General features: G+C 43.9%; 6 protein-coding genes and 1 long non-coding RNA gene across 20 annotated transcripts; 5 read left to right on the forward strand and 2 right to left on the reverse strand.

Moving 5' to 3' along the window:
- The first annotated feature begins 3149 nt into the window (after nt 1–3149).
- Nucleotides 3150–31130, forward strand: LONRF3 (LON peptidase N-terminal domain and ring finger 3). 3 transcript variants are annotated; one of them, XR_012647279.1, is made up of 13 exons: nt 3150–3895; nt 5829–5947; nt 6921–7043; nt 9398–9553; nt 11080–11323; nt 12098–12188; nt 16408–16522; nt 19270–19391; nt 20672–20830; nt 23248–23410; nt 23987–24136; nt 25126–26043; nt 26150–31130. XR_012647279.1 is itself a non-coding variant. In XM_075007725.1 (12 exons), the coding sequence occupies exons 1-12, from the start codon at nt 3265–3267 to the stop codon at nt 25282–25284; spliced, it is 2232 nt and encodes a 743-aa protein (XP_074863826.1). In that variant the 5' UTR covers nt 3150–3264; the 3' UTR covers nt 25285–31130. The 3 variants fall into 3 exon arrangements, 2 of the variants coding, with proteins under 2 accessions (XP_074863826.1, XP_074863827.1); XM_075007725.1 differs by having other exon boundaries at nt 25126–31130; XM_075007726.1 differs by lacking the exon at nt 23987–24136 and having other exon boundaries at nt 25126–31130.
- A 25468-nt stretch (nt 31131–56598) lies between these two features.
- On the reverse strand, nt 56599–141146 carry KIAA1210 (KIAA1210 ortholog). 8 transcript variants are annotated; one of them, XM_075007968.1, is made up of 14 exons: nt 141017–141146; nt 140363–140552; nt 137927–137962; nt 97317–97393; nt 85625–85793; nt 81015–81144; nt 76322–76480; nt 72817–72882; nt 68312–68515; nt 66246–66342; nt 63168–64760; nt 62290–62441; nt 61263–61365; nt 56599–58923 (listed from the first exon to the last, which is right to left on the reverse strand). In XM_075007968.1, the coding sequence occupies exons 2-14, from the start codon at nt 140365–140367 to the stop codon at nt 58751–58753; spliced, it is 2964 nt and encodes a 987-aa protein (XP_074864069.1). In that variant the 5' UTR covers nt 140368–140552; nt 141017–141146; the 3' UTR covers nt 56599–58750. The 8 variants fall into 8 exon arrangements, with proteins under 8 accessions (XP_074864069.1, XP_074864068.1, XP_074864072.1 ...); XM_075007967.1 differs by having other exon boundaries at nt 56599–58926; XM_075007975.1 differs by having other exon boundaries at nt 58852–59016.
- Nucleotides 140697–147735, forward strand: LOC142020266 (uncharacterized). Of its 2 annotated transcripts, XR_012647336.1 has the most exons (4): nt 140697–140947; nt 144734–144788; nt 145930–146006; nt 146745–147735. It is a non-coding gene; the product is annotated as an uncharacterized LOC142020266 (long non-coding RNA). The 2 variants fall into 2 exon arrangements; XR_012647335.1 differs by lacking the exon at nt 144734–144788.
- Nucleotides 147736–151023: 3288 nt separating this feature from the next.
- On the forward strand, nt 151024–160638 carry PGRMC1 (progesterone receptor membrane component 1). The gene is made up of 3 exons (XM_075007912.1): nt 151024–151511; nt 154247–154402; nt 157371–160638. Exons 1-3 carry the CDS (start codon nt 151208–151210, stop codon nt 157481–157483), a joined length of 573 nt encoding a protein of 190 aa, XP_074864013.1. The 5' UTR covers nt 151024–151207; the 3' UTR covers nt 157484–160638.
- A 4976-nt stretch (nt 160639–165614) lies between these two features.
- LOC142020237 (A-kinase anchor protein 17B-like) lies at nt 165615–185697 on the reverse strand. Of its 3 annotated transcripts, none has more exons than XM_075007920.1 (5): nt 185678–185697; nt 176686–177466; nt 174842–174972; nt 172234–172471; nt 165615–170658 (listed from the first exon to the last, which is right to left on the reverse strand). In XM_075007920.1, exons 2-5 carry the CDS (start codon nt 177451–177453, stop codon nt 169108–169110), a joined length of 2688 nt encoding a protein of 895 aa, XP_074864021.1. In that variant the 5' UTR covers nt 177454–177466; nt 185678–185697; the 3' UTR covers nt 165615–169107. The 3 variants fall into 3 exon arrangements, with proteins under 3 accessions (XP_074864021.1, XP_074864020.1, XP_074864022.1); XM_075007919.1 differs by lacking the exon at nt 185678–185697 and adding an exon at nt 184885–185113; XM_075007921.1 differs by lacking the exon at nt 185678–185697 and adding an exon at nt 179343–180338 and having other exon boundaries at nt 176686–177344.
- Nucleotides 185698–192589: 6892 nt separating this feature from the next.
- Nucleotides 192590–221236, forward strand: SLC25A43 (solute carrier family 25 member 43). Of its 2 annotated transcripts, XR_012647244.1 has the most exons (6): nt 192590–192982; nt 197753–197994; nt 200450–200622; nt 216665–216799; nt 217552–218634; nt 218770–221236. XR_012647244.1 is itself a non-coding variant. In XM_075007381.1 (5 exons), exons 1-5 carry the CDS (start codon nt 192711–192713, stop codon nt 217753–217755), a joined length of 1026 nt encoding a protein of 341 aa, XP_074863482.1. In that variant the 5' UTR covers nt 192590–192710; the 3' UTR covers nt 217756–221236. The 2 variants fall into 2 exon arrangements, 1 of the variants encoding a protein (XP_074863482.1); XM_075007381.1 differs by having other exon boundaries at nt 217552–221236.
- A 2105-nt stretch (nt 221237–223341) lies between these two features.
- SLC25A5 (solute carrier family 25 member 5) lies at nt 223342–227365 on the forward strand. The gene is made up of 4 exons (XM_075007382.1): nt 223342–223523; nt 225096–225582; nt 225734–225874; nt 226970–227365. Exons 1-4 carry the CDS (start codon nt 223413–223415, stop codon nt 227125–227127), a joined length of 897 nt encoding a protein of 298 aa, XP_074863483.1. The 5' UTR covers nt 223342–223412; the 3' UTR covers nt 227128–227365.
- The last annotated feature ends 13208 nt before the right edge of the window (nt 227366–240573 follow it).

The following is a 240573-nucleotide window of genomic DNA, read 5'->3' on the forward strand; positions in this document are numbered from 1 at the left end:
CCAGTGTAGACAAAGCCTTTGAAAAGAGACCCCATCTTCAAAAGAACCCTTCCTATTTTGTTTCAGGAAGAAGGGTTCTTTGGAAGATGGAATTTATTTTCAAAAGAACTCTGTCTCGCTGCTTGCTTGCTTTTGAAACAATCTGTTTCAAACAGATTATGCAAATGAAGCACCTATGTAAATCAGTGCCTCATAAGAATTTTCTATTTCCTTCATTTGCATTCCTCTTTGGAAAGAGGAACGCAAGTGTAGACATAGCCAAGATGTGTATTTTTCACCAGCCACCTTGTTTTACAGGTTCTGGGGGCCAGACTAAGTATAAAACATGATCACAAGCAACAGAGGATGAGGTTATCTGTAGCAGTACAAGGCTTTATCCTTGCAATAGCAGTCCCCAAAGAGGTAACGTGTCTTTCACTGAATGACAATATTGTGACTGTGATTTGGATTTTTACACCCAGTTTTGACATACGTAGATCAGCTTCTAAAAATGAACCATCTACCGCTCTAACTCTACAAACAAACAAAAACCCCACCCTACAATTGAATACTCATTTTGAAGCAAATGCATGCAAACATTACTTATGTGGTAATACACTTGATTTTTTAAATGTCTTTCAGCATCCTTTGAGGTAGACTTAGCCTAAAGATCCTGCAGGAAAATCAGTGGGTATTACTGAAAATTCACTCTGATTACTTGCCAGACACCCACCACATCTGCAAGAGATGCAGCAAGGACTGTCACTCTCGTGTGGGTCTTCATAGTCACAGTAGACACTGTAAATGAAGTCCTCAGTTGAAACTATAAGGGGCGCGATCCATAGTGTACGCAGACTGAAGGATGCCTACATACTGAAAATTACAGTAGAGAGATCAACGGAGCTAACCTTACATAAAGTAAGCTTTTTGTCATAGCTACCCACACCTAAATTATATTAATCTAAAAACTAGTGTGTATACAAGCGTATCTCCAAGATGAGATATTAGATGACAGAACAAGACAAAGTAGACATTTTGCTATTTATCATTTAATGTCCCGCTTAGTCTAAGTATGATAGCGTGATGAAATGTAAATACATTTGATACTTCCTTAAAAGTGGGGTGGATTCTGGTCTTTGGAATTGTATCTTTAACAGATTTTTTTCAGTACTGTAGTAATAAAGCCTCTACTGCTATAGACTACCTTTCAGCACTATGCATTTTGAATACATTAATGAATTAGGCTTCTTGCCACCATGGGGAGTGGGTGAGGAGTTATGCAAGCGTGCTTTTAAGTGCGAAGGTCAGTGGACCATCTTGTGCAAAAATGGTATTGGGACGCACCTTTGTTTTTATTTTCCCCTTTCTGTTATACTCCTAAAAAGCCCTTGCCAGGTAAAATTAATTTAGTAACTGAGACAATACATCCTCTTTCCAATGGCCTGCCTGTTCCAGCAGTGGAGGGAGAGACTGTTCACTGAAGAATGTCCAGGTTCTCCAATAAAAATAAGCAGATCTTTGGGACCTTAAAAAAAAGAGAAAAAAAAAAACCACACACACACACACTTATTAGGCCATAAGCTTTAATGGGTAAAACACACTACATCAGATGAGTTAGAGTAGAAATTACAGAACCCCAGGTGTATATATAGCAGCAAGATACAAAATAAGTTATTTGTAGGAGCAGTTAATAAGCAAATTTAGCTGGATGTGTCTCATTCATAGCATATGATGTAGGAAAGCAAATATCAAAGGTGGAGAAATTGCCATTGTAATGCATTAACCACTTACTCATCCGATGAAGTGGGTTTTACCAATGCACACTCATGACCTAATGAACAATATTTAAGATGCCACAGGACAGTTTGTTGTTTTTAAAGTTACGGACTAACATCACTACCCCTCTGAGACAGGTTTTCCACTGTACACTGACACCCTAGGGCAGGGTAGGGGACACCATCAGCAGCTACTTTGTAAGTTGATTGCTGCCCCCGTAGGAAAGTTCTCCATGGACCAGGTCCTTGGTGGTGGTGGTGGTGGGGGGGTGCGAAGTGATAGGGAAGCGGGCCTAGAAGCAGTCTCTGAGGCAGTGAAAGTTCTTAGGGTACGGCTGGGGGCACAAGGGTCTTTTCCTAGGGTGACCACATTGGCCTATAGCAAATATAGGACACCAGCCTCTTCGGGTGGGAGGCTGCAGTGCCATGTCAGGGATTCTCCATGATGGGGGCTGCTGCCCCTCAGTGAGGCACTGGAGATAGGAGCCCCATAGCCTCCCCATGAGGGGAGCAGAGGGTGGGGTCTCTGCAACTTTCTGGCAGGGGGTGCCTAGAATAGGAGCTCTGCAGTCCCCCAGAAAGGGGAAGCAGGCAATGCAACAGCTGCCCCACAGCCTGGGGCCCTGGCAGCAGGGGCTGGCATGCCAGGGAATCGGGCAGCTGACCCACAAAGGAGCTCTCCTGCAGCAGAAGCTGTTGCTCTGAAGCGCAGGGCACGAGGGAACAGGGCAGCTGCCCCACGTGGTTGCTCCCTGGCAAAGGGAACTGCCACCCCACGGCACAGGGGAACTAGTTGCCCACTAGTGGGGCTCCCCGGTGACCACCAGCAGAGACCACCCCCGGAGACACCAGATGCCCGGGAACAGGAACCCTGCAAAATACGGGACAATCTGCGGTGAGCCAGTGCAAATAAGGGGCTGTCCCAGGAAAACCGGGGTCCCCCTCTGTTTCACCCATCTCGCTCAGCCTGTGGGGGCGCTGGAGCGTCACAGCCTCCCGCCACGGAAGAGGACACGGCCCCCGGCGCAGACAGCAAAGGCAACCTGACCCCGCAGGCGCTCGGCCGGCTGCTCTGCCCGCCCCCTCGGCTCCAACTGCTCCACCCAGCCCAGCCCGTGGGGGCCCGCGCCCCAGGCAAGTCCTGCGCCCGAGCAGCCGGGCAGAGCACAGCTGTCCTGGACTTTATGCAAGAGCCAGGCTACCCCCGGGCCCAGCGCCGCCTCTGCTCACCCCACTAGGCGCCGCCAGCGAAGCCCCAGCGCCACGCGGTTATAAAACCAGCCCGTTTTGTAACCATCCCGCAACGGCTGGCCAATGAGCGGCGGCGCGCGGTGTCACGTGCCCGGCACTTTATATAAGCGGGGCCCGCGAGCCAGCCCACTTGCTTGGCTTGGCGGCGCGCGTAGTATGGAGCACGGGGGGCGCGGCCGCGGCCGGGCGCTGGCTGTTCTACCCGCAGGAGGAGCGGCTCCCCTGCAGCCCGGGGTCCTGTAGAGCGCCCACCCCAGCCATGGGCTCCCACCCGCCCAGCCAACTGCTGCTGCACTTCGCTGCCGAGGCGTTCCCGCTGCAGGGCTCGGAGCGGGCGCAGGCGGATGCCCCCGGCCGGCCGCCCGAGTGGCAGGTGCTGCTGAAACGGGCCGACGCGCTGGCCTACGGGGGCCGGCTCCCTGAAGCCTTCCAGCTGTACCAGCTGGTCGCCCACCACCAGCCGCTGCGGGCGGAGCAGCTGGAGAAGCTGGTGGAGTGCCTGGCGCAGGGCATCCGGCTGCGGGAGCGGCTGCCCGCCCCCTGTCGCGCCGGAGGAGGCCTCTTGCAGCCCCGGGACAGGGAGGTTTTCAGCTGTGGCAAGTGCCAGGGCTTCCTCTTCGAGCCCGTCTCTCTGCCTTGCGGACACACGTTTTGCAAAAAGTGCCTGGAGCGGGTGCGGGCCGGCGAATCCCCCTGCGCCCTGTGCAAGGACGAGGGTAGCGGGGCGGCCGGGCAGCCGCTTCGCGTCAATGTCATCCTCAGCAACTTGCTGGCCAAGTGGTTCCCCGGGCAAGTGAAGGCGTCGCAGCTCAGGCACGAAGGGAACCTCTTATACAAGGAGAAGAGGCTGCAAGCTGCCCTGCAGAAGTACAATGAAGCAGTCAGCTTAGGTAATGACCCCCCACCGACCCAGCCGTGGGGGGGCAGAGTTAAGGGGGTTAATGCTGCAGGGCTTAACGCCTTCGCACTCGGCTCGTTTGCTGTTTGCAACTTTTCCGGCTCCTCGCTCAGAGCCGACGCGGGGAGGGGGGGACCAAGTTTTTAGTGAACAGTTCCTAGAGTGCTACTGCCCATTATCCTCTTGCTCTTCACTCGGCCTCCGCGGTCCGAGTTGCAGACTCCGTTCGCGGTGCAGCCGTGGGGTGATCGTCAGCTCGTAGCTGCATGAGAGTGTCCCCTTAGAGTGGGCGTGGCAGTTCGGCGGCTGTGCGGCGAGGTTCTTACAAAGCCGAATCCTTTGCGGAGCCGCAGCATGATTGATTTCTGCAGGGTGGGGTGTAGTAGCGCCCGTTTGGGGTCTGAATCGGTTCACTATAAACACTTTTCCCCGTTGGGCATAGGACTGGCTTTCAGCAGGGACAGGCAGCAGAGCCTGGATGGCGTAACGGTGCTCTTCTCGCTTGGGTTGTTTGGAGCTTGGCAGAGTGAAACAGCCTCACCTTTCTCTTCTCTATCAGTCCCTTTTGGCGGGAGGGATCACTTGCCAATCTTGCTGTTTGTTTGTTTGTTTTTTTTTTCAAGTCCAAAGTGAAACTAGGTCAGGAGAACAGTGTGTTGCATAAGCTTGTAGCCTGCCACTCTGGTCTGGATTCCCTGCCCCCTTCTTATGGAACGGTTGTATAACCAGTGAAGTAACAACAAATTGGGTCATGTTTCTGAAAGCATCCCAGAGGTTTGATCAGATTGATCAAAATTGCAACTGAGTCATTGTCACAGCTTTCCATGACATCGTGCTTGTTGGAATAGGCTTTATTTCAGAAGCTGGTTGCTCCCTTTTGCCCAAAAAAGGTTTCCACTCCCTCTTGACAAATCTAATTTACGCAGCATGTGGTGACATTGTGGTAATAAGTGAAAAGATTTAAAATACCCTGGCCTAATTTGTTAGTCTGATTTGCTTGTCAGACTCTTTTGCAGGCAGTTTTGTCCTGGCTCTTCAAATATGTGCAGGTCTCTCTTAAAATTTGTGAATGTTTGTGTTCTAGCAAAGCACAAAAAAAGACTCCCATTCCCTACCCAAAGGGTCATTGTAGTCATTCAGAACAGCCAAACAGTGTTCAGTATCAAGGCATAGTAGACATTACAAATGGCTTGGTTTGGGCTTGATGAAAACTGATTAATTACTTAACTGTAAGCTGGCTTCAAAACAAGTAGAAACTAAATGTAAACAAAAAGTTAAATTACAGTAAGGGTTCTTAGTCTGGGTTATCCTTAAAAATAGACTTCCTGCCCCCCCCCCCCCCAACCACATGGTGGCTAGCTATTTTAGCACATAGTCTATGAAACAATGAGGTCATTTGGTCTATGCTGTTGTAATAATTATCTGATGGTTGCTGTTTACAGACATTGTGGGTGAGGTAATACCTTTTTATGGGACCATCTTCCGCTAGTGAAAGAGAAGCTGGTGAGCTAGGCAGTTCAAGTTGTCATATGATTTCTTTGATTATATGTTCAAAAGTGATTTATGGGCCATTCACAAGTTTTTATGCCAGATCTTTTGAAAAGGGAGAGGTGAACCTTAAAAGCCCATCAATATTACATAGCATTAATTGGGCCATGATGATAAAGTTGTGATACACCTTAAATCTCTCATCAGTTTCTATAGTCTGAGGCTCTGTTTGAACTGGTGACTTATTTTCTGAGCTGTTGTTTTTATGTAGCCAGTGAGAGCTGTATCTGATTTTCTACTTAGCTATTTTAAATAATGTGTATCTGCTTTCTTGGGACAACTGAGAAATGGTTTTTGTGTAGGAGTCCTAAAAAAAATAGGGTCCATGTCAGTAGTACTTTGTAATACTTATGAGTCAACGTTTCCATTGCTTGCAGCTCCAAATGACCATTTATTATACAGCAACCGGTCCCAGATTAACTCTACTTTGAAATCTTATGAAGGTGCATTACATGATGCAGAAACAGCATGCAGGCTGCAACCATACTGGTCAAAGGTACGTTCTAACGTTTAACGTTTTTCAGGGTAAAAACCAATTTGGCCATCCTAGTGGTTGAGCAAATGCTGTGACAGAAGAACTGAATTTCTAAGATCCCTGAACTCTCAGCATCTTAGATCAATAGAACTCTCACATTCCTTGGTAATACAACAGTTCTGTGGATTGGGGAGAAGGATGGTGATACTGGCTGGTGGTCTAAGCCAAGGGTGTGCAAAGGCGGGGGGGTATGAAATCTTCTAAGGGGGCACAGCATGATTGGCGGCTGGATCTCAGGCTCATCCATTTAATTAAAAATGTTGAAATATGTTTTTGTTTGTATCTTCACCTTTATATACCAATTTAATAAAGGTTTTATGTTCTGTGTACTTATTTTCTTGTGTGCTGGGAGTTTTTTGCATATGAATGTATCCAAAATTTCCATCAGTTTGGATTGCATTAGACAGGTTGGCGGGGGGCAGGGTGCTAATTGCAGGGCAAAGTAGGGCCCACTGTAAAAAGTTTGCTCACTCTTGCTCTAAGTACAATTGTCACCCACCTTTAAGGTGGTCGAGTTCACGTGCCCTGTCCAAACTTGAGTGCAATATTTGTGTTTTGATAGAAGGAAGCATTAAAGAGAGTTACATAATCCAGTGTGTAGGAGAATGATTGAAGAGAGGGGATTCCTTGGGGATCGAGGACACCAAATGCTGAGGGGGCAGGCTTGCTTGGGTTTACGTGTAGGGAGGCAGATTTAGAATTCCTAGCCAAGTCTCAAATGTGAAAAATCTTCAGACTGGGTATAGTTAAAAGCTCAAAGACATCTTGTATTTCTGTCATGTGATTGAAGTAATGCAGATTGTTACAATTGCTTTTTTGTGTCTATCTTGTTGCTTTTGGAATATTTTTTTTTCTCATAGTAATTCTCTTTAATAGCGCTTCAAAATGTGGTAGAAGGAAACCAAATAGAACTATAAATCTGTTTTGTTTTCAGGGCCACTTAAGGAAAGGCCAAGCATTAGCCAATGTGGGGAAAATAGAAGAATCTTTAAGGGAGTTTCTGTTTTGCCTTGCCCTGGATTTTGGGAACAGGACAGCCAAATCAGAGGCTCAGAAGGTGAGTTCTTTAGCCCTTGTGCAACAACACTGTTCACTGAAAATACTGAGAGGTTGTCATTTTTTCTTTTAAGAAAGATTGTTGCATGGTGATGCTCTGAGAGGGTACAGGGTATAATTCCTTGTGGCTCTAATTATGTTCATAGTCCATGGTTATACTTTGGAAATACAGTTCATGGTGTATGGAATGGCTGTTTTGTGCCTTTGATACTAGGAAGAGAGTTGGTTGCCTGTTCAGTTTAGGAATAAAAAGCAGAGTAGTTAAAAAATTAATGAGAGGTTAGTATTACACTCCTAGATGCCCCGCAGTCAAACTTCCAGTCTGCTTTCCAGCCTGTTACCAGGTAGACTGCTATCAGTTGGAACTGGAGTGCGAATTTCTAGTTCATGTTGTCAGTTCAATGACTCAGACTGAAAACACTACGCAGCACAGCCAGGAGTCTGCTTGGGAGCAGCATCACTTTCTTTTCACAGCCACTAACGCAGCTGTTAACATCAGCAAGCAGAGGAGGCATGAAAGGGAATACAGTAAACAAAGGAAAAGCCTTCCTTTAAAAAAACATTTCAAAAGGTTGCCAAGAATAAAGATAAATGAGTCCTGTGACAAATCTATAACAACCCTCTTCCAACCTAGCAAGCTTAAGCTACCAAATGCAGGGTCTGCTATCTTTTCTTTAACAAGTTACAGCCAAGATTGCTAATCCTCCTTTACATTCTTTTGATAGTTATGCCAGTTAACACCATAAGGTTTGCATGCATATGTTTAAGACTTTGTTGCTGAAAATCCTTGCTGGGACAGTCAACATCATATACCTAAGGATGTTTAGTACACACTGAACCTCCCTAATCCGGAACACTCTCTCGTCTGGCAGCAACTGCATTCTGACATTAGCTGGATGACCACTTACCATGGGCATGGCAGAGATTCCCATAGTCCCAGGAAGCTTGTTTGCAGCCACCAGTCCTGGTTGTCATTGTTGTCTGCTGCTGTTTAGCTGTAACTTACCTCTAAATGTCTTGCAAGAGCCCAGTAAGCCCTGGAAGTATTTATAATGCTGCTAGATGATAATGGCCTCCAGTGCTCCAGCAAATTCTCTTGTTTAGCACTGGTCAGATCCCAAGGTGCTGGATCAGAGAGGTTCAGCCTATAGTGGCTCCTTCAGTGAAAATAAACCAGTCTATGATCACTTTGGTATGTGTGCACCAGTCTACAGTATAGTCATTTGAGAGGTTTTTAGTGACTGTAAATACTTGCAGTGTCTCTTCCTGTTTCCCAAATTTCCAGTAAGTACCTTTCCCAAAATGCAGTCTCATGCGTTGTCACTGATCCTTGCACTGTTTTTTGTAGTGATGCTTTCCTGTTCATTGGAGCAAGATATGGTGAACTGATATTTTTAAATTCAGGCTCAAAGTAGACTTCTTAAGAATGCTGCTATTTCTAAACAATAGTCTTGAGGATAAACTAGTCCATCAGATATGGAGTGCAATGAATGAGACAATATTCTGTTGACTCTTTTCCAAGACTTTGCATAACAGTGAGAGCAGCTTTTCTCCCTTCATGAGAAAATTTGGCATTCTGCTAATTCTAATTAGCTATCTTCATTGGAATTAGTTTTCACGTTGAAAGCTCAATTCTGCTGTCTTGCTCACAAACTGAATCCCTTTTTGTCTTTAAGGGGACTGTATAGATTGTCATGTATATTATGTGTTCTGGTTGACTCATGTGAGCACTGTTGCAATTTGGCCTGAAATCTGGTGAAACTATTAGTCTTTAAAAACAGTAAATTCCTGTTTCTTTTTAACTCATTCAAGTAAATTTCACTGTGCTAACAGCTAACACTTTGCCACTAAATTTACAGATTAATTTTTCTGTTGGCTATAAGCCATTGTCCATGTTTTCATGCCTGCAAGTTTCACTATCTGTTTTTTTGTTCTCAACATAGGGGATTTAATTGGGCCTGAACCTAGGGGATGCTAAGTGGTCTTGGCTCCTAATGATTTTAGTGGGTGCTTAGGGTGGACAATTCTCTGCAGCACAGACAGCTGCAAACCCGTTGATATAGAATTCTGCAGTTTGCAGAACATAATTCATGTGAAAGCTGTGTGATCCTCAAGAACAAAGCCAGCTGAGAACATATCCGCATATTTAATTCTGAAATTGACATTTTGCTTATTCCCAGCCTGCATCACAGCAGCTTTGGTTTGTTCCTTTTGGGTTAGTCATCCAGAGCTATCTGTGTAGTTTTGCAAATCCAAGATGTTTCTCTCAGCTGTTCCCTTCTTCACAATCCCCATTTTCCCTTCAGTGATTGTAAGAGAAGAACTAAGTGAAATATTGGTTTTTTTATATCACAGCTTCTACTTAGCTTATTTTCACCTATCCCGGGAAATGCTCAGGAACACTTACCCGATATCCTGCAGCTGTTGTCTCCTCATTCTAGACTAAAGGGGAATCTTCTAAATTCAGTGGGATCTGAAGACACCAGCCACAACCTACAAAGGTTGCTCAAGGTAAAGAGAAACTCTGAGTGGTTCTTAATTTTGTTGTGTTGTATGGGACATTGAATAATACGTTTTTTTTTTCTTGAGAATAAGAATACTGAATTTAGGCAAGCTAAAGTCTGCTGTGGGCATTGAAAAAAACAACAAATTAACTTACTGGTTTCGACTTTGATGCGTAAAAAGAAGGCTGTCAGCCTTCAGAAGATGCTTTATTCTCTAAGGAATGGATCCTTTGTTGCTCGGAATTAATCTCTTTATTTCCTGTACCTGTAGTTTGTGCTAACAAACTGTAGCTCTTCCACAGATTACAGCAGAGATGGGTTGTAAATTTCATATCCCCATGTCCCTAAAGTTTGGGAGGTAATCTGCTCAAGGGTTTTGATTTGGCTGTTGATAGTCCTCCAAAAATTCATCATGGATTCAGATCCACAGTTCATAGTATTCAGACTGTGAATATTGTGGCTGGCCCATATCACCCTCAAGGTTGGCTTCACATCCAGAATTCACTACTGTTTTGTGGGAGTTTGGATTCAGGGGTTCATCTGAGGATTAGGGTCAGTTCATCCAAACCTTAAACTCTGAGGATGTAATTTCTGTCATCGTGCAAAGCTTTCCTGCAAACTAGAATGGTGTCTTTTTCCCTAGCTCAGTTCAAGTGCACCCTGAAATCAATGCCATAGTCTCCTGAAAGGCTTCTTGTGCTTTCTGAAGAGGCACCCTCTAATTCTCATTCCTAAATGGAGAGAACTTGAGAGGACGGACAAACTCCCCTGTGCCATACCTGACTCTGTGGTGATCTTCAGTGGCTCTAAACAATGACCTACAATATCTGTTGATAATCCCCAGGGGACATGGGGAATTTGTGCCTCATTTGATTTGGCATTGTTTCATGAAATGGCTGTTTGCTATACAGTAACTATAGGATTAAAGATGATGCAGCAAAACTTGCATAAATTATTACCTGTTTGGGCGGGGGGGGTTTGTGACTCCTGCAAACACAAGAGCCAGAAGCCCATATTAGTTACAGAATAAGAGATCAGCCTCACAGAGGAGACTGCTTCAATGTACGTCTCCTATTGTCGGTTGCTCTCTGTAGAGTCATACTCCTCTCTCGGAATAAAGATGTGTTCCATTTTTCTAAACCAGAGTATGATGCATAACACTTTCCAGTTCAAACAGTCAGATATCTCTGTTGTTCAGGAGACGACTTACAGGGTCAGACTTGGGGATACTTGATTCAGGCAATAATTTGCCAAGGTATACCTGTAAATGAAAGCTGATGTCACGTTAACATGGGGGGGGGGGGTGTATACTCTTTTTTGCATTTGGGAAGGTGGCATTTTGACTGAGAAGGCCCGGACACAGTGGTACTTAAACTATGGTCTGTGGGCTTGCAAAGCCTTTTCTAATGGTTCATGACATAACTCTTGAGAGTTGGACAGGATGGTTGGTATACAAGGCCTTCTCTTACAAAGTGGTTTGCAGAATGAACATGTAACAGAATTGCAGTCTTGATGTACCAACTTTTTACGCAGGTAAATGTGGAACAGAAAAAGGGTTTCCTTGCTCAGGAAGAGCAAACTGTGACAGATGTTTGCAGTCTGAGAAAATCCATCCAAATGACTGAAAGTAAAAAAGGCTGCACAGAAGATGAGAACAAACGCACCCCTACCCCAGAGCCTGTGCTGCTTGTTTCTGAGAAGTGCAATCTTCTGAAGAGAAAGCACTGCTTTGAGGAGATGAGGAATGCACAGGTGCCCTGCAAAGTCACAAGGAAAGGTAGGTCTGCTCAATAAACTGAGAACTGGGCCTGAGCTATGAAGTCAGTGGGTATTTTGTCTGACTAAGGAATGCTATGTAGGAGCCTTAATGCCAGCTTGTTTTCTCTAGAAGATAGAGTGCAGGACTGGGCTCCAAACTAAGGCATTGGTGTCTTTCCTATTCACTCTGGATTCTAGTCAGGGCTTAAACTGATGTGGTCCTCCAGAGTGTGGCTTCCTCTGGTTAATAAAAAAAAAAAAAAACCTGAATAGGGTTTGAACCAAGCCTTTATCTATCAGTTGAGCCCTGAGTCTTAATGTTGGTGCTATGTACACTTGTGATCCTTTGTTAAATGTTAATAGTAATTCAATTTAAAACATTTTGATTTGATTCATACATGCTTACAAGGCATGCGTGTTCTGTGATCTGAGGAGCAATGAAGTGTTTAGGCCTGATTTCATTCTCCATTTGAAAGAGATCCAGGAGTATGACTGGAGAATCCAGCCCTTGTCTGTTTCTAGGACTGACATCGTGGCTGGTTGATACAATGTTAATACAAAACCAAATATGAGCCAGTTGTGAGTTATGGCTGCTTATGCCAAAAACTGAATTTAGGGTCTTCCCACAAATTAGTCCTATGAGCCTAGTGTTTCAAGAAGCCATAAATGTGATCACAGTACACATGGAAAAATCATGTGCTGTTCATGAACATACAAAGCCATCTCTAAAATATTAAACCGTTTGGACAGCTCTGTCTTGTCATCAAATGTAATGATCTCTTTACAATTATAGAGGCAATTGATGCCAAGGAATCTAGCGGTGGGAACCATGTTCTGTTTGAATTTGTGGACCCCTCTGACCTGGAGTGCTCCTTGTGTATGAGGTACCTGTTATTTTTCTAAGTAGTTATTTCTGTTCCTGGGTTTTGTGTGCGCCCCCCACCCCCCGGCGTGACCTATGGCATTCCCTAGCTTATTTGGTTCTTTTAGTTTTTCTCTCATTTGCAAACTGTTTTCAGGGAGAGGTTCCCCTCACCAGTGTTCCCTCTAATTTTTTGATCCATGGGTGGAATAAATTTTGTGCACCTAAGGCATGTGCTCCACCATTAGAAACACATGCTGTTGGCTGTGGGTGCTTTAGTAACTGGACAGGTGGCACCTGAAACTGTTTGGCCACACAAGTGCTCAGGTTACAGAGAACACTGCCCCTCACTTTCAGTTATTTGGTTCTGGAAAGTGGCTATAATGGGACTGTGTGACTGAAAGTTTTGGGGTCTTTTGCCAAAACAGTGAGTTTTCCAGGGCATGTCATGTCAGTTAAATAGATCGGTAAACCTATGTGAAAGATTTTCCTCTTACTAGCCAATACGTGGAAGAAAATAAATGCTTGAAATATTTGAAAGTGTTTTCTTAGAAATTACTATAGTGATGCTATTTACAATTAATGTAGTGTGGCGTTTGAAGACCTTAAGCAAATAGAATTCCTTTATATTTTCTCTAATATTTATCCCACATAAGTCAGCACAGAGAAGCTAATACAGGATCAGTATAGTCACTACTGGGAACTTCATACAGGCTTTGTTCTGTTCATACAGTTAAATGACTGATCTCAGAGGTGAGTTTAATATCTACCTGAAAATGGGAGCTGCCTAATGCATCAGTTTTATTATACATGTTGCATGCTTCACTAAACCTGAGCAGATGTATTTGCCACTGTCAAAATAACACTTACAAATATGCAACAGTAAACTAGTCTTCCAAATAAATCTCCATCTTCAAGCCAAAACGTGGTAATCAAAGCATTAGTGTGCTGTCTGTTGGTCAACAGGAGACCCAAATATAGACCGCAGACGAGTTGAAGTACAAGATGCTAATATAGACCTTGTAGCTGGATCTGAACAGTTTAGCTTCAGATGATTATGGAAATTTAAAGCAAGACTTAGTATAACTATAAAATTAAAATTTGTGTGCAGGAAATAAAGCCGTAAGCATCCCTTATGGGTCTGTCAGTTTGTGTAACTTTAATAGTTAATCATATTAATTGAGAAAAATTATCATCATGTGTGACCATAAGTTAATTTCTCAGGACTATGATAATGAGACAATTGCACTCCAGGAAAAAAAATTCTATGTAACTAATTAGTTTATGGATTAAGGATTAATCTCCGATTACATTTTTAGCTTTAAATGAGTTGGGGGAGGTTTTGTTTTTTCTAGACACGCATGGCTACAGAAGCTTGTATTTGCTTCACTCTTCTGACTGAAGAGCCTACAAATATTTTTAAATAAAAACAAATAGAGGGGTAGCCCATGTTAGTCTGGGTCTGCAAAAACAGGAAGTCCTGTGGCACCTTACAGACATATTGGCACATAAGCTTTCATGGGCAAAGTCCCGCTTTGTTTGGTGCCACAGGACTTCTCGTTTTATTAAAAACAAAATATTTTGGAGAAAAGAGGGAATCTGCTTTAGTTAGTTGACTTCAGTAAGTTGTTAAAAATGAGAATCCTAAACCTGAACCAAGTTCTCCAAAAGTTTACACAGCTAGTAAGAGGCTCAGTATGACCAAGGACAATGCTATTCCTTCAGCGTCACCCTCCATCCCCACCATACAGGCGCACAATCTTAATTTTGCTGGTCAAACTGACAGAGCCTTTTAATAATTTACAAAGCCATTTTCACATCCATCTTTTAAAATTACTTCGCTCTGACCCATTACCTGTTAAGCCAGAATCACTTAATACTTCTAAAGTGATTGGTCAAGATAACTAGTTCTGTGACCGAGCTGTTGGCCCTGATCCTGAAACAGAGGACAGCAAGTCTCACTTAAGTTCTTGAAACCATGTGGCTGTCAAGGTCTGTATAAGGAGATCCTGTTAGGCTGTTCTCTTGCAACAGATATGAATGCCTAGTGGTCTTCATAGTCATATAATTCAGAAATGTCTTATCAGTGATTTGCAGGCCAAAATACCATGGACTGCTTAGACTGGGCTGATTTAGCCGAGGTTGGCCCTGCTTCAAGCAGAGGGTTGTACTAGATGGCGTTCAAAGAGCTGTTTTAACCCTAATCTCTGATTCTGTGACCTTTCACCAGCTGACAGCAGAAGCTATGACTGACCTATTTTCTCTAAGTGGCTGAGGTGTTACTGACCTATATCCATTTCAGCAGCGTGCAGTCAACCCTGGCAGAACATGTTTTGAGGTGGTGAATCACCCATTCCAGCTATGTTGGGGGCCATGTTCCTGATGTAAAGGGGAACATAGGAAGAAGAGTAAGAAGGCAATATGGCTCCCTGAGGAGCTCTTCTGTTGGATTCCTTTTTGATTTGATTAAGTCACCAGTGAAAATAAGATTAAAATAAGGATGGGGGTATGAGTTACTTCCTCAGCCCAGAGGTTGGAGTAGATGAAGGGTCAGAATCTCTTCCAGACCTATATTTCTCTGATTTTGCTTGCTGGGAAGTGAGCCAATATTTAACAGGGATGGTTATTGTTGCTGTTGTCATACCACACTAGATGTGCGTGTTGACCTTTTTTAATAATATATCTAACTCCAATTTGTGAGGCTGAAATCAGCTCCTATTAAATTCAACAGCAACACTCCCATTAGCTCAGTAAGAGCTGGATGAGAGCCTCATTGTCTAATGGACATTTCCTGTACTGAATGCTTACATATAAAGTTTTTGGCCTAGTAAATCCATTTTAAGTTGCCTAAATATGCACGTATGTATTTTGAGTGTGGTATTCAAGCATTTTAAACCCTAGCAGGTTACATTATGAAATAGTCTGTTCATTGAACAATTTACCGGGGGTTTTAGCAGATGTGCAATAACTGGCATTCTAGATGTGCCTTCATATCTCCCACACTAAATGCCTGCACTTGCAGCAATTAATGCACCTGCAAACAGCAATCAACAGTTGATGTCAGTATGTTCTTAAGTATACATTGCATACTGAAAAAACAAATGAGTGTTTTGTGCACAAACAGTTGCACCTATATTTATCTTCTTGTCTAAACTTATATTTTTTATAAAACTTAATATGTTTTAAACCTGAAGTATTTAGTCTGAGATAAATATTTGAGGCCTTAAAACAATTTAGATTTGTAGCTTTTTTGGCTGCTATCAAAGTAACTGATTTTAACAATCGTATGTCTAGTCTCTGATTATAGAGATTATAGTAACATCCCCGTTTAATGCTCATTGGCTGGGGAAGATGCCTTGGGAATTACATACAGTCTTCCAGTGAATTTAAAAAAGACCACTGACTTGAAAAGCAGAACTGCAAATGCATGTGTTGATGAAGTAGGAATCGAATGGCATTTATATAGATGGAGAGAAGGCTCTGTTGGAAATTAGACTCTACAATGTTTTTGAACAAAATTCAATTATCTGGTATTAGATATGTAGCAATAGTGTACACCCATTTTATTAATCCTATAGATCAGTGGTTCCCAACCTGTCGTCTGTGGTGGGGTCAATGAAGGTATTGCTGGGGGTCCGTTGAGAATAACAGATAAAAATGATTGTAGAAAATAAGTTAGATTATAAAATTTTGCAGTCTATAAGTTTCAAATGTTGTGGTTTCCTTTTGTCATTGAATGAGACATACATAGCAGCTTGAAGTAGCTTTGATGGGAGGTCTGCAAATGGTTTGGGGAAGTGATTGGTGGGCTGCACTAGTGAAAAGGTTGGGAACCACTGCATAGATCCCAAAACTGCAAACAGTTTTGCTTGTGCTAAACTTTACCCTGTGAGTAAAGTTTTTTTTTTAAGGTCAGGCTTTATTTCTAAACAGCTTAAGCTGAAAAACATAAGGCCCATGGTATTTTGTACCACTGGTCATGGCAGTACTATGAATGCATTCTGTTCATACAGAAGTCAGTGGAAAAACTTAGGTTGATTTCAGTGGAACCAGGATTTCAGAGTGCTGCTGATGTCACTAGCAATAGCAGGGTCCCTCTTTTGAATAAAAACCAAACTCAATTCTCTGTGCTTTAGTCAGAAATTTAACTAGTGAATAGACATTAAAAGAAGCTGCTGTGAAGTTTCCTCTTATCTTATTCTTGCTACACGATATTGTCGCTTTTGTTTGATCCATTCCAGGCTTTTTTATGAACCTGTCACCACACCTTGTGGGCACACCTTCTGCCTGAAGTGTCTTGAAAGATGCCTAGATCACAACCCAAAATGTCCCCTGTGCAAAGAAGGTCTTTCAGAGGTAAGGACACATGAATTCTGTATGCATGAACTGGAGAGGAGAGGGGTGGGAATTAGGGACTTGGAAAAAACGTGGATTTTTGAAAGATACTTGAAATCCCTTATGTTTTAGGGAAGACGCCATTGTAAATGTCTGAGGTTCAGAGTTCATGTAACTATAAACCCTCTTAGTTCTAACGCCTTGACTCAGCACAGAGCTCAGCATATGTGATCAGCTGCGCTCTGCCTGATCAACACACATGGAGTGCACTTGTCCCCAGCTGTTCACTAGAACCTCTTCAATTATATTCCTAATATGCCTTAAAAGGATACTGTCTAGTTATTTAGATGCTAATTTTTACCTGTCTTGAAACTTTGTTCAATTTGTGTGGCTTTTACTATTAAGATTTTATAGACTTTGGCTTGCTGTTCAGCTCTTGCTCTCTTTCTGACAGAATGCCTCCTGATAGTTTTTTAGAAAACTTTATATACGAAAAAAAAAGTGGGGATCTGAGGGTAATAAACTGATTAAATGTGGTAAGAAATGAGACCATGTGCCCAGCCCACCCCCAGTTTCAAGGATGGGATTTTAAAAAATGCTTGGTGCTGGTGAACTCCCAGAGACAAACCACTATTAATTGTGGTACAGAGGGTAGAGTCTGCACAACAATCTTGTTCACTGTTCTGGCTCTGATTGATTATGTAAATGGCACTAGTGTTGATTTGCTACTGTGCCAGCCAAAAGTAAACAACATGAGTAAAGTTGACTCTTTTCAGCTTCATGGGAAACACACCAGTGACAGATGGATTCAAAACTGAGATGTGCACAGATTAAATAAGTAGAGAAAGAAATGTTTTCTTCAGAGTGAACAGATTTAAAGAATCAGGAAACATAAATCATGGGTGTCCAACCTTTTGGCTTGCCTGGGCCACATTGAGTGAAGTTAGTCTTGGGCCGTGTACAAAATATATAATATAGTTAATGTATATAAACCACATAATGTTAAAAGTTTATGATCTTGTGGGGCCGCATTACTAGCTGTCCAGGGCCACGTGTGGCCCGCGGGCCGCAGGTTGGACATGCCTGATATAAATGATTACTTTGACACTAGCTTTTTGATGAGACGTTCAGACTGACTCTTCAAGCATCCAGCTGTTCTGTTAGCTCTTTGGGAAATGCAAGAGAACTAAGAAATGACCATAGTAGCTTTTTCTTTTTTGGCAGGGGGAAGCAGCCTAGTTATTGTGTAGGTTACCCACATCAATGATAAAAGTAATAAACTGAGCCTAGTCCTTCAAGCTCTGGGCACTGAATTCCCTATGACATTGGCTCAGTGTATGACTCCATGTGGGACCTTGGCTTGTAATGCTGTTCCCTGTATTGCAGCACTAACCCCCTTACTGAACAGTTTCCTCAAATCAGTGGTCTATTTAATGGTGTGGTGCTGTCAGGTTTGTCCTCACCTGTCCTGTAACCCTGCATGATCCTGTTCTGTGCAGCTTTGGCTCAGTCCTGAAACCAACCACCTGCTCACAACACCATGACTTCACCCTAAATTCGACCAGACTTAGCCATGTGCTAAGTAGCTTTAATGGCCCTGGAGTCTCAGATCTCCTCAAAACAGCCTCTCCTGGAGTGTTCAGTTCTCCCTGGAACTGTACATCTGATTACAAAGTTTGCTGCTTTCAAAGACAGAGCCCCCACCATTGTACTAGTTTGGCTAGGAAATTTGCACTTCAGTTTCAAGTACAGCACTGAGAGTTTCTGCAATAAAACAAGATTCTATTTTATTGACCAAGATATCTAAATGATGCATAAAAATAGATAGCTACAAGTTTAAAAAAAAAAAAAAAAAAAAAAAAAAAAAGTCTTCCAGTGACTTTAAAACTTAATTTCAGCATGTTTACCATCATTATCTAGGTAGGTTTCTCACCTACAGTCAGTTTTCCAAGCTTCTCTAGATTCACAGGTCAATAGAATTCACTTTTCATGAGCTCGAAAGGTGTTGCTTCTGCTCTCTTCCAGAATGACTCCCTCCCCACTTGTAGTTGGGGGAAGATCTCTGGCCTGTTTGTTCATTGGGGAGCAGGTGCCATGACCCTCTTTCATTCTGTTGGCTTGATTGCTTCGCTTATCTTAAAGACGAGCGTATCGTCATTGTCTCTTGGGTACAAAGTTTGACTGAGGCAGACTGGACAAACAGGCTGATGGACCCAAGTCATCCGCAGGAGGGAATGAACCCTTGGTTCCAGGGGCTAAAGTCGTGTAATCTATTGCATGAACTAAAAGTCAGCTGGCTTTGAGCCATTGCTGTAGAGCAGAGGCTTCACTCACCCTTGTTAGTGGTCTCAGTGCTTTTGGGGTTACTGTTAAATTGCTTAATCTATATATAGTTTGGTAACCCTTTTCTGGTACACTGACATAATGCTTTACACACTAAGTGCATGCACTTCACACAAGAACACGAATCACCAGTTGCTCCCAGGCTTTAGTAGAAAGCCCGTATGTGATGCTTTTCTTCACAGTAATTATGTATTGACTTGGTTGATTTGATTGCTTGTTCTTTGGCATCCAGGTCTTGAAACATCTGGACCTTGATTGTCACAGGCAGGTCAGAAAGCCAGGAGGGAAATGAGTTAGTCACCATTTCAGTTTATAATGGAAGTGAGAAAATATAATTAAGAAAAAGCTGCATTGGAGATTTCAGCAAAATATATGCATTGTTGTATATTGTTTGGTAGCAGCTGAGTTATGTCATGTTGTTGCAGTGTTTGGCTGTAAGGAAATACTGTAAAACAGTACTGATGGAGGAGCTAATAGCGAAATACCTTCCCGAGGAACTCACTGAGAGAAGAGAGGTTTATGAAGAGGAAATTGCAGAGCTTTCCAAGTATGTCAGCTATCTTTCTGGGCTTCTGTGGGGTTTTTAACCAGTCTTTAAAGTAGCTGAGTTAGCAACTGAATAGCTCTCCTTACTATAGAACACGGATGTGCAAAGTGCAGGGGATGAACGAAATTTCACAAGGGGAAGGTGCAGCACGATTGGCTGCTGGATCTCAGGCTCAGCCATCTCATTAAAAATGTTGAAATGTTACTGTCAGGTCTGTATTCAAATTTATATACATATTGTAAAATGTAAAAACTTTTTAGACTTATTTTCTTACACATGCCAGACTGAGGCTTTCATATGAAACAGGTCTGACAAGCTAGAAGGCTTTTCACTTTTAAGTTAATACATCCACTCCTGGGCAAGACTCCCAAGACTGCAACAGCCTGCTGTGGGAGACTGCAGAACAGCCAGAATAGGGACTGGAAAAGGGGAGGGGCTGAGCAGTACGACCCAGAGAAGGCTTTGCCTTCCAGTGCCTCCTTTACCTGTGGCCCATGTGCACTGAAATGACATTGCCCTCTGACTTTGGTGCATGTCACCATGGGTGGAAGTGGAATTCCACATGATCAAGCTCACCAGTACATACAAGTTGGAAATGGAATGGGAAAGGGGGAATTTGTGAAACATCTACACTCTAAAGCAAAGAGGGGCTAATGCTTCAAGAGCCAGAAAACTTCCATTAATTTAATGGAATATCAATTACCATTATTTGGAAAGAGGAAAGCAAATATTTCACCTCTGCATAATAAAATCTTGATTGTTTTGTTTTTTTTGATTGTGAAGCAGTTTGAGATGTTAGCAAGGTATAAAGCGTTCTCTAAAATGGTGATGGGGCAACCAAGAATAAGGAGTGGGCTGCTGCAGTGGCCTGTGGATCTCTGCTGCCTCCCTGCCAGTGCCTCATGCACTACAGCCCCCTTCCTACTCCTCCCCTTTTCTGAGTGCCAGGAATCTCCTGATTCATGCTCCATCCCCACTCCTCCCCTTCCTTCCCAGAGCTTGAACAGCTGAATTGCATCATGCCAGCTTGGGGAGGGAGGGAGCCCAAATCAGCAAATTCCTGGTACTCTGAAAATACTGGCATATGAGGGAGGAGTAGGCAGTGCAAAGCTCTAGTGCCCCAGTGTGTGTGGGAACTGGACAGACAAGGGATCATGGGTTGCAGGTTGCTCACCACTGCTGTCAACACTACATTGCATAAAGTGTCTGGTTTGCACCTCTAATGCTTTCTGGAAGATGGTGCAGGTTTTCCTAAAGGTAACGGATTTTTTTCCTTGCAGCTTAAATAAGAACGTTCCCATCTTTGTCTGCACAATGGCCTATCCCACAGTCCCTTGCCCTCTGCACATCTTTGAGCCGTGTTATCGATTGATGATTCGCAGATGCATGGAGACTGGCACCAAACAATTTGGGATGTGTATTGGTGATCCTGTCAAGGGGTGAGTGAGCAGTCAGTCCCAGGGCTGGTAGCTGCTTTTCTAGATCGGACTGATCTGTTTAGTCCAGCAGTCGGTACTGGTTGCCTCAGAGGAAGGTGTTTAAGCTAGTAGTAGACAATTGTGGAACAGGCTGTTGGTGATGGAAGGAGGGGCACTGCAGGGGACATTTCTTCCTAATCATGGTTTAGTGGCAGGCTGATATACTGAAGTGTGAACACTTATATTCCTTATTACGGGGGTTCACAACTATTTCCTTTGAGTCCCTCGCCCACCCAAACATGCTAGAAAGACTCTATGGCCTACTTGTGCCCCCAACTGCTTTTCCAAATAAAAAAGCCAGGACCAGCAGTTGAGGACAGTAAGGAGGATAAGTACTGAAGCCCCATAGAGTTAGATTCCTGAGGCATCCCACCCCGGGAGGGGATGGTTTAAGAACACCAAGCTTCAATCCTATGTGTTGGTGCTGTGGTCTTCTGTTCTGAGCCCCAGCAAGTCTAATGCCGGTGCTGCCTATCGCCCTCCTGAAACCTGTTCTCCAATGGCTCTTGGACTCCGGGTTGAGTATCACTGTCTTACTGTACACTTTTTGCCTTATCTAGGGTAACTTCATGTATTCATTTAAATGTTTAGTTGGAATGGAATCTCACTAAGCTATTGGCCTTTCTGCAGTCGACTCCAAGGTCTAGTGTAAACCAACCCTGACTTTGCATCCAGCTGATTGCAGTGGGTGAGAGGTGCTGGAGAAAGGAGGGAAGCTGGCTGCCTGGTGGTAGGTGCTAAGCACCCACTGACTCTTTCCATGGGTGGTCCGGAGCACCCACAGAGTTGGCATCTCCAGCTTCTGGCCACAGACCTGAGATGAACACAGGGAATAAGGCTCAGATTAGTTCTACCCATATGAATCACCACAGTGCCCAGAAGGACACAGCTTAAGTCACCTGGTTAGATGCTGCAGAGTGGGCAGAACGTGGTGTTTGCACTGTTGGCTCCTAACATCTGTGCTCTGTTTCCAAAGAAACATCACATTAATCTGCTCCAGAAATTACTTGATCCAGCCCCTCCCAAAAGGAATGGTGAAAGACTTTCTCAGGCAAAACTTGAACTGGTTGTTTTAATCATCCATCTGGACGAATCCCCTATAAATCTCTTCCCCTTGCTGCTGCCCCAGATTCCTTTCACTTCTTATTTCTCACTTCCTCAGTCTCCTCCTAGGAAGTAGTCATGTGCTTGTTTTTTTTCCTTCTGACAGACTGGTTGCCTTTCCCCACAGGATAAAATTTGCTACCCGTGACTCTCAAATTTCATCTATCTCTGGCCGCTCCATCCAAAACCTTTTTTTGTGGCAAGGGAATTGTGCCTAAATTAACCACAGTTAGGTTAGTTGAAAGGTGAATTTACCACTACTGGTCTCAGCAAGGTCTGATTCATCCAGTGGTTAGCACATCTCACTTTGAGGGAACAAGGCAATGAGAAGAAACTGGTTTTGGTGTTATGAGGTCTGTAACTTGCTTTCTCTGGGTCCAGTGACCCCACATTTAAATCATTAATGCAACCCTGTGCCTAAGGTAACCATCCATCTTGTAATGGGCAGGACAGTCCTGTATTTGGGATGCCAAAAAGGCATCCCAACTTACTTTTGAAAAGGGACTCATTGTCCCGTATTCGGGCTGTGCAGCTAGCAGAAGTCACTTCTCTGAGCCTGAGAGAAGTAGGAAGAGCCATGCCTGCCTCCCCTGTCCCAAATCTCCGTCCCTGACACTACATTTCAGAGCAATCTGAGTTGTCATTTGGCTCTTAAAGCACTTACAGGAGGCAAGCTTTAAACCATATTAAAGGGCAGACATGGAAAACATCTGGCTGCTTTTCTGTATTCGCACATGTGCTCTGTGAAAAGGTGTTTTCTTAGATACTAATCTCCATTTGGATCACCCTAAGATTTAACAGGTGCTATACACTATCTTGAATAAAACAGATTTCAGACCATTGTGATCTGCCTCTTGGTGGTAATTTAACTTGAATCTCTAGCTCTGAGTACAAGAAACTTTGACAAATGGCTGTTGGGAGGGAAGGGTGACAGGGAGAAGGGCTTTCATCTTAGAACCTGCAGCCCAAAGGATTCCAATTTTGGTTCACTACTGTCTACCTCATGGCATGCCAAATTTCAAATGAATCCAAGTGAGCACCTCTGTTTTTAAAGCACTGTAAAAAGTTGGCTTCAGTAGAATCAGATTGCATGAAGGTACAGTTTTGAAAAGAAGCATTGCGTAACCTCAGGAACAATAAAAATTAACATGCAATGCTCGATTGATGCTGAGAAATATCTTTGTATTATACAGAGCATCTCTTCAGCAGAGCTACAGAACTCAGCCTGGCAAGCATACAGCCGGTTGACTTGCTTCTGTCTTGATATTAAATAGGTTTGCTGATTATGGCTGCATTCTGGAGATAAGAAATGTTGAGTTCTTTGCAGATGGTCGCTCAGTTGTAGACAGCATTGGCAAGCGGAGGTTTAAGGTGATACAGCACAGCCAGCTTGATGGATACAACACAGCGGATATAGAGTACATTGAGGATCAGAAGGTGAGCTTACCTAAGACTATTTTCCAAGAGTTTTGGTTTTTATAAAGGCAATGTGTGTTGGGGGAGGTCTTGCCAGGCCACCTGATAAGGTATTTGGGGTCTGCTTTATAACTGTAATCAAGCTAGCTCTGGCTCAAATCCTATTGAAATCAGTGACCAAACTCTTATTAGTGGAAATGGGATCAGGCTCACTGTCCACTGTTTTAAAAAAAGAAACATAATACCCCAAATGTGCTAGGTGTTGTGCAAATCCCCATATTGTACTAGGGGAAGACGAGGCTTGCCCCAAGGAGTTGTGCTATAAAAAGACCTCCCCATGTCATTTAGGGCCCATGTCTTCAATAATTAGGCTAATTCCAACCACCACTTAACATTTTTTTTTTTTCTGAAAATGAATTATTGTTTTTGAGCATAGGGGTGAAGAAGGCTGAGAAATCTTGATTGGAATTTTCAGAAAAATAAGCCAAAGAACAAACTTTTGAGATCTGCCCTAGGGTTGTTAGAATTAGTGTGTTGTGCCTTCAGAGTGTGAAGGGAATTAACTTAGCTTTCTTCCCCTTTGTGTGTAAACGCCAGGTGCAAGGGGAAGACTATGCGGCATTATTGGTTCTGCATGATTCTGTATATGATCAGGCTTATATGTGGTTTAACTCGCTCAAACAAGCACTCAAGAGTCGAATTCTCAGTCATTTTGGTCCAATGCCAACTAAGGATCCTGATCCACAGGTACATGATTGTTTGTTTTTGTTTTTTACATTTTTCTAGGCACAGAGGTTGTCTTTTTATTATGGGAAGCTTAGCAATCAAACACTGACTAAACCAGAGAATTTTCTTTCATTGAAGAAAATGTTAATGAGCGGTTTAAAGGATCAGCAAAGTATTTTGTTTGTAAGTTCTGGCTACAGTAACTCTGAGGAAGGCAATAGTCATATTTTGTTTAACATCCTGAGAAATAGTGACCAAATAATTCCTATTGATCGCTGTGAACATGCACCATTTTTTCCACCGTAACTGAATTTATGCCAAAGTTGGGTAGGAAACAGATTGCACAAAGCAATGAGAACCGCAGGCCAAACTTGATGCTAGTGTTAGAGGGTTTAGTACTTCAAGGTGCTAGAGTACTTAAACCCCAAATACTAAGTATAACAGATGTTAGTAAGCGTAGGGTACTAAATTACTAATAGATAGGGCCCTATCAAAATCATTGCCATGAAAAACTTTATTGCAGACCATGGAATCTGTCCTTGTGCACTCTTACCTCAATACTACACTTATTTTCAGAGGGGGAGATTAGTGTTCCTCACATCGGAGGCCCTGCCACAAAAGGGAGCTCCAATGCCTCAAATTTATTTTAGGGGTGACTGTATTGCTACCCTATCACTGTAAAATTGACCCAAAAGGACCACGAATTTGGTAGGGCCCTACTCTTGGCTTTGGGCCCACTATAAGGTAGTAATAAGATAATGCAGAAGACACAAACTATAGATAACTAAATGCGAAAATGGGTCTGATCCAAACACTGTAAGTTATAGAAAAGTTCAGATTTAGGTATAAACTTCAGGCTAGTATCTGCCTAGAAGTTATTAAAAAGGCATTGGAAGGGACCATATAGAGAGTATCTGTTACTAAGACTGCCAGTAAAAATGCAGTGCTTGCTATTAAGGTGCTTCTTCTGTCATTGACAGAGCCTTAGCTTCTGATCTTCTTTATTGCAGGCTAATCCCAATGGCCCTGCATGGTGCTGGTGGGTCCTTGCTGTCCTTCCACTTGAGAGCAGAGCTCAGCTCCCATTTCTTGCCATGAAATCCCTGAAAGACCGCTTGAATGGCATCAGACGTGTCCTCATGTTTATGTCCCGTACAAGGTCACGATGATGCCCAGAACGAGCTGTGAAGCCTCTCGCAATACTTGACTGGAGTTTCTCTTGTAACTGCAATAATGTCTTACCGGTTTGCGTGTCAAAACGGGAAAGGTTTGAAGTTAACTTTCAAAGGAAATACAAAGAGCCAAGGATATTTGCAGCTGATTTGGTAGTATCCATTTGGAATGCTCAATATTCTTGGACTACTTAACTCTGCACTGTTGGACTATTATTGGTGTTATATAACAGAACAAATCAATAAGCGTTCTTGTTTGCCACAAACCATTTGAGAGTTTGAGGTGGTTTTTTGTAGGATTAGATAAATGAAATCTGTGCAGTTTAATGTGAAACAAGAATACAGATAGTGTTAAAGCATTATTTTAATGAATTGGGAAGTCCTTTTTTTATTCCAAATGGTTCAGGTTTATATAGCATTGTGTATGATAATGACCACAACTTCTGTTTGATCATGTATTTTTGCACTATAATGTCTAATTTGGTTTCCAAATGTATATTATTTGTGTACATGCTCTACACAAAGTAAGCTGCTCTATTTATTTATGGTGTCTTACCATGTATGATTGGAGGAAAGATACTAGGAATACAAGATACTACTTTGATCATTTTTTCTATACAGTGGTGTTTGAGTATTTGAATGTTTTTTTTCTACCTAACTCCAGTGTTCTTTCGATATATTCCGAGGAGGAGAGCCCCAGTGCAGCCTGCCATGAATATATATGCTGGCTTTGTCTGAAATCATCATTTTTGTCAGGTAACGCTAGATCCTACAATCTTAACTTGCTGACCTCCGCCCCCAAATCAAGGAAAGCGCTTAAGCATACACTTAAATATTTTGTTGACTTGTCTTGGGTTAACAGCCTTTCAGTGGGTTTGCCCAGAGGTGACTGAAGGAGCCAACCGTGAATTTTACACAGATATAAAGAATAGCACTGTGCATCAGCTTGCAGTGAAATGTTTGAGCTGTTATGAGAGGATCACCATTACCAACAAACACACAGCAGGAGCTGATACATATGAGAATCAACATCTGAGAAGAGGAGGGGGTGTATTTCTCTTCAGGTTGTCTTTATAGCAACCTTTTTAAATATTAAGATCTTGTTTGTTTGACTTTTTTTTGCTGTGTAGGGCTCCAGGAGGGCATGCACAAACATATTTTTAATAAACCTCTTATTTATTCCACTTCAACCTCTAGACTTTTCCATTAGCCACAAGTCTCTACCAGATCTCTGCAGCTCTCCTGTCAGATTGAGAGCTTCTTGATAGCTAATGACTAAAACCACAGTGACAAAAGAAAACGTGGTTTCATTTTCTTTGCCTGTTTTGTTACTCTGTGTAACACATTGGGCCTGATCTGACTATCCTGGATGCAAGCTGAAGTTCTACCAAAGACTTGAGTGGGAGCAAGTTTGGGTCTTCATCCAGCCTACCAAGGCTTTTAATCTAGCCCTCAACTGACCCCTAGGGCTGTGGGAGGGGAGGCAGGGGCCAGGGGAAGCTGAGAGATTGTGCTGGGGATGGGGGCAGTGCAGCACAATTTCTCAACTCCCATTGGCCAGTTTCCAGCTGAGATTTTTGCTGTGGATGGGGGCAGTGCCCAAAGCTGCTCCCTTCTCTTCCCACCCACCTGTCCCAGCACAGAGCCACAGGGGCTAGGGCTGCTAGCAGGCAGGGTGGGCTGCCTCAGAGTTCTGCTTAGGTTAGCACCTCCTGACCAGAGCCCAGGTCTGGTTCCAGACCCTGCACCTACTCCTACATCCCTTGCCCAGGTTAGAATCCTCTCCTCCTGTGCCTGTATTCCTTCCTGGGTCCAGCACCCCAATCACTGCCCAAGGTAACAACCCCCTCCTTCAGCCAAACTCCTTCTCAGGCCCTGCACCAAAGTCACCTACTTTAAGGTGCCCAACCTCTGTCCCAGATCCTGCACCTGCTCCACAGATACGTGTGGTCTGTCATCACTTTCCAAGACCTTGAGTGCCCTCCTCTCAGCAAAAATTATTGCCCACTGCTGATCAAAGCTAGGAGTTTCCCTCTTCAGAGAGCAAGTTGGGCAGGTGAAATTCATGATTACTGTTGCCCAGAGCAGTACTGATCATTTCATACCCTTTTGGCACAGTCACGTAAAACTTCACAGAACATTGTCACTTCCATAGGCCTTTAAAATCATTTGTGTTTGAGATTTACTTTTATGTAACATTTTTAAAGTAACTTTTATAAGCCCTGAGTTCCTGTACAATGCTGTTTTTGTTTCATCCCCATTAAACTCTACGGCATTGTTTCTATGGCACTTAGAGAAAGGGTCATATTTCATTTTTCCTTCTAGTGATGCGGATTTAAGTTATATTTTGTGGTTTTGCTTCAGCTGTTTTGTAAACACAGGAAGCTCATTTGCCTGCTGTTAAATTGGCACACTTTTCTGTGGATGGTACTGTGCCTGTTTGTAAGAATAATGTACGTATAGGGTTTCTGTTTGGAGGGGTTATTTTTATTTTTGGCGTTTTTATCAAGGTTTGAGTTCTGTGTAGATCTCCAAAATGGAGCTTTCCAGTGTTTGTGCGTATGCACCTCTCACTGCTTCAAAGAGCATTAAAGGACACTAGGGAACCTTTAGTGTGAAACAGCCAGGTCTCTGCAGGCCAATTGTGCAAAATGCTAGTGAACTTTGGAAATCACAAGTCAGTAACTAGGGACATCCACTCTAAACTGGTCTGTGAAAGGGGTGAAGTCAACATGACTTGAGTAACCATTTCCATTTGTTCTTTCTGGTGCTTACAGGATAAAGGCTAGTTCCTTTTTTTTACTGGGTTCTTATCTGTGTTTAGTACGCCTGACTTAAACAGTAAAATGCACATAGGCTGATGTCCTCTGGAATTTGTCTTCATCGGGATGAAAACAGATAAGTCACTTACCAAAGAGTGAATTCTCCATTTAATGGCAGGTGAAGTTGTATTTATGTACAACTCTGATCTAAGCCATTTCAGCATTCTTACTGTACAACTTAAGAGTCCAGACCTAGTCTCATGGCATTTTTGGTCATTGTCCTCTGGAACAGGATTCAATCAAGTATATTTTTAGATAGTTTTCTCACTTTTTTTAATTGTGGTCTTTTCTGCATGCCAGAACTTCTGTTCATGTTACGGGTCCAGAGAGAACTATGGAATCCTTTTAACTATACTTTGCTTTTCAAATTCATCAGCCTCAAGTGAGCTGAGACCACCCAGTTTCAGCTCTCCTAGACTTAATTATAACATCTACCAGTCAGTAATTATACCACTGTAGCGTTTTTCAAATGCAGTAAATTTGGCATTTCATCTGAAATATGAGACAATAGCTTTAACAATATCTTCAGTTGAATTTCAGATACCACATTGATCTGATACTTGTCATAATTGAAGTCGTCATACCTTGTTATGGGGGCAGTCTGTTAACTCGTGCATCCCAAAAATTGGTCAATGGACATTTTGGCTGCACACTGTTGTGCAGGCTTGGGTTCATTATTTAACAACATAGGGTAAAACTTGCCTTTGAAGCAGAATTCTTTAAATCCCATGTAACTATTTTGGAAAAGTTTTTATGCTGGTCCTCCTCACAAGTTAAATTTTCATTGGTGTTCAATTCAACAGCCTTGCACTCTCCTACAAAAGTTTGATCTCAGAAGGCATTTGATTTCCCTCCCCCCCACAATAATGACCACTGGATGAGAAGACACAGTTTAAACCATAGTTAGATGGCTTTAATTCCCCATATCAATATTGTAGGACAGGCTGTAAAACAACCCTAGCATGGCTTTTCTGACCACTTGCATTCCTGCTTTTGGGAAATGATTCTTGTTCATTTGCAACCATCATTTATGGGAAGTGATAAGTGCAAATGCATGAAAATAACAATGTTGGTCATGCATTATTGCACATTTCTGTGTGAATGAAGCAGATGTGCTCTCACACACCTGATTAATGTCCTGTTTCTTGAGTAAATTTGTCTCCATGGCACTTAAGATCTGGCCTATACTAGGGATCAAAGTCAATTCCAGATAAGCAATTCTAGCTAGGATCAAATTTCTTCCCTGGTGTAGATGGGGCCTCTTGAGGCTTGTGCTGATGTCCCTTACTCTGTCAGAGAGCTTTTTTTTTGCCACATCTTCACATGCTGGAAAATCAATTAGTGTGCCAGCCCCCCCAGTAAGTATAGACATACTCTAACACCTACTTGTACATTATTTTGATTAACAAAAAAATGCAGGGGTGGGGTGGAATATAAGAATGAAGGCTGGGGGCGGGATGTGGAAAACTAGCCTGATTCTGATATTAAGATGGTTGTAAATAAGGAGTAACTCCACTGAAGGCGGCAATGGAATTACACCAGTGTGAAGCTGATGTGAGAACAGACTCAATCAAAAGGTTCAGCAGGTCCTTCCAGAAACCAGACCTGGCTGACGACATGGTTTTGCTGGATCTCCCTTAAGCACACTTAATTCATGTTAAGCGGACAACTGGAATTTCTCACTGGGAAGGGGCGGGTCCACGTTTGGTCTACTTACCATCCTGAATCAGTATTTACTAGACTTTGAGCACATGTGAGCCACTAACTTGTTAATGCAAAAATTATTTTAATCTTGGTGAAAATAGTTTGATTCTGACCCAGTAAATACAAATATGTCAATCTGTTATAGAGTGAGGTACAGAGGTTGAAGAGCATTATAAACTGAGGGTTTTATATTTTAGACACGGTCACTTTATTTTTTTTATATTGGAATTTTACCAGTGTTTAATGAAGGTAAAGGATACATTTTTAATGCCTGTGTTTGACCCATCATCATTGTGAAAACATCATCTTTTGCAAATACATAAGATTCCACAGTTCCTCCTATGTGCAAAACTTGGTTGGAATTGTATGCATTTAGGGTCTGGTACAATATTATATCAGTAGGCTTAGTGATTTCATTAAGATTTGGATCAAGCCTGTAAAGACTGCAGGATCAGGAAAAATGCAGAAAAGTACCTTCTTTGTGAATGAGATCCTGCTCAGATTTGCAGAACAAATATTGACAATGTACAAGAAACTAGGTTGTTTAATACAGGATTAAATTCTTAAATAGCTGAAAATACACAATCTAAACTATTATACTGAGGTCTTGGCTATGTGGCAGTGCAGCTGTGTGAACTACAGGGTATGCTGACTTGTGGTCTATTTTATGTAGACCCTGCTGCTGTGAACTAGAAGGTACCTAGTTGTTACTGTTCTAGTTCTGTTTGCAACAGGGCTGGTACTCTTTAATTCACACCAGCAGGCTTTATTGTGATTACAGCACAAGTTAGCATCTTTTTACTGTTAACATCCCTAATCAACACTGCCCTGCCATGTAGGCACACCCAGAGTTATAAATTCAAGTATCGCATAAAGAAATATTTACTAATATCTGAGTGGTTTTCATAAGGTTTCTAAATTAACCATCAAAAGAAGTGCCTATATTGTCTGCCATTTTTAATCTTCTCAATCACAGCCTGCCCAGCTCCCTGCACCACTTCAATACTTTGCGTTTCTCAAACCTGATGTGCAGAGCAGTACTGTAGCAGAAACAAATGTGATCCTTCCACATGTATCAACCAGCAAGAAAAAAATCCACAAAGCAGGTGGAAAAAGGCCATACAAGATGCTTTAATGTGATACTATAGACTTGTCTGTTGAATACCAAGTATGGGGTTACTAGAGTGTCCGAAATAAAAAAAAATTACATTTCAAACAGTGAGAGACTTCTTTGGGGCTTATGTATTCCAGATGTGTGTAAACTTTTTTCTTGCACTGTAATAAACTTGAAGTGAAACAATTAAACTCATCAGTGAACAGCAATACTATTCTACCTCTGTTTGTATCTTTATTCTGACTGGTGTTCTCACGTTCAAGATCATGTTAGCCTGTAATGTGCACCCAGTAGTACTAATTGTGTTTGTGTGGATAAAGTCTGCATGCATGTTTGCTAGTTAACTTTGTGTTCTTTACTGTCTTGCTCGCTATATAAACAAGAAATTAGGAAGATGGAAGGAGCTTCCTGTGTTGATGGTACATGTCACTTATGGTCTGCTCCCCACTGCAGTCAAGGGAAAGATTCTCCGGCTGCAGTGCCCACTCAAGCAAAACAGCCTCACTTCAGGAAAGCAGACTTCAGAGGTGCTGAAATCCATCCTAATTCAGGGCAACAGTAAACACAGCTTTAACAAAGTAGGCACTTAAGTTCCAGTGACTCCAAGGATTGAATAAGGATTCTGTTCAGACTTGGCGGCTTACAATAAGTGTCTCTTAGAGGACAGTCTTACATCCATTTATGCTGATTTTTATTTTTAAGTCCCTGCTTTATTTGCGTAACTGCTAGTTACACTTTCTCCCTCCTCCACACCAAAGGACTAGTACCTAACTAGGCTGAATTCTGGAATAGTTAGAGAGGTAGCCATGTTAGTCTGTCTCTTCGCTAAACAAAAGCAGTCATGTAGCACTTCAAAGGCTAACAATTTAAGTCTGCCCCGCCAAAGCTGGTCACCTAATAAAATTTTGTTAGTCTTTAAATCACATGAATGCTTTTTTTTTTGTTTTGTTTTGTTTTGTGGCATAAGTGAAGGCAAGTGCTGCTGTTTTTAGTGAGACCTGTATACTTGAGGGTAGAGAGGTTAGCTTATGCAGGTGCATCCACACACACTTCCCCCAAAAACAAGATTTTCATACGTGAGCATAGTAACAGAGAAGGAGTCTTTAAAGTGCTACTTGACAGCTTTTTTGCTGTGATAGTACATAGACTAACAATTTATTAGGTGAGCTTTCATGGGACAGACCCACTTCAGACCATAGCCATACCAGAACATATTGAGTCTGTTCTGGTATGGCTATGGTCTGAAGAAGGGGGTCTGTCCCACGAAAGCTCACCTAATAAATTTATTTGTGTTTTTTTTTAAAGTGCTACTCAACTGCTTTCTTGTTTTGATACATGAACATAGTTTTTCTCATACTCTAAGAGTTTGAGTGAACAGCAAGTTTGTTTAAGAATCCTCAAACATTTAAAGTATGCAGTTCAGCTGCTGTCTTAACGGTGAGTATATTATTTTTATCAGTTAAAACTGTATAAATTTGAATTGTTTGCAAGGAGGGTGTCTTGTATTTATCATTCCTAGTTTGCAAATAAGAAAAAAGCAAAGCTGAGGAGCACAGTGACTTGTCCAAGCTCCCAGATGCCCACAGATGGGAGCAAGTTGGAGGAACATTCAAAGGAAGATGAGTTGGCCTAAAAATAGCCTGTTATAGTGGGTCATGAGCACTGGTGCTATTTGGTCCCTCATGTTCTGTTGTGTCAATACTTTGTAATTGTAACAGAATATAGCTGTTAGTCTATCTCTGTATCGAAACAAACAAGCAGTTCAGTAGCACTTCAGAGACTAATACATTAATTATTTTGTTAGGTGGTGAGCTTTCATGTGGGGTAGACCGTAGCCATACCAGAACAGACTCAATATTTAAGGCACAGAGAACCAAACATAGTTACAAGGTTGACAAATCAGAAGCAAAGAGGGGTGATAGGAGGAAGGGGAAGTCAAGAGTCAAAGTATGCAAAAGAGTCATAATGGGCAAAGTAAGTGCTGTCCCAGCTCAAACCATGTGTTAATGTCAAAACAAAAAGCAGTCAAGTAGCACTTTAAAGACTAGCAAAATAGTTCATTAGGTGAGCTTTTGTGGGACAGACCCACTTCTTCAGACCATAGCCAGGCCAGAACAGACTCAATATTTTGCTAGTCTTTAAAGTGCTACTTGACTGCTTTTTGTTTTGATAGTGTACAGACTAGCACAGCTTCCTCTCTGTTACTATTCAACATGTGTTAATGTGTTGAATTTGAATGTAAAAGAGTTCCATGATGGTGTCGCAGGGGTAGCTGTGTGGATAGAACTGGCAATGGGGTTTGTTGTGGGTGAGTCCCTGGGTTAGCTTCTCTCTGGTGTAGTTGGTGAGTATCTGTTTCAGCTTGTCTGTAAGCAAGGACTGACCTGCCTCCTACAGTCTGTTAAAGTGTGGGATCATCACCTAGGAGGGGTTGAAGAGACTTGATGGGATATGTTTTAGCTGTAGGTGTTGGCTAGTGGCATTCTGTTGCTTTTCTTTGCTGGGTCTGTCCTGCAGCAGATGACTACTAGGTGCCCACCTGGCTTTATCAATCTGTTTCTTCACTTCCCCAGCAGAGTTCTGCAGTTAAACTGGGCCTACCATCCCTTCTGCACTGAAGTTTCCACTTCATGCACCTGCTGAAGCGTGTCCCAGTATAACCAAATAAATGTTAGCATTTAAAGTGCCACAGGACTCCTCAGGGTGCTGATTCTTTCTAAAGGGCTCCAGGAAATGCTGAAGGGATAAAGGCCTTGATTTTTTTCAAGTCAGATGAACAGAACACTTCCACTCTTACAACAGAGGCTAGTGCTTAGCTTGGACAGAGGCCCCTCCTCCATTCTCAACTCAATGAGCTGTTCGGTCACGACAAGCTCTACAAGCATTGCTAAGCATTTGAGAAAGTCAGATCCCTCAGCACTCTGTCCTGTCACCCAACCCTGGGATAAGGCTCTGTGCTGGTTGATCCAAAAAGCCTAACTACAGAGCCATCAGTATTTCCTGCAGCCCCACCAAAGCTTTGCTCAGAGGGTTCCTAACCACAGCTGGTCTGCACCTATCCCTATTCTGTTTCTTACATTTGTGAAGGTTACAAGGGGATTACTGCAGGTGTTGAGCCAAACATCATTTCACAGCTACAGTTTTCCTTTCTGTGATGGGGAGGAGAGGTGCTAGAATGAGTTGGGGGGCACCAGTAGCCCCTGGCTTGGGGTGGTTTTTCCAAACATACAGGGTTTATGGTTGTGTTTAACAGCTTTCAGCATCTCCTCTCTCCCAACCCCAAAGTTCCAGCAGCACTGGCGATACTGGTGGTAGCTGTGATTTCTCTCATTTTACACCAGCAGCTCCATCATCTTGATTTTGCTCTTTCTGGATTTATGTCAACATAAGTAGCCCACAGTCAGACCTAATACTTAATAGTTTTTCAGCTCTCAATGAACATATGTGCAAGCCCACAGAAGTGAAATTACTTAACGCAAACTACAGCATCTCCTCTTACTGTGCCTGATCACCAACATCCAAGTGATTTCAGTGCCATTTGGATGAGGACCATCTGGTGTGCTGCTCACTGATCTAACTACTATATCATAGGACTGCTTCTGGCTGTTAGCTGCCACTGCTTTGAGAGCCTCTGGCTTTCAGCTGTGGTACATTTAACTCCTGTAAGTGCTCTGCCACAAACTGCTGATTCAAAATGCTGCAGCATTTGTATTGCTGAGTTACAGGAATTTGGAATAACTGGCCTACAGGTTGCACTTCTCTGCTATAGGTTATTTGAATTCTTTAATCATGGACTGATTGTCACATGATGCTAATCACAGTTAGTGTGGGTATATAGGGTGCCAGTACAATAACTCAAGGTCCATGGAGCCATTCTTGATTTACATAATTGTAAATGAAAGAAGAGCCTCAGGTCCCCTGTGCATAAGTATTTTAAAGGTGACCTAAAAAAAGGAAAATTGAGCTTGGGCTTTTTCTTGTGGTAATGAGGGTGGTTTTGTTTGGTATGGCACAAAGAAGGCTGGAAAAAGCTTTTTAAAAGTAAAATCAGGAAAAAATTAGCATTGCTATGTGGTTTCAATTTAAGAAATTGAGTTCTTATCTACCTGGAAAAAATGCTTATGGTGAGTAGAGAATGCATGAAATTGACATAATTATGAAGTGATTTTTGCAGGTCTGCAGAACATTTGCAAAAAAACATATTAGGAATGTTCACAAATTACACTGTTGGTTAGCGGAGCAAGTCACATGCTATTTTTTCCCTCCAGTGAGAGCGCAACTTGTACAACTAACTTACACAGTATTAACTGGGCCTATTGCTACTGATTATTTGAAAATTAGTATGAATTTGACATGTTGCAGCACTAACACCACCTCAGTGCATTTTTCATGACTATTTGCATCATTAAGGAGCTCAAGCTCTAGAATGGTTGCAGAAGGAGAATTCAAAAGGGATTCTGTATGTAGCTGAATTGAAAGTTCCTTTTAATGTCCACAGAGCATTCACTGAAATTTCCTCTTAATTCCTGTATGCAGTCTCTCACATTCTACAACGAAATTTGACTGTAGAAAAAAATCAGGGTCAGTAGAGTAAATATTTCTGTAGCAACTCAGCAGACACACCTTTTGTAACTCATAAAATCACTTAACAGAATGGCACAACTGGGTCAGAGAAGTGCATGGTGGGAAGCCGCTGTCCAGTTATGTAACCAGGGTAACTAAAGGTTAGAGAGCCCCATTGAATAATGAGGTGGTTTTTTTTTTTGCCAGGAACAGTAGTCCAAACAAACACACAGTATTTCCAAAGGCCATCTGCTGCTGTACAGCAGCAAGAGCTTATATGGCTGGTTAGGAGCTACTACACTGAAAAGGAACCTGGGGAGTGGGGCAAAGCTTTGAAGAATGGGAGCGCAACACCCTGAAAAAACCAAACCTCCACTGATTTCACAAACTAGGGATTATGCAGGAAAGGCTTCACTCAAAGCAAGATTCCCATGGCTCACTTCCTAGGCCCTTACTGTGACTTTTGTTACTCACCCCTCTAACTCCCTCCACTGGCTGTCCCATCACCAACCCCTCAAGCACAGTTTCTTGTCCATATATTTAAGGCTCTTGATAATATGGCTCCGCCTTACCTACCCACCTCACTCCAAACCCCTCCCCTGCACCATTAGTGCCAGCTTTGCCAGCCCCTTTTTCCTGCTGCTTCCACCACATACTTTCTTTCATGCTTCCAATCACTCTGTAACCCTTTGTAGCGCAGCATGTCTGCAAATTTCCCTTGTGCTTCTAGAATGTGCATAGTAGCTTGGCCACTTACAATGGCTTAGCAGGTAGCGTGCACGGGCTAATGCCATCACTAATTTTTTTTTTTTAAGTTACAGCTTAACTAAAAACAAACCTTTCAACCCCAACAATCGTGCACACAGCCCCGTGTATACTGCCGTGAATAGCTACCACTCTTAGCAGCCCTCCACTTGTATGTTCGGCATTACTGTAGCCTCTGAGCTTAATGTAGGTCTTAAACTTCTCAGGACTATCTTTTACTGTACGTTTAAGTAGCCCTTTCCACAATGGGGCCCTGCTGCAATCGAGGTCATTGGTCCCTGCTGTAATACTAGAAAATAGGCAGCTACAGAATATGGCTCTTGCTGGACTTCAGAAAGAAGGACGCTGATTTTTTGAGAGCAAAGGGCTTCCCAATATTTAGAGAGCTACAGCATGCAAAGTAAAGCTGCATGTTTTGGAAATGAGCTAGGAAGCTGAGGGCTCTGCTGAAAAGAGCCTAAAATGGTGCACTTTTATCACAAGTACATCTCCTGCTAGAGCCCCGTACTGGATAAATACATTAATCAAAATGACCTCATTCTAGGCATGAGTAGCAGAGTGTTATATAACCCTGTTATGTATGCTATTTTATTTCCTGCCTGCTGAGAGGAAATCGTGTTTGTCTTAAAAGTCTTCCAAATTAGTCTGGTTATAAAGACTGGGAGAAAGTGGTGGGGGGAACTAATGAGCAAAATGACTCATTCCCCAGCTGCTGAGGTGAGTTTAGTAGAGCAGCCTGGCTATGAGTGACACCACTGCGCAGTAGCTGTAGCACCGCAGGGCGGTAATGTTATCACCACAGAGCCAAGCATTCCCATGCTCCCAATGGACAAGAGGAGAAATCAAGGGGTTACTTCCCTTCACCTCTTACAATCAGAAGGAAGCAGTGTCCTTAGTGGTCTGGGGATAGTGTGGGACTCAGGAGTCTTGAGTTCTAGCCCCAACTCAGCTACTGATCTGCTGTGTGACCTTGGGTATTTCACATTGCTGCTCTTTGCCTCAGTTTCCCCATCTGTAAAATGGGGGTAATGATACTGACCTGCATTGTGCTCTGCTGATGAAACAGTACATGGCATTTGATAGGAATGAGCCAACAGGTTCTGCAGAAATGACTTACAAAGACAACGGAGTTTGACAGAAGCCCTAACAATCAGATTACATGGCTTCATTGTTTTCAAGGCTCTACCCAATTCTGTCTCTGGGGTCAATAGAGGGAGCCAGCTCTAGTTCATTGTTTCCTGCTTCTCCAGGGCGGCGTGGCAAGGGCAGGGCATGAACTTCTTTTCGGAGCTATGAACCGCGCTGCAGGCTAGGCTGAAAAGCACTTTTAAGGGCAGCCTACCCCTCTCGCAGAGCAAGGTCAAGGGACTGAAAGATGAACATTTTTGCAGTAGAAGATTACTCAGGCACAGAACATTTGTAAGTGCTGAAAATTAGAACAGCAAATGGCTGGTTCTGCATTTCCCATTTACTCAGTGCACTGACATAAAAGAAACTGTGTAGGCTCCACGGCAGCATACCAGTATGTCCAAAACTCAAAGGTTAGTTACATAAATGATCAGGCGTGGGCTCAAGTGCTGCATTCAGCTGGTTAATTGCCTGCTTCACGGCCTCTGCCAACATTCTGAAACAGGTTCACCCAATGATGTGACGCTGCCTCTCCCTGTCCACCTATGACGTTAAGCTAAAGTGCTGGTGAACAATTTGTTGCAATATATGGGCATAGTCTAGTTTCTTCAGCATAAATAATAGTCTCTTTTAAATGTCCTTACTATTTTGGAAATTATAAGACTGATGTCTTTACCAAGTCTCTTGAAAAACAAGGTGAGGGAGAAGGGACCCTGGCAACCACCAACAGATCGGCTCAATGACATCTGTAGTGTGAAAAACCCTTCCTGTGCCTTCATTTGCTAATCAACTGAGCCAAATGGAGGAAAGTGTTTACCAAAGGCCATCAACACGCAACGACCTGTGATATGTGGCAAATGCCTCCAAACAAAATACTTGAGAAATACCTGAGGAGAAACTTCAGCCTATGTTATGCTATTAAATTGGTACAGCCGCACGGCTCAGGGGTGCGAAACCACTGTCCCCTGGAGTGATGCAGTTTAGCTGACCTACCCCATGTTGATGGCTCTGGGAATGGGTCTGAGAATTCTCCCAGCCATCTCACTGCTGCCTCTCAGGGAGGTGGATTACTTACTCTCCTCCAGCTGGCAGAGGTATCAGCTGCACTGATTACTACAGAGGCACAGCTGTGCTGCTGCAGCCATGCAAGAGTAGCCAAGCCCTTACTCTCTGTACTAGTCGCTGCCTTTTCTTCCTAGGCAACAATAGTTCCACTTTCGATTCAGTTTGCTCTGACAGCTGCTTGACTGAATGAGGCTACGCTAGACTACAACAGAAAGTTAACTTAAGCTATGACACCCCTGCTACATTATTCACGTACAGCAGAGCTCACAGCCCCATGGTAAGGTCGGGGGTGGGGCTGTCTCTGCGCCCCCAGAAGGGGTACGGCCAAGGCTGGATGGGGCAGGGCCTTGGGCCAAGGAAGGAAGGGGAAGGCCCCTTTGAAGTGCCTAAGCAGTGTTGCCAGGATGCTCCAAAAGGTCTCCCCTGCCATTTCACAGGTGCATGAAGAGCAGCACTGCCACAGCACTCAAAGGGGACCTGAGCTCTAGCAGCCACAGTGGCCAAAGTCGCAGCAGCTGGACCTCTGTGCCCCTTTGAAAGACAGGTCCCCAGGACAACTGCCTCCCTTTACTGCCCGCCCCCTCTGACAGCAGGCCTGTTCACTTAGCTGGAGCTGACACACCTTACGTCGAGTTACCACGGGGGTCTACACTGTGGAAGGACAGGCTGATAATAAAAATGACCATGACCCCCTTGACTTTCCTTACTCATCTCATCTGGGGTGAAGTAACACAGTTGTAGGGAGAGTAATCTGCAGTGGATCTGGCAGGATTTTGCTAGACCTGCTAAATCAACTGCTGGCGAATCCATCTCAGACTGAGAGCAGAGCTATAGTGTAGAAGTAGCCTGACAGAGGGTTAACATCCTGAATAAGTATCAGAGAGGTAGCCGTGTTAGTCTGTTTCTTCAGAAACAACAAGTCCTGTGGCATCTTATAGACTAACAGATATTTTGGAGCATAAGCTTTCGTGGGCAAAGACCCGCTTCCATCAGATGTGTGCACTCATGCATCTGACAAAGCAGGTCTTTGCCCACAAAAGCTCACGCTCCAAAATATCTGTTAGTTTATAAGGTTCCACAGGACTTCTTGTGGATCCTGGATAAGAAACACTCAATTTAACCACATACCATAAAGCAGAAAAGTTACCTAGTCCCTTCAACTGGGATTACATGAAGACATACATTGGAGAATCAGAGAACAGTCTTGTTTTCACTCAAAACAAAGATGTATTTTTATATACATTAGCTCGTGTGTTAATTCAGGGGTCAGTAACCTTTCCAAGATGGTGTGCCAAAATTTGACCTTTGACCTCTATGTACAGTCCGAGTACCAGTGATAATTTTTAAAATCACTAATAGGCCTATTTACAACAGCTTCATTAATAAATAAAAGAAGATGCAGAGCTTTACCATTTAGGTGGTGGTTGATAGCATTAGCTGGTCTTTTGTTTATCCACAAGCTTTGAGCAAGCTCCCAGCTGCATAGGGGAGGTGGGACAGGGCTGAGCTCCCGCCTTGCTTGCTGATGAAAATTGGCTCACATGCCACTCTTGGCACTTGTTTCAGGGGTTCCTGACTGCACTATGGATTAAATCATGCAAGAATTATATATAAGAACACTGTGTATGGAAACTCATTGTTGTGTCTTAAGTGGGTGGTTTGTTTGTAGGTGGAACTTGGGAGAGCTTCAGTTCTTCCTCCCCTCCTCCTTCCCCCCCCCCCGCCCCCCATTTGAGTTCTGTTTCCATAAAGCCCTTTCGAGTCTCTTATTGTTTCCAGGAAACATAGGGTAGGTGTGAGATGCCGTAATGAAGCATTATTGTAAACCATTAGCATTATTTCCCCCTAGTTAGCCAATTTCCTGCATTTAGTTCTTTTTTCTCCCTGAAAATCAGGTCCTCCAGACCCTTCATTGTTTTGTCTCTGTCTTGTGAATTCTCTCCAGTGTGTTGATCTCATCTCAACATTGAGCATTCTGGAACCGTGTGACGCATCCAGTATTATCTCAACAGTACTCCTCATTCATAAGTAATTCTCCATTTCCATCTCCTTTTTTTGCCATTATAGTGCACTGCAGGGTTATGTGTAACTTGCTGTCCACTCTCAATCTATGGGCTTTTAAGCATTATTTCTTCACAAGTATTCCCCTATGACTCTGTTCCCCAGCTGAATTAGGCTGCATTTTTTTTCCAGGTCAAATCTCATTCTGCTATTTCCTGCCCATGGACCATATCATGTTATCAATATTTAAGCAGAGCTACTCCCTGCTGAAATCAGTGTGGCTTCCCGCTTAAAAACTGAGGGCACCATGTGGCCCTGCCCCTATGCTCTTATTCCTTGTCTGTCATAAATTGATGTGTGTGATTTCTCTGTCTGCAACGTATTAAAATACTGGAACATTCTGAACCACACTTGACCTATTAATTAAAACAAATGGAATTTCATAACCTTGCACATGTGTGAATTCTGTTAACAAGTGAGATTTAACCACATTATATAGCTGATTTCACTATACAGATTTCTTTAATCTTCAGGCTGAATATCATTTCTTCAAACTGAAGATGAAAACTGAAATTGGATACAGCCACAGATCAGCATACAGAGGACAAAAAAATATAGGTTTCATAACTCATGAGTTATGCAACCTGTAGTTTTTTTCACAAACTAAAATGTACATTTACAGGGAAATAAAAGAACAAAAATTAAAGCCCACATAACACTAGACTCAGATCCTTAAAGCAACTTTTTATTCAAAAAAATTCCCTTGAAATTTCAATAATTTTTTTTTCCAGAAAGGCTCAGCACAATTCAGTAATTTCAGTCTGCAGTAGATCTGATCACTCTGAGACTATTTAAAATTAAGGAAACTATATACCTAGGGACACAAACAATTTAAATTACTGACAGAGGTGCTGATGTGTCTTTGTTGTTTCTCATCACTCAGCTTAGAATCTCTATCCTTTGTTTGAAGCCCTGCATGGGATGAGTCCTACTTACCTACGACAGATTTTATCTCCCTCCACTTCTCACAACTACATTGCATTGGAACTACCAGGCTCATAAACACAGGAGAATGAATATTCATGCTAGCTGGATCCAGATTACAGAACTCAGTCTCACAGCAGATAAAAACAACTAGAGAATTAACCACTTCCAGAATGTAGCTCTGCTCCAGTAAATTCTGCACATACACACAAGTAAATGAACAAAGCCAATCAAACCAGTTCTCCTGTACTATAGGATGGGATGGATGACAGAAGGAGAGAAAGACTGTTATATTAATTCTATTTTTAATAATTCAGGAGCTGCTCCAATACTTTGGAGGAGGGTGTAAACACATACAGAGGGAAACAGAAAGTGAACGAGCACCCTGGGGAATGAGATCATATTCCCATAGTATCAGTACCAGAGTTAATTGATTGAAATGTGTTTTAAAATTTATTCAGCATTTGCAGAGGTGCAACTGGAAGCAGATTCCGAAGACAACAGGGTTGTCCAGGCACCATTCAGAGCAGCTGTTTGCCCTGTAAAATCCATATTCCTGGTGATGATGCAGGAGCTGGAAAAGACCCAGCTTGTTTTCCAAACCCCAGTAGCAGTTTGCCAGACTGGCTGGCACTGGTTTTATTTTTAACCTGATCAGGTTTGATCTGGGTAGACAGTCAGCACTGAGTCCCACAATGCCACTAGGCAGACACTTTGCAGAGCAGAACCGGAAGAATTCACTGACATTATCCAAAGCCTGGTCTTGGGTAAATACTTAGGCTATGGCTACACTACAGTGATCCTTCAAAAGAAGTTCTGCCTGAAGATCTCTTCCAAAAAACTTCTTTGGAAAGAGCAAGTCCACATACAAAAAAGTGGATCAAAAATACTGGTCTGCTCTTTCGATAGAGAGCATCCACACAGCCGCTGTTCTTTTGAAAGAACAGGCCAGGAGTTGAAAAATCTGGTGCCATGAGGACTGCTCTTTCGAAGAAAGGGCCCCTGGGGTGTCTACATGAGTTTTTCCTGAAAGAGTTGCTCAGAAAAAATGCTCTTCCTCACCTGGTAGAGGAAGAGGGCCCCTGGAAAAAATGCTGCGTTCTTCCAATTTAATATCCGAAGAACGCATTTTGCGTGTAGACGCTCTGAGGGATTTTTCAAAAGAGTCACGGCTTTTTCAAAAAAACTTGCCAGCGTAGACGTAGCCCAAGCTATTAACCTCTATGAAGGGGCTGGGACAACAAGGAGCTGATCATAGGAGATACAGAGTACTTTGAAAACTTGTTATACTGCTCCTGTTATAAAATCTTTATTCCTGTGTGTCTGTTCCTATTAACTCCCACAGTCATCCCAAGGCAGTCCTTGGGAGCAGATGCTCCCCATCCCCTCAGAAAATCCACTGATCATCCCCTGAAGAATGTGACAGGACTTGGTTAAATTTTGTCAGTTTAAGCCAGGAGTAGAAGCTGACTGGAAACAAAGAGGGAGAAGAGCAGAGGGATGGTTATTTCAAATACCCTGCAATAGTCAAGACAGTCCTGCTTCTGTGTCTGACACAAAACACCCTCCTTACTGCCCCTCAATGAAGTACGAAGCCCTTGGCACAATTACTAAATAAGAAGTGGCATCTCAGTGGGCTGCCTCAGTGGATTAAATTTAAATGCGTAATTCAATACAGTATAGACCACATAAGCCTTTAGGAACAGAAATAGAGGTTTTATAATGTAGTTATATAAGCGAGTTTTTAGACCTCATAATGAGGCTTGGCAGAACTCATTCATTTATTTATTTTTAATAATTTTGATGGATAATATCGATATTTATATTTAAGCTTTTTATGTGAATCCATTTACATTTTCACAGATGTGTGAAATTATGGAGTTTAAGCTTTTTTTCAATTTTTATCTATTTACATGTTAGCAGTTGTGGGAAATTACAGGGGCTTCAGACACTAGTTCCTTCATTACAGTAGACATTGAGATTCGTACACTCAAAGCTGCATAACCATTGTAACACGGGTGTCAACATCATGTCAAAATATACAAAGGAAATATCCTTAAATCAAACTCTAATAAGGTCTCAAGCATAATTTTTCTTACATAGTTTGAACTGTAAATTTCTATCATCATTAGTGAAACTATTTTTCTGTTTGAATGCAAAGTAAAAGTGAGGTTAACCAACATTTACGAATGCAAATCTAATCCTTGCTAGCCTACGTATAACACAAACTTCCAAGCCCATTTCTGAGTATAAAATAGAGGTACAGTAACAGATCTATTATCCGGTACCCGTGGGGAACTGCGGGTGACAGATAATCAAATGTGCTGGAGACCGGAGCTGGCTGCTAGACTCACTCCACTGACCCCTCTGGTCCTCTCTGGTCAGCCGGCCCCAAGGCAGCTGGCCACACAGACAGGCTGTGGCATGCCAGTTAACTCAATGTGCCAGTTATCAGGGTGCCAGATAACCGAGCATTTACTGAACCCATTTTCCAATATTTTAATCATCCCTTTGGTTAGTGTCTTTCAAAATTTATTTCAATGTATCAGATCAAAGCACTCTTTTTATCCAAGTGCACGGCATTAAACATCTCATTGCCAATGCTAGGATCCAGCTTCTTCCCTCCTTTCTTAAAGGCAAACATGCCAATGGCTTCTGTCAGTGACATTTAAGAATGCTGTTGAATTTGAACTCTTGCTACTGCTGCAGAACTACATTCCCGGACCAAGTCTGGAAATAACCCGTGTGGTCTCATGAGGCCTAAAGTCAGCAGAAAAGATTCTTGGGGTTAACCCTGGAGAGATCCAACACTGGGGAAGCATCTCAGGGAAGTCACTTTAGCAGCTTACACCAAAAGAAGGGGGAAAAGGTAAGCCAGAGGGCCATCTAAGAACTGGGCAAAAGCTTTATGTCTGCCGCACACCTACCATGGAGCCACAAGGCTCAAAGCATGGCTCTGTGAAGAAGAATAATTCGGGTCTCTCACTCTCACCCAATTCCAGCTGGTCATGGGCAAAATGAGAATGCCAGGATTATACCTCCAAATACATATAAAATGGCTAGTAGCAGCTTTATAGCATTTCATAACCAGTGTTAGATAAGTGGTGACAGGCGTTATTAAGTGATTCAGCTCTTACTTGCAATTTGATCCTGCAGCTGTTGCCTGACCAGTGCAACAGACCCCAAACCGCAGAAGCTTTGTGGGAGTAAAGGCAGTCCTGCCTCAAAACTGTTTTTCATATGCCAAATGCCCTGTTTCCCATGACACAAAGGTTCCAAGTCAGTATTTATCCTGTAAATAACTGTCATGTTTCACTACATAAATAGGACAAAGACCAAATTAGAAAGAAGATCTCAAACAGGCAGCATGTAACTCTTCTTTTGGACAAAATATGAATAGTTGCCTTGGGGATTTGTACACAGATAGAGAGATATGGATTTATATGAAGTCTGCAGCTTTAATTAGCAGCCTCACCAATTAAAAATATTGCACACACTTTAAAAGTTTTTCTACTGAAGGCCTTGTCCAGTTCATTATTAAACAACTAGAGATTAATTACTTTGAAGGTAGTATGATGGCCTTCTCAGGCAACTAGCAGAAATATTTGTAAAGGTAGGTTGGTGCCTCAGCTAACGGGAGCATTTCCCTTTTAAGCTGTGCACTAATATATTTGGCATCAAAATAAATGACACTGTGAAACTTAATGATTGCATGAATGAGAATCCCAGCTACAAACATTCCCAAATGTTGGGACAGTGTGCATCCTGATCTGATCCCTCAAGTCCACAACAGGCAGAATCACAGGCCTTTCTCCAAATCCTTTCTGAACTTTGGAAAACCTTATATTGAGCGCCCATATCCAAACTTCATGGCTCAAGTCCATCATCCTATAGTGTGAACAACTGTGTTCTGAAAGTTCTTCATAAGAGAGACCACCTTAATGATTTACAGCAACCCAAAAGAACAGGCAGAATTGCCTTTTAAGCATGAGAAAAACATCAATTACGGGTCAAGTTCTGGCAGTGCTACACAGAAAACCCAGCCTTTCATCTAGTCATTTGTTCGTGGTGGAACAAATTCTGTTCAAATTCCACTACTTCAGTGGAATTTCTCCAGTTCCATATAACTAGAAGTAAAATATGGTCCTAAATTCTTGTCTCAGATTTACTGGGGAATCACCATGAAACAAAGGCCTCATTCTAATCTCATTTACATCAACATAATTCCATTGGCTCCAGTGGATTTATTCCTGATTGATAGAACTGTTAATAAAATCAGACAGAAAACCCAAACTTCCCCCAGACTGGCATTTAGTACTGAAACACTCCCTGTTCTTCTACATTTTGCTTGGAAAATTTCATGAAAGCTCTTATTGCAGTAATTCCCCAGAAGGGAAGCTCTTCATTGGAGGAACATGCTCATCAACCCATATCACTAATTAAAATGGACGCAAAACGCTAACAAAATATTAGCTACGTGTTTGGAAAATTGTTGATCTTATCTGGTTAATCTACAACTTGGATTTCTCAAGGTTCCTTCCTCAGCCAGCAGCAGGAAAAGACTGATAAACTGCCTGCCTGGTGCACAGAAATCCAACATTCCTGTGGTTGCATTTTCAGGTACTTAGAAATGTCAACTGGTCCTACTTACTTCACGTGTTACAGGTCAGGAGAAATTGGTTTTGAGGACAAGATTATTATGAAATGGACTTGGTTGTTTCAGCACAGAGTGGGCTTTTTTAGAGAACAGAAGATGACTGGGTTGTCCTTTCTGCCCTGGGATGTTTGTTTTCACAACACAATCTCCCACACAGCTAAAATCCAGAACCTAGAGTAGCAAGATCAGGGAATTCCCGGGATCAGCCAAAAGCAGTCAATAGCCTTGTCAGAGACCATGGGGGATGGATTCTACCTAACCCCGTCAACTTCAAATCTTCCAAAACCATGACTTGGACCAAGGAGCATCAGGCAACTAAAAATCAGGGCTTCTGGGGAAGGCAAGAGAGAAGCAAGGGCGGAGGGCTGCCTCACTCCTGTTCCCACCTGCCCTTCCAGCTAAGGGGCTAAAATGTAGGGAGGAGAAATCTATTCACCATCCTCCCCACTGAATGTTGGGTTGTGGGGCAGAGTTCCCTCATGAAATGATGTTTATGACCAAAACATTTTGTACTCTGCTACAAGCTAACTACACCATGGAAGAGAAGTAACCCTTTCCAACCTTCTACTCTTTTTCCTTGTTCTTCATCACTGTTTTATATTACTGTACAGGAAATCTGCAATGCAATGAAAAAAAGTATTGTCCAGTCCCTGGATTCAATGTAAACAGGATTAAACCTCTGCTAATTAGCTCTCCAAATTTCTTTATCTTATAGACAACTGTAATATGAACAAATGACAGAGGAAGAAACCATCTTGTCATCCTGACAAGAGTTCATCAAAAGAAGAAGATCAGTGCTGGAGTCAGACACACAGAGACTTCCACCCCCTAAACCTAATCAGAAACATACAGAACATAGGTAAACAAACTATGGGAATCTCTTGCTCCTTTGTGTTTCTGGCTGACATGCTCATCTTCCTGACCTGATATATGTTACTGGGACAGTTGGTTTGTTGGAATTACCATTGTAATAGCTGCACAACAGATATCACTGGAGATTTCGAAACACCAATCAATGATTTTTAAAATACTGCTTTGTATTATGTATTAATTATGGTTACTATGACAGACTTACTTAAGAACACAGTCAGGGATCAGGGCCCTTTTGCCCTAGGCAATATATGGACAAAGAAGAAGATGGTCTGTGTCCCAAAGAAATCAGTTTAGGTGTCAGAGCAGACTTTCCTTTTTTAATTCTCACATTTTGATGAAGTGAATTTTCCTATGGTGATCTAAGACTAATGCAGAGATATGGAAAAATTCCTTCAATTTCCCCTACAGGAAGTAAATTAATATGGTCAGCATAACACCGATTTCTTGTTAAGCTTCCTACCCGAGATGATACCAGAGTGTGCATACTGAAAATTAATAACACGTTTACATATCTAAGAGATGAAATAAACAAGGCTGGCCCCAAAAACATTACACGTGCCAAAGAAACTGGAGAAGTCTTAGCCAAAATAACAAGAGGTACTGCCTTTATGTTGGGCTACTCACTGAAGCAGTACCCATTGGGGCACTGTCTCAGGGAAAAAGGAGGACAGAATAGCTTTTTCTTCATATGGGCTACATCTACACTACTGCAATCTGTCATCAGAAGTTATTGTTGGAAGAGATCTTCCAACAGAACTTCTCTTGATCTGCTCCATCAACTGCCTGGCCACTCTCTCAACAGAACAGCTAACCACAAGCACAGCAGACAGGGCTTCCCGGTGACCTTGAAGCCCTGTCTGTCAACAGAGGGCCCCCCTCCCCAGAGTGTCCAGCCAGCTTTCTTGGGGACAGATTCTGTCAAGAAACGTGTTCTGCCTCAAGTGCCGAGTTCTCTCAAGAGTGTGTCGACAGAATGCATTGTTAGTGCGGACGCTCTGTGAGTTTTGTCGACAAATCCCGTGTAGATGTAGCTCATGACTGTATGTAATCTAGATGCAGGGTGCTGGCTGGAATTACAAGACCCCGTCACAGGGTGACAGGCCCCTTTAAGGAGCGAAGGGATGAAGAGGGAAGCATTTCCAATGAATCTGAGACTCTTCAACTGGAGCTATGTAAAAAGGGAAGCAGGCAAGTAAGAGCAGTCTGAGGACGAAAGTAGGTGTTTTTACTACCATACGGGACTAGAGAAATGTTGGGATGAGCAAAGGGTGGAGAAGATTGTTGGTGAGGACTGATTAGAGTTGAGGAACCTGGCTAAATCACAGGAGAGTTTGTGTACAAGCTCCTAAGAACAAGAAAAAATGCCAGCTGGGTTAAGGGAAGCCAAACCTGAGGGTAAAAGATATTGGAGGGTGGCTCCAAGAAGCAGTGGTAGAATTTCCAGGGAAAGAGGCAGAGGTGGGTGGAATAGTCCAGTGGCCCCCTAGAGAAGGGCTGTGGGAAAGAAACCCTTTGGCATTCTCAGGTGGGTGGTCTGGAGACTGGAGCCAAAGAATAAGCCCCCCCCAGAGAAGACTTGAAACAGGGTACAGGTGGCCTCTAAGGAGTGTTAGCTGGAAATGATCCCCTGAGGGGGCATGAGAAAGAGCTGTGATTCTGTTCTCCTTCAGGAAAAATGGTTTTCGGGTCAGGGTTCTGCAAATTATGTTGTGTCGATGAATAAATTTACATCCAAAGCTGGGACTTAGAAAGGGCCCAGAAAGACTCCTTTTCCTTCTCATGGGTGAGTGAAGGGGAAGCTGATGCAGATGCACCAGTTGTGCTGAAGACTTCTGTGGAGGGGAGGGAGGCCCAGTCCTGTAGCAGACCCTGTTACCTAAAACAATGAGAAGCTTTTCTGACTGGCTGGGGGTGGCTTTACAGTGGTTTCAACAAGCCTTTGTGTGGATAAACCTTCTCCTGAGGACTACATCAACGGGCTGGAGGTTCCTTTTAGTTTGCACCAGCCAGTTCTACAAGGGGAGGATAAGGTGCATGTGTTAGCCCACTCTACAATTTGTTCCATGACCATCTGGTCTGTGGCGTCATATGGCCAAGCCATTGTTCTGGGAAACCGAACCAGCCTGCAGAGTGTCATCTGTGTTACCTACCCTAAACAGGTAGGACATGAGGGTTACTGGCAGAATCAGCCTACGATTGACCCTCTAGAAGCAGTAGCCCACTTGGAGGTGGGAGGATGGAAAGTTCCAAAGTAAGAAAAGCAGGAAGAGGGCCAGACAACCAGAACTAGTGTCAGTGGGAGGCGTAGAAGGAGGAATGACTCGTCTCTCTTGAAGGACACACATTAAAATGTAAAAGATGTTTCTGAGTGGGTGGAAAGCACCCATAGCTGAAGTCGCATAATTTAGGTCAACACAGTTGTGTTGACAAAGTCTTACACTGGCACAGCTTATCCCTCTTCCTCTCAGGGACAAGCAATACCAGTATAAAGCACTTTTATACCTACATAACTGGAGCCGTACTAAGGGGACTGCATTGCTTTAGCCATACTGGTATCATTAAAAAAGTGCGATACTAATTTCTAGTGTAGACAAAGCCGCTATGTCCTCCACCACTGCAACTCTGTGTCCCTCCCTTGGAGTGAGTCCTTTTCCCTCCCTTTCTCCCCCAGTCTTGTAGGATTTGTCCTACAGAGCAACAGCCTCGCAGCAGGATGCTCTGCTGCCAGCACCCTCGGCCGTTTCAAACGCTTCGTTTGGCATTCTGTGGGCAGGTCTTGCAATGTGTGTGAGTCAGCTAGGAAAACCCAGCCAGACGTCTGCTACAGCCACTCCTCATTCACTTACTTGGAACCCTGCCCTGATAAACACACATTTCATGACTTTAACTTCTGTATACACACTGGCCAGCTCACCTGTCTGCTCGTTTAGACTGATTTCATGAGCTGCATGCGAGTTTAACAATGGACAATATCCCTCTTTACACCACTTGCCTGTACATTCTGCAGGATGGTTTACAGACCCAGCAACCTGCCTCTGGTTCCAATGACTTCTATCAGCAGGAGCCGCAGGAGTTGCAGAGCGTCTTTTTAGCAGCTGCAGCTTTCACCACACTTATTATGTAGATTCCTAAACAGAAAGTTAAACAGAAAAGCTTCTTCCCATTCTTGAACCAAACATTTTGTGCATTTACAATAGGGAGGGCTTTGTTATAAACACAATCAGAGCTCAGAAATGAATCTCCTGCTCATTGTCACTTGAGGGTTTCCTTGCTGTTTGAGGAAGGTTTGAGCACCATCTGCTGCCATGAAGCAGTAAAACAGACACCCTAAAGCTGGATTATATTATGCCATATACATGGAGTTTCAGTGACAGGTTTCCACAAAACACAAGCTGTCCTGAACGGGTTGAACCTCCCTCACCGACACCCTAACAGTCCCAAACAAGGGAATTTGCTGGACAAAGGGAGGTTTCCCTTCCCCCGCAACCCTCAGCTTGCTGCCCTCCCTGCTGGTGGCTTTGTGCCCCACTGGCCCGCCTGCCTCTGCCCTCTCCTCCACCTCAAGCCCCTGCCAACAGCTCACCTCCAGCCCGGCCTGCGCTGGCTCCAATCCCAGACACGGCTGGGCTGCTGGCCCCACCCCCAGTTGCTAGCCCTGCGCAGGCTGGTTCCAGTCCCAGCCAGGCTGCCGGCACAGCTCCAACCCTGAGGTACCAGCTTCAGCCCTGGCTGGGCTGCTGGCATACCCTGGCCCTGTGGGTGCTAGCCCCAGCAAAAGAGCTCCACTGGGCTCCCCTCCTAACATCCTCATGGTCCAGGGCTCTGTGGTCCTGCAACATCCAGAGAATGCCAGTTCTGGGAGGTGGGACCTACAGTACCTTAAAGACTAACAAATTTATTCATTAGATAAGGAGATTTAATGGGTAAGACCCAGGCGCATCACTAAAAACCTAAGCCCTAATTACCCATAAAGTTGCATAATTGCTGCACTTCTACACTTTTCAAAAATTGTAATTTTAAATAAACAGCCATCTTCATTGTCTAATCATCAACCAACCTTACTGTGTTGCCTATTATTTGTAGTGTGGTGGGACCCAAACACCCAATTAGGGCTATCTTGGGCACAGAATATGGAAAATCAAAGATAGTAGGATGGCTGCATGAAGGCTCTCAGGAACATTGCTAGCTCTCATGGCTTTACCACAAATCTTCTGAAATGTGGCTTTTGTCTTAAAGCCCTAGCTCCTGGAGGCAAGAGGTTCCCCTGAGACTCAACTTTATTTTTTTAAGTAAGTTTCTAGTTTTGTGGTTGTGGGGAAAAAAGAGCTTGGAAACGTGCACTTCAAAATCCAGATGATATGTTAAAATCGACCCCAGATGTATTTTCTTAATCACATTTTTTTTAAACGTGTGGGATTAGCAATATCAAAACCTATATATGGAGATACACATCTCATAGAACTGGAAGGGACCTTGGGAGGTCATCAAGTCCAGCTCCCTGCCCTCTTGGCAGGACCAAGTGCCATCCCTCCCCCCCGCCCTTTAATCCAATAGCCCCACTCCCTGAATGGCCTTTACAAGGATTGAATTTACAACTCTCTGTTTAGCAGGCCAATACATGAACCACTGAGCTATCCCTCCTTTTTTCATTTTTGGTTTTTTTTTTGAAGACTTCCTGGGACCCAAAGCCCTTTGGCATTGGCCCTCGTGGGAGGCTCATGACAAGTGAAGTGAATACAGCTGGAGCACAGTCCTGTCTTTCAGTCCAAGCTTTGGTGAATGCAGTTTTTGCAGGAGCTGCTTAGTTTTCGCCTGGGCAGTAATCACAGCCTGGATTAGTGAATATTGGCTCACAAACTGTACCTGAGGCTGGTCACATGATGTTAGTTCCTCCTCCTTGTTTCCACCAGCGCACATGCATTAAAACACTCTTGAAATATACCAATCTCTTGGTATTATTTTTCCAGCTAAGTGACTGCTTTAGTATCAGAGGGATGTTACTTCATTGCTGATGGGAAGGTGGCCTATCTGATCACAAACAAATGAGGATGTGGTCCCTGACACAAAGTCTCTGCAATAATAAAAGCCGAGGGAAAGTGAGGAAACCTCTGATTCATTACATAAAGCCTTTCACAGTCGAGATGGGGTAGGCAATAACTGGTGGGGGAGCACTCCCAGATTATGGTAAGAGATCAAAGGCCTCACTTTTCTATGTCCCTTCCAGCTCTAGAATTCTGTGATTCTATTTTTTTTTCCCCATGGGATATCATCTGGTCTCCCCACTCCTCTCTTTGACTGGGAACTGATCCCTGGGAGCAGGAAATGATTTTGCTTGGTGGCTGTTGTATATGTCCTTGGGGCAGATTTCACAGGCTGTGGGCTGGGTTTAGTTTGATCTTTTGTTTAGAACCTTTTTTAAGCTTCTCTTTCTAATGTTTTGTTTTTTCTAAACCAGGCTCAGATGCTTCAGTATATCCATGCACTGATTTGTAGCCTAAACAATTTATTAATTTATTGTATGATTTAATTGTTTGATTATTTTAAGCATTAGCCTGTCATCTCCAGCATTCTAGGCAGGAGAGATCTGAAGGAATATCCTCAATGGATTTCATCAGTCTGAGTAGAACAGCAATAACTGCACGGTAAGAAATTAATAAGGGGGTTTCCTAATGGAGAAAATTGTGATGAAGAGTAGGGAAGTCTTGCAAAGGTTCATATAACCTCAAAGAATAACCACAGAATTCCTTCTAGCCATCCTGGCATAGATTTGTCTTTAAAAGGAACAATAATATCCTGCCTTGAACATATCCAGGTTAGTGTTTTTGTTTCCATCCAGTAAAGTTGCCTGTGGAAATATTTTGTTTCTTCCCCTTCACTTCATGTTTCTCCTTAGCGCCAAATTCCCATTCATGGGTGGAATGCATGAGTTGCCCTCTCCTGAATCCAAGGCTGCCCAAAGAAAGCCCATGAACAGTTCAAGGAAGCTTCTCAAGAGACTGCCTTACTGGAGATTTCTAGTGCTCCCTAGATAACTTATAGAAAAATGTTACATGATTTCTCTCAAGTTACATGTGAATTAAATGCTTCTGTGCTTTATGTCAATCAGATGTGCATGCCAACCCCAGGCAGTGTGCAACTTTCAGTTCCAAACAGTGTGCAATGCCCTTCCAGGCATTTGAATGACCACCTCGAACACGCACAGCATGTGAATTGGCAAGGCCAACAAGTCTCTCTTGCCCTGAGAAGCAATGAGGTATGCCTGTCCCTCGGAACTCAAACATCAAAACGAAGTCATTGAACTGCTGTTGTGGATATCTTGCTGTCCTAAGAACCTGGCTGTAGTAGAGCTTTAAAATGGATTAGCAACCATATTATCCGTTTCTAACGCTGTCAGAATTTGGAGACACAGCAATATGCCTGTAGGCCTTCTTTCTGCTTTTATGGCCTGCTTCAGGGGTCAAAGTCGATCCCAGATACGCAGTTCTAGCTACACTATTAGCATAGCTAGAATCGATGTATCAGGATCGACTTTGTTCCCTGGTGTATCTCTGGGATCTTCAGGCTTGTGCTGATATCCCTTACTCCACATGTCAGCATGAAGTACCAGGGTCGACAGCTGAGCCCAGAGAAATCAATTTTGCCAGGTCTTCACATCACACAGCAAAATCAATCCCTGGAAGATTGTTTGTGGTGCACCAACCCCCACATAAGTATAGCCATACCCTGCCACTGTTAGGGGATCTGAGAGTTTTCATAAATGGTGAATAGGTCTAGGGCCAGTATAACTAACTAAAGCAGACACTAAATATAACTTTCTCTGTTTTCTTTCAATTACATTTTTATTTTTCTTTCCCATAATTGCTCATGTTCACATTTATTCTTTGCTACTTTTTACAGATTCACTCTGATATATTTTAAGGAGAACTGGACAGAAGTTTACACTTTCTTGCTTACGTTTAATTGCAAGACAAACTTTTTTTTTTAACTTCTAACTTTAAACATTTCTAAAATTATTTCCCTCCCCAGATTTGTCAAACTATCCAAATTTTTTTCAAAAAAAGTTATTTTTCCCAATGTTTTGCAAAACATTTGTAACTATGTTTCAAAATTGTCAGTGAAAGGAAAAATATTACTAGAATATCTCATATCAACTTTACAGTAAAGTAGTGAAGAAAAAACGGATCCATTTCAAACCTTTGGAAAAAAAACTCTAAAATGTTGTAATGCTTCAAAAAAACCAACTTCAGTTTTCACAAACTCTAATTTTGTGTGTTTTGAATTTTGGAGAGTGAGGAAAGGACTGTATCCATCAGCAAAGGAACTCAGGGCAGGTCTACACTAGACCTTACAGTCAACTGCACATATGCAAATCTAGCTACGGCAATTGCATAGCTAGAATCAACGTATCTAAAATCAACTGTAAGGTCTGTGCTCACTGAGGGAGGTCAATAGGCGTATTTCTCCTGTCAACCTCCCTTACTTCTTTGCAAGAGAAGGAGTACAGGGGGTCAACTGCCAACTCCAGAGAGACCGATTTTGAGCATCTTTACCAGAACTCCAGCAGATCAACCCAGAATGGGTCGATCTTCCAGGCTAGTGTAGACAAGTCCCTAGAGGGTCTGAAACGAAACTGCATTTGCTCTGCTGTTCCCACGACCGTGAAGGTTCATAAGGGGCCAACACATCTCACCATGACTAAATCTACTGTGGAGATAAAAGACCTTAAGTTAACACAGAGTGCCCAAAGCACATTTATCCCACTCAGACTGCCTTGTTCAGCTGATACTTCATTATAAGCTGTGTGCAGAGCTTAATGCATAAGCACCTTCACATACATGAGAAGGGACACATTTAAGCTAAATATGGTCTAGTTCAACCAAGACCCTAGGAACCCCTGTGCCTAGCAATACAGGCACCAAGGCCAAGTTCACAAAATAGTGGTGGAGCTGGGAGTAGAGCATAGCCAATCTACCCCAGACCAGATCCTACAAACACTTCCACCTGTTCTCAACGTGACAGGTGAAAGTAAGCCCAGCAGAGCCAATGCACTGGGGTCCTAATCTTCTGGGCTACACTAAACTAAGAGAAAGAACTTTCACGCATGTTGCTTCCAAACCAGCTCCCCTCCAAAAGCAGCAGCAAACAGTGCCATAAAGTGGGGATTGGTTTCTATAGATAAATACAATGTTTGGCCAAGCCTATTGTTTTCTATGTATGTACAGAGGAAGCAAATCCATCAGTGAAGGTAGAAGCCAAGGAGGGTGAGACAGTCTGTTCAGTGTTCCCATCTGTACATAGTGATACATGTAAAAGAGGTGCCAGAGATGTTGCAAAGTTAGATAAACATTCTAGCTTAGGAGTCTGCAACCAAAATAGTGAGAAGAGCCATTTTTTCAAATTCAGTTACCAAATCAATATTTCAAGAGCCACAATTCATTTGAACACAAGACAGTCCTTAGTAAATAACACAGAACCATACTTTCTGTCACCCCTGTTTTAACAACAACACAGGCACACACAAAATGATTTGTACCAGTTATAAAGTTAAGTTACCCCATCTCCAGGCTCTACCTGCCTCAGCCCCCAAATCTACCCCCATCCCCAAGCTTTACCCCCCCCCCCATTCCAAGGTTTAACCCCTCTCACCCCAACTGCCCTCCATCCCCAGAATTAACCTGCCTCAGACCACACTGCTCCTCCACGGCTCCCATCACCTCCCCCCTGCCGCCTCCTTCTCAACGTGGCTGTGGGGCTCCGGCAGCGGCAGGCTTGGCCACCCCCCCTTCCCACAGCTCTCCTGCAGGCTTAGCGCTTCCCCCATGTACAGTGCGGGCAGCTCCCTGCCCTGCTGGCTTTCTCTTCTGGGGCTCCCTGCCACAACTGAGCGCTCAGCGGCTCTGGAGGGTGCCGCTGTTTAAACAAAAAACTAAATTCGGTTGGTTTTATGGTGGGTAACTGAACTGAGATTTTGTGTTTAAGCAATGGCAGCCTCTGAAGCCAAAAGAAGAGTCAGCAGCGGCATCACCTGGAGCCACAAACAGCTCCTTAAAGAGCCACATGCAGCTCTGGAGCTGCAGGTTGCTGACCTCCATTCTAGAGCATTTGGATTCCCTGACTTGACTACCAAAGAGACCTGCTCCCTGTCTGCTCCCCAAAGCGCAGTCTGCGGCATGACCAGCTGGCTAGTGCCAGGGTAGTCACGTGTTAAAAATGGGCTGTTATTAAGAGGTCAGTTGAGGCAGTTAGTTCTAACATATGGCCCATATACTTGACTTTGTTGGCAAGCTATGCTCAGTTTCCATGAACAAATAGAAGTTTGCATTATCCTGCTCATGGAGGGTCAGGAAAATATTGATACTAAGTATCTATAGAGTGGTTTCCTGCCCAGGTCTGCTGCAAGGAGTGGGAAATCTCTCCTCTGGTTGCCCAACTCTTCTGATCAACCTATTCTTAATACCCCTCAATAATTACTGATGTTTCAGTTCACCATGTGCTTAAGCTCCAATCCTGTCCCCAGTGATACTATGCCAGCTGGTTAGTCCTGCTGAACTCAACATCCACATAAGTGAGGCACAACACTGAGGTTTCCCCCTCCCCAAAGAGACACTGCACCAATTGCCCCAGGAGTTCAATACAGTCTTTCACCTGTGTGATGTTCAGTCCAGAGTTCTCCCAGTGCAGAATCTATGCAGCATTTCAACCCACCCACCACAAACACTTCCTCTAAAAAGGTCTCCTTCCCTAATGAGACTCACCTGTCAGTCTCCAGGAATCACAATGCATCCAAACCTTGAAAAATTCCATCATGACAATAGCATTTAATAATAAACCAAAGTTTGGGAACAGAATACAAAAGGGGGTCCCTCCAAAGGTGAGGATTACAAAAACATATATACATACCATACAAGAAAATGAGAGACAGCATCAAGAACAAAAGCAACAAGATAGATAGCTGCTGTTATCATTTACAGTAGTTTAGATATGGGATTGCAATCCAGACTGGTACAGAACAGGACAGAAGTAATAGCAGTATACAGGAAAGTGCATATTTTAAACAACTACAGTAAGCCCATGTGTGTGACGTCAGCTTTAGAAAACCACAGTACGAAATAATGTTTAATTTGTTCTCTTACATAATATTCTGACACTTTAAAGAATTACAAGTGCTTCAATATGATGCAGGGGGATATACACTTCTTAGAGCAGATACAAACAAGAACTGAACGAACTGTGGAATCTTTTCTCTTTACGAGTACCATTAACTCACAAGAGCAAACCCACTAATTTAAATGGAACTAATTTTGCAAGTCAGTGTTTGGCCACATGAATAAAAATTAGCATTGATACATATTTCAGGCCAGAATCAACAGGAAGAAGTCCAGAAAATGAGTTATTCCAAGGTCAAACAAGTTGTTTCACATTTGGACCTACTGCCACGCGTTATTTTTCTTAAAGATGCTATTGAACTTCTTCAATAGAGACAATCTGTCAGACAAGTCAGATTCTTCTTCAATGTCTTCCCTGGCTGTAAACAGAAAAAGTTTTGCAAATGTGCAATGTACAGGCAGGTGGAGTTTGGCTGTCACGACACTGATGTCACCGTGTCATTTTACAAAGTTTATTTTTAAAGGATCCCATAAGTGTTGGTGTCAGGACTCTACAGATCTTAGTGAGAGCAGACCTGGACTCTAACAAAGCAGCCGTTTACCAGCTGTGTGTCTTTAGACAGCTGTTCATCTTCAGCTTTCAGTTACATATTGAAGGGTAAGAGTGAATGATGAGTGAATTTCTTTTTCTGAATTACAAAGGAAACAGTCTAAAAATCAAAGTGCCATGAATGTAGACAGCGGGATGCTGTTTGTGCCAAACACGCATCCTTCAATGCAGAACAAAAGATTAATTCAAACCCTCCCCACACCTGCCTTTTGTAGGGACATATCATTAAAGAGGCTTGGCAAGAGAAATTGCTATAGGCTAGAAATGAAAGATAAGTGATTTTTAGCTTACGTACATAGACCAAACTCAGCATCTCCAAACTACAGTAAGGTCAGTGGAGTTATTCCAGATTTACAGAAGCAACTGAGCAGAATGTAGTCCTTAGAAGGTATTGAGTCTTTAAAATGCTTTAGCAACAGAAGAGCAAAGCAGTGCAGTTCTGGGCCTTTCCAGCAGGTAGCATAATACAGGTGTGAGGCCCAAGGAAGGGTGACTAACCTCCTAAGACATGACAGTCCCCTACATCTGCATGGCTGCTTGCATCTTATTTAAATTATGAAACAGATAGGTTAAAAATCAGAAGCACAGTCGGATCTGCCCTAACCCGAGCATTAGAGACAGAAATGCGACTACATCAGTGACAGCCAGTCTGGATGCTCCAGTGCAGAGCTCAAAAAACATGTTGTGATACCAAATAAATTCAGCACTCAAAGTGAAATTATGCAGAATACTGTACTGTGAGCAAGTACTTTAAATTCCCCCTTTGGGAAGAGAAATGCTCCAAAGGCTCTGAGAGCATCACTGTCTTTTAGTTAAACGTGTAGCCAGGATGAAAGAGTCAAGTGGACTTTCAGAGTACTGCGCTGTGAGAAATGCTCACTCAACTAATGCTGGCGGTTACTGCAGGTTAACCCATTAATGGCATTTCTTCTTCACATGTTCATAGCTATAGTCTCTGCTGGAGGTTCCAGGGCTTTTATCTCATCCCCCACAGAAATGGTCCCAGTGAAGGAGTTACTATATAGGGTTAACACAGTTATTGGCAATATGGAGAAGGAGACTCTTCATTTGCTATTGAACAATCTGAGGCATTTCACTCCAAGCTTTGGCTTTTTTCTTGGCCAGGGACAGCCAGGATGGTTCAACCGAGTTGCAAGGCGTCATTGGCAGATTGCAGGATTGTCTTGTTTCCTTTTCAGTGGTGGGAACCACAGATGCTTCCTGAGCCATGGGTCCAAGTATAACTGCTGAGAACAATGCCAGTCAGTCACCAGAACACAGGAGAGTTAGACAGAACGTAAGCTAACTTATTTTCCTGCTCTTTAAAGTGACATCACCTAGAGGTGAAACAAAACCAAAAGTGACACAATTTCACAAAGCAACAGAGATAAAAGAATTGCCAGACTAGATGTGATTGGGGAGTCCAGAGACCAGTAGCCTGTCTGTGACAATGGCCAGTACCAGCTGCTTCAGAGGACAGTGTCAGGAACTCCGTGGTAGGCACTTATGGAGACAGGAGAACGCTTTCACTGGACATAGGATAACTCCCAATATTTAAAACACCAGTAAAATTTTACCACAATTCTTGGGTGTTGGGTTTGTTTGGTTTTTATTTTGCTGTTCATATGAACATCCAATGGCTTTCTGAATTCTGCTAAACACTCCTGGCCACAAGTATAGCTTGCGGCAAGGAATACCACCGGCAGTTTTTGCATGGTATCAAGCACTAGTGGCTCTAGGAATCAGATGTGAAAGTGGGAAAAATCACTCCCAGTTCACCTCGGACCAAAAGAATATCTGTGTCTTCAACACTGAGTGGTCTGGAGATTTACTTCCTGGTCTTCATTACCCACAAAAATACTTGTGTCTAGGTTACTTTTGAAAATGGAACGTGCACACTTATGAAGATTACATCCATAGTTCTCTGTACTGAGCGAAAGTCAGTCTCAAGTCCATCAAAGAGTTTCTAGCGCATGGGAGACAGAGAACGGGCCCATCTGAGGAGACATGGTCTTAAGGATGAGCCTCATCATGCTAACAGGAAGCCTACTTAAACAAGGCCTGACATTTACTACGAGATGGGTGTAAAGCAGCAGCTCTCAATGCAGGATCGTGTTTCTCGGAACTCTGTCCTCATCATCCCATTCTATTCTGTTCTACTCCGGCATCAAGCCGCCCCTGCTGGCCTGTGTCAGATATCACACACAAGCCACAATCACTTACAAAAGACAGAAGAAAACTTTTCTGACACACTAACATTTACAAGCCAGAAAGTGCGTCCAAGGTTACCGCTTGCTCTGGAAATCACATGCAGCCCTTTCTCCCAGATAAAACAAATTATTGGCTCCTTTAATATAAGTGAAATCAGGGGAGTCTAAGCTTTGAAAGCCTTCTCAGCTTGTTGGTCATGTGGGGACAACACTGGCTGCAGAGCCTGGTGTTTTTCTGAACACTTGTGTAACGGTGATTTTCTTGGGAACAGCAACATTAGTCAGAGATATGGGGGGCGGGTTCCCAAGAGATGAAAGAACAGTAACCTTAGCTGCGACCACTGTGAGGGAAAGATACTGTGCACCAGGCCACCAAGACATTCCATAGAGCACAGCAATGCAAAGAAATGTTTGATGCTGCTGCAGCAGCTCCCATGGGTGCCATGACTTTCAGCCCAGAAGCAAGGATACAAACTGAAAGGGGCCTCAGGTTCATACCTTGTGTTTGGATTGCCATTAGGCATTACAAAGCCTTCATATATCAGGTGGCCCCAGCACAGGCAAGGGAGTAATTTTCAGCCCAGCCCTGACAGTACTCTAAAAGGAGACCTCGCAAACTTCCTTCCTCCCAGCTTTGTACTGAGTTTACCAAGTTTGGGAATGAAGCTGGCACAAAATGGGATCTTTAGGGAAAAAATGGATCACAGCTGAATCACTGTTGAACTGGCAGCTAACATAGCTCATTGTGTTTCCTCAGACTGTTACCCAGGGCTACGCTGGCCACCCAGGACAGAGGGCGGAAGGCAGGAAAGTCTGTTCACTTACTTGCAAAAAAGCCTTGAATCTAGTAGATTTCACTCAGCAAAATAGGTGTTTAGATGCAAACTGCATTTGTGTTATCTGCCCACAGTTACAGCTCCACTCTAGCTCCTATAGGCATGGGCCTGAAGAAGGACTGGGCAAAAGTTGCATCAGCACAGCAGCTGTCTCTTTGAGCCATAGTTCTTCCCTGGTGGTTGTAATTTACTACTGGCCTCTATTCACAGTGAATCACTACACCAACAACTACCCTTTCCATGCCCTAGTTCAGGAACTCTGGTGAGCAGGCTGAGGATGGAGATTAGATTTCCCCTCATTCTCCACCCAGTTGCTCAGGGGATGGAGTAAGCAGAAGAGCATTACCTACATGCCTGGACCCAGCCTACTGCTGGAAAACGCTGAGCATCCACCCGCTGAAGACTGTGCTCATTTAAAGATTTGTTCAGTCTGGGAAGCCAAAAATGGATACACCAAAAAGTCACTAGTGAAAATCTCAGCAATTGCTATGAAAGAGTGAGCAAGACAGACAGACACACAGACTTAAAAAAAAATACCTGCTCCAGCAGATATAGTGATCTTTGTTTGTGATTTCTTCTCCTGTGCACACAAGCTGGGAGCTTCATTCTTTCTCAAATTCTCACTAGTACAGGTCACTCCCTTTCAGAAAACAAAACAAAACAAAACAAAAAACCAAAGAATGCAAATAAGGAAACCTGCAAGTGTAAATAATTACACACACAGGACACAGCTTCCCTTTCAAGTTTGATCAGTTGAACATCACTAATGTTGCCAGCCAAGGATCTTTGGCATGGACCGGAAATTCATCTGAAGATAAACAGACACATGGCTCAGGAGCTTTTGGGAATACACAATGACAGGCCATGTGCTTTTTCTCTTTATGCTGATTTTGAGTGGCATGTTTAACAATCACTACTTGTGCTATCATATCCACTTACCATTGAGTCTGTAATACACTCACGAGCACAATGATCACTGAAATAACACTACTGCTTTGTCCTTCTTTGGCACTATCTATCCAACAATCACAAATCCTTTACAAATGTTACTGAATTAAACCTCAAAGAGGACACTTATCTCCATTTTACAGATTAAGAAACTGAGACATAGGTCAAATGACTCACCCAAGGTCACACAGGAAATCTGTGGATGAACCACAAACCTTTTATCTCCAAGTCCTTTGCCAGAACCACTGTTTAATGGCAGAGGAGAGGCTGTGGAAAACTACTGTAACTTAGAGCAGCTTTGTGGCTGCTTTATGCTGGGCATCGGCAGATCCTTTGCTGGGTTTTGAATCAAGCGGCACTAAGATAACTATTGCACAAAAGGTGTTTTGTGGAGTCTGACCCCAAAATTCCAAGTTATTGAGCAGCAGATACGACTAAATACACATGTCCTCATTTACAACAGCAATTGTCTGTGGGCAACGCTAGAAATTGGTTTTGAAAATTTGGTCATAAACATTACTAAAAACTGCACAAGAACATAAAATTCAGCATTTTATACAGCTATCCAGTCAGACTGTTACAGTGGTTCTAGTCTACCAGCCACTAGATATCATACCTCTTCTTGATCCATTTTGGTCAAAGCTTTGTCCTCCTTTTTACGTCCTTTGGCAAGAGGATGATCCTGGAAACCTTTCTGCTTCAGTTTTGCCATGGACACCCAAGTTGGTTCAGAGGAAGCAATTTCCAAATGTGGACTAGGGACTTTTTCTACAAAAGAAGCATTTTAGAAGTAGAGAAGGGACTTTGGCCAAGTCTGTAAAAACCTGAACAGTTTTATGTTTTAAAACCTTTAGTGAACATACTTTGAAAAGAGTGAAGACAATTTCCCTGCTGATTTGATCTAGTTCCTTGACAAGAATGTTTGTCCTTTTTATCTACTTGAGGTTACAAAATCAGTAGGGACTTAGAACAACATACTTATGGTAAAGGCTAAATGTAGAATGCTAACAATTGTTCTGAAATGTAATCCAGTTAGAGAAAGGATGCTTTTTCATTTCCCAACTATTTTAGGAAAAAAATATTACAACTAATGGTAACTAATCGCAAACAATCGCAACCTCGTTAAGTTCTAAATTCCATTGGCCTGACAATTAGTTACAAAACAAATTCTATGAATTCCACAAACTTTGGGCAAAAGCACTCACATGTGAAAGAAATGGCTTATTTTATATTTCAGATGCCCAGTGACTACTCTAGCTTGGATATGTGGTAGGGGGGAACCTAATAATTTTCTTCATCACTCTAAACCCAAGACACAAGTCCAAACTGCCATCAGCTGAGTTACTGCTGGGCTGAATGGGGTCCTGTATTTCAGCATCAAGGCTATTAAAGAACAGTTTTACCCTTTTCATATCCCTAGTCTGCCATTCCTTGTGATGGTTTTCCACAGCCATTATTCTAAACAGACTTTGGATGCAAGTAGCACATAAATACCTGAGAGTTTGTTATAGTGTTGCTTCTTTGAGACTTCTTCAGGTTTGGGGGCCTTACTCTCTTCCGTGACAGCTGAGTTTTTAGCTGAAGCTTTTGTACTGCCTGGAAGGCATTGAGGAGGCTTCCCAACACTGACTGATTTTTGATCCTCCTTGACAGAACCAGAGGAAGTGGTGTGAACAGCTATTGGAATCTGCTTTGGAGGTTCATTGTGGTACTTTAGCAAAGAGGAGGTTCTTCTCAGCCTAACCCCAAATGGGTTTTCCACATTCTGTAGTTCATACTCGGCCCCCTCCATGGAAGAAATCAAACCGGCCTTGTTGCTCTCCTTCTCTCTCTCAAACCCTTCAGAGTTGTATTTTGCAAACTCTTGCCTGGTGGTATCTAAGTAACCTGTTCCTTCAAACAACTCTGGTCTTACAGGAGAGGATGGGGAGCTTCTAGAAGAGAAATCTTCCTTGGAGTTTGAACCCCCTGAAAGAGATCGTTGCCAAGCAGGCGCAATGGTAAATCTAACTGGTTTCGTAGCAGTGGACTTCAGTGGAGTTTTTATATTTTCCTCTGAGGATTTGGTTTCTTTCCTTGTTTTCACCTGAGAAGTTACACCACCTAACTGGTTCTCCTTCCTGTCACCACTGTGAGGGATATAACTATTGACACCAGCCAAACTTGAGGAGGCAAGGCATCTGATGGAATGTGTTTCCAAGTTGTTGGATACATCTGTCTCCTGATTGCTTTGGCTTGCCTTTGAAACGGAACAATGCATTTCTGGTTTGAAATGTAGCTCCTTGTTCACTTTACTGTGAAGCAGCATGGCACCTGTATCTGACATAGACACAACTGGGTCTTTTTGTAGGGATGGTTTTGTATCTACGTGGTCTTTGGCTGACTGGACTCCCATAACTTTGCATATTTCTTTATCATTTTTTGCCACTGGGGTATTTTCAGGAGCCAAAACAGCCATCCATTTTCCTTCAGAGGAAGTTTCCAAAGAAGTTAAATGAACCTGTGAAACACACAGTGCAGGATCTGAACTAGGCCAGATGAAGTTGTTCTCACTCATGCCAAAGTGATCTTCCACTTTCCCTATGAGAGCCAAATCACTGTCCCCAGGCTCTTTGTCACTTTGTTGTACAGGTTGTTTTAAAGATACCTTTGTGGCATTTCCCAACTTATTTATGTCTTCCTTTTCCATGGAAGTGCCATACAAGTCAGATGCTAATGTATCCTGAAATAAAACAGCTTCTGGTTCAGTCTGTAGAGATTCAGAAAGTTCAATTACCTCATCAGTACTTTGCAGAAGTTGTTTGAATTCACCAGTAGATTCATCAGAGCACGAAGGTACCAGTACTTCCTCTGCCTTGTTCTTCTCCTCAAACTCTTCTAAAGACTGCATGTTTGGAAAAGACACAGTTACTTTATATGAATGATCAGTTCCTCTAGAGCACGCATCCTCGTCTAGCAAAGTACAAATTACGTCTGCCGCTGAAACAGAATTCTGAGGATCACTTGTGGAACTGTCAGTCTTTGTTATGGCCTGCGTCTCCTTAGCATCACTTTCTGTTCCATTATTCTCCTCCGAGTTTAAGGAACCTGTGTTGAACAGAAGAAAACAAATGTATGCTTGAAGACTCCTGCACATCTCAACTCCCCCGCAACTTTAATTCATACAAGATAGCGTGGCCGTGTGTTTGGTCCTGCACCCTCAGCACCTGACCCATCCCAAACAAGGGAGTTTGCCAGAATAGGGGAAATCAGGCCACCAGGCTCTATTGAAGGGCTGTGAGCCAGGCTCCCCTCCTGGACGCTGCCCACAGACCTCTGCTTCTGGCACACTGGCTGAGCTCCCTGTGGGGCTCTGCTCCCATCTGCCCAGCCTCCTGGGCTGCGCTAGACTGGCTCCACTCTTGGCCACCAGCAACCTGTCACTGGGAATCTGTGGTCCCGGACTCTCTGGTCTAGAAGGACCATGGATGTTGCTGGACCAAGAGGTTTAATCTCACTTCCCAATATCTTAGTGCCATTTACTAAATGCTCAAGACTCTTCAAACACACTTAAACAGGTGGGATGACTGAACAGCCTGGCTCAGGAGACTGGTAATGAAATATGCTGGCTTCCACTAGGCATTATAGCCAAGGTTAGTCATGGCTGAAAGCTGCTGTTGCAAGTGCCTGCTCAGCAGCTGGCATGTCAAATGCACTGCTGCTTTCAGTTCAGATCTGGGTGTTCCAGGATGCATATCAGTAAAATCACCATGACTATTAGCCCCATTACTGGTCGTTTCAGGAATGCAGTACCTGAAATGGCGGTGTGGGGATGCTCACCCAGCTGAAATCTGCATTGTTCTTGTTTGTTGGCTTTGGAACCTCAGCCTCTGTCTGTTTTCACAAATGCTGAATTCACGGACTATGTCACCACCAGAATAGTGGCAAAGAGATGCCCAATAACATACCACACAGAGGTGTGAGACGTTAAGGGCCCTCAATCCCCATTCACTTCAGTGTGGCTCGTAGGTACTCAGCACTTCATGAGTAAGACTTAACTTCCTGCAGGATCAGGCTTTGCGTTTGGCTGGACAAAACACTGACATTCTTATTATGCTGTAATGTTACAATAAATCAATGTATTTATAACACATTGACCAAAATCAAGGATTAGAAACATGGACTGTTTGAGAGAAATGTCAGCTGATTTTACTATTGCAGTGAAAATCAACTATCCAAGAAAAACAGGCCTGCTTGTACATAAGCTATTTAAAGTCACTGTATACCATCTCACAAGATGGTTTATTTCCAAAGGTACAATGCTGAAGCAGTATTTACCAACCTCGGATAAAATTTTCAGTAGTGCCTAGGTTACTTGGAAGCATCATCAATTAATTTAAGGCTCCTGTGTGTTACAGGTGCTTTAGCAAAAAGTTAAACCTAATCTGATATCTGTTTTAATGCCTTCCACAGAGTTCATCATCATTCTGTTCAGCATAGCACATCATTCCTGGCTTGCTTTCAAGCACAGTCTTCCATCTTGCAAGCTGAGGAGATGGAGACTGGGATTTAAAAATCAGAATTATGTCTCACCTGACCAATGCTCATGCTGGTCAGCATCTGGCAATTTTGTTGTACTTTTCCTTTCTGAAGTTACAGAAAGACTCTGCTCCTTTTCCAGTTGTTCCAGCTGGTGAGATTTAAAAAGACACTGGGGTTGTTTCAAAGTAAAGGCTTGTGCAAAAAACTTATACTGTATGTATCTTCATTTTGAAAAATATAAACATACACAAGGAAAAAAAAACCCTATAGTGTAACGTCAACACTGGTAGACATTAATGTTGATACACCAATGAATTACACAAGACATCAAAGCTTTAAAATTACAAAGATGGAACTTCAGTTTATTTGTGAATACCGGAAACATTCTAAGATAGACACATTTTGAGAGAAAACAAAACAGCAGTAATGTGTAGCTTTAAAGACAAACTAAATGATTTATTCAGTGATGAGCTTTCGTGGAACACACCCACTTCATCAGATCAATAGCATTTCCAGTACAGATTGACACCTATAAGTTCAGAGGTCCAAAAATAATTGCAATACAAACTGACGAATCAAAGCTCATCACTGAATAAATCATTTTGTTAATCTTTAAAGTGCTACATTACTGCTGTTTTGTTTTACTGGAATACAGACTAACACAGATACCTCTCTGTTACTATTCAACATTTTGATAGAAGCTGTTCTCAAGGCATCACAAGGTGTATAGAATACAGTATTTTCCAAGATGCCATTTTTACACCAGGTCTCCTCTACTGTTGTAGTCTTATCTGCTGCAGCACAAACAACATCAGATAAAGTTTCTGTAAGAGCGGTACTCCCATAGGGCAAGGCAGGCGTTCCAATCTCCAAAGGGGCAGAAAGCCACGCTAAGGAATTCATATTCCGCCTCACAGCAGTAAATCCAGAACAGATTTTCAAGGGGAAATGCTACTGGTATGGAAAGGAGCATCCTACATAGAGCAGCTGCTCCCTATTATTTCTGCATTCTTCCCCATCACTCTCTCCCTAGCCTATGGGCCCCATCAGCACAGTTTGTTTCCCAGGACTCTGTAGATTCCTAGGGGTGGGGGAGATATACTGCTGTTCTCCTCAGATCCCCACTTGGGTACCACCCACTTTTACTTCTGTCTGCAGGGGAAGTGAAAGACTGTACAAGGCTCTACATGTTCCATGCATCCATCTGTCTGATCAACGGGCTCCCAGATTCAGGGAGCTGCTAGGACTGACATTCAGCTCAAGGCTGCTTGAACTAGCTCTAGTTCTCACCCTTCTGGGGATGCAAAACTAACAGAGAAGGCTGTTCGAAAGTCTCTAATAGTTTTTCTACGTTACATTAGATTTTCAAATCATACAAAAATGCATTGAAAAAAGTTTCATTGGAAGTTATTCAACAACCAATTAGAAACTAAAAAAAACCCCACTTTCATTTTATTCAGATCAAATAGAACAGAGGACAAAAGAAATCTGGTTTGAGGGTTTCCTTTTCTTTTCCTTTCAATGGTAAAAGAAGGGTGGGATGACAGCAAAAAGAGACGAGAGAAACAACGAAATCTAAATTTAAATTTGAATTAAAACAACAAAAATTATTTTGAATCACTTCCTTGAAAAAAATCCAAAATTTTAGTTTCATTTTAAAATTTATTTGGGAAAAATTCCTATTTTGGACTGGTTCTGAGACAGCTACAGAGTTCTCTGCAACAACAACAAGTCCTGTGGCACCTTATAGACTAACATATTTTCGAGCATAAGCTTTCATGGGCAAAGACCCACTTCATCCAATAGAGTTCTCTATTTTACTCATTATTCACTTTTATACTACCTAATTCCACAGTTTAATTTTCACTGTATCAAAATTATCTGCCTCAGAGCCATTCAGTCAGATTTTACGGCCAGAAGAGGTCTAGGTGTCTGTTCCTGTCTCTAGTAAAAGCAATGGGAGTATTCCAACGGGAATTTTCCCATTGTCTTTGATCACAGTTATTCTCCAGTTTAACATATTCATGAACCCCAGAGGAGGGGGAAAACAGCAAAGCCTACACACATTATGCACCCATCGTCCTCTGCTTTGCAGTCAGGCTCCAGAAGAGACTTACAGAGGTTTTCTGGTTCTTATTGGTAAAAATTCTCTGTTTCCGTGGGTTTATGGCTATTCTGTGCCTCGCTGCAGAGGTATCCAGGCAACCCAGAGGACTGGCAGGGGTGCTGAAATCAACAGGAAACAAGCTGCTGGCTTCTGGAATCACTAGCACCATAGAAGACAAAGGGCTGACAGGTCTAGAGGAAGCATCAGAGGGTACCTATGAAGCAAAAACACATCACAGTTTATTTTGCTCAGCTCTTCTGTGCATCTGATCCTGGTTCATACTGCCTATCTAACCAGATTGGTTTAGAAGCACATATGCTCAAAATCAGACCTATAAAAATACCAACAACTGAATTTTTGGCATAAATCGCTCTTCCACGATGATGTGTCAATTGTTCTATCAGCTTCTAATTGCAATTTACATTCATGCTCAATTTTGTTTGATAGCCTTGTACACAGTAAAGCTTCTACCTTTCCCCTCCCAGTTCCTATTTGAATGACCAGTTAGCAATATCTCCTACCAGCAGGAGACGCTGTTGCCACTTTTATAACATGGTCTTGCTTTCCTTGGTAACAGAGAGCAGAGACCCCGCAGCAGTGTGATCACCGAAGATCACAAAGCAGGCAGACTTGCCATTCCTGGCTGACTCTAAGAAAGTTATCGATTAGGTTGTTCTTCTTCTCTTCCCTTCACCCTCAAACGCACACTAGTATTCATGTGTCCCTTTCCAGCTAGCAATCCTGTACTATTTTTGAGATAAATACACTACACACAAAGCCCAACAACATGCTATCCTTGGGACCCAGAGAGCAAGAAATGAGGCTATCATAAAGGATGTCAGGAGAAATGCACGCAGGGAAACCCAAAAGCATGCAAAGTTGATCTGGTTTTGTTACAAACTTGAAACAGAGACCAGATTTGCCAGAAGATTCACAAAGTTGCACAGACATTTTAACCAAGCATTACAGGTATGAAAAATCGGCTCTTTCCCAAGGTTTCAGCCACAATACCCAGTGACCACTGAATTAGATAGAGTTTGACATTCTGATTTTGGCTTTCTTTGAACATAAAACAAGGTCGAGAAGGCTTAATCTATGCTGATCAAATAAAAAAGTTCCCACAAACCTCTCTGAAGGGAATATGCAGAGTCTGACATATTACAAAGAATATGGGAAAGTTCTGGCGCCTTAATACACAGTTTCAATCTCAAGCTAAGTAGGTGTACATCAGACCGTGAAAATAGATGGGCAGATAGCCTTAAAGGGATGTAGACAGCTATAATCACATGAAAATTCCATTGCAAAGACCCCCTGGGCGAGTAATTCATATTTGAATATTTTACAGTCACTGGGCTCATAAAGTCATAAAGTCACAGACGTGAGGCTTCAGATGAAAAATACTGGCTACCTTGATGAAATACAGTATTTTGTATTAAAAAGGAATCAAACTCTACCACATCCCTGAACAGTACATCGTACCGTGACTTTAAGAAAATATCTGCTCTCAGTCTTGGCCTGTGCCAAAGCCTGTCAGATTTAATTCAAACCATCAGGCTACATTTGGCTGCCTAACATTTATTAAAACTCCTTAAACTCTGAGTGCAGGAAAAGACTCATTCTCAGCTTGGTTTCTAAATGCAAGATTGGAACTGGAGCTGTTCCATAAAAGCCTTTCCCCATCTGATCTGCACTGTTAGACTAGGTATATACCTTACGTGCTTGCCATTTTCAGAAAAAGAAAAGCAAATTCTTCCCCTTTAATCACTGCCAATTTTTTTTAAGTTCATGGAGTTAAAGCAGATCAACCCTGAATTTATCAGGTCAATTTAAGGTTCTCTTTTTTAAAGTTTGTAAATTCAAGAAAAGTTAGAACAAGTATCTTATTGATCTTGTAGAATTATAAGAATAGGTTCAGGAGATTGTAGGGGGGAAAAACAGTAACTGTTGCTCATTTGCCTCCGACAAGTTCTTTCCTCTGACAGTTTTAAAATTCCTGTGGCATTCTGAATTTGTGTGTGAAAGGCCCAGTCCTGCAGTCACTACCATGCTGTTCGATACAGAATACTCAGGTGCTGTGCTTGTGTGCGTACCAGTGTCTGATTTTTTTTTTAAGAAATGTGTTGCCACATCTTCAAGAGGCACAGATTCTGCAAATCTAGCTGATCTGTGGACAGTATAATTGATAGTACCTGTTTATTTTTGTCCTGGGAGACACAGTGATCCATCTTTTCACAGGCTATCAACTTTCATTAAAACCTGAGGTTGGAGGAGGTCTTCACAGGGAAGCCATAGGTATGACAATTTATACCAGCGGAAGTGCCTCTGAGGATGATATACCTGGTTTTTAATGAAAATTAAGTCTGCGAAGGGATGTTCTGCTGCCCCACTTCCCTCCCAGCTTTGATTATATGGTGATTTCCTCTTCTGAAGGGCAATGTGTAGAAGTGTAGACACGCAGCTGTCCCCTCAGGCATTGTTTTAAAATGAAACAAAAAGTTCAGGTTAGTAGATTTTTATGGAACATCATCTGTGCCATAGCAGAAGGAAAACCTTGCAACCTGAGAGGATTTTCTTGGGAAGTGTTTGAGCCAGGAAACTTTCCTTGTGTGCTCGGAGTTTGCTTTGCTCTTTAACTGATGAGAATTAAAGCAGCCCCTGGGAAAGTTAGATTGCTGTAACAACCATTTAGAAAAGGAGTTGAGCCCTTGGTGAGAGCTCTGGAAGAAAGAGAGGAGAAAAGACTTGCTGTGATGTTTTTGGAGTAACAGCCCACCCTTATCTTCTAACCCGCCAGGAAGTGTGCATTTATAAATAATTAGGCCACTAATGGGAGTCATACACATGCCCCTGGGAGCTTCCCAAAGATGAAGGCATCTGCAGAAACATTCAGATCCCAGAAGCCAGTGGGAGCCTTGATGTCATGTTACACATTCATTTTTCAGCAAACCCAGCAGACTGCTAAAAATCAAACCATTACATGGTGTGAACTCCACTTTGGGCAGAGCTGTGCTCAAGGTCTCCTGTTCGTCCCTTAGCACAAAGCACAGGGAATTCAAGAAAGCAGAACAACTAGCTGTGGATTTATAACTGCTGTACTGTTCTGCCTACTGGTTCATGCTCTGCTAATTCATAGCTTGGTATTAAAGCCCAGGTAAAAATGCCACTGCAAGATTAACTATGGCATCAGGAAGAACATTTAAATTTTATTTTAGATAAATGTAAATACAACATCAAGCTAAGCTGCTGAGGAAGTCTCTGGGAGAAGGGACAACTCCTGTACCGTAAAGAATCAGGCAAAGTCTATGCAGCCTCTCAGCAATTGGAGGAAGAAAGCAGGAGCTGACAAGCAGCAAAACTCTGTGCACCACAGCATGTTATTTCTCTTCTTCACTGTTTCCCTCCTTGCTGCACAGAAGACCAGGACATGAAGCAAGCTAAAGAGGAGGGAAGGAGCTCATGGCCAGCTGTGCTCAGTGAGAAGCAGACATTTTACATGTATGTATATGGAAAAATTAAAGGGCGTAGGAACAGCCCTCCCAATAGGAGAAGGCTCTTTCATAGGATAGGCAAGCTCTTCTGCAGCCCTATTTATAAGCGATGGCCAGACCCGTAACAGGCAAGAGGTCAGAGGTCACCTGGGGAGTGTCAGGTTGTTTCCCAGACACTTTATTAGCTGCTGGAGAGTGGTGGCTGGAAAAGCAAATCTGTACAAATAGGTCTGTCTTCAATGGCGTAAGTAGGCCACAGTCGACAGAAACGTGCCCTCTGGCTCCTGCAGTCAGCGGGGGCAGCCTGGGGGAGAGTCACCTGGCCCATTCTTCAAGTACACACACTGGAGAAGAGCCGGCTTAATCCCATCCCTCCTCAGATCAGGGATAGGCTGCGCTGGGCTAACCACAAGACCAGCTGGTTCCAGTTTTCCATTACACACTGAAGACAGTTTAGTTCAATCCCTTTCCCCTGGGACACCTGGTGTTTAGACAGGGCAAAGAGGTTCACCCATGCTGACCCTCTAGCCATTCTCCTTTGTCTGAGAGAGCAATACGCTACCCCCCACAATCCTCTGAGGACAGACCAAACTCCCTGAGCAGCAGCTGCTGTTAAGGTTTAGGCTGTTCATATAAAAGAATGAACTGATTTGCAATACAATATTCTGCCTGCTCATTTGACCACTACCTGTTAAGTTACACAACAAAGTATGTGAAGTGTCACGAGAGTTGCCCGAGATAGTCACATGAACAGGTTAGCAGTGGCACTCAGCCTCCCTTTCTCTTTGTGCGTTATCTGCAAACAGTCTTCAAATTTTTACAACTTTTTTGTTCAGATCTCTGGCACACACCCTTCTGGGCACACGTCACTTTCTGAATTGGTAATGAGCTGTCACATTCACAGTTCACTGTGGCACTTTCTACCCAAAAGAGATACACCAGCAGTATGTGGCCCATGGTTGACTTCCGACAGATCTTCTGAGAACATTCTCAGAAAAGTTTAGTAGCAGGAAGAGCGACTATTTACCTGCTCATCTTCACTGTCTGTCCCACCCAAACTCAAAGAGCTATGGCGCTGAACAGGGTTGGAGGACTGTGGGATAAAATAAGGAAAAGGGTAAGTCAAGGGAAACACTGCACACAGTTATCTGGGACTGAATACAAAAGCACGATTAGGAGAAAATACAGAAGGAAAATTTAGGAGGGGTTGTTGCAAGATCTTTAACTCATAGCATAAGCATTCATTCTCATTCCAAATCAGTGATCAGACACAAGGGACAAAAACTTATACACATTTATATCTGTATCCTGCTATCAGATTCATACTGTGTACAAAAAGCATAGTGCCTAAATACATTTCCATCATGGGGACACACACCCTACTAGAGAATTGAGCCTATAATAATTTAAAAGTTACACTGACCTTCTGCCACTGTTAGAGAGTCAGATTTACAAGTATCATTAGATTTACTCAAATATGTCCCCGCCACAAAAATATATTTGAAACATGTTTACAGTAGGAAAAAAGCTCTTGACGAAGAACCCCCAACTCTGAATCAGATTGAGTCTGATGAAAATGTGTCTCGTAGCAATCTCTGCTTCACATATGGGTTCAGCTGAATTTCCAATGTCCCTCTTTCCCATGGTGTTTCAAGTTATCATTCTTGTCTCTATTCAAGAAGCAGCTGAGCCCCTCACAATCTTGAATATATTTATTCTCACGACACCTCCATCAAATACAGAAGTTCTGTTATTCACATTTTATAGATGAAGAGGCATGAAGAGGCTAAGGGACTATGTCATGGTCACACATGAAAGCTGTGAAATCAGGAAATTGATTCCAAAGCCCAGGTTATAACCCTAACCCCTGGATCATTCTTCCTCTGCCTGTATGACCCAACATAGGAACAACTACTGCACAATTCAATGCACCTAACAAACTTTTGGAAGGCATTTGTTTTAAACTGCAAGACAGTCTTTGCTTGTGGAAACAGGAAGACTATAATAAATCAAAGTAAGAATTATGGTTATTTCTCCTAGAACAGCAGATCATTCATTCTGTCCAAAGCGTGCAAAGAGATTTGACTTAAATGGACTTGTCTGATCAGCACTTAATCATCATATCTAACATTCAGTCCAGATAAGATATTATTATTTAACTTATTGTAGAAATAGGCCAACTGCTCTAGAGACCTTATTAACAGATCAGTTTCACTCTTTAAAAGGGCTCTGAAGTATTTCAGTATTTGCAGAACCCTAGATAAATGCAGGTCCTTCTCCCAAGGAAGATGTTTACTACCAAAACTTTACTACAACTCTCACTCTTTTAGCCTGTCCTTTTCCAGTTGAACTTAATTTCATGCTAATTTATTTTCTCCATCTTTACACATGGTGAATTCCAGGTCTTACTTAAGCATCCGTTCATATTAGTCCCAGTGCTGAAACAAAATACTGGCATGTTTCCCTGCCCTCCCCATCTTCAAACCATTCTCTGTCCTACTGTATAAAAGCTTCAACATGATGCTCCCAAGTTTCACTCTTGGATACACACAAATAATAACAGCAACAGGTCTTTGTCGCCAATGATCCTTGCTACACCCACCTGTCCTCTCCTATGTGTATGGTGTTTCAATCTGTCTTGCATTTTGGCCTATCCATTGTTATCTGAGTCCCTTAAAACATGTTTTCCTCCTCTTGGCTTGCTTTATCTCTCAATGCGAAACCAACCACTCTTTCTCCCTGCTCTGTCTTTTTGCTGAAGTCACTATTCTTACATTCAGTACTGAATAACTGTATGGGAACATTCTGGATACGTCCCCACTCCCCGATGCAACAGATATATTGTAAGTGACGGCCAGAGGAATCCCAGTTTGGCATGCCAGCCCATGCTGGGATTCTACAGCTATGTTCTGACTGTCTCTAATTAGGCTTTGCCAAGATGAATACTGCCCTCGCTTTCCACTGAGAGAGACATCTGTGCTCCAGAACCTCAGAGCACCCAGAAATCTCTGTCCACATTCAAACTGGGCATAAGCATATAGTTGAAACAAATGGAGTTCTGTTATACCAGGTCTGAATTGGCCCCTGATATATTACAGCAACCAAATCGTAAATTTTCAAATGGTGCCATTGGCTGGATTAGGAGTCTTCTGTTACTAACAGCTAGGATTCTGTTTTCATCAGCTATATAAGTCCCTTTGCCTGGTCCCTCCCTTCTGCCCAAATTTAACTCAAACTTGAACTATGAATTTACTTTGTTGCTGTCTCAATGACTTTTATGTAAATCTGCCAACTGCTTTAATCTTTCCCAGCATTATTTCACCTTCCAGTGTATCTCCTGGATTTCACCAAGCACAGTTTGTTCTCACTTGATCCTTAATGTTTTTGTGCAATTCTGTAAAATCTGAGCACAGACCACTTTCTGTATGTCTACACTTCCCCCCAACTTCAAAGAGGGCATGGTAATCAGGCTGATGGGAGATTACTAATGAAGTGCTGCAATAAATATGCAGCACTTCATTAGGCTAATTCTCCCCCATGGGAACTTCAAAGTGGGGAGTAAAGGCACTTCAAAGTAGCATGGGCACTTCCAAGTGCCTGCAGCAACACGGCATGCCAGCACTTTGGGGAGAATTAGCCTAATAAAGTGCATCGCAGCCCTTCCTAAGGATTCTCCAATCAGCCTGATTACCATGCCCCTTTGAAGTACAGCACAAATGTAGACATAGCCTTTGTGTATTTCAGGGAACACTATTATTTGGTATTTTCTGAAGACTGTTTGTCCATCCCTCTGTATTTGGAGATGTAGATGGTTATATTTTGTGGAAAGAAAGGGTTTTTAAAGTCTGGCTCTTATACATTTTAAGTTGAATTGGGGGCATCTTCTCAATTATTAATTCCTTTTGTAGCAATGTACAGAGAAAGGACCAGAATTTAAGTATGATGCAGCCACATATCCACCAGTATCCCAGAATACCTGCTTATCTTTAGATATATTTAACAATGGGATTTGTTTTAATTATACACAAATATAAAATAGTCTTTAAACATTTGATTACTGTCCAAATTTCTTTCCAACCACTGGACCTTGAGTATTCTTGCCTCTAATTTAGAGAGGGGTCTCCAATGGGACTTATATAAGGGGCAATTGTTGACCCAGAAAGTTAGAACTGTCAGTTAAAAAAAATTCTGTGCATTCCATTTTGAATTTAAATTACAGTAGGTCTGGTCTATGTATATGTTTTTTATACTACCTTTTGTAAACCATTTTTAATAATCGCCTCTTCCACTGACCTGCAAATTTAAAAAGTTTTTTTCTTTGTTTCTGATTCTGATATTGAATTTGAAAGAGGGAAACCACCATGCACAATATGTCAGAGAACCCCAGATTTTGTACAATGAACTCACGTAAAAAAGGTCATAGAAATAAAAGTAACAATTTACAGTAAGCACTTTACTGACCACAGACTTAAAAATCATTATTCTATACAGGCAATTCCGTTTATTCCTCTGAGGTGATATGATGAACATACCTTGCTTGCTGAACACATTAGAACTTCATGAAGAGTGGAGATTTCTGGAGGGCTTTTAGGTAATCCATCATCTTCTGAAACAGCACCTGTATCTTCCAATTTCCTGCTACTTATAACAAGAGGAGAAGACCCAAGTTTGATATTCTGTTGTAACTGGAGCTGTGCAGCAAAGGGAAACATAATACACAATCTTAATATGGCTTTAACCCTCATGAGGAACCCTCATTATGTACAATACTATCTCTCTTATGTTGCTACCAGACAGAAGCTTTTAAAGAAAAGAAGCATACAAAAGAAAGGAGCGTCCAGAAAGGGAAGTAAATAGTGAAATTGCATTTAGTGATATTCTTCCACAAGCCTCCATGAACACTAGCTGCTGCACAAAACTGAACAAACAATCTGGTTCAGCACATTACTGCAGACTGACATCCCACCATCCCTAGAAGAACCACAGCCAGCCAGTTTATTACAACACACACTGTTTGTGCTGGACCTCCCCATACTGTTTTGAATTCCCAGTTTATACCTCAACCTCTAGTCAACTCCACCCGCTGTCCACACCCAGATCTAACTCAGTGTGTTTGCTCAAGTCACTTACTCATTCTTCAACATTAAAACTGACAGTTGCTCCTCTTAGGAGGTGGCATTAGTCATGGTTAATTAGCTAACTTTGGTAAAGAATTACTAGAGATGGCATCTACCAGGGTGCACAGGAATTTGTCCAGAGTTTGAAGGGGTGGTAACTCCTCAAACATTTCTTTTATTTGGATAGTTGTCTTTTCAAAAAACGACTGCTGTGCACCAACCCCTGACAAGCAACGAGGCTTCGCTCCTGCACCTGACAAATTGCTCTCCCTCAGACATTTTATGCAAAAAGAGTCATTTAAAATTTGCAGTCCATCCCAAAGGCTCATTGCTCTAGCTCTCCCCTAAAACTTCAGGACAAGGGGAGAGATGGTGGCTGAGGCATCGCTGAGGTTTGCCAGGGAGGGTGTGAAGCATTTTGCAAGGCTGCCCAAGAAATATTAGGACCAGTTTGACCCTAGAGGGAGAAGAAAAACACCACAAAAAAACAAACAAACAAAGTCTGCAACTTCACAAGCGGCCAGATGTTCCCTCTTAAACACACAACAAAACAACAGTCTCAGGAAACACCAGTTCTGAAGCTCTCGGAGTCAGCTGGGTCAGGGCTGGAATACAGACAAGGTCTGAAGAGAACTTTTGTCCTTCAGCTAAAAATGGCTCCTGTGAGTACTCTGGACAGAGACCAGGCCCTGTGGTCATTTGCTTATTAAACCAGGATTGGAGCACTTACAATGATTTAGGGGCTGATTCTCTGTTGCCCATTATGCTACATGGTCACTTTACTCAACCCTGCCAATGCGGGCAAGGGGCAAACAGCAAAGGGGGCAGCTGCCTGGATCCTGGTGACTTAAAAAGGCCGGAAGCTCCCAGCCACAGCCGCTACTACTGCATTGGTGGCAGTGGGAGCCCCAGGCCCTTTAAACCGCTGCCAGAGCCCCATGCAGTGCACCCGGGGTGGTGCTGAATGGCTGCACTGTGGAGATTAGCCCCAGTTCCGCCCCTTCCACCTGAGCCTCCGCCTGTTCTGGGGGAATGGAGCTGGGCCCCTCCCCATCCTGCCCAGGGGCCCACCAAGCCTGTTGGTCACCCTGCTTTGTCATCTGCAAAATTGATGTGAAATGTTACTCTCAGGTATATGGGTGGTAAACGACTGCAAAGCAACAGGGAGTCACGAGTCTGTTCTACAACCTCCTTGTTCAGCACCTGCCCAAGCGTACCACAACTTGATCCCAAACCAGAGACACAGAAGCAGGGCTCGACAGAGAACAAGCAGCTCAAAGAATGCAATGAACACAGCAAACAAATTAGACACACGATACACCTGCACAACTGCTCCCTAAGTGAAAGTAAAATCTGCTTCCCTAATTTTTTTACAAACCCCTGCCTGAATTTATTAAATGCAGAGGGCACAACATTTCAGGAGATGGCAAATGTACCATCTCTCCTCTGCTGGAAGAAGTTAAACTTCTGTTACGAAGATCTATCTGGTTTTATTGGCACACAGTTTATTGATCTAAATGGCTGTGTCTACATTAGCAAGTTCTTTCAGAAAATCAGGCCCTCTTTTGAAAGAGCATGCAGAGCGGCCACGCACAAAATGTGCTCTTTCGATCTGAAATTGACAGAATGCGGCTCTTCTTCCAGAAGCCCTATTCTGCTCCAGGATCAGAAAGCACGCCTCCTTTTGAAAGCTTCTTTCAAAAAAAGCATGTGCAGAAGTTAACCACACACAGGTATGTAAACCCACCCACCTACGTGTGGTTAACTCAGACACTCCACAAAAGAGAAGTCCTCATGGCACTGGATTTTTCAATTGCTGGCCCATTCATTTGAAAGAGCGTGGGCTGTGTGGACGCCCTCTGTTGAAAGAGCAGATTGATCTTTTGATCCCCCTTTTTGTGCATGGATGCGATCTTTCAAAAGCAGACCTTCTGGAAGATCTTATCTCGAAAGATCGCTGTAGTGTAGATGTGGCCAACAAGAATTAAGTTAAACGAAACAGATTCTCCCCTTTGGCTACAAACATATCCCTGGCAGGACTCTGTTACTATGCAGCATGGTGAAGAGCTGAGAGAAGAGGAGTCCAAAGGATGGAGAGAACAGAATCAAATTAAACGAAATGGAAAGGAGCTTCTCCCCTCAAAAAGTCCTGCAACATGAAAATACTATTCCACCCACCCTGTCTCAACAGTTTTGGAAGTAATATTCTGAACTGAAACTGGGGGTAGGTCTACACAGCTAAGTTATTTTGAATTAACAGCTGTTATTTCAAAATAACTAACCTAACATCTACATGATGCTACCGTTATTTCAAAATAAATTTGAAATAGCGGCCATCTTATTTCAAAACTGGAAAACCTCATTTCACAAGGAATAACACCTGTTGCAAAATAGGGGCTGTTAAGACAGGGCATAGAACTTATCTTAAAATAAGCCACAGTGCATCCAATGGCACTATTTTAAAATAGGCCCTATGTGTTTACATGATGTATCTCGAAATATCTGTGTTCTTTTGAAATGCATTTTTATGTGTAGCTGTGTTATTTTCAAATAAGCTATTTCAGAACAGCTATTCTAGAACAGCACATTTCAGAATAAATAGACACACCCTTGGTCTCATTTACATGTTTGTGATGGAGTCCCTCTGTGCATGTTCTGCTCTTTGACACGTGTTACAACCTTCTTTTGCAGAAGCTCTTCATGCTGACCAATGAAAGTGGCCTTGGACTGCATTATCTGCAGTTTGCTTCAATCCCTGGGAAAACCTTAAACTTTTATCTGTGTGTTTTATGTGGGGCAGCTATCCCAGTGCAATAGCCAAAGACTGATAAGGAGCCTGCCAAGGCGGGTTCAGCGTGTGCTTTAGAAGAAGGAAGTGACCTAGCAGAACAGAGTGTCCTAAGTTGACAGTCATAAGAAGAATAATGATATAAATAAAGCTGTTACTAAGAATGCCCTGACACATCTGTCATTCCACAACACCTTCTTGGACACACAGTGGTGCTGGGCAATACAGTAAATTTAAAAAGAACAGTAGCAGAGGAATGCCTTTAAAATAGTGCAGGTGAACATAAGAACGGCCATAGTGGGTCAGATCTAAGGTCCATCTCTCCCATATCCCGTCTTGCAACTGTGGCCAATGCCAGGTGCCCCAGAGGGAACGAAGACAACAGGTAATGATCAGGTGATCCATCCCCTGTCGCCCATTGCCGGCATCTAAGGGATTTATTTCAATATAAACAAATAGCCTTAATCAAACAGCAGTGGCTACGACACGAGGAATGGAAGGTCCTTGGGCAAGCAGATCTGCTCACCTTGGGAAGAATATAGGAATATATGAAATCTTGGAAGCAACGGATTGACATCCTGTATAACCAGCACAAGGTTGAACATACTGGTAGTGCTTAATAAAAACAGATATCCGTACTAAGCAGGGCCATCCAGTGCGGGGGGGGGGCAGGGGCCAGGGCAGCCTACCCCCAGTGCCCCAGGTGCAGGATCCTAGGCAACCCCCAACTCCTGCTCTGCAGGCCCCACCCCTCCCCCACTCTACCCCTACCCAGATGCCCTCCCCAAGCAGCCTTGGGACTACCTGGGGCAGGGTGCGGTGGCACCCCTCCCCCCACACTCACCACTCAGCCCAAGTGGCAGCCTGCTCTGCTCCATGCTGCCCACCTGGCCCACATCTCCACAGGCTTAGGCGGGGGGGCAATTCCCACTGCTTCAGGGAAGTGGGGCTCAGTGGGCTGGGAGGGAATAGCACTGTGGTGCAAAGGAGATAGCTGCTGGCATAAAGTGGTGAAAGCAGAGGGGTGGCGGAGAGGGGAGGGGACCCCCTGCTGCTACGACCACCTATGTCCTGGCCCAGGTAATCATCTCTCGTCCCATCCACAGGCCAGCTGGGGTGCATGCCAAGTGTGGGGCTTGGGGGAGCTATCCCATCTCATCTCTAAGCAGCAGAACAGAGTCCAATGACAGCACATCTGCTTTCCAAATCTCTGCCGCACGCCTTGAGGAATCAACAGATAGCAGATCCAAGCAAGTTTTCCGTGAAGCAGCTCCCACACAGGAAATCAGCCAGCCTTGTGAACACAGAACGTGCTCTTACCTGCAATGTTTTCACTTTCCCGGGTATGTTTTCCTGAGAAGACATGTCACCAGCTGCATTCTCTGGTGCAGATTCAAAAATAAAGACACTGTCATGTGACAAGGCTTTGTTTCCCATGCTTCCTTTGGATCTGAAAGGGAGGGAAGATCTTTGAGGACACACTACACCTCCAAAATTTCACCTCTTTCATGTAGTCAGACACCTTAAGAGCAGGATGTTTAACTAGGAATCCAGAGAGTTAGACATTTAGAAGTAAATTAGTGCTAAATAACAGCACAGAACACGGAGAGCCATTCCCTGTCTGAACGGGCCAGCAATAAACATGAGTTCACACCAGCACTTAGCTAAACACAGAGGCCGTGTCTACACTAGCCAAAAACTTTGAAATGGCCATGCAAATTTGCATGGCCATTTTGAAGTTTTTGGCTAGTGTAGACATAGCCAAAGAGCTCCTTCCTGCTGCTGGACCTGTATGCTAGGTCTAAGCCCTTTGGCCCAGCTCTGGTAAAATGCATTTAGCAGATTGACTCTGGGTAAATGGAAGCACCTGGGGACAAGCCCTTCCCACAAAACCATCAGGAAAACACCCTACTGGATCCAACACTTGCTTTATATGGGGATTCCAGATGGAATGCGGGGAGGGGTTTCTCTTCCATTACTCTCATTGTCTCCAAAACAATCCCTGGGACAGAGAGAGGGGGCTTTACACAGAGGAATGCACATAGTGTACAAAATTCCACCTTCTCGGCTTACAGCAAAAAATAACTGCTTTCTCACACCCCCGGGGAGTGACCTGCTCTGCCTGCTTGGCTAACGTTCACGCTGCCATTGGAGTGGTAGCCATTCATACGCTTAGGCTGAGTCTTAAAGCCTCCCCCTGCGGCACAGGCAGCCCTCTTGCAGTGCTGTGGCTGTCCTGTTCAGAACTCATTTGGGTCCTTATACTCAGAGCCAGAGCCAGAGTTTCTGCTCTTCCCCTTTGGGTTGGCGTGATCAGCTGGCTGCTACCTGTTGCATAGCCTTGCAGTGCACTGATAAACCCCTGCCAGCCTCCAGACCTTAAGTGATTCCTAAGTTTTTTACAATGTGTATGTCAGGTTTTATACAAGCATGTTTTGGATGAGAGGGACTATACCCAGGCAAGAAACTAACGAGCCTACTATATTGTGGTTAGAAAGATGGTCTTAATTAGACTTTCAATTAATATAAACCTCTACTGATGCTCAGCATTCATTTATTTCTTTATTTTGAACTGATCCTGAGTCTGGCCGTGTATTAATCTCTTTTTAAAATAGAGCTATTCTTTCCATACTTGTTTGGAGACCTTTTGAAAGAGAGGCAGATGTTTGCTTCTTCTGGAGGCTGAGCTGTTGCCAGGACCAGTTAGCTGTTTAAAACTTAAATGCATGTATACACCCGTATATATGTAATTGAAGAAGTGTTACTGCATTTGCCTTTGGCGGTGACAAGAGGAGCATAAAAGTAACTTTGGAATAAATTTCTGACTTAAGACAGATGAATACTAGACAAGGTTTCCTACATACATTTATTCACAGTGTAATCCCAGGCAGTGTATTTATATTTGCATCCAAAACTAAAGCTGCATTGTTAGCCAATAAAAGGAGAAAACATGTTTTAGCCATTAATCTCCTACCCCAGTTTCCCTACATAAATGTATCATTCAGCCATATGCATTCCCACCAAGATGCTGTTTCTTAAAGCAGCATGAACATGAATGTAAAGTCTCAATTCTAAACCTATCAGTAAGTCACCCCACCCATGTAACCCCCTGGCAGCCCCTCACTTTTTGGTTTGTGTCTTCTTCTACCACTTACGCTTGCCACTCCACCCTTCCTTCTTGTGCACCATCCTCTGTCTCCTCACTGCAACCACTACTCAAACCTGCTGCTTTCATAAAAGCATCCATCAATCACCTGCTCAAGACTATGTGTTATATTCACACTGAGCTTAAACACCGTCTCATACTGAGGGCACGTCTGCACTACAGAGTTATTCCGGAACAGCTTATTCTGACATTATTATTCCAAAATTAGCTAGTCTGGTATAACACATTCACGCTACAGGGAAGCCCCACAAATAAGCAAAACTCATTCTGAAACACTGTGTCCACACACAACAGAGTCTATGTCAGATTACAGCCCCCAGAAGCAGCGTTCTACGTCTACACAGTCACATTATTTTGGAATAAGCTCTCTATTCTGGAATAGGTGCTATTCCTCAGAGAATGAGGTTTGCAGAATTCAAAATAAGCCATCTGCTATTTCAACATTATTTCAAAATAACAATTTTGCTGTCTAGACACTCACAAAGTTATTTCAGAATAGCGGCCATTATTCCAAAATAACTTTGCTGTACAGACACACTCTTAGAATTCCCTCCTGCTCAGTGAAATTCATTCGGAGCAAGATTATTAAGGACCAGATTTTATCCCCTTTTGCACACTTAGTGGAGAAGAAGTTAAGCAAAATCCAACTCATGGAGCTTCCTGTTAAATTCTGTCATCAAGGAGTTGTTCCCATCCCAGGTCTTCATCCCATGGCTCTCAGGAGTTCAATGAGCCAGGACACAGCAGCCCCTTGGCCGTAAGTGTTGAAACTAGGGATGCTGCCATACCCCCAGCTTGAAGTAGTTTCCATTATCTACACAGTTTACAATTTATTTCAAAGGCTCTCAGCACCCCAACTTTAAAATCCGTTCCCGCACCCCTGCCCTCGGCCACCACTGCTAGCCAGCCTCACTAACTGCCACCCACCCGAGAACAGCTGAGCTTCTAGGAAAACTCTGTTAATAGAATGCCCTTAACATTCCACTAGCTTTTATGGGAAGAGCACAGCCCCTCTGAGGGGTCAACAGCCCATAGCTAATAATTTAAATTATTTACAAAGAAGACATGGTAAAAAGAGGAACCCTGTACTTTCCACCGCCATCACCAAATTCTACATACCAAGGACTATAAAGCTCAGGCCCCTGTTCTGCAAGCTTTGCACACACAAAATTGCCTGTGGCTTCAAAAGAGGCCCTAGCATGTTCAAAAACAGACCAACTAAAGAATTATCCTGATCCATTTCTCTTGGTATTTCTGAAGCATCCAACTCTGTGGTATCTAAGTATAAACAGGTTTTTGAGCAGCACAAAAATAATCTGACGAGGCGGGTATTTGCCCACAAAACCTTATGCTCCAAAATATGCTAGTCTATAAGGTGCCACAGGACTCCTTGTCATTTTTGAAGATACAGACTAAATCAGGCATCCCTCTGATACAAAAATAATTGTTCTTTATAATCAACTCAATTTTATTTATTATAAAAAATAGACTTTTATCCATTTCTTAATCACCAGTTTTGCACAATATGAACTTCAGTTTGTGATTTGGGGATGACAGTGCTAGGATAAATAGCATATGGGCATAGGGTAGTGGATGAACTGCAAGAGAAAACTCCCTTCTCTGCTTTTGCACTTGGAGCAGACAGTAACATCCATGTGAATCTGCACCATTTACACCCTGTGCATCAGCTAACAAGGCCTGATAGGTTAGTAATGTGGGTATAATTCCTCTTACCCCCTGGGACTGTATAATCACGCTATCCCTCATTGCTATACTAACAAGCCAAGGCCTGTCAGATCCCCAAATTCCTGCCTACTGCCTCGTATGCAGCACACACACACGTAACTCCTCAGGCCTCCTAAACTGGCATTTTTAACTCATTTGTTCCAGTCTGGGTTTGAAAGCAAACAGTCACATAGATTGTGTCCACAAAGTTCTGATCAAACAGTCATACTGAAACAAGGGGAGGGACACTGATTTTAATATTTCTGCAGGTTTGGTTTTGAGAAATGTTTTCAAATTTCATGCCTTTGATGCTTAGAGCCTACTGCTGCTGTGGCAATACCTTCCTCTGAGGATGCTGGCATCTGTATTAGGTTTGTGCACATCTCCTTAACTAGGAAATAATAACAGCCCCTTTGGGCAGGGAGATGACAATAATCAGAATCCAATTCAAAGAAAGGTGCTGTCAAGACAGTTGCATAATGTCTCCCTTGCCACACTACCTGCATGTGATCGCAGATGCAAAATTAGAGGACTTTTTAAAAAAACGTAGTCCTAATTGGCAGCTTTCTCATTAGAAAATTAACTCCCTGGCTCTCTAATGCAGAGAGTCTGCTGTCAAACTCTTTTCCTTTGCCCCAGCCATGAAACAGATTAATCCTCACAGGCTCCATTGAGGCTAAAAAAACAGCCACTTGATTTCAGATACATTCTCTGTGTATCAGCAGTACTCAGATCACACCTTATTCTAAAGTCACCACTGGTATGACTTGCCAAGGTAGATTTCAAACAATAAACAACAAAGTCTGGGCTATCTGCAGTTTTACAGGCTAAACAGTTGGCTGAATTTTTCCTCCTATGCTGATTTTTGGAGCGGGTCGCAAAGGAAAAAGGAAATTCCTGAAATTCCATCATCAGCATTAGACTTGTTTTGCACAAACTTGGACAGAGGTTGCTCGTTAGGGGCCAGCTCATGCTTTCATTCTATTGCTGCAAAATGTCTGCACAACCTGATAATTTTTGCGTTGCAGGGCATGCTTACCCAGGCTCTGTTGGTGAATGAAGAGCAATCGTATCGAGCGCAGGGATGCTGACATCGCTGCTGGACTGGCTTGGTTTTAAATTACTCTCCCCGCTGGGAGCTGGAGGTTCTTTCTTTTTCTTCTTAGCAAAAAAGTTCTTGAAAGTCTGAAATTTGGATTTTTTCTTTCCTATAACGTGAGAGAGGACAAAACTTTACAAAGGAGAGGTTACTCTGGACAACATTCCATCTGAAACCACACAGAGAGCCTTTGGAGACCTACAAGCCACAGCAACCTATTCATTTAACCGAGCAACTTTGTAAATAATTCAGTGGTAGAGTCCTGTGAAATGCAAAGCTGTAATTCTTAGTTGGGCTGCTTGTGAAATATCACTATGATAAGCAGATGGTTCCAATACTTCTTTGGGTTTCAGTTTAGAAACACAGCTTATATATAAAACATACACCACAGACCCACACAGTGGCTATGAAAACTTAGTTTGGTTTACCATAAAGGATAAAGTACATTTTAAATGTTTTAATGTCTTTTAACTCTTAAAGTCTTCAATTAGCTTAATTTAGCCCTGAACTTTTCAGTGAATTTCATAAAAAGGACCACATTTAAAAGGACGCATGCTAAATTTGGCGAAAAATGTAAAGCTTTTATAAATCCCAAAATCAAAAGTAAAAGTCTCTCCAATTCAAAAAAAAGATTACAGTGAAGACAGTTGCTTTTAACACATAACGCTCCCCTGTAGCATTTGAACCCCAAAAATATTGGTACACAATGTCTCCAATGGTGAAACTGGCTACAAACAAATGACTTCTCTCGGTTTTATTGTCTGAACATGGGAAAATGAGGAAAAAAGATAAAAAACAAATAGTGAGAAGCATGTTAGATTTTTTTTTTTAAATTCCTTCACTTATACTAATACAAAGTATGTTAGGGTGATACTGTTTAGTTTGTTTCGCTATTTTTTTTATTGTTGACTTTTAAATTGCCAAGAATCCCTTTACTGACAGTTTGGGGCTCTTTGGTCAAAACTCTTTGTGCTAAGCATCTTCAGACTTGACTCTGACATAGTTATAATGCAAAAAGAGTGCAAGGTACTGGAGCGCAAACCATTGTTTGATTCGTATTCCAGGGTAGCTGGGCTAATACACAGCTGGATTTCTTCATAAACAAGGCATTGTTTCAGTACAATTGTTTGCCTTCCCCCAGCAACGAGTTAGTCAGCAACACTTTGTCTCAGCGTGTGCCCTGCACGTACGGCAATTTATGCCAAAGGCATCGCTGGGGCTGAAACCAAGCCACCATCCAGCTGCATCTCATGTCAGACAATAGTCACTTTGAAAAACACACAATTACTCCAGGCTCTGTCTTACACAGTAGCAAATAATGACATTGTCACCCCCTGTTGAGTTATAGCAGATGTTGGGAGCCTGCAGGTTGGTTTCTATCAGAAGAGAAATTGGTGACTTGGACTCAGGATATTCTGCAGCGTCTCTTGGTTTATTTACAATGAAGCAGGTTAATCAGTGGCGGATTAGCCACTGAGCCAACGGGGCCCATGGCCAACTGAGGCACCCCCAGAAAAACGGATGTTCCCCACATCCCAACACACTCCACCTGGGGCAGGCACGGGGCACTGAGAGTGGCTGGGGTGGGGAGGGCCCCCACTTGCTTTGGCCCTGGGACCTTTGATCCAACTCTGAGGGACTAGCCCAGTAGAGGTTGTTATCCCATTCCACCCGTGTTCCCTGTACGCGGTGCGCTTGGCAGACACCCAGGAGAGATTCAAATGCTGCCCTGCTGGTTAGCAGAGCACCTACAGTGGGCAGCCTGCATTTCTCCTGGCGGTGCACATCTGTGTATGCCTTGGTGCACATAACAAAATCTATGCTGCCCATGGATGGAAAAAGTGAGAGGGGACACAGCATTCCATATGCCCCGGCAAGCAAAGAAAGCAGTTTTTGGTAGGGAGGACACAGAGGCATCTTGCAGTGTTGCCAGAAGTACTAACAAAAAGGATTTAACCGCCAAATGCACCATTACAGAAGTCGTTAGACACAGGAGTACGCTGCGGATAAAGTGCAAGTGCCAGTAATTTCAACTCCCATGTTCCCATCAGCCCCTTCAGCACTGGAGTGTGCCCTATAGCTAACAGGCATTTCCTACCCCACCCTGCAGGGAATGCTGCTAGTGGGCTTGTTCTCTTTATGCAGGATATGGGTGTTTGCCTGCTCTGCCCAATCCTCACACCTCTGCCAGGCTGGACAGTGAGTCTCCTTGCAGCAGGTTTAGCCTCTAATCAAAAGCCCAGGGGGCTGGGCCGCCATCTTCCTCAGCTAGTGTAACAGCAGTGCCAACAGGAAAATGCCCTGCATCTGGGCCTCAGGATCTGGATCTTCCATGCTGGAACAATGGGCCCTGCGGCCAACCAGCATCCGGGACAGTTGGGAGGGATCTGACTGTTTAAAAGAACAAAAACTGCTTTGAAAAATTTCTCGCAGATAAAAAAAAAGTACTGACTATAACAATGGCTTTTAAATGCACTTAAATACAGGCTATTAAAAAGCAGTTGCATACAAGGTTGCAAAATGCTTCAAAATACCTAGGAACCAGCTTGGGTAGGAATATACTTAAGTATATGGGCACACTGCATCTCAGACTGCCCTGCTACCATCCGGGCCTGGAGCTGGGAGCTGGCCAAAGTAGGTGATACAAGGCTCCCTTCCTTCCCAGCCTGCACATAGAGGCTGGTTGGGATTATTAGAGTAACTTGGGGTTGCTAATGGAAGTCAAAAGGAGGCTCCAAGGCCTGTCAGTGACAGAGCTGCTGGAAAAGCTCGGGAGCAGGAAAGCCCAGGCAGGCCACAGCCCCAAGAAGGCTGAAACGCCCTGAACCTGAGGAGGCAGTTTACAGGTCAGGGAGATGATGACAGGGAACGGTCCCTGGAGGACTGCCAGACCCTAAATTTGAGGAATAAGCAGAAAATGGCTTTTGGCAGCGAGACGGGTGGAATCTTGTTTCAAAGACCGTGGCTGTCGCTGGATTGTACTTGGATTTCAGAGGGAAACTAAGGCAGAGTGCCATCTGAGGCCCCAAGGGAGTGCCCTGGGATGCCACCTTCTTACATACACCACTTCCAGAACACAGGCGATCACCAACAGTACACAGACAACCCCTTCTTCATAGGGGGCAACTGTGTCTGAAGAACTGACTCTACTTGGAAGCTTTCATGCCACTTGCTACAGCTCTCCCCAAAAAAGAAACAACATCACAGAGCTAACAAATGCGAGCGTTTCTTCAGCGGCTGCATACCACCCAACAACAGAGAGAAAGCGTGGGAGAGTGTGTATAACAACACACCTGGCAACTCTCGCCCTAACAATAACTACAACACGTGTCCCCTTCCTGCCGTGGCTTTCAGGTGAAGCCCTTGACGCCCTGCGAGAGACGAGCATGTTACATTAGTCTCATTATGCAAACCAGGTACCTCGAACAGGAGCGTTCCTTGTGTGAGGTCACACAGAGCCCAAGCCTAGGCAATTCCTGTGGACTCCAATGGACTTGGGGCCAGGCCCACAGAGAGCCAGTGGCAGAGCTGGTCAGAGAGGATAGGTCATGCAAGAGCCATTAGACTCCGTTACCTCTCAAACAATACGCAGGTCTCCAGTAGGTGACGCTTGTATTATCTTTGCAACATCACCAGTGTTCACATGAGCCAGCCGGGCCAACAGCCACTGCGGGCCTGGGGCAAGCTGGTAGGGGCTGACTCCACACCTCAGAAGGTCGGGGGGGGGACCTCTGGAGGAAGCGGGAGATGAGGGAAGTCAGCCCTGAGCGCTGCCTGGACTGTGTTGCTCCCCTCCCCCAGCTTTCAGAGCCGTGTGGATCAGTGCTCCAGCAGCAATTCAAAGGGGCCCGGGGCTCCAAGCACCACCACTGCCTCAGTAGCACTGGTGATAGCCAGGAGCCTCCAGGCACCTTTGAAACTCCAGGCCCCTGTCCATTTGCCCCTCCCCCCCTTGTTGGCAGGCCTGGTATGAGTAATTAATGCTCTTGATGTGTCTCTCCCAACAACCCTGTGTATAGCCCGTTAGGTCTCTGTACATAATTCCAGAGAAGCCAGTCCCATTAATCCAAAATGACTTATTCTAGGTAAAGAGTGAAAAACATGGAACCATTCGTCTATCCCCATCGGCTCATCTTCTAATAGGCTGCAGCTGACCAAAAGAACAAAATGTCAGATTGCTGATGCAGAAGAAGTCTTAGAAATGTAAAGGTATCGTATGCAGAACACAAAGGCATTATAATTGCATCACTCTATATACACACCAGACACCAATGGTGATACAAACAGAGAAGGTCACCTAGCTAGTGTAGGCTTCTTAATGCTGCTTATGTTACAATAAATCAGAAGCTAAGGGATTCAGGAAGGGTTAGTTTCCTGAGCTACCCAGCCGTTCATACAGTCAATTATAAAAACAGGAGTGAAACAAAAGCAAACATAAATAAAGTTGTCATGACCATTACTGCAAAGGATAAAGCCAGGCAAGTTCTTCCCTGATTATTTTTAATTGGTGTGGTAAAGCATGTCAGGATGGAAGCCATGGAAGCAGTCTGTCAGCCTCAGACAAAGAGTAAACCTCAGCCATTAAATGAGCAACACATACTCCTCTAATACAGTTTAAAACTCAGAAACCACAATCATTTCATTAACCATCCTTCTAATATTGGCCAAGCCTTGCACATCATCTCAAACAGCAATTCTAACACAGCCTCTGAATTGCTACAGGTGTTTAAATTAAATGGCGGGTCGGGGGGTGGAGAAAGGCTCTTCCCTTAAGCTCACAGAAACTAGCAGTCACCCAACTGTTATATCAAAAAACAACTTCAAGATAGCCCTTTCCTGTGTGATTTGTGCAGTTAGACCACAAGCCCTTAGGCTTCTTGTATTAAAGTCCTGAGAGCATTCATCACTTTAGACATAATTCATAATAAAGCCACTCACTTTAGCTTCATGTCGTGAACTGTTGTGCATTGTTTTTTGTTTGCTGTTCTCAAGCTGCCGTGTTTCAGCTCAGTGGCATTTCAGCACAGTAAACTCTTTCATATCCGGCATTCTACCATCCAGAGCTCTCACAAAATCAGCATTTTACCCATAAGTAAATTTTAGTTATGATTTCCATACGTACAGTATAGTGAAAGTAAACAAAGCAAATACAGTATAGTTTTACAGTGTACAATACTACTGTTGTTGGTAAATAAAGTACTCTGCATACAGTTTTATTTGTCTCTTAACATTTAATCTTGTTTTTCTTTAGTGTTATGCATCGCTAGGTAGACCTCTCACTTATCCGGAATACTTGAATATCCAGCAACCTCCCAGCCCTGGGCTGCCTGATATGACAGAGTTTACTCACTAGGTGAAGTAACCAGATATTGTACTTGGTTCATAAAACCTTTTGTGATACCTGAGGTGTCTATGAGCAAGATAGGCTTTGTTTGTCCAGTATCCAATACCCTGCACAATAGCATCCTGGTCCTTGCAGAGCCACCCTAGGCATGTGCAGAGTATGTAGCTAAATAAGGTACCACTAAATCTGGGATACCACTTTGCCCCCATGTGCTGTGCCTGTGGACAATCCTGACTCAAGAAGCTGTAGTCCCCTGGCCTCCACTCTGCCCTGCCTCCTGGCCCACTCCCCTGGCTCCAACATTCGGGCACCCCAAGGAGTGTAGCAGGGTGCCAAGATGTTGGGGCCATTGGAGCTCTGTGTGTGTGTGTGTGTGTGTGTGTGTGTGTGTGTGTTCAGAGCAGGGAGTCAGGGACTGGGGGATTGGGCTGCTGGGGCTAGGAGGCAGAATGCAGGGAGGAGGGGCTGGGGGATTCAGCTGCAAAGCAGAGAGGCGGCGTGGCGGGGGGTTCTGGCAGGAGGTTCTGCTCCCCCTTTCACCTGCTCCCCCACCAGCCTCCCTGCCCTGCTCTTGCCCCCAAACCCCTGAACACAGCTCCCCACCACCACTGCAGAGTTGCCATCCTGCTCCCTGGTGGTGGAGGGGTACAGGTCCTCGGGCTACATATGGCATCTGAAGACATAGGGACAGCCCTGGGTCCGTGTTTTGAGTTGCTAAGAACTCCAGGAACACAAATAATAATAAAAAAGACTTAAAGCATAAATTAAAAATCCAGGAGAGAGAGATCGAGAGAGAGAGAGAGGAAGAAATCCAAAATCAACATAACTGTGTATTAAACCATTCATCGAACAGTTTATGAATGATGACTCACAATTTTTGAATGTCTGGGATTGGCAATACTGCAATTTAAGACATTTTTTCCAGATAAAATTTAATGGGCTCTTGTCAACTTAAAAAAAAAAAATCACATTTCCATCTGAAAACATATGGGCTGTTAAAATGCAAATAACTCCTGTAATGAAAGAGGAGAAAACAAAAAATTGTGTTCTGTTTTTTCAAGTTCACTTGCTTTGGGCATTTCAGGGCATTTTGCATGTAGCCAGTTTTCCATCTCTCGTCAGTTGGTTAAACAGTGTCTCCCTTGTTGTTTGGAAATATGACTGTAAGAGGACAAAACTTGCTAGGAAGATACTGGCATGGGTAACACCTGAAACTACCAATGTCGCCAACCTCACATTTTTAAAAAATCACGAGTCAAAACCCCGCTCCCCAAATGTTGAGATTGGCTTAAAAAATCATGAAATGCAAACCACTAAAAATAAACAGTAGGTGTTCTTATTTGCCTTCTAGATTTGGGGCTTTTAAAGTGCAGTAAGGTCACATGAGCAAGACTTTCTCTCCAGGCATCAGGATTAGAAAAAGACAGTTACCTGTCTCCTAACTGTTCATGTCCATTCCAAGTGAGGAGGATGTGCTCACCACGTGCATTGGTGCCAGAAGTTTTTTCGTTTAGTAGTACGATAAGGATGCAACTCGGGTGACCCCAAGAGTGGTGCCCTCTTGATGCAGTATAATGAGTACCACGTGTCACTCCCACACACCCTCAGTTCCTTCCTGCCAGAAAATCCGGCAGGGGGAAAGTGGGTGGGTTGTGGAATGGACACGAGCCACACATCTCAGAGAACACATTATGAGAAAGGTCTTTTCTTCGTCGACGGCTTGCCAAGTCCATTTCGTGGTAGGTGATTCCCAAGCAGTATGCCTGGAGGCGGGTAGGCGTTCAGGGACATGGTGCTTCTAACACAGCACTGGAAAGCCAGTGTCTGCCCAAGCCTGCTGTGGCTGGGCACAGGAGAAACATATGGAAGACCACGTCATGGGTCTACAGCTGACCTGGATCAGGACATGAGCAAGAAATGTGGCCGACAATGCCTGCACCCTTGACGAAGGAGCTTTTACGACCAGCAGTGGAATACGCACCAAGTCATAACACACCTTGATGCAGGAGGTAATCCTGTTGGAGAGCCTCTGTGTGGAGATTGGGAGATCCTTCATCCTGCCCGCAGTCGCTATGAAGAGCTGGGTTGATTTCCTAAAGGGCTTCTTATGCTCCAGGTAAAGAGCCAGGGGCACACCAGATGCCCGAAGTCTGCAGCCTCTTTTGCTCGGTGTTGGCGTGCGGTTTAGGGTAGAACACTGGGAGGAAGATAACCTGGTTAACATGAGAGGACACCGCCTTGGGTAAAAGGACCACGTGAGGTTGGAGCTGAACCTCATCCTTAAAAAATACTCTGTGTGGTGGTTCTGAAGTCAAGGCTTTACTGATTCCCATCTGGCCGACGTTACCACCCTGAGGAAGACAACTTTCCAGGACAAATGAGTCAGGGAGCATGAGTCCAGTGGCTCAAAGGTCAGTTCCATTAGCCTAGAGAGCATCACATTGAGATTCCTTTGGAGGACAGGGTCCTTGACTGGAGGGAACAGTCTTCCAAGGCCCTTCAGGAACCACGTCCACCTCTTGTGCAAAACCACTGATCTGCCCAGAATCAGAGGGTGGAATGCAGAGGTGGCCGCTAGACGAACTCTGATAAAGGACAGGGACAGGCTCAGATTTTTCAAAAGTAGGTAATCCAGGATGGGCTGCAAAGATGAAACCATGGGGAGATGTACCACTCCACTGCCCAGAAAGAGGCCCTCATCTGTTTTAACAGGGAAGTTTCCCTGGTAGAGTGCCTCCTGCTGCCTAACAGTATCTCCTACATGACCCTAGAGCAGGTTTGCTCTTCCAGTTCAGTCACGCAGCAGCCATGCCAGGAGGTGGAAGGATAGGAGGTTGGGATGCAGGAGAAACCTGTGGTCTTGTGATAGAGGGTCTGGGCAAAGACAGTCTCCACTGTGTGCCTACTGGGGATGTTAGTGGTTATTTGAAAGCCTCACCCTAAACAGATGAATCTTTCCAGTTATGGGTAACAGGCTGTGGCTGGAGCAGCCCTCGTCCACAGTGGAGTCGGCTTGGGGTGCGTCTTGGGCAGGGGTGCTCCAGCTCAGCCTTTCCCTTCCCCCATTTAATTGGTTAACCAATTAAATAGGATTTTACATCCCTAGTGGCTACTGAGAGGCCCAGGAGCATGCTGAACCAGTGCTGGCACAGCTACTCTGGGGCAGTCAAGATGACCCAAGCCTCGACCCTCTGCTGTCCTGACCAGAAGAACAGGTGGAAACACATACATCAGGTTTCCTGACCAAGACAGGAGAAAGGTGTCTGCAAATCTCCACTGCTGGGACTTCACAGGGACCAGAATCAACTCTTTACTTTTTGCCTCATGGAGAAGAGGTTCGCTTGAAGAGTCTCCCATCTCTGGAAGAGCTTCCAGGCACCCTCCAAGTAGAGGGACTGCTTGTGATGAGGTAACAAGGATCGGCTTGCCACGGTGCCGCATACTTTGGGTTGGCATCTCACTGACATGTGCTCCCTGTCCAAGGCATCCAACTTCAGAGAGATGGAAGGATGCAGACTGTTGTACGGTATCCCTTGGAGCATCATAATGTGGGTGGTACTTCAGTGCAGTGCCTTGATTATGACCTGTGGCATCGTAACCATTTTGCCCAGGTCAGCCCTGGATGGAATGTCGGCCATTGCCAGCCCCTGCTGGAGCCCCAGCCTTCATGGCCTCACATGGCCGATAACGTACATTCATGACACCATGTGGGCCAGTAATCTGAGACAGACCCTGGCTGTCAGGCAGAAGAATCCGGAGACTCCAGCATTGAGATCTCTCAATTATAGCCATGAAGAGGAGGGTTTGAGATAATCCTACACTTTGTAGGGAGCCAAGGAAAGAAGGAATGAGCTAGCTCTGTTCAGTGCCAGCTTCATTATATGATTCAGTATTAGCCCAAGGCACCCCAAGCCCCTTCAGAGCTTGATTACGTCAGAAACAAAAACATTGCTGCATTGTTTTTTTGTTTTTCAGACTCAAATATACTTAGGCTCAGTTCAGCTGCAGAAGTGGGGCCAAATCCTGACCTCACTGCCCAGGCCATCTCTACCGATACACAAAATATGCAGCTGAAATTTGGAGCATGCTGCCCTAGGCAGCTGCTTGCTGCAGTATGCAGTGTTGAAGGCTCTGGCAGCCAGCCCCAGCCCCTGGCCGGTCCCACCACAGGCTGTACCCGGCAGGATTATCCCTAGTGGATGCAAGGCCTGGAGTAAAGTCCCCTCCTCACACTCCACCCTACCTACTCTCCACCTTGACTCCTAAACCCCTGCCTGGCCTTTTCCCACGCTTTCTCTGCCTCAATTATACCCCTTCCTCCAAAGCCCATCTCCCAAGGGATGCAGCCCAGGGGATGAGCAGGGAGCCTGGCAGTGGCAATAGGGATCAGGCCCCTCCCCTCCACTGGCAGCTTCCTGCTGCCAGTGAGCGTGGGGGGACAGTTCCAGCCCCACTCCCTCTAGCAATGCCGCTGGGAGAGCAGAAAGGGTTGGGGCTGGGATACTCCACTTCCCACTGCAGGCAGTGAGTGCAGGGGTGGGCCTGAACCCTGCTCCCTCCTGGCCCAGCTCCTGTCCCCATAACCCTTGAGCACAGCCCACCCCCCAACCCCACGAGGGGCTGCAGAGGGCACCAGTACTACTAGGGATGGTGCTGCTCCTTGCCATCAGTGACAGAATTCTCACTGGCTTCTGCGGGTCCCAACTTTGGCTCCTGAGATGTGTACTTACGGCCAAAACTAGGTGGAATTGAGCCCCTTCATGCAGGAGTGTCACACACGAGTTCACGAGCTTGCACACTGTGTACTATGAAGAACCTGCATGGTTGTCGCAAACTAGATTTATATACTAAAACAGTGGTTCTCAAATTTTTGCACCGGTGAGCCTGTTAGGGTTGCCATATTTTCAAACAGTGCATGTGGGACATGGAGCCCTGCCAGCAGCCCCAGTCATGGGAACCCCAGCCGGGGGGTGGGGGGCAGGGGATCCCCGGCACTCTGTGGCTCGGAGCGAGCTGGGGCGCCAAGCCACGACAGCAGCCACAGATGTGGGAACCCCAGTAAGGGGGAATTTCCATGACAAGTCCTGCAGGACATTTTTGCATAAATGCGGGATGTGGGACTTGCCATGGAAATTCGGGGCTGTCGTCTGGCAACCCTAGGTCCTATTCACATAGTGAGTCTGAAGTGTAAACCTTCCCCCCTCCCATTATACATTAAAATAATGTTTAACACCATTTTTAATACTGGAGGCAAAGCAGGTTCGGAGTGGAGGCTGACAGCTTGCAACTGCCCCCACCTGCGTAACAATCCCATGACCCCCTGAGGAGTCCCAATCCCAGTGTGAGAAGCCCTGCACTAAAAAGTACTTTATTATTTAAGCACCCATCCTAATTCTCCACCTGCATTCCTTTATACTACCCCTCCCGCCCATTCACGGTTCATATAACAGACCTTCTATTGTTCTAAAATTTAGTTCTTAATGTAGTCCCATTTCCAAGCTCTCACATCCCCCAACCATCAAAGACTTAAATCCTTGGGCTTCTGCTTCAGCTCTAGGAGGTGGGGCTCAGGCTCCAGGCCAGGCACCAGCAAGCCTAACATGAGCCCTGCTAGCCCCCAATAAAACAGTGTTGCCATCCACTTTGGGGTCCCAACTTCACAGTGTGAGAACCGCAGCACTAGACAGAAGGATAAGCAAGTGGATCTACATCTGTAGCACACACAGATGCTCATCAAGCTTGGGGAAGTGCTACTGGGTGAAACGATCTGTCTTCTCTTCTCTACACAGGAGTTACCTCTGCAACGTACACTAAAGATAAGATCCAGTCAAAGTAAGCATGGCAGTGTTTTCTGTAAGTTATGCACTTGTTCAGCCCCTCAGGAGAGATTCCAACACTGCCCAGCTGATTTGAGGAGTGCTCAGAGATAGGTTTGTCTCTCTCCTGGTGCACATCTTGATACACAAAATTTATTCCACACAGGGCTGGAAAAAATCTGCACATGGATGGAAAAGATTAGAAGGAACACTAAGGCACAGCAGCCAGTTCTGCTGGCTGTGTAGTCTCTTTGCTAGGCACCCAACATTACAATTAAATATCCTCCACAAATCTGTAATTCTCCAGGACTCCAACAAGCTTCTCCTGCATACACAGCCTGACTCTTTCCTTCCATTACAATAACTCATGAGACTCCAAAGAACAGCTCAGTCATGGTCCCTGCTAAAGAAACAAATCCTATTTTCTGGTGGCTTGCCAAGTTTACTCTATATGTGAAGAGCAGCTGTTTACCTGCACATTCCTCAGTTGTCTCCCCTGCCTCGGGTGGATGTATGACATCTGTTGGCCCTGTAGCCATGATGCAGTCACTGAAATAAAAGAGAAAACACTCTGTTATTTTTTAGTTAGTGCACTCAATAGCGTGAGAGACCCAGATTCATTCTACCTAGCAAGGAAACAGAACCCAGCAACTAAGCACCCAATAGGGCTTACGCAGATATTTTGCACTCCAACCACAAATCTTTTCTTCATCTTTCAGTAACAACCCCTCCCACCCTGCCAAAGCTAACAAAGCAGCCGTGCTTCCCCACAGCACAGGCCTTTTTTCAGGAAGTCAGGATCAAAGTTTGCACTAAAGGAAAGGGCCATTAAACACTCTCAGCTAAGAGCGTAACACTTCCTAGCCTCAAAATATTGAAGTCTTTACAATTGTTATTCGCTAAACTGACACAGCCCCATGCTACTATAAAACTCTGTCTAAAATAACGCAAATAGACAAAATTTAGCTGTTTTATTTTCCCCCTTCAACCCTAACACAACTTGAGTTAGAAAGATGAGCTGTCGAGAATTCACATGTCCATTCGAATGGTGTCTCCCCACAGCCGTCACCATCCTACCCTGTCAGCATTATAAAAATGAATTAAACATCTGCACAGAACTAGCATCCTAGTCTCGCCTACATATGTGGAAGCTGAGTTCAGCTGGTAGAGCGAATCTATGTTGGATTTAGTGCAATCAGCTTTTAGCCACAAGCTTCAAGGCCTTCCTGCAAATAAGTCTATTGATCTAGCTGATAGCATCATTCTCCCCTTCACTGTCTAAAATAAAAGATAATCCAGTTGTTAAGATCATACAAAATTAAGTTTCTAGGGCTCCTCCAGAGACAAATTAAAGCAACAGACCACAAAAATTGCAATTCAAATGTCAAGTAACAATGGGAAAATGAAAGTTTTAGCCAGACAGATCTACACGTTTAAAAAAATAATAATAATCTTTTGTGTAGCAGAAGATGCAAGATACAAAAAGATACAAGACACCAGAATTTAAGGACTAAACAGTCTTTATTAATAAATAACAATATTCATTTAGCTGCAAAATTCTGCTCTCATTGAGTATAATCTGCTCTTTATTTTGCCGTTTCATATCTCAAATTTTTATACCAACTTTATGGATGGGGTAAACTAATACAACTTAGCTCTAAACACTGAGACTCTTGAGTCAGAGCATCAGCCCACGGAAGTCAATAGGAAAACCCTCTATTAGACATTGATTTAATTAAGCATTTCTAAATAGAGCTGGTTGTAGAATGTCTTCAAATGTTTTTAGACAATAATAGTAACTGAATGTTGAGATGCAAGTCTGCCTACCATGATTTTTTCACCGAGATTACAGAGAGGCTTTATATCTTTCATTCCTCTTTCTTTTCCTAATTTTTCATCACACTCTCTTCTGTAATGTTTCCATGCCCATGTATTCTGGTTAAAGCAGTGGTCAATAGAAGTCACCTAATACTGAAGGAAGGCTTGTTCTATTTTTTCCACTGCTATTTGTATCACATCAATGTTTGTTACATTAGATTTTCCTTCAGATGGGGAGAATGTATTTGAAATTAAAGCATCATGAAAGTGTTCAACAAACTAAAATAGACAAACTTGCAGGTTCACAGATTTCAACTCATTTTTATAGCATCAGCCCAATTCTGAGTAATTTACCCCACTGCAAATTAGATCAGATGCAACATTGATTTCAGGCAGGCTAACTTTTCCTGCTTAGTTTTCGTCTGTTATACATTTATACAATCACTTTACAATCTCACCTGCTCACTTAAGAGTCCTGCTAAGATTTGGTTAAATTTTGACTGTCATGCTTCTAAACTTAACAGTTCTCTTCAATTTGGTGATTAAAAAAAATTCAGAAATGGTTGCAAAGCAACACAGTTGACTGACAGCACCTCCAGTGAAAACAGCTCCTGCATTCACCCAGTTTCACAGCTGGACTGACTGAGGCATATAGAGGATCATGTGACTTATATCCAGGGCACATCAAGAATCTGGGAATATGACCCATTTAGTGCTACATCTAGGACTAGATCACAAAGCTATTATTGTCCTAAATATGAAATAGTGAATTTTTGGAGACAGATGAAGCACATCAGAGTTTTTCTAAGCTTTCAATGAACAAATATTCAAATTCAAAACAATGAATGCCAGAAGAATATTCATTGAAATATGTTAACAGACTCAGAATTTAAGAGCCTAAATCAAGCAGAGTTGTAATCCATTGGCTATGCTGTAAATTAATGGGTAATATGCCCTGGACTGTTGGTGTCTATGATGGCAATGTGGAGAGAGAAAATGACAAACTATCAATAGAAATGCATGCAAGAGTACAGGCATTTATCGACTGAATCCTTGGAACTTCACCATTTCGAAAGTGCAATGAGAGCTGACAGACAGTGCTGAGGCTGGTGTATCAATACAGCATATGTATCATCACCAGTCTTTCACTCAGCTGTACTAACCATGTGCAACATGTGAGCTTTCCCACACCACTAACCCATTAGGCAAAGGCTTTTAAAAAAATGCAGTAAGTATATTGATTTTTGCAATAAAAATATCAGGTCGCATCAAGGCATGGCCATTCACAGCAATGTTTTTAATACTCTTTGGGTTATGAGACACTGGAGGGCAGGGAGGGAGAAAGAATTCCCAGAGGGACAGCACAGATTCTCGCTAGGACCGTGTGAAATTTCTCAGTTGGCAAATGGGACTAAAGAGAGAGTTCTGCACACCAAGAAGGACAAACCCAGACGGCTAAGGACCACGGATGAGGCATTCCCCTCTCCTATGGCAAAGCAGCAGCAGAGCCAGTCCACGAATGATCCTGGGGACACAGGATTGCTAGAACCCCCAATGGCTGCTGGACTATCTCTCTGCAGGGTTGGAATGGGTAGTGCATATGCATGGCTACAGACCCACCAGCCCTGTCTTAGACCCTCTTTCAACATGCTCCCACAGTATTCCACCCGTTACAAAGGCCTCATGGGAGCCCCTGCAGTGCAGAAATCCACTGTGCAGAAGAGACGTGGACCCCTTGCTAGATCTCTCAGGAGCCAGTCATAACCTGCTAACGACCTACAAGCCTATTGGTTTTTCCTATGTCGTAGGCCCTCTGTTCCTATAGGCAGGGGAAGGAGGAATTGAAAGGATCAAAAATGACAGTAGCAAGGATTCTGAAGAACACTGTGCTTTTCCCTTCCTGCCATGCACAGTAGGTACAGACCCTACAAATTAATGAAGTACTTGCACGAAGCAAAAACAACAAAGCGGTTTCCTGTATAATTGTATGCATCAAAACAACACTGACCTTACTGGATCAAAATTGCAGCTGGCGTTCAGATCACTGGGGCACATTTTAAACCAATAAATCTCCTGCTGAGATGCAGTTTTTATTTTTAAAGCAGTCAACAGGAACTGCTTAGCAATCAACATTACATTTTATTTTCTTTTTGTAGTAAGTTTATGGAGTCAACACAGACCTGCTGGCTGACATCCGTTCCCCTCCATACTCCTGCAACATGCAACTTACTTTCCGAACTACAATTTTTTCACAGCAGTTGCACTTACACAGAGCTTTTCACCTGCAAGAACTGAGAACTCCCAGTGTGACAGACGATGCGAGGATCATTAGTTCCATCCTGCAAATGGACATGGCTTGGAGCAAAGCACTTAGCTCAGCTAGCCAAGACAACAGCGGGAAGCAGTGACAGAGCCGATGTTCTTTAGTTCCCCGGGCTGTGGTCACACCACTCCCTTTTCTCAGCTAAATACATTAGATGCCCAAGTATTATGCATTTGTAAAGCAGGCAACAAAAAGAGAAACCATCATCATTTCCATGATGTTTGTATCATGTATTTAAGATCGTCTGTGTAGCTAGAGCTTTGAGAGACTCATCTTTTCTTTGCATTGAAATGGCACTGTATTTCACACAGGGAATAAACATGGCCACTGCATTGCCCCTCTAGGGGTGAAATGTCTGGGGCATCTGCCCTGGTTTAATTCCTGCTTAACTTACAGCCTGAGTTACACACCTGGCTCGGGCCTGCTGGGAAGAGCCTCTGTGAGACAAAGATCCACAAAGAAAGGAAGATGCTGGCCCCGGCCTGGCATCTTCTTCCTCAAGAATAAATGCTAAAGGTAATAATGACTCAAAAAATTCATGGCCATGACTTCTGTCTGGTCCTGGGAAATGGATACCTTTTTCTGAAGGAAATTTAATAATGCAAACTAGCCCAGGACTAGAGGTTCTTTACAAAGTCTGGTTGCAATTTGGTCAGACATTTTCCTTCCGATAACAAACATGCCCACTTAACAGAAACTCGAGCTCTGATTCAGCTGCCACATGAGATGGAGCTACATTCTCAATGGTTATGCCCGTAACCTGGTCCTCCATGTTGATATCCTGTCCCAAGACTCTCTTCTCAGAACACTCTCTAAGACGGAACACAACGACTTGGAAAAATTCAACCATTTTTGTAGGCCCGTGTGAAAGGGTGCAAGGGTTGGGGAATACTCTCTCCTGAAGCATGGATGAGCAAAGTGGGGGATGGGCCCACTCATGAGGGCATGACATTTCCTAAAGAGGCGGGGTACACCATGATCAGCTGCTGAGTCTCAGGATAATCCATCTCATTAAAAATGTTGAAATATGTTATTGTTATTGTTCCCATTTCCACACCAATTAATAAAGTTTCTACATTACACATACTTATTTTCTTACACATACCAAAAGAGTTTTTTTGTTCATATGAACGTAACCAAAATTTCCATTGGTTTGGATTATATTAGACAGGTTGGGGGAGACCTGGGCTAACTGCAGAGACGAAAAGTAGGGTTATAGAGTGTGCTCACCCCTGCCTGAAAAAGACAGGCTGGAGCCTGCAGATGGGTATAATCAACAAGCACCCCACCTTTCGCCCTAGGGTCTGAGCTATATAAACAGCACCAGGAAGAAGGCTGCAGGCAACAGCTTGTCCTGTATAGGTGCAGTGTTAACTTTTCCCCATTTACTCTTTCAGTGTCCTGAATGCGGGGTTGTTTTGTTGCTGTTTTTAGTGGATTTCAGGGGAAAGGAGAATTCAAGCACCCTTAGAATTCAGGTGGCCTTTCTCAACAAAAACAGGTACAGTACATTCCAGTGCGACTCGTTTTTTAACGTCTCCATAGAGAATAGTTCTGCCTGAAAAGTGGTGGTGGTGGAAGTAGTAGCCTCTTCTTTCTCTGCAGATCTGCTTCACATGAGAATACTCAAAGTCTCACAGAGCCCAGCAGGGCGAACACAGGGCAGCCAGCTGGGTTCTACTCTACCTCGTGCACCATCAACAAAATTGTTAACAAAGTTCCATCAATGGAGCCAAACCCTGACCTCAGTTTCCCCTCTCCAAAACCACCCCCAAAGATTATTCTGGAATTGAACATGGCAAAGCCAGTAAGAGTACTGTTCAACTGTCAGATCCCCTGAGAAAATTAGACCTGGATGCTACTGAAACACAACAAAAGTAAAACCTCACCGTGCTCTTTGTATGATGAGAAGAGCACAACTGCACTTTGAGGGCCAGATTCTGACCCCCTTAATCAAATAATATCTTATTCCACAGACAGTCCTCCTAAAGGCAGCAGATAGTACAAGTAATGACATCTGAACTTGACCCCGAGTTACAGATATCGAAAAAGGATCCAGAGTCTCTTCTACGCTAGATTGGTCTACACTAGATTGGTCTTGTTAAAGTTTTCCCGCCCTCGCTACCATCACCAGTAAGAGCACTAATGGGGATGGGCCACTGGCTGCTCTATGCAGGCATCAGAGCATGGTATTCAACCACATTGTGTTCAACATGGGTCAAAATGCTCCACTGACAGCAGAAGAAAGAAAATGCTAGTGACAGTGAAGCTGATGAGTGACAGGATCTTAATAAAGACTCATTTGCGTGCAGAGAGAGTTTTCATCCTGAACTGCCTGAAAGGTTAAAGGCCTCTTCCCAAGAATCACAACTAACAAAGTAATAATAGCCACCAGGAAGTCTGGATGAGCAGCGAGATATTTAATAAAAATTTTGAGGATCGAGGGGTCATAATTCCCTGAGGTCTCAGACAAGTGCTCTATTCCAAGCCCTACAGAGCAAGGAATGGTTCATAGAAAAGGCCTTACTCATCACTTCCTTCCTTCTTCATTCAGGCAAACCCCGTCTTGACCCTAGTGAGGTGGTTTGCCTCAGTAAAGGAGTAACCCCCAAACCCAGAGTTCTTTCCCTCCACAGTTTTCTTTCCAGAGGCTTTTCCTGACAGCATTTCTGAAGGATTTTTGCTATCCAACAGTGTCCAAAGCATCACACTCTGCCCTCCTAGCGTGCGTCAGTGTAGCACTAATGGAAAGCAGCTGGCGTGCTAAATTCTAAGTTTGGGTTGTTTTTTTGTTTTTTTTTTTTAAGTAGCAGGAGGAAATGCCTTTCCTACAGCCACACAGACTCAGTCTGTAATTGTGTGAAAAGCCAAAGGATAAGAAGGGGGAAGGGTGAAATGAGACAAAAAACATTCACAAGTTATCCTTCAGAACTAGGCAGCACTACAAATCGGTGTTAACACGTTGGAAGGAGGAATACTAACACCTCTTTATGTTGTCTGGTGCAACATCTCCATCAGTTCGTTCCCCTCTCTACAATCGTCAGAGTTGGTAAATCATTCAGGACCAGACCCTCCAAAGTACTGAGCCACTTTACTTCCACAGATTTCAATATTAGCCTTTCCACATCCCCTCCACAATGATCTACAGCAGGGACGGGGAACCTGCGGTGCAGCCTCCACACATGGTTCACCAACATCAGGTGCTGGTGTGCCACCGGTTTGTTTACCTGAGCCTCTGCAGGCACGGCTGCAGTTCACTGCTCCTGGCCATGGTGACAGCAGGAAGCAGTACAGGCCAGGCCACCTACTTCCTGCAGCTCCTGTTGACCAGGAACAGCAAACTGTGGCCACTGGGAGCTGCAAGCAGCCATGTCTGGGGCCACTCAGGTAAACAAACCCTTCTGGAGGCCCGCCTGTGGCTAACCCTAATGAATCACCATGCAGCCCACAGGCTGGAGATTCCCCACTTCTAATCTACAGCCTGGGTTCTCCAAGACATGCCATAAGAAAAAATATCTGGCCCACACAAGCCAGGAAAAGCGTGCCTGAATCGTTTTCAAAAGAATGGAGCACATGCAGTTAGGACCTCAGTGCGGACAGGATTTTAGCCGATATTAGGGGCCAGATTCTTTACTGTTGTAAAACACCACCGCTCCATTGTCCTCACTAGAGCTAGGCTGATTCGCACCTGATTCGAAACGGGTCAAAACCGTTTCCCTGCCCTTACAGCTATCTCTTTAAACCACTCTCCGGAAACTTTTAAGAGGTTCATTCCCAGAGGTCTTTCACCCTGATCATCCATTACTTTGGGATGGGGATCATCAAAGGCAACCAGCAACTGCACTGGCAGAAGCAAGGCCATTGCCTTAGGTGGCCTTTTCAAAGCTACTGGACCTGGGAATCTTGGGGGGTGGTTTGGAAACCTACATTAAAAGGTCCATGAGGATGCTGCAGATTTTCTTCACCAAAGAGTGGACACATCCAGAAAGCCTGGCTGCCCATGGAGATGTTGCAAGAATTCAGCAACAGGAAATGTCAAGCCACTATCATTACACAGCAGACATTCCTCATGCTAATAATCAGAATAGTCAAAATACCACAAACTGGTGTCAGGATAAAACCAACATGTGATTGTCTCAGTCACTCCATATGCTGAAGAACAAAACAAAAGCTATTCAAAGAGCGAGGCAATGGGCATGCTGGAACCACTCATCCCTGTACTACACACAGCTTCTCCACCATCATCTGGTCCTCCCTACCCCATGCTGCTTAGCAGTGGACAGAACACTGGACCAGAACTCAGGAGATTTGGATGATATTTCTATCTCTTCTGCTGGATTACTGGCTGAGCATCATCACACTGTGCCTCAGTTCCCCCATCTATAAAATGGGGATAGTGATACAGACACATTTTGCTATCACTGCATGGCAAGCACTAGGTACAAGTAAGGTATTGTTGTTCTAATTGCGGTGGCCAAGACAATGATCTTCCAGCTCTCAACAATAAAACGATTTTCATTGCTGGCCTACGTGCTTGCCACATCTACATGTCTGAGTCTCACATTTTTCTCATCAAAAGGCATAATCTTACTGTAGGTAACAAAATCAAAAGGACCTAGGGTCTGAAAAAGAGACTCTGGGGTTTTTAAATAATGAATTGTCCTTCATAAATTCTAACAATAGTGAGGAAAACAGAATAAAACAACAGTGAACAGAATGCCAGTTTTAAGACATGATATTAAGGGTGGCTCTAAACCATGGTTTCCCAAACTGGGAGGCATGCCCCCCGGGGGGCCTGAAGAAATTACAAGGGTGGCCCAATGCCACCCAGTCCCCCCATCACTTCCCCCACCTGAGGAAAGAGCCGGCCTTTTCTTTCTGCTCTCAGCCCCTGCCATTTTACGTGGTGACCTGGTGCAGCCACTATAAAAAGCAGGCAGTTGGCAAAGACCCACGTAGAGCTGGCTGCCTTCTGCAAATGAGGCTGGGGGGGCAGGAGGAGGAGGATGGGGTTAGATGGGGTGCTGGGGGTGCCTGACTTTCTGGGAGGGAAGGTGAGGGGCTTGGGTGGGCGGCTCGCAGGGCTCAAGTGTCCAGCCAGCTTGTGGGACTCATGGGGCTCAGGCGGCTGGCCCTAGAAGAACAGGGCTTGGGCAGCTGGCCCCAGCAGCATGAGGCATAGGCGGCTCAGTCGGATAGGCAGGCGGGTGGCTGGCCCCGGCAGCACGTGGCTCGGAAGGCTCGGAATGGCAGGTGGGTGATTGGCCTGGCAGTGTGGGGCTTAGGTGAGCAGCTCAGGCAGCTATCCCGCAGCTGAGGTGGGTGGCTGGTCCCAGCAACACAGGGCTCAGGCAACCAGTGGGCAGGTAGACAGCTGGCCCTGACAGCTGGTGGGTGAGCAAGTGGCTGGCCCCAGCAGCTTGGGGTTGCAGGGGCAGCTCTGGCAGAGCAGATCTCAGGCGGGTGGGCGGCTGGCACGGGCAGATCCAGAGGCTGACACGGGGCTCAGGCAGCTGGCCAGCTGGGGCTGCACCAAGCACCCACAAGGAGCCAAGAAAAAAATGTGTGTGTTTATTTTTAATTTTAAATAACATTTTATATCAAACTATTGTGTTTATTTCAAATTATGAATTGAATTTTTTGTTAAAGGTGGGTTGGGTGACGGAAAAGAAGAGGCAGGCGGGCAGGAGAGTTTCTCAAAAATCAAAAGGGGGCATGATGCCAAAAAGTTTGGGAAACACTGCTCTAAACCTTTTCTTAAATCCTCTCCAAAACAGCCAATTATCCCTCAGTTGGAAGGTTACCGGGGGCTGGGGAAATTGCTTCACGTTGATTGAATTTCCCTGGGCTTGTTGGAATCCAAGAGGATTAAATACAGATATTTAGTGGAGCAGGAATTCGAAGTGCATGTAGGAAAGGAGATGCTGCCAGAAACATTCAGAGGGAGAGCTGGGCCAGAAGAATTCATTCTAATAAAAACAGTCAGTCCTCTTTAGGTTGTGAGCATGCAATTAAAATACAGCAGGCTGAATCATCTGAGAAGCCGCTCTGGGTAGTAAACTCGGGAAATCTCTCTTCATCTGCCCTCTCGCAATCCAGCTGGTGGTAGCATCTACTGGAAGTCCTCGGCGTGGCCAGTTCTTGTGTGACATTTTCACCCTGCCTGTATTTTGGCTGGGGAAGGGGCAAAACCTCAGGAGAACACAGAATCTCCAGCCTCTAGCTTATGCAAGCCCTTGGAGGCGAGCGAGTTCCCCTCGGATTGGCTGTCTGCCCCAACAACCCTCCTCTTGGAGTCAAGCAACCAATCAGAGCCAATACTGGAAGAGGAACTCCTCTGCCCCAACAGCCTGAAGCCATCCTCTTCCCCATCCTCTGCTGTGAGCAAGAGGCATTGGATGGGGCCTCAGATTCTCCTCCCACCCTGCGCAGCACCCTATGCGGGATACCAGGAGGATGTGTGAAAAGCTCCTGGATCTGCCTCTAAGCTTGTAGGGAAAAACTGACCCCAGTGCAGGGCTGGGTATGGAGACAGGATCAATGTGTTGGGGTGAGGAATAAGCTCCTTCAGGGGAAGCCAAAAATCCCCCCACCCAGTAAATGGTGACAGGATGATGGCCAGTAAAGCTGGAAAGACACACAATGGGAGTGAATCAATGGAACCACTGCTGAGTTACACCAGCTGAGATTCTAGCCCCTTGTATTTTGAAGGTAGAGGAGCACACGATTCACTGGAAGAAAACTGGGGCATCAAAGAACCTGCAAAGCAAATAGTGGGAGGAGGAGCAGAAGAGACCAACATAGGGAAGGGAGAGCAGGAGGACATAAGCACTGAAAATAAACAGCGTTGGGAAAAGAAGGGCTATGTGTGCATGTGGGGTTGGGGGAATTCTGTAGGTCTTAGAGGTAGAGTCATGAGCTGCAGATAAGGAATTAAGGAGCAAGTGAGCAATGATACAATTTGTATTTTATAAAAAGCAAGAGGGATTCCACCTGGTGGGTTATTCTTTCAATTATAGGACTTTATGTGCCATTAATTACAGCATTATTTAATTCCAAAGCTAGTAAATTCCAACTGTTAAACAAACACTAGCTCTCAGCCAGGGAATGAGGACATGCATTTGATCTATGAGATATTTTTAGAATTACTAAAAGAGCAGAGAGCTATTTCTTATCACAGCCTTGCCTTTGATCATTTGTACTCTAGAATATAGAACCTAAACCACAAAAACTGACCAATTCTCATCTGTAGGGACAAGGTTGATTGATTTAAATCAAGGCGAATTCTAAACCCTAAATGAAGGCTATTTAAATCACTAATTTAAGACACCAAAAAAATTAGATTTAAATGAAGTTACCAAAAAAGCTAATGCTGACTGTGCTTAAAGTGCACTTAATTTCAGAGTAAGCCCCACTGAACTCACTGAAATTTCTGGTTTTTGAGAAAACAAGTATAGAATAGGGTTCCCTGAGTAAAGCCGAGTTATGCTGAAGTAAAATAGGGAATAGATTTATGGCATCACCATTATGGTCTGTGGCCATGATGTTCTAAAATAAGGGGCACGTGTTATGTAATATAAAATAAGAAAACGTCACTCAGTGACCACTGGCAACTCTAGATTTCTTTTACTGCAGCTTTCTGTATTGTATACTTGAATGATAGATTCTAAACCTGGTTAACTAATTAAACAAGACATACGGATTAGCTAAGCCAAACATTTTTTGGCAATATCCAACACAGCAAACAACTTGGGAATTTGCCTGTCAAATTACACTTGCACTAAAAGGCACACAGAGAGTCTTCAAGAATGATGCATTGTAAAGTGAATTATTTAAGTTACTAACCAGTTGATCCACTCGGTCATGTCTACAACTTCATCCACATTATTTTCTCCCAACGAGCAGTTTTTCTTATGGGCTACGTCTACACTAGCACACTACGTCGAAGCAGCCTATTTCGAAGTCAGAACATCGAAATAGGCTACTTCGACGCGTATCATCCACACATCCTCCAGGGCTGGTGCCGTTGATGTTCAACATCAAAGTAGTGACGGGGAATGTCAAAAGGAGCGGCCCCGGAAGGAAATGTGGAGCGTCCACACACATAAGCACTCCCCATTGAAATAAGGGGCCAGCAAAGCCTGTGGACAGGGTCACAGGCTGGACTAGCCCTTCTGGGGCAAGAGCAAGCTGCTCCCTTAAAGGGCCCCTCCCAGACACACTCGGCCTGCACAGCACAAGGTCCACAGTGCCGACAACCGGTTGCAGACCCTGTGCACACAGCATGGACCCCCCGCTGCAGCAGGAGCAGCTAGAAGCCCTGGGCCTCTAGCAGCTAGAAGCCCTGCACATGGTGACCATAGAGCCCTGCAGGGGCTGCACAGAGCGTCTCTCAACCCCTCAGCTGATGGCCGCCATGGAGGACCCCGCTATTTCGATGTAGCAGGACGCGGATCGTCTACACATGCCCTACTTCGACACTGAATGTCGAAGTAGGGCGCTATTCCCATCTTCTGAGAGGAATAACGATCTCAACGTCTCGCCGCCTAACGTCGATTTCAACGTCGAAATAGCACACGGCACATGTAGACATGACGCGTGCTATTTCAACGTTGTGCCAGCTACTTCAAAGTAGCCAGCTAGTGTAGATGCACCCATGATGTTTCATTCTTGTAACTAGGCCCTGCATCTCCTTCTTGCACTACTTACACAGTTGGCACATTTTCCTTTTCTACCCAGGAAATGGATTTCTTCAAAATATCCCAGATAGCTTCCTTCTTGTGCCCAGAAGCCATGAGAGCTTTTCTGTGGCAAAAGCACGCGGGAATCTCAGAAGCTGTGTGTCCTGAATAATGTCTTCCTTTTATCTTTCCAGTCCACTCCAGTGTTCCTTTCTGTACTACCTTCATCCTTTCCTATACGTTGGCTCTCTGTGTTTAAGACAATGTTTCAACCAACTCCTTTGCCAGACTTGGCCAAGGACCACCAACTATCACACAAGCACAGAACAAAGCAGCTTATGCCCGTCTTTGCACGTTACTTTTTATTCTGCTGAGAAACAGAAATTGACAGCCCAGAACTTGCAAGAAGAAAGAGGTAGTAGATAGGCTGTACACAGCTATTAATTCATTTTTATTAAACTGTAAGGCTATGGTTACACTACAGCAATCTGTCAAAAAAAGTCACTATTGGAAGAGATACCCTTAAAAAATTTTTGTCAACAGACTGCAGCCACATACAAAAGGCAATCGGAGGAGCACTCCACTCTGTCGACAGAGCAGCCGGACTAGCCGGCTGCTCTCTTGACAAAACAAGCACTCGGAAGCACAGCAGACAGGGCTGCCCATTGTTGTGCATGTCCTGTTTGTTGAGAGAAAGGCGGAGCATCCACACAACTTTTTTGTCGACAGTCTGTCAAAAGCAGTGTTATGCCTCATGGCTGAGGGGCAGAACACTTCCACTGAAAGTGCTGGGTTTTGTTGACAAACTGTCGACAAAATGCTTTTTGTGTGCAAATGGTTCACTGGTTTTGTCGGCAAAACTCGCAAGTGTAAACGTAGCCTAAACGTACGTGCAGCATGTTTATGATGAGATCAAATTGTAACTCTTATCTTTAAATGAGAAATTTAGTATTTTATTGAGGAGTTTAAAAATCAAAACTATAAAATTTAAATAAAAAATCTGATTTTTGAAAAAATTTTAATAATCAATTTTTATCCACATGGCATAGGAAAAATTGAGGAAGTTGTTTAATTTAGCTCATCCCAGTCAGAGTCAGCAACAAAAAAACAGCTTTTACCTTAAACTATTCCCCCTTCTTGTCTATAAGAGAACACAACAGTTTTAACCCAAACTGCTTATGAGAACCGAGGCAGGTATTTCTAGTCATGATGATTATTCAATGGCTCATAGAGCTCTGGCTGCATGTTCCTCCGATTTGCCTTTCGTACCCTTGCTAGTCTGAACAAGTCCCCCAGAGCCTTGCCAGGCTAATTTAAGCCTCAAAGAATTAGCTCCAATTGGATTTAAACAACTCTTTGAGGTCACACACATCCGTAGGACGTCAAACACTCAGTCCAGGTAGTGGTGTATATGGACTGAACTTCACTAGAATGATGGCATGTAACTTGTCATGCCCTGCAACTGGGTGGAAACTAGTATAAAGCTCAAGTCAGTCAAATGGTCTAATGACTGGTCAGTTATCCATTTAGTCTTATCCACTAACACAAAACCAACCAGACTGAAGCAGAATGAGAAATAGAATGCATCACAATTCTGTTGTGTTTTTTGCTTACGAGCAAAAGAGGCAACCATGTACTTTCACCCTGGGAGATTTGTTTCCTACCAAAGTAAAGAATGAAAGAAAATCTGTCTATATAGATGATATCTAGGTTCTTATATGGCCCTTGTCACCAGAGATAGAGTGCACATATGCACACACTCAGCGTGTTACTCAGACTGATCAAATCCAGATAATTGCTACCCCAGTAGACAGGCAGGCAAAGGCCTTATGTAGATTATAAAGGCTGAATGCTCCACTGGAATCATCTCACCTGAGCTCCTGCATAACACCAGTCACAGAAATGCTCCCAGAAGTTCCTGTATTAAGTCCAATAACTTGCTGCTCTTTTAGAGCACATTTTTCAGAAAGTCATTTAAAGGTACAGTACACAGAAAAGAGAACTGGTACATCTTCTCTGCATTTATACAGCCATACCCAATGCTCTTGCTCTGGAGAGGAATGCAGCTGGTAACAGCTCAAGACCAAAGGCAGCACTGGTAAATGCTGAAAGCCCTGGTGACAACACTTCACAACAATAAACAGGCCACTAACTGGAAGGCTGCAGTAGCCCATAAGACATTGCTGTTCATCTATCAGGTAATCCAGGGGACTTCCGTGAGGGAAGGTAGGACCTGTGGGTGGAATGACAGCATCCTCTATCCACAGGTATCCTGGGTGTGATAACTTCAGACTTTTTTCCCTGGTGTTGGCTATTTCCAGGATTTTTTCTTCCTAAGCTGCCCAAGCAACAACATGGGCACGCACCCACCATTCTCGGTTTCTCTCTAGCTCAGAGAAAGACATTTTGACTCCTATGTAGTAAACAGAAACGATCTCCTCTGTTTGGCTAAGTGAATCAGCAAAATAACTGCACATCCCAGTCAGGTTTCTAGCCACTGACACATTGCTCCTCTTAAATAGTCTGATAGCATAATAGTCTTCTGGTATAATTGTGAGCATTTTCCTTAGTGTTACATAGTTCTCAAAGTACATCCCACTTGAGTTGGAGTCAGTGTGCGGCTCAAGAACTCCACAATTGGCTGAGACCTATGTGTATGTTGTCTGGCAAACAGAGGGCTGCAGATTTCTTAGAATGAAGACACATTAGTGAATTCTTTATGAATAAGAATTGCTGAGCATGACTCACTAATTAGCACCAGACTTCTGCAATTACAAGGCCAAAAGAAAAAGCCCCAACAAAAACTGTAAGCTGGAACACGTTCTTTGTTCTTTTACCATTAATGCCAAAGAAAACTCAAGACTTGCCTACACACAAAAGTGATACTGTTTGAACTATATTGCTCTCTACATTAGCAACATACCTAGTTAAAACTACAAATATAACTACTGGTATCAGTATAACTGTTGGGTTAACAAAACACCCGTAACTAGCATACAAGTTCTAGGTATACCATGCCTCTGTTTTCTAATCAATACCATTCTGGAAAAGCTCAAGGGCTGGTACTGTCTTGATTGCAAATATAATGATATGCAGTCACTGTTTTGAGGTTGTAAATAGCAAAGGCAAAACCAGATAAAACAATAAGGGTATGTCTACACTTGCCCCCAACTTCAAAGGCAGCATGGTAATCAGGGTGATGGGAGATTACTAATGAAGTGCTGCAATACATATGCAGCACTTAATTAGGCAAATTCTCCCCCGCAACAACTTCAAAGTGTCAAACTTCAAAGGGCCAGCATGCTGTGTAGTGCCCACGCTACTTCAAAGTGCCTTTACTCCCCAGAATTTTGAGTACATGCATGCTGGCACTTCGAAGTTGCCACGGGGGAGAATTTGCCTAATGAATATGCATCGCAGCACTTCATTACTAATCTCCCATCACCCTGATTACCATGCCCCCTTCGAAGTTGGGGGCAAGTGTAGACCCAGCCTAAGTGTATTTTTGTGTATTTGTATGCTGCCTAACACAGTAAGGGGCTGCCCTAATAATAATTAATTAAAAGAAGATAAGAACACCTCTGTAATTAACTTGCTTGGTTTCTATTATTTTAATTTATTAAACCTCCTTGATTGTCATTTTACCAGCCTTGAAATGTGTATTGGATGTGATTTGATTTCAGACTGGCCTTTTTGTAAGACGACGCATCCCCATCTTTTTAATTTCTCTTCTTATGGAAATTGTTCCATACCCCTAATAATTTTTGTTGTCTCTTTCTTAACTTTTCCCAATGCATCATTTTTGAGATGGGACAGCCAGAGCTGCACATAGTATTTATGGTGTGGGTGTATGGGCTTACAGACTGGCATTATGATATTCACTTTCTTGTCATGTACCCTAACGGTTCCTGACATTTTGTTAGCTTTTTTGACTGCCATTGCACAAGGAGTGGAGGTGTTCAGAGAAACAGCCACAATGACTCCAAGATCTTTCTCCAGTGGTAACTGTTAATTTAGACTCTATCCTCTGTACATAGTTTGGATGGTTTTCAACATGTGTTACGTTGGACTTACTAACAATGAATTTCATCTGCTATTTTATTTCCCGGTCATCCCGTTTTGTGAGATTGCTTTGTCATTCTTTGCAGTCAGCTTTAGACTTAACCATCTTGAGTACTTTGTATCATTAGCAAACTCTGCCATGTCACCGTTTATTGCCTCCGCTTCCATTCCATTTAATTTACGAATCTGTTGAACAGTACTGGTACCAAGGCAGAGCCTTGGGCAATGCTGCTATCACCCTATTTCCATTCTGAAAATTGACCTTTTATTTCTATCCTTTGTCAGGGCCATCCCATAGGGTAGGGAACAGCCTGGGGTTACCTCCCCCCCACGCCAGTGCAACAAGTGTAGGGCCCAGGCCACCCCCAACCCCTGCACTGCACCACTGGCCCCAGCCCTGCTGCTGCCCACTCCCTCCCCCAAGCAACTTTGCTGGCAGAATTATGGGACCTGGTACGCTGGCAGCAGGGTTCCCTGCCCCACTCAGCAAAAGAGCAGTGGGAGCCCAAGCAGCGCTCTGCCCCCATCACTGCCCTTCTGCACCCAGATTCTCCATGACCTGCTGCCCATGTGGTGAAGGGGGTGGAGGTAGGTCCCTGGCTGCCACAGTGCCAGGCCCAGTAGTCCCTCAGTCCATAGGACGGTTGGGGCAGCCACCACAGGGCTCCCAAAAGTTACCTGTTTCCTAACTTTTAACCAGTTACTGATCCACAAAAGGACCTTCCCTCTCATCCCTTGTGCTCTCATCTCACATTTACGTAAGACCACAGAGCCTGTCCCTGCAAATACTTCTTTACCAGGCACAGTGCTCCTTATTGTGAACAGCCCAATGGTACAATGTTTGCATGGTTGGGCTCAGGTTTTACGCTGTCAACAATTCTGTGTCATCTCAGTAATAATGTTCCTCTTTAGTGGGGTGAGGAGAAGCAGCCTGAATTGCTGCCTACAGTTCCTCTTCCTAAAAGACTTCCAGATGATCACTTTCATTTAGTAAAGCCTCATTGTAGCTGGCCTGAGCCTGGTGCAGTGAGGAATCCCAACCATGAGCCCAATGTAACCATGTTCTGTAAATCCCGGGTTCGTATCTCTGGCCTTTGAGTTTTCAGTACTACTAAACATGTAGTTTGGAATACTGAACATGGTATAATTTAGTTACTTGAATAGTATCATTCCCTGGTGCTAAGTGAAAACTGCCAATTTGCAAAGACCAACATAGTACTCTATGTTAAAAGTGCCTTGAAATACGTGGCTGGAAGTTCCGCATGCCAGCTCAGAAAGTATTTCTTTAACATACTGCAATTAAGTGCACTTAACTGGCCACATTTAATGTGGGCACGAAAGATTTCAGGGGGCCTTCCAAGAGTACAAGAATGGGGGTGTGAACTCCCATGTCCTGGCTCAAAATCCAGTCTGGGCAAGTCTATTCTGCCTTCCTCAATTCTCCCGCACTTTCAGTGGGCTACTGCATTACCCTTGGGATGAATTCTAAATACTAAATTCTAAATTCTAAATAATTCCCACCATTTGTCTCCTTTTAACCAGTTACTGATCTATGAAAGTGTCTTTACTCCTATCCCGTGCACTCTTTTAATACTTACACAAGCCCACGGGGCTGATCCTATGAACATATATTTATCAGGCACAGTGCTCATTATCATGAGTAGCCCCAGGGGACTCCTGCATTGCTCTCACGGTCCAATATTTTTGTGAAGTAGTAGGTGCATTATTACCTGGATGCTGCCTTTGCAAAAGACACCAGAAAAGTGGATCCAGAGGTTGCTCATAATGGCTTTTTAAAGTGCTCTGGATCCTTTGGAGGAAAAGTGCTGTAAGGTAATACAACTATGACGAGAGCCCTATGAAGTTCTTTTTTAAAAAAATATGTTTTATTTTGCGGGGATTTCATGTTATTTTGTTTTATCTCTTTTATCCACAGAGATTATGGGGTGGAGGGGCTCATGGGACCAGGAGGTTGCACAGAGTGTCTGCCTGGCACTGATGCATGAGGGCAGGTCCTGTGCTGCAGTAGGCCAGGTGCTCTGCGCCATGTGTTCAGACCTGGAGCATGCAGCTGCAGTGCTGCTCTGATCTGGCCCAGCTGCCCATACATTCTAATGGCCAAATTTAAGTCAACAGTGTCATGACTGTCTTCGACTCCAGGTTCCGATGCCCAGCGTGGGGAACCGGGCCCAGCCATTGGGACAAGAGTAACAGGGGCACCACTGCTGCATGTTGAAGTTTTTCATTTTATTTTGTGTTATTTCAGATTTGCAAAAACCATGAGGCTGTAACTATGACAGCCGGTAAAATGTGCTTGCAATCTGTGCTAAGGGTTATGGCATGTGACTGTATCTCATTACCCAGTCAAATGAACGTCAGAAAGAAAACACAAAGTTCATCAGCATAATTCCAGTTAAGAGTAATGCTGGGAACAACTGATTATGAAAGCCCCATTCGGGTCAGGCCGCTGGGCCTTTCTGATGTTGCCACAGCTGTGCACTGACTCCCTAGGCACAGCCGGGATGGCCTCAGTCAGACACGTGCAACCAACCCTTAGGGCTTTTATGTTCAGTGTACAGGTTGCACCTCCCTTGTCCGACACCCTTAGGACCTGAGTGGTCCCAAACGAGGAGATTTGCTGGACAAGGGGAGGGAAGAGCATGAGCCTGCTGGCCGGGCTCCCCTCCTGGCCACCATAGGCTCCCTGCCCCCAAGTTGCCTGGGAAGGGGGAGAGCTCCACTCTTGCAGGGCTTTCCCACAGGGCTACCAGGCTCTCTCACATTGGCCGGGTTCCCCACTGCTGCAGGCCTGCTGGCAGGGTGCTGTACCCCAGCAGGGCTCCCTGCTGCAGGGCTGCTGGCAGGGTGCTGTACCCCAGCCAGGCTCCCCGCTGCTGCAGGGCTCCTGGCAGGGCTCCCCAGCCCAGCCAGGCTCCCTGTCGTGGGGCTCCCCAACCTGGCTCCCTGTCCCAGGAGTGCCCCTTGGGCTCCCTGCCACCAGCAGGGCTCCTCTACAGCCCAGCAGCTGGAGCTCTCTCCCATGCAAGCACTCTCTGGTCCAGCTCCATAGTACCTCTTTAAAGAGTTTTTGAGCCCCTCTGGTGAAACTGTGTTCCAGGCTTACAAATGTGCCAGAGCAGCAGTGTGTGTGAGAGAGAGCGCACACATAACTAAGCCTTCCATGTTGCGTATATAGGTAGTGAACAGTTATTTGCACCCAGAGTGCCAATGCGGTTCCTTCACATTACGTTGCCTGTGTAAAGAACAGGACTTGCTCAGTCCGCACTCTAGCTCCTCTCTCGACAGAGGACCCCTTCCCACCTCCCTTACATCCGTGTGGAGTACAAACCCACCAGCTAACCCAACCTACTTTTTCCATTTCCCATCATAAACATCCGTTTTTGTGGAAACGCTTGCTCAAAACGTTCTTCCTGAATGCACAGAGGCGTTCTGTAAGTAGGAACCACTTGTAGAAGAATACGCTACGGAATAACTGCAAAAAATGATTTTAAAGTATCATGTAAAAATAAGGGGTAAAATTAATGCACCTGCTTCTAACAATAGCAACAAGTCACTGCACTTCTCAGCTACTGAGGCCAACGCAGTTCTTTTGTGCTTTAAAGCCAGGGTAAGCAAAAAAGGGGGCGGGCCCTGCTTGGGAGCATGTGAAATTTTAGCTGCTGGGTCTCAGGTTCATGCAACTCATTAAAAATATTAAAATGCTACTGTTCCTATGTCTGTGTATTCACATTAAAATACCAATTAGTAACGTTTTTGCATTCTACAGACTTATTGGCTATGTCTACACTAGCCCCAAACTTCGAAATGGCCACGCAAATGGCCATTTGGAAGTTTACTAATGAAGTGCTGAAATGCATATTCAGCGCTTCATTAGCATGCGGGCAGCCGCGGCACTTCGAAATTGACGCACCTCGCTGCCACGCGGCTCGTCCTGACGGGGCTCCTTTTCGAAAGGACCCCACCTACTTCGAAGTGCCGTGGCTGCCCGCATGCTAACGAAGCGCTGAATATGCATTTCAGCGCTTCATTAGTAAACTTCGAAATGGTCATTTGCATGGCAATTTCGAAGTTTGGGGCTAGTGTAGACATGGCCATCTTCTTGCATATGCCAAAAGGGTATTGTTTCCATACAAACATGACTGAAATTTCCATTGGCTGGGACTACTTGCAGGGACAAAAAGTGGGGCCTGGCATAAAAGTATGCTCACCCCTGCTTTAAAGCAAGAGATTCAAAGGCTATGTCTACACTAGCCCAGAAGATCGACCTGCTCAGAGTCAATCTTCTGAGGTTCAATTTCACGTTTCAGGTAGGGACGCATGAAATCGACCTCTCGGGGGTCACAGTCGACCCCTGTACTCCTCGCAACAAAATCTCCCATCAACCTTCTTCCATAAGGACAACCATGTAAGCTGAGTGCTGACACATCAATTCTAGCTACACAATTGCTGAAGCTAGAATTCCGTATCTGCAGTTGACTTACTTTGCCTAGTATAGATATAGCCTAAGAGCGCTCTTCAGGCATAAACCAACAAAAGAATAATACACACCACAGGTGAAATCCTGGTCTCAGAGAAGCTACCACTGACTTCCGTGGGGCTGGCATTTCATCCTTTGTTATTGGAGTTCATGCTAACAAGAAACTTTGAGCCACGCAAAAGGAGTGCAGGTGTAAAATTTTCATAGATCCCAGTGAAGCCAAGCATCTGGGTTTCACTCAGGAATAATGGGAACCATCTGTCCAGGATTGTCTTTATTTTATCTGTCCTGAGGTGTTAAAAAACTCTTGCTGCTTAAAATACAATAAATGGCTGTTGACTTTCCTTTACCTCATTAATCAACAGTTTCCGTTCTCTGAATTTGGATCCATGCTGCTTTCCAGCAAGGTGCTGGCTGTTGGGCTTGTCAGCTGCAATCACACATTTCTGAACCAGTTTCACAGTTTATTTCTGAGGGGAAGCTGCACATTTTTACCTTTTGAACTCTTCAGACTGCTGAACTCAGCACAAGGGATGTTTTCCCTGCAAGCGCTAATTCCTGCTGGCCAGTTCTGCAGGGAGAATGAAGCTACTTGAGTTACATCGAGACTTTTAAGAGTGAGACAGATTTTGGCAGCAAGAGTATTCTTTTACAAACTCGTTTGAGCCATAACGTACTAGTTGGCTGAATTCTTTATTGTCATAACTGCTGTGAGCAATTGATTTTTACCAAGCAGGTCACTTAGATTATTAAAAGTTTATGTAGCATCTGGCCAGTCACAGTATCATGTTAGTGTGTCATAAACCACAGTGACTTTGGTGAGGGAGCACACTCCTGGCTTTCCTTGCAAACATAAGAAGGGAATTAGTAATGCTGGGTATTTTTCAGCACAAAATCACCATCCAAATAAAGCTGATTACCTGACGTTTCTTTTGATTGCAGTTGAAAACAGCCATATCCTATTCATATTCAGGAGAAATCTGGGCAAAATCCTAACCTTGCTTAAGTCAAGCAACAAAATTCCCATCGTCTCAGGCAGGGGTGAGCAAACTTTTTTTATGTCAGGCCCCACTTTTCATCCCAGCATTAGCACCCCCGCCCCCATGCCTGTCTAATGTAATCCAAACCAATGGAAATTTTGGTTATCTTCATATGAAGAAAAAAGAAAACAAAACCTTTTGGCATGTGTAAACAAAATAAAGTATGGAATAGTTCTGGAATAGAGTGACTTTTAATCTGGAGTAGTGTCTGCACAGAGGACATACCATGAGATATATATAGGTCCATGTAGACAAACCTTTAAGGTTAAATTCCTAACAAACCACATAAAAATGTAATCTAGTGTTCCAACCAGTATCACAATGGGTTTTTTCTAAATATTGGTTTTAATTGGCAATAGCCAAGATCAAAGTAGAATATGAACATCAAAAGAAAAGGCTGCAAAGTACTAATATTTGCACTTATCCACTCAGGAACTGATCATAAGACTCAGATGACAGCTTCCAAACATCAACCCAGTGCAAAATAAAGGAGGTAAGCATTTTTAAGAAGGCAAATGTAAACAGTCCCTTATGCCACATTACAAAATGTAGAGATTCAATTGGAAAAGTACAGGCGTAATCATAACCTACTTCAATGCAGCTTCAACTGGTGATTCTTTCTTTTTTTTTTTTTAAACAAATGTTCTCCTAGTCTGTTAGACCCCTTTTTTGCCTTAGCCATGCTGGATGCTGAATGATTCCTATAAAAAGGATTTAGCAGAAATGGGGAAAAAAATAACTGGGTAGCCTAAGCAATGGGAGCAAACAACCATATTACCCTTGAAAATCAGATATCCGTGGGCTTCTCATTAAAGGCAATCATGAGCTGGCTTTCACACAAGTACAAGTGGAAACATCTCCCTTCACATCAATTCTCCCTCTTTGCTATGGGCACATTCTTTCCCTTTGTGTGGGTATTACTTTCACTCCTAAATATTTAAAACATTTTTATAGATTCTGGCTGAGATATTCAGGAGGTGCCTAAGGAAACTGAAATCCAATGGAAGCCCTAGATGGAATGCAATGGGGTTGGGTGCCCTTTGAATTTATGAATCTCTTTTAAAAGAATCAGTGCAACAGGCTCTTGGACTGAAATTTATAAGCTGAGGGTAGCGGGGAGAACAGAGGGTGAAATCTTGGCCTTGCAAATGCCAACAGGAGTTTGCTCATTAACAGGGCTTCTCTCACACATTTAACAATGCTGCAGGACAGAAGGATACTGTGTTCATACCTTAAACTTCAAGATGTAACTTTGTAGGCCTTTTGGTGCTCTTTTTCCCTCCAGTGCATCTTGCACTGTATTTACAAGCACAGAGCCCTTGAGGGTGGCATTTCTCAAACTATATTCCGTGGAACACTGGTGTTCCATGAACAACTCGCAGGCGTGCTGTGACCATCTGACACTTTTCTGAGACCATACACTGATGGTCTATATTTCCCCTCACTAAAACCAGATACAATGTTACTTCCTCTTTGCTATGATGCCTGATTAAATTACTTAATTTTGTTTTTGCTGTATATGTTGCTGTTTCACGTTTTGGGTGTTTGGTTTTTTTTTGGGTGGGGGGGCGTGGTCTGCATTTTTTTTTTGAAGAAAATTTTCATAGGTGGTCCACATACAAATATTATTTTTGGTATTTTGAGGTCTCAAAAAGTTTAAGAAACACTGCTCTAGAATCTGCTCATTTGCAATATCGGAACCACGGCGCTGCTTTTACAACAGAGGATTTTGTCCCATTCCTCAGCAGAGAGAGTATCAGTGGAAAACCCAAAGTGTCGTCTTAGCTATCTGAAGCACAGTTATAAGCATGCAGTTCAGTTTTATTCTCCCTTCACAGCTGATCCCACAGACCATAACAGTGTAACAACTAAAATGATACATTTTCAGTAAAATCAAAAGGACAATGGAGAACACAAATGAAAAACCCCTTCAGCCTTTATGTACAAAAGCGGTGTACAGGAATTTCTCAAGTAGCATCTAATGCTATGACTCTAGATGAATTAATGCAACTCTTTAAAACTAATGTGCATTTCCTGTGGTTCTTATTTTTATTCATGATTGTTCAAACAATTACGGTAATCTAGAAAGAGATTTTTTTTCTTCTTTTAATGTAAAAAAATCTTTCTAGAAATAGTGTTTACAGCTACATTCAGTCCACTAAAGAAAATGTATCCAATTCTCAATAGTCTGATATTGCTGTCACAATGTCTATTCTGTTCTTTGTTAGCAAGAATGGCTCTTCAGGCTGAGAGTATGGACATTTTACTCACCGCTGTTAGGGCCTTTGCAATATAACAGAAACAGAATTTTAAAGTATCCACTAGAATCACAAACTTTAGAAAAGGTAGTGGGGGAGGGCTAGAACACCACTTACTTTTTACTTTTCAGGCAATTGTAGAATCCAGCCATCGTCCTTCAAGTGAGAGATGTTTAATTCAGACCCACGTGCAGATGCCAGCACAAAGGTTCTGCAGCTTAGAATCTTGCTCCCCAAATGCCCACACGCATGCACAAGAAAGCCAGCATGCCGATGCAATTACTAGCCAGATAAAGTTCCTGATCTGAGGCCCACAGTCTCTACTGAACGGGGTCCAAGGAGGGCTGTGCTTGCTCCATAAATGGTTATGAAATGTTAACTCCCTCTTTTCCTGTCTCTCTCCAGCTCTTGGTAACCACAGCATCCTAAAGTGCAAAATGCCGTATGTTGTTTGTCTGTGTCTCCCTACAAAACTAATGAGGGACTCTGGCTGTAATTCAGATATGAAGAAGCCCTGAGGAGATAACAGCATTTTTTTTTAATCAGAGAAGGGCAGCCAGAAAACAGGATCAGCAGCTTTGAAACAGCAATCATTATTTTAAAAAAAGAAAATCACTCTCCGGCAGTTATGATGCACAGGGGACCTTTTTAAGACACAGCATCCATGGTGCAAAAATAGGCATTATATTGCTTCAGTATAAAACATTTTTATTCTATCAAGCTGCATTACACATTACCCTCATGATAAAGTCCTCCACAGCTACTGTAAACTCACCCCAAAAGTTTACATTTTGCTTTTGCTCATAGTTTGAAGTATCTAATGAACATCCTAGAAAAGAAATACTTGACAATGTCCTATTTAGACAGTTGTAGTTGCACTGATCTCTCCACGGCCATGCAACATCACCCTAAAAAGAAAGGTACCATTTATACCTATCACCATTAATATGGGACTTTGGGGGTGGAGGCAGCAGTCACTAATTAACTGACATGACGAAGTACTAATATTTCCATTTTCCCCCTGCTCAAACTGGGAAGCAGAGGTGCAGGGCAAACTCATACACAGTAGGTGTTTCAGTCACACAGCGGGCATACAGAACTCAGGAGTTCACTATTTCAGCCTTGTGTTCGGACTAAACATCCCTGTCTCTAAAGCAGTGGTCCCAACATTTTCATTAGTGTAAACCCCCATTTGCTCTCCCAAAACATTTGCAGACCCCCAAAAACAATTCTAGCCACTACCGACACTTCATTAAATGAAAAAGGAAACCACCACATAGATTTTCTGACAGCAATTAACAGCATTATTAGAAGATATTTAATTTAAAAATAATAATTGATTGTAAACTTTGCAAATTTATTTAAAACTTATTTTCTGTGCTCATTTTTATGTATTTATTTTCACAGAGGCCCTGCAATACCCTCATGGACTCCCAGGGATCAGTGAGCCTCACCTTGGGGTCTAAAGCAGGGATTCGCAACCAAAAGAGCAAGAAGAACCATTTTTTTCCAATTCAGTAAAAAACTCAATAATTCAAGAGGAACAATGCATGTGAATACAAGACAGTTCTTAATACGTAACATCATACCATACTCTTTGTAATTCCTGTTTTAAGAACAACATGCACATAGTGATTTGTAGTACGATACATGATTACTGCAGCATGTTCACAACTTTTTACTTATTCTGTTTCCTCATACTTTGTATGTGTGTTTATATCCCCGTCTTCCTGACTTTTATTCCTGAACCATCTCTCTCCCTGGAGGATGCTCGGGGGAGTTATGCAACATTTCGAGATCACATATCTTTTGCTATTTAGATATACGTGGTTCATTTTTGGGCTTTTAGATGTTCACCATTTATCAAAAATAATTAGGAGGGCTTTTTTTTTTTTTTAACTTTGCAATTATAGCACCCGTCACCACAAGGAACTCCTTAAAGCGCTGCATGTGCTCCAGAGCCGCAGGTTGTAGACCCCTGCTCTAAAGCATTCAATAGTTTTTGATTATGGAAATCAATGTACAGAAACAAAATACAGTAATAAATGTTATCATATTATGCAGAATGACGTCTCACTTTCTGTCCCAGCTGCAATATGCTAGAGATAGCCATTTTATTGGTTCCAAGTTTCTATCTTTCTGCAAGGCTAACATTAGAACAATATTGCCCAAAGCTGTCTACATGGATTTTTTCAGATCTGTCAACGGCTGTTGGTGCCGTTGACCATGAGATGTAATTGCAGGCACTAGCAGAGCAATATCACATGCTCTTGAGTGGCTCTATCCCTGTCTTTCTGAGAGAACCCTGTGGAGAGCTGTGGACAATTGCCACCTCTTTTGTTCCACATCATGACGAGGGTGATTGCACAAGCTCTCCCATTCTGGCAACAGTACATTCTACATCAGACCTGAGCCAGTAGGAGCAATTAACCTAACTCTTTAGTGCTTGGGTGAACTTGGGATTTGGATGAGAGCTGGCTGTGATTCAATCCAGACAAGATGGAAGTGTTGCTGGGCTGTGAAAAGCAAGTGGAAAAGTGGGCAGAAGTTCTGCTCCCACAGCTCACTGAAGGAGTGTGACCACCACTAGTGAGACAGGGCACAGATGGAGTGTGCTCATAAGTCTTGGGCTTGTCAAGGTGTCCAGATGGTGACTGGGCAACCAGCACGCCTTCTCCCCGCACATCTATGCCTGGCAAAACAACTATGATCCTCTCTTGGGAGCCTTGCCTTGATTAACCATCCCTCTGTCACCTGCAGAATGGTGTATTGTGAGCTCTAGGCTATATGTACACTACAGCCATATGTCAACAGACACCACTGTCGGAAGATATCGCCGACAAAACTTCTGTTGACAGATCATGGCCACAAATGCAAGCGGATCACTCTGCTGATCTGCTCTGTCAACAGAGAGTGGCTTGACTGCCCAGCCACTCTCTCAACAGAGCTGCCAGCTGGAAGCACAGCAGAAAGAGCTGAGCAGTGACCCAGAAGCCCTGTCAGTCAACAGAAGACCCCCTGGAGCACCTACACGGCTTTCTGGTTGACAGAGGCGTTGAAACAGGCATTCTGCCTCACAGGGGAGAGGCAGCAGACTGTCGACAAAAGTGCCAAGTTCCGTCAACAGAATGCATTTTTAGTGTGGATACTCTGTGAGTTTTGTCGACAAACCTGTCTAAGTGTACGTGTAACCCTACAGAAGTATACCTTGGGACCACTCAGAAGCTGAAGTTGGGGCAGAATGCACCAGCCTACTACACAAGCGGAGTTTCATCTTGGAAGCACATTAGATTAGGGCGACATAGTCTCCACTAGCTCCTAATAAGCTTCTAGGTTGTTGATAGTTTGTTATAAATCACTAAACTGTGTGGGGCCTGGATGCTTGAGAGACAACTCTCCTGCAGGCTCCATACAGCTGTAGCTGAGCCGTTCAATCCAGAGCTCCATTAATATGAATAACAGCCTTCTCTCTGATGGGTCTTCAGTTTTGGAACATGTTCTCTCTTCACGACTTCCCTATATTGGCTAACTTTTTAGGCTCCACTCTAAGCTCATCTTTTTTCCCCTCTCTTCCCCACCAAAGCTAAAGAGGAGGGGGCAGGGGAAGATATATTCATGAACAGGCCTTTATTTATGTTCATGGGGTAAACATTACAAGCAAAGGAAAGGCCCCAGAGTGTCCATGTTAGAAGCTAGAAAACAAATAAATTGCAGCCTACAGAGTCCCAGTGCAGAGCCAAGGGTCACACTCCTCCATCACGGTAGAAGGAAGACAAAGTTTAGTAATGACTGAATTTTATTGCCAGAGAACTCAAACAAGAAGCAGTTTCATCCATTAGGGATGATACAGGTTCCAAAAGACAGGGTAGCTGTATGCATTCATGACATTAAATATTATCTAGATTTATAGGCAAATTAGGCAGGTCTCAGAGTCTGAAATATTTGCTAACTTTCCCTTCATTTTCTAAGTTTATGTGAACCTAAATGTTGATGGAAGAGCAGGAGCAGAGATATCAGAGTAAGCATTGTCTGACTATATCATCATCTAAAATTCCCATGCTTTGACAATCTCATCAGTCAGCCACAGAAAAAATTTGTTGGAGCCATTCAAGGAGAAAACCTGGATCTGTAAAGTCAATAGGCATTTTTGCCATCGATTTCAGCAGAACTAGGAGGTCAACCTCAAAAGATGGACATAAAGGGTAACTTTGTAACAAAACCATCATACAAACAACCACATTTGGGCTGAACTCCACACTCAATTATTCTTGCTCAATGCCACTGAAGTTAACGGGAGTGTGAATGCTTGAGAGCAGAACTGGGCCCTTTAACTTATACAACGATCTTTGCATATGGCACGTTTGTATCAGGAAAGCAACGCTGCTGATCCTGGTAGCTTCATAACAAATCACATAATAGTTAATATTTTTTCTTAAATACCCAGCTCCTGAGTCATGGGATTAGAAGATCAATTAAAAATACAAAGCTAAGATTATTACAATGAGTTCATAGCCATCATGGTTGCACAGAAAAGATTTAAAATTTGACAGGTAAAGAATCAAAAGCCAGAAAGCAAATAAAGAATGGCACATTTGTGTCCCACCACCACCAGCACTGCCACCTGTGATTTTTACAAGTCTGATTAGTAGTGTTTGACTGCTTGGGATTGGCAGTGCTCTAAAACAGGATTCCCCTAGTTTCCCTTGAGAATAGGAGCAGGCAAAAATAGACTTATGGTAGACCAGTCATTCTGGTAAGGATAAACATTGGAGTGTGGAGAAGGAAAATGTGTGTTGATGCTTGGGAAGAAAAAAAACCACCCTCAAATTTAAGACAGCTGATAGATATACTCAGATTGGAAGTCCCCTGGGAAGGGGACATGGACCAAACAGCCAACTCTGTTGCACTAGTTTAATGACAGCGCAACTCCATTGAATGGATTTGGAAATCAAGCCCCGTATCTTCATTCTCTGTAAAGCACTATGCACCAAGTGAAGGGTATGTATGTGGGTATCCCATGACTGACTTGGTCAAAGGGGCTTCATTTCCGGGCAGTATCCATCTCTTCTCCAGGACAAAGGCACTGCATACAAATGTTTAACTGTAATAAGTGAACAAATATTACTGCAGGAATCACACATGTACACACACCAATACCACTGTGGTAGCATCAAGTCCATTTATGAAAACAGGGAAAGATGCTGCCTACAGCAGAATTCAGTGTTATACACTGGGAGGATTCTAAGAAATAAAACATGTACACACACACACACACACCCCACTGACATTTTTACCCTAATGAGTTTAATTATTGTACTGAATTAGCACATCTGTCCAGATGATGTCCTGTTGAACTCCTATTTCAAATAAACAAGAGTTGGCTTGAGACAGAGAGTCTCCACCCAGCACAGAAAACCCACAGAAAGAATGCTGAAATCAAAACCCCAGCTGCAGAGCAGCAACCACCCAAAAGGAATTCCGAGAGATTACTATGAAACGTTGTGATTAGTCAACCCTATGAAGCCTTGGAAGTAGAATCTCATCTAAAATCTGCCTGGCTTTCAATTCTGCAGAGGCTGCCAACTGCAATATTTATAATAAGAAAAGAAGAAAACCTTGTCAGAAATTTTCAGTTAAAAAAGAAAAAAAAGTGAAAAAAATCCAGTGGCAGGGCCCAGTTCTGCTCCCAGTGATCAAAACTCCATTCAGTTTATTAAGTACAGAGTTGGGCCAGTAATCCTCAATAGATCAGAGTCTTTGTTAATTTTACGTAGATTCCCTCTCTCCTTTCCTCCAAAGATGTGAGCTTTCCCATCATGAAAATGCATTTCTGTACCTTTGTTGTTGCCTTGAAGTTATTTATTTTAATACAAAAATCTGCGTCTGTCTTTTTAAAAGGTTCTGGCTACTTATGTCTAAACCCCTCTAGTCCAGCACAGCTGGGACCTGACCTGTGACAAACCAGAGAATCTGCCAAACCATGGGAGGTCAATACTGGTTCTCACCCAGGGATATCAGTACCCCGTGGGGTACTCAGAGGTCCTCCTGCGTCTACATCAACTCATCTAGCTATTTGCCTAGTTTTACAACAGGCTACATAAAAAGCATCATCCAAGTCAATACAAACAAATTTCATACAATTACTTGTTTGTACAGCTCTGTGTTTTACACACCCAGATTTGAATACTATATTTATATTCTAATTAATATATTTTGTAATGTTATGTTAAAAAGGAGAAGGTAAGCAATTTGTCAGTACAGTAAACTCTCTCATACCCAATGTTCTATCATCTGGAACTCTCAAATAACCAGAATTTTAACTATAAGTAAATTCTAGTTACATTTTCCATAAGCAGAGTATAGGGAAAGTAAATACTTATAAATACAGTAAACACAGAATAAGTTTACAATGTACAATACTACTGTTGTTGGTAAATAAAGCACTCTGCATACTTTTTTGTTTGTTTGTTAATATCTAATCTTGTTTTTCTTTAGTGTTATGCATTGCTAGGTATACCTCTCTATTATCCAGAATATTTGAATATCCAGCAACCTCCTGGTCCCAGAGCTCCCAGATATGAAAGAGTTTACTGTAATAGTGTGTTGCAACATTTGTATTTTAAGGTTTGTAATAATCAGGCAATTATTCAGAAAATGTTTTCAGAAGTTCTATAATACTAAACATACTAGTAACACTACACTGCAGTACAACTTGCTCTGATACAGTAAAACAACTGTGTTGTAAAGGTAGAAAAATGTGTGTCTGAAAATTGTAGGTACTGGGGGTACTTACAATTTTGTAGAAGGACCTTTACTTTGGTCTTTATGACTGAGGATGTTAGGGAGATTTCTAAACCTGAGCCATTCTTTTTAGGTGACAAATGAGAAGAACTGTCTCAGATTGAGGTGGTATTAGAGGAGGCTTCGGAACAAATTGATAAACTTAACAGTAACAAGTTGCTGGGACCAGATGGCACTTATCCAAGAGTTCTAAAAGAACTCAAATGTAAAATTGCAGAACTATTAACTGTGGTATGTAACCATTCCTTCAAATCGTCTTCTCTACCTAATGACTGTAAGATAGCTAATGTGATGCCAATATTTTAAAAGGGCTATAGAGGTGATCCTGGCAATTACAGACCGGTAAGTTTAACATCAGTACTGAGAAAATTAGTTGAAACTATAGTACAGAATAAAATTGTCAGACACATAGAGTGCATCTACATTAGGAACTAACTTCGAAGTTAATGTCTAAGTTAGGCGCTACTTCGAAGTAGCCAAAAGAGAGTCTACACATATTTTCCCTTACTTCAAAGTTAACTTCCCTTAATTTGAAGTTCACAGGAGCCCAACTTTGAAGTCTTTACTTCATTCCCAGCAATGGAATAGTGCCGTACTTTGAAGTTTAATTCAAAGTAGGGTGTGTGTAGATGTTCAACTTTGAAGTCTGCTACTTCGAAGTAAGCAACTTCAAAGTTATTTCTGTAGTGTAGACACAGCCACAGATGAACATAACTTGCTGTGGAAAACTCAACATAGTTTTTGTAAAAGGAAGTCATTCCTCACTAATCTACTAGAACTCTTTGAGAGGGTCAATGAGTAATTGGCAAGGGGGATCCAGTGGCTACAGTGTGCTTAGATTTCCAGAAAGCCTTTGACAAGGTCAATCACCAAAGGCTCCTATGTAACATAAGTTGTGATGGGATAACTTGGACAGTCCTCTCATGGACTGGTAACTGGTTAAAAGAAAGGAAACAAAGAGTAGGAATAAAGTTTTCACATGGAGAATGGTAACTAGTGGTGTCCCCCAAAGTTCTGTACTGGGGCCAAACCTATTCAACATATTTACAAATGATTTGGAGAAAGGGGCAAACAGTAAGGTGGCAAAATTTGCTGATGATACTAAACTGCTCAAGATAGGTAAGAACCGAGCAGACTGTGAAAAGCTTCAAAAGAATCTCACAAAACTAGGTGACTGGGCCAGAAAATGGCAAATGAATTTTAAGGTTGATAAATGAAAATAATGCACATTGGAAAAAATAAACCCAACTATACATACAAAACGATGGGGAATAATTTAGCCATAATTACTCAAAAGAGAGATCTTGGAGTCATTGTGGATAGTTCTCTGAAAACATCCACTCAATGTGCTGCAACAGTGAAAAAAGCAAACAGAATGTTAGGAACCATTAAAAAAGGGAAAGAGAATAAGAAAAAGACTATCTTATCACCTCTGTATAAATCCATGGTATGTCCATATCTCAAATACTGCATACAGATGTGGTCGTCTTATCTTAAAAGATATATTGGCAAGAGAAAAGGTTCAGAAATGGGCAACACAAATGAGTAGGGGTTTGGAATGGGTGCCATATGAAAAGAGATTAAACAGACTAGGACTTTACAGCTTAGAAAAGTGCAAACTAAGGGGGGACATGATAGAGGTCTATAAAATCATGACAGATAAGGAGAAATAGAATAAAGAAAAATTATTTACTTGTTCCCATAACATAAGAACTACGGGTCACCAAATGAAATTAATAGTGGCAGGTTTAAACAAACAAAAACTTTTTCTTCACACAGTCAACCTGTGGAACTCCTTGCAAAAAAATGATGTGAAGACCAGCACTTTATCAGAGTTCAGAAAAGAACTAGATACGTTCCTGGAGGTTAGGCCTATCAATACTCAGCTAAGATGGACAGGAAGGGTGCCCCTCGCCTCCGTTTGTCGGAGTCCGGAAACGGATGACAGGAGAGGGATCACTCAATGATTACCTGTTCTGTTTACTCACTGTGGGGCAGCTGGCACTGGCAACTCTCCAGAGAGAGGATACTGAGCTAGATGGACCTTTGGTCTGACCCAGTATGGCCATTCTTATAGTAATCAGATCTGGATTTCCCCAAGGTTTGGGTTGGGTTTAGCTGCAGCATTCCAGCTCGGATCCATTTTAATTCCACTTGACTCTGATGTAGCTTGGCTTTGCTGAGTTGAACACAACCCTTTCTATCATTTCCCAGTAGTTTGCTTGCATTGTGTTTAATTCAAGTAACAAGCAACATGATCACATGTACTGCTGGTTCTCTAAAGGCCCGACACTGACTATGCTGAAACAGATACAGGGCACCTGAATCTATCAGCACCTTTTTCCCTGCATGTGAAATCACAGCAAGGATTCCAGGTGGCAAGTTGCTGAGTCATAGCTCATTTCAAGAGAGATGGTGACTCAGCATGGAAAAGCATCATGGGGGAATCAAAGGCAAAATTTACTCAGGAATTTATTAACTTCTGCACAAACCCTCAGGGAATGAGGCAGGCATGTCCCGGCAGAGCCCAGTTGCTTCCCAACCTGTCTTTGTCATCTTGAGTTACAGAGAAATGTTTGGTATTAAAAAGTAACACCTGAAATTAGAGACTTTTGCCAGACCCCTGTACATGCGTGTATACACAGCAGACACCTCTTTAAAGTCAGATACCAAGCAGCATTCTGAAATCAAATGGGGGAACCCAAAAAGACTGGCACAGTTCTCCCATCGTCTCCTACCGAGTGCATCTGCCTTAAGCTCTACAGCAAAGGTGTTAGCAGCTACAAAAAATCAGAACTATGTTTCACATCCAACTGACATACAGCAGTTCTAGCAACCCCTGGCAACCAAATCTCTACCGGACAAGGGATAAAACAAAAAACAAAACCACCCTTCATAGAATAAGAACTTTCTTTTAAAAAATGTCCACAAGATACAATATTCCACCACAGCTGGGCCACAAGCAAGATTCACAACTGTTTTAAACATTAGGGTTGTGCAGAACAGAAGACCAAAATGTCATGCAAATTCTACATCAAGCAATTCCAGTGGAGGAATACAAATCTTATAGCAAACTGGCGTTCAACCTCAGGGCTTAATGTTTCTGCTTCTGAGGGGTTTTCTGTACCAGGCAGAAGATGGATATGATCAGGCTCGATCTTCCGGAGTTCGATTTTGTGCAACTGGTACAGATGCGTGAAATCAATCTGTCCGGGGTTGGCAGTTGATCCCTGTTCTCCTCGATATCACAAGGAATCAGAGAAGTTGGTGGAAGAAAAAGTGCCATCGACCTCCCTCAGTGAAGACAGTCAGGTCAGTCGATTTCAGATATGTCAATTCTAGCTACACAATTGTGTATCTGAAATCAATTTATTCCCCTAGTGTAGACCTGGCCTAAATGTATGTTAAGATCCCTGAAATGGCTTCTCATCAAAAGGGAAGACTTTGATCTCTCTCATTTTTAGTCTTAACCTCTTTCCTGTGACAAGCTATGCAAGGTTTACCCATGTGCCACTGGTAACCGATCCAGGAGTTCTCAAACCCCACTGTGCCATGACTCCCTCCTAACCACAAAAACTAGTACATGACTCGAAGAGGGTGGACTGAAGCCTGAGCCCATCCAGCCCCACTGCTATCCTGGATGGGGGGGCGACTAAACCTCAACCACCACAAGGGGCCTATAACTTGAGCCCTGAGAGCCGGGGCTGAAAACCTTGGGCTTCAGCCCCACATGGTGGGCTCAGGCTTTGGCTTCAGCCTTGAGCATGGGTCTTGGGCTTTGGCTTCAGCAAATCTAAACCAGCCCTGGTGACTCCATAAAAACAGGAGTGCAACCCATGATGGAGTCCCCAATTCAGTCTGAGAACCATTGTGATAACTGTCCTTAGGATGAACATTCTTTATAAGCTCTCTCTCTTTCCCACCAGTCAAGAATAACGAAGAAATTGTACTGTGATTTTTCTGTCTGTCAATTTTTGCTGTCATGAGCACACAACAGCAAAAATATCAGCAGTAACATATATGAAATTTCTATGCATCGCTAATGGCTGCACCATCATAGCTGAGCACCAAATAGCATTTTCACACTTTTCTTTCACCTTCCAGCTAAGGATGTCAAAGTGCTTTATAAACATAAGTGAGTTTAGCTGTAGACCATCACCCTTCAGAGAGCTGCAGATGAACATTCTCTCATCCTGTACCTTAACCAGCAGGCAATCCAACCTCCCTTAACTGACTATTCTCCTATCTTCTACTGGCAAAGGAGAATGCTCCTCACACACAGGCAGGATTTCACCATGTTCTTGGTCTTACCAACATATTCATTAAAATGTGGCTTTCCAGTTGAGCTGCACGTAGACTATCCCTTCCAACATAATGCAATAAATCTTGTGCAGAAACCAAAATCTAACTTTGGAAACTGCTTTCTCTACAACTCGCACTACTATTCTCTTTGCTTTTGGAGCCCAGACTGTTTAGCTGTATGCTCCCATAAACATGACTCAGGAAACGTTGTCTTGAAGTAGCAACAGATCCAGCAGTGAGGCTCCCTTGCTGCCAAATGAGCTTGGCTTAGGAGTTTTCAGTGACAACCCTTCATCACTACAGAGACAGCTGAGCAGGCATTGCTTGTACAGGCGGAAACATCCAACCTTTAAAGAAACGGGGAATAAGGGACTCTGTTCTGGGGGAAATAAACAAGAACAAGTGGAGATAAGAGGATTTTTTTTCTTTCATAGTTTACATACTACATTGGTGCTGACTTTCAGAGGGGGAAAGAAAACAGGATCCAATCTTGTCCCTGAAAATACAGTCCTGAGTCTCTTACATGGTGCATCTGTATCAGCAATTTATTCATGTATATAAGCCTGGGAAAATTTTAGAATGCTTACTTTGGACTTTCACTGATGTATGTTGATCTAATTAAAACTCCTCTTTACTCTGTGTGCAAGATGTCTTTTCAGTTACTCCCTTGTTGCAGGAGTCTGTGTAAACAAGCTCCTTCAATACCAACTATATTAAAAAAAAAAAGGGGGGCAGGGAATATTCTCTGATGCCAGCAGTTGATATGTCCAAGCATGAATCTTCTCCTATGGCCAGCTACACAACAGAGCTTAGAACACACTACTTTTAAAGGATATGCGAATCTGAGAAAATGTTCAGTATGTCCTATGCAGGTTATCGCTGGTTGTTAAAATATATTTGAGAATATACTGAATCTATCCTGTATATTCTAGGTCTCTCTGTGAATGAGCAGTCAGACATGAATTTTCTGGAGTATTTGAAGTTCAAGATCATTCCATGTGTCATTCAGCAGATTTACAACCTGACCAAAGATACAACTTTGGATCACAGTATCACACTGCATTAATCTCCATATGGTATACACGTGCATGTGTATTACGCAGAGTAGACTCACTAAGGGTAGGTCTACACAACACCACAGTGGCCAACCCTAAACCTTTGAAAATCATGACTGGGCTTCAACAAAATAGTGAGATTAAAAAAGCACATGATTTTTTAACCAAACAAATAATATTGGGGTGGCATTTGTCTTTTACTTTCTCAGCCTTTGGAAGGGTATGCCCACTTCACATCCTCAAGTCTTTCTCCATAAAGGTACAAAATTAGATATTTTTGTTTTTAATAAAAGCCGTCCTGTAGCACCTTAAAGACTTACAGATCTATTTATGAGGTAATGATAGCTATAATTGTCACACAATGCCATGACTCTAAGACCTGAAGCTTTACAAAAAACAGCAAATATCATGAGACACATAATATTACCGTAGGCATTGGCAACACTGAATATTGTTTAAAATGGTTCTTCTTGTTGGAGTTAACTGAAGCAACACGAGGAGGTATTTTTCAGTTGTAACCTATAATCCTCATTTTGAAACATGTACAAGTTATCACAAAAGGTGCGGTGACAAACCTGCCCAGATCCTGACAAACTTACCTGTCACTTTGTTAAAACAAAAGAGACAGCAACTTCTGCAGATCTTATGGACAAAACTGTTTTCCAATTAAAACAGATCTGTAAACAAACCCTTACAAAAATTGCTCTAATTACTTTTGAAGTCGCTGAGCAGTTTCAAACGAGGTCTATGCTTGTGTTGCTGGTATTGCTTTTGAAAGTTATTTCTGATTTAATGAATACGTTACACATGATACAATGTAACACTGATGGCCCAATGTGGACAACAGGGTGTATCATGTGGACTCAAGACACACTGCTTTGTGTCCTAGGTTTGATTTGTCATTACACAGCTTCATATTCCTATTACAGTACATAGCTAAAGATTTTGAAACCAACTACATGGTAAACACAGGCTGCAATGTAAAGAGAAAGATTAATGAAAATCCTCAAAAAAAAAAAAAACACTTTTGGGGGCTCACTGTTCATTTTCTTTCATTTCATTTTAAAACCTCTTAAACCATTTTAAAATGAATTAGCAATATAGATGAAAAATCCTGACTGGGAATCTTTGCAGTATTACAGCAAATATTAGGCAGTATTGACTGAAGATGTTTACTGGCTAGCACCAAACATATTAGACTTTCTCCCTTAGAAACCATCCAGAATAATCATGTAATGAGAACCAAACAAATATTGCTCAATGCATCTTCATTTTCTCAATTCCTCAGAAGCAAGTAACATTCTCTTTCCCCAACAGTAATTCATGATCTTGACATTTTCATTCGTCAGTATCACCTATTTGTGTAGCATTCCAGACTTTTCTTGCATGGGTCAACAAAGGTTCTAAATATAGGATAATTCTTAATTTCTTTCCTCCCTGTCCCCCACCCCACCTCACCCCACCCCTTTTTTGGCAAATGAAAAGGCTAACCCGCCTTTCTGTTGCTACACCAACTGATAAACTAAGACAAATTTGGAAAACAAACATTAAGTTTGATATGGAAGTCTGGCAATATTTGCTCTAGCACTAGTAAATCTTCCGGAGTCCTGAGGCATACACTAAGACAGCAAAATTAATTTGTCATGACTACGGGATCCCAGAGAGACTAGGAAGAATGGATATTGATTCCACAATATGTGTAAATGGCTGAAAGGACTCTATTATTGGTCCCAAAAAACAAGTAATGTTTGTGTAATCAAATCAGCACTGGGCAGCTAGGAACCTTAAGGTATGTCTACATTACAAAATAAATCTGAATTTATCAAAGTTGAATTTGTAACCTTGGATTTTATAAAATCGAAGTTGGTCCACACCTGCCCACAAAGTCAACTTAGTGCATCCTCACTAATTGCCAAAGTTTGACTGTTGTAGCAGTGCATTGTGGGAACCTATCCCACAGTTCCGTGAGCCCTGTTGCATTCTGAGTTTTTGTTTTTGTGTTTTTGTTTTTTTGCTGTTCATTATGGGAAAAAGTTCCATGCAAGTGGTTGTGGGAGTGTGATGTCATCTTCCCACACTGCATTGCCTTCAAAACAAACAGCCATTTTTCTCAGAAGTCTCTTTCCCCTGTGAGATATTGTTTTGAGTTGTCTGCATCACAGAACTTTTAAACAAATGTGCCCTGATAACACCCACTGTCATCTTCCCAGACTGCATTGCCCTCATTCCCCTCCCTTTGAAACCAAATGGCATTTTCAGAAGGAAATTAGGAAAAGTGGAGAATCCCAGAAGGCTTTGGTGTCCAGTGATTAGCATCACTCCAAAGAAGTAGACATTAAGTCAGAGTGCCTCATTTCCTACTGGTTAGGCTCTCTTCCCCACTTTGAAAATCATGTGAACCGGAACCTGGTAAAAAAATACCTTCAATCCCATAGTAAATTAAAGATGGATCACATGCAGCAAGGTAAGGAGGGCATGCCAGAGGGCTTAGGTTGTATAGTGAAGTAACTGCCTGTGTGCAGAGGGTAGGATGAGAGAGAGCACACAAGCTCCATTCCAGTCAGGGAGCTGTCAATCCCATCTATTCGGGTGTCTGTTCTCTAGGGCTGTGTCTACAGTTGGCCAAAATTTCAAAAGGGCCATGCTAATGGCCAAATCAGAGAATACTAATGAGGTGCTGAAATCAACATTCAGTGCCTCATTAGCATGCTGCCAGCCACAGCACTTTGAAAGTGCCACATTTTGATTGTGCGCGGCTTGTCTACATGGGGCCCTTTTCGAAAGGACCCCACAAACATCGAAATTCCCTAATTCCTATCAGCTGCAGGGCCCTTTTGAATAGGGCCCTGTGTAAACAAGCTGCATAAGTAAAGAAAAATTGAGGGCACTCAGAATTTCACAGATTTGGGTTCTTCTCACTGATGGGCTCAAGAATTATGGGCTCAGATCCTACACTAGGATTTAACTTCAGACCCAGTCTGTGAGCTGTGTCTTTTTTCTTTATCATGTATTTAGGGATCAATCCTGCAAAGTGCTGCGGACTCTGACCAGATGCTGCACAGCAGTTACGATGTACTTAATTTTGGGCATGCGAGCAATTTCACTGAAATCATTGGCCGACACGCATCTGACGAAGTGGGTCTTAGCTCACAAAAGCTTATGCTCCAAAAAAATCTCTTATTCTATTAGGTGCCACAGGATTTCTTGTTGTTTTTACTGAAATCATTGGAACTGCTCATGTCCTCATCACCTTTCAGGCCTGTATCCAAAGTAAAGTATTTGATTCAACAATAGCCCCAGCAGTGTACAATGTATAGTGTTATGCAAAAGCAAAAACAAAAAAAATCCAAAAAGCATCTTACTGTCGCAAACACCCACTCATAGAAAGCAGTTTCAGTCATGTGTGATCATGCCCAAATCAGATCTGTTTTTCAGTGTATTCATTTTGCAGCAATACAGCACTTATCTATTCACATTTCCTATAATATGACATGTCACTCAGACACATACAGACAGGATTATTATATGCTTTTCTGCGGGGCTGCTGCTGTAGTGGAGAAGGTGGAAATCATGAGTATTTGGAGCTGCTAATACAAATATCAGAGAAAAAAAATTAACACCATTACTCAAGAGGCCCTTCTAGAAGAGCCTGTTGCTTGCTTCCTAAGCCATGTAAACTACAGAAGCTTCAGATGCCAACCCGACGCCTGAGCAGGCAAATAATCAAAGACCAAAAAGAAAGGAACAAAAGTCATGGCAGGGAACTGCAGGAGGGAGAAGCAATTTATGTAAATGAGCCTCCTCCCTCTCACACTCCAAAGCTGTGTACCACCTTCAAAATGAATAAGGCCCCAGTTCAGCAAAGAGCTAATCCAGAGGTCCATTATCTTCCTGGCACTCCCTGTGGGTACAGGATTCACCCACACCTATAGTTACAGCATCAGCAGCATTTGGACACATCAGATTGGCTGGTAGGGCTGTTGGACTCATTCACGTGCCATCTTCAAGGAAAGCTGGTGTGACTATATAGGATTATATATAAATACATATACATATGGTTGAGTGGAACAGGGCCATATTGAGGGAGATCTGTGCACACCTTGCTCTCCAGATACAGTCAGTCCTCGACATAAACTGCTCCCTTATAAGTTGTTTCACACACCATTGAAGTTTGGAGAAACACAACGTAAAAATTCCTTGCACTTAAATAGTTATGTCACTTAGAAAACGGAAAATCAACATACCTTCCCAGCATGCTCTGCAACTCTCCTCTGTCCATACTGCACAAAGGATAAAAATGGTTTTAAAATGTATTTTGGGTTAGGATAATTTCTTTAAATGTTGCTTAAAATGCTTTCTATGTAAGGTACAGTAAGTGAGTGGCAAGTCAGGGTTTAAATGGTCACAAAGGCAAAATGTACGCTTCTACAGCCCCTGTCCCTCTCTATTTACATTATTTTTATGGGGGAAAATTCCTCATTATATGTCATTTCACTTTAAGTTGCAACTTTACAATCCCTATCCCCAAAGTATTGCAAGGGCCCCCCAGTACATACACATGGTGCACATTTCAGGCATGCTCCTAAGAAACCTGTCTCACATGAGTCACTCCTACTCACACAAGCATTCCCAATGAAATCAGTACAACTATTTATGTGATAAAGGACTAACTCACAGGATGGTGGGTTAGGAAGGAGCAAGCTCTTAAACTGAGGATCACATCAGAAAATTAATGACACAACAGAGCCGTGTCAATACTTGCACCTTCTGAAAGGAAGGGGCATAGTAATGAGCGAGGTTGGAAGATGCTAATGAGGTGTTTCCATGAATATGCAGTGCCTCATTAGCATAATGGTGGCCGCAGCTATTCGAAAGTGCCGCATTCGAATCACGCGCCATGTGTGTAGATGGGAGTCGTTTGAAAGGATCCCCAGTCTTCTAAAGCCCATTATGCCTATCTGGTTTTAGGAAGAAGGGGCTTTTGAAAACTGGCAGGTCCTTCCGAAAGGCTCCCGTCTACACGGGCAGCGTGCGACTGGAATGCAGTAACTTTCAAATCACCACAGTTGCTATTATGCTAATGAGGTGCTACATATTCTGACCTCACTTATTAGCTAGTGTAGACGTAGCCTACATGTGGTTCCACAGCACTTGTGATTCCAGACCATTTTTTCAGTACAAGAGAACATAGTTTTTATTAATGTCTGCATGGCAAGCTCTTCCTGAGATCTGGTTTCTTCAGTGTACTACAGCACAGAATTAAAGATTAAACAACTGGGATTTTATAGACAACGTTGATGATGCAAAATAAAACCCTCCTCACTCCCCAGTAAGTCTCTGGGCTAACATAAGTTAAACATTGGTTTAGGGCTCAGTGTACAAACAGCTGACTCAAAGACATATGAAACAATATTCTGGGAAAGATGGTGCCCGTTTTACCTCAGAAATTCATACAAATGACAGGGAAACGCTAACAAGTACTGTACATAAGCAATGCATTAACCAAAGAGTGCATCACAAGGTGTATGTACCTTGCTCATTAGTTTGACAAGATGTCATTGATTTCTAATTGTTTGACTTCATATCACTTAAACATTAGCATTCCTTGGTATAAACTACCAGAGCAAAATCTTGCAAGAATCTTAAGGGAAGCCTCACTACAGTGACCTACCATTAAATCTTTCTTGAAAAGTGGGTTTACAGTTCATCCAAGGAACTGTAAACCTGGCATCAGTGAACCCATTTTAGTGTTCCCGTAAGGACCTTGTATTCTAGCCATTCTGTACATGCTGTAGAATTGGCTTCTGAATCAACAGGAAAGTAATATACCACATATGCACATTAAGTGTGATACACATCTGTGCAATTTGTCCAAAATCACTCATCAAGACATTTTCTTTTTTGAACAACCCCACCCTCAGATTTACTAAAGTGCCAGTTTTCCCCTAAATATTATGCATATGCTAAACTCTGGCTCCAATTCTGCACACACTTCTGTCTTGGCATATGCGACTAATTCCAGTGACTTCAACCGAGTACTCGCCTATGTAAAATAAAGCCCATGCTTAACCTGCATAAGCATGTACAGGGATGTGGCCTACAGATTAATCATAGCTTGATAGATGTAAACTTTGCATAGACACCTTAGGGCTGAAAATGAATATGAGATGTTTATGTCCACTTAGTAATGTTTTTTTCCAGGGTGTATGAGGGATAGTGTCTTCATTCTTCATTATACAGTCTGACACATACTACGTGCACACATCCACATTTAGAAACTTTAAGGCAGTGGTGTCCATCCAGTTCAGAAGCAGTAGCCAAAGAACTAGCCATATTATTCTGAAAATGTATTTATTGTTTGCACCAGCTACCTACACTCAACTGGCCAGATAGCCATATGCAGCTAAGCAGGTTGGACACCAGGGCTCTAAGGCCTAGATCCTGTCTGCACAGAGCATATTAAGTGATTGGGAACCTAGAGGAGCTAAACAGAGACATGGAGAAGTGGGGAAAGAATAAGGATTAGCTCTTTAGCTCCACAGAAATAGGTGGGCTCAGGAGAGCTCTTGGGGAAATGTTGGCTCTACAGCTAGAACTGGGGAGTGCAAAGCAGGGGAGGGGGTGAAATTCCATACGGGGTGGCACAGGACAATTGGCTGCTGGGTCTCAGGCTCATTCACCTCATTGAAAATGTTGAAATATGTCCATGGTTTTATGTCCCAGTATTCCCATTTCTACACCCACCAACGAAAGTTTTTCATTCCACAGGCTCATTTTCTCACACGTGCGGAAACTTTCTCTGTCCGTTAGCCTGCTGTGAACATAACCGGAATGCCCCTCGGACGGCACTGGGGGTGGGGGAGGATGTAGCTGGAGGAAAAGCGGGACCCAAGGTGAGAAGTTTGCTCCACTTTTCCCTCCCGCGCTCTCCGCCCCTTCGGTGGGACTGTGGGCGGCTGCCCTGCGGGAGCAGCGCGGTACTGCAGCAAGCGCGGCGCCTGCCCCAGGGCTGGAGGCGTTTCCCGGCTCGCACCCAGGGCGCTATTAGGAGACCCCGCTGGGGCCGCCGCCGCCCCCCGGCTCTAATCTCTCCGCCTCCTTGCGGCGCCCGGGAGCGCCTGAGCCCAGCCAGGACCGGCGGCGGGCCGCAGAGATGCAGGGCACGAGGCAGAGGAGGAAGCCGGGCACCCAGATGGCAGCGCCGCCCGCCCCGCCCCACTGACCCCCCTGCACACGCGCAGGGCTCCCGCCTCTGCCCCCAGCCGGTGAGCACCCCGCGCAGCCCCCGGGGGGACACGGCTGCCCCCCCACCTGTCCCCGCCGCCCCTACTCACAGGCGGGGACCCCCCGCGCGTCCCTCTGCCGGGCTCTGGGCGCTGCAAGCCGCCGGAGCTGCCAGTCGCCTCCGCAGCCGAGCGGGCGGGGCGGCGTCGGCAGAGCGGGCTGCTGCCGGGCGGACGCGCGCATAGGCCCCCGTGCAGGGCCGGGCGCTTCCCCAAGGCGGCTCCCCGCTGCCGGTTCCCTTCCGCCCCGCGCCCCGCCCCGGCTTCCCTTCCCTGGCAGGGCAGTCACTGTTCTCCCCATTTCACTACTGGTACCGACGAGGCGCAGAGGGGTGGGTCACCGTGGCGGGGATCCCAGGAGGGATGAGAAGCTACAACCCAGGATCCTGGTCCCCAGGCCGCTGATGGGACCACCCCGCCTGCCAAACTGTCAGTGCAGTGAGAAAAAGGAGCCAGAATCCCACCCCCGCCCCAGTACCTCTGAAGCCTCCGTTCTCCAGGTCGGTTTGTTTCCAGTAGGACAGAGGCCTGTTGGTTCCTCTCAGCAAATGAAAGAGCAAATCTTCAGAGGCACCGGGAAAAGCCCTTTCAAGTGAGAAGCCCCGACCTTCTTGGAAGCCTGCAATAATTTCACACCCATAGTGCATGCCATGCACAATAGCTCCCACAAGTTTTATTATATAACTGCCGTGGACATGCAGCCACTTCTGGGGTGGTGGCTAGCAAACTGGTGGGAACAAAAGCAAGGCACAGTAGTGAAAGTGGTGAGCAATTTTGGTGCAGAACACATTGAAAAGCCCTCTGGTGAGCAGTGTGATGGGATCTTTCATGCTTACTCAGACACTTGATTTTAGATACCTAGCCCAAAGCCTTACATACTCCATAGAAGTCACTGTTGCTTGAGACCTTAAGCAGAGTTCCAGAGAAGAGGTGCTTTGTGAATTGTTCCCTTTGTAAAAGTGTAGTGACTTCCTTCTTTTAATAACTTTTCCTGTGTTTGTTGGCTCACCAAAGGGGTGTGTGTCTTTGCGGTAATGTAAACCTCAGATCTTGCTTTTTATCTGTACTGTTTCACCATGTGGTACAATAACTACTTGAAGAACTCTAGCAAGGAACTTGAAATTCAAGGCTTAAACCCACGAGTGCTTTTCTATGAAATAGTTTGGCCACATGAGCTGCATCTGTGCCCTTTGGGCCCGGTGGTATATTTTGATGGCTTGATATTCTAGTGCAACAGTTCTTCAACTGTGGGTCAGGACCCCAGAGTAGGTCACAACACCATTTGAATACGGTCACCAGAACTGGCTGTGACTTGCAAGCCCCTGGCCAAAACTGAAGCCTGACCCCCGCCCCCCACCACCCTGGGGCAGAAGCTGAAGACATTGTAGGCCCTTGCCTGGGGCTGAAGGCCATGAGATTTGGTTCACCCTGCCCCTAGAACAGGGGAACTCTTGGCTTTGCCCCACCCACCCCCCGGGGCAGGATCATGCATGAGTCTCCCCTCCAGGGGGTCGTGTTGTATTTTTTGTTGTCAGAGGTGGGCTGCAGTGCAATGAAGTTTGAGACCCACTGTTCTAATGTGATGTGAGCGCATTTTCTCTCTCCTTCACGCTAGAGTTTTCAGACAGTTGATTTGTTTTACTTTGCTTTAATTTGCTACTGTAGTGGCCATGGTAGCACCATGAGCATTAAGTTTGAGTAAAACATACTTTTTAACAGTGGGTTCTTCTAAGTGCTCTGTAGCAGTGGTTTTCAACCAGTGTGCCGTGAGATCTCTCCAAGTGTGCCACAAAATGTTGTCACTTTCCCCTCACAGTGGCTTTTTGAAGTGATGACCCCATGCCAGCTGGGGCTCAACAGCAAGGCTGCCTGAGTCCCAGCTGCCATCAGGTTAGTCATCTCCCCAGAGAGCCACCGTGAGGAGAAATGCCAGCCCTGCAGGACCCCATTCATGCCAGGAGGCAGCTGAAATGCTGCTTCCCAGCCCAAATGAGCTGGTGGGGAGCTCGCCCCCACTCTGCTGTGGCAAAGGAGAGGCAGGGCGGGAGCCTGTTGGAAGTGGGACATGGTTTAAATGCCACATCCTGGATCCAACAGACTGGTAGGGAGGGGAACCTGCTTTCGGTAGTCACTTGTTTACTCAGCATCCCTAGGATGGCGTTGAACAGATATTGAATGCGTGTCTATACTCACTGTCTAAGATGGTGTATTTTTTGATATCCTTGTTTAGCTTGTTGTAGTCAATTCTGTGTTGCAAACCTCTCCAGTAAGACTGAAACCATAGTAAATGGGATGTTTATGAGTGATAGATTCAGCTGAAAAAGTGGCTGTGCCGTGGAATTGTTTGTCTCGTTGAAGTGCGCCATGTTACTGAAAAGGTTGGGAACCAGTGATGTAAAGTTCACATATACAGTCAAGCCAAGTCCACGCTACAGACCTATATTGGTATAGCTGCATTATGTAGGGCTGTGAAAAATCCCCCACGTAAACAGAGCTTTACCCCTGGACACAGCTGTCACCTCTCAGGGAACTGGGTACATTATGCCCACTCAGCAGGAGATTCTCTCTTATCAGCAAAGTAGCATCTTTACTAATGTGCCATGGCTGTGCCAGTGAAGCACTGTCCGTGAAGACAGGCTCTCAGATTGTTTTGAGAATTTCTGTGCCTCATTGGGGTTTGAGAGTAAAGTTATTAGTACACATCTGAGATCAGTTAAGCTAGGAGTTCCCAAGACAGAGTACCTCTACAGTAAAGCATATCCCAAGCATTGGAAAAGGAAATGTGTTGCCCCAAAAACATTTTGAAGTGTAATTAATGGATCTGCTTATTGCAGTCTTAGCTCCATTGCCCCCTTCAGGCAGCACAAAAGCAGTGGATTCCCCAGCCCTCATAGCACTAGCATAGCTGCTCCTATGCCTTTTCCATGTCACTGCAGGTTGGAAATAACTAGAACATACTGTGGCTATCCACAGCTGACAATATCGAGCATCCCTCAAGCTGCTCTAGTCCAGTGTTTGTCAACTTTTTTTGTATAAAGTACCCTTTTTTTAAAAAAAAAAAAAAAAAAAGTACCCCCCAAACTTCGCTCGCATACCCCTAAGGGTACGCATACCACCAATTGAGAAACATGGTCCTGACGTATTCTGAGATCCTGATACAAGTGCCATTCAGCCTTTCCAGATCACTGTACCCTTTCAAGGAGTCAGATTTGTTTTGCAAACCACCAAGTTACACCTCACTTAAAAACTACTTCTTTACAAAAATGTGAAAATATCGAAAATATCACAGAAGACTCCCACTGAAAACTTTCTTTCTACAATCTTATTATCAAATAACTAAATTGGAATGGAAGTATTGTACTTACATTTCAGGGTAAGGCATATGAAGCAGTAGAAACAACTCATTGTCTGAATGAACCTTTAGAGTGTACTGACCTTACTAGTGTTTTTATGTAGCCTGTTATAAAACTAGGCAAATACCTGGATGAGTTGATGTATCTGCTGGACAACCTTGGTGTACCCCCAAGCATACATGTATCCCTGGTTGAGAAACACTCCTCTAGTTGATGATGGTAGCGGTATGGCAGAGACTCAGGGACCAATACTGATTTCTTGAGAACTGCCCTGCTGGGTTCAGAAGAAAACTTGGCCAGTAAATAGGAAATAAAGCTTTTCCCACCTGACAAAGTTATGATGTTATGTTTGGTGATTAGCTGCTGGTTCTTTTTTGTTTGTTTCATTCGTTGGTCTCGTTTTCCTCCTGTCCAGCACTTCCCTCTCCCTACCAACCATTCTGGGATCTGTTAAGCCTGGCTGCTTTTTCGTAAGTAAAGTTTTGTATATTTAGGGCCTGGGGAAAGGCTGCTTATAAATATTGATAACTTTTGTAGTTTTCTATAGAAGCCACCAGACATGGATGGTGATGACCTGAAGGTTTTGAAAGAATTTTCCTGTGAGGATGTTGCATAGCTAGAGCATCTGGAAGTGAATAGGAATGGGAAAGTAACTGATTCTTCTCTTGATGTGCATTGAAAATTAGCTCCCAGGCCACTACTTAGCAGTTTAACCTTGTGTCCAAATCAAACATGAGCTAACTGTTTTAAAATGATGGATAAAATCAGAGCGCTGATGATAAAAGGAACCACTTGTGGAGTGAGGCACAAATTTGGCTTGCACCTAGGAATGTGTCAAATCAAAACTGGTTTTGTTTCGTTGAACTAGACATTGAGATGATTTAGGAGACTAGCGTGAAAGATGTGCTTTCCACATGTCTCTTTGTGCTGTTGCTTCCCCCTTCTGTCTGCATTGCATCCGCCATTTTATTCTCCTCCGTCTTTCAGTTTAGCCATCATTCTGCCTTCTCTATGATACACAAGGCTACCTCAGCTTGACTAGAAGTCATTTTAAACTGAGCTGGTTTAACCCATACAAAAGGCAACCTTACTTTGGTTAAGTGTGGCCTATTTTGCTTTTTCTTAAATAGATTAGGAATAGCTGCAGGCCCATACGCAGGAATTTCTGGAGGGCGGGTGTTTTTTTTGTAAATGTGGCCCACCTTCCCCTACCCCAGATATCACACTGGCCCTGCCCCTGCCCCCACTCTACATCAAACCATCCATGGTTTGGCTCCCCTCCCTTAGCCCAAGGACCTACCAACCCCTGCTCAGACTGACACATACCCAGCAAGGCCCTAACATCTCCCCCAGCCCAAACACATTCCCCTTCCAGTGAGTGCAGGGGCAATCTCCTGCCTCCCCCAGAGCATTGCAACCGGAAAGCAGCGCAAACTAGAACGCTTGCACTGCTCTCCCGACACTCTGCTCCAGGGGGCAGCTGGGACTGCCCCCACACTCATGGGAACTGGTGCAGTGCTGATGTTGAGTAGGCGGAAGCAATGCTGGGGGCGGGTGTAACCCCCATGCACCCCCACGCCTTGCCCTGACAACTGCTTTACAAAATTTTAGGAGCAGGCAAGTAACTGACGCATCAGTCGGAATTGGTCCTTCTGAAGACAACACCCTGCAACACATTTAATGCATGGGTAGGTATACGATGACCCAAACTGTGCTGTGACATGGTGTACCCAAAGACTGGTGGGGCCCATACTGGAGCAGCACAGTGAGCTGCAGCCCACAAAAGCTTGTGCCCAAATAACTTTGTTAGTCTTTAAGGTGTCACAGGACTCCTGGTTGTGAAAGCAAAGCAAACAAATGCCTCATGTTCCAATTTTGTGCTGTATGTTTGCTCTTGGGGTAATGCCAACAAGCTGATTAATCAGCACAAGAGGGCACAAAACAAGTCAATGGTGAAGTTGAGTGGCTCATTAGGGAATGCTTCACTCACAATAGATCAGAGATGGGCAACGTGGGCTAGTGAATAGGCCCCAGGAGTGGTCCTCCTCCATCTCAGCGAGCTGCAAGATTGTCGCAACCAAGACAGTCTCCAGGGATAGGGCAGTTTTGCTCACTGCACTTGTCTGCCTAGAATTTGTGGGGTGTGAAAATTGGATGCAGAGGGAGCACACAACTCTGAGTCAATGTTGCGTGCACGTGCCCTGGATTTATGTGCATGTCCCTTTAGTAACAGTGGTAGACAAAAAACTCTGGGAATGGAAACCAGCAGAAGAATCTGGCAACCCTGCACACGGGCAGTGGTAAAAGAAAATGCCTTGTGGGCACACACAGAACCCAGAGGGGCTGCAGGTTGTCCACCACGGTAACAGACCCTGTAAAATGTCTGTCCTGTCTACAGATGACTTAATGGACTTTTCCTCACACAGAGAAGGAAGGGGTGTGGCAGAGATGCTTCAGTACCCTCAAAAGAAGAGCCAACCAGGGAGAGGAAGGCTGCAGAGCCCCGAGGCTGTTTGGCCTGGGTGGAGACCGGCCCTTTTCTGGGACTCATCTCTGATCTCTCCAGTAGTTCCTTCTTAAGAACGTTGTCATAAGTAGAAGTAGGATGCAGCGGAAGGAAAGAGCGCGGCACTTCTGGTGACTTAAAATTGTAAAATCAGAAGCCTTGTCTGTGATAGCCACACTGGGCCCCATCTTGAAGTCCTTACTTAGTTCAGACTCCTATTGAAATCAAAACTGAGTAAAGAGTTCAAAGACTGGACTCCCCCTAGTACAGTGGTGGGCATCGTGTGGCCTACATGTAGCCCACTGGGGCTCTACCTGCAGTCTGCCCGGCTGTTCTCCCCATCCCCCGTGACTCTCGTGCGCTGTGGCCCCATGCTTCCATGCTTCTCCTCCTGCTACCTCCCAGAACCTACGAGTGCATGAATTGCCTGATTTGTGCTCTGTCCCTGCTCTTCACCCTCCCTCCCAAAGCCAAAATGCTGCAAATCAGCTGTTTGTGGCATTCCTGCTCTAGGAGCGGGGACAGAGCACAAATCAGGCAGTTCACCCACTCTAAAGGTGCGGGGGTAGGGAGGAGCTGGCACTTGTGGGGCTCTGGTGCCCTGCTGTGAGAAAGACATATGCGATGAAAAGTGCCTAAGAGGGCTGCAGGTAGAATCCCAATAGAGCACAGGCTGCTGTGGCCCACTGAGGTGGAGTGCCCCCTTGCGGTCCACTCACACTTGGTGGTTCCCTGGCGCTGCTTTAGTGTGAGCAAATTCTCTGTTGCTGAACATACGGTAAAATGTATTCTCAGAACTCTCACTTGTGCATTGTTCCTTCCTGTGACAAAAGGGTGAATAGTGGGGAGCAACACCGTACGAAAGCAGAACAAAAAAGCAGTCCACGAGCACTTAAAGACTAACAAAATAATTTATTAGGTGATGAGCTTTCGTGGGACAGACACGCTTCTTCAGACCATAGCCAGACCAGAACAGAACTCAATATTTAAGGCACAGAGAACCAAAAATAGTAATAAAGGTTGACAAATCAGAAAAATATTATCAAGGTGAGCAAATCACAGAGTAGAGGGGCAGAAGGGGGGGGGGCGGAGTCAAAAATTAGGTTAAGCCAAGTATGCAAAAGAGTCCCTATAATGACCTAAAAAATACCCATCTCGGTTCAAACCACATGTTAATGTGTCGAATATGAATATAAAAGAGAGTTCAGCAGCCTCTCTTACCAAAGTGTTGTGAAAACTCCTCTTCAGTAAGAGGCAAACTTTCAGGTCATTAACAGAATGGCCAACTCCATTAAAGTGGTGACTGACCGGTTTGTGGATCAGGAGTGTTTTAATGTTTTTTGGATTTGTCAACCTTGATTACTATTTTTGGTTCTCTGTGCCTTAAATATTGAGTCTGTTCTGGTATGGCTATGGTCTGAAGAAGTGAGTCTGTCCCACGAAAGCTGATCACCTAATACATTATTTTGTTAGTCTTTAAGCGCTACTGGACTGCTTTTTTGTTTTGATCGTATACAGACTAGCATGGCTTTCTCTCTGTTACATATGAAAGCAGGTATAGTTGGGTTTTCTTTAGTAAATAGTATATAGATTATTCATTTTGCAAGGAGGTCCTGCACTGCGGACAGAAGAATCCCAAGAATTGTTACAAGCTGGGGACTGACTGGCAAAGTAGCACTGCAACAGAAAAGGACCTGGGGATTACAGTGGATGACAGGCTGGATATGAGTCCACAGTGTGCCCTTGTAGCTGAGAAGGCTAATGGCTCACTGGGAAGCCTTAGGAGGAGCATTTCCAGCAGATCTAGAGAAGTTACTATTCCCTTTTATTTGGCACTGGAGAGGTTACAGCTGGAGTATTACATCTAGTTCTAGGCCCTGCAGTATAGAAAGGATGTTGATACATTGGAGACAGTCCAGCGGAGGGCAACCAAAATGATTAGGGGTCTGGAGCATATGACCTATGAGGAGAGGCTGAGGGATTTGGGCTTATTTAGTTTGCAGAACAGAAGCATGGGAGGCAATTTGCTAGCAGACTTCAAATTCGTGAAGGGGGTGGTTCTAAAGAGGATGGAGAGAGGCTATTCTCAGTAGTGAGAGGTGGCAGAACAAGGCACAATGGTCTCAAGTCACACTGGGAGATGTTTAGGTTAGATACTAGGAGGTGTTCACTGGAATGTGTTACCTGGAGAGGTGGTGGCATCTCCATCCTTAGAGGGTTTTTAAGTCCCAGCTAGACAAAGTCCTGGCTGGGGTGATTTACTTCGGGCTGATCTGCTTTGGGCAGGAGGCTGGACTTAATGACCTCCTAAGGTCTCTTCCAGACCTAGGATTCTGTGATTCTATGAGATGATCAAAAATGCACTTATTCAGGTTTAAACCAGTGGAAAAGAGCTCCTACCTGATTAAGTTAGTAAGAAATATATAGCAAGAATGTCTGATTCTTATAACAGATTAAGTCTGGAGTTTCATGATGGGTAATAACAAAACAGTTCATGCTGCACTTGCGGATATGCTCTGTCACATCACAGTTCTGTATTTCAGCATCCGGCATTCTGTATGTGTGCTTTTGTGCCTTTTTTCTTCACCAAAAACAAAGAATAAGCAGATCTTTTATATCATTTTGTAAGGCAATTACAGTTTACTGCCTACTATATCATATTACAGGGCTCTCTGATAAAACCCTCCTTGTGATGGGTTATGGTTAAAGACTAAGGGGATGTTCTAAAATACAACAACCTATGCACCAAGCATGAGTGTACTCGTAATACCATCTAGTGTTAATATTTGGCATTGTAACCAAAAAATGCCTTTAGGCCTAGTCCCAGCCCTCCTCCTTGCTTCTTAAGAGCAGAATTTAACCTCAACATTTAAAGTGATCCCTTTCTAAGAGATGATATGATGTGAAGTTACTGGTGGTGGTAACACTAAATGTACAGTAAAGTGCAACAGTGTTTTGAACTATCCTCAGATATGAAAGTTCCTTTGATTGTGTATATAGTTAATAGGACATTTTACAATTTGGGACATGCCTCATGTTTTAATTAGGATGCTAAAATAAAAGGGGTGAGACTTCTTGAATGCATTCAGTGGATTGTTTGTCCTTTGCAAGAGGCAGGAATATTGGGGGGGAGCAGAAAGGAGGAGGTGGAATGAAGAAATTAGCAATAAAATGGATCTGTGACTGAAGGACAGTCAAATGGAATAACAATAAAAATGAATAAATATAATTTTATAATAAAGATTGTAATCCCTGATCCTGCAAACACGGATGTGCACGCCTGACTATTGAAATGCTCAATAACAACTGTGTGTCTGGCATTCCCTGAGGGTTTGGCTTTGTAACCTTTAATATAGCTTTTGTGCATGTAATTATTGCTTTTATGGCAATAACCCCTCGAGCCCCAACCAGGGCCCAAGCTCCACTGCACTATACAAACACCAAGTAAAAGGACTGTCCATGTCCCAAAATAGTCACGAGCCCAGTACAAGATAAAACAATTGATTATGGAACAGGGTGACCGGATAGCAGCTGTGAAAAACAAGGTGGGAGGAGGCTAGGTGCCTACATAGGAAAAAGCCCAAATATCAGGACTATCCCTATATAATTGGTACATCTTATCACCCTCCTACGGACCAGCCCCATCCTTTCTTCACTCCAGCCTTGCAGCCCATGGTGGGGGCAGAAGGGGCTGACAAAGCAAACAAGAATCAGCATTTCTCAGTAAGGTGTCATCAGCCACCAACTAAGGCAACCACCCTATGCCATAGGCTCCCTTCCACCCCTGCTGTGTCCCGACACCGGGCAAGAGGACCTGGGCATTACCTGGGGACAAGCCCCAGGCGCAGGGTCGCCTCCCTTTCCTCACCACGCCACTCTCCCGGCCTGGGAGGCGCAGCGTCTGTCTGTGGAGTGCGGGAAGGAGCGGAGGTGGCTCCCGCTGTCTCCGCCCCACCCGGCCCTTAGCCCCGGGTAACCCTGTCCCTCCCCTCCGTAGAAGGGCTGGGGCGGCCACCAACGCCTGGGGCTGGGGCGGCGCTGCCTGAACATGGGCCACGCCCAGAACCGTATGTGCCCATGGGCTGCAGGCTGTCCCCCCGCCCCGGCTTAGCAATTGTCCAGGCCCTTCTGCCGCGCCCTTGGGCGCCAGCCAGGCTGCCCCGGGTCGCATTTCGCTTGCTCGGGGCTGCGGGCGGCGGGGTGCACCGGGGCCCGCTGCGACTCCCGCCCAGGCGCGGCGCAGCACGTGGCAGCGCGCCCCCCAGCGTGAAGCCGCAGCCAGGTCCCGCCCCAGGCTGGGCGGCCCCTGCCGGCCGCTCCTCCCACCCCGGCTGGCCGCTCCCGGGCGGACGGACTAGCTAACGGCGCAGCCAGGCGAGCCCCATGGCCCAGGAGGACGAGGCGGCGGCGGCGGAGGGCGGCGGGCTCCTGTTGGAGATCCTGGGCTCGCCGCTCAACCTGAGCCTGCTGGGCCTCTGCCTCTTCCTCCTCTACCAGATCCTGCGGGGCGAGCGGCCCCCGCGCCTGCCCGAGGACGCCGAGCCGCCGCCGCCGCCCAAGCTCAAGCGCCGCGACTTCACCCTGGCGCAGCTGCGGCCCTACGACGGCGTGCAGGACCCGCGGATCCTCATGGCCATCAACGGCAAAGTCTTCGACGTGAGCCGCGCCAGGAAGTTCTACGGGCCCGGTGAGGGGAGGCTGTGGGGAGCAGTGGGGGGGGGATCGGGGTGCAGTGAGGGCCTGGAGGTGCTGGGGTGCTGTAGTGCAGAGAGGGGTGCAGTGGGAGGTGCTGGGGAGCAGTGGGGTGGTACCGGGGTGTAGTGAGGGCGTGGAGGTGCTGGGGTGCAGAGGGAGGGGAGGATGTGGGGAACAGTTTGGGGGACTGGGGTGCAGTGGGGGTCTGAAGGTGCCAGGGTGCTGCAGTGCAGAGAGGGTGCCGGGGGAGGTGGTGGGGAGTAGTGTGGTGGTACTGGGGTTTAGTGAGGGTGTGGAGGTGCAGAGGGAGGGGAGGCTGTGGGGAACAGTTTGGGGGACTGGGGTGCAGTGGGGGTCTGAAGGTGCCAGGGTGCTGCAGTGCAGAGAGGGTGCCGGGGGAGGTGAGAGGAGGCGGTGGGGAGCAGTGTGAGGGACGAGTGCAGTGAGGTCTGGGAGGAGATATTGGGGTGCTGTAGTGCAGAGAAGGGCACAGCGGGAGGTGCTGGGTCTAATGTGGGCGTAGCTCTGGGGGGTATTGTGTGGGGCATGGGGTTCAGTGAAGATGGGGGAAATGCTAGAGTGCTGCGGGGGGCGATGAGGGAAGGTTCTGGGGTGTGGTGTGGGTGAGATGGGGGTGCTGGAGTGCAGAGTGAGGAGAGGGGTGCAGTGGGCCTGATGGGAGGCTCTGGGGAGCATTGTGGAGGAGAGGGAGCTGGAGAGAATCAGAGGAGTTGTTGGGGTGCTGCAGTATGGGGAAAAGGGAGGTGCAGAGGTGTAGTTTGAACGGAGGCTCAGTGGGGCAACCGCGGGCACATGTGGGAGGTATTGGGGAGCAGTGTGGGGGAGGGGGTGCAGTGAGGACCAGGGGAATAATGTGGGGAAGAGGACTCGGGGGAGGTGCAGAGAAGCTGAGAGGAAGCTCTGGGGAGCAGTGTGGGGTACAGGAGTGCAGTGAGGATGAGGGAAGGTGCTGGGGTGCAGTGTGGGCAGAGGGCTACAGTGGGGGGGTGAATTGGGGTGCAATATGGGGGAGAGGACTAGCAAGAGATGCTGGAACAGAGCGAGGGACAGATCTTGTAGCCAGCGCCAGTGCTGGCGCTCTCTCTCACAGTATGTCCCGTTTCCCTGGCAGAGCTCTCCAACCCTTTCTGCCTCCAGCTGCTCTTTGTTTGCTGTTTCCTTGTGTAACCGGCCAATCCTGTCTGTAGAGACGATTATTCTGGGGGCACTGAAGTGCGGGAGCTGGGGACTGGCTGGCCGGCCGGCCCATCTGTCCTCTGTCTGCTGTTTAGAAGCCCAGCATAGCCCAGCGTCTCACCCAACTCCCAGGGGCTGGTTGCAGAATAAGACAGTGATTTGGTTTGTGTTCAACTTCTGTGGGTGTAGTTGGATAGGTTACACAATTCTCGGTAGAGCACAGGCCACACCTAACAAGGCAAGGTTAGGAGGATGGGGGTGGGAGCCGGAGACACAAGGTAAAAGGCAGTAGTGGTCTTTAAGGGGGAAGGTATCTCATCCTAGGGCTTTAAACTAGTATTGTCTGGTGGAGTTCAGGCAGCTGTCCATTTAAAATTGTATTCTCTGCATAGCACAAAGCTTAGAGCAGGGTGTGAGTTATAGAAAAGTCAGGCAATATACATAACTGATTTGGATGTGTATCAGCAGTGAGTTTTTAAAAAAATCTGCACTTGGGTTTCATCTCAGCAGTGTTTCTTGTAAGGTAGGTGATTGGATGGCCACCCAGAAGAGAGTCAGGTGCTACCCAGCTGATTAGCACAGCACCCACAGCCAGCAGCATGTGTTTCTACTGGGGTGCACATCTGCTCATGCCTTGGTCCACATAACAAAATTTATTCTGCACATGCATGTTAAAAATCAGAAGGAACCCCGCATCTCAGAACTGGAAAGGCCGCGTACCATGTCTAATGTTGTCATGAAACTGGGTCTCTCTAGGAAGGAAAGTATTTCTAGAAAGGGTTTTTCTCCCCTGTGCAGGCTGGCACTGCTGCTAGAGTAACCAGATTCTGGTGTTTCAGTTCTCTTAGGAGGCCTGAAGTGTACCATTGGAACGTGTGGTATCCCGATATTCTGTTACTTCTGTACAGATGAAATGCTCTGCTTACTCCTGCACAGAAGTTAATGATTGCTGATGTTTACCAGCTGTCCCTCATGATAAGATACCTTTGATCCACTGTGAATTGCTGGCATGGGTCCTGTCTCCATGAAATGTGTATTTAAATGCATTTTAGGTACATTTTATCTTTACTAGGCACTTGCTTCCAGCCTGACCACTGTTCTTGGAGTCATGTCATTTCAAGAGTCCCCTCCATATTTCAGGCCAGATTGTCCACCTTTCAGGTTCGTCCCTCTTGGGTCATCTCTCTAAGCCAGAAGGATTTGTAAGAAAGCCATATTCTTGCCTTGCACTCCATCTCCTCAGACTTCTGAATCCTTCCTCTTCTCTTCCCACATAACTGACTCCTGTTTGCTGTCTTCACAGGTGCCACCCATATGTCTCATGTCTTGTTTTTTTGTGCAAGTATTGGAAAAGATCTAGCTTAATATTACAAACTCGGACACTTTTTACAATATAACTCCTACTTCAGGAGTTAGGGGGATTTCTACATAAGATTCAAATCAGGGGATCGGTGTGTCATTTGGTTCTTGGTATGTGGTCCTTAAAGAAACAGCATTGTAATAATTATCTCAACATTTTTTATTTTAAAGAGGGCCCATATGGAATTTTTGCTGGAAGGGATGCATCCAGAGGTCTTGCTACATTCTGTCTGGACAAGGAGGCTTTAAAGGATGAATATGATGACCTGTCTGATCTCAACGCTACACAGCAAGAGACCCTGAAAGATTGGGAATCGCAGTTCACTTGTAAGCCATTTCAAATCACAAGCAGTGCGGAAGCTATTTTCTGTATGCAATGGTAGAAGACATTAATAGGTAGAGCTCTGTGTGGATACAAAATTAGTATCCCCATCTGCAAAAGTGATCCTCATCTGTGGATAGAAAGTGGATCTCTGCATATTTGCGGTGCTCTATCAATAGGACACATCAACTTAAGTATCAAATGCCTAAAAGACAAGGTGGGTGAGGATAATATTGTGTATTACACACACTTCTGATGGAGAAAGAAAAGCACTTTTGAAGAGGGCTTATGTGGCCAGAGCTGAAGAAGAGCTCTGTGTAAGTCCAAAAGCTTCTCTCTCACCAACAGAAGAGATTCTCATCTATCTTGCCTCTCTAATATCCTGGAACCAACACAGCCAACAAGCTTCTATCTGAAAATATTGTGTCCTTTATGGTTAAAACACCTAAGCTTATTAAACCTGAAAGATTAGAAGGAAAAAAAATGTCAGTTTCCCCTTTTGCACGGTATCTTTTAGTTTGGCTTTGTGGGGTGGTTTTTTTTTTGTTTTTTTTTTTTACAAAGCAAGAGAAGACTAAACCACTTTTTCAAAAAGCAAGCTATGGATGTAAAATTACAAACATTTGGCAAGGGATGAAGCTGCTTTTAACTTTTTAATTAACTTGATTGCATGTAGAGAGTTTTCCTGTAAAGCAGTTAAGTTTTTAGTTGGCATTGTATGGGAGCATTCTTGTTTTATAACATTCTGCAGGATTAAGGAAGCTTACTTCTGGAAAACTGGAGGTTTTCCACTTGGTACTAGTTTCTGTTATTTATGGTCTTTGAGCATGAAAGCTTATGCTGCAATAAATCTGTTAGTCTGTAAGGTGCCATAGATTGTCTTATTGTTTTTGTGGATACAAACTAATACAACTACCTCTCTGGTACTTGCAAAACTAAGGTTCAGTGAAGTAAAATTTTCAGAAGCTTGCAATGCATTTTCAAAAATGGCTTAAGCACTTTTGCATACTGAGTAAAATTAATACATTCCCTATATGTCAAATTAACTATGCAGAATTATTCAGGAATGGCAGCTCCAGAATTAGGGAAGATGGGCTGCTTTATGCTCACGTGTGGCAGCTTTGCCAACAAAACTATTTTAAATCTGTTATTCCTTTTCTGGTCTATTCAGGCTTGGACATAAATATTACAATCTTCTAAAAAATCTGGGCAATACAATCATTGCTCTTTCTCCTGTTTTGTTTTGCAGCTCTTAGCATTAAAGGTTTCCAGTGTAAATATGGCAACTGCAGTTGCTCTGTGGTCCAGGTTTTGCTCAGTGTCTTTAAAAAATATTGAAGCTTCATAGTTTGGAAACTGTTCAGCTAGCTTCTTTATACCCAGGAGTTTGGTTTAATTTTTATAATGATTCTCTATAGTTGGGGTGGGGGCCCTTATTTCTGTAAGAGCCCATTGACCCACAGAAGAATCAGTTGGGAACCACATAAAAGCCACCCCCCTTTCCCCTCTGACTTACGTCACCTGTAGTTGGAGCCAGATTAACTCTTCTGTGGACCCAGGGCTATTAAATTTTGTGGGGTCCTCTAGGTTCCAAAGTATCCCAGAAATGAGGGGATCAGCATGACGGAGGGGGCTGTGGGTTGGGGCAGAAGGTAGGTGCGAGTTCTGGGAGGTGGGGCTGGGGATGAGGCATTTGAGGTACAAGAGGGGGCTCCAGGCTGGAGCCAAGGGTTTGGATGGAGTATGGGAGGGGGCTCAGGACAGGAGGTGGGATGGATGGGTCTGGGTGGGAATTAGGGTGCTGAAGTGGATTCAGGGCCAAGACAGGGAATGTAGCGTGACAGTCTTGAAGGGAGTTGGGGTCTCTAAGGTACAGGATGGGGTTTAGGGCTAGTGGGGTGCTGGACACTTGCCTGGGACAGCTCCCTAAGGGGCAGGAGAAAGCAGGTGGGAGGTTTGCACTTTTGACAGTTTGGAGATCCTTCTGCAGAGGCCTCCCTTAGCCTGGGGTGACCTAAAGTCCCTTTCTTTATCCAGCCCTGCCTGCAGTGGGAACCGGCGTGAGGTTCCAGTGTTTGCGATCCAGCCCTGTATAGGTGCTGACGCTCAGGATTTCTGACTTGTTTCATGGAGACTTGCCAGGGGCTGGATCAAATTAAGCAGGGGGCTGTCTGTCCTTTCACAGCTGTGATTTCGGACATGCTCATGGCTAGCATGGTCGTTGCTTAATGTAGTATTTGTATATTATTCTGGTGCAGTCAAACTGGGGTCAGACATAGACAAGACATTTTCACCATGGTCAGCTTGTGAAGTCAGTAACTTGCATATGTTCCTGTTGTATCTATATGGTGTTTCTGTGGAGCACTGTAAAGAGCATGGAGGAAAACAGAGTCCTTTTAAAAGAAATTCAGGTTAAACCTCTCTAGTGCAGCAATATCTGTGATCCAGCACGATTTTTAGTTAGCCAGATGTCCACTTATCATGGGATCAAGTTGGCCATTGTCCCAGAAAGTTTGTTTACAGCTAGCAGTCCTGGTTCTCGGTGTCCTGTGCTGTTATTTAGCTCTTAACTTCTTCTAAATGTCTTCTAAGAGCCCAGTAAGCCATGGAGGTGTTGATAATATTTCCTCCACTCACTTTCAGAGTGGTGATTTTACTGTGGTACTTGGAACTTGAGGTCAAGAAACTGAGAATGTTGTGGGTATCAAAAGTGTCAGCTGATACCTTCACATTATTAACTCACTCCTGATTTGGCAATAGGGGAAACTGTACTGTTTGAATTTAGCACAAAAATACCACGTGTTAATGACAGTAATAGTTTGGCAAAAGATGTTTTTGTCAGTGTTCAAAACAAATGTTGAATTGTTGAGTCTTGATTTTGATAACACACTGTTAACCTGCCTCTAGAAAAATATTGGGTTGCGTAAGGTAGAAGAATGATCTGTATTCTATGCTTTTTTTCTCCATTTGCAGTTAAGTATCACTATGTTGGCAAACTGCTGAAGGAAGGAGAGGAACCCACTGTATACTCAGATGAAGAAGAAGAGGAGGAAAAAGAGGATGCTAAAGATAAAAAGAGAGACTAGCAAATGCAGTGAGGAACAATCTTTTTGTATCGTAAGGGACCATTTGTAATATTCCAGTTGTTTTGCAACTTCAGTAATCGTTAGAAAAGGTACAGACTTGCTGTGAACCAGATTGCTTTTAAATTGTTCTTAATCTAAATTTTCTAGTAACATAAGATTAAACCTTTTCCATAAAAACTGCATGACCTGAACATTCTGTAGGACAAAAAGCACCACCATACTTCAAAAGTGAACTGCAACTTGGAACTAAGAAGTTATTACTCTATTTTCTTCTACCACAGAACAGATTGAAATTCAAAAAAAGCTTCTTTCTTTAATGGCTGAGGCCCTAATCCTGCAAACACCTATGCATAAGAACAACGAGAAGTCCTGTGCCACCTTATAGACTCACAGATTTTTTTTGAGTATGAGCTTCCATGGGCAAAGACCCGCTTTGTCAGCTTCAAAAGTTTGTGCTCAAAAATATCTTAGTCTATAAGGTGCCACAGGACTTCTAGTTTGTTTTTGTTTTTGTTGTTGTTTTTGCAGATACAGGCTAACACGACTACTCCTCTGGTACTTATGCACAGGAGTAACTTTAATATGCAAGTAGTTACACTACGCTGAATGCAGTGGAACTGCTGGCGTGATCTGGGTTTAGATTATAATTTTAATCAGGCAGGGACCAGAAAGCATCAAACATCTGTGGTGCTATATAAATAACTTAATGGCAGATAAAAGTGACCTTTTTAAAAGATTTCCCAGAAGCGTATAGGTGAAAGGCTGAATATGATTGCTTTTTAAAAATGCTTTCTTGTTCAGACAGGCTATGTCATGTTAGATACTCATGTTATCATTCAAGGACTAATGAACATCTAGACTAATTCCCAACCTGGGTAGACCTATAGGTGCTAGCATGCTAAAAATAGCAGTGCAGCCCCCATGGCTGAGGCTAGACATCCATGTAAAACCCTATCATAGATTCTAGGTGTGTACTGAAGCAGCTAGCCTCAGTTGCCATGGCAACCATGTTATTTTTTTTAGCATGCTAGCTTGATCAGAGCTGTCCTGTGTGTGTCAGTCTGGCAGGGAATTACACCTCCCCGTAGCAGCAAAGACATACCCCTGTGTACTCGCACCACATAAGTCATAACCGGATTTTGTTGTTTACTTCTAAAGCATATCTGAAACATTACAAAAGTTGTGTTGTTGATTCTGAGGGACATGACTCAGCTAGGACTAGTGTTCATGTTCTTTTCCTCTTAGTAAACTATTCTAGGGATTGATCCCAAAAATTTAATCCAGGTGAAATGTAGTGGCGTGGCTAAGGCGGCTATTGATTCTTAGGCTAGGCTGCACACCAGACTAGTCACATGTACTCTTCTTGGTGTAGTTTTACTGGCAAACATTCTAGTGTAGAGCAAAAGAGTGCTGTAGCACCATGGTTCACACCAGTTTCTTGAACAAAGTAAGTTTTATTCCAGCGAAAGCACTTACTGCAGATACAATTGCATCTACGCTAATGCATTGGCTAGTATGGAAATGTAATTTGAAAAAACCCATGGCCCCTCTGAATGGACATTACTATACCAGCTAGTGTAGAACTGGCCCTAGAATTATTTTTAGCTTGCTACTGTCTCTCGTAACTTACATCCAGGCTTTTTAGCAGGTTCCTTCTGAGTAACCAGGTCACATACCAAAAGGGAAAATGGAGATCTTTGCCCAGTGAGGAGGGTCATGCTGTTAGGACAAGGAAGAAATATTTCAGATTGTTCATGAAAATTTAGTTAATGACCCACTGATCCCTCATGAAGCACATTCCTTGTCAAAACATTTTTGCTTGAATTTAGTGCATACTCTGTAGTGCTCCATCATTCCCTCTCTGTCAGCTCCTGCTGTTTTGGATTTAGTTAAGCAAGTCAGTGCAGGTCCCTTGATTTTTTTTTTTTTTAAACTTGCTTTGCTTCTTTGTCAAACAGACCCTGAGTTCATTGGCCATCACGACATGTTTCAGGTTATCTATTCACTTAGGCCTCTGTGGCAAGAGAGGCACTTCCCGCCCCCACCTCAGGGTCTTTTTAACAGTTTTTATCTCGTCTGGCTTTAAACCAGATTGTATGTGAGTTTGCAATAGGCTGACCTTGCCCACTTGTCTGCAGAGTGTATGTGTGTTAAATATTTTAAAGCAAAAGTAGTGTTTTAATTCTTCATTTGTACCATGGTAAAAGGTGGGTAAGTGGGTTCTGTACCTAGTCCAGTAACCTTTCAAGACAACATTGCAAATCTACATATAGGCACATTCCTGCGTTGAAAGGTTAATAGTGATCTAGTGGCTGAAATGCAGGCCTAGACAGAATTGCTCTGTAAGCTTAGTCAAGTCACTTTAATTCCCTGTGCTGTGGTTTCTCCATTGGTGAAAGGAGGATAGCCCTGTCATAAGGGTTTGAGCCTTGCTTCATTCATGTAAATTGCTTAGAGATCCTCCAGTGGAAAGCGCTGTAGAAGGGCAGAGTATTATGTAGCTTCTTAGCAGTTTTCTTTGTGGCATCCATGGGCTTTTATGTTTTTTACCATGAGCAGGCAGACCTGTGGTGCTGCTACTGTGTACATTTGAATGAAAACAGGCTCTGTGGGAATGCAAACGTCTTGCAAAATCCTTTGTTGCTGATGATCCTATGTGCTAGTGCAGCCTAATTTTGTGTAAAACTTGGGACACTTCAGGCAGAGGAGCAGACAGGGTGTAGCTATTTATACCAAACAGAAAGGGAAACAGTCCCTAAATCAGGCAAAATTGTACTTAATCGAATGTGCACCCTGAGGTCCAGTGGCTTTTGTACATACAGACTGGTGCAATGTGTAAAAGTACCTGACATGGTGTATGTTCAGAATGACTGGTCTCAGCCCATACACTAAGAACCACTTTGGCTTGCTTTTTTTTTTTTTTTTAGTAATACTAGGCCTTAAAACAAAGAGTGCAGTTGTTTGCACAGGTAGCTTGCTAACATGTTATTGTATGAACCACCTCAGGTGGGGCTAGACTAATGTAAAACTAATTGTGCTTTGTGTTGCTTTTAAAGCCATTTATATTAATTGCAGATTACTTTTAATGGTTTTTACCTCAAATCAGAAAAGTGCTTTTACTTGTTACAGGCAGACAATAAAATCCTTCCATAGTGGTGGTGGTATTTCATTATTTTTTATCTAAAGGACCCAAATACAACTGTCTGGTTCCTAACGTTCTGCAATCTGGGTCCCCATATTTATTGATTCTAGTCCGTCATGCAACCAGGGACAATTCTTAATGTAAAAGCCACACTTTGGACACTGTGTACTAAGCCATAGCCAGTCTGAGCTAAACGTCTCTGGCGAGGGTTTGAAAATGCTGATTTTAACTGAATACTTGATTATGCTCCAGCACTGCTGTAAAATCATCTTTGCTTTGGCACACGTGCAACAAAAAGGTTTAAGTAACCATTAACAGTGTATATAGCTGCCAAGACCTTAATCAACTGTAGTGCAGACATGCTGCTAAGTCAGTCTAGGTTAGTTAACTGCAGTGGCTGCTGTCCATGTTGCTGTTAGTGGTACATGCGCACTTCAACTTACTGATGAGGGGCAAAGAGCGAGAACTAGAGCTCCATGCAGATCCCAGCTCCTTCCTACCCTTTGCTGCTTGTCTTCCTGCTCCCAGCTGGAAGCAAAGGGTAAGCCACCTGGGGATTCTCACCTTCTGGGAGCAGATCAACCCCCAGAACCCAGATGGTTGCCATGCCCCCAAAGGGGGATCAAATGATGTGGGGCAGGACAGGCTCCCTACTAGGAGTGGGGAGCTGGGCTTCCAGCAAGGAGTCTGGAAGGCAGCCCAGCTTGAAGCAGAGACCTGGTTGCAGCCCAGGCTTTCTTGTCAGCTTGACAGCTCCTGTTAACTCCATGTCCATGAGAGAGATACGTTGGTGTAGTAGAGCACTTAGATTGGCAAAAGCAAGGCTGTAATGTAGACATTGACTTAGTTAAGCCTACAAAAGGTGCCTTATGTTGATCTAACTAGTGCAGACCAGGGTATATACTTGATTGCTGTGTATAGGTTAAAGCAAAAATAAAAACTTATTTTTCAAATACAGTATCCTGGCCCCTGCCCAAAGTGAATTTTGTAACGTTAAAAATTTTCTGAAAAGTCCTAAGGATCACTGATAGTCATGGGAGGGCTTCCATTATAGAAGAGAGGGGGCTGGCCAAGTTTTATACGGAACTCAAGGAAAATAGCAATGATTTAACTAAACCACCAAAAATCAGACTGAACACTGCAAACACAAACTACTTGTACATCACCCAAAGCCAGCCCTCCCCTCCTGAGCTTTCAACAGATGTTAACAAGCCTCTTCACAGCTGTGCCAGCATCTCAGGCTGACTCACCTGTAATGTTTCCCGTTGTAGTCTGTGTTTGTTTAAACTTAAGTGGCATGACTGATGGCTGCACTTTGGTGCTCTGGCACCAGAGCTTGCCCGGCACCAGAGCTCCATTGGGCCTATTATTTCCTTGATTGAAACATAATGCTGGTTAGAGTTCAAATTTAAAAGGCATGATTTTGACTTTCATACACTCCATCTCCCAAATTAACTCCCCATCTTCATGCCATCACTTCTTGGATGGGAGAGCCTGAGAGTTCAGTGTGTGGCTGCACATAAGAAGCTTTGGAGTAATAATCGTAAGTTGTGTAGAAAAACATTTGCATTTGGCACACGTCACTAGAGGGGATAATTTCAACATGCTGCAACAGAATTATAAACTCTTCTAAATGGTGGTGTACATAAGAACAAGGTGTGTGACTCACATCCTAAGAGCATAACGTACTTTCCATTAAAAGTGGTTTGTTCTGGGACTGGATGCAGACCTGAGTTACTCCTTATAGCATGGGTGTCCAACCTTTTGGCTTGCCTGGGCCACACGGAGTGAAGATAGTCTTGAGCCGCGTACAAAATATATCATATAGTTAATGTATATAAATCACATAATAATGTTAAAAGTTTACGATCTTGTGGGGCCGCATTACTAGCTGTCCAGGGCCACAGGTTGGACACGCCTGCTTTGTAGCGTTACACAAGTCACATGATGCCTGTGCTTCAATTATACCTATAAAATAAGAGAGGATACTTATCCTCATTACACAAAGTGCTTTGAGGACATAAGCATTTAAGTATTGTGCCAATGCAAAATGGATGCAATTCAAAGAAGAAAGGAGATTTGTAAGAGGTCTCGCCTGAGGCAAAAGCTCAATGCTGGAAGTATACAATGTTGAAATGGGGTAAAGTCCTGCTTTCTAGTAAAGCCAATGCCTGTTGTAAGAAATAGGGATGTTAGAGTGGAGGGGAAGAAGAGGTGCATCATAAAATGGCATGTTTTCTGTTGTGAAGCACAGGCATTGGGGAAATGGGTAAACTAAATCTGTATTTGCTTTGGCTTAAGCCACTTTTCCAAGCCTCCCCTGCTATTATGACTAAGCAGAAAGTAATACACCAGATAATTTAATATATTTCATACTAGAAGAGTCAGCTGGTGTTGCTTGTGACCTTAAGTTGATTTTTGGTTTTTTGGAAATAAAATGTGCCTGGATCTCTTAAATCATTGCTCAGGGGAGGATGGGGCCATTGGGAGAGAGAACTACCCCAGCCTTCTCTCATTGCAGCAGCTTGGGGCTAAGTGAGAAGCACCTCTCATGGCTGGTGCACTTTTCCCTCACTCCCTGACAAAGGCGAACCACCAGCAATCCCATTCCAGTCACAACCCACTTACCTGGCAAAACCAAACCCTGACCTTGCTTTAAGTTATAAGGGGAAGCTGCATACCGAATTTGGTGGTCATCCTCTTACCATTTAGGAGTTCTTGAACAAACACACTCTCTCCGATCCATAGTAGAAGAATGGCATCATATGCAGAAAAGCAGTTATTGAATCTTTCTCAATCACCCTAGTCTGTACTGTTAGGGAATCAGCAGACACTTATGATGGGCATGTATTATACTTAAAACTGTAGAATTCTGGAAAAAAGAAAAGCCTTCCTCGTCTTCTCTTCAAATGGCCTTGTTTCACTTCCAGCTGCTCTGTAAGGTTCCTAATCCAACAAAGGTTTTAAATCTGCCCCTTGTTCGTCCTGTAAATACACCTTACTTTGTGTAAGAGAGTATGGTTCTGTCATGAATGCTCACAGCAAAAGTTATATAAGCAGTCACACAACACTGAGGCGGGGCTGCAAGCCTAGATGTTTATATGCGTTGTTTGGCATGTTGGGATTTAAAAGAAAAAAGCGCATGTGCACACACACACACGATACACCTAAAACCTTATATTGACTAGACCTGCCAGTACATCTTGCGCATATGAATTCAATTTGTAACCTGCTACCTTTCAGCATTTTGCTCCATGGGCTCTTGTAATGATGTAGGCCAGGTGTGAAACCGGTTTATTTGTAAAATCAACATAATGTGACAAAGTGAATCCAAAACAAAATGTATGTCAAATGCTACCAGTCATGTGGAAAGCACCTGGATTATTTCTCTCTTTTTTTTTCTACTGCCCAAGCCAATGCAGATGACGGTAATTAAATCATTGTTAACAGCAGCTGATCAAAAAATCTTGCCGGTCATTTAGATACAAGTGGGACAACTTATGTAATGTTTTGACTAGGAAATGAGTACTAAATGAGAACAACTGCCACAACCATTATTAGCCTTACTTGCTAGATAAAACTAAGATTTTCCCTTTTTCAAACAATTGTAAAGTTGGTGCTTTTTCACACCTCTAGACCTTTTTTTCCAGTACCACAAGGCAGACATGATGGCTTTACCTGGAAAAACAAAGGTAAAGGTTAAATTCTATTTATATGGATTCACCTATCTTGGAGCCATGTTATATCATATCAGAGCTAGCACAAAAGTTAAAAGGAAAGGTCTCCTCAAGCAGAGTATAAATACAGTGAAAATAATTCTTAGATCATATGTCTTTGTTTTAAAATATGCAGTGGTGTTGTAGCTTTGTCAGCCCTAGCATAATAGGAAAAAGTGGGTAAGGCAATATCTTATTGTATGAACTTCTCTTGGTGAGAGGGACAAGCTTTCGAGTTTATACAAAACTTTTCTTTAGGGCTAGGAACCTAAGCGTTCACAGCTGAATACAAGGTGGAATAGGTTTAGCAGTGACACCTTGAGCTAGATTCCCAGACCTGAGGGGTCTGTGCAAGTCCAGAAACTCATCTCTCACAAATAAAAGTTGGTCCAATAAAAGATATTACCTTACCCACACAAATTCATTTTTAACCCTATTTTAATAAAGACTCATTTATGGAACCTGCTGCCTTGCTGTACCAATATGCAGCAACTGCTGTCCAAGAAGGTTCTTTACCGGTTTGCAGAAGACAGGTTCTCTCACTCCTCCTGTAGCTGAGCAGCACACTAACCCTTTTTGTCCTTTAAGTTTGTTTAACTCCCTATCCCAAATCAGATTATTTACATTCCAAACACATTTGGTGGTTTTGGTATATGACTAGCTCTATTTCAAAGTAAGTTGGGCAAGTAGGTAATAGGCTTGGTTCATTGCCACTTCTAAAATAAGGCTGATATCTTCAGTGACTTTACCCCTTCCGGGTTTGACCTTAAGTACACCTGAAGCACAATCGATTAGCCAGGTACCATGTAACAGGTATTAGCTTTAACCTGGGTTATGACCTAGCTATCACGTTTCAGGCAGCTATCCTAAAATGACTTATACCTATGCTTAACATGACATTCAGTAGACCAATTGATACAGCATGACGTCTCCCAGCATGTAAAGTTAAACATGTAAATCTCTGCAGGATAAGTAGCATGGCTATTACAGTAATAATGCAGAACACTCTGTTCTTAGGGCAATGCTGAATAGCAGAAACTCCACATGACTACAACGTGAGATGCAATCTGGACCTGAATGCCCATTTTATAACAGGAGTACAAGTATTCTAATCATTTCATGCAAATGTCTTGTGGAGATTGGAAACTCTCTGGGGATAGGCCATCTTTTTGTTCTGTTTATACAGCTGACTGGAAGCCTAATATATTGATAGGTGTGAATGCTATACAAATTAACAAATGATATGGAATTATGTAAGCAACTGTAGTGCCCATGTGATCATTAGCAACCCAAATATTACTTTTCATAGTTTAATATATTATACATTAACATTTAAGAGCTTTACATAAAATAAAAATACATTTTATTTAACTTTGATAATTAAGACATAAAATCTTATTCCTGAGCAACATCAATATACATGTTTAACCAGAAAACAAACTTTTTTTTAAGTTTAAAAGCAAATTGTTAGAAAATTCTGTAGTTACTTTACAAAAGCCATGTAAAAGCACATTGACCCATGAAACAAAAATCATGCTGAACAGTCTGAACTATGGAGGGCTCAGGTAATGCGTGTCTGAGAAAAAAAAAAAGTGAGGGAACTTAATAATCAGAAAGCCATCAGGTGGGAGCTAAACAGTGCAATCCATAAACTCCTCAGGAGAGAGTTTACTGAAATGTCTAAAGTTATTTCAGATTTTATTATGATGAACTAAAACAAATCAAATTGGCATTTTTAATTTTAAAGTGCACACATTACATTTTATTCACCTATTTGTTTTATCATCTAAAAATTTCAAATTTAGGATTTGCTTGTTTGGAAAGGAATCTAGGTGGTGCAAGAAAAGTACAGAAATCCGTATATTTATTTGCCTTCAAGTAGTATGCCAGCAGGGTGTAAAACCATCAGAAAGTTACACTTAAAGAAATACATACTTCCAATTCTAGAGAAAGTGCCACTTCCTTACCTGTAAGTGTGTGAAGTAAGTAATGCAATATGCACCTAAATAGCCGTTTCAGGATCAGGAAAAATGTTTACTTTTTGTTGCTGTAAGTATTGCATAGAGGAAAAACACTTATGCCACTACAGTGGAACAGAGATATTTACATGGTAAACAACTGCAATAGTTGAGCTTCATTACAACTATATAAAACAACAAGAAAGGGAGCATAAGTCTTCCAAAGTATATCAACAATATTCTCAGCAAGAAGTTGTCTTCAATCAAAAAGGTGTCTTATATAACAGTACTTTGAGTAGCAACAATGTTACTGATTACCGCGTACCTGAAAAAGGCACTCAACATACTTCTCAACTTCTACTTTATTAGAGCAGAGGTTACAAACATGAATGATATGCTATAGAATGAAGGCAGCTACGTCACATTAATTTAATATTTTGACACATAATAAATAAAGCATTCTAAAATTAAACCTGAAACAGTAAGTATGTTGGTCTAAATTCAGACCAGCACCTGTTCCATTTCCATCTACATCTTCATGGGGGACTTTATCCAAGAGTAGCTGTAGTGATCTTCTAAACAGAGAAAACTGAATAAATGTAGGTATTAGTCCAACCTTCAAGTCTGCATGTTCACATTATGTCTCCATGCAGCAGAAATTTATAAAAGTTAGCAACATTTTGCAACCAAAGTCTTCTCGGGGAATTCTCTGTATGCTACCTTGAACTAAGTAGCTGTCTCACTGCCTGTGTCTCCAGAAAGGCTGATCTTAGAAATCCTGCATGCAATTTTTACCCTGTATTCAAAGTAACCTGTCCTGGTGATGGTCAGCATGCTGAAACCATCTCCTTTCGTTGTTCAGTCAGGAGCTTTGTTTGGCATATCCTCACTCAATATCTCAGGCGTGCTGAAACTAGTGGCACTGTTATGATTTAGATCAGCCCAAGAAAATGTCAAGTTTTCTGGCTCATTCCTAGAATTTTAATTGAACACTGAGGAATTTCCTCAGTGTACATACCAGGGTGTGCTTTTTTCAAATTTAGACACACACACTGCAAGTTTTCACCTTTTTTTTCTGGCAACTGAATTTCAAGGTTGCCATACCCCACCCTCTTGCCATCCCATCAGCTTAACAACATGACCAAGGAGGCACTTTGAATGTACGGTTACTAAAAAGGTATTCCATCTAGGTATAAGTGGTTTTGTGCACAATCCATTCAACTCTATAACAACAACTAAATATCAGAATGGAAGTGTTTTATGGCTCCCTGCCCTGGACTTATCTGGTGCCACTCAAGAGGCTTCAACCCATAAAACTTCAAAACTCAGCAACTGGTTCACAAGAACTTCTGTGTCGTGCTCTGGGGTAACTTTTTCGTCTTATATCATATTGATGCCAAATCCATAGATTCTACTTGTGGAGCCTGTACTAGCTAGATTGTTTCACTGTCCTACCACTCCAGCACGCATTAAAGGAGCCTAAATAAAACAAACTATTGTAGACTGTAATCACTAAAGACCTGGCCTTACAGTTCACTCCTTAGAGCCATATAAAAGGCCTTTTTTGGGAAGGAGGCTTTTTATGAGCAGCTTCAAAACCCCACTGCCATTAGCTAGCAACTGCTCAGCATTCTCTTTTGGGTTCTGCCCCACAGACAGCATCAGAGTATGGGAATGTCTAAATTACCAGGAAAAGGACATCCTCCAACATCTGCATCCATCTCTTTCCTCAACATTAATTTCCTCTCATCTCCTGTAGATAAGGAGGGAAAAAGTTATTTGAAGGACTTTTTCCCAGAAAAAGATATTGGGGTGTTGCAGCCCTATGACCACTATGTAGCAAACACCTAGCAGTCTGAATTAAGAGTCAAAGGGAAAAGCCAAAAGGGAGAATTATTTCATTCCTTTTGGGAGATCAGAAGGCCAACTGTGCACAGCTTTCATCCCCACGTGTGCTGCACGCTGTGGTCTTTCCCAGTTAAATTTTCCATGGTAATGTGTCTTTTGTTTTAGGAACTGGTCTTCAGACTTATACATATTTTCCTTTCCAAAATGTGATGCTGTGGTGATTGTGCACAATTTATCCCCAGTAAATCTCAACAAGTGAAACAGAACAGGCATATATTTGCTATTGTGCATGAGTTCAAGACAGCTATATTACCATCAGGGGGCGGGGGGCAAAGATACAGATACTTTGCAGCTTTTATGTCATGCTTTGCAAATCTTTCCCTGCCAAGAGATGACCACAACTCGCCCAGCTCAACAGGTGGGAATTTTGATGGCAGTGATTGGGACAGCCCCAGAAGTCAGGGGGGAGAAGATGCAGAGCAATGTAGGATGACCCTTCCTCCTCCACAGGCTCTCATCCATTGGCCAGCTAGAGGATAATAGGCGCCGATTGGTCCCTCACTCTGCCCTTTTATTAATTTAAACTTTAGTCCAGGTCCTGGGAATCCTCTTCTTGCTCCACTTCAGCAGCAGGATTTCTTAGGTTCCCCAGGTCCAGGATAAAGAAGAATTTCAGTGGCTTCTGCCACCGTGATAAGCTGCACCAGACAAAGGTATTATCTCCAGGTCACTTCTCCCCTGTCCCTCAACCTGGCTGTTTGGGGACCAGGCACGGTCCAGTCCTCCACCCCAAAAGAGTGTTGCTGAACTAAACAACTGTCAAACCTTTTAGATATCAGCATCTCCTTGTTAATGACTTCCAACAGTTAGGTGAGCTTGACTGCCAGAGCGATTATGTCAGTAACCATAATTTTACACACACTCCTTAAACCTGTCAAAATGAGGTACATCACCTTGGTTCTATTTCACTTCCTCCACCTCACCTGTCCTTTGGTGAGATGCTTGAAGCAGAGAGGTACCAGCAGGAGTGGCATCTTTTGATGATGCTCCCATTACATGAAGGGTTTTGAATTTCATCTTATGGTGGAACATTTTGCTACATTTTCTTTGTATCTTTTTTAGAGACTCCAACTGTCTCCAACTATCTGTTTCAGAGAAGCTATGTTCATCGGGTAAAATGTTAGGGGAGGACTTTTTTCTTTTTTTCTTCTTTTTGTGGGCATTTCTTGCCTCCTCATTGGATTTCCACTCACTTTTTTGCCCCTCGTGTCTCAATTTACTACTACACCTCTTGTGTGATTTTTTAAGCTTATGTTTATGCTGCTTTGTCAAGCCACCATGGGTAGAATTTGAACAGAAACTACGTGTTTTGGATTCATTTTCTGGATAATGTTGACCTACATTTTTAACACAGACAAGGAATTTTCTCTCCATCTCGCTTGCAAGAGAGAATGCTTTGTTGCCATCTCTGTAAACATCTTTATATTTTCTTTCTGTTCTTTTTGCTGAGCTGCTAAGTGCCTCACTAAAGTACTCAGAATCACTACTGATCTCTTCCAATAAATCCTTTAATTTGTGTGCAGAGTCTGAGAATCTGCATAGTGGGACAACGTCTCTTCTGTTGTCTTGTTTGGATTCTTTATCATGACTAGTATTGGTGCCTCCGAAAGTATTATTAAATTCAGCATACGGTAAATTTGCAAAGTCAAGTGAGTCATTCCACTCTACTTGGAACTTTTTTGTAAACTCTCGCGCATAGGCCTTGTTTTTTGAAACACTCTGTGTGGGTTCAGATTTCTGAATCGTGATCTCCCATCTATAATTATCATCCCCACTACAATTTCCCTTGTCAGGGCTTTGTGAAAAACTCATTTCCGTAAACTGTTGCCCATCTGTGTTCTTCAAGTTGATTTGGAAGCCATGCCCATAGTCAGACACTATCCTCTGCCACCAAGACTTGCTGATAGAGTTTTTTGGCTCTAGGAAAACACGTGCGTAGCTTGGAGTTTGATAATAGTTTAATAAATAATGTATAAACTCGTCAGTTTCATAAATCTTTTGCTTTTTGCAGTAACCTGTACCAGATGCTTTTCCAGAGTGTGCTGTATTGGGAGGAACACAGTCCCCTCTCTCAAGGGATTGTATGACCTTGCAGTCTTGAGTAACTGTAATCTGTAAAGACCCAGAGCCAGACGAGCCGTACTCATCCTTGCCAATTACTTTACCAGTGTTTGTTGCTGCAGATGAGTCATTTAAGATAGTCCTCACAAGATGACAAGGTGATGCAGGCAGATTAATTGGCACCTCTTCCTCACTAAAAAATGTGTTACCCGTTTGGAAGAACTGACTTCTATGCTTTTTCTTATTCTTCAGTACTGGGTGTAGAAGATAATGGGATTCCCTCTGCTCTGTCTGTGTGTTTTGTAACTCTGTCTCTGGAAAGGAATCTGTCCTCACATCTTCAGGGTACAGCACGGGCTCCACTTTTTGGTTGGTCAACTGTACAAAAGCCTTCAAACAAAATCAAAGAGAAAATTGCAACGTGAATATAACAAACAAAATTTTTACAGAGAATCTATACTGGACCTATTGCTTCTAACTCTGACCATAAATCATACAAGCTTCTGCAAAACCTGAGGATACTAATTAAGTCACAGGATTGAGTCCTTTATTAGCTAGAATATATGCTTTCCAATAAAAGTCAATAGGTATCTTACTGAGCTAACCTTACTGCTTTTACCTGATTTGCACCTACGACAAAAATCATTTTATTCACCCACTTTAATTATGACATTGCACCACCTTTGCTATTTTCTCTGAAGTACTGTACTTCTGTAAACTTTTGTAAATTCTCTTATCTAAGAATTATTAAATAAACTGCTTTAAATGATACTATTTTGTAGCAGCAGTGGACATGATTAATAGTAAACCACCATCCCAAGTGGTGAAACCAAGGGATGAAAAGGCCCTACATCTCACACCAAATCTTTTTTGTGCACTTCCTTACCCTTTAGCACGGTTTAAGAAACCCATACTTTCTGCACAACTTAACATGTTTTGCTGCCAGCTAATTTTAAAGAGCACAAACTCACACAGATTGGTTGGTGTGGCCTCTAGCTAGTACTTTTTGATGGGGGTCCCTAAATACTGTAAAAAGCAACAAGGGTTGAAAAAATCCCTTTGAGAGAGGTAGGTAGCACACTTTCCCTGTCAGGTGATGGAGCCTATGTTAATTACTGCAATATTTTAAAAAGTTTGTAGTCCACGTAACTAAGAAGATGAGCTTTTCAATGCAAAGCAATGAAATGAGCATAGAGACAAGCATCTCCAGTACTGCCTCTCCTGCTCTGATTTTCTCAAAGCATCAGCAGAGTGAAACTGACAAAAGCTAGCCTCACTTTGGATATGCTGCAGTCTGGGGGCAGCCGTGAAAACGACAGGATTCATTTCAATTTGACTCTGCTGTTGGGGAAGCTCTGAGCAGCAATGGCCCTAGCTGGAACTATTTAGTAGACAAGAGGGCCCACAAGCAGCAGAGACTGTCTTACAGGATCCTGGGGCAGGGTTATAATAGAATTTGTCAAAACAAAAAGCAGTCAAGTAGCACTTTAAAGACTAGCAAAATAGTTTATTAGGTGAGCTTTCGTGGGACAGACCCACTTCTTCAGTGTCCCACGAAAGCTCACCTAATAAACTATTTTGCTAGTCTTTAAAGTGCTACTTGACTGCTGTTTGTTTTGATAGTGTATAGACTAGCACGGCTTCCTCTCTGTTACAATAGAAATTGTGTGTGTGTGTGTGTGTGTGTGTGTGTGTGTGTACACACTCGTTCAAACACCTTTTGTTCAGAGGTCGATACAAAAGATGAAGCCTCAAGCAGGGACAAAATCCCAACACCTGTTTCCCTTATGGGCACACGCAAAGAAGAACTAGATTAGGGGTCTGCTATCAGGCTTTGTTAGCATGTTCAAAACTCCCAGTTATCCCTCTCATCAGCCTCTAACCATCAGTTAGTTGTCTGGTAAATTTTTCAAGCTCTATTAACCATCCTTTAAAACAGAATATTTTTTTAAAAAATATTCTTACTTTTACTCGGCTTAACAGCACTGTAAGCAGCCTTATAGACTCCACTCTTCTCTGAGCTAGTAGATACTTCCTCTCTTCCCATTCAGGCATATTCTCTGGCCACTGCTCTTCTTCAGCTGTTACCTTCTGCTGCTTTCTTGGGCGTTTCTCATCCCGATCTATCTGCCTGTGTTCTTTCCTCTTGAGTTTAGCCTTCCTTTTTCTTTCTCGACCATTTTTTTCATCATCACGTCTTTTTCTAGGTAATTATTAATATGTGACAATTTAGATGACACTTATTTTACATGTTACCCCCTGGAGGGTGAAAAGTAGGATTTTAGTATGCTAACAGCAAGTGACTCAATGCTAGGAATCTATTTGCTGCTCTGACCAAGAAATCCCCATGCCTAAGACGGCATGTTTTGAAGTCAAAGATATATAATCCATATACATCTAATAGATGCAGAGAGTTAGGATAGTTTGAGTTTCTCTTGAAATCTCTTATACACTTAAGACACGTCTAATAATAATCTGTCTCTCCAAGGAACACAGATGTTGTACATGTTACAGTCTCTTGAAGGTCAGAGCTAGACAATGGTTTGCCCCTTTTCCCTTCAGTGTCTGCTAACACAAATAACTAAGGTTCACAGATTTTTGGGCCTAAACCTGCATTCCTTATGCAAGCAAAAGTCTCTTAGATGTCATTGTGTAGTGATGAAATATTTTAAAGAAAAGTTCAAATAATGCTGTTATCAAGTTTGATGATAAGATTTAAAGGTACTACAGTAAACTAGCTAGAGTTAGCATTTCAACTACTGTTTCTATGTATATACTCATGGAATACTTTCCACTGCCTATGGAAGTAAAAACTTAGTTAAGTCTGATAGTTGTTTAGCTACATCTGACAACCCTGCCTTCAAGAGAACAGCAAAGAGGGGGGATGCACTGATCAGTGCTGCTTGGAGAGATCCACTGTAAGCATGTGGAATCCTGTCACGTTTTCTATACTGTATATTAATTTTATTTCATAACGCAGCTAGGCTGCATTGCACTACTTTGCTGTGTTCCAGCAATCAGGAAATAATGCTACAAACAAGATCATAAGCCACCAGGCTTCCTGGGTTTCCTCAGGTCCTTTCCAGACCTATATTCCTAGGATTCTATGACTGAGGCTTGGTCTACCCCAGATCTTGCAGTCAACTGCAGATACAATTCTAGCTATGGCAATTGTGTAGCTAAAATTGACATTTCTGCAATCAACTGTAATAACTGTCGTCACTGAGGGAGGTTGACTGGAACATTTCTCCTGTTGACCTCCCTTACACCTTGCAACAGCAGGACTACAGGGTTGACTGCAGACCCCAGAAAGATGGATTTTGCACATCTTCACCAGACACATGAAATCGAATCCAGGAGATCGATGCGTTGACCCAAGAAGTATAGACATATCCTAAGCATATATCCAAACTGACAGTAGATTACCCTCTCTGTTAAAACTGCTACAATAAGCTGTTTTGCTGCCTTTTCCAGCTGGAGCACTTATTGTTAGAGCTTTGTTGAGGACCACTTTTCATAGAAACTTTGAACACCACATTTCTGTAGTCATACGTTCAACTGCTAGAAACATGACCAGGAATATGATTTGCCACCTTCCTGGGCTATTTATTGATCTCCACTTTCAATGCAGAAAAGACTCCTTGGCTACGTCCACACTTAGAGGAAACTTCAAAATAGCCATGCTAATGGCCCTTTCGAAGAATACTAATGAGGCGCTGAAATGCATAATCAGTGCCTCATTAGCATGCCGCCAGCCACGGCACTTCGAAATTGCCGCTTTTCACTCCCGCGCGGCTTGTCCAGACAGGGTCCTTTTCGAAAGGACCCCACCAACTTCAAAATCCCCTTATTCCTATCAGCAGATGTCAGCAAATAGGAATAAGGGGATTTTGAAGTTGGCAGGGTCCTCTCAAAAAGGACCCCTGTCTGGCCGAGCCACGCGGGAGAGAAAAGCAGCAATTTTGAAGTGTCATGGCCAGCGGCATGCTAATGAGGCGCTGAATATGCATTTCAGCACCTCATTAGTATTCTTCGAAATGGCCATTAGCATGACTATTTTGAAGTTTTCTCTAAGTGTAGACATGGCCTTTAGGTTTAAAACAAACGTTTACCAGGAGTTTGATAGATTATTAATATGACTGAAAGCAAAACAAGTCATGAACCTGTAAGAGGAGAGATACAATGGAGGGAGCAACAAGAGTACACAGTGTTTTTAACTGAGAGGGTTGGCAGGTGTCTAGACAGCTCAGGATCTCATAGCCATTCACAATCCCATTTTTCTGTGCAGTGTGTAGGTCTACTATTCCTCTCTGAATCTAGTCTTCTTTATGTGACACCAACATAATTTAAGCTACTGTGCTCTTTTTTTTTTTTTTTTAAAACATCATATGAATTAGACGATATTCAACTTTCACTTAGAATTCTCTACCTTGTCTCAATTTCTGTACTACCCTTAACACCATCTAAGATCAGGGGCATTGTATTGGGTGTTCCTCTTATGTGTTTTTGTGGAGAGCAAAACACAGAAGTGAATTTAAAGAAAGCAGAACATTCACTGAAACAAGACTCTCACCTTGCAGCTTCCTCTTCCTCTCTCTCTTTTGCTCTTTTTCTTTCTTGCTCTAGCTCTTGCAGCTTTTGTCTTTCCAGCCTTCTCTTTTTTATTGCTCCTTTGCTGAAATGTTTGGTTGTATCAAAAGTCACCTGTTCCAGGAAAAAGGAAAAAAACAAACAAACAAACAAAAAAAAACCAGAATCAGAAGGCAGGGTTGTTCATGAATTATACAAACATCACAAACTTGTCAATTCACCCTATTCACACAAATAAAACAGAAACAGATTATGCAGCTTAGAAAGCCTCTAATCTATTTCTGCACAATTGTATCTGAAACAGGAGCATTTCTTTCTGCTACTTTTAACTGAGCAAACTGGAATGTGACTTGCAGAATTCACACTATCGCCTGTTCTCAAATGTTACTATAAGAATTACTCATAAATGTTACCTTACCCCATGCTCCTAGGGGCTCATAAATTGTGACAATACACCTCTGAAGCCTTTAGATGACCAGTTTTGGGAGTGGAGGCAGGACATTTTCAGTGGAAAGTTCCCAGCTATTGGAATTCTCTCCCTCTGACAGACCATCAGAGCCTGAGTTCACTTATTTTCAGTTCACCAGGTGAGCCTCCTCTTTTTGGGCAAGCATTTGCTTGACTACAGACAATCAGTTGATTACAGTTGGTTGGTTGGTACAGTGGGGGAGGGTGTCTGCTGAAAACCGTTTAACTCGGTGTGATGCTGGAGGCACACTAAAAGAAAACATCCAAGCAAACAGAACTTCTCCCATCTGGGAGACCAAGGCTTTTGGAGCATGATTTCTAAACTGTTGTCTAATCACTGCTACCTATTCAAGAATCATAATTTACCCACTTTGTGCTGAGCAAAAGACGTGGAACTAGGCATATCTCAGTGCCTAAATCTGACTTTTAGATGAACACTGCTAAGCAGCAAAGAACTTTTGCAGGCATGCAGATCTCTGGTTTTCTTTCAGTGTAACACAGGGTATGCCCCCAAACAAATCTGTCCTTCAACATTATTCACTGTATTCACCTCACTCAAAGCACGGTGCCAAGAGAAGCGAGGACACATCGTGCTAGTACACAAGTTTAAAGTGACTCTGGACATATTTTGGTAAAAGAATAGAAAGTATAAAAAGGCTATTGTTGACACGGCTTTGAGTTTATCCCTGTAGAAACCAATGCCTTCAGCTTCTCCAAGTCTTGACTGCATCCCTCTCAGCTCCAGTGCCCATCCAGCTGAGTCATAAACCTGTTAACTTTTTGCTTTTATTTTACTAATGGAGAAAAAGATTTCAGAAAATTAACAAGCAATGACTTTTTTCCTAGGTCAGTCAGCTTGAAGGACTAAAATCATTAAAATCCAGCTTGAGAGGTCAACAATACTCAACCAAGCAGCAAATCCATATAAAATTTCAGCCTAGTGACTGGCTCACCTGTGAGCCTTAGCTCAGTGAGGACAGCCCACCAAGAAAAATCACAGCTTTATTTGCTAGGTGGAGAAGTATTTAGATGAATAGTGGCTAGAGCCATCCATCTATTCCCTCTCCCAAACAGCAGCACTCCATGTTTAAATTCCCACTTATCACTTAAATATTCACACTGGCTAGCAAAATAGTTCCCAATTTCTCAATCTCTTTTAAAATTTTTCAGATAACAATAATGTCCTTCATAGCTGTCTCAGCAGCGAAGTCCTAGTTAGGTGAGGGAATTTTATATTTTTCTGCTTTACCTTTTCTGATATTTGACTAAGACAGGGCTGCTATGGAAGTTTTTTATGGTAATTTTGGCAGTATCAAAATAATTTTGGCAGTATCAAAAGATATAGCCAGCAATGCTTACCTTCATGTTACATGCCAGAGCTTTTCCATCATCCCCTTTAAACATCAGCTTCATTCCCCTAAGTGATTCCATAGCTTTCACAAAAGCCGTGTACTCTTGGTACTGGACAAAAGCTTCAAATGTCTGTAGACCTCCAAAACTGAAGTTATTTAAATTTCCTCCCACCGTTTCTTCTCTATAAGGGTCAAGCATAGGGATATCTATGTTCTTGATCTTTCCAAAGCTTTCAAACACCACTCTTAAAACATCTTCACTTGGCTTTTCACTATTTGAGCCCTTTCGTGCAAACCATTTGCATGGCAAACCTTCAAAATAGATGCAATCAGGAATATCTGCAGTTTGCTCAGTAAGCTCTTCATTCGTAATCTCTCTTTTATTCAGGTAAAATGCCCACTCTTGTGGAGTTGGAAAGTCAGCATGTGCCTCAGTGGCCATCACCTTCAAGTCATCTTTAAAACCATTCAGTTTTATTACCTTCCCATGCAGCTTTTCCTTAAGTGTGAGGATCAACCTTTTAGTTTCTGCCTCTCCCTCAAATCGAATGAAATCCTTAGTGCTCTTTGAAACCCTAACTGTAGTAAATTGGTCTGGACAAATCATGTTCTTCAGCTTGTCCATCACTTCCCACTTAGAGAAAGACTGAGTAGCTTCTGTATGTTCTGGAAACATCACATTGATAGTCAGTTTTGCTACCGGTTTAAGATACAGATGCTGAGAAGCACAGAGCTCCGTAGCTTCAGAATTATCATACACTACAGTGATTGTCATTGTGTCCAATGCCCTTTAGAAAAATAATTAAAACCATGTTAAGCTAAAAGACATGAAGTAAAAGGCGTAAAAATAACCTGTAGTGCAAAATTTAAGTGACACACTTGGGAAATGATTTCATGTAATATTCAGGAGAAACTACTAAGAAAAAATTACACTGTAAATGTATACTAGTCTATAATTTAAATTATAATGCAAATAAATTGCATTTGAGTAAATATACATAGTAAGATGCATGATCAAGAGATGCAAACTCCAGCTTTTCCATCACCAAACTAAAATAAAAGCAAGAGTCAACATTTTACTGCACCATGTCTATCATCATCTCACGAGAGATCCAGTACAAACCACTGGAATACACTCTCCCGGATCTGCGTACAAACTGCACCGGAAGAAGTGAAAAATATTAACCGAACAAAAATGTCATTAAATACATTCCTAATACCAATATTCTTTGCCTGTTAAAAGAAAAATGCAGGCATCACTTGTACTAAGTTTGATAAATTACTAAATAATAATTTGCTCTATATACATTCTGACCACGTGTAAATTAATGACATGTAAGAGCAATGTGACACAATTGCTGGATGTCCTGTTCTTAAGTGGTCTTGTTTCCAATGGCCAAGTTTTAACATACTTAACTGAAACATGTTAGCAAGAACCTCAGCTAGGATTTTGCAATCTTTATCAGGGAAGTTAGATGGTAGTCTATCCATCATTCAACGTCCTTCACAAGCACATGAATCAGTGAGATAAGAAGAGTTCTTACATTCTGTGCTAATAAGTTATCCTTCACTGCTTAGTCATAAATGTAAAGCAAACTAGTTAACTGTTCTAGTAACCTTCTGTGGAATTCCATCAAGGCCAGAGTTCTGAACATGTTTGCACAGACTAGTTTGTCCTCAGTTCCTTCCTTACCTAACTGAATCTTCTCTACTCACAAAGGGGAAAAATAGGGTTTGTTGTATGGCTGGTTACACCAACTGCTAAGTCAACCTAAAACTTTTTTAAATCTATAATTTACCTTAAAAGTAAAATGGGAAATGCTAATTATCTCTTTACAACTATAAACGTACTGAAGCAGAAAGCAAGGAAAAAATACTGTTTTCCTGACATATATCACAATGCTTATATTTAAACACATAAACCTTTCATTGGGTAGGAAATAGTACCAGGGACATGCATGGCTGATTAAGGACTGAGAAGAACCATCTAAAACCTGAACCATTAGAGGTAGCTCTCAGCTCAGTACAATTTAATACAGGTTGAACCTCTCTAATTCAGAACTCTCTCATCCAGCAACATCTGCAATCTGGCATGATTTTAGTTAGCCAGACGACTGCTTATCATGGGTGTGGCCAACTTTCTCATGATCCCATAAAGTTTGTTTACAGCCACCAGTCCTGGCTCTCAATGTTCTATGCTGTTATTTAGCTGTAATTTACCCTTAAATGTTTTCTAAGAGCCCAGCGTGCAATGGAAGTGTTGGTAATGTGCTAGACAATATTGATCTCCCATGGTCCAGCGAATTCTCTTGTCTGGCACTGGTCAGGTCCCCAGTGTGCCAGAAAAGAGAGGTTCAACCTGTAACTTATACTCAAGGCTACTGTCTATTCACATAAGGGAGATCTATCTCATATTGTGTAAATTCAGATTCAATGAACATGTATCATCATCCATGTGGATCAATCCAGAAATCAATATTAACAGCACAAAATATGTTGTCCTAACTGAATTCCTGAGAGTAATGGAAACTGGACATTTATACGCAGATGGATTTTTATATGCTATTTATAAATTTAAAGGAAACTTAATATTGATAGAACCTATCTCTGACAAGAAAGAAATGCTATTAGTCAAGCTCTAGACCTTAACCCAAACAAACTTACCAGATAAACCACACAATCTTAGAGAGTCTGGAAGGACGGGTTTGAAGTAATGCAAAAGCAGATGTCAACAAGAAAACACAGCCTGGTGTGAAGAGACTAGTGAATAAATCATGAATAACATGAGCTGACAACTAAGGCCGCTATTGATAAAAAATTAACCTTGGATGTCAAAATGAGGTTAATACAAACAGGATAGGTTGGATTGGACTCTGAGGAAGTATGTTTTAAACCATATCCATAAATGTCCCCCTGCACTTTACTGGAATTTAACAAATTCTGGCTGCAATCTCTTCTAAAATATCTATTTTAGATGTCGTCCCTTTACACGCAACACAGTTATGTTGATCTCTCAGTTTTCATCAAGTATTTAAGTGGCTAGAAGCTTTCAAGGAAATTTTAATCAACTATCTCATTTCTAAGACACCACAACCCACACATGCAAGGAAGGGGGAAAGAAAACCGGAAAGCAGAAAAAATCACCACCTATCCCTTATGACAAAAGCCAGCATGTGATCGCGTATACAGGTAAACGGGTCCTGCTACAGTTTCAAAAGAATTTTTTCCTGAACCACTATCTGACCAGAGATATGTCTCAAACCAAGAGAAAGATATACACCTCACAAAACTGTACAAACAACATTCTAAACTCCCAACAGAGCGTTATGGCAGAACTCTTCCATACAGCAATTATTCTGGGGTGCCTTTTTGCTTCCCATTAGTTTGTAAATTTTGAAAATGATGTGGACTTCCGTGCAAGGAACAGTTTAGTGAATCAGAGTACTAACAAGAATGAGGTCTTGAATTCTCCCAAAGAAGTTAGCATGAGGCCCTGGTCTTGCAGGTAAAAAGATTAGTATTTTCATGAAACCACAGTTGGAGCACAGAGACGCTGAAGCACTGTATTGCTGCTACTGATGAACTTCTCAAATCAGAACTGACCACAGCTTTGTCAGACAAAGTTAACTACATAGGGATTCATCTCTGAAATTAAAAGTATACATAGAGAGTGGATCCCATTCTTGTTAGAAGAGCCAGGATGTTCAGTGTGTAAACTACAACAAGCAAATACTGCTGGTGCTGTTCAGAGCTGTATTAGTCCAGTGTTTACTGAGACAAAGTACTATCTTATGTCAGTCTGCTACATCTTGCCTTGGCACACTCTAATTTTCACAAGATTAAGGTATAAAATTAAGCTAATAATCATACAATCTAGAACACTAGTGCATAACCACGCCATTTTTCCAGGAAGTGCAATGTCAATAAAACCTCAGAGAAGTAAGGCCATGTCTACACTTGAATCGTCTGACAACCTAGAAATGTCAACTAGAGGTGTGATTTTTCCATGACATTTCTATACCAGCACAAAAATGCTTTTGTCAGTACTTTGTTTCATTCACTGAACTGCTATAAGTCATACTATCAAAGAAACTTTGAGGATATAAGCTACATTTTCACTCGGAGGATTTACTGATATAGGTATTCAAGCAAAATTTTAAGTTTAGGTCTAGTCGGCTAATTTTACTGAAAATTGAGTTCCTGCCCAAGAGCTGTTCCAATTCTTTATAGGAATAGACTTATGAATAATGCAACATAACTAGAATATACAAGATACTTCATTCATATGAGGTATCACTCGAAAGATTGCAATCTATTGAATGTGATTATCCCATTTATATGCATGTATTATTTTTGTACATCAAGTCAGGAATACAGAACTGTGTATCTGTAATTGCATATCTGCAGCTTTGAGTCACTTCCACTGATTATACTTCAGAACTGTGATGGCCCATTAGCAAGAGACAGGAATTAGCCACCCTTCTGACATGTGGGTCAGCCCATGAAGTAGGGACGCAGGGGCACAGTAGAGACATGCAATCATGTCACCTGATCCTGGGCTGTACTTTCCCATGAGAAGCTGGGAGGCAGGGTCCAACTGAAACAAAGGACTCCCACCTTAGAAAAGTCTTGTTTGAGAGTGGAGAGTAAGGTAAATCAGGTTGGTAGTTCTCTCCTGGGACCCCACGGAAGATGATTACTGGAAACACCAAAGACTGAACGTGGGAAAGAGTGGAGCCAGAGTGAAAAGACAGCCAGTCTGTGTCGAGATTATTGAAATCACATCTAGGGGTGAGAACTTGTGTGTAACAAGTTCCCTTAGTGTATTAAGCTTTGTTTGTGTGTTCTGTTTTATTTTATTTTGTAATCTACTTTATTCTGTGCACCCTTATGGCCACTTAAATGCTATCTTTATACATAATAAAATCACCTTTGTGTACTATAAACCCAGTGTAACTAACTATTACCTGCAGGGGGCAAAGAATCTGTGCATCTTTCTCTTTACATTGAGAAAGAGGGTGAATTTCATGAGCTTATCGTGTCTGGATCTCCATACAGAATAAAACAGATCTACCTCGGGTTCAGCTCCGAGAGGAGTTGTCTTTTTGAATGCTGGGAAAAGGTGTTAAACTGCGCTGCTTACAGTATGTGTGTCTGCAGCCGTAAGATTGTGACCTTGTCCCTGTGTCTCAACCAAAGCTGTCTGGAGAGCTGGGTTCAGCAAGGAAGGGTAACAGGGGAAGCAGGCTTAGTGAACAGAAGAATGGCCATACTGGGTCAGACCACAGGTCCATCTAGTTTAGTTTCCCATCTTTGGAGAGTGGCCAATGCCAGCTGCCCTAGAGGGAGTGAACCTTCCCATCACCCATTTCCAGCCTCTGAGAAACAGAGGCTAAGTGCACCATTCCTATCTATCATGGCTAAACCATTCCTACCCATCTCAACACATCAGGTGACAGTCCCAAGGGGGGGGGGGTCCAACCCATCATATGAGTATCTCTGTTAATTGGGTCAAACACTATTTTCTTTAGGTAGTATACAAAAATTGTAGTTTTTGGACACTCATTCATATGTACCAATGTACAAACAAACCTGACTCTTCTGTTGGGGTCCTAGCCCACATCAGTACCATATATAAACTAGTACTGCAGGAATGTAGCGTGGCTCAGAGGACAGCATGCTATACTGGGCCTCCAGTGACCTTAGTTTTACTGCCAGGTGGCCTTGGACAAGTTACCTCATGTGTAAGGGGGAAATGCAGGGATAACACTTACCCACCTTTTTAAGGTGCTTTCATGCAAAGTGCTAAGACAGACCTATCTGGGGTGGCGTATGATATTTCTAACATTACACAGAATGAGGGTTTTACATATCTGCTACCACTTCTGAGTGGTCTAATCACTGAGGTATGGGATATTCTGATACCTGTTTGACTTAAGCAATCATCAAGACAGAGTGAAAATGAGCCTGGTGGTCAGGGCATGGAGATGGGAGACCACAAGATAGGGGTGGGCAATAAGCACCCTATGGGCCAAACACAGTTTGCCAGGCTTAACCACTGTCAGGCTACCAGACACTTATTTACCTGAGTATCCTTGGGTGCAGGTCCCACTGGCTATGGTTCACCATTCCAGGCCAATGGGAACTGCAGAAAGCAGTAGCCCAGGCTGCAGCTGCAAGTATTTGCAGATGCTGAGGTAAATAAAGTGCCTCGTGGCCCACCATGAGCTAACCCTGACAAACCATGTCCGGCTCTTGGGACGTTTTTGGCCCACCCCTGCTCAAGATCCATTTCCCTTTGCCCAGCCAGGCTTTCATTATATAATCACAGTGGAATACCATCAACAACAGGAAAGCCCCCACATCAGAATATCACACAGACCAGTAGATCAAATATTCTTCTGAGAGGTGGGAGATCCTCCTCAAATTCTTTCTCCCCCTCTGACAGAGAAGAACACATTGGTGTCCCACATCCCCAGTGAGAGCTCTAACCGCTAAGCTAAAAGCTACAGATGAGTACAGCATTACCACCTCCTCTGTAAAGACTCTGAATGGAACCTGATTTAGCTGGAGGCTTCTAAGTCACCTACCAGCTCTCTTCCCCTGGTTTGTGAATATGGCAGGAGGTACGAGTCTGCCTAGAGGGACGCAGCAGAGCAAATGCCCACAGGCAGAAACTTGGTACATAGGAAACTTTTACCTTGACACTTTCAGTGCTGAGTTTAAGGACTTACGGTGGTTGGCAGGAAATTGGGGTTAACGATGGAGCCAAAACAGGGACTTAGATGTTTATGCCTGATACTTAAACACTCAAGTACCTGGGTGGATCTTAAAGGACAAGAGGAAGAAGACTGCCCGAGAGAGGGAGAAGTTGCCTCACCCACAGGATGCTCTTGCACCAGGGAGAGAAAGGACACACAACCTAGCAATGTAAGCTATTACATATTTCACTGTAGCAGCATGAATTGTACCCAGTGAGCTTAATTACTGGCACGTACAGGGCTACATAGGTTGTGTGCGCTGTCTCCTTGGTTTTAGCGTGATTTATCTCTGTATTCTTAATGAGCCTGTTTGATTTTCAGCTTGTTGTGAAGGAACATAATTGTGGTATAGCCATTCAGGAAAGAGCATCCTGACCTTTTGTGAGAGACGACTGGGGAAAAATCAATACCTATTCTGGAGCACTCCACAGAGAAAGAAGCTAAAAAATGCAATCCTGAAAAGGTATGGGAAAACCTAGCTGACCACAAGGAACAGCACAAAAAGGGTAAACAAAACTGCAAATTAAGTCATATTTTTAGATATGGTTTAGATACTGTGGAAATGGGTACTAACAAAAACTAAATTTAGTGTCAGTCATGGAACAAGTCAAAATAACTCCCTCCTCCACCACCATAAGGAGTTCATCTGGGGCACTGGAGTTGCCAGAAGGATTCATTTGATGAACTGTTTCAGACAAGAGAGCTCAATGACAGAATTGAGGCCCCTACTGTAACCAGTACCCCATACCCATGCCCTCAGCCTCCTCCCAGAGCCAGCAGCCCTAACTCCCTCCCGAACCCCCACCATTCTTCTTGAACACCACTCACACTCACCTGCACCCCAAACTTGCTCCTGAACCCCAACTGCCCTTCCAGAGCCAGCACCACAAGCTCCCTCCTGTACCCCAAACTGCCTCCTAAACCCCAAGCCCTAGCCCTGACCCCCTTCCTGGAGCCAGCACCACATAACCCCTCCTATACCCAAAGCTCTTGCCCTAGCTCTGAGCCCCCTTTCAGAGCCAGCACCCCCTCCTGCCCATGCCAACACTCAGCCCCCCATGGCTGGAGTCCCCTCCTGCACTCAAGCTCCCTCCCAGAGCTTAAACTTGACATCCCCTCCTGAACCCCAACCCCCTGCCACAGGCTGAGACCAGTGGCCCCTTCCACACTGCAGACTCTTCAGACCCAGCCCAGCAGCCACACACAGCCCCAAGCCTCACCTCCTCCCTCCCACCAAAGCAAGTGAGACCAGGGGAGAGAAAAGGAGGTAGGGGAGAAGCACAGGGCAACACAGCGAGGTGGAGCATCAGGGAAGGGACATGGTAGAGCATATGTCGCTTGTAAATTTCGAAAGTGATCTTGGGCACAAAAAGATTGGAGACCACCGTGCTAAGGGCAAGTATTGTTGGACATTTTTGTATAGGGATTAAATAGATCCTCTTAACTGGGCTTGTTGCATGATAAATAATATCTTGATCCAACAGGACAACTGTCCAAATCCAGCTTGAGATAGCAGGGACCCGAAGTCAGACACCTGATCACTGGCAAAACGTCAGTCATCACAGTCAGCAGGTCCACGGCAAGTGTCCACAACACACACCAGGGACAGCACCTCCAGGCGGACAGGTCAGGGACCGGGACTCAGGGAGACTGAAACGCCCTAGCTGGGCTTGCGGCAAAGGAACCCAACAGCTTGCGCGGCCAGTAACTGCGGCTTTCACCCCCCAGCCGGGGCATTTCGCGCGCCCACTCACTTCAATCACGCCACACACACTTACACGACCACGAGTGAGAGTCACCCCTAAGAACGTGGGGGGGCTCTGCCTGGCTCTCCAGACACCCGCCCCCCTGGTGTCCGAGCGGGGGCGGCCAGAGGCAGTGGCGGGGGGTAAGGGCCCCGGGGGCGTTTTCCAGCCCGGCTGCCTCCGGGGTTACTCCGCCGGGACAGGATCTGCCCGGAGTCGGTGGGGGGGGGGGGCAGGACCCCGCCCCACACAGCCCTCGAGTTTTCTCCGGCGGCCTGGCCTGGCCTGGCCCAGGGCCGCCGCTGGCCTCTCCCCACCCGCTGAGCAGCAACCAGCAGCCCGGGAGGCCTCGGCGGGGCCGGGCTGCCCGCGGCACACGCCGATCTCAGCGCCCTCAGCAGCCGGGGCCTGCCCGGCTCTCGCCCAGCCCCACCGCTCCCTCGCTCGCCACAAGGGCGGCCCTGCCCGCTGCCCCCCGCGCGGCCGCTCTTACCCTCAGGCCGCCGCTGCGCCTGCCCCCATCCCATCGGCCGCATGCACTTCCGGTTCGCCCGCCCCGGGGCGGGGCCGCCCGCTGCTCACCCGTCAGTGCCGGCGGGAGAGGGGCGGGGCGAAGGGCCTCTGCCGGGCTGCCGCTAACGCCGGGCGGGGGGAGTCACCGAACTGTGCTCCTCAGCCCCGGGCAGGCGGGAGGGAGGTGATAGGACAGTACCTGTCAGACACTGGAGGCCTGGGGGGCTCAGGCAGGCGGGGGGGAGGTGATAGGACAGTACCTGTAGGACACTGGAGGCCTGGGGGGCTCAGGCAGGCGGGGGGAGGTGATAGGACAGTACCTGTAGGACACTGGAAGCCTGGGGGGCTCAGGCAGGCGGGGGGGAGGTGATAGGACAGTACCTGTCAGACACTGCAGGCCTGGGGGGCTCAGGCAGGCGGGGGGGGAGGTGATAGGACAGTACCTGTCAGACACTGGAGGCCTGGGGGGCTCAGGCAGGCGGGAGGGAGGTGATAGCACAGTACCTGTCAGACACTGCAGGCCTGGGGGGCTCAGGCAGGCGGGGGGGGAGGTGATAGGACAGTACCTGTCAGACACTGGAGGCCTGGGGGGCTCAGGCAGGCGGCGGGGAGGTGATAGCACAGTACCTGTAAGACACTGGAAACCTGGGGGGCTCAGGCAGGCGGGAGGGAGGTGATAGGACAGTACCTGTCAGACACTGGAGGCCTGGGGGGCTCAGGCAGGCGTGGGGGAGGTGATAGGACAGTACCTGTCAGATACTGGAGGCCTGGGGGGCTCAGGCAGGCGGTGGGGAGGTGATAGGACAGTACCTGTAAGACACGGGAAGCCTGGGGGGCTCAGGCAGGCGGGGGGGAGGTGATAGCACAGTACCTGTAGGACACTGGAGGCCTGGGGGGCTCAGGCAGGCAGGGGGGAGGTGATAGGACAGTACCTGTAAGACACTGGAAGCCTGGGGGGCTCAGGCAGGCGGGGGGGAGGTGATAGGACAGTACCTGTCAGACACTGCAGGCCTGGGGGGCTCAGGCAGGCAGGGGGGAGGTGATAGGACAGTACCTGTAAGACACTGGAAGCCTGTGGGGCTCAGGCAGGCAGGGGGTCTGTAGGGGGTATGTAGCAGAGTCAGGGTGGAAGTTTGGGGGTAAGGGGTAGGAGTATGGGCTGGGGATTGAGGTGTGGCTGGGCTCAGGGGGAAATCAGGGGTTGGGAGTGCGGCCATGGTACCGACGGGGCAAAGGGGACCAGGCTGCCCAGCACCTGAGCTCTGGGGCTGGAGCCTGTGGCCACTATGGCCACACTAGTCAGGGGCTGCAGGTGTTCAGGCCCACTGGGATCTCAACTCCCCCCACATTCCCAACTCTTTATGATGTGGGGCAGAGGGGAGGTCATCTGGTCTCCTGTGGAGGAGGGAGGCCAGAAGAGGAGGGTTGGACCGCCTATGTCCAGCACCACCAGGGGAATCTTGTCCCAGTATGGAGAGTCCCAGGCAGCCATGCTCTTATGCGTTTGCTGCACCAGCTTACTTTTACCTTTGATACCAGTGACCCAGGATGGCCAGGCATGAGAAGCTCCAGAAACCTCAGTGAGACCCACAGGGCTCAGGAGGAGAGCAAGCATCAAAGGTTTTGCAGATCTTCATGGGGGTTTAAGGCACACACAGGATTATGCCCCAGGAGAGCTGAAACAAATTCCATGTCTTGTATTATACCCGTGGTCAGAGCAGATGAGCTAATGGCCTTTCTGGCTTTTTAATCTGGGAATGTGTCTCAGGTTTCTAGGGGGATTGTGGACAATTTCCAGTGATGCAAGTAGTTCAGGCCTTTTATTGCTGATGTGTCGAATTCTGTCCTTATTGCACCCAGAGGGGCGCAAGTTAGGGTGAAATGTGGTGCTGTGTGCCTTGACTTCCTGATTTCTAAAACAGATGATACCGTAATCATTTCCAACTGTGCCTAGGCAGTGGGAGGCTAATTTAATTTATGGATTTTCTAATGTGTTGAGCTCTTCAACTTGAAAGTACTGTATAAGTGGAGAGGAATAGTATAATCATTCTTATCATTGTTAAATTGTTCCGTCTTACTCGACTGAAAAATAAAAGGAAATAATTGATTTTTCAGGTCTGATAACATCATTACTTAGCTTTATTGCTTTTCTCCTGCGATGTATGTTGCAGTGAGCCCCATCTACCTTCTGTGTACCTGTCCCTTGTCTGCTCACATGATCTTTCACTGTTCTTCACTCCATGAAATCAAGTACATTTCTTATAAAGGACAGAAAAATCTGCTCTTGCCTTCCTTTCTGCCAATCATCATGTTAAGATGATAACTAGGCACTGTGAATGTTCAGTTACACGGCTTCATTGTGAAATCAATTTTGTTTCCTTGTGACAAAAGCTTTCAATTACATCCATCTCCTGCGAATACAGTGGCTTAGTCTAAAACAGCATTTCCCAAACTAATTTGTCCACAGAACACTTTTGGGCTTGGAATGTATGGATGGAACGCATACATGGTGGTTGGGGGTGGGAGGAGATGGTGGCGGAGGGTTTCATACCTAAAAATTGCTGCATGTAATGCTCAGAAGTTGATTTAAAGAGTTAATTTTTTAGATGTCTTTTATTTTACAAAGAACAAAAAATAACGAGAAAATCATCTGAATGAACAACTAATGCCCTTTTGATAGGACGGTTAGCAACTCTACGATTAAGTGTAAAAATTATAAATTTAGTACACACCCAAAACAAAACATCGATATAACAGCTGCAAGAAGAATGGTTAGCGTTGCTCTTTTATAAAAAATAGATAGGACAGAATTGCTCATATAAAAGGACTGTCCTTCCTTATTAAAGCTTTAAAATATATTTCTATGAAAGAGAAATGCAAAAGAAATTGCAAAGGTATGGAAACATTTTTAATTTTTGTATTTTTATAAATGTGTAATTTTTACAGCAAACTTGGAAAATAAAAATAAATGGCATTTGACATTTCTTTTTAATGGGAAGAGTGTTTCTGCACCTTTTGATCACAAACGCACTTAATATTAGGAGCAATACTGGAGAGATGGATCCTTGTATTAGGTGCTGCATCATGGGATTTCTCTGAACACAACTTGTATCAAAACATACCAAATGTTTCAGCTCAAATTGCATAACTATACTATTATGAATGCACTGTAAATATTATTATACCTACAATCTAAATACTATTAAAATATCTTAGTATTTTTATCATTTAATATTTAATATTTTAAAAGGATTTTATGTTTATGTTCTGAATTTAGTGTTTTGTCAAATAAACCAGTTGTTGTTTTTCAGCTATTTTCATTTTGTTATGATTAGTACATGGTGACACAGAAATGGAGCAGCTGTATAACCTGTGCCCTCAAACCAGGGTTCAGTCCTGGTCCAACAAGGCAAATGAGTTTAGGAGAGCCTTTGAGTGGATGCTGAAGACTGTTTTCACTATGTTTGTCTTCAAAATCTAGTCACTATATGGTACAGATAGTTAATAGTTGCAAGCAATCTTATTTTCTTCCCTTTACTACTGACAAGCAAAGTCTTATTATTATATGAAAGCTTTTAGGGATGTGTACTGTGCTATGAAAATGTAAATAATAGTTATTTACATTTTGATGTTAAAACAGGCTAGATTTCAAGTCCAGAATCTCCCAACTTCATGCTCAGAATTTTTCCTTCATATTTTAACCAAAACATCAAAAGACTGAAAGTTTGTAATAGGATGAAGATACATGGTTCTTGTCATATAAATTAATTGGTTCAGAACCTGCTGCTTCTCTGAACACAGTTCTCATGTGATGGCCAATAGGGAAATTAGGTTTTGGTAGTCTGCAAAAGATTTATAAGTCTACATTGTGAGAGGGACATACGAAAATATTGTTAATATTAGCTTTTCAGACTCTGGGGTTTTCACATAGGGTGTAGAAATTTTACTCTTTCTCTCATTTCTACAGCAATGAATCTGTAACAGTTAAAAAACAGTAGAGGTTTTAAATCCTGATTCTTGTGCATTTAACATAATTGAACATTTTGCCACTGACAGCTATAATTTTCTTGTCTCTAGATCCATGGGGTCCACTATTCTATGAGCATACTGACTATTTTAGAGTGATCCATGACACAAATATACAGACTTGTTTAGCACAAAAAATCCGTAAAAAAGAAATTAAAAATCACCTATAGCGGAATTCTACAGGACTGGCCAAGTTCACGCAAATACCCAGGGAAACATCAGAACAGTCTCTCATACCTTGTGCTTCAACAATGTAGTTTCATAAAAAAGTACATCAATTTTTTGAGCCATGTGTTCCATTTAGCAGGCTACTGGAAATAGCACTCTCCTTGCAATTGCAGGGTGTACTGCCTCCTAGGGTGCAAAATTATTCTGGTGAAGTTATTCTGGTGGTAATGCTCCAAAATATCTGTTAGTCTATAATGTGCCACTGGACTTCTAATTTTTTCTGATGAAAGTGAATGAACTGCTAGATAGACATGGACCTACAGAAATGGCAGAGGCAGTTACTCTGGCAGAAATCTCAAGAGAACAAGGAACCAATCAAATTTAAAAATGACAAATTTAATGCTGATAAAATACTTTCTCACACAGTGCATAATAAGAGTGCAAAACTCACTGCCACAGGAAATCCTTCAGGTCAAGAACTTGGTCTGATTTAAAAGCAGTTGGATACATAACTCTGGGTATTCTTGTCATCCCCATGTAATCAGTATAGTTTATAATTTTGGGTGATCTTTAACTTCAAGATTTAATCCAGGGGTTGGCCCATGTGCCAAACCTTGACTGTCCTACACTTTTGAATGGACTCTTGATTACTGGGCATCTGCTGCTCTGTGCAGAATGTACTATTTAATTGTAGAGGTATGTTTGAATAAGTTAAAAATCTTCCGATGCCATGGAGATGAGTGCTAAACACTGCTATGTAAGTATATAAGCTAATTTAACAACAATTTGGAGACAGTGTGAAGCTTAATTAACAAATCTTTGTAAAGGGTTATATAACTTCATATAACAGGGGGAGGGATAGCTCAGTGGCTTGAACACTGGCCTGCTAAATCCAGAGTTGTGAGCTCAACCCTTGAGGAGCCCGTTTAGGGACTGGGGCAAATAGATGCCAGGGATGGTGCTCAGCCTTGCCAAAGAAGACAGGTGACTGAACTAAATGACCTCCGAAGGTCCCTTCCAGCTCCAGGAGATGTGCATCTCCAATTACATTATATAAATGCAAATACATTAACATTACATCACATTAAATACTGGCATTACCAGACTATGGGCAGATTGAGTGGACAGGCTGATCCTAACAGCTGTTCCAACACCATTTCTGGAAGTACATGAGTAAATAAGGGACCATATTGTCTGGAGCAATCCAGTCCTTAGTCAGAATCTGTCCATAGATACAATCATCCACAGCTTTTGCAAATGATTTTTACACATTGGCAGACTTTTAGATTTAGAATAGGCTGATTTATATAACAAATTCCCATGTCCCTGTCTCATCAGATTAAGAACTAATCCAGGGGTTAAGTGGTGTTGGAAAGCCAGTTTCATCTGTGCTTCCTATCACAGTCATAGCAATGGTCAAGCCAGCTTCTATCCCATACAAAACAAACCCAGTTCTATACTGCTATCCCATACAAAATAAACCCAGTAACAAGAAGTAAGCCTAAATGGACAGAATGAAACAACAGCAGGAAATTAATGCACTAAAGCGAGGGAGAGATCCATCCAAAGCAGAAATCTATTGCTCTGATAGTGGCAAACTTAATAAAGCAGCAGGCCAAGGCAAACCCTACAGCAGGGTAGAAGACATCTCAAATGCTGTGATAAGTAATTGTATATTTATAGCAAAGGAACAGGAAAGGCCATAGAAGTGGATTGCTTGGCTGCGTCCTACAGAGCTGAAGCAGGGAGGATTCTGTTGAAGGCAGCAGGGCAGTTCTAAGGACAGCTTTGCTAGAACCACCATATTCTCCTAGCTTTCTGGTACCAATATATGCCCCCTGGCTGCAAAGGAGATCCTTATGGGAGGCGGTATTTGACAGGCAGGATCCAGTACAAAATACAGGCATTACATGAATAATGGAGGCAATAGGCTGGATTTGAGCAGGTGGTTAGGCGAATTCAGCCCCCCAGCTAACTCTCCCCTACAGGCTACAGGTCAGCAATCAAAAGAGCAAGAAGAGCCCTTTTTCTTTTTGAATTTGGTAAATATTCGCTACCTCAGGAGCTGCCATCTATGTGAATACCAGATAGTCCTTCACAAATAACACCAAAGCATACTTTTTGTAACCCTCTTTTGAGAGCAAAACACACATATCCCACAATGCACTGCACATGTTAAAGGAGGGAGTGACACTCCCTTTCCCGATCGCATCTCGTTCGCTATTTCCATGAGTTGTTTATTGTTCAGCCTTTGGACGTTTACCAAAACATCAAAAATAATCAGGGGAGGTTTTTTTGGTTTTGCTACTTTGCAGTGATAGCGCTGGGAGCCACGAAGCAGTCCTTAAAGAGCCGCACGTGGCTCTAGAGCCGCAGGCTGCCGACACCTGCTGAGGCCGGGGCTCCCTCTCCGTCCGCCTGCGCTCGTCTCAGCTTATCTTCTGCATCGTACAAACCCGCCAGAGACCTGCCCTGGGTCAGCCCTGGGCCCAGCCGAACCGGGAAGGCAGCTCGTGCATGGGATGGGTGCGGACTGCGGCTCCCTGCCTAGTGCGGACCCCTCGCAAACACCACTGACCACGTGGCGCCGCAGGGGAGACGACGGCAGCTGCATGGCGGGCGCTCTGGCCCCGCCCCTCGGGGGTGGAGTCTGAACGGCCTCGCCCCTCAGACAGGCTCCGCCTCCTCAGGCCTGGTGCAGCCGCCGCTCCCAAGCCTGGCAGCGCTTCCCCTGGCGGCGGGCGGGCTGGCCTGCCTGGGCACCATGCAGCCGGGGCAGCGGTAGGGTCGGCCTGGCCTGGCCTGGCCTGGGCTGGGCTATGGCTACCTGGAGGCGGGACGGCCGGGTGACCGGCTGCCAGCGACTGGGCTGCGCCGGGCTGGCCGGGGCGCTGAGCCTCAGCCTGACGGCCCCGCTGGAGTTGCTCACCGTGCTGGCCCAGGTGGGCGGCGGCTACTCACGCCGGGGGCTCTGGCAGGCGGGCCGCAGCGTCTGCCAGGCCGAGGGCCTCGGGGCCCTGTGGAAGGGGAACCTCACCACCTGCCTGCGCCTCTTCCCCTACAGCGCCCTGCAGCTCGCCGCCTACCGCAGGTAACCGCGGGGCGCTGCCAGGCTCGGCCTCCTGCTGCTGAGGCCTGGGGGCAGTGGGGCCGGGCAGTGCCAGGCCGTGGGGGGGCGCAGAGCTCTGGGCACTGCTGGATGTACCAGTTGCTGTGGGGAGAGTTTGGGGCCGTTGGGCTGGGCAGTGCCAGGCTGCAGGGGAGCAGTGCCCTGGGTACTGCTGGGATGTGCCAGCTGCTGTGGGGAGGGTTTGGGGCAGCCTCAGGCTGTGGGGATGGACAGGGGCCACAGGTGCCCTGGGTGCTGCCAGGGTGTACCCAGCTGGCGCAAAGAGGTTTAGGGATCATTGGGATGGGCAGTGAGGCTGCAGCTGCTGTAACAAGAGGGGACTATGGTCGCTGCTTGGGTTTGCTCTGTTCCTGCAAAGGTGTTTCCAGACTGTCATGGTGCCAGCAGCAGCAGACTCTGTCCAGTTATGTCTCACATTAACCATTCCATAAGGCTCCTCTTGTCTTGTTTACTCTGCTGGCTGATTTGAGATCCAGATGCAAATCCTCTGAAACTTACCCACCCAGACTTGCTCACCCTTTATGTTGTTTCATATGAGTATTTGTCAAAAGACACTTTGCCTCTCCCCAGTCAGCAAGTAGAATTTTTCCAGTCTGACTTAATATGAAATTTGTTTCCTTATTTCTTCTATGGTTTAGCATGTGTAGACCTGTTGGATCATATTTGGGAAGGAGGCTTTCTTGTTTTAGGTTAACCTCAGAGATGTATAATTAAAACTCCCACTTCTGCTTGACAGTATGTCATTTCTGTTGGCTGAGTGTACTGAGTAACATTTCACCGTTGTCATCAATAGACATGAGCTCAATACCCACTGATGTCCAATGCCTCACTCACTATTTCCTTCCATCTTTCCCTGTCCAGTGCAGAGTGGCTTAGTTTCTTGTAGAGTAGCCAGGCACCAATCTACTATATCATCTACCCTTTCTCTGTGGGGTCTGCCTCTCCTGTGCTGAATACCAGGATCTTGATTTTTTTGTTTGTCGTTCATCCTGTGGATAATTCCTGAGTGACATCTGAGTTTCCTTTAGCTGAAAGCATGGGTGGGAAAAGTATCCAAAAAGTTACATGAGTAAAAGTGTAGTTGTTTTACTTCTCGTTACTCGAGTAGAATCAAGATGGGGTGTATGTGCACATGCATGCACAATTTTTACTCAAGTAGTTTTCCAGATGGACACTAGTGACTTGTACTTAAGTACACCTCCCCCTAGCACCTGTGCTTTTACTCAAGTAATTTTGGGGTACTTCTCACACCTCTGATTGAAATAGATTAGGGGAAAAAAAGATGTTGGTCCTTCCCCCTCAATCCCCGGTTTACTTGGTTAGACAGCACTTGATATGTTACCAGTTTCTCTGTTTCCTCTGTAAACTCAGTATCTAGGCCTCGGTGTGGTACTGTAGTGTGTTTCCCTGCTTGTGAATGTCTCAAATACAGCAGCTGAGGAAATAAATATTTTTTTTTTAAAAAGGGGACATTGTCAATGTAAAACTCAAACCATATTTTAAAATGTGTTTATTTTAATTGTCTTGATTTCAAATTGATTGTGTTCCTTTAAAGAAGTTAAAAGTTTCTCCTCCTTGTGATAATTTTGCCATTTCAGTTATTAGTAATTTTTAGTGTTCCCATTCTGCCTGACACTATACGAACACATATAGTTGTATATCTTTCAAATTATCAGTTTAACAATCCTGCAAATGTTCTATTCCATATTTACTGGGACTTTTTTTTTTTTAAATTATGGTCATGGTAGGTCACAGTTAGCATCTGTTCCTTAACAGTTGTATTTATTTTAGTTTTTCCCAATATAAGCCTATTCACAAAAACAAGCAAGAAAATTATTTTTAATTTGACTAGACTCATGACTAGGAGCCTTAGTTTTTTATAGCTGTCTGCTGTCCTGATAGTGGTCTCTAATCTTTATCCTCAGTCTTTATAAATACTGTACAACATTATGTGTTAAAAGCTTCTCCTCCTCTGTGACCATTAATCAGCAAAAGTGCGTGATTTGTAAGGATTTCCTTTTCTGTCTGGTGGCTAGCAGTCAATTGTTTGTTGCAAAGCTTTTGGTGGACTCTGAAGCAGTGGGCCTGTTTGTCTGAAGGCCTGGATTTTTTTAAGCTGACTGGTTTGCTTAGGACAGCTGAGCGCAGAATGCATGCTTGATACTTCTGTATGGCTGGGAGGGTGGGATTATGATAGCTCACTGACTTCACAAACCAGAGGGGAGGGAAAGGAAAAGTAGTGGGCTCACCTTTCTGGTGTCCAATCAGATGCATTTCAGGGCACTACCCACACTGACGCCATCCAGTGCTTGTAATGGGCTTGTCTTTCACTTGGAAGTGAGTGAGTCAGCATTGCTCTGGGTGTGCAGTTCATGATGAAAATGGGTTAGTGGAGCACCAAGATTTGGACTCTAGCAATGTTGTTTGGTGCTTCTGCTCGGTAATGGTTCTGTAAATCTTAGATGGGTTCACCAAATGTTACTTTAACTTGAAACAATGCCCTCACTGTTCACTGGGTTATTCAGCTGCTCAGAGGAGAGGGTGGGTAGTTTTCTTTCTATTCTCATTTGCCCAGCAGATCCCTGTCAGTCACTACAAGCCAAAAGGAGGTGTTAGGGCCAGCAAAATGAAAGTACCGTTATGCCACAGCTTATGGTTTATTTGTGAGATTCCTAGGAGGGGAATACCAAGCACAGAGAGGAAATGGCAAACAGAGGTGAACAGTAATAATCAGTTTCTTTTTTAAAAAAAGGAAAAGGAGACGGTACTCAGCCAGCTCCCTGCCCTCCCACTGCCACCCCTAGACAGTCTCGTGGCTGGGGCTGCCAATGTGCCCATATTCAAGGTGCTGGTACTCAGTACCAGCACAAAAAAAGCAGTGGTAATAATATTTAGTAAATGGTGATAATGCAAAGCTCCAAAAAGGCCATGTTTTCACTAGACAGTGACTGAATGTTTTGACCAGGGAACAGAGAGTGTAGAAGGAGTAAGGGATGGCTTGATGGGAAAGGATGTTAATTACATACACACACACTCTCTCTCTCTCTCAGGCCTAAATCATGGTATGTTAACTTTTTGGTTGTCTGCACTGTAAAGCCCAAATACCTTAGGTGGAATCAGTGCCCCATTGTCTTAGATGCTTTACAAACACATAGTAAGACATGCTCCCTGTCCAAAGTCTTTACCGTCTGGGCATTTTTGTTTCAGCTGGGTTGGTCTCTGTTTTTGTCCATGTCTGGACTTTTAAAATAGTCTGAATTGTAATCAAGCTGTTTAGGTTTTATGGGCTACACTGCAGAAAGTAGTCTTTGTCCTAAACACTAAATCTATAATTTGCTCTCTTGATCTGCTCCTTAGGCTCTGATTTCCCCTTTGTTCACTTCCTCCTGCTTGCACGTTATCCATTGTGCTAATTTCTCTATTTCTACTTTAACTCCAGCGGACACAGTACTCCAGTCAGCTCTTGTGCTGCCCTGTAAGTCACAAATGCCAAAATCACAAATAACCCTTGAAAATTCAAGGACACTCTTAGTAAGTTAGGGAAAAATACAAACTGCATCATTGTTGATGTTTTAATGCCACACTCAAACTGAGACTTGATCCTTGACACAGTGTAGTGCCTGAGCATGAGTCTTTCCCTGGAGCTTATCACAAGGGGTCCTTCTAACCCTGATAGAAAGAAGTAGTCATACGTGAGGTCTCCTGTTGAAAATGAAACAGAGTCCACTCCTTTTAGCTTATTAGGTCTCCAGTCACATTCTGAGTTAAGGTGACTCCTCTTGGTAGATGCAATTTGTCATAGAGTTAAGTCCAGAAAAAATCGCCAGATCATCTTCTAGTCAGATGTTTTATGTATCACAAGCCACTAAAAATCACCCACCCCCTGCATGCTAAACCCCACAACCAAAATTAGATCACAGTATTACAGCCCACACAAGGCTAGGCTGTTATTGCCACAGGCAGAAGATAGGGAGGGACTGAGGTGCTGCCTCTTATTAGAACTCTCGTTTCTTGAGCTGTGTTTAAAACAAATTTCTTTTGAAAACAAAACCAGTGGACCTTTGGACTATGACAGTGACAAATCCCTTAACATAGGGTTTTTTTGTGCTGCTGTTTCACATCTAAGAAAATGGAGAGAGTATTAAGTGGTTATGTCTAGGGGCCTGGAGTCCAAGCACATCTTCGCTCCCGGGAAGATTGACATTGCCACGGATGATCTTCTGGCATTCAATTTAATGTGCTTGGTAGAGATAAGCTAAATCAAACTCTCGGAGCACCCCCATTGGCACCAATACTCCTGCCCTGCTGAGGAGTAATAGATGTTGGTGTGAGTGTTTGCTCTCGTTGACCTCCCTCAGTGGAGATGGTGTGGAAGCTCCAATAAAAGTATATCAAGTCCAGCTACATAATTAACATAGCTGGAGTCATGTATCTTAATTCGACCTGCCCCTTTTGTGTAGACCTGGCCTCAGTCATGGAAATTGCTTTGTGACCTTGGGCAAGTCATTCCAACTTCTGTATGCCTGTATTTACCCCCTTTTACAATTATTATTACCCGGTTCATGGAGGTTTCGAGACTTGCTCGAGACTTGTAATGTGCATAATTAAAATTCTGGTTATCATCAGATAAGCTGATGAGCAGAAGAACAGTTACATCAAGAACTGTCTTCATTTTTATGCCTGATTTGTATTGAGTCATAATTAAGAGTTCCTTTTATCTGCCTTTTACAGGTTTGTCATGCTGTGCATGGATGACTTGGGGCACATTTCCCAATCGAGTGCCATCATGGCTGGAAGCCTGGCTGGCGTGGTTGCAGCCGTAGTGACTTATCCTACCGATGTTGTAAAAACACGACTCATACTGCAGAACCGGTTGGAACCATCTTACAGTGGGATTCTTCATGCTTTTTGCACAATTTATCATCAGGAAGGCTTCCTTGCACTTTATCGTGGTGTTTCACTGACTGTATTAGGTAAGCCTTAGGAAAGAGTATTTTTGAGCTTTACTGCACACTATATTTTGTAACATCTGTACAGCGCACCTATATATTTGCCCAGTTCAGTTTAAATGTGCAAGGAGTGAAATGATTCTCTGTAGAGGTCATCTAGCTGTACAGAGCATTGTGGTTCACAATCTGTTTCACCTCAACTGTAGCTTAGGTGTGTCTAAACTGGCAGCTCTTGCTCCTAATGTAATGTTTAATGGTTATGGCTAACGGAATTTGAGAGGTGCCTAGCTTTTCTGGTTACATTTTAGAGGCAGAGCTTGTCACCTAATTTAAGAAAAATGATGTGCACCTATAGTCCATTGTGAGCAGGGTTGAAAGTAGGTGCCAGGACTTACCAGTGCACCCTGCAGCAGGCTTGGCGTCCTTGGCAAGGAGCAGGGCTCAACAGAAGGCAGAGCTTGGGACAGACAACCACTGTCCCCTGCAAGCAGCCATTCACTGCTTCGGTTACTGCACTGGCCAGGACCCCTTGGGGTACCACTGGGTTTTAATGTCCACGCTTTCCAAGCCCCGTTCTGTGGCTCTGCTTTCCCTGGAGAGGATCCAGTTAACGTAAAAATGCAGAAGCCGACCAGAGCTATGAATGGAATCTCTCGAAAGAGCCGCTGAAGTGGTAATGAAGCCATTTAACAGGCATTTGCCAAACCCTGTCAGTTTCTGAATCTGCTGTGTCCATCTCCAGGACCTTGGCTTCATTAGTGTGTTGCTGAAGATTATAAAATCACGTCTCTAAAAAATTGGTGCTTCTCCCTCTCTCCCCCACCTCTGGCTGCCATTGGGTGTTGGGACACCAGTTTAATAGTACCAGGTAGGGCCCCCTACATCATAAGGACTGCCCTTTTGGCAGCTCCCAGGCTCTGGTGGTGGTTTGAAAGCTGTGGGATTCCCAGCTGTTGCCAAGGTAGCCAGAAGCCTTGGCTCTTTAAATTGCAACTGCCCCTTCACCCTCCTCAGCTCTTCCAGTAGGCTCCAGCACCACTGCCAGACCCTACAACAGGGCCACCAACAGTGGGGGAGAGCAAAAAAGATAGTGACAGCACTTTAACGTTGTCCTTGTATGGACTGATACTGGCAGCTGGTTTTTATTGGTAAGCTGTACTGGCCCACTGTCGCCTCTGACCGCAAGTTCTGTGTAATAGTAATAATCATATGGAGCTCCTGAAAGGAGAGTCAAAACTGTTGTTCCTGTTTACCTGAGGCAGATGTGGTGTTTTCATTTCTTTTGTAAAATATCTGATGCTCCACGCCATAGCTGTGCAGAATACTGCATTTTAGTATACCTTCAGTGTTTGCAGAAATTAACAAAAAAGAACGAATGCTAACAGCTTCCAAGCAAAACTTAGAATTGGTGACCGCAGGAAACAGAATTAATATACCTGGCAAGAGAGGAGAATGTCACCCATTAACTTTGAGGGAAGCCCTGTTGTGTCAGGCACAGAACAAAAGATTGCTCTTTCATGAGACCAAAACAATGAGAGGCACCAGCACAAGAGACAGGCCCTGTGGTAAATGTAAATTCCTCATGCCATATTTGGACCCTAAAACTGGAGGCTTAAATAAGTGAGATGACTTCTTCTTGATAAATGAATATCTAAGAAGTAAAGATTTGCCTGGCATTGCTCAGATCCTTAGTTCATTTTTGTTTTTCCTTCATTTAAATCATTGCTCTGGGCTAGGGCTTGTGATGAGGGGTTCAGGATATAGGCTGCCTCAGGAAGAGAGGACTGCTCCAGATCTTGTTCACCACAGCAGTTTGGGGCCAGGTACAAGTGTCTCTCTCTGGTTGTTCTGACTCCAGCAGGCACAACTGCTGGGGCAAGACGCATGTCCCAGGCTAGGGCATATCCAGGGTTGTCTGCCCCTTGCATTCTCCAGCTAGAGTGAGGAATGCAGCAAACTCTGCACTTCCTCCTCACTCCCTGACCAAGGGGAACAACCAGCAATATTTCTGTATGAATCAGGAGCGAGGGGGAGCGTCAGAGTTCCCCGCCCTCCCTAAAGAGCATCTGGGGGTATGAGGCTTAGGGCTGGGGCAGTCCTGAACAGGAGAGATGTGCCCCAGTCAGCCCCTTTCACCTGCCTAGTCATTTTGTCTCTCTTCATAGTTTGATGAGAATCAATCCCTTTCAGGGCACACCCCATTGTCCTGGCACAACCAATCCCTGAAAACTTGCTTTGAGTTCTGATCAGAGGGAGCTATGTGCTGAATTTGGTGATCCTAGCTCTTACCATTGAGGATGAGTTCTTGAACAGACAGGCAAACTCTCTCAAATATAGAGTAGATGATCCAAGTGAGAGAAACAAGGTTTAAACTGCCTTACAAGTCCCTGGCATTTAGACAGTGCTAGGAGGATGCATGTAGTTCTTGTTACACTGTTGTGTTCTCACGTGAATCTTTTCTGTCTGGTTTGCTTCCCAGGGGCGATCCCATTTTCAGCTGGCTCGTTCTTTGTTTACGTCAATCTGAATAAAATGTGGCAAGAGCCCAGCTCTCACTTCTCTCCCTTTCAGCACTTCATAAATGGCTGCCTGGCTGCTGGGGTAGCGCAGACACTCTCCTTCCCCTTTGACACCATAAAGAGGAAAATGCAGGTATTTGCTGACTTACCGTTTTAGTGGTGTGTGTGGTAAGGTCTGTGTTCATGTCACGAGTTTGGGGCAAGACTTTAAAGAGTTGACTGAATGCCACCTCATTCCTTTTACCCAGAGTGAATCATAAGAGTGGCTTTAGTATTCCTAGCCGTGATAGCCAGGTATGTTTTTTTAACTTAGGTTTTGAGGCTGGCGTAAGTGGTGTCACATTATCAGCAGTGTTTCTTGTAATTTTCATCCCCATCAGAGTAACTAGCAGGTGGCATAATCTTCTTGGTCCGTGTCAAAGGAGCTGATTAGCCTGCTCTTGGTGTGCAGGCATCCACCTCAGAAATGCCCATCACCATTGCCATTTATTTTTGACAATTTCAGCATGCAAGTCAAACTAAAAGTCCTGGAGACTTACCTGGGGTAGCCCCTTTGAGTCAGGGCTATTAAAGTGGAAGTGCTCATGTCTTCTCTATTCAGCAAGTCAACGTGGGACTTCGTTTCTAGTGCTCCCAGGGTATGTTGCAAAAAAGACCCAAGGGGCTGAGTGTCGTAGCTCCCCTCAGCTAACTCAGACTCATGCTATGGAGCTAAAAATAGCACTGTAGACATTCCTGGTCAGGCTGGAGCTCAGCCTCTGAGACCCTATTTTTTTAGCCCCATAGCACAAGCCCATGAGCAAGTCTGAGACTTTTTGCTGCAGGGTTTTTGACAGTATAGATGCACCCTGTGTCTGATACCCCACATGAGTACAAACTTTGGGAATACAGCTTGAACCTCTGTTATCCGGAACACTCTCATCCAGCAAACTTGATAATCTGGCATGATTTTAGTTAGCCGAATGACCGCTTATCGTGGGTGTGTCCAAGTTTCCCGTGATCCCATAAAGTTTGTTTACAGCCGCCAGTTCTGGCTCTGTGTTATGTAGCTTTAGATTACCCCTAAATGTGTTCTAAGAGCCCAGTAAGCGTACAAATGTTGGTAATGTGTTAGACAATATTGACCTCCTGTCTTCCAGTAAATTCCAAGGGTGCCAGAGTATGTAATATGGATATGGAACCTGTAGTATGTTGAACATTCATTCAGTAGTGGAGATGTCCTTCCCCTTCCATACTCTCCTTAGCTCTATTAAACTACTGCTTCTGCTAGACAGCTTTAAAAGGAAAACCAGTTCCCCCTCAGCTCAGACTGGGATGTAATTTCCCTTCTTTTTACAAGAGTTGCACAGTCCCCCAGAATAGTGTGAAATATTATTTTCCTGCCATTCTATGATTTTCCTCCCATGCTGTCCTGAATCCAGAGCTCTGCCTTTTTTCCCCATACTCTTGTGAAACAATGGACTTGTTTCGTCACTTGAGTTTCTTGTATTATTTCTACATACGTTCCACATAAGTTCATACATAGCACAGTGTGTAGAGAACAAGACAGGGACCAGGCCATATTCTCATGCCTCTCTCGTTAGCCGTAACTGCAGTTTTCATATTTGGTAAGAAGGAAAATGTACAGGTTTGTGGTCTTCTGTTGAAGAGACCCATGTATAGTTTGCTCTTTTGGAGGAGTTGAGGAAGCAAAAATACTTTTTTCAGCCACTAGATGGTGCTGTTCCACTTGTTTTGTAGGTAAGTGCCAGCTGCTCTTTGTTGGACATTTCAGTATACAATGTTGAGAAACTGGGTGTATTGTCCTGTCTCTCTTGTGAACTGTCTTACAGTTTCAGAAAATAGATGTCATTTCTTAAAGAAGAATACTATACAGGTGAAATTGATCAAAATGATAAATATTTTCTCTGCTCTACAGTAAAAAGTCCTGTGGCACCTTATAGACTAATAGATATTTTGGAGCATAAGTTTTTGTGGGCAAAGACCCGCTTTGTCTGATGAAGCAGGTCTTTGCCCACAAAAGCTTATGCTCCAAAATATCTGTTAGTCTATAAGGTGCCACAGGACTTCTTGTTGTTTTCGAAGATACAGACTAACTCAGCTACCCCTCTGATACTTGCTCTGCAGTAGTTTTTTGCCTTTGCTTCAGTTTATATACTTGTGAAGTTCCTTACTATCTTAACGTGATCTTTTGAGCTTAAAAACACCCAGCTCCCCATAACACTGTACTAACAAGCTATGGGGAAGGTAGGAGAATACACAGAAATTCAATACCCCGGTTTGGTAGGAGTGGTTGAACTTGCTCAAACTGCCAAGCAAACAGCCATTGTAAATTATAGCCTGGCTGGCCCCCGCATTCTAGCTGCAAAATTCTACAGAATTGTTTCTAAAAGTTAGCGTGTGTCGCCCCGCCTTGTGGGGCATCAATTCCACATGGGTCTCACCTGCTGACGGCCTGAATGTGCTCCCTCCGAAGTAAATAGGAAGGCTTCTGAGAGTGTTCAGAACAGCTGCTTTGCTGACAAAACCCATGGGGCTTGTCTACAGTACCACCCCCCTTCAGAGGAAGGATGGTAGTTAGGGTGTTGGGAGTTATACTTAATGAAGTGCTGCGCTCCATATGCAGCACTTCATTAAGCAAATTCCCAACACCCTAATTACCATCCTTCCTTCAAAGGAGGGTAATAGTGTAGACACAGCCATGGAGCGTCCAGATTCCCAAGGTGTTCTGTCAACAGTAAGTTGACAGAACACAGAACTTGTGTTGACAGCTGTACCCCGCTCCCCACAAGGTAGAATGCCTCTATCAACAAAAATCTGTTGTCAGAAAGTCAGTCTGGACATTCCGGGGGCCCTCTGTCAACAGAGGACTTCCAGGACGCTGAGCAGCCCTGTGTGCTGTGCTTCTGGTTGGCCATTTTGCTGATAGAACTTCCAGGCAGTCCAGCTGCTCTCTGCCGCAGAGTGGATCGCTCTTGTTATCGACTTGGCAGCTTGGCCGTGATCTTTCGACAGAAGTTTTGTCTCAAGTTATCTTCCGGCAAACACTTCTGTCAATGAATCCCTGTGATCTGGACATAGCCTCAGTGTCATAGTTACAATCTTTTGCATTTTTAAAGTTGCTTTTTGATATAGAGTTTAATGCTTTTTAGTTTTGAAGTAAAAAATAATTCTAATTAATCATTTTGAATGTGTGAACCCTCTTTCTCTCTTATGATTATCCTAATTTTATCCCTTTGTCTTCCTTTTTTTTGTTTTGCTCCTGATTGGCATGTTAGAGAATTGAGAGGTACAGTATGCATGTTTTGGCCTGGAACGTATGACTTACATTATGAACCTAGAGGATGGGGTTTGTCAGAGGGGAATTTCTCAGTAACACTCTATCAACCTTTGGAAGAAATAATTAAATTATTGCTTAGGTGGAAGAGAATCTAAGACTAGATCATTCCCTCTGGTATGAGATGGCCTTTATCAAAGCCCATCATAGTGCACAAAACAGTGGGAGGCAGAAAATAAACCTGATTCAATAGGCACAGAGCCGTCCCTTCTGTAGGATGAAGTGGAGCAGCCACCCCAACCCCCATGTTTTTGGGGGCCATGTGGTGGCTGCCCCAACTGTCCTGTGGAGGGGAGGGATGGGGGATTATTTGGGACTGAGGGTTGCCTCCCACCCCCCTGCACTCAACACACGGGCGGCAGGAGTGGCATCCTGTTCTGCTGTGCTGTGCTTTCCTGCAGGTGGTGGGAAACACAGGGTTGTTCTGGTTCTTGCCGCCTGCTGCAAAGTACGACACAGCATGTCGGGACGGCAGCGTGGGACAGCAGGGCAAAGCAGGCTGCCACTGCTGCCATCTACATAGTGAGAGCAGGGGTGGAGCAGTGTAAGTGACCTGTGCTACCTCCAGCTCATCTGGCCCTTGGTCCCAAGTAATCCCTTGGCCCCAACACCTCAGAGTAGGGGAAAGGGGGGGCAGAGTGGGGGGCAGGACCTGTCGTAGGAAGGGAGTTGCCTTGGACCCCGCATCTGGGACGCGGGGGTGGGGGGTTGCCCCAGGCCCTGCCTCCCCTTCGGGATGGCTCTGAAAGGGAAATAGCCGGATTACTTCTATTCAAAGTTTAGAAACAAAACTTAGGGGGTGGTGAGCTGACATTTATAATGTGTATTGTGAAATCTTTTAATCCAAGTATCTGCTGAAAACATCACTACATTTTTCAGATTAAAATGTAATGAAATTTTGCATGGCTGATTCGTGTCCCATTGGCATTCTAGGTTAAAAATTGTATGTATTAAAATATATTTTGTGTAACATCGTAGATATGAAACTCAACATTGCCTCTTTTTTTTATTTTTACTTTTTGCATTTCTGATTATGAGCAATGGAAACAGTCAAATTGGTTTAATTTTTATTTGTAATGTTTCCAATGAATGTCCTTATTAAGCTGTCATGTGCTACCACAACAATGCGGTGTTTGCAAATATTAAAAGAAAATGAAGGAAGGTGGGAGAAGGACTGAGGGTTTTTTAAATTGTTTACTTAAAACTCTCAATAAGAACATTTCTAAGCTATTTCATATCAAAATGAAAACTGCGACTTGCACTCTCATCTTCTCTCAGTAGCATGAAAGCCATTGAGGGGTTGATTAAACTAATGCCTGATTTCCCAGGTGAATATCTAGTATTGCACTAGTAGACCTTGAACATTTATTAACGCAAATTCAGGATGAGCTCGTGCTCTCGCTCTCTGCTGTTATCTTTAGCCAGTCTATAGTAGGAGAAACCTTGTCTTGTGGGATAACCCAGGTTCAAGTCAAGCATAATTCTGCTTTCCCCACCTTGTCACCATAGTTTGGGGGACTTCCATGTGATCTTTGTGACTGGCCCTTTTCCTCTGCAGGTGTTGCAACAATAGGGAATGATCCAAACCTTGAATTTCATTATATTGGTTAAGTGCCATATATGGGATTATAAATAGCATACTGAACCTACACTATATGCCATGGGACTAAATTTGCATCAAAGGGGTTTTGTTGGTGGCGTGTGTGTGTATGTTTGTATTTCATTGTAACAAAAGTGACTTAGGTGGAGAAGGCTCTCACTTTATTCCCCTCCCTGGCAAGATTTCAAATCAAGCCACCCCATCTTTGTGGACATCCAGGGACACCTACATCAGGTCTTCCCTTCCACCGACCCATAGGAATTGAGCACTGCTGATGCTGCAGCATTTCTGGCCCAGAGATCTAACCATACATGCATACTAACAGACAGTGGCCTGGTCCAACAGATCTATATTTAAGCTAGAAACCACCTTAAAGTTCCTGCTCTGGAACTGAGGTTTGTTGAAACAATCGAGTGAGAGTCCAGGCTGGCACAACTCTCTTTATAGGCACGGCAGCACATGGCTTGTGTAGCATTACGCTTCATTCTCCGCCTACTACAACATGGGGACAAATGTGCCAGCCTTCAGGGTTTTAATTCTGAATTGATTGTATTAGTTTGCTAGATTCTTCAGGCAGCACTTTCACAATTGTCCATGAAACTGACAGATCTTCAGTAACCACAGAGCCTTATTTACAGGAACGAACTGCAGTTGCATTTTCAAATCTGTTAGGTGGTCTCATTCAGCCTTAATGTAGCACTGGTATTTCCATTGTCCCTGCAACTATCCATCCGTGGCCTGAAACTACCTGGCAATCCATTGCTTGAAGGAGCAACAGCAACAGAGTCTAGGGGTTTGTCTAAATTAAAATCTTTTCCCAATATAGCAATGTTGTTTTGGAGTGGGGTTTTTTTATTTGTTCTGGGGGCAAGGGCACAACATTTCTACACCAGCAAAAGTCCTAGGGTAGAAGCGGCTGTATTAACAAAAGCACTTTTTTCCAACCTATGTTGCATCTATGCTAGCTGGGCATGCCACCATGGCTATTCCAGCAAGTCTTTATTAGTAGACTAGGCCTAAAAGAGTCTAGCTCCTTGCAGCTATTGCAGGTTTCTATATATATTTTGAGCATTGATTGCCCACCATTCCCTGTGTTACAAATAAACAGGAATGTATCGCGTTGGAGTGCATCATATGAAGACGCTGCCATAGCATTTTAGAAATCACATTGTGTTCAGTGAACTGTAACAATACGTTGTAGGAACAACGAAAAGCAAACCAGATATGCTGTGCTTCACTTTCTGTGTGAAACAGTTGTTCAGGGTTGCTGTAGGTGGTTGTCGTCAGACCTCCCCACAGAGGTGGCTGTTTGAATTAACATTGGGTGTCATTTATTCATCGGTTCATAGGTACTAGAACTAGGGGTAATGAAGTTTGGCAGCAGCCTGGCCTGAAGTGGTTTCCATCACATTCCACCATTAATTATACAGCAAATTTGCAATAGCAGATTTTTAGATCTTTAATAAGGGCCTTAGTGCATCAATGATTTAGGTATTGGCACAGAAAGTACACTTCTTAAGTTTGCAGATGATACCAAGTTGGGAGGGGTTGCAACTGCTTTGGAGGATAGGGTCATAATTCAAAATGATCTGGATAAATTGGAGAAATGGTCTGAGGTAAACAGGATGAAGTTTAATAAGGACAAATGCAAAGTGCTCCACTTGGGAAGGAACAATCAGTTTCACACATACAGAATGGGGAGAGACTGTCTGGGAATGACTACAGCAGAAAGGGATCTAAGGGTTATAGTGGACCACAAGCTAAATATGAGTCAACAGTGTGATGCTGTTGCAAAAAAAGCAAACATGATTCTAGGATGCATTAACAGGTGTGTTGTGAACAAGACATGGGAAGTCATTCTTCCACCTTACTCTGCTCTGGTTAGGCCTCAGCTGGAGTATTGTGTCCAGTTCTGGGCACCACAGTTCACGAAAGATGTGGAGAAATTAGAGAGGGTCCAGAAAAGAGCAACAAGAATGATTAAAGGTCTAGAGAATGTGACCTATGAAGAAAGGCTGAAAGAATTGGGCTTGTTCAGTTTGGAAAAGAGAAGATTGAGGGGAGATATGATAGCAGTTTTCAGGTATCTAAAAGGGTGTCATAAGGAGGAGGGAGGGAACTTGTTCTTCTTGGGCTCTGAGGATAGAACAAGAGGCAATGGACTTAAACTGCAGCAAGGGAGGTTTAGGTTGGACAGTAGGAAAAAGTTCCTAACTGTCAGCGTGGTCAAACAGTGGAATAAATTGCCAAGGGAGGCTGTGGAATCTCCATTGCTGGAGGTATTTAAGAACAGGTTAGATAGATGTCCATCAGGGATGGTTTAGACAGTACTTGGTCCTGCCATTGGGGCAGGGGGCTGGACTCGATGGCCTCTCGAGGTCCCTTCCAGTCCTAGTGTTCTAGGATTCTATGATCACAGTGCTGGCTGGCGTTCATTAAATCCAATGTAGAGTCCATGGAGCACATAGTCAATCTGAAGTCAGTAAACAGCTTGTATAACTTGTTTTTTAAGTGCTCCCTAGCAGGGCCTGGTGTGCTAGCTGTCAGCCTAACACAACTCTTATAGCCGGGTTAAAGCAAACCCTGGAAAAAGAAATACCTAAATCACCAATCGTCTTATTATAAAAAGCATTCTCCAAACGAGCCATAGAAATAAGGGTTTTTCAGCTAGGCAGCATTGGATTCTAACTAAGTGTGAGCAATTAGTGTACAGAGAGCTTAGGCCAGAGACTGGGCAAGGTGCAGCCCGTCAAGCCTTTTAATCATCCTGCCCCACAGCACAGAGCAGTGCCTCTTAAAGTGGCTGGTTTCTCCCTGAGGCTCTCTGTGCCACACACTGCTCCCCCTGCCCCCAACTCCCCACCTTCCCCCGCAAAATCTTTCAGCTCCCATTGGTCAGTTCCCACTTTCCGGTCAATAGGAGCTGAGAGATTTTGCTGGGGGCGGGACAGCACATGAAGCTTCCCCCACAGCATAGAGTGCTGTTTGGAGCATCCCCTGGCTTTCACCAGTCAGGAGCTGCTGGCATGCAGGGCAGCCTGCCTGAGAGTGCTGCTGGCCAGGACCTGTTTAGGTGAGCACCCCATAGCCACAGCCTGCCTTGATACCCCCCCTGCACCCCAGCTCCCACCCAGACCCTTCACCTCCTATACCCCTCCCCCAGGTAAGAATCCTCTCCTGCACCCATGCCCCCTCCCAGACCCTGCATCCCAATCCCCTGCCCCAGGTCACAATGCCCTCCTTCACTCAGACTCCCTCTCAGACCCCCCACTCTCTCCTGCACCCCAGACTTCTTAGCCTGAGCTCCCTTCTGCACCCAACCTCCATCCCAGACCCTACACAACCTCCACAGAAAAGTGTGGCCATTGACCGCTTACCAATATCAGAAATCATTGCCCACTCTTAGCTCGGGCAGAGGGAGTTTTTCCCAGGGCTTTCAGGCTGGTCTCTGAGTGTATTTGCACTGCAGGATTCCTCCTATTTACAAGAGTTGGTTGTCTTGCCACCTGGGAATATGAAAGTTATTCAAGTTATGAGCGAATTTATTTAAAAAACAAAACAAAATTTCTGGGTTATGTGGTTCACATGACATCTAAGAAGCATACTTGCTTTAGGATCTTTTGCACAAAATCTGATTATTATTTAACTCCTTATGTGCTTCAGGACCTTTTAAGGATGAAGTTGTTTGAGTAGAGAGGGACGTTCCACAGTGTAGATAATAAGATATGTTTTCATAGATCCTTTGTGTAATAGACATGTATTGTTCATGCTCAATAAATCGTAAATACTTTGGGTTTTATTGCAGAAGGGATCATGTCTCTCTTTGTCCTGTTAACTCAACCCCAGTGCTATTTATTTGCGTAATCAGGACTGCTGGCAGCAATTCCCAGCCCCAGGGCAGAAAAGCCTGTCATTCGGGCAGTGCTTCGCATGTGCTGCTGGTGCCCATGAACTGCTGCCAGCTGCGCTGCTCGTGTGTTCCCTATTTATTCTCATCCCACGGAGCTATGCATTTTATGTGCACTGAAGTATGTGCATCGCCAATAGAAATAAAAATCTAGCAATAATATATGGGATAAGGGTTAACCAGTAGCCCTCACTGAGGCTTAGGGGTTATGATTAACAGAAAAACTTAGGTTCAGCAGCAAGGGATGCATTTCATGGCAAAGGCTGAAGAGACAGAATGCAAAAAGCCCAGATCCTCACCTATTTTGGGCTGTGATAGGGGCCAAATTCTGCTTGCTTTGCTCACTGGAGCTGCTCTGTTGATTTCAGCAAGAGAAGCTCCCAAAGCAGGATTGTGAGGTGAGCTATTGTTTTTTGGTTTTCCCCTTCTCTCTCTCTCTTTAGGACAAAGTGTTCCTGGAGTGCAGGTAGCCAGACATCACCTGTTCTCCTTTATTACTCTGCAGACAATTGACTGCTGTTACCTCAGCAGATTATCTCGCCGTGTGTGAATGCCATCTGCAGACTTACTGTATGTTCTGATCCATGGTTAATCTGTCAGCAATACTGCAGGTAGTAATTTGGTCAATGCTATTGCTCAAGTTCTTCATACTGGCTCTTTATTTGCCATCTGTGCCTAGCAAGATATTCTTTCAGGCCTAAATCCTTCAGTCCTCATTCAGTGAAAATTTCCTTTGATTTTGGGAGTATGGCCTGAGTGGGGACCACCAGATTTGGCCTTCGGTTTCCTTTTAACTATATTTACACCTTGCTGCTGCCAGTGTCCCTACTGACCCAGCCTTAAAAGACTTCAGCATTCTTATTTTAGACTCCGGATTAGGTGAAATGAACCATTGCACTTTATAAATTGTTTCCTTCACTCCTGAGCTTGTTCAGAAGATCACAACTAAAAACGTATATGGCAACTGCATCAATAAGTTGTTATATATTTACCAAGATTTGAGAGGTCCTCCTGCTGCACAGATGAGAAGAGGCGGAAAAGGAGAATAGAGCTGCAAAAACTGCCCCTCGCCCCTCTAACAGCTCCCAACAACTGTCCCTTCTGTGACAAGACCTGCAGTTCCAGCATTGGACTGGTGAGCCATCAACAGACTCACAAATAGGAGGGTGACATAAAAACACCCTACTCATTATCAAGTGAACGCTGATAAGAGAAGACTATATTTAGTGATCAGAATCCTAAATCTCCTGTTTAAGCCAGCAAGTGACCCATGCCTCAGGGTGCAGAGGAAAAGAAAATTAAAATCAGGCTTTCTGCCAACCTGCAAGAAAATTTCTGTTAGACCCTGAGCATGTGGGTGAGATGCACCAGCCAGACTCCTGAGAAAGAATTCTCTATTGTGCCTCAAAACCCTCCCCATTTAGTGTCTCTTCTCCAGACAGAGATTTTCTGATTACACCTGTGGATGAGCCATACACCATTGTTGCCAACCTCACCGTCCCATCACCTCTGTCAACTTGTCATGCTCAAGTCTGAACCATGTTAGGTTTTGTTTTACTTCCTCTGCTCCCCTTGGAAGGCTATTCAAGAACTTTACTCCTCTGATGGTTAGAAACCTTTATCTAATTTCAAGCATAACTTTATTGTTGATCAGTTTATATCCATTTGTAGTCCTGGCATTGGCCCTTAACTTATGTAACTCCTCTCCATCTCTGTCATTTACCCCTCTAATGAAGGGAGAGAGAATAGTGATCCTCTCTCCCTTCATCTTTCATTTTTATTAGGCTAAACGAGCCAAGCTTTTAAGTCTCTTATAAGACAGGTTTTCCACTCCTGTGATGATTAGTAGTAGCCATTCTCTGCACTGCTCCAGTCTGAATTTCTTTCTTAAACATGGAAGATGAGAACTGCCCACAGTATTCTGGATGAGCTCTCACCAGAGTCTTGTATAATTGTAGCAACATTTCCCCACTTTTCCTGAAAATACTTTGACTTATGCATCCTCGGATTGCCTTTTTCTTGACCACATCCCACTGGTGGCTCAGAGCCACCCTGTGATCAACCAATACACATCTACCTCCTCTTTCTGTTACTTCCAGTTGAAAGGGCCCCAGCTTATAGCAAAAATTCTTGGTTTTAGTCTCTGAATGTAGGACCTTGCACTATTAAGTTTCATCCCATTTCTGTTACTGCATGTTTCAACATCTACATCAATCTAATTATCTAGTATTCCAGTCTTCCTCTGCATTGACAATACCTCCCAGCTTTTTGTCATCTGCACAATTTATTAGCATCCCCCGCGGCTTGTGCTAAGAATCCTAATGAAAATGTTAGGTAAGATTGGTCCTAAGAATGGTCACTGACTGCCCTTAGCTACTTTCTCTTTCAAAATTTGCTCCTAGGCCTTGCATAGAGTGAGATCAAACTAGAGGGTGAATACTTGTTTGGATCACTGTGTTATCTTCCTTTTAAAGAATTTACAGCTCTCCTGTCACAGGGCACAACCTCTGAATTCACAGATTCATTACAAATAGCAGCATTAAATTAAATGTTCATGTGCTTTTATTATTTATTTTCTAGGTTTGTAAAATATTTTTTCAAAACCTAATTTTTAACTTAAACTGCTGGATCAACATAACTCACTCACTTTGAGATTCTTTTGGTAATTGATTCTCAAATATTGTGTTTTAAGGGCTTGTAAAAGTGTGTGTTGTGGCTCGTGTAAGCCAGAAAGGTGAGGGTATGGACTTCACACCACAGTTAATCTTGAAAATAGCTGTAACAGTGGTGCATATTACTATGTGTTCTCTTTTAATAAATCACTTTAGAGATCTGAGTCTGTAGGAAAATTAGAAGCCTGGCTCTTTGAGACATACCATTCTTGTAAGGTTCTCCAGAGTAGTTTTACTACTTCATCATCTCTATCCCATAACCCCTTTTGAGGGTCATTGGGGCACCGCAGATGACTTCCTGATCAACTCACTCCACCTCATCCTGTCCTGTGCAGCTCTCTGTAACTGGCTCACATTCAGGTTTGTCCACTCTTTGATGTTATCTTCCCATCTCTTCTTTTGCCTGCCTTTCCTTCTACCACCAGGTACTGTGCCTTGCAAGATGGTCTTTGAAAGGCCTGATGATCTGATGACGTGGCCGTACCATCTGAGCTTGCGTTTCTGCACCACAGTGAGCAGGTCGTCATGTGGGCTTATGACATGCCTGATCCTATGTCGTACTTCGTTCGTGACATGCTCAATATAAGAGATGCCCAAAAGCCTCCTGTAGCATCTCATCTCCATGCTTTGGATCTTTTTCTGCAATTCTGCTGTAAGGGTCCACGTTTCGCAAGCGTACAAGAACACTGAGATGACCAGTGAGCGCATCAATCTTACTTTCAGTCACACTGATGTTCTTGTCCCTCGAGATGGGTCCAAGTTTTGTAAGCACTGCTGTTGTTTGCGCTATTCTGGAGAGGACTTCTGGTCTGGACCCCTCATCTGACACGATTGCACCTAAGTACTTGAAGCTGGACACACTGAAGAGCTTGTCTATTTACCCATTATATCCCTACTGATGCCATTGGTGTTATTGGTCATCAGTTTTGTCTTTTCTGCATTTATCTCCATTCCACAGGCTTTCGAGGTGGTATCCAGCAGTTCTACCAAGCTGGCAAGTTCCTCTTCTCCTCCAGCTAATCCGTCTATATTGTCAGCAAAGCGAAGGTTGGTGATTATTCTGCCCCCTATGCTGACAGTTCCTTCATGGTCTTCCAAGGCGTCAATCGTGATGCACTCCAGAAAGATGTTGAAAAGCGTCGGGGAGAGCAGACAACCCTGACGGATGCCCACTGTCATTCTGAACCAGCTTCCAATGGTACCGTTGTGGAAAACTGCACTGGCGGCATTGTCATACATGTGTTCAACAACTCAGACAAGGTTGGGGCTGATGATGTACTTTCTCATGGTGGCCCATAATGCTGCCTGCCAAACTCTGCCAAAGGCCTTTCTGAAGTCCACAAAAACATGGTACAGGTGTTCTTGGTGCTGCAGATATTTCTCGCAGAGAATTCTCAGGTTGAATATTTGTTTGGTGGTACTCCGCCCTGCCCTAAAGCTGGCTTGTTCCTCAGCAATAATCATCTCAGCTTGGGGCTTCAACCTGTTCAGTATTACTTTCAGTAAGACTTTACTTGGGTGGCTAATGAGGCTTATTGTACGATAGTTTCGGCACTGTTGGAGGTTGCCCTTTTTGGGAAGTGCGCTCACTAGTGACTGGGTCCATGACGTAGGCCATTGTCCCGTCTGCCAGATCTTATTGCATATGTTGGAAAGGGCACTGATCACGGCTTCTCCCCCTGCTTGTATCAATTCTGCTGGGATATTGTCCACTCCAGCTGACTTTCCTTTCTTCAGTGATCACAGTGCTGCCTCTACTTCTTCCCGAAGGATTGGGAGGCTGTCCTCTTCGGTAGCATATGGACATTTCAGTATTTCTGGGTCTCCATCGACCTTATCGTTGTACAGCTCAGAACAGTATTCTGTCCACCTGCCAAGGATCTCTTTCTCTTCAGTGAGGCAGTTCCCTGCCTTGTTCTGGACTATGGAAACTCTTGGTTGTCTAACGTTTGTCAGCTCTCTTACTGTCTGGTTTGCCTTCTTGCTGTTGTTTTTGTTAAGGCTGTCTTCTATTTCCTTGCACTGGTCTTCTACCCAATTCTGTTTTGCTGCCTTCGTGCTTTTCCTGATGGTCTTGTTGATTTCTCTGTATTTCTCAGTCCCACCAGCTTCACCTTTCTTCTTTTTCAGTTCTCGCCATTTGTCACAGAGGTCAAGCAGATCAGCAGTAACTCAAGGTTTCTTCTTTGGGTGGTGTTTGCCAAGAATCTCAGTAGCTGTTTCTACTACTGCTGTGTTAAAGGTGTAGGCCATTATGTCCTCATCTGCTTCTTCAGCACCAAGGATGAGCAGTGGTGCGAGTCTCCCTCCTATTTTTACTTGGAAGGCTTCTGCCACCTCAGGATCTTTGAGCTTTTCAAGGTCAAACTTAACTCTTGTGTGCCTTGATTTTAAGATCTTCTGCAAGTGTAGGCGGAATGACATCAACACTAGATCAGTTTTACTACTTACAAAAGCTTATTTAAATCGACAGTTTACCCTACATTTGTATTGTACACAAAAGTGCCACCCTTCTCATATGTGCCTTTGCAACATACGTAGTGGCTAAAGTGATTAAGCTAAACTAATAAAACAAACAAGCAGTCACGTAGCACTTCAAAGACTAACAAAAATTATTTATAATAACTGTAAGTCTTTAAAGTGCTATATGACTGCTTGCTTGTTTAGTTAGCATACAAACTAACACAGCTACCTCTTTGTTACTAAGCTAACCTAATGTACTTAATTCTTGCAAGTCCTCCTCTCAAGGCTGGAAAGGGAAGAAAGGAAATGGTGTGGTGCATGTGTTTAGCAGAATTGTAACCTTCCTGAAGTATTTTTGCTAGTTGTCCATTTGCCATTACTTGATTGTTGACTGTTTTCCTTCTTGAAATCTGTTGCATTGTATCCCTCTCGCTTTGGAGAGCAGATGCGTGTATCAAACCTATCCCAGGTTTTTAGTGACCGGGGCATGATTTTTCAGAAGCGCCTGAATGACTTGTGCTCCTAATGCTCTTGGGAGTTTTCAAAAATCCCACCCAGTTACTATGTACTGATTGTGCTTTGACCTAAGAAATCTGGACCCAAATCAAAGGGATGTAGGCATTGCATTGCTGAGTGTACAAGCACCTAACTTTTTAGGGGCTCAGAAAATGAGAGGTTCCATCACCATTGCAGTTTCCCGATGCTGAGTTAGGTGCTTAGGCACCTGTACAATGAATAGGGAGAGACTGGAGCTTTAGACTGTGATCCACCACAGCCAGTGCATCTGGCAGGGAGCCACCTAAGCTAGAAAGGAAGATAGTAGCCACAAGGGAGAGAAGTGCTAACCCTGTCCCTGTCATGGAGTTCAGTGCCTCCCAAAACTCCAGATTTAGGCACTTATCTTGCTTAGGGAGCCAGAAATGGGAAACAGCTGCCTGGAGTCACTTGATTAGGCACCTAAAGCGTTTCCTGTGGAATTGAGTTAAGCATCTGCCTCGTTCCACACCCGATGTCCAGAGGAGCAGCTGCTGCCTCTGCCCGTTTTATAGCTTTTAGCCTAACAGTTAGAACATTCATCTGGATTTTAGGACACCACGGTTTAATCCCTCCCCCTGTTCCGCTGAGGAGAGGGGACCATATTAAGGATAAAAATATTTTGAGCCATATTCTCCGCATCTTCTAAGATGTTATGGTCAAATTTGCCTATGGCATAAGGGAAGACAACTCTGTTAAAACCAGTTTAGCTGCACCTACTTACACTGAGTGATTGTTAGTCTTCAACGTGTTTCCATTTTCCACCAGTTGGATCAGAGCTGCCAAGTGATTAAAATTCTGGAGCAGACACATCTAGAAGACATCACCAGTTGTCAATGTGGTAGAGACATTTGTCACAGGCTTATTGCCTTGAGAAAGTTGTGTGCTTTTCAAACAAAGAAGGAATAGTATACCAATTGCTGTTATAAATCATTGGCAACACATCAGAGACTTAATTTATCAGTGAATATGAATCTAACAGTTAAACTCTAGGTGATAAAAGGCCACTGCCATTAATGTAAAATTACTGAGCTTTGGTGATGAGGCATGCATGTGGAATCGTGTGAATCACTTGTCTGGAAAGGAGTCCGTCTTGTCATGTGTAGGAATAAATCCCTGATTTGCACATGCGAAATAGCCTTAACTATGTGCCTAGAGAAGGATGAGGATCAGATTACTGGCGATCAGGCCCTCCTAACTGTTCTAACACAGTGGGAGATTAATGGTGAACAGATTGCTGCTCAGAATGACCTATTGCACTCCTGTTCCATGTGAACTAAGTGGTAATTCTGGTCTGGGTAGATTATGACATTATGTCATGTGTTAATGTGACTTTGCCTTTTGATGGTTTAAATCACTGTTAGGAGGTGGCTTGGATGTGTTCAAGTGATGTCGTGTACAGTGCAGCAGAGAATGAATATTAGACTTCTGTACTTTACATTTCAAATATTCCCTCAGCCCCTCCTGAACTGGTTGTCTCTCAATAAGGCCTGAGGCAGAAGGATTAATTCTTTGAAATATAATTGACCTAAGCACAGTAAATAGACAAAATCCTCTGGTTTCAGCACGTAAATGGTGCATAAAGTGTTGGAAACTTACAGAAATGAAGGAATTATACGATCAATTAAACATAATTAACACCTGGCATGTTTGTTTGAACAGGCTCAGAGTCCTTGCCTTCCCCACTATGGAGGTGTTGATGTCCATTTTACAGGCATGGTGGACTGTTTTAGGCAAACTGTGAAGACCAAGGGCATGCTTGGACTCTGGTGTGGACTCACAGCCAATCTGCTCAAGGTGGGGATTCCCTCTTTTCTAATCAGTCTGTGTTTAAATACAATCTGAGGCACGGGAGCAGCTCATAGTTGGGACTGTAACACACAGGATGTCCCTCTTCTTGCCTTATGAACAGTTTGTTGATTAGACCATCAGTGATCGCAGAGAGAGAAATTTGCACTTACTCAGGTTACTGTATAGCTGTTTGAGATTAGGTTACTGACCACATGCAAGTTGCTGCCTTTCATATGACAAATCCTCACTGAAGGCATTTGAGGAAGTGACAGAGCCTTTTGGTGGAAGTTTATTCAAACACACTTGGGAAATAACAGAGAGGCCCAGCTGGGAAAATGGCTAAACATAAAAAGCCGGAATTTCAGTTAGTGTAAGTCAGCTTAGCTTCATTGATTCTGCTTGGGACCAACAAAAGGGCGCATTTCTCCCACATACCAAGTGCATCCCAAATTTTCTGTTAAAACAAATCTTAGTCGTCTCAACCTTTGTGGTATTGTATAAAGTCATTATAATCCCTTTTCCTCACAATACTTTGCAGTAAGTGGGTTGTGCATATAATAAACCAAGTCTTAACTCAGAGGTACTTACAGAGTGGCCCAACTAATGTAGGGCCAGATTCTCAATTGGTGTAAATCCACATTGCCGACAAGGCCAGATCTCTGCATGAAGCCCTATAAAGCCTGGCTTTCTAATTGAGTAGAGACTATTGCTAGTGATTCTAAATTAATAACCAATTTTAATCTTTTTTCTTTTAACAGATTGTTCCGTACTATGGTATTATGTTTAGCACCTTTGAATTCTGCAAGCGAGTGTGTCTCTACAGAAATGGTTATATTGAATCTCCCTTAAGCTACAAGCTAATTCCTGGAGTGGACCAGAGTTTACAACCACAAGAGTTGCGAGAATTAAAGCTACTCCGAGGAGGAAATTTTGAACCACCGAAACCAACTTTTGGAAACTGAAATTGGAAAGCAAATGTATGTTGGTCATTCTTGGCCAAGTCCACAACCTGAAGAAAATGAACCAAATAAAAAAAGAGGAAGATAAATTGCGTTAGGTATCAGCACGGAGTTTACTACAAGACCTTTCCTGGGTTTGAAACATTCATGTCAAACATTAATAAACTTAGTAACTCATGTTATGAACTGATACAATCAATTCAAGCTTGCCTGAAGGAGGCAAACATTTTCAAAGTGCTGCAATAGTGAAACTTGAAATCAACTCATTTGGGGATTTTTTTGAATGACAAAGAGCTTTTTAAGGCTAAAATCAGTTGTGGAGACTAAGTGATGTGAATCAGGATCATGAAGTATGATCTTTTCAAAAATATTAGGGAAGTTAAAATGCATTTTTAACACTTAAGGGTAGAGAGAACACAGCATTCAGAACAGATGTGGTTAAAAATAGTCTAATATATAGTGTGTATATAAGTATTTCTACTGAAATCTGTCTGTTCTTGGTACAATATAGAATTAGCATTCTAGAAATGCAGTATTTGTCTCCACTTAATTCATGTTTTTGTTAACCCTGGTCCTCCTAAATCTTGTTGTCAGTTTTTGTAAAACTTATTTGAGAATTGACTAATTTTCTGAAAGTCCCCAGCTGTGATGAAAAAAATGCTGCAGAGTTAGTTCTGCTAAGAAGGAATAATTATATGTGAAACAGCACTGAAATGATGATATAATAGTCCTAAATGCAAACTGAGATGTCTTTTTACCCACACTTGTGTATTTCTGCAAGCATCTGAATTTCAGCTTTGTTTTAAAGCAAGACTGTTTATATGCCATGTACATTTTTGTTATAACTAACTGTAGCTACTCCTCTGAGGGGTAGCCATGCTAGTCTGTAGTTTCACAAGTAACAAGCAGTTCTGTAGTACCTTAAAGATTAACAAATTTCATTATTAGGTAATGAGATTTACCCACTGAAAGCTCATTACTTAACAAGTAAATTTGTTAGTCTTTAAGGTGTTCCAGGACTGCTTGTTATAAATGTGCCTAGTACTGTGTGAAAAAAGCAGATGCCAAAAGAGTTAGAAGTTTCAGTGTTAACAGCCTTATATGTTGATATTTTTAAAGATGTATTGTGTGTGAAATTAATTTTCAGAGATGAAAGTTTTATGGCTGAAGCTTAGAACGCTACTATGCAATACCTAATATCACTGTCTCATTACGCACACAGTGGTGTCCCCTTTAACTGTTTTGTCACGGCATTTCTGAGGATGGGAACCTCACAGCTGTTGAACAGTGTGGAGAGCTACCATGTACAGACCAGTTTATTTCCATCTTAGATAAATGTCATTCCGAGACTGGCCCTCAGAGTACTTGGTGGGATACTGATTCTTCTGGGGAATGTGTGATGCTTCGCTAGGCAGAATTGTGATAACTAATCACATCTGACACAGCGTCCCTGAGTCCATGTGCCTTCACTGCAGTGTGTAGCACTTAGCCTTTACGGAGCAAAGGGTAGTCAGTGGCACTGAGCTATCTTGCCTTGCAGAGAGAAACTTTTGCTTACTTGGTGAAATGTAAAGAAGCAATGAGTAGAAGGTGGTGTTTGAATTCAATTGTAAATATAAGGAACAAGGGTGCTGAGAGCCAGTATAACAGTACCTTGATAGAACATTTTACAATGAGCAGTAAAGCCTTACAGCAGCCTTGTACTAGCTAAATATTAAGGACCCCATTCAACAAATAGTTTCTTTTTGCCCAAGTTCAATCCTGCTGTAAGCTGGTGCTTTTAATTTCAGTTGCATTCACTTATGCCAGAGCTGAATTTGATCCAAAACAGTTCAAGGCTTTACTAAAGACACAGGAAGGGCTGGGAATGTAATTTGTCTGTTCTTGCTTCCCAATCCACTGAGTCCCCCACAGTATGTTTCCTTAGTTTAGAATGGTAAAATTGTAACAGTGGTACATTGTATGCCTGCAGTTTCTAATAGAGATGTATCATAAGAAGCGGAGCAGGCAATCAGACTGTGTTAAGGGCTGAGCCTAAAAAAGCTTCCCAAAGTTATCTAAGACAGACTATCTCACACTTTTTGTGAAAGGCTTGTTGATCTATTTGGCAGATTTGAGTAGACCCTAGGACTGTTCCATCCAAACTGGCTTTGAGGGATTCTGCTACCTTAGCAGTTACTGCTAATTTGATTTTCTCAGAATAGTCTTGATCTGATTCCTCCTCACTGAAGGGAAATACTTTCATAAACAATTATATTATTTCAGGAAAACTCAAAGCCATGCACGGTGTAGTGCTACAGGCTATTATTCATTTGTAGGTGACAGGGAGCAAGCACATTTTTAATACCCTTATTTAGGTCACCACTAGGCTTGTATCTTAAATTAATGTTCACTTTTTAAACAAAATGGGTTAATAGTTGAATAACTGTTTTATTAAATGATCGATTTGATCAGTTACAGTAAAAGCTTTGTTATCCAACACTTTAATATCCCGAAAACTTTGTTAACCAGCATCTGCCATAGATGGCAATACAATTCCCCCTTCAATTAACTGGAAAAATGGATAGCTATCTGGCATCATTTTCCAGTGTCTGTGGAAGTTGCATTTGTGTGATAGCCCTGAGGTAGTAGAGGAGCAGTAAATTGCATTACTGTACATGAATAGGCTTTAACAGCGTAGTGTTAAGTAAGGCTATTTCCTTTCTCAAACATGTTTTTGAGTTTGGTAAAAAAGCCTGAGTAACCTACAGATTTGATTAACCAGCAACCCCCATTCCCCATGCATGTTGGCTAACAAAAGAGTTTACTGTACTTATAATGATCTTTAACACCTTCTGATGTGCATACAAGACCCCTGAAGACTATGCTGGGAGCATTTCACAATGCAGTGAAATGAAGCACTGCTTGTACAGAACCTAGACCAGCATAAGAGTGTCCAATAGGAGGAAGTAAAGAAGAATGTCATGAAAGTGCAGTAGAAAGGGGAAGGTAGAATGTAACGGAGGTGACATTTGGATAGCAGTCCAGGCTTAGCACCCTCTACAAACAAGGGCATTGGGAAACATTTGAAAATTACATTGTGATCCCTTGTATTAACATCTCAGCTGATGACCATTCAGTCTTCCCCTGCTAACTGCTCATTCCACTTACTGCATATCAACAACACATACACAATTCTTTGTTCTTTACCCCATAAGTCACTGGCAGGGCTTTGGTCATGAAGCCCTATCTAAATAGTTAAACTGCCTCTAATCTGAGCCTCTGGCTCTGGGCAAAATCAGTTTTTCTAAGCTTTCTCTATTGGGAAATGATGGTTTTATGAAAGGCAATGAAAGCTCCTGGCATACATTCCCCAAATGGAGGGATCTGCTGTATGGCTCCTGCTGCTGTAATTGCCAGTTTATTTAAATAAAAAAAAAAAGTCTCCTGGTTATTTTGAACAGTGAGTGTCTAAAAGGCAAAAATAAATAAATAAAATGAACAACTCCTATCTAAATTGCAAGTGATATGTGATGTCAAAATGTTGGATAACTCCCCCAGCATCCTCCAGAGAAGGAAGGTTTGAGGGTGACAGTCAGGAAGACAGTGGTACAAACACATGTAAAGTGTGAGGGAATAGAATATGTAAACAGTTTGTGAACTGCTGCAGTAATATGCATCACATCACAAATAATTGTGTGTATGCTTGTTCTTAAAACGGGTTACAAAAAGTATGGTTTGATGTTATTTATTAAGGACCCTCTTGTATTCACATGCATTCTGGCTCTTGAGTAGTGAGGTTTTTTTAACAAATTGGAAAAAATGTCCCTTCTTGCTACTTTGGTTGCTGGCACCTGCCCTCAGTGGGTGTGGAATGAAGCCTTTTGTTTCTTTTGCTCATCTGGGAGGGGATCATCTTATTTGCTAGTCTTGTTCTTTCATATCTTCCTACTATTTCCTATTTTATGAGATTTAAAAGAAGAAAATGATAGTTCATCCCGGAGAGCTATACGTCTGATGGTTTGAGTGTGATGTAACAAAATAGATGGCACAAAGAAACTGGAAAAAAAATACAGCAGGAAACAGATCTTCCTTTAGACAACATAGATTTAAGATTTGCAGGCTGTTACACCCCAGCCTGCATTGGAAAACTGAAGGGAGATTGATGCAGGTAGCCTGGTGACCAGGAAAGCTTACAGAAGTATTTAAACAAACAGAGGCAATTTGGGGGACTTGTTAGTGACCATCCGTTGTGGGCCACTGAGGGTATGTCTATGCTACCAAATTATTTCAAAATGGGTATTTTGAAAGAGCTCTTTCAAAATAACAGCTCCACAAATGTCTTTCAAAGGCTGTGTCTACACTAGCCCCAAACGTCGAAATGGCCACGCAAATGGCCATTTCAAAGTTTACTAAGGAAGCGCTGAAATGCATATTCAGCGCTTCATTAGCATGCGGGCGGCCGCGGCGCTTCGAAATTGGCACGGCTCGTCCCGACGGGGCTCCTTTTCGAAAGGACCCTGCCTACTTCAAAGTCCCTTATTCCCATCTGCTCATGGGAATAAGGGGACTTCAAAGTAGGTGGGGTCCTTTCGAAAAGGAGCCCCGTCGGGACGAGCCGTGCCAATTTCGAAGCGCCGCGGCCGCCCGCATGCTAATGAAGCGCTGAATATGCATTTCAGCGCTTCCTTAGTAAACTTTGAAATGGCCATTTGTGTGGCCATTTTGAAATTTGGGGCTAGTGTAGACGTAGCCAAAGCAGCACCTGGCCATTTCCAAATAAAATTTCTGGATGCACGGCACTGTTTTGAATGAGGGCCATTGGATGCTATTATGGCTTATTTCGAACTAGTGTCATCCTGTCTTAAGAGCGCCTAAGTTGAACTAGCTCAGGGCTGTTGGGAATATATTTGGAAATGGCTTGTGTGTAGTGTAGACACGTGCAGTTATTTCAGAATAACTCTGTCGTGTAGACCTGGCCTGACCATCCTATTGTGAGCCCCCTCTGCTCTGCCCTCCATGTACTCTGCTCCAGAGCTTGGGATCCCCAGCAGCCGCCCCAGCCCCACGGGCACCGGGGCCCGACCGCCTTCCCTAGGGCAGCAGTGGGTGCTGTCCAGGGTTCTCTGCTCAGTGTCCCGTCTCCCTTGTTTTGAACCTTTGACCCCCCACTCCCGTCCCTGTTTTCTTTTTAGTTGTGCCCTGAACTCATTTGAGGCCATGTTTTTTTTTGTGGGGCCTTTTTGGCGTGAGCGGGCTGTGCCCGCCCCCTCCCTGGTCTCCCCGTAGGACCGCCTTCCCTGCCCCTGAGGCTGCGAGCTCTGACTCAGGCCAGATGCTCCCAGCCCTATTCCGGGGCGGGGCGGGGACGCCGCGTTCTGCGCGGCCCCGGGGAGCCTCGGAAGACGCCCGGCCCGATGACGAGGGAGACCCCACCTGGCCAGTGGCGTGCCAGGTGCGTGGGCCATGGGGTACTGCCCCGCCCCGGCCCCGCCCTCCTGCTCCCAGCCAATGGGCGGGGTGGGAGGTGGCCGTGCGTCGCGCCGAGCACCGCCCCCCGCCCGCCGCAGCCCGCGGGCGCTATATAAACCCGCCATTTGCAGCTACCCGGCCTCACAACCCGCCGGTCCCCAGCCGTGCATCCTCTAGTCTCATTCATCCGCCTGCCCCTAGCCTGCGCCATGGCCGACGCCGCCGTGTCCTTTATCAAGGACTTCCTGGCCGGGGGGGTGGCCGCCGCCATCTCCAAGACCGCCGTGGCGCCCATCGAACGGGTCAAGCTGCTGCTGCAGGTGTGTTGGGGGGCGGCGATGGGGGGCGGGGGCAGCAATGCGATTGTCCCGGGCAGCGCTGGGGGGGGGCGCATTGCACCCGTCCCGGGCGGGGGGCAAAGCGCGGATACGATGCGGCGCACGCGGGGGGTGGGGTGCAACGCACCATCCCCTTGGTAGGGGGCAGCGCTGGAGGGACCCGGAGCGCGCGGTGCCCCGTCCCGGTGCTGGGCCGGGGCCGCGTGGTGCAGCCGCCCGCCGAGGAGATGCCGCGGCGCCTCCAAGGTCGCCGCAAGGAGAGGGCAGGCCCGGCATCCTGGAGCCGGTCTCCCCCTGCCGGTGTGACCGGCCCGCTCCGCTGCGCCACGTGCGGCGCGTCGGGCCCAGACTGGGGGTGTTGGAGCGGCGGGCGCCAGCCCGTTCCCTTTCGGCGCAGCGGGGCCCGGGGGTGGCAGCGTGCGGTGAAACCGGCGCACAGAGCCAGGCCGGCACAGCCCCTCAGCCGCGGCGAGCCGCTCCCTGGGCTGGCCCCGTGACCTTCCGGCCCCGATTCTCCCGCGTCTCCCTAAAGCTCCTCCGCCAAAACGGGGCGCGCTGCAGCCCGGGGCCTTCCGCGCTGGGGTGGACCCCATTGGATGGCTGGAAAAGTCCCACGCGCGAAGCGTCTTGGGCCGTGGGGAAGAAACTGGCCTGCGGCTCCGGGGGCTGCGGCCCTGTGGGTCTGGCTCCTTGCCATCTGCGGTCTGTCGGCCACTCTAACAGAAGCAAAATCCTGGCCTATCTGAGTGGAACCAGACTGGGCTCTTTTACTGCCCTGCCCTGAGACAAAACACTTCCTGTTTCTGGGTCAAGGGCATGGCAGGTGATCACCTTGAAATTCAGCACCTACTAGTCTCTGCATTACAGGCCTCTATTGCACTGAGTTAAGCTAGAGGGCAGGGAAATAAATGTCTCATGGAGACAACCGGCAACTTTCCCGATTGCTATAATTGAGCTTGACAAACTAACTCATATTTCATCTTTTTATCATTGACAAATTAATAATAAACTTTTTTATTTCTATCACTTGAAGTGTTCAGTTGCGGGGCCTTTATGATACTAAGGGGTCATGGGGATCACACAACTATTTAATGATAGTAGCCATTGAGATTGGGCAGGAAAATGAGTCTTTACTGGCTAAAGTTACTTGCACATATATAATCTTCCACACTAGTTGTAGTAATCAAAGTTAAACAATAAACTTTCTTTAGCTTGAGACTCTTAACCATACTTAAGATTATTCTCCTTTTGTGTTTTTTTATTAGTAATTCATAAATTCACTACCAAATCTATCAAGATTTCATTCATAATGCCTTTCTTTCATAACAAGCTTTCAGCATCTCTAGCCTAAACAAATATCCTTCAAATTTACTTCATCTCTGTAGGGGTAGACAGTCAATCCAGACCCTGGAATCAGGTGCGACTTCTCAAATGCAGATTAAAGCAAACATTTTTACCAAATGTAAATCATAAAACTTCTTAAATCCAGTTCTTCTGTCTCGTAACTTTATCAGGATGATGAGATGTTGATCATCTTGTTTTACTGTTCTACAGGTGCAGCATGCAAGCAAGCAGATTACAGCGGACAAGCAATACAAGGGCATCATGGACTGTGTTGTCCGTATCCCCAAAGAGCAAGGCATCCTGTCCTTCTGGCGTGGCAACCTGGCTAATGTTATCAGATACTTCCCAACTCAGGCCCTCAACTTTGCTTTCAAAGACAAATACAAGCAGATCTTCCTGGGTGATGTTGATAAAAGAACCCAGTTCTGGCGTTACTTTGCTGGTAACCTGGCATCTGGTGGTGCTGCTGGCGCAACGTCTCTTTGTTTTGTCTACCCTCTTGACTTTGCCCGTACTCGTCTGGCAGCTGACGTGGGTAAAGCTGGAGCCGACAGAGAATTCAAGGGTCTTGGTGACTGCCTGGTCAAGATCTTCAAGTCTGATGGCCTTAGGGGCCTATACCAAGGCTTCAACGTGTCCGTTCAGGGTATCATCATCTACAGAGCTGCCTATTTTGGCATTTATGACACTGCTAAGGGTAGGTCCTTTGAACTTCTTCAAAATGGTAGGAGAACCTAGATGACAACACAGAAGCTTTTAGAGGCAACTCTTGGGTTCTAATGCAGAAAATTGGTTTATTTCGGTATTCTAGCATATACCGTGGCTTTAATCTGATCTCCTTCCCATAGGAATGCTTCCGGACCCAAAGAACACCCACATCGTCGTCAGCTGGATGATTGCTCAGACAGTTACCGCAGTTGCTGGTTTGACCTCCTATCCATTCGATACTGTCCGCCGTCGCATGATGATGCAGTCAGGGCGTAAAGGAAGTAGGTTTTTAATTTCCTTGTTGAACACAAGGGGTGGGCATTCCCAAAGAAATAGCTTGGTGTCCAGAAAGGCAAGATGGATGCAGAGAACTTAATGTGTTCCAAGGCCTGTGGGGTTTGGGCAGGCAGGACTTCAGTGTTCAGAGGGGGGGAAATATTGATTTCCATTGATTCCCTGGCTAACCAGGCAGCCTAGTGCTTAATCAGTTACAATACTCCAAGGATTAGACCTCTCAGTGATCAGGTGAGAGAGATGGCCTCCAGTTACAGGAGGAACTGTCCATCTTGCCTAAGACCATGCTGCAAGACACTGACTGGACCAGAATTAGACATTGAGCTCCATGACACTGTGCCTGCAGCCCTTCGTCTAGAATGCACTTGGATACACTTTGTTGAATAAACAAGCTGGAGAACTCGCAGTACATGTTGCTGAACCTTTCTGATTCAGCAAACTGGTGTCCAACAACATCCATAATCCAGCCTGATTGTAGTTACCTGGATGACCACTTCTCATGAGTGCTCCTGAGTTTCCCATGAAGTTCAGAGCTGCCAGTCCTGGCTGTATGTTATAGCTGAACAGCACATAATTGACCCCTAAATTTCTTAAGAGCCCTGTAAGATATGGAAGTGTTGGTAATGCTGCTAGATGATCTTAACCTCCTGTTGTCTGGCGCAAACTTGTTCAGCACTGGTCAGCTCTTGAGGCTGCTGGACTCAAGAGGTTCAACCTGCAGATCATGGTGCTTCTAGTATTAGCCCTGAGACTGGTACAGCAACATGTCTCCTGGAATGACTTGCACTAAAGACTTGCTTTTCAGATGTGTTGGTAAACCCAAACACTTGAGATGCTAGTGTAGCAGCTGTAGACAGTAAAACGCAAATGCTTGCCTCGTCCATCTTGGTATAGACATGAGATGCTATTAGTGGTGTGAGTACAGTAAGATTCCTACAGGTCTCTAACCCATGAAATGCTTTATAACACAGCAAAAGTTCAGGAATAGAATTCATGGCTGTCAGCCTTGTTGAGCTACCGCTGCCCTGGGCTAAGATCTTGCCCATGAGATGCCACTCACTAACTCTCTTAACTTTCCACAGCGGACATCATGTACTCTGGTACAATTGACTGTTGGCGGAAGATTGCCCGTGATGAAGGGTCCAAGGCGTTCTTCAAGGGTGCATGGTCCAATGTTCTCAGAGGAATGGGTGGTGCTTTTGTCTTAGTACTGTACGATGAAATCAAGAAGTACACTTAATAACATCCTCATTCACATGAGGAAGTAATACTGTGTAACTCTGGCCATTCATGGACTGTTAAAACTGTATCCATAACTGGTATCTGTACTGGTTGGCAAAGGGCAGCTGTCATGCTCACATGACCGGTCTCTTTATCAAGTCATTCCTCTGCTGATGGGACTCAAAGGGTTTTTATTTCAGACACTCCAGTTTAAAAAGTCTCAGAGAATTAAAAAAAAAAAAAAATCCAGAACCAGCTCTGCTGCTGTTGTGCTTGCTTTACCCCCTTTCAGTACATTGTGCCTCTCTCTGTGGGCAGTGGGGGCCGGGGGGGAAACAGGCTGGAAGACGCATAGTAGCTACATGCAGTAGCACTCTGAGGAGATTATAAGGGGATGTCCTAGTCCAAGCAATTCTAAATGTCTAACGTTCATGCTAATAGTGTTGGAATAACTAATTCACAATCAGGGTGTTTGTGATGTGCCCTTTGTGTGAGCAGGGAAATGTGACCCAGCACTTCTCTAAAGCTGCAGTCTCCTTCTGAAATCCAACATTTGGGACAATCCCCACTGTAGCACTGCACTAGCATCTTAATTCAAATCTGCCTGGAGCTCCAGTGGCTGCGTAGATGAGGTGGCTGCAAGTCACAAGAGGCCAGCAGCATCTGCCTGATGCTCCTGCTTGGGGGTGCTAATGAAATCTTGATGTTAAAACTAGTCACTCTAGGCAGGTAAGAAGAGCCAGAAATGGTTTTAAGTCATAGCTGGTGTAGCTTGAAGGCTCAGTGGCAGCTAGGTGGTGGGGTGAGGGTGTTGGAATTCTGACCAAAATATTTCCAAGGTTATAGCTGAGTACACATTTTGAAACAAAAAATGGAAGTCAGCTGTGAGTCCTATTTGGTTGTGACTGCTTAGGGTTGGTCTTGCCTTGCTGTGTGGCTGCTCACAGCTAGGCTTTACCCACATGAGGTGGCTGCTGTGTATCTAGGCTAGAGAAAGATTCACTTAACTGCATCACTAAGTCTAGTCCCTAAGAAGTCTTAGGGTTCCACTTGGTTTACTCTTGTTCTCGCTGACCTGGGGGAAGAACTTGAGTATTCTGGAGGGACAATGGAGGCCTATGCTCACAGAAGAGGGTGGAGGGTCTCACCAGTGCCTGTGAGTAGTGTGCTTGGATAGAAAGTAGCATGCCATGTATGGGAGGAGATTAGGGGACTGGGTTAGGTGTGAAGACCAGCCCTGTTAAATGTGCTCTTGCTTTCTTTGGGTTACGCAACCTTCTTCAAAATAAAAGCCCCTGGACCTTGCTTGAGTGCTTAGAATCACGAGGGAAATGCAGCTGTACTATTGCCTCATCCAGATAGGCAAGTGTAGCTTACATTAATATCCTATTCAAAATAGCCATCCCTAAAGTGGATTGCAAGGGGGGGATGTTTCTGAGATTGCTCTGCCCTCTTCCTCAACCTCCAGTCCTGGCTTAAGCTCTCTTCCACCTAGTTGTTGGAGCCATTTGCCTGTCATCAAAATGAGCAGGGGTGACTCAAACAGCCCTGCAGCTGCCTTTTGAAGTGCCAATAATTTTTACTGTTGAAAATTAATCTAGCTCCTGGGGATTGTACAGGCTGCAGCATTGTTAATTACAGTTATAATGTAAGGGCAGGCACCATTTGTCTATGCATGGCTGGCACTGTGAATTCATACTTGGAATAGTCTCTCTTAGCACCTTGTTTATTGCCTGCCAGGGATTCCACCCAGAGGTGGTGCTTTTCTTGTCCAGCAAAATCAGTTTGGTGTCAAGTAACGTGGAGCATGAACGTCAGACAATTGATTCTAGCGTGGACTAAATGAGCATTCCCCAGATTACCTGCTTGAGTCTCTTCTGTGTTTTTTGCATGACCTATCTGTTCCCTCAGTGTGACACTCTTGCCTGCCAGTGCTCTGTATAACAGATGAAGGTCACTTACAAATCAGTCCACACACAGGAGCTGAGTAACTCAGCCGTTGTGCTTATTGTGGCCTGGTATTTAGAAATCAAACTGCTGCTCGGGGGTATGAGTTACAGTGAGAATGTCTGTCTACAGGATGGAGCTTTTAGTGATAAAGCTGTTTCAGTGCAGCTGTGTCACTAAAAGTCAGCCTGTATGAAGGCTGTGTGTCTGCACTTTTGTTGATAAACATCTTCCACCACCCACAAGGAAGGGGTTTCGCTTTGTTGGCAGCAAAACGCTCCTGCTGAAAAAGCAGCATTCATATTTTCACTTGTAACAAAACTAAGCAGGCAGTCTTGCAGCACCTTAAAGACTAACTATTATTTGTTAGCTAATGAGCTTTTCTGGGAAACACCCATCCCACTTAACACTTTCCAGAGGGCTTTTTTCCCTTTCCCTGCCCCTCCTTCCTTTATAATTTTTATGTTTAGCTGATTCGTCAGTTTTCTCTGTCCTGCTCCAGAACCTGAAGAAACGGGCCTATTCCATGAAAGCTCATTAACTAGTAAATAGTATTGGTAGTTTTTAAGGTGCTACAGGACTGCTTGCTTTGTTTTGCCAAGGTACAGACAAATATGAGTACCCCTCTGAGTCTGTGGCAAAACTGTTTCTTTCATGGGGAACTTTAAGCGACTGTGACTGACATAAGTTTTGTGGCTCAAGTCCAAATGGAGACAGCCTGTGAGACAGCATGTCCTTTTCCCTCATCATGTGTTAAGACTTCACCCCACTCAGGCAACACTTGGTAAACTAGCTGGGTGGAGAACCCTTGTGTGCTGCACATGGATTCAATAATTAGATGCTGGTTGCTAGACTCTCTTGTCTTGCAAGGGGCTTCCTCTTGGCCTGTGGCTTACATCCTCCATTGGAGCTTCTCTGCTCCTAGTGGGCCCCATAGCCTGAGAGGTGGAAGCAGGGGGCTGTAGAAGCACAGCTCTGATGGGTGTGTCAGCTCAGGAGGAGGGTGAGTACTGACTTTCCTTTTGCAATGGTATTGCTGTGGGAGAACTGCTGTTGGGCCTGGTTGTAGTAGCGCAAAGGGGGCCTAGGCTTTACCATACACAGTGTTAGGCTCCAATATGAAGGCTAGGTTGAAGTGGAGCTGAGTCCTTTGAACTGCAGTCTAAAAATCAGAAGGTTGGTGCATTTGCCATGGAATCCTTGTCGAGTGAATGGGTGACCTGGTAGGGTTGAATCAGTGTAAGGGAAAAGTTTTGTTTTTTGTTTTTTTTTTTTACCCCTGTATGTCACATTCTAATTTCACAAACCAAGCCAGGGTGAAGCAGTCCATTCCTTGCAACAGGCTTGCTCTGCGTGGAGTGAGATTTCATCCAACTAAGAAAACTGCCTTGGGGTCACCAGTTAACAGCTTTGGTACATAATAGACATCTTTGATGCCCATGGTATTCCTGTAACAGGCTTTTATTAATGTGCTGGTGGAGGGTGGTGGCCCAGACTCCCAGTGTTTTCTTTATTCGCCATCAGAAAGCATAGGCAGTAGTACAAGTTTCTTTACATAAGCCCGAACTGAAACAATCACTTCTGAGGGAATTAGGCAAGGTGGTTTGCCTTGAGCACAGTGCCTTCAGGGCCCTGTGTCCACTGGCCAAGCCCTGCTGTCATTCTGCTGCCAGCTACCCAATCACCAGGTAGGCCTCACTCCCAGCATGCTGCCTTGGGACCTGCCCTCTGGGTCATTTCTGGAGGTAATTCTACTTCCAGCCACTGACCGCTTTGCCAAAATTAATTAGGTGTTCTTGAGCACTTTCAGCACCAATTCTCAAGACATAGTACAAGGGACGTCAGTGCCCTTATGGGGAAAACAACCAGGGAAAATGACTTGCCCGAAGTGATTCAGCAATCCAGTGATGGGGTCAGAATTTGAATCCAGATTTCTCAAGCCAGTATCCTAGGATGGGGTTGAGCACGCTTTTTGCATCAGGCCCCACTTTTCATCCCTACAATTATCAGGGAACCCTTGAACCTGTCTAATGGAATCCAAACCGACAGAAATTTCGGTCACGTTCACATGAAACAACCCTTCTGGCACGTGAGGTAAGAACGTAAGTTGTGTAGCATGTAAAACTATTAAACGGTGTATAAATGTGAATACACAAACATAAAAACAGTAACAGATTTCAACATTTTAATGAGATGGATGACCTGAGACCCAGCAGCCCATTGTGCTGAGCCCCACCTTAATGAAATTTCACACCTCCTTAAGTCAGCCTGCCCACCCCACTTTGCACCCCTGTCCTCAGGCGTGGTGCATAACGGGTGTTCTGAAGGTGGCTCTCCCATGAAACCGCTGCCTCTCGCATATAGACAATCTGATTTCCTCTCATGGCCGGGGGCCTCGGTCTGCTTCAGACTCAGCTATGGATTAACGTGAAGGAGTCACTGTGCTCATCCCCACCCACCCAGTTACTCTACAAATGAGATCTCAGGCCGTGCTAAGGCTCCCAACATCCGCTTCGCTGGCTCGAAGTCAATGCCAGGGAGCTCAGCCACTGTTAATCCTCTGCTAAAGAGTTGCTGACGCAGAAAGGCTACGCACAGGCTCATATTAAATATTTGCCCGTGGCTCTGGGAGGCTGATAGTGGTGCTAAATGCTTGGAATAGCTGAGAGCGAAAGGAGAGGCAGCCCTTCCTAAGACTTCAGTCAGCTCTCACTTGCCTTCTGGGAGCCTACAGCTGGCACAGGCCTGGTTCGCTCTGTGCTGGGTCAGCGTGATTGGACTTTATTTTCTCATTCAACCTAGTGTTGCCTTGTCCTATGTGTGTGTCACGTCAGACAGGTGCGTCTGAAGTCCGTCTAGCAGTGGGGTGCAGGGATCCAAGGGGCAGAGTGGTGCCAGCAATGATCACTGGAGGCGAGCGTTAGTCTCACAGACCAGGCAAGGACAAAGTCTCCCAGACACCAGGAGCCAGGCTGGATTTAGTGCTTGGGTTAGGGGCCAGAGCCAGTGCTGGGCATAAGCAGGGCAGATTAACTCAGGGGCTTTAGGGGCTGTGGCCTTGGGCGAAGGACCCCCCCCCCAAAAAAAAAAAATCCACAAATACAACTCATCGGTTGCCAGCCTGTCAATGATTGGCTGTTTGATTCTGGAGCCTCTGCCACTCCATTGTGCTCCCCAGGCCACGAAATGTCCCGGACGTGGCCAAGTGCCGGGAAATCCCTACAGCCCCTGGCGAGGGGTGGGAAGTGGTTCTGTTCAGTGAAGGCTGTCGTCAGAGTGCTGTGGTGTAAGCGTAGCCCTGTGTCTGAACCCAGGTGGCTATGTGAGCTGTTCTCTCTGCCACAACATCTGCACAGCATGCTGGCACCCTGCTACCCAGCAGGCAGCGGTGTTGACCTGCCCCGTTGGACTCGACCGAGTTCGCATTGGAGGTACGTGATAGAGCCAAGGCCTGACCTGAGATGTCTAGTCTCAGTCGAATGCCTCAGCAGCGAGCCTCACCTTGCTGTGGACAATATAAATATGGCCACTGAGTGCCCCCAGAGTAGGATCTGTCCAATACATAATCCACCCCTTGGTTAATAAATAATTACATTCAGGCCTGCCAATAGGGGGGACTAGAGGGGGCAATTGGCCCTGGTACCAGCATTTCAAAGGGGCTGGAGCTCAGGCCCCCTTTGAATAGCTGGCAGCGCTGCATTGCATGGCTGGGGTGAGGGGCAGGGCCAGCTCCACGCACCTGGTGGCACTGGGGGCCAAATCCTCTAGGCCCCACCCCTTCTTCCCTTGGCTCTACCCCTTCTGGGAGCACAGAAGCAGCCCCCTCCATCTTCTCCCCAGGCCCACAACGGCTGTCAGCATCAATCATTGCATCCTTAGAGTGCTAAGTCAAAACATAAGCACTTCAGTCAGAGCCTCATGAGCTCTGCAGAGGCTGTTCCCTAAGCCCTCCCACCAAAAAAGCCTCAGCAACCTACTGCTCAATAATGTTGAATACCCAAGTGCAGAACTGAGGCCTCTTACTACCAAGGCTCCACTGTGGCAAACAAAATGTTTCCTGCTGGGTGAGGCATATAAAACTAAAAATGAAATGACACTTTCCGGATACATTAATGAGCCGCAGCTTGTGGGGCTAGATAGCTAAAGGCCTGATCAGGGTTCTCTAATTCAGAAATTCACCCTATGGCTCCTGGACTTTAGTGTGAGTGAGAGAATGAGGTCATATATGTTTTAGGAGGAGAGAGAAGTTTTAAAAACCATCCAAAGTCTGTCCTAGTCTGTTCTACTAAACTAAATCCACCCTGGTGGTTTTATTTAGCAGGCTGGAGTGACACAGCTGGCCCCATCCTGTTTAAACCAATCCAGGCACTGATAACATGTATTTGCCAGCGCACTCTGCTTGTAAAGCACCTAGCTTACAGGTTGCACAGCAGGTTTAAGCTAGAAAACGCAGGTGTGTCATGACCTTGAGCAGCTGTGAGTTCTGTACCTTTGTCCCTGCTGGCTGTACAGCAGTGGCATATTTGTACACCGTTGAGGATTCATGCTGAAGTTGAAAGAGCTCGTCAGGTCTTTAGCTTTCATAAGCAGGTTTCTTCAGAGGGCAAAGAGGGTTGAGTAATATTTTACCAGTGCTGCTTCCCCCCCGCCCTTAGGTATCCAATCTAAAACATGACACTATTGAATCTAAGAGGAAGTGGTTACAACACAGAATGTGGCCAGATTCTTTTAAATGTGTGCACTTTGGTGGGCAAACGTATGTTGGTCAACAGCATAATTTCTATTATGGATCTCTCTCTCACCCACACACGCGGGCACACACACACACACACACAGAGTGTGACCCCCCACATCTCTGTGTTGTAATCATGTGCCCTTTTTATCCACCAGCTCCAGCAATTCCATATGCTACTCAGACACAGACCCTGCCATGCAAACACTGCCACATATGTGAGGGTCCTTACTTTTGATTTGTTACAACTGCAAATAAGTGCTACAAGCAGAGAGTTTGTTTATAGGGCCAGTAAGTTCACGATGTGCTGGGATGCAAACTTACAGGGCAGTGGCCTGTTGCACACTAACTGGCCATGTGCATTCTATTACTGCGCTCTAACAGTTCTGTAGTTTTTGACCAACTCCTGTTTCAAAGCAGCTCACAAGGCACTGTGGACCTTTTAGTGCACACTAGCAAGGGCCTCATGGACAGTTAGCAGAGTTAGCCTTCTGTGCACTATACAGATTTACACACTAGTTCCCTGCTCACTATCTATTTTCATAGACTTGCCCCCAGGATTGTCTACCATAGGAAATTGACTAATTCCAGAATAGTTGCCTGTGCAGACACCCCATTCTGCAACATCACTTTTATTCCAGAATCTTTAGTGCACTTCCAGAATGGAGAAATTACTCTGGAAAGAGTTTCCACACTGGAAACTAGTCTATAATAGTTATTTCGGTCAATTTCCCTATGTAGATAAGCCCTAAGGCTGTGGAACTCATTGCCACTGGAAATTTACGCCCATGATTTTTGCAAGACTCGGAAAGGGCATTGGCTATTTATAAGGATACAGAAAACCTCATGCTTCAGACTTTCTCCACTATCAGGCTACTAGCGATCAGGATGTGACCTAATGTGGACAACAGATGACTCCACATCTGCTAGTGTGGTTTCTTACATGTTCCTCTGAAGCATTTGGTTCTGGTCATTGCCAGAGACAGTATACTGGAATAGATGCACAAAGATAAATCCAGCAGGGCAATTCCTGTATTCCTAAACTGGACACTAGGCTCATCTTTATGTTTTCCAGTGGTCAGGGCAGAGGCAGAGCATGGATGAAAGTGTGGGTGTTTAGGGTGGGAATGAAATCTGGAGATGTCTGTATTGCCAGAAAAGATTAATCCAGAGGGATTTTACTTAGGATGAAAGTTTCCCCCACAAATAGTTGCTTGAGTTGGAATAGGATGTGAACTTCCCAAAGATGTAGCAAACATTGCATATTGGTGCTAGGGCTAATGAAGAGTCCTTCCAGTGCAGGACACTCCTATATTTAAACAGATCAGCAGCAGGTGATGACAGCCCCCCATGAAAATGCTGGAGCTGTTTTGTATAGATACACACTGTTCAAACCAGATATATTAAAACAGTCTCAAGGCTTTCCTGATCTTCTGTGATTGGCAGAAAGTGTCTGACTCTAATATTCAATGTTTTTGTAACCACACCATAGTCATCAACTTTATCCCTACTCTGCACATGACACGGAGAAGGATAAAAGTCTTGGGCTTTTAAAATTTAAATTGGATGCATAAAAACAATTTAAATGAGTTTAGTTTAAAATATATGTAGAATTAACATTTTAATTATGAAAAACCTACAGTAAGGCAACATTTTACTATAGCTATTTAAAATAGGTAAAATAAAAATACTGTTAAGCAGTACACGTTCACAGCCACATTTCAAGAGACTCAAACCGCTGCACTGGTTAATGTCACTGCCGAGGCTACCGAAACCAGAATTTGATGTACTAAACTGCATTTTAACAGCAGCAGCCATGCAGGCAGGTTCAAAGAATATTTTGTTCTTTTCAGTTTATTCAACTATGTCAGTGCAATGGCTAGTTCATTTAAAGTCTAACAAATAAATTGGGTGTTGAAAAAGCAAGAAAGCTTATTTTCGTCTTCTAGTTTATAAACAGAAATGGCCTTTGAGAGGATGAGATCTACAGGTTCTGAAATTTTGTTGGACATAGTACCCAGAAAAAGTTCAAGTCACTAACTGCAGAAAATCATCCCTCTGCTTCATAAATTTAGTTTTAAATGCAAAACGTGCTTTGATAAACTTTTCAAATGTGCTGGATATGTAAGAAGAAAATATCAAGGTCATTCTATTCAAATAAAAATGTAAATGCTCTTTTTAAATGTAATTTCCATCCAGGTAGAACTTGATATACGTCACAAGTAAAAATTAAAACTCTAGTAAATTAAAAATGTAAACATTAGAAATCTGAACAAATGCAATGTCAGCTATATAATAACTTAAATATGTATTGATGCTGTGTATTCTGATCAGCAAAAGAAGTATCAAATGTAGTGTAAGGGGCCTATTTAGTTACCAGCTGTTGAGAATCAGCCTTTCTTCAGGAAAGTAACCAAAGAGTATAAGGGCAAAACACAATTAAAACTGATTATTTAAAATCATGGTTTGCTACCCGATGAGTTAAATCAGTCCACTCTGTTGGGAAGTTCACAACACAATCAGGAAGAACGGAACACTGACTTTTCTGTGCCTAAAACATGAGGCCCAAGGGAGAGTTCTTGTAATCTGTCAGCACTTCAGGGCAAAGTGGCTTTGACTCCATCCAGCCGATGGCAGAGGAATACATTCAACACCAGTTACTCCAATACATAATTTAGTTTGAACCACGTGAATAGCTTATTATTACCGTTAAACAGACCCCATAGCTTCCATAGTACCCTATGCCCAACCAATATGGATTTACAAGCAGTAATGTGTTCTTAATAGTGCATTAACTCTTCCTGCAGTTAATGAGCTCAGGTACATGTGAATAGTGTATCACCAGAAATGCACTCCAGGTTGCTAGCCAAGAGGTAAAAGTGGCCTTCGTCCCAATGCCTTATATTGAGGGAGGTAGACATTCTTTCTTTCTAAATAAATACAGGTTGCACCTCTCCAATCCAGTACTCTCTCTTCCCGCAATACCCATCATCCAGCAGGACCATGGATGATGCCAGATGAGAGAGTAGCCAGCAGTTGCAGGAGCCCCAGCCCCACAGCAGTGGGGCTGGGAGGCTGCCATGGGGCCAGGAGCTAGAGTCTCCACCTGCCCAATGGGGCCAGGAGCTAGAGCTCCCCATTTGCCCTGCAGCAGCAAGTGTGTGACGCTGCCACAGGGCCGGGAAGCAGAATCCCTGCCAGTCCCACGGCAGTGGGGGCCAGGGGCTGGAGCCCTCCCCTGCCCTGTGGTAGCAGGGGCTGGGAGCTGGAGCCCCCTGCCATCCCACAGCTGCTGAAGCTGGGAGGCTGCCACATGACCGAGCGCTGGAGTCCCCACCTGCATTGCAGCCAGTGGGAGCTGGGAGGCTGCTGGGGGACCAGGAGCCAGAACCCCCACCTATCCTGTGGTATGGAGGACAGGGGCTGGCTGGAGCCCTGTGGCAGTCCCTGGGTCCCAGGGCAGGGACACAACAGGCCATCTCGAGTAGTCTCTGAGCACAGCTCTGCTCCTTCTCTTGTCCATCAAAATCTCTTGTTCAGGATATGCCGGATAAGGGAGGTGCAACATGTAGTTCCTTCTCCTGGTAGCAGTCATGTTCAGAAACACTCTGTCCTCTGTCCAGCCCGATTTGATTTGAAGAACAAAGTGATACTTGTAAAACTACAAATGAGCAGAATTAAAATAAATGATCAGGCAAGCACATGATTGCTTGAAATGCAATAGGCTGGAATAAGCTCGCTCTTTTGCTTGCGTGCGCACACACACACACCTTTTTGCATGTGGGGAGAAACAAATCTAGGAAGTCAGACATTTGTCAGAAGACAGATTTTTTCATAGCTTCTCAATTAAAAATGCTAGACTCATTCATGACAGCTAGAGATTTAAAATATCTATGCAATCATTGAATGTATTCCTTTTCCAGAGCAGGATATAATTATGCCCAGACATTACACAGAGGCCATATTTATATTCTTAACAGTGACTAGTAGCTATTATCACTCATATACAAAGTGAAAGAAGAGCTATAAAGGAAATACCTAATATAGTGACCTCAACATTTATCATTAAAACAAAAAAAAAGCAGTAAAGTAGCACTTTAATAAAATAATGTATTAGGTGAGCTTTTGTGGGACAGACCCACTGCTTCAGACCATAGCCATTTATTATTAAAGAGCTTTAAAAATCATACACCATTCATTACAATTAATATTTTTGAGAGAGCACTAATTTAAATTAATTTTTGCAATACCTCAATTTTTCCATCTACTGATTTAATTTATGAGGAACGAGCAAATCACTAAAAACAGTCTGAACATTGTAGTGGCCTAACTGCTTCCACTGATGTTAAGGTAAATTTGTGTTAGTTTCAGGAAGAACAAAGTCAAACCTAGGCTGAGCCCTTTCAAAAAAAATCTCACCCTTTTCTCAATGGGCATATAATTTAAGAATTACAGATGGGCAAGTAGGTCAAATAACAATCCAAACTCTCTAGCTGCAGAAATTAACTCGTTGTGGGAAAGGGGGAATTAGTCCAAAACGGAGCAGTTTTGAAGTTTCTTTCACCTTCGTTTGGGGCATCAGCTACTGACCTCTGCCTGTATTGGACTAATTGGCCCACTGGGCTGATGTGATTGGGCACTTCCCACGTTCTTATGTACAAGATGAAATGGGAGTTGAGATATATGCCACAGCAAGCTGGTGGCTGTTTAGAGGAAAAAGTAATATCTGATATACTGGTGACTCAGGTTTGAGTTCAAAGCCTTTCCTGTTGGCACACACCAAGGGTTACTGTGCATTTATGTTGTTGCAGCGTATTCTATTACCCTGGAGATTTAAATAAAAGTAGCAATATACTCTATCAACAGAAGCAGCTGATTGTGGCTCCACGGTGCAGAGCAAGGCTTGCTAAAAGGAGATATGTGTCTTTTATGTGCTTAGCATGACCTTCAGAAAAGGGAAAAGCACGCTCTTCGCTAGTTACCCGGCTGAAGGTCACATCTGGGAGCTAGCAGAGCTGCATTTCCTTATAGGGAGATATGTGAAGTCAGGAAGTGCTTACTATATTCACTGGAGCTCCACCTCTGGCTGTGTCACTCCAGCCACTCCTGGCTGGAAGTCTTGCTGACCTCGTGTGGAAGTAGTAACGTGTCCCTTGAACATGCACAAAGAGACCAGCAAGCATGGAGAGTGTCTTCTCTCAGCCTCAGGTTTCTCTGACGCCTGCAGCTGCCCTGAATGAGATCAGGGCTGCGTGCCACTGTCTTATGTCTGAGCTGAGGTTTATTGGCAGGCTCGTGAGCCTGAGCCAACCACAGAAATGTCAAACCTCATAGAAACCCATTGCAAAATCCTTCCTCCTCAGCTGTGCCTTAACAGAGCTGCAGAAGCAGGAGGGAGCGGCCCTGCCTTCCGCCCAGCTGTGGCTGTTGACTCAGAAGAGCAGCAAAACCTCCACTGAAAGTCCCTGGGCCCTCAGCCAGGCAGGACCCAGGAGGAGGCGTTCCACCGACATTGTCCAACCAGCAAACGCCTGACCTGAAATGTCCCCAGTTGTGGTTTGGTGAGTCTCATGCGAGTAAGCTTAGCTCCCCCTGCAGACTCTCCTGGGTCCATGCACAGATTTTTGTACAAGTGTGGGCAATGTCACACCAAGGTCAGCACCAGCCCACCTGTGGCCACAGCTATACTCATGGCTAGGACTTTGCTCAGGCTGCTGTTGAGGTTATGCTGTTAGCTATGCCAGACAAACCCAGTGTGGACTCTTCCTGTTGCTATACCTGTGTAAAACACCTGCCTATGATTATAACTTTCTCTATGTCATGGGCCTATATACTCTGCCAGTAAAGGCAAAGCAATACAATGTGTATGCAGACACCCGCCTGCTCTGAAGGCAGGCTGTAACCGTAATAATTATACTCAGTGCATACACAGCACTTTTTAACCCACTATCCCAAAGTGCTTTACAAGGGTGGGTAACTGTTTTACAAATGAGGACATTCCAGCACAACAACCTACAGAAAATTCCCCCAGATCTCACAGGCAGTCAGCAGTAGAACTAGGAACAGAATCTGCTTTTCCTGCTTTTCAGGTCTCTTCTTAATCAGTTGCTGATGATGTCCAAGAGCAAAAGGTCACTATATTATCCCATTGCTTAAATTCATTCCCAGGAGAGCTTTTCACAGCGCCCTCCTCAGAGCTTTTTACAGGGCTTTCTGTGTAACATAAAACTTGGCTTCCATGAGCGCGCTGAAAGAAAATACATCGCTTGTTCAAATATCTTGGGACTGATGAACATTGTTACAGGAACTTGAGAAGTGCCATGAAAATGGTCAGGCACTTTCTATTTCAGCATTAGAGCTGAGATTGGATTGCTAAATTTCCTGTTACAGCACACGCATTACATTACTGTGATGTCCTGTTGCATTTGGATTGGGGGGGAAAAAATAAGTGACCTTATCTCTTTTGGGTGACTAGGCCTAGTTAGAGACGGTATTTGAACCAGCCCTGTATGATGGTGAATGTGTGTTGTAAGAGAGTGCCTGTTACCTGTCTCCTTCACCCCTACAGGCTATTGGTGAACTGTACTGATGTAAGGCCCTGCATTTATGATGTCAATCTTCCTCCCCTTTCTAGTGGCTGGCTGCATCAAGGGTTAGACCCCTGTGAATCTGCAGTTATCCACAGACCATGTTTACAGACTGGATGCGGACACAAAATTGGCATCCACATAGTGCTCTACTGAGGGTTGCAGCGTATGGACTGATATATTTAATTATAATGGCCCA

The sequence above is a fragment of the Carettochelys insculpta genome, chromosome 13 (assembly GCF_033958435.1).
Source record: "Carettochelys insculpta isolate YL-2023 chromosome 13, ASM3395843v1, whole genome shotgun sequence".
Classification (NCBI taxonomy): Eukaryota; Metazoa; Chordata; order Testudines; family Carettochelyidae; genus Carettochelys; species Carettochelys insculpta.

What these genes read in the sequence shown, in the direction of transcription:
- LONRF3 (XM_075007725.1), top strand. Translation starts at nt 3,265, where the DNA reads ATGGGCTCCCACCCGCCCAGCCAACTGCTGCTGCACTTCGCTGCCGAG. An exon ending in GCAAAGAAGGTCTTTCAGAG is followed by an intron (nt 16,523 to 19,269) that starts GTAAGGACACAT and finishes ATGTTGTTGCAG; the next exon opens with TGTTTGGCTGTAAGGAAATA. An exon ending in CTAAGGATCCTGATCCACAG is followed by an intron (nt 24,137 to 25,125) that starts GTACATGATTGT and finishes TCTTTATTGCAG; the next exon opens with GCTAATCCCAATGGCCCTGC.
- KIAA1210 (XM_075007967.1), bottom strand. An exon ending in CCAGCATGAGCATTGGTCAG is followed by an intron (nt 64,761 to 66,245) that starts GTGAGACATAAT and finishes TGTTCAACACAG; the next exon opens with GTTCCTTAAACTCGGAGGAG. An exon ending in CCAAAATGGATCAAGAAGAG is followed by an intron (nt 61,366 to 62,289) that starts GTATGATATCTA and finishes GTTTTCTGAAAG; the next exon opens with GGAGTGACCTGTACTAGTGA.
- PGRMC1 (XM_075007912.1), top strand. Translation starts at nt 151,208, where the DNA reads ATGGCCCAGGAGGACGAGGCGGCGGCGGCGGAGGGCGGCGGGCTCCTG. An exon ending in CAGGAAGTTCTACGGGCCCG is followed by an intron (nt 151,512 to 154,246) that starts GTGAGGGGAGGC and finishes TTTATTTTAAAG; the next exon opens with AGGGCCCATATGGAATTTTT. An exon ending in TTGGGAATCGCAGTTCACTT is followed by an intron (nt 154,403 to 157,370) that starts GTAAGCCATTTC and finishes CTCCATTTGCAG; the next exon opens with TTAAGTATCACTATGTTGGC.
- LOC142020237 (XM_075007919.1), bottom strand. An exon ending in CTCTGGCATGTAACATGAAG is followed by an intron (nt 174,973 to 176,685) that starts GTAAGCATTGCT and finishes TTCCTGGAACAG; the next exon opens with GTGACTTTTGATACAACCAA. An exon ending in GAGGAAGAGGAAGCTGCAAG is followed by an intron (nt 172,472 to 174,841) that starts GTGAGAGTCTTG and finishes ATAATTACCTAG; the next exon opens with AAAAAGACGTGATGATGAAA.
- SLC25A43 (XM_075007381.1), top strand. Translation starts at nt 192,711, where the DNA reads ATGGCTACCTGGAGGCGGGACGGCCGGGTGACCGGCTGCCAGCGACTG. An exon ending in CAGCTCGCCGCCTACCGCAG is followed by an intron (nt 192,983 to 197,752) that starts GTAACCGCGGGG and finishes TGCCTTTTACAG; the next exon opens with GTTTGTCATGCTGTGCATGG. An exon ending in TCACAGCCAATCTGCTCAAG is followed by an intron (nt 216,800 to 217,551) that starts GTGGGGATTCCC and finishes TTCTTTTAACAG; the next exon opens with ATTGTTCCGTACTATGGTAT.
- SLC25A5 (XM_075007382.1), top strand. Translation starts at nt 223,413, where the DNA reads ATGGCCGACGCCGCCGTGTCCTTTATCAAGGACTTCCTGGCCGGGGGG. An exon ending in GGGTCAAGCTGCTGCTGCAG is followed by an intron (nt 223,524 to 225,095) that starts GTGTGTTGGGGG and finishes ACTGTTCTACAG; the next exon opens with GTGCAGCATGCAAGCAAGCA. An exon ending in GCAGTCAGGGCGTAAAGGAA is followed by an intron (nt 225,875 to 226,969) that starts GTAGGTTTTTAA and finishes AACTTTCCACAG; the next exon opens with CGGACATCATGTACTCTGGT.